We start from the raw sequence: 288,358 nt of genomic DNA, 5'->3' as shown, positions 1-288,358 counted from the left end.
GAGATGAATGCATTGCCATGCATGAGCGCCAGCAGAATTTATCAACATATTTAATGTACAAAGCTAAGAGTCACACTGGCGATCACTGCATTATGTACCTGCTGTGGCTACAAAATTACGAAACACGTGTTCGGCGTTAGGCAAAGTGGAAGCGCCTGATGCAAAGCCCGACGAAGAAAAGAGACGTCACCTTCGCCTGAGGCCTATGAGCAAGATAAACTGACCGCGCCGTGCGACTGAGGGAACCGATCACATGGGTCGCAAAGCGGAACTTTATCCCCTCGCTCTGCCTACTCGTTCGCCCAGTCGTAGTGCCTAGAATAAGTAGTGATTGTCACTACGACAGTCATCACTTGAATCGAAACAGCTAGCGAGCTCAGAACGGACACCTTCAGCTATTCTACGACGCGTTTGTCTGCCGCCAACTTCACTCACTGCGCACGTAACCTGCTGCATTTTTCGCCGTGGCATAGGACAAAGCAAACCACGGAATATTCTGCGAGTGACCACTAACCGGAGAACTAAATTATATTATTTGTATACATCAACCAAAAACATACCGTTCTTTTTCTATGCCAGTATGCGAAGTCATCAGCTGAGCGCCACGAAGATCGAAAACAGCGCGCTCAACTGTACGCGGAAAAAAAATCTCTCTGCACGCGGCCGTTGACGATGTCAGTTGCCGTAGGACTGCCGCTGATCAGCAAAGGCTGAACTTTTCGTTTCGGTCTCACTTTTATACGCCGCTTGCCCCTGAGGCACCACAGCGCGAGAATCAACGCGTAAGTAGGATAATCTACGCAAGTATGTTTAAAACGAGGTATTAAAGAAATTTATTTGGAAGATGCGCTGTGCACGTGTACGCGCGTGCTCTCAGTACGGCGAGCACGTGCAGCCATGGCATGGTATGTATGGCCAAGCAGCTGTGAAATATTTTGGATGGGTGCACGCCACGAAAATAAGAATGGTTTTGCAGGAAATATCCTCAGTTCCAGCGGCTAAATTTCAGCCGATATGGGTCAACATCTGTCAACATCTGACAACGTTGCTTTAACATAAATATGTAACATCACCTCAACATTGCTTGCGCAACATTTGCTGAACGTTGTTGAATGTTGAGCAACATCTGACAACATTGTCGCAATGTTGCGAAATGTCGCGCAACATTCAACAACATTCGCAACGTTGCGGCAACATTGCGTCAACAATTCGTGCTATAGGGAAGCGGAGTGCGCTGCAGTCCTCAGGGTTTACCCCAATCTGAAGGAAAGCTTTCTCAATTTCCGCTGTGATCGCAATGGCATGACGCCGGAAGTTAAGAAGCAGTTGCAGCAGGTCTGGGTTTAGGCTCTGGCCGGTCACTACCCAGGCAGCACGCCGCCATTGGACCGATCTCGGCCCAACGTCGGCAAATGACGGCAGCAATATTGGCCCCACGTCGGCAAATCACGCTCGCGCTACTTTCACCCGCATCGGCCCGACGTCGGCTAGCCGCCTTTGGGCCGATGCGGGCTTGCCGGCTTCGGGCCGACGTGGGCTAGCCAGCATCGGTCCGTGACGGGCCTGCCGTTATTCAGCCGATGATGGCAAGCCGTGGTGTCGGCCCCGCCGACGTCGGGTAGCCGCCGGCGTGACCGTTTACACCCGTTATTATGTTTTAGCAGTGGTGGCTTACCGTGCGTTAAGTACGGTAGTACTGTACCGTCGTGGTCGGCACGTAGCTAGTTTATATGGAGACACCGGCGGTAGTTGCTCGATGCATAAATTAACTTGATCAGGCAGGCTGATATATGTGTTATAAAGTAAAATGGCTGCGTGCCGACCACGGCAGTTCGGTATTACTGTGGTTACTGTACTGTAAGTCAGCAGCGCTAAAATAGACTATTCGCGGCCCAACGACATTCATCGACTGCCGTTGGTGCCATATTCGAAAAATGCTTCCTAATTAGAAAGACTGCTCCACTGATGTCTTAGTGTGCGATTAAGACCCACAATTCTGTCGAACCGTGCAAGGCCGACAACGAAAGTCAATACTGTCTCTAACACAACTAAAGTGATGAAAGGCCTGCTGCACCAACTACGCATGCGTCTGAGAAATTAAGGAGCAACACATTTGCAAGGTGATAAACACAAATTTATTGACAGATATGAACACAGGCCAGCAGTTCCGGAATATTTATGCCATTAAGGAATATCTAAACATCTATAGATACCGTAGCCAACATCTAAAACAACCCCACAGCCACCGTATTCCTCAAAAAAAGCAGGACAATCCTAATCGAGAATTGGATCAGGCGCAAAATCATAGGCGTGAGCAGCGTTCCCCTTCAGAGGAGGTGGGGGGGGGGCGAAGGTTCATCGCGGCGCCCCCCCCTCCCTATTAAGTCAATGTGTTTGGCAGACCTTGCGCCCACCTCTTCTTAGGTGACTACGGGGGCCGGCCGCCCCCCTGCCCCACTGTGCGCACGCCTATGCGAAGAGTTACAATCTCTTCAACGTTATGCGCGGCACATTCACTATAAATATTGAAAGAACTAGAACGGGCAAAAAATAGGAATAAGGATTAACGAAGAATATCTTAGCTACTTGCGTTTTGTGGACGATATCGCGCTTTTCAGTAACGACGGTGCCGAATAACGAAAAAAATTCTGGAGATGTAAACGAAGGCAGCATTAAAGTAGGATTAAAGACGGACCCGAAGAAAAGAAAGATAATGTTAGGCGGCTTGCCGAAAAAGCGAGATTAAGAGTGGCAACTAGACTAGAAGATTGTGTATACGCGTGAGCTAATTACGAGCAGAGGAGCAGCCCCCCCCCCCCCCCACGTTTATTAAGTTCACCAAGGAACGGTAGGCATTCGCAACACATGACTGGCAATTAAATTAGCGTTATCCTTTAAGCGGGGATTGCAATTTTTCAGTGATATCTTAAGGGCCAAAAAGAGGGATAAACTGCTGCACGCGACGCGAGAAACATTGCGAGTGGTACCACAAGATCCCATGAACTCTACATCTAAACAAGATAGACACGCACGCATTTCTAATCTAAAGGCAAGATTGTAACAAAGGAATCGTGCATAAAAACCACTCACGTGTGCCCGTTGGATCGCTAAAAACACGAGCGAATAAAAAATGCAAGCGCACCATATCAGAATACACAAAACACGATGGTCAATAGAGAATACGCGATAAGAAGAGAACAAAAATCTGATGACACGTAACAGTAGTGAACACACGGCCTTATATGAGGTGAGCGAGTTCAACATGGAAGCAGGGGGCCACTGGTTTCTCGCTGCGGTGATCTCTGCCGAAAACAATGCCGGAATGCTGCCGCGTATCCGTCTCGTGCACGATTTTAACTTTCAACCACACATGTCCACACACCGCACTTCTTGAATAATTCTGCTGGCCGGAGTGAAAAAAACTTGCTCCCGCAGCTACGATTGTCCCTCCGTCGGGACGGCCACCCTACCCTGCCTGGTCAAGCGAGTTTCTCGACAATGACGCTGAATGAGGGGAAGGGAGGGAGGGGGTAGAGGTTGAAGACGAAAAAAAAGCGAATTCTCCCTTCTTGAAAGCACGGCTCAGCCTACCACAATGGTGTGCGATCCCCCCAGCATGTCTATGGGCATGCCGTTTGAGAAAGGCGTTCGTCGAATTTTCAATGCATCACTTGTTGCCACATGTCGCTACATGAAAACTTTGCGTACACCACGTTGTAGCCGCATTTTTCATCGTATTTCAGTTGCCATAATAATAATAATTTTATGCGACTGTTTCTGAAAGCACGTGGGAAGTAATCGTTGAGCGAGATTTTTACTTGAAAAAGATATGTATGTCACAAAATGGACGGCAAAGAAGTGCAAATGCGAACTGACAAACACGTGGCAAACACGTGTTTGTCAGTTCGTTAAAGATGGTCAGCGGGCTAGTTGATTTGTAAACATTCAAACGACAAAACGTGTCATCACTTCGCCCGGTCTTTTTTGCACCATACTTATTTTTCTCAAGTAATGAACCAACTGTCTCAGCAACACGCCTTGCTGAGCTTTTTACTATTTTCATAAAGTAAAATGTGACATCACTGAAGCAAATGCGCTTGTTACGCTTCACCCAAACAAGCGCGTGAGTAAATATGTGTAAACACAAAGATCGGAAACTGTCCGTGTAGTATATGAGCGCTGGCGCCACACATTCAGCGGCTGAAAGGATATAGCGCTATAAATATGATGACAGGCTCGATTTATATTCACATAAAACTTCTTCCGCTAAAAGCATTCGTGCGGGAATGTTTGGGTGAATTTTGATGCTGGATACATTAGTGAAGTCGGCCGACCAGTGGCAAAAACATTCACGAAACAGAAGTACTTCGAATTTGGCGCATGAAGTTATTGGTATGTGTTATAACGTTTCAACATTTTTGATAGCGTTGAACAACTGGTCAACGAAGTGGCCATCTAATTTCAGTCAGTTATTCTTCTAAAGACCACCTTTCTTGGTAGAAAAGTGACTGTGCTAGTGATAGTTGTTAGTCATTGTCATAGCAGAAACTAATAAGAGAATGCAAGCTATTCAGTCGGCGATACTTCGCGCCCCGAGTCGTACGTGCGGCATTAGCACGGTACAATATTGGAACTTTGTTATTTGTGCTAGTACAGCAATCCATGTAGCGGTATTCTACAGCTTAAAGGGATACTGAACAAAATTTTCGCCGCCGAGATAAATGGCCCAATTGAAAGATTGGGTGCTGAAATTTGTTGAAACAACCTTCATTTCAGCCAGAGACTAGCAGAAAATAATGAACTTAATGCATTTTTCGCAAATTGGCGCGTCTAGCGGCCGCGCCGCGAACTAGAGAGGAAGTGACGCGAAACTCGGTGGATACCATGGTGGATACTGACTCGCCAACCGTGCTCGCTGCAAAATCGCTTACCAATCGACATCGCAAGCCGCCACCCGCTGCCGCGCGTCTCTCTCAAAACGTGTTTTCATGGTCGGGAAGGTGTTCTTCCTATCCGTGCGTGTGCTCAACCGGCAGCCAACGACGCCATTGCCGCGCTATCGGCCGTATATTTGTTTTCGCAAGCGGAGCTTGCGCCCGCGTCTGCGAATTTGCCGTTTGTTTGTGTGCTGCTAAGTAGTGTGAACGGTGAAGCACCTGACACAACGCAGAATACCTCAACGCTGTTCTGCGCTAGGGTGTGCGAGAAGCAGCGTCGGAACGACAAGCCCTGTCATACCTTTCCGACAGAGCCGAAGCTTCGAAGGATATGGATTCGCGCTGCGCGCCCATCGCAGCCAACATGGGTGCCTTCAAAGCGTGGCTTTTTGTGCTCCGAACACTTCGAGGATAGTGACTGTGAGTGACTGTATAAATTGCTGGTCCCGGCTGCCGAACCACGTTGGGCTATGGCGGTTGTTCTGGCTCGTGGTCCTCGCTGTCGCTTGACGAAGCAGAAGGTTCACACACATGTGGTCGTATTTGGCGCATCCGTTTTGGAGGCCTGACGAACTCGGGGTCGCAATCACCGCTCGTGGAACTACTGTCACTCGCACCTTGCATCTTTGCGCGCTCGCGACACGCTCGGTAGTTGTAGTGGATTTTGAGGAAGAAGCGTTATTTTGTCTCCCATGTGGGGAAAGGGCAAGGCTCAGCGCCACACCAGCCTCCCCGAGCCACCCTCGGTTCTTTAGAGGTGGAGGAAGGGAAGTGGCAGGGCTGGAGAGAGCGTGCCGGTTGCCCCCTCTTGCTGGAGCATTCGACGTCACGGCCGTCGACAAGCGCAGTGGCGTGCAGCCGCCACGCTCTCACAATCCACTAAAAATACGGCCAACTGCTCGAAATTACGTGAAATAAATGCTGTTTATAGGAACAGTCGTGTCGTCCGAGTCGAATGTAATTGTTTTTGTAGATTTTTGAAATTTTTGTTCAGTATCCCTTTAAGCTACAAATATTCAAGCGCCTAATGCTCTATTGCATTACGATTGTATCCTAGGCGGGCGAGCTGCCGGGCTTCTTCAGCGGGCTAAAGGTAGAGCGCAACGTCGAGGTTATTCTCGTCACTGACGGCCGGCAACACGGCGTCCAGCGTCGTTGGGGGGCTTCCGTGAACTAGTTTGAACGGCGTCATATGTGCGCCGTTTCTTGCACTGCCGTGTTAACTTCAGGTTATGTGCGGAAGATATTATGGCGTCCCATGTCATGTGTTGGACGTACAGTACATTGCCAGCATGTCGGCAAGGGTTTCATTTAGCCGCTCGGTGAGGCCATTCGCCTGCGGGTGATGTCCGTCGGTGACTTGTGTGGCTATATTTCAAGATGGTTTGCGTTAGTTCTGCCGTAAAAGCCGTACCTCTGTCGGTGACGAGGACTTTTGGAGCGCCGCGACGCAGGAGGACGTTCTCAATAGGGCATGTATAACTGTCTGAAGGGAGCCAAAAAAGTTCCAACATCATCGATAAGCCATCGGCTCCGCCGATGTCAGCTGAAGCACGGCGAATGACGGCATGCTCGGCCCAATGTTGCCGGTGAAAACCATCGGCTCGGCCGATGTCGGCGAAAGTACGGCAAGACGGTGGCTAACTCGGCCCAATGTCGCCGGTGAAAGCCATCGGCTAAGCCGATATCGGCGGAAGAACAGCGAAACGCCGGCAAACTTGGCCCAGTGTTGCCGATGAAAGAAATCGGCTAAGCCGATATCGGCGGAAAGGCGGCAGAAGACCGGATAACTCGGCCCAATGTTGCCGGTGAAAGACCAACATCGGCTGAAAGGCGGCAAAGTCGGCCCAATTTTGCCGGCAAAAGTCAACGGCTCCGCCGATATCGGCGCCAGGCTGGCAATACTGGCCCGAGGTGGGGCCGCGCACAGCCGCCGTAGAACCAATATCGGCCCGACATCGTGTGCTGCCTGGGTAGTGCGTCGTTAAGGGACATACATCCATGCGCTTTCGCGGAGGCGTCGAGCACAATTCGCACTTTGGTCGTAGAGCTGCCAGGTCGTAGAACTGCCCGGAGCGGCATGTAATAAATCTGGGCTCCGTTTTGGATCTCGTTTGCCGGAACCCTTTCGGCGAAGCCTTCTTCTAGATAACTTCGGATGGTTTTGTCATACTCAGAGTCTCTCATTGTTTGGCTTCAGGCGGCATAGCAACTTGTTTAGGCGCTGTCTTGCAACTGCCTCGTTAGTTTCCAAAGGCCGGTTTAATGGCTTCCAAGGGAAGCTTGCCTCGTAGCGGCCGTTGACAAAGCTCAATGAATGAACGAAATCGTGCCTCGCGTGTTCGTCGTCTCCCGATGGGCCGTCCTTCGTCGAGATGCCGAGGCTCTCTAATTCCCAGAAGGCTCGTAGCTTGTTGGAAAGGATGGACGCTGGCTCCACCACCCCGGTGCGTAGGACGGCCACCGTCGAGCAACACACGGTCGAGGCCGCCTGCGGAATTGGGCCCTGCAGAGTCCATCCAAAGTCAGTGTTCAGCGCGACCAGCGCTCCCTCAACAGCTCGCACTTCACCGCTCACTATACGTCAATAGCTGTCGGCTCCAATGAGTATTTCAATGTCCCTGCGGTCACCGCGGGTCGGTGATATCGCCACGTCTGCCAACTGTAGATCAGCCACTCCGGGGAGGTGATGCACGTCGCTTGGTAGTACCAGTTAGTCGTGGCAGATCTCGACCTCGAGCACCTCAACGCAATGCTTCTTGCGGCTGTACTGGATCCGAAGCCACACTCGAACTAGGCATCGCTTGCTCTTCATGACGTTAGCAGCTCCACCGAATGGATGAATAGTCACCTCTTCGTCACCGATCACCTCCAGGTTCAGTTCTCGACAGAGGCTCTCAGCGACGAATGAGCGCTGGCTGCCCCCATTAAATAGACAGCGCGCCAGGCGCTTTCGGCAGGGACCGTCGACCCATACTTGCGCCGTTCGCAGCAGAACCGAATTCTTGCTGCTGTTGCTCAGTGAAACCGTCGAGTGGAGCTCCGCAGCGGTCTTCGGGTCAGAAGATGGTACGGGAGGGTCGCAGAGGGGGGTAATGTGGCGACGACAACATTTCGCGCACCGGATTATCCAATTTCTGCACGCTTTCGTCATATGCCCTCTTTTCGCGCAACGGTAGCAGCTCCCTGCGTTCCGTAGCCTCATCTTCTTTTCCTTTATCGGTATGGGAGGTGTATTCAGCCCAGGGGCGGATCCAGCCACTCATTTTAGGGGGGGCGGTCGCTTGAAGAAAATTGGAGAGGGGGGGGGTTACTTTTGTTTTTAGTGTTACTGTTATTAAAAGAACCCCATTACAGCATAAATACTGCTACTTTGTACTTAAAGTGGTTCCACTCAGTTGTCCTAATCAGTTTTCTAATCTTAATAAATTGGAAGAATTACTACAAATTACGGGCTACCACACTTCAGATATATGCCCATTTTGCTGCGCTAGGCCTTTGTTAGAAATCGGGTTGCGTGGCCGGTGCGAACACGGGTTCGTGTCTTGCCGGGCAGTCATCAGGATAAGTTGATGGAAGGAAGAAAACTATACAAGTAATTTACATTATCCAGATGACAGGGAACAGGCACGGTGCTCCAGCACCGGATTAAATTAGCAGATTGAGGTCCACCCCATTTTCCCTCTCTCCACGCTGTCACCACACCAGGATTCCACCAATCCTAGAACCTTTGTAGGGTCATGATGAGCACACACCTGCACTTCAAAATTGTTGACCGCGCAAGACTTCAGAGGTTGAGGACCGCATCTCTCACGATCCTTCCGGGGATTAGGAGGCTCGTTGACCTCGCGTTGTCAGCACTTGTACTCGGATTATTCGTTTGAACAAAAATCACCAGTATGGCGCCGAAGAGACGGCAGAGACGACACGGCAGGTCTTTTATCAAGTTGCGGAAACACGGTACACAAATAGGGTACGGGATTACGGTAGCGCTCCTCTTCTCTCGCTCGTCCGCTCCCAGTTCCAGTGACGCACTAGTGCGTCTCCCGAACGACAGGTGGATCGTTAAGAATGCATAGGCTGACAGGCAATAATGAGGCGTGACACCACACAGTAAATTTCAACAAAAACTTTTGTGGTGTTGGGGTGCCTTTACCGCAATTAGCAGCGGCGAAAGCACAACGAGCGAGAAAGGAAGAGCGGTACCGCAATACCGTTGTTGCTTTCCCTCAACCCACTCCAGGTCGTTTTCAGTCGCTGAGAAGCGAGGTCAAACCTTTCAAGGCGACAAGGCACGAGTGGCGGCTCTTAGAAGCCTTCTTGATAAAGAAACAAGGAGAGAAATGCGTGACTGAACCGTCACTGGTTTTAACCGATAAAGAAATAGCGTTTCTGACAGCCGGACCAGGGGAGGCACGCGAGTGTAGGCAGGTGGTTTCGAAGCTGCGCATGTGCCGTTTACAAATGAAACTATTTATTTTAGAGAGTGCTTCAAAATAAATAAAGCACTGCTCCACTTGCTCATCTCCACGCGTACGTCGCATCATTTTAACAATAAAACGAAGACAGCAACGACAAAGCGGAACGGCAGCAGCATCACAGGCGACGAAAATTAGCAAGTGGCACAGTGCTTACGCATATTTACGTAAGCCTTGCAAGTGACTTGCTGCATAATACCTTAAAAAATAGCTGCGCACATTGTAACCGAAAGAATAAATCGCAATGTGCGTATTAACATTATATCGGGTTGAGCATGAGCAAGAGATGCTGAATATATGAGCGTGCGACATATAACTTGTACTTTAGAAAATTTATCTCAGTCAGTGTGTCGTTGCTTCAGTACCTTTGAAACTTCTGAACACAAAATCGTGGGCAGCGTTTATTTCATGCAAAAGAAAAGAATTCATGTTCATATTCTTTCACATGTCTTGGAAAACATACCTTGAAGTTTTTTAACATGTGGAAAAAATATACTGAAGAAAAAAGTAGTTAATTCAACCATAGTGTTATAGCGGATTATGTAGGATATTGGTACATTCCTCGTAACTGCATTAGAAGGGCTGCAGAAAGATACACTGTAGTCAGTTTGCGGATTTCTTGGCTGCTCTGAACAGGTTAATAACGACAAATTGCAGGATATACTTGGCTAAATACTGGCGTGACTGGTATCTCCAATACTGCAGCTAGCAATGATAGGCGCGTTTCAAGTCTTCATGAACTCAAAAACAAAAGAATCAAGGGGTGACGATATCAAACCGAAAGTTCTAAATGCAAGCTATATATTTGTGCGTGACCTACGCTTACCTCGTGTCGCCGGGACGGGTCAAGTGGCAACCACAGTACCAGTCTCAAGATTCATACGACTCGGGTAGCAACGCGCGCGTCTAGACACTCGCACGACGGTGGGACAGTCGCCAGCCGCCTGTGCCTTGTCAATGCGCACCGCTGTTTCCCGCCAAATTTGAGTGAAAATTCTTGTAAACAAAGGCGATGCAGCCACTTTCCTTTCACTCCTACGTTGTAAGAAGCGCAGTGCAACGTCAAACCTACAGCATTAGGACTGCCATCCGAAAAACCTGCAGCTGCCATGGACAGGCACGTAGGCAAGGGGGGGGGGGGGCGAAATTCGTCCAGCCTTCTATATTCCCGGGCAGCTTTTTGTTTCTTTTTGCCATGGAAAGACTCTTTCGAACAATTAGGCCTTGTCCCCCCCCCCCCCGCAAAAAATCCTGGCTACGTGCCTGGCCGTGGAAGCTCTCCCATGCTTTTCGCCGAAAGAATAAAGAGAGAAAGGAGTGAAAGGTGAGACCACGCGTGAGACTAAAACGTTTTAGCAGGATGCGGCAGTGACGGCAATACCCTACGTTCTAGTAACTTCGGCAGCCTAATAGCTGCAGGTGCATCGTTTCAAGAACCTCTTACCTTTGAGTTCTTAGAGGGACAACTTCGTGCCAAGCGACAAGCTGCACTGGAAATGCCGGAAAAAACGGTGACGTGAAGAACACTGTTTTATCCCGTCGACGGCAACAATCCAAAGATTCCTACAGGCTTTGTTTCGTTGTGATAACCTTCTCTGGTTCAGATATGTCAGCGATGTGTGCAATCCAGCGTCTTGCCTTACGCTGCGAAGAGACTTTGTTAGAGGAGTACTGACACAAAATTTTGAAGGCGAGATAACTTGTGGGATAGATTTGGGTGGACACACACGCATCACCTACGAAATATCGATGGATAATATCGCCTAGAACATATTTAAAATCGATTTTAAAGTGCGTGTAGCGCCACTGCACGCGAAGCTCGCCTTTGGTTTTCGTGTAACCAACCAACCACCACCTGCGCCACGAGTTTGTGCTGGCTGTCACGATTCTTGCGAGCGCTCTCTCCTAGCAGACTTTTTGAACGGGAAGAGGGGGCACACTTGCATGGGAGTGCAAATGCTGATGTCTTTGCCTTGGCAGTGCATTTTTGGGGGGTCACGCATACTTACAACGCCTCAGGGGGGATTATAGCAGCACCCAGACAGCCTTCTTTGAAAGGAGTTGACGACACGGCGCGCATGTGCACGCGGTTTTAGGAAGTTGAAATGGCTTCAGCCACAGTTTGAAGAGAGCCCAACGTTTCGGGATCGATTCGGTCCCTTCCTCAGGGGTGACTGCGTTGGTCATGGAAGCATGGCCGCGTCTTGTTCTCTCACCACCGCTCCGGCTTTCCCTTTCCTTCACGTTTCGGAGGCCGTGAACGTATACTGGGGGCATTGTTCCGAGCGAGCGGTTCACATTTGCAGGTGTGTGCTGAATGTGGGGAGACTCGAGCAAGAGCCTCCTTCGCAGATTCCTTTCTGTTTCTAGAACAGAAGCGCCGTCAAAGTCGATTTTATGGTCGTGCTTCTCACAGTGCTCTGCAAGAGCGCTGCGCTGCGCTTCCATCTTCCTGACGTCGTTCTTGTGTTGGCGTATTCTCTCCGGGAAACACTTGCTCTCGCCTATGTACTGGCTGGACACTCGGAACACGACACCTTGTAGACTACGCCTTGGTGATGGTCGGTCTTTCGGCCTCGGTAGCCTCGGTAACAAGCGGACCCCCGCTTTTCCGAAGACCCTGGAGAGCTGTTCACTGATGCCCGGCACATATGGAATGACGACGCGCTGGGCCGGCTTCTTCGATTCCATTGTATCCGGTGGGGTGGCCAGGGAGGGAGGGTGGTCGCGTAGTGTGTCTCTCGCTGTCTCTTTGCGGTACGGTGGCTGCCCTCTCGATACAAATAACTATTTACATGAGAACTATTCTGTGTTCACTCCGCGCTCTCTGAAAGCGAAACTGCGGCTGGGCGCTATAAAACTATCTACAAATAATGAACCGTCGCGCGCTCCAGGAAACGAGCATTCCATCCGTAATAAGTGAGTCGTAGAAAAAACAAGATCCAAACTTTTTGTGTCAATGCTCCTTTAAGCTGCCACCCCCTTTTGCTGAGGAAGCAAGAGGGTTGAGGAGATGAAATTCTTGGATAAAGAAGAAGAGAAAAGCACAGGATGTCACTTTTGTTTAGAAATGGAATCAATAGAGCACTACTTTTTATGCATAAGAATGGAAGCTTGAGCGAGTTGGTATGCGTTCATCTTTGTAGAAACAGCGCTCACTAGACGATGACGAAGTAAAAGAAGGCACAGGAAAGGCGCTGACTCGCAACTAAAGTTTATTAGGAAAAAAACACGCAATATATATAGGTGATGTGCAACAACAAAACAACAAAAAAAAACACCAAAAGCGAATAAGACCCACACAAGTCTCAAGCAAGTAAAAGCAAAAAAAAACAGGTATCATAGTCTGCAGGTGCTGCAAAAGTACGAAAAATCTGCGTCACTCAGCGAAATCGATGGCATGCTAACACACTTATCTCCTTTTCTTCTAATGTGGAAGGCCTCGATCACTTCCCTTGCTACCTGCTCTTTATGATGCGATAAAATCACTGTGTCACTGAAGAAGGGTGCGCAGCCGCATTCGTGGCAATGAGCGGCGAGAGAAAATGGCTTTGTTTCTGTCAATGATCGTTCGTGTTCACGAAGACGAACGTTAACGCATCTTCCGCTTTGGCCAATGTAAGTTTTTCCGCATGATAATGGTATTTGGTATACTATGGCCTCCTTGCAATCTGTATAGTGGTAGGTGTGGTTAATTGCACAGTTGCCAGGAACACTTTCCCTGTCGTTCCTCTGCTTATCAATGCTTTGCTATACCTTTGCACAAATGGACACCAGCTTATGAGGAGATGAGAAAACTACGTCAACGCCATATCTTTTGGCCACGTTTTTTAAACCGTGTGCCACTCGGTGAGTGTACGGTATCACCGTGTACTTTTTTGCTCTGGCGGTCCGCTCATCATTTCCAGGCTGCGTTCCATTTGTTTTTAGGTGTTTGCGCATCTTCTCGCACGCTTGCATGTCGCAGATACAGATTACTCAGAAAAAGACTTCTTGATATCCCATTCGCTAACCTGGGGCTGCGATTCACAATTGACAATGTGCTTACCTTCGGTGCTTCAACTCTGGGCTTCAGCCACAGAAATGCGTTTGATGCCGTGTGCAGCGACCTTCACGAAACAAAACGCATACGGCTTTAAATTTCCGCTTGTATAAGTATTATTATAACAGAAAAAAAGTTTTGGTATTATTTTCATTATTATTGTGCTTCTTCTTTTTATTACTTTTATTGTAATTCCTATTCGGGACAATGATTAAAGTGTCTGATCTGTATGTTTAAAAAACTATTATTGCACTCTTTCATTGATGTGTACGTTTTTTTTGTATATTCATTGCTATTATTTATTTATTTATTCTTTTTATTGGCATCAGCATTCAATACTCAAAATAATAAAAAAAAACTTTTTTTTTTTTCGTAAGACGACTTCCTGGCCAATCCCCCAGAGTGGGTACGAGCCATGCAGTAGAGGGTACTACTACTACTACTAGTAACCGTCTCTAGTCGAGAAGAACATCTCAACCCTTCTGTCCAGGGGAGGGGGACTAAAATAGCAGAACAGAGGCTCCTCGTCGTTGGAAAACATGAAAAGGGGATGATAGAAGTTCGAGGAAAGACGAGGGCACCATCTAGAGTGCCCAGAACACAAACTGCCAGGCTGGGGCAACTCTTTAGAAAAACCGGCGGGTGTCCGGCGGCACTGTGAATCGAACCCGGTAGCTTCCGCATTGGAAACGGACGCTCAAGCCATTCGGCTTCCTCTGCGGTTTGGGCAGTGGTAGCCAGGGCAACCTGACAAAGGAGGTGGACGCAGGCACTAGAGGTAAGGGGGGGGGGGTGTCACACAGTCTTTGGGGGGGGGGGGGCGATCGCCCCTACCGCCCCCCTCTGGATCCGCCACTGATTCAGCCGCGTCATGTGAGGGAGAATATCACAAAAGGGGCACTTTTCATTCTCGTGTTGCACACCCTCATTAAGGCTGGCGGCAGAACCCTTTCTCTTGATGTAATCCGGATACTGATCTTTCGGAGGGCGACTCTTAGCCGGCTCATGTGGAGCTTGTGTGTTGCCTGCGTGGGCCCTTTCACGGCTGTCGAGTTCAGGTGAAGCGAGCCAAGAATCGCATCTAGAGTCGAGCTGTCGAGCACACCCTTGTCCGTTGCGTGGGTCTTGTGGAACTCAACAGCCCACTCGGTAGGCAGCACAGGAAACAAAACCGCACACAGCATCGCACCATATGTGTCCTGTTGAACACCCAAATTCTTCAGCCCAGCGACGTTTTTGACGTTGTCGTGTAGGCGACGGAGCGCGTTAACGTCATCCAGCCGTTTAACTGTCTGCAGATTCAACAGCTGCGTGAGGTGCTCCTGCACGAGCACGTCCTGTCGGCCGAAACGCTCCCTCAGAGTCTTTATGGCGTAGTCGTAGTTCTGTTCACTGGCCTGGATGTCACTCACCGCTGCAGCCGCTCTGCCCATCAGCACCGCACGCAGGTATAAGAATCGCTCGATGTTCGAAAGGGTGCAGTTTTCATGGACAGCCTGTCGGAATTGCTCTTAAAACGGCTGCCATCCCACTCGGTCGCCATTTAATTTTTGAAGTTCCAGTTTCGGTAGCCGAAAGAGCCTGTCTGGTGGAGGTCTTGAGACGTGATTCTGGGTTCATGGCTCGAAAGTCACTGCCTCGTCTCCGAAGTTCCCCCGCACCAGCCACTCTCTCACCCTTGTGGTATTTCTTCTGTTTTGCTTCCATTTTCACTTGTTGAACTTCACGTGCGCAGGCCTTTCCAGGAAAGCCCCACAACCCCGTCGCGCCTTTTGTGCCGTGCCTGCGAGAGCGGTGTGGTGTACGGTTACGTCGACAGGAGGGGAGGACTGCGTGCTTGCGTGGGGGGCTGCGAGAGACGCCTTAAGACCCTGTAGAAAGCGGACTTGCGTCGCTTGCGTCCCAACGCTGACCTCACCGCGCTGCCACCGCACGTCGGGACGCACGTCCGTTTCCGCTCCGTTTTTCGTGTTCCGTTCCGCCTCTCGCGAAGTGCGGAGGCGGCGGCCGTTTTTCGTACCAGCCAAACTCGCCGGTCCCGCTCGCTTTCTCGGTAGCTGATTGGCAGAAAAAAAAAACGGTGACCTATGACGTCTTCACGCCGGCTCGTCGAGAAACATGGCGCCCGGGTGCACGACCTCCTCGTGCCCGGGTGAAGCGACGAAGCGAGAACCGAGGCCTAGCAGCCGCGTAAAAAAAAGTTCATTTGGGTGTTATTGTGGTTAGTGCTAGAGTTAATCATCATCCACGGAGATATTCATCGAAAGGTAGCAAGCCGGCGCTACCTTCCTGCCCTCCTCGGTGCCTGCGATCGCCGATGGAAACCGACGGCGTGTGCTTGTGTTTACGCGAGGATCGGAGGCCACCGATTTCGTGTCTTTCGTGCCGTCGTTCGCTTTGCTTTGAGAACTAGAATGTCATCATATGGAGGCGTAATCTGTGTGTCACATGCTCATCGTACAAGAACGTCAAAAGTGTTCGATCGCCGCAAACAGCGTATGCGATTTGTACGTGCTCCGTGTTCGGGGTTCATTCCCGCGAAATGCGTACGTGTATTGCGTGTATGCTGGTGCTTTGGGTGAACGGCCAGTCCTGTGTGAAGTACGGAGTGATGATACACTCAATAGCGATAAGTTTTATTGCCGTCATTGCACATGTTCTGCTACGAGTGCGCTGCTTTGCCGCTTGCGATGCGCTGTGGTGAGCGCGTCGCGTCCGAAGTGCTCGATCGTGTCCTCAGTTGACGAAGTCTGCTCACAAGCAGCAGTATGAGCCTGCGATTTGCTGCAGCGGTGCTAGACGTAAAAGTGTTCTTTGCGGCGTGTGTGTGCTCTGAAGTGTGCCGTACATGTGCGCTGCCAGTACAGTTTTCTTGTGTATCAGCCACCTCGATACAGAAGCTCCATCAAACTTGAATTTGCTGTTTAGCTAAAGCTCTTTGTGCACTTTGAACATTCTGCTTTCATAGAGTGCTGCGTTAGATACGCCCGAGAATGCTGAGTCATCAATGACAACTTCAGGTAGCCTTCATTTCTATCATGTGGAAATAATGCAAACAAAATTTCAGATAAAGCAAGTCGTGATGCGAGCGACTTCTTGCTGGTGCCCAACCACAGAAACTGCTTACTGATGGTCATGTGGAGGAGAAATGCTTTAATTATCTACTAATTTCAATTTTATAATCAAAACCTCTATGCATGTAAGAGAACGGTAAAGCAATACTCTAACCAAAATTGTGAGTTCGATGTAGAATCCGATGACATACAACTGGCACCCTAACTTGCTCGAAACTTTGCTGTCAGTTTGTCCTCACAGGCTAGCTGCGCTCATGTTACAAAAGCTGGTGGTTGCCCAAATCAAAGCTTTCCACTACCTTGCAGATCTGCCTTCGTTCATTCAATCGTTTGTGGCATACCTATTTTCCATGATCCTTCATTGTAATGCAAACAAAATTGACACGTATTACCCAATTAGTCTGCCTAGACGCTCCTTTAGGTACTCTTTGATGACCAATTCTGTCTGCAGCTGGTGCTGGATAATGTCTTAAAACGACTCGTACCAGCAAAACATTCACGTGAGCTATTTTGCTAGTGCTGTTACACGTATCTGTCACTGGTTGGCTGAAAAAAAGGCAGTGACAATTTGACGTCTTCATGTCTGTTCGATGTAAACATGACACCTGCATGAAGTGACAAAGTGGGAGCAGTGGCCTAGTCGCCAGCTGCATAAAAGGAGTTTATTTCGATGTTATTGCGATTAGTACCAGTGTTAATCAGCATCCGTCGAAATATTTATCGAAAGGCAACAAGGTGGGGCTAGCTTCCAGATCTAATCAACATGTGCGATTGCCAATGAAAAAATGCGAAGTGTGCTGTGTACGTGAACGTTGGGTGCTGTCGATTGCGTGTGTTTCATGCCATCGTTCGCTTTGCAGGTAATTCCATGCAGGTGTAAATTGCATATGGCACATGCTCATCGTACACGAACATGAAAAGTGTTCGCTCGCTGCATCCAGCACATGCCATTTGTGTGTGTCCTGTGTTCGCAGCCAAATGCGTACCTGTATGTTGATACTTTCAGCGAACTGCAAGGGCGTGAGTGATGATACACTCAGTAGCTACAATTTTCATTGCCTCTTCATCGCCGTCGTACATGTTCTATTGCGTCTGAGCTGTTTTGCCGTTTGTTGTGCTCTGTGGTGACCGTGTAGCGTTCGAGCGAACAATGGCGTCCTTAGATGTGTATCTGCAGTGTTGCAGTGGTTCTAGGTGCTAATTGATTTGTGTTGTGCATCGTGCAATGTGTTTGTGTTACGAAGTGAACCATGCAAGCAATCAGTCACGTGTTCCTGTGTGTCAAACTATAAAAGCTGGATTTATCTGCTTATCACATGGATTTATCTGCTTCTCACACTTACTGTCTGCCTGAAAAGTTACTTGTGCACTTCTTCAGGTACATCTTTTAGTGAGGTGATAGGTCTGGACATGTGCTGATAGGTCTGGACACGACCCATAGGAGGTGTTTTTAATGGGAATTTTGGGTAGCCTTCATTTTTGTTACGGGGATGTTAGTTTGAACCACAAGATTTTCATGACTAAACAAAGTGTATGGTTTTATGTTCAGACCCGAAATGTGCAGGTGGTTAGTGCTGGCATTTGTGAGAGCAGCTGGCAGATAAGCACTTATTTTGTGAGGACTGTGTAGTTAATTTTAACGTTTTACATATCTTCGTGTTCTCGTAGAAGGCTACATGTGTGTAAGCATCAAAATCAGTCATTCAAATTGCCGGGCGACTTGGTGCACACTTATTTGTTTTGAGAACAGAGTAAGGGGTGTTCAGATAGTCACAGTCATAGGGGGGTGCCAGCTAGATTGTAGTTTCACGAAAATTTTATATCGTCATGAGGTTGTGACTGTGAACAATGCAGCAGCCAAACCGGTAAAGTATAGTCTAGAATATATTTGAGCACCTAGGGAAGAGACACAAGAAGACAAGACGACTAAATGAGTTCGTAGTGGGCGCTCGTTTAGTCGTCTTGTCTTCTTGTGTCTCATTCTTTCGCACTGAAATCTATTTTAGACTATATGAACCAACGCGCCAAGCAAAGCATTTTACTACGGTAAAGTATAAATGAAGTCTTTATTGGGTAAATGTGAGCATAGCAAAGCAAGATATCTTCTGAGACCTTACGTGCAAAAGCCACAATAATGATTATAACGCATACTGTTAGGGGTAGTCTGGATTAATTCTTTGGGGTTCTTTAACATTCACCTAAATTAAATATAAGCACTATATAACAGACTATCGTTAGACTATCGTTAGTGTGGCAAATAGCTTTGAACCCGCTGTTGGGCGATTCATAGCGGCAGCTGACGGAAACAACGTGGAAAAGGCGCCATGGTTCCTCTAAACCATGGGTGTCAAATACGTGGCCTGCGGCCCGCAGACCTGGCCCGCACGTGACTGTCTTTGTCCCATATTTTTTATGACTTGTGACTGAATTTTTGTCACTTTGCTAAATTGCAATCGCATTGTTTTCTCATCTATTGCGATTAGTAACGCTTTGTTCGGGTATGGCAATGCAGACGTGACTGGCCTGTTGTTCGAATCCTCATGCCAAATCCCCTTCAGTAATTCGAAAATGACCCATATATGAGAAAGGCCTAGCCTCTTTCAAATATTTTGTTCTCATACTGCTCACGATAATACACTCGTGCTGCTGAACTCTGCCCACATCGAAATGCAGCCACCATCACCGGCAATCAAACTAGTTTCCTCAAACTTAGCAGTGTGACACTTTGCCTGCTAAGCTACCAAGACGCGTTGCAGTGATAAGTACAGAGTACAGTTGTCAAGAGTATGATGTAGCAACCAAATGTGCCAGGCTTTCATTAATGAGTCGCACTACATTTCAGCACGATCGCTCGTGCTTCCGTATGTGGTAATGTACTATGCTATTTACATCGTGCTTGTAATCTTTTAACCCTTACCCTACCAAGCTTTTGGCCAAAAACGATGCAAAAATACCGACGCTTTTATTTGCCTCTTTGATTCTACGTGTCTTTATACAACAACCAAAGTATTTTTTTGCGAATATGCAGACGATTGGCTTCACTGCACTGCACCACAGAAAGTGCCCCAACCTCTCCAGCCTTCGATGCAGAAAATGTCTTTTTGAAATTAAAAAAATAATGTACAGGGACAAGCGAGCCGTTGAAAAAGCCTTGGACGCGCCTATAGGTCAGCAAACTCACTCATGAGTCAACTCACTCAGACTCATTCAGACTCAGATCGGGCCGTGAGTCTGAGTAATATTTTGGTGAGTTTGAGTCCGAGTGAGTCCGGTTGAAGAAAATTATAGTGAGTCTGAGTTCGAGTGAGTGCAGTTAAGGAAAATATTGGTGATCCTGTGTCCGAGTGAACCCTAAGCGCAAAATATAGATCTTGAGTGAGTCTGAGTGAGCTCCACCTTTTGTTGCCGACTTATGGTCCTATCTACTCATCTTCAGCCTTACTATCAGCCGTATATCGGCTTACGTTTATACTCAAGTCTATTCACACATATCTCGGCACACTAGCATTCATGGGCCACCTCACTATTTATTGATCAGAGGGGTGAGTTGGGGAAGGGGTGCCATGACCTCCCTCCGCAAACTCTTTCATGGGAAGTTGATAAAAATATCTCGTGTGAGTCGCGTATTTTCTAAAAATGTCCTTACTGGATCAATATATGACAGTGATGATATATGATGATAACTCGTATTTGAAGGTACAAGATAAAAATGCGTATCATGAGCACTGACTATGCGAGATATTGGCGTTAGAGAGGATTGACGCCAGGATTGATAAAGCTAATTTTATGCCAACGGACTCATGAGACGACGTCTCAGGCTCACTCAGGCTGAGTAATATGTTGGTGAGTTTGAGTCTGAGTGAGTCCAGTTGAGGAAAATTTTGGTGAGTCTGAGCCCGAGTGAGCCCTCAGAACAAAATATATTTCTTGAGTCTGAGTGAGCTCCAGTTTTTTTGCTGACTTATGGATGCGCCTGTGGGGGTTTGTTTACATCTGTCGGTGTCCACTGCCGATACATGTTGAGAAGCAGTTGTCGTCTGAATCTGATAATTTAGAAAAAAAGTATGCTGTTCTGTGTAGTCGTCGCCACACTCACAGAAGAACTGAAATTCTTTTAAGTGCGAATGCACTTTATAAGCGACCCTGAATCCGCCGTCCCATAGCAACGGCGCGAGGAGCGGAGAGGAGCGTCTGTAGCAACGGCGCAGCGACGTCACGCCCCACGTGACTGCGCGCTCTCCGCCCTCCGCTCCGTGGCTGCGCGCGCCCCGCGCATTGCCTGTGGTGATGAAGGCCGGCGGCGAGACGCCGAACGAAAGCGTGCGAAGCAAGCCGAGCACCCCGAAGCCGATCTGGCGCGGGGACGCGCGATGTGTGAGCGAGCGCGGGCCCTCGAATTCGATCGGCCGGACGCGCGCTTCAAGCGAGACTTCCTGGACCGCAGCTTCGGATATAGCTGCGCGGTGTGCGATCAACTGTGGTTCGACAACAACCTGAGCCCCATCTCGGCCGTGCGCAACGCCGCCAACAAGTTGAACGCGTTGCGGGTTCTTTGGAACGAGTTCGGAAGACAGATCATCATCATCAGTAAAAGTGCTTTGCACTTAAAAACGGCCAGACCTCCGTGGGTCGGCTGGCGCGTGCTCTCTCGCTGCCGTCTCCTTCGCTCGGCTCTGCAGTTTAGTCGCGCGCGCCCCCTCATAGCATCACCCCGTGCTTCGCACTTCCTCATACTCCCCTTCGGGGAAATGCGGGTTTTTTCACAAAACTTAGGCAAACATGCGTTTTCTTCGTTTTTTTCTTAACAGAGCTGTTGCCGACATGTGCGCGCTGCTTGCGCACAGAGGAGGATGCCATTTTCTAATTGCGGTTTCCAGAATCCAGTCCTTTCTTGATCAAAATGCATTCTATGAGCACATTTCTAAATTTTTTACTGCACTATTTCCTCAAGCCACAGAGAACTCAGCAAAATTAATCAGAGTATCTTAATTGCAGCGCCCCAAATGTATCTTTCAGTGTAGACGAGCCCAGCTCGTTTTCGGTGGGAGCAGTACAAACCGTGTCGAAGAGCTTGGCTCGTCTTTGGTACGAAAAGGGTTAAAATATGCAAACCGTTCAAGAATGTTCCAATACATGAAGGTGTCGCTTGCGACGAGTGAAAACATGTGCAACAGTTCCAAGTTAGTGAAACGCGGTCCCATCGAAAAGAAAAAAAAGTACACATGTTAGTACTCCCCTCTGAAAAAGCATTGTCCCATTGCTGCTAACAGAACACGAAAGTGTGAATGCATGCAATCAAATAAATTAAGAAAGCAAGTTGGAAATAACGTCCCATAGTCCATGAGCATACACTGTAAGGTTTAAGCCGCAATACATGGAGGATTTCAGGCCATGTGCAGTGCCGTTATGACTGCATCATGCCATTGGGCTAAACGTCATAGTTCAGTGCACCACAATATTAGAGTATATTATAGGGCCCGAAGTATCGTTGCAGAAGCTTCTCGGTAAGCTCATGTTGGTGTTCCAGCATGTAACACGGTCAATCGCTATTAAGCCCGCTTGGGATCAAATTTTTGGGGTGTGCGAATATTCGAGTTTTGAATTCGAAACGAATAATTTGATTCAGCTTTCGAATAGATAGTATTCGAAGTTTTTAATGATTTAACAGGACGAATATCTAAACACAACAAAGGCCAATGGTGCAACTTAGGGTGGGGTGGCTAAAACTAACGCTAACGTCGTTACAGTAGGCCTTTCATTAACACCTTTGCCGATATCCTGGTTCATAAGCGAGCACATGTTTATTTTAAAGGAGATGATGTCATTTCCGCACGTAATGGCTCCAGCAAAAGAAGGCCAGGGAACAGTCTGTGAGACTGTCGAACTGTTAATGTAAAAAAATAACCAGCACACTGAGCTCGGACCTTATAGTCAAGAGGTTGAAAAATACTTCAATGAGTCCCTGATCACAAGAAAGGATGATCCTTCGAAATACTGGAAAGAGCTATCCAGGAATCTCCAAAATTGCTTTGCGACACCTTCCCATCCCTACTACTGAGGTGCCCAGTCAGCGTGTGTTTTCATACACTGTAACATCACAGTGAGAGAGCCTGAAGCCAGGTCACATGGAACAGCTTGTGCTTCTGCATGACAATTTGTACCCTTTGGGCAGCAGTCACTCACCGCGTTAGGTCCTCGAGAACATCAGCACATTTCATTTCTTGGTTTTTTCTTGCAATTTTCAATAAAATATTCTTTATTCGATTGGAGATTTTTGGCTACTATTCGGCACTATTCGATTTGAAGTCGATTCGAGATGAAATTTCACTATTCGCACGCCCCTATCAAATTTCTCAACAGTGATTGGCTTCCTTTTACAGTTAGCGTAAAGCAGCCACGTCGATAAAGAAATTCGATCCAGATCAGGCCCGACCGCGACCATTAAGTGACTGTGTGGTGTGACACCAGTATTAGTGCTAACAATTTTGCTCATTGGATGTAAAAGATTTTAAAACGACTGCATGTTCAACAAAATTTTCTAAAGGAATTTGAAAAGTTGTCCCATCTGCTTGTTCTGCACAACCTATTTTTCCTTGGTTGCCCACTGATGTTCTTTCATTGCTATATGGTCTTACAGATTGTTTTCAAAAGTGACTGTTGATAGTGATGTGGGTCGCGGGAAACGTCAAAAGTATAATTTTTCTCTGTTCAAATGGACATGGTACGAAAACAAATTTGCACTATATTTCTAGCCTGAGATTTCATTCTATCTATGCAAAAACAAAGCATGAATCGGTTCAGAATAAACAGATATTTAATTACAAAGTAATTAGGAATGATTACTATAACACACATAAATGAACGTATTGCGACATTATTTTTGTTGCAATATAATATCGATTGCCTTGAAATAACATTGTATCGATTTGACACATTTACAGACAGTTCTTCATAGGTGGCGTCTGAAAGGGTTAAAAGAGATCAATAACTTCATACTCTGAGGCATGTCTCATCACCCTGCAATCATTAACAAAATAAGAATAGCTTTTGTTGCCGTCCGCTGTGTTAAACCAACAAACCCAGGTGGTCACGGCTTAGCCAAATTTATTGTGCTTTCATGCTATAAATCACCAGAATAAACTACTGATTGAAGTTGTACAAGCTATGTGTCACACAGATTTTGTTTACAGTGAATTATCTGCAGATAATGTTATGGCTGAATATTTCTGTATATTGTGTGCATCCACTACCATATCCAACAGTGTATCTGTGTGTATTTTGTGTTTGTTATCACTTGGATGCTACATATTTCTTTTTTAAAGTGGTCAGTAACATTTAGACCATGTATTATGTTCCGCAAGCAACGTTTCGATTCGTAACACTGCGATTCCAAGCACTGTTTCACTTTGTGCAGTACAAATGTTGTTATTATTGCTGGAACCCTCTTTCTGCAGTGCCCTCGGGTGAAATGTAGCCACCGAATGAAGAAATAAATAAATAAATAGCGCATGAGTAACGTGGCTTCATAACATGCACTACATTGCATTTGTACTAATTAAGTGAAGCACATGTAGACAGTTGTGCTAGTTTGGATGGCACAGAGGGACCAACTAATTCTCCTTGAGGACATATGCATAGTACACCGAAGGGGGGGGGGGGAGGTGGAAGCGAGATATAAACAAGGGAACCACCCAGGCCTATGAGTTCCTGCTGCTTAAATCCCCAAGAGTTCCCACAAGGATGGGCAACAGTGTGGCTGCAGACACTGCCAATTCCACCATTACGAAATGTTAGTTGGAGCAACTTGTAGGAAATCTATGTAGCAACCACTCTATCCTATGTATGACTGCAACCACGGCAAAGGTCCACCTACCCTTAAGAATAGTCAGGTTGATGAACTTGAAGCAGTAATGCTAATGCCAGCAAACAGTTCTCAAAACCTGCTACTGCAAAAGGATATGTATTCACTTCCCGAGGCAACTTTATACTGCCTCTGTTCAAGTTGCTGTACAGTAGCAAGACAGAGACCTCAGCATGGCAATCTGCACTCTAAGTCACTACGAGCTCGTACAGTGACAGACAGGACAGAATTCAACGTGCCCTAGACGAGGTTGAATCATACACAGCAGAAGTTGTTATGAAGTGCGCTCCAAGATAATCAAAATAAAAATATATTTGACCACCGAGAACCCTAAACCAACACAGCTCCACCACTACATTTACTACTGCTCGATGGAGAACTTATCCAAGGAGTCTGCACTTGCTAGTGCTTGCAATGCATGTGAAAAAAATTCAAAAATTCCTTTTCAAACTGAAGTACACAATGCATAATGTTACTAACTTTATTAAGAATTTCACACTCAACAGAGGAAATAATGGAGATAGACACTATGAAAGTAGGGCACGCCTTCGTCATGAGCAAAATAACTTGCACTTTCCCATTCCAAGATGCGCAACAAACTGAAATCCACCAAGCAAATTGAATAATTTTGATTGCCTGCGAGGTGGCACTCGGTCTGCCCAAAAACATGAGCACAGACTGCCTCATCGAACTAGGCATGACCAACACATTTGAGAAACTTGCTGGGGCCACACTTATGGCCCAGCACAAAGGACTCAATGCAACACACCACGGCACTCTGTGTTGATAAGACTTAGAGTCACTGGAAAAATGTTTCCATTGAATATAATATGACTGTGTTACCCCTCAATGCCTCAGGTATGTAAAAATGGAACCACACTTATGCCACCTGATGTAGGAGCAAGAATCCTCGTGCCATGTCACATGAACCCGTACTTCCAAATAAAACAGCCACAAGCCTGAGAAGCCACCCTGCACAGAAGGCAGTAGGATGCAAACATCTACTTTACTGATACAGTCTCATCCTCAGAAGGGAGACAGCGACTTCCAGTACCAGTGCACACAGCGTCCCGCAAATGCCGCCTTACGACTACTTAACAACGACCCAACAATGGGTCGTGGAAGGTGTGGCTTTTCAATCTGTCAGTGGAAACGAATTGGTAACCCTCGAACAGGCCCGTTGAGCTGCAATAGCCAGTGGGGCCATGGAGAACAGGCTCCACCCTCAGTAATCAAGCAGTCTTTATTTCAATTATGTTGTTTTCAATTCTATCTTATTTGTTGTGTCAAAACATGAGGTTAAGTTATTTTGTCTGAGTATTTCATAGATGGATGGGTGAGAAGCAAAAGAATAGTTATACTGGTGACGTAACCTGATCATATAATTCCATGATTGCATGGTTAACGTGTCATAGTCAGTTGCAAAATTGGTTTATTGACACCTACGTGTAACTCAAGCAGTCAGTCCGTGTTTATTTTTCAGCAAATCAAGCACAATGGTGAAAAATGGGAGATGGAGTAAACGTTTACTTAGGCACCGCCCACTGTAGGAGCAATTGCAGGGCATATGTACTAGCAAAAGCAAATAGTTATACATGCAAAAGACGAATAATAAATATCAACTTGTACAAAAGAGAGCATTACCGCATATAGCATCATATTCGTACATAACAAAGATAATAGAAGACAATGGCATAATGGCATCTTTGTTGTATGCTTGGTGAAAACATGACGATATACCTAATGCAGTGCAATTTAAAGAATATGTACAGTTGTAAAAAGAATCTAATTACGGTGGTATTTTTTGAATATGTGAACTTCAATGTGTTACTTCTCATATGCATTAAGAGTTGTTGGACATGATAATTGTGGTTGGCTGTGATAATCATCAGGTTACTTTATTCAAACACAGTTCTGCAATAAGGTGTGTACAATATTAAACAATACAGGAACAAACGAGATTGTGCGTGCTGTGCGATTCAAGTGGTGTTGTGAAAGAATACCAAATTTGCCCTTATGCATGTTTTCTTTTTGAAGCAATTTAAGGCTCTGCACTTCTTTGCTCACTCTCACAGTGCCCATGGGGATATCCTCATTTCATCAGGTAGTTATGTAGTGACTAGGTAATTATAAAAGAGGCCCAGCTTGCAGGTTCAAACAGAACATATAGTGCATTAGTCTCAAAGCGTCACTCGAGAAAGTACAGGTTTTGTTATGAAAATGACGAATTGCAAGAAATGTTTTCTCGATTTATCAGCCTACCTTGGCCTAGGTGATAATAGAAGAATGAACACAACATTTGGTGATTACAAGAATATTTAATGAACTAATGTTGATTATGCAAACATAGCACCCTATACGTAGAGACTAATATAAGTATACAAGATACAGAGATGCAATGACTATGCATTCACTGCATATATACAGTACTATGATCTGAATCTGGTGTGACAGGTGGTACTTAATGTTCTGTCTTGCTTCTTGTCCTGCATCATATGAGCCTACTCATGTCATTGTTCTCAGCTTTGCACTGTACTCAGTCCAAAGCTTAGTTGCTTGATTTGAGCGGGCTTTCAGATGATATGTAGGTACAACTCACCTATTTATGTTATCCAGGCCATGCTCTTTTCATTTTATAAAAACATAGCTCTATATAACTATCCAAGTTGTTAATACCTATATGACACATTCGGGTGTGCCAGTAGCTTAGGTAGAGCTTGCCATATATAATTCAGTAACATTGGTTGCCCTACACAAGCAAATCTTTGTAGTGAAAGTGATCAAATGAGAACACATACATGGGTGCTCTTAACAGCTACCACAGTCATTATTCAATCATTCTCGGATTTCATCATTGCTGAGAGCAGGATCATACACGCCATGGCACTGCTTATTGTTGTGCACTTTGATAATGTACTATGCATTGTTTAATTGTTGTGTGAAGTATGGCTAGGTATATTAAAGGGACAGCGGAAACCATTGAGACCTCAACAAGAAATGTGAATATTATGTTCACTGCAAACACTTTATGTTGGCATCAATATAAATATTCACTTTTATGTAAGTACTGTATTCTTGAAAATGTGTGACAAGCAGCTATGTATTCGCAACTCAAATCAACATGAGAGGGCGCTGCGGAGTCTGGCACGGTCTGGCAACACTGTGCAGCATGGCGGATTCACGGAGGTCCCCGTATCCGCTGTCTGTGACACAAATATTAACTTTTTTGCAATGTGACTGCAGTTCGCGATGTTTTGTAGAAGGGCAGCGGGTTGTCCATGCTGAACATCTCATTTTAGTAGGAACCAGTGGTCCTGCAAGCGCGAGTGGCGTGTTGGAAGTGGCCGCGTTGTGTGTGCAAACATCCGGCGTGACTGCGGACCCACACGAGATCCTCGGTCGAATCGCCGGTGTTTTCCGGGAGCCCTCCATCACTGAAGCGAAGTGCTCGTGCACAGCTGGACTGTACGCGAAGTGCAAGCTCATTTCGGCTGTCTTGATCCACTGTTACAGGTAGGTGACCCGTGACTAGTTACATCGACGCGCATGGTAACGCAGAGAAAGCTCACTGCTTCATTGCTTTTGAAGCAAGGCTGGCATAACGTAACTGACCCTGCTCATATTCCGAACTCGTTTTTTTCCTTTCCTCTAACGCAGTTCGCGCTTCATCATTCATCGTGTCCGACGCACAAGGAGCTGCTGCAGACCAGCAGTTTGGGATAGCAATGGGGCCGATGAAAGGAGTCTGTTGCATTACACCGACACAACTCACATTTTATTTTAAACATAGTTTTTAAACATGTTTTTTAGCCGTCTTCGCTGGCATGGGACATCTGAAAACTAAATTGTTTAAGCTTTATGTGTCGATGTGTGTTGTATTTAGTTTTTCACAACAGAAACACATTTTTCACAACAGAAACACAATGTTTTTATGAAAAAGAAAGGGCACTTGCAAGCAAATTAGGGTCATGTTTGGAGTGTTATGAAACATTGCACACCGAACGTAGCATCTGCAAGACACAGTTTAAAGTTGCTTGTAATACAATAAAATGATAAATGCTTATGGCGCTGATGTCAGCATAATCGCAATAATGTACATAACGCTACTTTAGGTACTAATACTGCACTTGTAATACGGTATACGCCAGCAAAAAGTGGATTCGGTTGGTTTTCCTTAACTTGCAAGGGCGAGTAAAATTGTCGCGAGGGTGGCGTGCATGTCACCAGTTACTGTAATAAACTGGCTGAGTGAAATACCCGTATCATATGGACACATTCGTGCGTGATTGGAAGACAAATCCGTACTCGTGCGCGGAGAGCTTTTACAGCGAAAGCTGTTATGAGATCATTTCACCGGCCGTTTTTGGCGCCGTAGTTGTCCGCCGCCGCCGCCGCCGCCGCCGCCGGTGTCCGTAACCAGTATCGCTCGAAATAAGAAAAAAAAACGAAATAAGAAAAAATTCCAGGATGGAACGAGGTTCGAACCTGGGCCCTCTGCGTGTGAGCCCAGTATTCAACCTCTGAGCCATGCCGGTGGTTGAAACCGCTTTGCGAAAAGGTCCTATACAGGCTTCGTGTCGGGAACGAACCACATTAGCATATGCAATATAGCGTGGTAGAAGAGTAAAATAAGCACCAAGCGTCGCACAACGCGAATTCTATAACCAGGCGTCACACAATGCGAATTGCGCAACGAGTAGGTTGTTGATTGCTTCCAACCCATTACAAAGGTCTCTGCCATAATTCTTCGTCGTCATCAGGCACAGCATCAACAAAGTGCGCATAATGCCTTGCATGCGTTTAGCAGATAGCACGGCTCTCCGTAGAATGACGAAAAATGGCACAGTGCCTGCTGCCCTACTTCTCAAAAATTACAATGATTTATAGCGTAGTGGGTTCCTCTCAAGTGCACTTGTATTGGTTGCCAAGGAAGCCCAAAAGCGCATTTCCTCGGGGTCTCAGTAAAGTTCTTCGCACCCCTCCCCCGTCTCTCTCCCACGTCAGCGTATGTTATACAGCATGACGGCAGAGGGAAATAGCGACCGGGCGTCACCCAGTGGAAATTACATAACTGGTGGGCCGTTTAAAGCTTCCAACCCATTACAAAGGGCTGAGCCGTAATTCTTCATCGTCATCAGTCGTCGCGTCAACAAAAGTGCACATAATCCCTTACAGACGTGTAGCTGGTGCCTCGCTTCTCCGCATAATGACGAATAATGGCTTAGTAGGCGCTTCCCAACTTCACGAAAATTTGATTTATGGCGTAGTGGGTACCTTTCTAGTGTACTTGTATTGTAGCCCCAAGAGAGCTTACAACGGGCTCTTGAAACGCCGCTCTTCCAGCTTTCGCTGTGACTGTGCTGCGGTTTCAGCGCAGGCCTGGCGTTTTTTGAGTGCACTGCGAATTCGTCCGTGCCATGCAAGAGACTGCGCTTTCAATAAGTGCCAAGGTTACAATGATCGCTTCCCCGAACTTGCTGGTACGCCAGTAGTAAACAATAAGATTTCCTACACCCGTTCGCGATGCGCGCGCGTTGTGCTGGAAAGTGCATAGGATGCCTTCCGGGTTGCCGCCACGTGTAGTGCAGACGCGAACCGCAGACACAGTTCAAAGGTCGCACATGTGCTCGAACTGCGGCATGATACATGCAGCAAATAGTTGCAAGTGTGCCCAACAGATCAAGCCCTCGTATTCCGGTTAACATACAAAGAAAATAAGGTACAGCTCAATCGCAAGTGTAATGCACATGGCGCACCGAGACCTCACAGTGCCACATTTGTTGACATACTTCAGGCACCGCAGCGACATGTAAAGTCGCTAGATACAATGGTCATGTAATAGGTTCTAGTTCACAAGTTTATACTTGTGTCTCACCTGGAAAAAAGAAATCATCCAGTGCAAAATGCCGCGAGCAAACGGTCATCGTCGGCGTCACAGCCTTGCCGACGCAAAGATTCGCAATCCACCGCGCTCTGCGGCTTCGGTCTTTAGCGTCGGAAGGAGGTGCATGAAAAGAAGTAGCGCTATCTTTACATCTCGCAGACACGCACTGAGGAACACAGCAGAACTGCTTGGCCGTTCGTTTTTTTCTTTACTGGCGGCTCCATCTTACCGCCCACGACTGCAGCCGATACGGTACTTATGGCGTCCGGACTGTTTTGGACCTCCGTGCGCTGTTTCCTCCCACTGCCGCTAGGTGCCGCATGAATTGCTGGAGTCGCGAATAACAATCATTAGATAAGTTATAAGAAATTTCATGCATACATTACTTTCACTTAAATGCTCCATCAAGCTTACCACTTAGGTATGTAGAACATTTTTATGCACAGTAAGAACTTGAGGCATGGGTGGACAGATTTTGTGTTTCTGGTAGAGTAGAACTATTGTGTTCAGAAAATTTACAAGTTGCAAGAATTAAATTTCCACAAGGTTGTTGTTTTGTGCTGCAGTTTCTCTGTGTGGTTTTATATGTGAAGAAAAAGATGACAGCAAGAGAAGAGAGAAAGAGATAACATTAGCTTGTGTGCAGCAGTTTCTGGCAATAAATGGGCACCTAAATAGTGACTAGTAACCCATGGGCCCAGGGCCGTCTTTAGCCAATGGGATGGCCCAGAGTTGCTCTTTCCAGCCTGACATGAGGTTCAAGCCACCAGGTTCAAGTGTTATTGGTTTAGTGGAGGCACCGGGTCCCCACTTGCTGCATAGCAATTGTCGAATGCTTAGGGATATACTGGGCTCTTCCCAGTCTGTAATGACTTTAGATCTCCCTGTAGTTAACTGTGCAGTTCCCTCTTGACCTTAGAAGGAGCACCTTGGTGGATCGTTATGTAATTGCTCAAGCAATGGCATGAGCCGCCTCATTTACGGGAAGGTATAGTGTACAGGTGCCCGATCATTTGGACAGAATTTGCTGTTCGGTCAGCGAGATGCACCCCTGGTGAAGTTGCAGAGTGAGGCTTTGGAGTTTCTGATTACATATCTGACACAACCTTAATGAAAACCAGCAGATGATGAAGCCAAGCAAGGTATAAGAGACGTTAATTATACTGTTTTAAATGTATCACTGTACAAATTGTGATATAGATGTGAAGAAAGTAAAGTGGACGAAAAGACAACTTGCCGCCATCAGGGACCGAACCTGCAAACTTCGGATAACACGCTCAATGCTCTACCATAGCTCAATTGGTAGAGTATTTGGCGTGTTATCCGAAGGATTGCAGGTTCGGTCCCTGATGGCGGCAAGTTGTCATTTTGTCCACTTTACTTCCTTCACATCTATATCATAATTTGTTCAGTGATACACTTAAAACAGTATAATTAATGTCCCCTATACCCTTGGCTTCGTTATGTGCTGGTTTTCGTTAAGGTTGTGTGAAGCAAAGAAATGAGCCCTTAAAATTCCCTTCTTTCATTGATTACATATTTGGCTCACGTGGAAGCCATTGCCAATGCAATGGGCAATTCCTCGGCTTCTTAGGCGTTTTCAGCACACATTCACCCTCCCACTTTGGGATCGCCATCTGTTACAATGGACACGTTGCAAAGAGCTATGAACATTGTCACATCATTCCTGTATTTTTATTCTGTGATTTGGGGTGAATCTTTCTAGGTAGGGGGAGTAATTAAAGATATCTGCGTACATTATGGGGAATATTCGCTTTTATGCTGTCTCATGCTGTGTAGTTCATTATGTCAATAAGTTCATTGAGTGTGTGTTTGCCCGTAGGACTCTGCGTGAGTCGTAATATTGCACTATCTTTAGTGACCACTATATATAGTAGTCTTCCCTGGCATTTGGAGTTTGGTACGGTGTTGCACACAGCTCATGATAATGAAGGCCTGCACTATGCGTACCAAGTTGGCCTCTTTCATGGCAGAATGACAACTGGATATCCTTTAGATAATTAAGCCACATCATTTGTTTGGCGTATGGTTTAGCCTGTGTATGGTGTATTGCACAGTTTTTTTCTATCTGACCATTGCTGTCACCTACCCACAACATGATGCCATAAGCTTACAGGCCATGCTGTAATGCTTTCATGCTATTCAGTTCTTCCAGTAAGCGTATACATTCAGCACAAAGGAAGACGGAACCAATCCCCAAGGTGTTCGCCAGCTTTTGAATTCTATGTCACCTGATCTGATCTCCGTAAACAGGGGGTGGGTGCTCGAGCCGACGTTTCGACAAGTGGACTTGTCTTCTTCAAGGCTGGAACTGATTTCAGTTCCAGCCAAGTCCACTTTTCGAAACGTCGGCTCGAGCACCCACCCCCTGTTTACAGTTTTTCATCGCAAGCTTCCATCTTTCACTTCCTGCCGTTTTTTTTTGGATCTGATCTGATCTCCCCTGTTACGATTACCATCACATGGTACACATGGTTGTCCTTACATACATGTATGTATATGTTTAGCTTCTGTAGCTTCTCTATAACAGCCTTGTGTGTGATGTTGTCAAAGGCCTTCGTGAGACTCATTCTAACGATTGCTTTGGTATGCAATATCTGCAATCACACGTCTATTATGTAGGGTTCAATTTGTAGCATAATGTTGTGTGCGGACAGTTTTGGCCTGAACCTGATCACGGTATGCAGGAAAAGATCGCGGTTATCAATGCCCCAAGCTACGTACGTAGCTTCTGGCTTGGTATGACCATTTCAGCATGTCAAAATAACATTAATGCAATCTGAATGTACTTAATCATATGAGCATTACATAATAGGCTTGCCTGTGTTCGATGTTATTGAAATAGGCCGGAGGTTATCTTGTTGCACCTCTTTTCTTGGCTTTGGGATAATTACCATCTGTGCAGTTTACCACTTATGTAGGTGGCTGTCTTGCTTGCCAGCATTCGATCAGATACTGGGTGGGAGCCATGATAGAATCATCACAAAGATTTTGCCACATCTTGTTAATGATTCTGGCGGGGCTGGGCATGGATTACATGCAGAACCTAATAAGTTTCACCCTGTCCTCCCCTCAATTATCGGGCTGTCTAGGTCCCAGTTTTTCTTCCCAGCTGTACGGGCAATTGTTCCTTGGTTGTACAACTTAAGCATCGCGACTATTTCTTTTGATGTCTTCCTCAGTATGTGATAACTGTTAACAAGAAAAAAGACATCGCATGTATCCATGTATTTTATCTGGGCACAGTAAGAAAAGAACACAGCTACTCAACAGGCTTGCACAGTATTAGAAAGGAGAGGATGCCAGTCTGATGCTGTAACTTCTAACAAAAGTTGCAACTTCAAATAGAAACTCATATACGTAGGCATGCGCAGAAGGGGGCAGGGGGCACCCCCCCCCCCCCCTAGTCACCTAAGAAGAGCGGGGCGCAAAGTCTGCCCCATACATTGACTTAATATGGAGGGGGGGGGGGGCGGGAGGGCGCCGCGATGAACCTTCGCCTCCCCCCTCCCCTGAAGGGGAACCCTGAGCACGCCTATGCTCATATATCTATCAGTCAAAAGGACGGCCAAGAACAGTGACAATAATTTGAGCAGGCACTCGTGCTTTGCCATGGCCGCGGACTTATGACGCAAGGTTGAACGGCTTTGGGAGAACTAGGATATACGAGTGAACCTTGTGAAAATTCTCCTACTTGCAGCGTTTTTTTTAGCATCGTGCCTTTGCGGCTAACTGCGTAGATTCCGCAGTGCTAGCTGGAAAGAAAACAGACAATTTGTGCAAGTGAGCGTTTGTTTTCATTGCATTTCAGAACGGTGTCATCGGTGGCAGGCGTTGCCGTTAGTTTATAGCAGCACTGCATCCGCGCCCCCCCCCTCCCCCCCCCCCCTCCCCCCCGCCTCCCCATTGCCGGCACTGCGCACTTCTATGATATGAAGAGGAAGAAATTTTATTCATGACCTACACGTCTGCACGTCGCGATCGATGGCCTGATCGTCGTGAGCGTGCAGCGCTGTTGCCGCGACAGGTTCCCTACCTGAATCATCGCATTAGAGACGTGTGCGGGGACGCCGTGTTCTTGCAAGTTGACGCGCACACACCTTCAAACGCTGCGATGTCGCGCCGAACGCGACCTAGCGCAAATGGGCTGATTGTTGCTGAGAATGCCTGAGATGCGGCAGCAATAACTGAATTTCAACTATTGTACAGCGTAAAGCCCCTCTATACAGCGTTTCGGGCGTCCATGACCGCATGCCATGCAACTCGTGCCGCTGTAGAACAGAACGTAACCGTGCAAATGCTTTGTTTACGTCAAAATGCGGAAAATTAAACCCACATAAGCAAAAGTATATGTTTGAGTCGTCTGCTGGTGATAGTCGCCGCCATCGAACACCGCTGCAGTGACGAACGGTTGCCAGCACTTCGCGAACATCGCGTCGGCCAATCAGCGCGCGCATGCTGTCCGCTCGTGCGGTCCCACCGAGGACTGTTGCGGAAGCCTCCCGCCTCGAAAAGCGGAACGGAGCAGAAAAACGGAGCGGAAACGGACGTGCGGTGGCAGCGCGGTGGTTGGCGGCTTCGTGTGATGCTACGGGAAATCCTTAACATCCCTAACGCAGCTTGAAGCCCCATGATGTTGGAAAGTAGCGGCGCCCCTTTATCCACACCGCCTCACCCTCGCCGCGCCGTCAACCTCCTCTTTCTTCACCCTCTCTTTCGCGCAGCCGGCGCATCCGCAACGCTGAATGGCTGCGACGCGCGATACCTCCCAGTCAGGTGACCCTGACGTCACAAGAAGCGAGCGCAAGCAAACTTCGCGCGCTTTCAGTTGCTGACGCACGCCATGAACCCTCCAGGCGTCAACCCTCCAGGCGTGTGTGTACGGGTGTGTGCAGAGGCGTATGCGTGTTTGTATGTGTGCATGTGCGTGCGTTTGTGTGTGTCTTCGCGCGTGTTTGTGCGTGTACGTACGTATGTGTGTGTGTATGTGTGCGCCTGCGCGTGCGTGCGTTTGTGTGTATTCGCGCGCGTGCATGTATGTGCGTGCGTGCCTGTATCGCGTGTGTATATATGTGCGTGCAGAAGAATTGATGCCTGGGCAAGTTGAAATTGGTTATGCATGTTCGAAACGGGCGGCGCAAAAACAAGGGACAAAGGAAAGACTACACACCACAGAGCGCCACAGAGCACCACAGGCGCTTTGTGGCGTGTAGTCTTTCCTTTGTCCCTTGTTTTTGCGCCACCCGTTTCGAACACGTATGTGCGTGTTTGCATGTGTCGCATGTGCATGCGCGCGCGCGCGTGTCTGTATCACTTGCGTGATACACTTGTCACACAAGTGATATCACTTGTGTGTCTGTATCGCTGTGTATGTGCGTGTGTCTGTATCGCGTGTGTATGTATGTGCATGCGTGTCCGTATCGTGTGTGTATTTATGTGCGTGCGTGTATCGCGTGTGTATGTATGTATGTGCATGCGTGTCTGTATCGCGTCAACATGTGCGTGCGCGTCTGTATCACTTCTGTATGCGCGTGTATATGTATGTATGTGCATGCCTGTCTATATCGCGTGTGTATGCGCATGTGTATGTAAGTGCGTGCGTGTCTGTTCGCACATGCACGCACGCACTGCATATGCATATGCGCGTCTGTATGTATGTATGTGCGTGCGTGTCTGTATCGCGTGTGTATGTATGTGCATGCGTGTCTGTATCGCGTCTGCATGTATGTGCGTTTAATAACATTATATGCGCTTAATATACCTCCGCGTTACGGACAGCCGAGGCGGCAACGGAGAGGTAAACCGCTCACCCGCCAGTTAGTATACTCATTTTTTTTTCTCGAAGCGCTTATTTGTATTTATCGAAGCGTCTTAAAAAATCTGTTTGTCACTTCGTTCTATCAGAAGCCCATTTTCGTCATGACTATTGCTTAAGAGACAGGTTCTCATTTATTGCTTCAAGGGGCCGATTAAACAAGCGCGCGCAGTGATTCTTATGCGGCTGCAGCGAGCCAGTGGAGGGATCAGCGTGCCGTGCGCAGCGCGCCGGCCAGGGGAGGGGAGAAATTCGAGGAGAATTGAGGAGGAAAACGCGCGCGCGGAGGAGAGTGTGGCTACTTTCTAGATCAAGGGGCTTTAACGCAGCTATATCTCTTTCCTATATATCGGCCATATCTGTTTCGGCGACATTTGCAGCGAAGCACGCAGGTACGCGGCCAATTTCCTGTCCTGCTGTGTACAGCATTCCTCCCGGTTGCTGCTGCTTGCCGGCTCCAGAAGCGGGTTTTGAGGAGAGGGTTTCTGGCTCTCTGGGTGCCTTTGCGACGAGGCTGGCGGCGAGATGGCCGCGGTTGTCTGCTGGGCCGACTTTCTTTACAGGGATGAAGGAGGGTAGTAGTGGGGAGTGCTGTCATGGCGCTCACCTGACCCTTCCTGGCTTTGCCTGGCTGTGGTGCGTTCTTCGGGGCGGTCAGAGCCCTGACGGCCTTTCGGGTGCGTATGCGGTACGCATGCGCAACTATCCTCCTTCCCTCTCCAACAGCTGCGCGTTATTCTCTCCACTTCTCTACCAGTCCCTGCTTGCGCTTCCCCTGCATTCTCGCTTCTGCTCTCGCGGCGCAAGCGCTACTCTCCTCCTCTAAGCGGGTAGAGCGCAGCGCGAATTTCAAGATCCACCCACTGCACCGCTGAAGTGAACCTCACGGTTCACTTCAGCGACCACAAAGCCGTCCTCATCAAAGCAAAGTGCACACCTCAAGTACTACACGCTGCTCAATAAAGACCTTCGTTAACCGTTTCACCTTCGTCTACAACGTTAATAACACCGTCAATAACGATCCGAGGTCGGTAGCATGCCCGAGGTCGGTAGCATGCCCAACGAACGCCAACGGAACGCGATCGTGCAAGTGCTCCGGTTTCGCATCGCCTCATGATCCCCTTTAGCGGGAGATGGTGTAATTTTTTAAAATGAGAACTAACAGTATTTTTTTTGTATTTCGCGAGCAGCTGCAGTAAGCAGAAAAGACACTAATACTTGATAGATAGAAAGTTAGCAACTCTAATTGGACCATTTGGAAACCGATCTGCAACATTCTCATCGGGATTTCTTGCCCAGCTATGTTGCATCAAAAGTTGGTGGGTTAATCTTGCTTAATTAAGCAGAAGAGAGAAAAAATAGTGCGGCTTACTCCATGCAACAAGCATTTGGTTGCGTTGCTATAGAGTGCCTGGCTATAGTTAGCTGGAGCACTCTGTATATGAATTAACGCATTAACAGATGACACAACTGCGCAAGCATTGGCACGCGTTTCCTCATCAGCCACATAAGTGAAGTGCACACCCCCAAGAAAGCCAACTTCCATCGCGCTGCATTTTGGGCTGCCTTGACAATGCCCTGGAACAAAACAGTGCACTCCTCAAGCAACGGCTTGCACCGACCAGCCTGGCCAAAGTCCCACACGGAGGTGGCAACTTATGCACGATTCCTTTTGTGCACGCTACATACTGTGAAGGTGTTTAACGCCGCATTTTTCTTTTCTCTCACGTAATGACGAAGCGCGTGGGCAGTTTTTCAGGGCCATACAGAAATCTTTGATGCCAACCCCTGGCAAAAATAAAATGCAAGGAATACCTATCAAAATATCCTGTGCAGAACTTATTTGTTGCTGTAAAACAACGTTGCTTGCCTTATAAGGTGTGCATTTATAGGCTGCTGGGTCATGGAAGGACTTGTCACGTTTTTATTTGCTGCCATGTTAAGTACAGTCGTGCGGTCACCATCGAGCCTGTCCTTAATCGATTTAACAGTGATTTTGAAAATTCACAAGTTGTTGCGGCTGCACTTCCTGCGTTACTATTCAAGCAGTTATATTGGCTTCATGGCTGTTAGTGAAATGGTGTCTAAATTAAACAGCCTGTTTTTTTTTTACTTGTTTGCAACGAGTATGTAGAACTGTAGCAAAATTACTTGATGCATGCAGCCTATGTGCTGTAAACATGTCACCTCCATTAATAAAAATAGCCTTCTGCGTGCATGCACACACTCGTTCATCACAGGCCGCCATTTTGTAATCTACAAAAGCCAGGTGTTTGTTGTACTTGGCAGATTTCTCACCTACCTGCGTGTGTGATCTATCACAAGGCACCCATTCCAGTTTGCTCTCTAGTGTGGTCAAAGGGGCCCTGTGACAAACAAATTAATTCATGCCACCCTACAGGCACCAAAGGAGTCGGGGCGGTTATACGAAAATGTCGATAAATAAATCATGGAAGGTGAAACAAAGAAATTTGCACATTGAGAGGGGAAGCAGTTGTAGTAGTACACACCGCAAAAAAGAAAAAAAAATACCTCATTATACAAAGTCCAAAGAACATATGAAGTTTATTGTCAATGTTACATGATCCAGACACCTTTAAATCATGTCATTTTTATTGCTGCTGCTGGTACTGTGAAATGCGGCTATATTGTAGCACAAGCAGGAACACCAAAAACAAAGAACTTGTAGAGCAGAGAAACCGCCTCTGACTATGGCAACACACATCAGCAATTCTTGGTAATGGAAAGGACACCAGTGGCTGTGTGTTTTGATGGGCTTGACACACCTAATGTTTGTATGGGCTAGGCCACACCATTGTGTGCAAAAAATGAACAAAACGTTTTCTATACTTTATCAGATATGTAGATAGTACTATCATGTTCTGAAAACAACTGCTACATGACACTAGGTGCGCAGTGGTTGCTGGGGCCACTATGAGGTGAGACTTCCCTGTGTAAGTGCTGTGCAGTGAAGCACTGACATCAGTGGGAGAGGGAACATTTTCTCTCGTTGTGTGCTCGGGTTTTAAAGACTAATAGTTTTACTAGCAGAATGCTTTGCTGGATGAATTGGTTTATGCTCTTAAAATAAAAAGCAGAGGGCAATAAGACTGGGCGAGCACTCGACTACCTGCTGGTTTATTATGAATCATTGAGGGAAATATACAGCTCAGTACGTCAGAGGCGTGCCTGTGCATATATCTGCAGATGAAGTCAGTCAAAAGATCTGCTAGCTCAGACCACGGTCGGGCTAGACCGCGCGCGCGCGCTCAAAGAAGCGCGCGTGCGGTCTAGCCCGGCCGTGCTCAGACTAACTCCCCCGCAAGCACACATACATTTGGCTGACACAATCTGCACCCTTCTTTTTTATGTGAAACGCCTCCAACAGCTTCACATGCACAACACTTTCCACGCTGTGCCCCAGCACCTTGAACTCTGAAAACAAAGGCACACACCGCGCAGTGTGCAGGAAGATACGCTCGTCGATCATTTGTGTCAACTCATGCTCACGGACCCGTTTGGTTGACACACTGGCCCGTTTTACCGCAGCTCAGTGGCAAGTCATACACAACTGCCACTGCACAATCCATGTAGCACCTGGAGTGCATTATTCCACAGGTCATATTCTTTCTTGCCTCACCAGAGATGTGCGCACACAGCTTGTGCGGCGCTGTGATGTGCACATTGTGCCTAGTCGCCAGTTTTTTGAGGTTGTGGATGTACGGTGTCGCCTCGTATCGCTTTTCTGTGTCGCTTATCCTCCGCCCTTGCCTTTAATTATAGATGCTTTATCAAACCTTCCAGCATTATCACTGCTGCTCGTGTTAGCTCTAGAATACACCCGATTACGCACTTTCTAAACATACCGGTGCAATCTGCGACGAGTGGTGGTAACAGTTCTTGTCGGTAAAACAAGATAACAGAAATAAAATAATAAGCATGCTTGGCAACAGTGCCACAAATAACCACCTCCCTAAGCATGCTAAATGCATACTTGAACATTGACTTGTGCTGGTTCTTCATGGGCCTGTGTGCCTGTAATGGTAAAGCTTATGCAACTGCTGCGGTGAAACGCTCTGCATTACGGCAGGCAGTGGCATGGAAACCATATGCATGTCACCAATTAAAAATATCCAGGCAACAATGAACTGTGCTAATGTGAAGTGACAGGTCACCTCAATAAAAGATCAGATTGCCATAACACAAATGACCGGTGAAACGGGAAACAGCGCAGTAAAAAAACGACGACGAAGGAACACAAGCCACACCACACGAAGCGCTGACTGACAAATAATGTTTATTCGGGTGAAAAGTATATAACTACACTCTTAGGCGCACCATGTCACAAACAAAATGATACAAACAAAGCATGAAAAAGCACAGAGACACAAAAAAAAAAACAGAAACCTTGATCATCACGACATGATGCGTCGTGACTGGAAGGCGTAAGCGGTTCAGTTGAGACGGTTAGCCGATAAATACGAAATGTCTTTGTCAGATAGTAAAACAGACGGACTACTGACACACTTTTCTTTTAACAATGAAATGTGACGCGCTTCGATAATCTCTGTTGTCATTTGATTCTGGTTCTTAGCTAACACGTCACAAATCTCAAACTTTGGGCGACAACCACATTGCTTACAGTGAATACCAGATGGCCACTAACGGAACTGTCACGTTATTGTTATGCTCACGAAGTCTATCATTTAAACGGCGGTCAGTCTGGCTGATGTAGAATCTGCCGCATCACAAGGGAATGCGGTAGACGACGTTACTGATACGTGACACGAAAGGTGACTTGCGTTGTTTACTACAGCCGATACTGTCATCGGGGGTGCTGTTGACGCGATTACACATTTTTGACAACTTATTAGGCGCACTCAAAACGACTCTAACATTAGCCCGCTGACCAATCCGCTTCACATTGTGTGATACTTTATGCAAGTAAGGTAAAACAGTGAGTTTTTGACCTCACGCTTGTCTCATCAACATCATCATCATAATTTATTTACCCTTAAGGACCCCTCATGAGGCATTACATAAGGGGGGGGACAATAGGTAACCACGGGTCACAAGGTTACATGACATAAATACTGTTGGAAAATCAAGAAAAAAAATACAGTAAGGGGTAAAAAGCAAGAAAAACAATAAAACAAAACATGAAATGGAGAAGGCAGGTATAAACGCGCAAAGAACAGGGCTACTACTCGGCCTCCTGACAGTGGTGCTGTAACAATAAATCTTTAAATTTCACACAGTTTACCTCACTGACAATACCGTCAGGAAGTACATTCCAATCCGATATGGCAGTCGGTAGAAATGATTTGTTGAAGGCGTTAGTTGAACCATGAATGCGTTGAACACTGTGACAATTAAACAGACGTCGTGATGATCTCATGGGCGGCAGGATTAGGCTCTCGCGTAAATGAGGAAAGTTATAATACAGCTTATGGAAAAGGCAAAGACTTGCTATTTTGTGACGGAATGCCAAAGGGGTTAGACCAATCGAACTTTTGATGTTAGTGACGCTCAATCTAGAATCATATTTGGAAGTTATAAAACGAGCAGCTCGATTTTGTATTGCCTCCAACGCCTCGATTAGGTACTCTTGATGGGGGTTTTAGATAGGGGATGCGTATTCAAGTTTGGTGCGTATAAAAGTTTCGTATGCCATTAGTTTAACTGTGGGCGAAGCAAATGTGAGTGATCGTCTGATGAAATCTAGTGATCTATAAACGCTTGCAGAAAGTGACGTGATGTGCTTAGACCAATTTAGATTATCTGTTATTTCTACGCCGAGATACCTATAAGATTCCGTCGGTTGTAGAGCGGTATTGTTTATCGTGTATGGGAAGTGTAGATGAGATTTCTTACGGGACACCTGCATAAACTTACATTTTGATACGTTTAACTGCATGAGCCAGGTCGAGCACCAGTCTTGAATTAAGGTTAAGTCATCCTGCAGCAATTCCTGATCGTTAATAGTAGAGATACGTCGGTAGAGAATGCAGTCATCCGCGAACAAACGAATGGTTGATGAAATTTGAGCAGGAAGATCATTGATGAAGATTAGGAATAGAAGCGGGCCAAGAACAGAGCCCTGTGGGACTCCGGAGATAACGTTAGTGGCGGCAGATGGATGGCCTTCGATGACGGTGTACTGGGAGCGATCAGTTAAAAAGCAGTGAATCCATGACAATATCAGCGGATCAATTGAAAGGCAAGACAGCTTAGTCATGAGACGCTGGTGAGGAACGCGGTCAAAAGCCTTAGAAAAATCGAGGTAAATGACATCGGTTGCAAAGGATGAGTCTAGGTTTAAGTGCAAGTAAGTCGAGAATTCAACAAGTTGAGATTCACACGAAAAGCCGGACCGAAATCCGTGTTGGTTCGGGAAGAAAAATGAATTATTGTCCAGGTGTTTTGCCAGGTGGGAGTAAATTATATGTTCAATAAATTTGCATGCAATACATGTTAGCGAGATGGGACGGTAATTAGATGTATTGGAGCGGCTTCCTGCCTTGAAAACTGGTATGTACAACTCTGCTAACCTTCCACTCAGACGGGATTTGGCCGCTGGAAATAGACTGCGTGAAAATGATTTGTAGGACGCGACTAGATATTACTTTTGTGCCTTTAAGAATTTTAGCAGATATGTTGTCAGGCCCAGGGGCACTAGATATCTTTAAGTTATCAATCAGCTTGCAGATTCCTTCTGCCGAAATATTAACTGGTAGCATTTGAGGAAAATTGGGATTGAGCGGAACAGGAATATCAGCAACCGGTTCGTGGGTGAAAACTGAGGTGAAGTAGGCATTCATAACGTCAGAACGAAACTCCTTCGGAAAGACAGAACCATCTTGATTTAATAAAGAGATGTTATGCGAGCCACTGTGGTTAGGAGTTAATAAAGTCCAATTTTTTTTTATTAGTTCGAAGGATGTCCAATATGTCTCTGTTGTAGAAGTGCCGTTTAGTGATCCTCAGCAATTTAGTATAATTACTCAGACACTCGAAATACTTTTCCCATTTTAATGCTGAAGCGGAGTTCTTGGCTTCCCAGAATAATCGCTTTTTCTTATTGCACAGTTTTCTTAATGAATTTGTAAACCACGGTTTCCCAGCATCACCGCGAATGCAAACTAAGGGTACATATGATTCTAATAGCGAGATAAGTTTTGCTTTATACGAAGACCAGTTTTCATCGATAGTCCTGTTAGGAGCTGATTGTTCAAAGTGTTGAAGAAATACGGCCATTTCATCATTGATTCGGGTAAAATCTGCTTTTTTGTAGTCACGAATGTACTTTACTGAAAGTTGTCGTGAAAGAATGGAAACTGCAAGGCTGAAAATTACCACCTTATGATCGCTAAGGCCATCGATGGATGACAATGATTGAATTTTCAAGGACCAAATCAAGAGTGTTACTGCCACGAGTTGGTATTCCTACAGTTTGAGCAAGGTTAAAAGAGAGAATAAGATAAAAAAAATCTCTGGAATGACGCGAAGGTGCAGTGATGTTGACCCAATCGATGTCTGGAAAGTTGAAATCACCGCAAATCATGAGGTTTGCGCTGGGAAACTGATTCTGCATATCAAGTAGAGTGCTGCTTAGGTCGTCAATGAAGGAGCAATCAAAATCAGGTGGTCGGTAGCAGGGTATGATAATAGTGGTGCGATGAGCAAGTGATATGTTCACACAAAGGATTTCGCTTTTAGACATATTTGCAACGGGAGAAGAAACCAGGGTATCCTTAACAAGAACCATCACGCCGCCTCCCCTGCGATTGAGTCTGTCACGCCGAAAAAAAGAGAAAGATTGCTTATCTTGCACAAGTTCATCATTGCGTATATCACTTGTGAGCCAAGTTTCAGTAAAGATGGCGATATCGGTGCGGTTGTCATCCAATATAGCTTCAACAGCGTCTTTCTTTGGGAAATAGCTTCGTATATTTGTTAGCAAAACCGATATCGATTTATCTCTTGAGGGAGGGGTAGCGCGCGTGGCGGCCCTCAATGGGTGGAGCGCAAAAGACATGAGTAACTGCGGTGAGCGCTACGAATTCAGCTCGACAACGGAATCAGTTCCAGCATCGTAAACAAACTTTGTTGCTCATAATAAGCTTGTCAAAACGGATCTTGAAGGAAGTCGAACTGTGCTGACCAAATGAAAAAAGTTTTTTTTTTCTGGCCAAGCGCACACGCGCAGAATAATCTTCCCGGATTGAAAACGACGAGATTTTTAGCTTTGAACTGGCAGACAGGAATTTGCCCTTTGTGTTTAAATCTCATGAGTTTGACAATTATCGGGCGGTTTTTTCCTGGCTGGAAATGGCCAAGTCTGTGGGCCCGCTCAATATATTGACTATTAATGGTGATATCGAGCTCCTTAGAGCAGAATGAAAGGATACGTGACTCAGAGTGTGACCACGTTTCATCTTGCTTATCGGCCATACCAAACAGCAGGTTTGAGCATCGCAGACGATTCTCGGCGTCGTCGCATTTATTCGACAGTAGTTGAATATCTGAGGCAAGTTTAACCATACTTGGGTCTTCTGCAGAGCTTGGGTTTCCTAACTGATTTGTTTGTGCGATTTTTTCTAGGGTGTCGACTCGCGAGGAAAGGCTAGAAATTGACTCCTCAACCTTTGCTTGAGCGGCGCGAATCAGCGCAAGTTCGCTTAACATAGTATTTTCAGAGCTTTCAATGTGGGATATGGCCATAGCGATAGACTCAAGGGAGGGCTGAGGATTACTATTCCCTTTGGGTCCTGGGTTAAATTCAACGTCCTTCGCTAACATCAGCAGAAGGCAAACGGTATACGCGTTGATACAACTGGTAACAAGTAATAGACAATGTTTTCCAAAAGCAATCAATGGCGTCGGTGGGGCACGACACCGCAAGCAGAAATGCATTATCGGAGCGAATGCAAGTCGAATTTGGCAAGTAACCAAGCTGCATGAAGAAAGGCATTCTCGTGACCAGCATAGCTGCGGTGGCGTGCCCCAAGTGCTTGTGGCGCGTAGGCGGTATTTGTAGTCCATCCGATGTGGCTGCGCAGAGCGTAGCACTTGATTGCCAGGTGTGGAAATGATCCGAGGTTGATAATAATAATATCTAAAACCACGATATGATTATGAGAGACGCCGTAGTGGAGGGCTCCGGAAATTTCGACCATCTGGTGTTCTTTAACGTGCACCTAAATCTAAGTACACGGGCCTCAACCATTTCGCCTCCATCGAAATGGGACCGCCGCGGCCGGGATCGAACCCGCGACCTTCGGGTCAGCAGCCGAGCACCGTAGCCGCTATACCACCGCGGCGGACGATCCGAGGTTGAAGGCAGCGGGTAGTTCCTGACATTGCTTGCGTTGACCGTGCCGGCGGGTTGTCGCCAAAAGTCCCGATGGTAGTCCAGGTTGCAGCCGCTGCCTCGGAAGCACAAGGGCATTGATGCGGTGATCCACATTAGGGCGGCCTGCACGAAGAAAGGCATTTTGTGCACGAAGAAAAAGCTTTTGTGCTGCCGAAGCTAGCACGTAGTGCGGGTAACCAGCTCCTATCAATCTAGTCACCTGGCCTTGAAAACTGTCACACTTACAGTGCACGCACGATTTTTGGAGCGCGTTCGACATGCACAACTTGGCGATTCCTCTTTTTATCAACTTTGAATGGGAGCTGTGAAACGACAAAATGGGTTTCTTGCTACGCGGTTCAGAACTCCAACAGACACCCTCGGAACTCCATTTCAAACGTAGGTCCGGAAACCTAATCGAATTCTCAGAAGGCATTTCACAGGTTATTTCGAGGGGATTTCCACAAGATCTGAAAATATCTACTGGACTAGACGCGGATTCCTCAAACAAGCCTGAGTCACAGTCCAGGCACACCAGAAAATCGTCAACGAAACGGAAAACTTTTAAAACACAAGAATGGGCAATACATTTGGAAACCTTACGGTCAACACTGGCCAAGAAAATGTCACTAAGAATGGGTGCGATACATGACCCTATACTAATTCATTGCCTTTGTAGATAGGTGCACCCCTCCCATGATGAAAAAGGGGATTTCAAATAAAATTACAACAGTTCAAGGAAGTTTGCAACAGCTAAACCAGTTGAATTTTGAAAATCCACAGCGCCAACATTATCTATACATTCTTCTACGCACGAGAGCAATCCTTCTTGGGGAATAGAGTAGTACAGATCTTTTAGATCTATTGAAAAAGCGGCAAATTTCTTCCGGCGTCGATGCTCAAGAAACTCTTTAACGTCCTCAGATCTTTTAATCTTGAAGGGATCACTAGGAGCAAGCAACGAAAGCTTGTCTTTTAGGAACAAGGAAACACATTTTTGCCAAGTATTACTTTCAGATACAATCACTCTGAAAGGGGCGCCGATCTTATGTGTTTTAACTGTGAAATACATCTTTATAGCGTTGGAAGTAGATTTGCTCATGCTCTGCGCAAGACTCTTCAGATTCATTCTTTTGCACAGCTTAAGTGCTTCAGACTTGACCTTAGCCAACGACACATCATCTTTATGCGAAAACACGGAGTCAATCGCTTGAGTTCCTTTCACCTTTTGTAAGGATTTCGGCATTACTGCGAAACCGCCTTCTTTATCTGCTTCAAGCAGAGAAAGGGAGCTCTGCTTCAAAAAAGTAACTGTACGTGTTACTGCTAACGGACACTTTTCGGACTTGTACTGAACTACCACATCCAGACCCTCGGAAACGCAGCTATCAGCTTCAGCGTCATTAGCGAGACGGGAAACTTGCCTGACGTACGTCACAAGTTCAGGGCAGAACTCCTGGGAGAGACCGCAAAATGTACATCGCTGTGTCTGCCTGTCGTGCGCGTTCTCTGGATTTTTGTATCCGTCATAGAATGATACCCCCCGATGTTAGGAAGATATTCGGATGCTTGGAACCTTCCCCCACTCATGGTATGCGCGTCTGCAAGATTCTTCGATCAGAGTGACAGTACCAGGCTCGTGTGTTCAGGGAAAGCTTGTACCTGAAGATGCATTCAACGTACCGTCCTACTACCGCAACACAGCAGTTCCGGTTGTTCTCAAGCATGGCCAACAGGACCACGGAATTCGTTTGGCAACACACCCTCCCACCTCTGCGTGCACTGATTCAAAGGAGACCTGCCACCTCTGGTAACTCAATCCACACTTACGGTGACGTCGTTCTGCCTGAGTTTGCGCGAGATGTTCTTGGCATGGGACCAAAATTTGCGGTCCCTTCCAGGAGTTCTGCCCCTGAATTTGTGACGTACGTCAGGTGTTTCCCGCCTCGCTAATGACGCTGAAGCTGATAGGTGCGTTTCCGAGGGTCTGGATGTGGTAGTTCAGTACAAGTCTGAAAAGTGTCCGTTAGCAGTAAAACTACAGTTACTTTTTTGAAGCAGAGCTCCCTTTCTCTGCTTGAAGCAGATAAAGAAGGGGGTTTCGCAGTAATGCTGAAATCCTTACAAAAGGTGAAAGGAACTCAAGCGATTGACTCCGTGTTTTCGCGTAAAGATGATGTGTCGTTGGCTAAGGTCAAGTCTGAAGCACTTAAGCTGTGCAAAAGAATGAATCTGAAGAGTCTTGCGCAGAGCATGAGCAAATGTACTTCCAACGCTCTAAAGATGTTTTTTACAGTTAAAACACACAAGATCGGCGCCCCTTTCAGAGTGATTGTATCTGAAAGTAATACTTGGCAAAAATGTGTTTCCTTGTTCCTAAAAGACAAGCTTTCGTTGCTTGCTCCTAGTGATCCCCTCAAGATTAAAAGATGTGAGGACGTTATCGAGTTTCTTGAGCATCGACGCCGGAGGAAATTTGCCGCTTTTTCAATAGATCTAAAAGATTTGTACTACTCTATTTCGCAAGAAGGATTGCTCTCGTGCGTAGAAGAATGTATAGATAATGTTGGCGCTGTGGATTTTAAAAATTCAACTGGTTTAGCTGTTGCAAACTTCCTTGAACTGTTGTAATTTTATTTGAAATCCCCTTTTTCATCATGGGAGGGGTGCACCTATCTACAAAGGCAAGGAATTAGTATAGGGTCATGTATCGCACCCATTCTTAGTGACATTTTTTTGGCCAGTGTTGACCGTAAGGTTTCCTCATGTATTGCCCATTCTTGTGTTTTAAAAGTTTTCCGTTTCGTTGACGATTTTCTGGTGTGCCTGGACTGTGACTCAGGCTTGTTTGAGGAATCCGCGTCTAGTCTAGTAGATATTTTCAGATCTTGTGCAAATCCCCTCGAAATAACCTGTGAAATGCCGTCTGAGAATTCGATTAGGTTTCCGGACCTACGTTTGAAATGGAGTTCCGAGGAAAAAGAAGAATCGCCAAGTTGTGCATGTCGAACGCGCTCCGCAAATGCACTGTAAGTGTGACAGTTTTCAAGGCCAGGTGACTAGATTGATAGGAGCTGGTTACCCGCACTACGTGCTAGCTTCGGTAGCTCGAAAGCTTTTTAAGGAAATAAACGTTTGTAACCCATCGGCACGTGCAAGCGCAAGGTCAAAAACTCACTGTTTTACCTTACTTGCATAAAGTGTCACGCTATTTGAAGCGGATTGGTCAGCGGGCTAATGTTAGAGTCGTTTTGAGTGCGCCTAATAAGTTGTCAAAAATGTGTAATCGCGTCAACAGCACCCCCGATGACAGTATCGGCTGTAGTAAACAACGCAAGTCACCTTTCGTGTCATGTATCAGTAACGTCGTCTACCGCATTCCCTTGTGATGCGGCAGATTCTACATCGGCCAGACTGGCCGGTGTTTAAATGATATACTTCGTGAGCATAACAATAACGTGACCAGTTCCGTTAGTGGCCATATAGGTATTCATTGTAAGCAATGTGGTTGTCGCCCCAAGTTTGAGATTTGTGACGTGTTAGCTAAGAACTAGAATCAAATGACACGAGAGATTATCGAAGCGCATCACATTTCATTGTTAAAAGAAAAGTGTGTCAGTAGTCCGTCTGTTTTACTATCTGACAAAGAAATTTCGTATTTATCGGCTAACCGTCTCAACTGAACCGCTTACTCCTCACGATGCATCATGTGGTGATGACCAAGGTTTCTGTTTTTTAGGGGCGTAGCTCCTCTTAGTCTAACCTTGTCCCATGTCAGGCGTAACCGCGGCAGTATCTCCCGAACAGTAGAATACATGGCGCTGTCCCACAGAGATAGAAAAAATAAATAAATAAAAAATTAATAGAAAAAATAAAAATAAAGAAAGAATAAAATAAAAATAAAAAATACATAAAATAAGAAATAAAAATAAATAAATAATATAAAAAATTTAAAAAAATGGAAAAATAAATAAAAGAAGGAAAAACGGAAAAAGGAAAAATAATCAAAGCGGCGTATCGCTTTGATTACTGCTGGGCGAAACCACTGAACATTTCACGGTGTACACATCATTGCTGCCGGAGCTTCGCCCAAGCTATTCATCATTCACCCGTGGATATGCTGTAATTTTTTAAATGCGAAGCATTTCTTAGCGAACCTCTGGCACTTTGGGCGTTTCTATCTACGTATCTATCTATCTATCTATCTAGCCGCCTACGTCTGGGTGCTCTCATGATCGCCTCCTTAACTTGGTGTAGACCAGAATTTGCATGGGAAGGTAAGAGAATTTGACGAATATGATTGCCGGGTCATGACATGAATAACGTTAAAATCCTGCCGCGTACATCGTCAAACCCTTTCCACTAGACACGTGTGGCACATACCAGTTTACCACGGACCGCGGTGTACGGGTATGCGCCACAGGTGATTGACAATTTATATCTACCCAGGAAGGGTGAGAACAGACGTTCGTAACTTAAATGCTAGAGCGTTAAGGAAAACCAACATCGGCAGCGTTGACTCAACGAATGGAAAGAATGAAAATTAGGATCCCAGCAGGAATCGAACCCAAGCATTCAGCGTGGCAATTAGGTATTCTACCACTGAGCCACGCCAGGTCTGTAAAGTGATTTGGAAAAACAGCCTACGCAGGCGTAATATCGGTGCAACATCAATTGTGGCTGTGGTGCTGGCTATCTAATTTTACAAGAAAGCAATAAACACTGCATGATACTCCTACGATGTGTACTCCTACGATACAGGCGTCATATCAGATTAACGTCTGTAGTTCCAGTGTTGGCTACGCTTTTATAGCAGTCTAATAAACTATATGTTTGTATTTCTATTATTCAGCAAGCTATATTGAAGCATTGCTCGACCCCGGAGGAATAAATCAATGAAAGTTACGTATGATATTCACATCATCGCACCGTAAAGTGCACTTAGACCGCCAGAACGACGCAGCATTTCTTGGGATCTTCATTTCTTACGAGGCTGTGCGATGGCCTCATGCTGACCGAAAACGATGCCAGATTGTCTGACAGCCGCTTGGTAGGCTAGGCTACGTAGGCCACATACGCTCAGGTACAGTCTACGAATACGACAAACATCATCCACTGATGTTGGTCTACGTACCACTATCCAGGCCTACCAGCCTCGACGGCCTATACCTCACCAACGCGAAGGGTGGCTTCAGGTTCCGACACGTCGCCGGCTCTGTCGACAGACAATTTGTCGACACAATGACCAAGGCATCCACGAATTCCAACAGCTCTACTGTACCACATACTTCACTACACATGGACCCCTCGTCACCACGATCACGACCGGATCCTATAACAATTCATGACCAGCTGCTGGTGCTCACTGATCACGGTGATGATGCCCTTGTTCAAGAACTGTCAATAACTTCTTTAACACATGCACACGGGTTCGTGAAACATGCGTGCGTTTTCGGGACACGTATAAGCACTACATATCAGCTTACCGCTTCTGGTGTTGGTAATACCCACGTTGCCATTGGCAGCGTTACCCAACCATAAACAACTGGTTATATAACACATATGAGGCTCTTCAACATATCTATGTGTGTGCGTATAAAATTTATGCATATCTTTAGCGTAATTTTATAACGTGTCGCCACAGTCACCTACCCGCCGCATGCTTCGCATAATATCGACTCCCGCGGTACGTGAGATCTGCCGAATTTTTTTGTGTCTCTGTGCTTTTTCATGCTTTGTTTGTATCATTTTGTTTGTGACGTGGTGCGCCTAAGAGTGTATTTATATACTTTTCGCCCGAATAAACTTTAGTTGTCAGTCAGCGCTTCGTGTGGTGTGGTTTGTGTTCTTTCTTCGTCGTCGCTTTTTACTGCGCTGTTTCCCGTTTCACCATGCTTTACCAACGAGCCAACAAGTTGACCTTAATAGAAAAATGACCGACAAGCATGAGTAATTGGTCTTGACAGTATTTGCACAAGAACAAAGAAAAGCAATACAAGGATGAGCGCTTCAATTGTTGGAATTGCCACAAATACGCATGTGACCAGTGTGGTGGGTCTTTGAGGGCCACATTTCTGCATGCTCGCTGGCTTTTTGTGTACGATGCTGAAATCTACAAGTTATAAAAGCCGCATAGCCAATGTAACAAGCAGCACTTCATTATGGTCTGTTTGTTGACTTATGTTCAGTAACTCCAGCATTCACCTACACACTACAAAAATAATCAAGAATAATGATACCTTCTACATTCCATTACATATCCAATATTGCCAAAATACCAGTAGATCTGATTCGTTCACGCACTGCTTGACATCTATCTACAGACACATTCTATGGCTGCTACTTTTGCTGCACTGGCACTAAAAAATAATGCTCCGCTGGACAAGCACAAACAAACCTGCATGAATTGAAATGCTTCAAGAAAAAAAAGAAAGAGTGTATAACATTTGAAACTTCATGCTACTAGTGGTTGGATTATGTTTCCCTTCCATGCATCGAAACACGTTTACAATTAACAGATTAGCGGCTGACTGCAGTTCGTCGAAATCAAGTGAGATTACTGTTGTGTAGTGATTGTATTCACCAGTTTCGGTTTCACAATTGTTCGTGATGTGTATTCACCAGTTTCGGTTTCTCAATTGTTCAGTAAGAATGCCAGGGGGCGCCGCTCTGGCATTGATGTTAAAGTCCCTGGATATTTTTGGGAAAGTACCGTCTTTCTTTTAACCGAGCCGCCACGCCGAGCACCCTCCTCTCCCGCCTTCCACCGCCCCGCTTCACGAGCCGTCACCCGGGTAACGCGCGCGTTATCAGCGTGACATAGCATTCTTGATAGGAAAGTGGCGCGAGCCGGGTTATAGGGCCGGCGCCTGTACGGTGGCCGTTTGGGAGAGGATATAGATAAGGTTTGGACACTTGGGAGAGGAGGGTTGGACACTTGGGAGAGGATATGGAGGAGAGTGTCGCTACTTTCTATATTAAGTGACTTTAATTGATGTTCAACAGGCGACGTGTATAAACACAGTGGAAAGAGTACTCTTTGAGTGCAGATGTTTCGTTCTTCTTCGGCGCTTCGCGCCAAACCGCGTGTTTGTGGCTGGTCGGCGTCCCCGCCGGCCGCGTCGGTCACCGCCGGTCTTCCTCGACTGCTGCTGCGCCGGGACTGCCACCCACAACACAGCAATGGCGACAAGGACTCGCTTACGCCGACGCTGCCGGGGAGGACGCCACCAAGCCCGAGCGTCGCAAGGCCCTCCTTCTCAATGCATTAGGCCACGCCGGATTAAAACTCTTCTATACTCTGACCGCCGCCGACGCGAATGCGTCTTCGCCGGCGTTGGATGTCTTTCAGGACGCCGTCGCTCTGTTAGACGAGCATTTCAAAGATGCCTCGCGTGACTATTTCGCACATGCGAAATCTCAAGAAATGCGACAACTGCCGGGCGAACCAGTCGCCGATTTCATTACAAGCTTGAGATCCCTAGCCGCGTCGTGTGGATTCGGCGCGCTTGAGAGCGATATGATCCATCATCAACTTTTCACCGGGGTAGCCTCGCAAAACGTTCGCTGTCTGCTTCTTCAGAAGGCTCCTCGATTTCATTATCCGAAGCCCTTTCGATTGCGCGAGAGGATGAGCTCATTCGCTCTCAGTTGGAGCAATCGCTCCGCACTCAGTGCAGCAGCTTTCCGCTGCGGGGGCCCAAGGCGACGGCAGCGAAGGCTCTGTTTCACGGGACGCGCCAACATGGCGGCTCGTCGTCGTCTTCGTCTCGGCGCGGCGGTCAACATGGCCGCCCGCCTTCACGTTCCTTCCGTGGCGGTCAACATGGCGGCCCCTCTGCATCGCGGGGGCGAGGATGCCGTCAAAATGGCGACGCCATGCCGCCGAATTCAGTCTTTCCGGAGCAGCATCGAGCTTTTAGCTCGCGTCCGCACATTCCTTCTCAAAGTTCAGCCACGCATTGTTTTCGTTGCGGATCGGCTTGGCATTTAGCCAATTTTGTGCAGTGTCCCGCGAGGAACCGCACTTGTCTTGCGTGCGGAAAAGTCGGACATTTTCAGTCCGTATGAAATTCTCGTCCTACAAATCTTCCTCAACCAGTTTCTTCACCTGCTCCTTCGAGCACTGGGAAGACCAACACGGTCACCGTTCTAAATGTGGGTGGCCTCCCCACAACGTCCGAGCCCTGCATTCTAGCGTCAGTGGGCAATGTGCGCTTGTCATTCCTGGTGGACACTGGTGCTTCAGTCTCCTTAATAAGCGCCGATGATTTTTATAGTCATTTTAACACGAAAGTGTTTTATGCCGGGTTCCACCAAGACTTCGGTGACGTATTTCCGTCACGGAAGTGACGTCGTAAAAAATTACACGATCAGATGGCAAAGAAAAAGAGTTCCGTCAACGGGCGTCGAACCCACGACCGCTCGGTCCGCAAGAACACATGCCGGGCACGCTATCCGCTGCGGCACGGTCACAGACTCTAGAGGCTGTTACAAACGCGCCTTTTATATCTACCACTCTCCCGGTCGGCGGGGTGGTGTTGTTGTCTGGGAGCGGTAAAGTAAAGTAATTCGTCGTTACTGTGGCCTCCGCGAATAGCACCTGCAACGGGTTACACGTCCGTCCCATTCGGCGCGTTTTCAATAGAAGTTCAATTTTGTCAATGCCTTAACACACCGCGAGGCAAGGGCGTCCGCAGAAATTTTTCCAGGGGGGTGCATCCATGGGGGGGGGGGGGGGGGGTGTTCACTGCCGTGACTTGACCAGCAAGGTTAGTCAATAATATGAAATAACGTGCAAAGTTGGCTGGCAGTCCTGAAGGCCGTTTCACACGGATATGCAGACCTTTTGTGTGCTAACCAACGTGTGCAGCTTATTGCTACTGCATAGAAAGATATTGTCCGAAATTTCAGGGGGGGGGCAGCCGCCCCCCCTTGCACCCCCCTCCGGACGCCCATGCCGCGAGGTGACGACCTTAGCGCAAGCGTCGTACGGTCATGTAGGCTCCCTAAAGCGTCGTAAAAGCGTCGGCCTCGCTCATAGCGTCACGCTAATCCAAACCAAAAATAGCTCTGCGACGCGCGCCTGCCTCACCTGGCTGTAACACCGCGTTCCCTGCTCACGCGCTCGCCCCGAGAAAAATCGCGGCCGGGCTACCGGGGCGGCACGACGCGCTTTGCGTTTCCCTCTAGTCCGGCCGGGGTGTTCAATCACATTTTAACATGCCGCAGGATGGCGACCAAGTTCTGCGTCCAATATGCGACGCTCTTCTGGCTATCACACCTCGTTCTCTGATTACGCTTCCACCGTTAACTGCTACAGCAACCACAAGGTTTTGTGTAATCATTTAACATGAACGTCAGTCGTCAGGATGGAGATGTACCACCAATCATCAATGTGGGCACATCCACGTTAAACGGTGCTATAGCTGACAGACATCAATATACATTGTGCAAACTCTCTTATATCAATTTACAGTAAATGGTGAAGGTAAAAACCTCGAGGCACTGCGCCGACCAAAATGAAAGTTAAAACACACAGCAAAGACGTTTCGGCTCCCACACGGGAGCCTTGTTCACAAGTGAAATGAAACATGCGTCAAGCAGTTCGCCTTATGTAGGCTTGAATACGTCACGCAGGCAGCGCGCATAAACTGGCGGCAGATTACCATCGCTCCTGTTGAGAGTGCGCGGTGTGGTCTGTATCACGAGCGACTCAAGATGAAGACGCCGTGACAGTCCTTTTTCTCTAGCGAGAACACGTGCCCTCCCCCAGTCGATTGTGTGTCCACCTGACGCATGCTCAGCCAAAGCACTGGATTTCACATTTCCCTTCTTCACGTCATAATTGTGCTGCTTGAGACGCCGTTCAAAGTCACCAGTCTCACCAATATATACGTCGTCACAATCCGCGCATGGGACAGCGTACACCACACCGGGGAACTTCACTTTGGGTAGTCTGTCCTTCACATTCACGAGTGATTGTCGCAGTTTCTGGTCTGGAACATGTGCCACCTGGACGTTATATGAACGCAGAATACGGCTTAGGGCTTCGCTTATGGAAGGGATATACGGTATCCCCGCGCGCTTTTTACCAGAGGCAGCACAGGGCAATTGTGGACGTGCCATTTGTCGTTCGACAGCGTTCAAGAAGGAATTTGGATAGCCACAGGCTGACAATTCCCGCCGCACCAAGCGTACGTCCGCTGCGTAGTCTTCTTGTCTTGTGCAGATTTTCTGCGCGCGACGTAGAAGCGTAGAAACCACTGCCCTTTTGTGAGCAGCAGGTTGCATGCTATCAAAATGCAAGTAACGCCCTGTGTGGGTCGTCTTCCTGAACACGCCAAACGTCAAAGTGGGCCCTTTCCTTTCGATGAGCATATCAAGGAATGGGAGCTTGCCTTCGACTTCTTCCTCCACCGTAAATTGAATTGCTGCTTCCATGCTGTTCAGGTGTGAAATGAACGCCTGAACCGCTTCGCGGCGTATGATGCAAAAAATGTCGTCCACATAGCGGAAGAACACCTTCGGAGCCGGGCTGAACGAGGAGAGGGCTCGGCTTTCAATCGCTTCCATCGTCAAGTTAGCAGCGGTTACCGATATCGAAGCACCCATAGCCGTTCCGTGAACTTGTTTGTACAACTTCTTTTCGAAAGTAAAATACGTATTCGACAAACAGAACCGTAAAAGCCGAACTAGGTCCGGTACATCGACAGGCGATCTTTCCGCTAGACTTGCATCCGATTCCAGAGCGGTCTTGCACACATCCACAGCCAGTTCTGTTGGCACACTGGTAAAAAGCGATTTGACGTCAAAGGACACTAAAATATCATCTTGATCGAGGACAACGTCACGGACTTTGTCCATTAAGTCGTAGGAGTTCCGGATGTGGGTGCCACGGTGTCCCACAAGGGGCGAAATGACACGATGCAAAAATCCTGATAGCTTGTGCAGGGGGGAGCGCGTAAAATCCACTATTGGGCGCATGGGGACGCCTGGCTTGTGGACCTTGGGCAGGCCGTACAAAGCCGGTGCTGAACCGTTGTGACAAAGCAATGTGAAATACAGGGACTTGCGTTCAGGGGGAACCACACGGAAGACATCTGCCAAGAGCTTTTGGAAGTCCTTTTGCACCTTGGGCGTTGGATCCCGGTCAAGTGGCACGTACGTGTTTGTATCCTCTAACAGCGTCAACATTTTCCTCGAGTAGTCGGCTCTGTCCAGCAGAACAGTCGCGTTCCCCTTGTCGGCGGGAAGGATCACGACCTCACGGTTGCCGCGAAGCCTCCTGACCGCTTGACGCTCTTCTGAGGATAGGGAAGACGAGGGGGGCGCCCGGAGTCTCGAAAGAACAGACACCACACGTGTGCGGGCCTCATCACGGTGGGCTGGGTCAACTTGACTGACGGCGTTCTCTACAGCACATACAAACTTCTTTTTATCCGTTGATGCTCCCATGTTGAAGTTGAGCCCGAGGTTAAGGACAGAAAGTTCAACCTCGTCTGGTTTGTATGAGGACATGTTGAGGACCGTGCATTTTGCTGCTTTGCGTTTAACGTCGCTTCGCTGAACCTGAAGTCTACGAATCTTGTTTTCATGCGCTAGGTCATCCTTTCGTGCGCGAAGACTTGCTTGAAAATTAGCATGCAGCTGTATGCTTGTGAAATCGTTCGGCAAGTGATACTCGAGGCGACGACGAGCAAAGAAGGCTTGGTTCTCTAGAGTGCTGACCTTTTGTCGGCAGTCTTGAATCCGTGCTTGTAGGAGTTGGCGCTCAGCCTTGGCGACCACGCTGAGGCCGAAGGGCGTCGTTACCGGTCTTCCCAGCCGCAGCGAACGAGGGATCAAACCCAGAGTCTTGCATTTTGAGTTGAACTTGAGATGGCCTTGGAACGCTGCCACTCGTGTCGACAAAGACACAAAACGGCGAATCTGCTGAACGACAGGTTGGCCATACGCCTGACGAAGGCTGATGAAGTTTAATGTTTGACGGAAGCCCGTCTGGTCGGGATGATACATGGTGAAGGTAAAAACCTCGAGGCACTGCGCCGACCAAAATGAAAGTTAAAACACACAGCAAAGACGTTTCGGCTCCCACACGGGAGCCTTGTTCACAAGTGAAATGAAACATGCGTCAAGCAGTTCGCCTTATGTAGGCTTGAATACGTCACGCAGGCAGCGCGCATAAACTGGCGGCAGATTACCATCGCTCCTGTTGAGAGTGCGCGGTGTGGTCTGTATCACGAGCGACTCAAGATGAAGACGCCGTGACAGTCCTTTTTCTCTAGCGAGAACACGTGCCCTCCCCCAGTCGATTGTGTGTCCACCTGACGCATGCTCAGCCAAAGCACTGGATTTCACATTTCCCTTCTTCACGTCATAATTGTGCTGCTTGAGACGCCGTTCAAAGTCACCAGTCTCACCAATATATACGTCGTCACAATCCGCGCATGGGACACAAGCATACAGCTGCATGCTAATTTTCAAGCAAGTCTTCGCGCACGAAAGGATGACCTAGCGCATGAAAACAAGATTCGTAGACTTCAGGTTCAGCGAAGCGACGTTAAACGCAAAGCAGCAAAATGCACGGTCCTCAACATGTCCTCATACAAACCAGACGAGGTTGAACTTTCTGTCCTTAACCTCGGGCTCAACTTCAACATGGGAGCATCAACGGATAAAAAGAAGTTTGTATGTGCTGTAGAGAACGCCGTCAGTCAAGTTGACCCAGCCCACCGTGATGAGGCCCGCACACGTGTGGTGTCTGTTCTTTCGAGACTCCGGGCGCCCCCCTCGTCTTCCCTATCCTCAGAAGAGCGTCAAGCGGTCAGGAGGCTTCGCGGCAACCGTGAGGTCGTGATCCTTCCCGCCGACAAGGGGAACGCGACTGTTCTGCTGGACAGAGCCGACTACTCGAGGAAAATGTTGACGCTGTTAGAGGATACAAACACGTACGTGCCACTTGACCGGGATCCAACGCCCAAGGTGCAAAAGGACTTCCAAAAGCTCTTGGCAGATGTCTTCCGTGTGGTTCCCCCTGAACGCAAGTCCCTGTATTTCACATTGCTTTGTCACAACGGTTCAGCACCGGCTTTGTACGGCCTGCCCAAGGTCCACAAGCCAGGCGTCCCCATGCGCCCAATAGTGGATTTTACGCGCTCCCCCCTGCACAAGCTATCAGGATTTTTGCATCGTGTCATTTCGCCCCTTGTGGGACACCGTGGCACCCACATCCGGAACTCCTACGACTTAATGGACAAAGTCCGTGACGTTGTCCTCGATCAAGATGATATTTTAGTGTCCTTTGACGTCAAATCGCTTTTTACCAGTGTGCCAACAGAACTGGCTGTGGATGTGTGCAAGACCGCTCTGGAATCGGATGCAAGTCTAGCGGAAAGATCGCCTGTCGATGTACCGGACCTAGTTCGGCTTTTACGGTTCTGTTTGTCGAATACGTATTTTACTTTCGAAAAGAAGTTGTACAAACAAGTTCACGGAACGGCTATGGGTGCTTCGATATCGGTAACCGCTGCTAACTTGACGATGGAAGCGATTGAAAGCCGAGCCCTCTCCTCGTTCAGCCCGGCTCCGAAGGTGTTCTTCCGCTATGTGGACGACATTTTTTGCATCATACGCCGCGAAGCGGTTCAGGCGTTCATTTCACACCTGAACAGCATGGAAGCAGCAATTCAATTTACGGTGGAGGAAGAAGTCGAAGGCAAGCTCCCATTCCTTGATATGCTCATCGAAAGGAAAGGGCCCACTTTGACGTTTGGCGTGTTCAGGAAGACGACCCACACAGGGCGTTACTTGCATTTTGATAGCATGCAACCTGCTGCTCACAAAAGGGCAGTGGTTTCTACGCTTCTACGTCGCGCGCAGAAAATCTGCACAAGACAAGAAGACTACGCAGCGGACGTACGCTTGGTGCGGCGGGAATTGTCAGCCTGTGGCTATCCAAATTCCTTCTTGAACGCTGTCGAACGACAAATGGCACGTCCACAATTGCCCTGTGCTGCCTCTGGTAAAAAGCGCGCGGGGATACCGTATATCCCTTCCATAAGCGAAGCCCTAAGCCGTATTCTGCGTTCATATAACGTCCAGGTGGCACATGTTCCAGACCAGAAACTGCGACAATCACTCGTGAATGTGAAGGACAGACTACCCAAAGTGAAGTTCCCCGGTGTGGTGTACGCTGTCCCATGCGCGGATTGTGACGACGTATATATTGGTGAGACTGGTGACTTTGAACGGCGTCTCAAGCAGCACAATTATGACGTGAAGAAGGGAAATGTGAAATCCAGTGCTTTGGCTGAGCATGCGTCAGGTGGACACACAATCGACTGGGGGAGGGCACGTGTTCTCGCTAGAGAAAAAGGACTGTCACGGCGTCTTCATCTTGAGTCGCTCGTGATACAGACCACACCGCGCACTCTCAACAGGAGCGATGGTAATCTGCCGCCAGTTTATGCGCGCTGCCTGCGTGACGTATTCAAGCCTACATAAGGCGAACTGCTTGACGCATGTTTCATTTCACTTGTGAACAAGGCTCCCGTGTGGGAGCCGAAACGTCTTTGCTGTGTGTTTTAACTTTCATTTTGGTCGGCGCAGTGCCTCGAGGTTTTTACCTTCACCATGTATCATCCCGACCAGACGGGCTTCCGTCAAACATTAAACTTCAATTTACAGTAAACATTCAGTTACTTCTATAAGGACACGCTTTACTTTCGTGTTATTCCGATTCCTATGACGGAGGGATCAACCATTTTTTATTTCCAACATTCGGCTTTCGCCTTCACACATCGTTCTACAAAAACGTATTGTAAGGAAAGAATTGATAATTTGGGTCACTTTACTGCGCAAGTTTCATATCGCAGTCGTCCTGTGTTTATTACTTTTTATGTTACTGCTAATGGCACCTCACTTCTGGGACTTTGATGCCATCAGGGCCTTGTCCATCCATATTCTCGGCGCGTTCATGACGTGTGCTCAAGTAGACGTCCAAGATGATCTTCCGGCGAACGCGCCTTCTGAATTCCGCCACCTGTTCACCCGTGAACTGGGTTGCGTGCTCGGTTTTGTGCATAAGGTGACGCGTCGTCCTGGTGTGTGCCCTGTGCGTGACAAACTTCGCCGCATTCCTCTTCTTCTCCGTCAGCAAGACTCTGCGGAACTGTCCCGCCTTCAGGCCAGCGGAATCATCGAGCCTGTCTCTGCTTCCGACTGGGTATCTCCGCTAGTCGTCGTGAAGAAAAAAGACGGATCCCTTCGACTATGCGTACGGGAACCGAACAAGGCGATCGATCGTCATAGACGGTTTTCCTCTTCCCCACATTGAAGAGCTTCTTCAGCAGCTCTCCGGAGCGGTATGTTTTTCTAAGTTGGACCTCGCGTCCGCTTACCACCAAGTAGAACTTTCCGAGTGCAGTAGGGACTTAACCACATTTGTATCGCACGAAGGCTTGTTTCGTTGTCGCCGCGTGTGTTTCGTGCTGCAGTGTTTCAGAAAGTGATGTCTATAATTCTTAAGGGTTGCACTGGCGCACTTTGTTATTTTGATGACATTTTGGTGTGGGGACGTACTCGCGAAGAGCACGATGCCAATTTACATGCTGTTCTGAACCGCATGAGTGAATGTGGTATGAAACTAAATATTAAGTGTATTTTTTCTGTGAGTGAATTGCAATTTTTAGGGCATAATGTCAATTCCCGCGGCTTAACACCTGTTGAATCTAAAGTCCAGGCCATTGTTAATGCCCCACGGCCTACTGATGCCAAAACTTTGCAATCTTTTTTGGGCCTTGTTGGTTATTATGCCAAGTTTGTTTCACACTCTGCCGATGTTGTTGAACCACTGCGCACTTTACTTCGGCAAGGACAGCCTTTTTCCTGGTCAGCTGAAGCTGAGCAGAGTTTCATTCGAGTTAAGTCAATCCTGGCCTCGAAGCCAGCTGTTAGTATTTTCAATGAGAAGCTTCCCATCGTCATCACGACGGATGCGTCCGATGTTGGACTGGGAGCAGTGTTTCAACAACTCAGAGGTGATCAGCTGATCACAATTGCTTTTGCATCTCGTACCTTGACCCCTGCTGAACGCAGGTATTTAGTAGGCGAGCGTGAAGCTCTTGCTTGTCTTTTTGCCTGTGAAAAGTGGCATGTTTATTTGTGGGGCCGGCACTTCACATTACGCACAGATCACCAAGCACTGGTTGCTCTTGTTTCTGCGGGATCCGAAGGCCGCCGCCCCATTCGAATTTCTCGTTGGTGTGCAAAACTCATGTGTTATAACTTCAGTGTTCAATATTGCAAAGGTTCCAATAACGTGGTTGCTGATGCACTGTCGCGCCTTCCTCTTCAGATACCGGTCACTGAAGAGCGGGATGAGGAAGTTGTCTCCTTAGTCACTTCTTGCATTACTAAAGCTGAGCTTCAGGCAGTTACAGCTGCAGATTCCACTTTGTCTCAAGTTCTCAAATATGCAAGTGAAGGATGGCCTTCCGAAAGTGCTCTTGCTCCTGAATTCTTGCCCTACTTCGCAGTTCGCCAGGAACTTTCTTGCGTCGAGAACTTGCTTTTCCGCGGTGAACGCGTAATTCCCCCTGTTTCTTTCCGTAACAAGCTCATACAGCTTGCACGCGAGGCTCATCCAGGCATTGTTCGCACCAAACAGAACCTTCGAGACAGGTACTGGTGGCCAGCCTTAAACAGGTTGAGCATGCAGTGTACAGCTGCCACATATGTCACAAAGCTGATAAATCTGCCAAACCTACATTCTCTCCGTTACAGCCAGTCGAATGGCCTGATCGGCCTTGGCAGAAAATAGGCATGGATATCATTGGTCCATTGCATAATGTTCCGCAAAATGCTCGGTTCATTATTTCTCTCATTGACTATCATTCCAAATGGCCAGAGATTTGTTTCACACACACAGTCACTTCTGAGGTCGTCATTGAATTTCTGTCTTCAATTTTCAACCGGGAAGGTTTTCCTGATGCAATACCCATGTAACACAAAACCTCTAAAAGACGTCTCGAAACGGCTACGGACGGCTATAGACGTCTTGGTTCACGAAAAAGAGAGGAGGCGAGCTTCGAATCTGCGTCGACTTCGGAGGGTTAAACAAGAACATTTTGCGGGAACGAGTCGTAATGCCCACCGTCGACGAATGTTTGGCCAGACTTGCCGGAGCTACATGGTTCAGCAAGCTTGATGCAAGGGCTGGTTATTGGCAAGCTCCGCTAGCACCAGAGTCCCAGAAGTACACCACTTTTCTGACGCCATTCGGCCGGTTTCAGTTCCTCCGATTGCCCTTTGGAATTTCGACAGCACCCGAGTTTTTCCAGAGAGAAATGCTAAGAGTTCTAGAAGGCATTGAAGGCCAAGCGTGTCTACAAGACGACATTATAGTGTTTGGCCCTTCAAGGGAAGAACATGACGCACGACTGCACAAAGTACTGCAGCGCCTGCAAGAAGCTGGCATCACCTTGAACGCAGAAAAATGCGTACTACACCAGCAGTCAGTGAGATTCCTGGGACACATTGTGTCTGCGAATATGGTATCAGTGCCGACCCTGAAAAGGTCAGCGCACTATGTCACCTAGCAGAGCCTACTGATGTAACAGAAGTGAGGTCCTTCTTGGGAATGGCCAACCACTTGGCCAAGTTTCTCCCGGGGCTCTCGCAGCTCACAAAACCGTTACGTGACCTGCTTCACAGCGACGCCGAATGGTGCTGGGAGAAGCCACAGCAAGAAAGCTTCAACGCCGTCAAGAAAGCATTGACGACGACTCCAGTGCTTACTCACTACGACCCTTGTAGTCATCACACTGTGTCGGCGGATGCATCGTCGTACGGTCTTGGAGCAGTCCTCCTTCAAGAGACAGCGGGTCAGAGACTTCCAGTAGCCTATGCCTCAAGATCCCTCTCTGACACGGAGACGCGATATGCGCAAATAGAGAAAAAGTAGCTCTGGCAGTTACATGGGCCTGCGAGCATTTCCGCTCCTATCTGCTTGGTCTGCAGTTTCACGTGGAAACTGATCACAAGCCACTGGTGCCATTGCTGTCATCAAGCCGCCTGGACGAACTTAGTCCCCGTCTGCAGCGGTTCCGTATGAGACTCCTCGAGTTCGATTACACCATTGCCCACATCCCAGGCAAGGAAATGCATACAGCCGATGTGCTCTCAAGGAAACCACAGAAGGAAACGGACAACAGCAGGCCAAGGAGCCTTAGCAAGGCCATCGTAGAACATGAAATTCTCACTGTGGAACTTCTGCCTGCTTCCCACGATATGCTTGAAAAGATAAAGGCAGCACAAGAGAACGATCCTGTTCTAGCAAGAGTTAGGGATTACAGCACGACGTCGTGGCCCAAAGAAGTGGCACTACCTCCGGACGTGCAGAGGTATTCAGCATTTGCCCATGAACTGACACAAGTGGATGGCATTTTACTCAAAGGCAGCCGCATTGTCATTCCACCAAGCATGCAAAGTGATGTGCTAGAACACTTGCATGCCGGTCATCAGGGCATTGGGAGATGTAGGGCTCGAGCCACTCAATCGGTGTGGTGGCCAGGCATTCACCAGCACATCCAAAGTTATGTGTCAAGATGTCCTGTCTGTCAACAACACCGTAAACCACACGCCGAGCCTATGATATTCTCCCCACTTCCTAAACACCCATGGGAAGCGATAGGAATCGATCTCTTCTGTGTGGATGGTGTTAACTACCTCGTAGTTGTGGACTACCGCGGCCGTATAATGAACCGCTGTTCCGTGTTCCGTATTCCGTTTTGGCCGCCATTAGCGCCCTGTGATTGGTCGTTTCAGCTGTCACTCAAGTGACGTGTCGGAAGCCCAAATTTTGGTGACGTCAAAATGACGAGTACGCGCTCATTATGCTAAAATATACGGAATCGGTTCCGTCCAAGCGCGGAACAATCTGCGAGTGGCCCCGTTTCGACGGAATAGCAAACATGGCGGTGCCGGCGAGCTTTTTCGTGTTGTTGGCGGCGATCGCTCGGCGGCTCGGCAGCACCGTGGGCGCCGTGAGCGCCCGACGACGCGTTCGACATGCCAGTCGATGAAAGAGTTCGCCGTCACTTTCGCCCGAAGAAAGGAAGGTGCGGCGGTTGTGCGACGAAGTGGCCGAGGAAGGCGCGCGACGGCGCGACCGACTTCGCTCTCGGTGCAGCCTGTGGGTGTTGTGCGGCCTTCGGTTTTTCGCGAGTGGCAGCTTTCAAGCCTTGTTTGGAAGCGAGGATACATGCAAGCTGCGGTGAGCAGACTGTGTGCGATGTTGTGGCGGAGGCAATCGCGCACGCCGGGATCCGTAACAAGTGGGTTCACTTCCCGTGGACGCCGGATGAAAAGGCGGCCTTGAATGTTTCCTACTGCTGCCGGCGTCATAGGATGCGTGGACGGCAGCGACGCAGCGTTGCCGTCATCATTGCACCGAAGGGTGACCATCACAAGGCGGCATTTTATCCCCGCAGGGGACATTATGCCCACATCGTCATGCTAGTAAGTATCGGTCTTCCCATCCTTTCGAGCGCATGTCCGCGTAGCGAAATGTGGCTCACAGTGGTTCATGCTTTCGTCAGATCTGCGACGCAGACATCGGAATCCTGCCGTGAACCACTGAGTTTGGGATCAGACTACGACGCCCACGTCTGGCGGACAACGCGGCTGCGTGAGCGCATCGAAGGGGCCCGGATTGCCGCGGCCGTACCTTCTGGCTTCTAGGTGAGCAGAACAAAAAGTTGGTATATTCACAGTTTGAGCTAACAGAATATTTGCTCGCGCTATGGTTAATGCCCTGTTTGATTAGCTCCAGGTACTTGGTAACTGTGACAACTTACAGGATGTCACTCACTGCACGTGTGTCATCTTGCAGCTATCGGTTATCTGCTCCATAATATCGACAAATGACTCACATTGTCATGACAGCCCATTTGTAGTAGTCATGCTTCGCGTAGTACGGGTAAGTCAGACTGGTGAGGTGTATAGCATTAGATCATGTAGATGATGCTATCATTGCTCTCTTTGTGTGGATCAGCCTTGTGGATCTCTTACATGGAAGCAGTATTTACAACACACCACTTGTATTTGTGCAGGTGACAGAGGCTACAAACCAGGACCATGGCTCCTGACACCTCTCCGAGGCTGTCCTCTCAGAAGCGGTGTTAAAAAGGCAAGTGCTACACCGCACATGCTGCAATGCAGTCTGTAATGAAGCGTTGTGCTGGGCGTTTGAAGAGCTGCTTCCGCTGCGTTCAGCAGTGCAGTTGTACCCTCCATTAAGAATCAGAATGTGCATCTCACATTGCTGCAGCATGTGCAGTGTTGCACTTGCCTTTACATTGCAGAAGGTGACAGAAATGTTCATGATTTCAGCGAGCGACGATTCCAATAGTGAGCATGGCAGTGTTGTCAGGGATGACCCCGAACCACTGCTTAGACAAGGAAGGCCATCACGCTCCTCATGTATTCCTGGACAAGCTGTCCGCAGTGGTAATCCGCTATTTGGCTAACTGCACCACTGACAACAGCGCTAGGCAAGTGTCATTTCAGTGAGAAACATGTGCCTAAGAAGTAACAATAATATATGTGGTTTTCCGTGCCAAAACCATGATACAAGTGTGAGCCACACTGCAGTGGAGGACTGAATTTATCTTGACCACCTGTGGCTCTTTAACGTGAATCTCAATGCAAGTACAGCAGTGATCCTTCACGTTACCCTCATGGAGATGTGTTCGCTGTCAGCAGGAACCGACCCATGCGCTGAATGAAGCTTAGCAGTGTGACTTCTTACCTGCTAAGATCTTACCTAACAAGTAGGAAGAAAACGTTTCGATGTTAAATTTCCTGGTAATAATAAATCGCTGCTGGGTTTCATCATATGCTGTATGACCAGGTCTTTCGCAGAACTTGACTACACGTGACTGGGTCATTTTTATGTGGCCGTAGATAGGAACTTTTCATTTAGCAACTGTCAATATAACGCACTGTACTCAGCAGCTGAGTGCTATAGCCAATTCTCTGGAAAGCAAGGGTTTGTTATTGTTTTGTTACTGCTGACCGTCTTCTAATCACGAACACTGTGACCGTTATCTGTTCTATGACTGGGAGTGCACACCAAGTCTTTGTCTCCTCACTTCGTGTATAACAACACAGGGCTTGCCTTTTACTTCACGCACAACTTGCGGGCACTGTGCTCTTTTGTTGCACATCCACCACACTGTTCCTTTTGAAAGGGCCAACTGATGCTGAAACAGATCGTCTGGCATTTCAAGTACCTTTTTCTCATTCAGAAGTGTGCTCATCTGTGAATGAAGAAGTAATGTGAAAGAATATGTAAGCAGTCTCTTCAAGACAGAACCTTGTAAAAAAAAAGAATTTATTCGTGTTCACACCAATGCAAAGACGGCACATACATTCTGTAAATAAATGTACATTGTGAAACTGTAGTGTCATGTTTTCAAAGCATTACTGACATTTATTACATGCACAAGTTACAAGAAACATCGTGCTGAAGGAAGCACAGTGTGACATCGTACTGCATGGGTAATTAATGACTACTATAATGCAAATATAGATAACATCAGCATGCCTTTCTACTAATGACATATCACGTTGCTAAAAGCGTTATATGCGTTTCAAGGAGCACCTTTGTCGTCGCGTGTGGCAGGGACCAATACTGTAACCAATGTCTGCGCACCTCAAATTTTGGTTTAAGTTCGGCACATGTTGTCTCTGCTTATTGCTGCATCCCATCATACCGCATGAAAAAAAAAAGAGGGACACATGAAATGTGCACAGTATACGAATCACAAGGTACGTGGGCAATTGTGTGCACAGCTATGCATTTCAGATATATTACAGAGTAGTATAGTACCCCTCACAAGATGGGGGTTTGTCAATGTTTATAAGAAAGGACAGTTGCATAACAATGGTATTACATGAAGCAGCAAGACAAACCAATGTATACAGTGTGCAAAACACGCCTGTGCAATTGACGGGATGCTTTCCTGAATAGGCAATAGCAAAGTTTTTTCTTACAGATATAGCGTCAACATTACATAAATGTAAAATGCATGTTGCAATGTAACTGGCCTAATTTGTTTGCAAAAAAAGTATATGTTTGGTTTTCGAGGACATAACTTCGCAAAAGGATTGATAGCTGTGACCCACGCAAAAGTCAACTGCAGTTTCAAAAAGGACACAGATAGTAGCCTGTGTGATTATTTTGCTCAGTGTAAAAGCACCTCCTGTGAGTGGCAAACAGGCATATCATCCTTTAGTGCAACTTGTAAAAACACTTGTGTCATATACATTTCAACTTCAAGTGACATCATGAAACTACAGTCTTTTGGTGTACAGTCAAGCATGGTCTTCAATTCATTTCAGATAGCTCACTAGCACATGTCAAAAAACTTATGAAGAGCAAGCACTGCCACAAAATCTTGCACTGTGAGTTTCACTGGAGGGAAAGGCTATGCTTACAGGCTTACCGCATGAAATGACGCCACATGATATGTGTTGTGTGCATCATTTCAGAAGGCTGACGATCACATGTCAAAGCAACTTGTGAAGACGTGCTCACACTACCACAAGAAAGTGGAGTATCGATTTAAAAACACTTATGCACTACACTTGTCACACCAAAAAGATGACACGCAAGTAAAGAAACATGAAACAAAGAACACAAAAATGAAGACATGTTACAACGGAAATAAAGTCTTAATGTTCATGGCCGACGAGGTGGCTACAGCAGCAGTGAAGACTGGGGAACTCCAGGCCCAATGGCAGCCAGGAGATGTTAGAGCGTGCCTGCGATGCATTGGGTAGCCGAACGCATGCCCCTCACTCCATCGACCAGCTCGGGATGCTGCAGCTAGAGAAATTCACAATGTATTACAGGCCACTTAATGCAAGAACACACGGGATACCAAACTAATGCTCCATCGGTTTGATTCGGATAGTCAGCGATGACAAGGCATTTGTCATTGAGCTGGAGAAAAAATCCAACCGTTTTTTGTTATACGTTTAAACCAGGGCCCAACCACAAGAACTCAAATAGATTTGAAGTGTTGGTTTCACTTATTTTGTTCCATGAAAATGTGACCCTGAATTAACTCCGCTTCTTCTTAACCTCGGTACAAGCACTCCAATGTAGCATCGTTAAGTCTTCACACTTGAGCCTCCTTTACGTGGCAAAAAAACCTCGGAACTTGGCGAAACACTCGTAGCACTTCTAGCCACACACACACCAAAAACAGGCCCGCCGCTGCTGGAATAGCCTGAGAGGTGGCTCCGTAAGTCCCCCCCCCCCCCGCCCCCCCTTTTTTTTTCAGAGTTCTCGCCGCAACGCGGTAAACCAATGCAGCATATATCATACAGTTCTTTGCAGGCTACAACAATTATACTTATCAAATCTATTCGTTATATCATCACAAATGAAACACCGTGGTGTGCATGTTAACACAAATGTTTTACGCAACAAGTTTCTTCTGTGCAAGTTCGATTCATCAGAAATGTACGTAAAATGCACAGGGGAAAAACTGAACGCTGTAACTACGCTCGCTCACGCACTATCGTTCACGAAATCAAAAGGTGAAGCTTACTAGATATCAGACGATAGAAATACAGGCTTCCCCAGTTCATAACGATTTTTTTTTTCGCTACCTGTAAGAACTAAAGCAAAGTAAACATAACGCGGTAACAGCATTGTTTACTCACCTTGCGGCTAGAATTCCATGTTTTCCTTGTTTTTCGCAGCTTCCGATATTCCTCTGCGACGAAAATACTCCCCGGTAGTCGCGATCACATTCTTTTCGCAGCATTATAGGTGACAGAACAGAAAACACGGCTCGCAGAGACGATCAGCTGTTTTTCTCGGAACGGCCGCCTTAAGCGACTTGGATTGGATGCAAAAGCAACGCCCATGTGGCTACGACTCTCAAAATACGTTTGTTTTGCGTTTACTTCGCAATACGCTTCATTAACCTTAGCACCAGAAGCTCATAAAACAAATTTATTTTCATTTACGTACAATTGTTCTTTTGTCACACGCTCGCGGACGAAATAAAAGAGTTATACGGCCCCTTTGCGGCCCTTTGCCAAAAAGTCACTAAAGCCCCTAGATTTTCCCCCCGAAAATACCTACAAAATACTAGAGATTTCCCCAGAATTCCTACGTAAAAAACGCCAACTGCCGCACTTGTCTTGCTCAACAAGCTATGGGCGGCTACGAGCGCTTTTTATTGGCCAAATTCGAAAAACGTCGCGGCTTCCGGCGTGGGCGGCGCCTCAAGCGTGACGTAACAGGGAAAACGGAATACGGAACACGGAATAAAAGTACATTATACGGCCGCTACTCACGTTTCTTTGAACTCAAAAAGTTGAAGCGTACCACCACAGAGAACATAACACAAGCACTGAGTCAGATCTTAGCGCGCTTTGGGGCACCGGCTATCATACGATCAGACAACGGCCCTCAGTTTGCTTCGGCACAGTTCAAAGCGTTTGTCAAGCAATGGGGATCAAGTCACGTAACCAGCTGCCCCTACTTCCCTCAGAGCAATGGCGCGGCAGAAAGAACAGTTCAGACTGCTAAACAGCTGATCAAGAAATCGCCGAACATCCACAAGGCTCTGCTCGCGTATAGAGACACGCCAGGGAAAGAAGGATTCACACCAGCGGAACTCCTCATGGGAAGGCGCCTAAGAACTGACGTGCCCGTGGCACCACACGTGCTGAGGCCACAGTGGAGCATCGTAGAATTTACTAAACGAAACGAAGCCTACAAGGTCAAGCAGGGCCAACAATATAATCGGAGACACAGGACCTTGGCAAGAGAGCCCATTCAACCGCAGACAGCCGTCCGCATTCTGTCTGGTGCTCCAACAACAGGGACCGTCATTGGGCCAGCTCACACGCCTCGTTCGTATGTAGTGAGCACACCTGGAGGTCTCACAAGACGCACCAGCAAACATCTCCAGCCGCTACAACCTGTGGCGACAACAAGAAGTTGACGAACCGTAAGAGCTCCGAGTCGGCTTGACCTGTGACAAGAGCAGGAGGGTCACTTCAAAGAAGAGGAGGTGTCGCGGGCGCAGCCTAGGAGATGGCGCTATGTGTACAGCATCACGTGGCTAGCGGAGGTCCAGGCGGGAAGATGCTCTCTGGGACCTGGGTGTGTGATCGTGTCTGTTGAGCTAACATGTAGCCGCGCGTGCCCGCGTGCTTTAATCCTTAAGTAATTAAACAGTTGTCGTTATCCGTCTGCTCGTTCGTGTGCTCTGTTCTCGACCACGACAGACACTATGTCACATGATCTCATCTGAGCTAATTGACATCGGCTGTGGGCCAAAAATCTCTAACTACGTCCGCTCTTTCCTGACCGCTCGCTCTGCTACAATAGGCATAGGCACTACGCGCTCAGATCCTTTCCACATGCCCAATAAAGGTACACCGCAGGGGGCGATACTCTCCCCCCCTTCTCTTTAACATCGGCATGAGGCGCTTAGCCAAATACCTCGACAGCATTCCAGGGCTAGGGTATGCGTTATATGCGGACGACGTTACCCTATGGGCCGCCAGTGGCTCTTTAGGAGGACAAAAAGAACAAATCCTACAAGACGCAGTGACCGCTGTTGAAAATTTCGCTCGCCGCAGCGGCATGAGCTGCGCCCCCGAAAAATCTGAATTTATTAGAATCCGAGGCCGAGGCCGTAGAATTCACGAGCCGGTCAACCTCTTTCTAGGAGACCACCAGATAAGAGAGGTCCAGAAAATGCGAGTCCTCGGACTCTGGCTTCAGAGCAACAAGAGAGTGGACCACACAATCAAAACTCTCAGAACAACGGTGAAGCAGATCTCCCGTATGATTTATAGAGTCACCTATCACCGAAAAGGTTTCAAGGGAGCTGAGACGCTCCGGCTTGTTCAGGCTTTTGTCCTCAGTCGGCTCACATATAGTCTTCCTGTCCAGGACCCCACTAAAACAGATCTAAAGGCCCTAGATGCATTGATCCGAACATCGTACAAAGCGGCTCTCGGCCTACCAATCGGAACATCCACTGAACGCCTAGAAGCCCTCGGTATCCACAATAATTATGAGGACCTACGCGCGGCAGTGCTCATTTCTCAACGCGAAAGCAGTGGCGTAACTAGGGTGGGGCAGGGGGGTACAAGTGCCCCGGGCGCCACTTGGGAGGGGGCGCCGAGTTGAGTCCGCCCGACATGCACTCGGGGACTTCCTGAGGACACAAACGGGGCGCTAGCGCCCCGCGCCTCGTGGAAAGGTCGCCCCTACAGGGGCGACCTTTCTCGCCCTTTCCTTTCTCGCCTTCTCCCCAGGCACCACCCGTGAGGCTAGAGACTCCTTTGACTAGTTAAATGGTGCTCCTTTCCTTCAACAAACGAAACACATTCTGGAAGCCTGTGGCTTCCGACGTTCAATTTGTCGGTGCTTTGTCTGCGTAAGCAGCACTGCCTTTTTTCGTCTGGTCCAGCGTATCTTCTGTCTTGAAATTGTTCTCGAGGAGGTGGTGGTTTGCGCTATATTCTGTAGCCTTTGCATTATTGTTGTTGCAGTGGTTCGTAAGAAAGGAAAAAAGGCATCTAATTTCTGCAGCCCTTAAGGGAGCACGGCGCAGTGCCTTATAGGTGTGGGGGTAAGGTGAGAATAAAAGAAAAGTAGAAAGAAAAAGAAAGAAGTGAAAGATGGTCGGCAAGAGCGACGAAGAGAGAAGAGGACAGGAAAGATTGGGGAGCCGGTCGCAGGAGTTCACGTATGGGACCACGATTCAGCCAGGGGCACGATACACGGCGGTGACGAGGCGGCGAAGGCCCCGTCGGTGAGAGGCGCACGGCATGGCGGTCGAGGCCAGGGGCGTAGCCAAGGGGGGGGGGGGTTGGGGGGGTTCAAACCCCCCCCGAAATTTTTCAGTTTTGCTTGCGTATATATACACGCACACATACAAACGCACGCACGAACTTACATAAAGTATGGTTGAACCCCCCCCCGAAAAAAATTTCTGGCTACGCCCCTGGTCGAGGCAGCCGTCACGGGGCGTCGATCAGCGAGAGGCACGAGGAGATTTCCAGGGCGTCGCACGTCTCTGCACCACGACTTCGGAATGTCTCTCCTTCTCCCCCCCCCCCTTTTTTTTTTGCTCATATCCAAGCCCATGAAAAGCAATAAGATAAAAAGGTCGGTGGAAGGTCGTTTCCATATAAGCATTATTTTAACCATGAACGTACCTATCCAGGGCCGTTGACAAAGACTTTTTTTATGGGGTTCTGACTTCCCTTTATTGTGTGATCTGGCATGTTTTTGTATGTGTGTGCATATACATATACATATACAAAATGTAATAATATCGGGGCGGTGGGGGGTTGAACCTTGCAAACCTCCTTCGAGGTTCGCCACGGAACTTGTCGCTTGAAATGTTCATTTTCTTCTGGCTCGGCCCAAGCCACCTTGGTTCTTCCACACGCAATAACCGTACTGAAAATCGGAAAGGTAAAGCGCTGCCCATGGTCTTGTTGCTTAAGGGTTGCGATCGAGCAGCTCTTTACCAACTCATCAGACATGTGAGTCTCCAAGCTTACGGCAAGCTTTCATGGGCAGACGTCGGGATGAAATAACGAAATGAAAAGAACTAAGTATGGGCTTTCCTGCGAGGTTTCTTTGTTGTCTTTTTCAAATCAGAAACTCGTTCACAGACTGCTTTCTGCCATTAAAGTGCGTCGCCCCTCCTCATTTTGATCGGTGTATCGGTACCTTCCCCACGACATTTTCCCCGATCAGCGTGCGTAGGATGGGGTTGACTATGAGGAATAACGTCCCCGAAGTAATTTTGTAAGAGTCTTCGAGGTGTGGGCGTCTTCACGTGAAGAGGGAGGTGTCATTTGTGAACTCGCTGTCACTCACCAAATTAACATTTGCGTGCCTAGTCTGCAGACAAAGTCGCCTTCTCGGAAGTGCGTGCTGCAAACACGTACGCAGGACTTCGGCTCATTGCCCCCTCTAAGCTAGCTTTATCAGCCGTGCGTCGTGACGTTCGTTATCCTTGAAGTAAAACCGTAAATGTGAAATTACAACCTACTCTTTTTGCATGCGTGGTGCACTAATTGTGTCACACAGCATCACCGAAAGCATTGGTCACGCTTTCCAAGCTCTTGTTGTTTCTAGGTGCCAGTACACATGAACTGGTTGTGAAAGGAGGCTGATTGAAGGGGGAAACTCAAAGAAAAAAAAAACGTGCTAGGGCCACCGGCTTCCCGTCTTTAGAGCAAGGTTCCGTGAAGCAAGGTGACAACACGTGATCGTGACGTCGTATCATGTCGACTGCAGCGCCCGTGTCTCCAGTGGTGGGCCTCGTGCACAATAGCACCAAAGAGATACAGGAAGTAGAACTGCAATATGGCAAATTATCCTATTACGATCACATTCGTGCCATTATTACTGTGAACTGAGCTTTAACAAGCGAGAAAATTGCGAAAAACTGAAGGATATATACATGTACTAACGCCCCTACACGTTTATCGTAGCGATCAAAAACGAGGTCTGGCCGTGATTTGCCGAGAGCTATTTCATCTTGATATATTTCTCATTCGTTTCGTTTTGTTATTTTGCTTCTGCCGGTGAACGCGGTGGCAATAACAGCAGCCAGGTGTAGTCTGACCCCAGTGATGTGGACATAGTTTATACGAGCGAGCCTCGCAGCAATTCTGCTTCGGATTTCACACGTGTTCTGCCGCTGTCCCGCAGAGAACTATGGTCCTTCGATAGTCTGATCTCATGGTACATTTCTCCTCACTGGTACCCTCCCTCCTGCTCTTAGGATGCGTGCCGCATTCCACGGGCGGATTGAGTGGCCCTGCATGGCCCTGCTCTGCCGGGGCTCTCTTCATGGCATGGCGCCTCTGCTCGAGTTCTCCAAAAGGCAAACGCCATTAATAAATAAAACTAAAAATTAAATACGCGAGAACATAAGCAGTATTTGGCAATCGGACGCCTCGCATGCCGTCGACGAAAACGACGCTTTGCTTTCCGTCGGTTGGAGCCGGGCTTCGTGCGCAGAAAGAGCTGCCGCCGCCGCTGCCGCCGCGATAGCACGGGGGATCATCAGACTCCCTTCAATGCAATCCTGCTTGATCTTCAATGCGAGGTTCTAAGTCTGCAACCACATCTATCGCGGCACTCGTGAAAGCCACGGCTTCACTGCACCGCGGCCAAGCAGCGGTCAATTGCACGCATGGTGACGTGTGATGGAGCTTTCTTATTCGCTGAGAGCAATCAGATTCGTGACGACATCGCTTCAGCACCGAGTCTGCGGCGAGTGAAATTGAGTAAGAGATATTCGGTCTTCGCTTATGGCATTATGTCCACTAATAACTTATCTTTTCACACCCAACCCGCACGCATTCTTCAATGCCCCTGCTCATTCCACCTCACCTTCATATTTCTCGTTAGCGTACCTTTAATGCTCCTGACTGTGCGTATCGGACGCCCTAGCACGAAAGTTACACCAGAAAAAGATCTATACGCTCATGTTTTACACACTACCTCGGGGGAGAAGGCGGATCACGAGCATCGACTTCACTGTCTGCTTCAGTGAGGCGGTAAGGTACAATGACACTTCATTTTCTGCTAATAGAGCTCAAGATTTTGTGTTTGATATTTCCTGTAAACACGGGTTATAGTGGCGTCATCTGGTCGATATAGACTCCGGATGAGGCACAAAACACACACAAAAGAAGACTAATGTTTCAAATGGATAACGTTACCATTTGAAAACTTTCCCCTATCTCATACACGGGTCATTTCTGAAGGCGATTTGGAGCCGCCATTCCAAAAACATATATCTACCTCCAAAATGACTAAAATCTGGACGACGATTCTGAAATATAGAGTTTTGTTTCACGGTTATATGTATCAACACATGTTGATCGCAGGGGTTCTCTCAAGAAGAAAATGCTTTAGACAAGTCATGCCTGTGTAGCATATAAATAATAATAATAAAAAAAAAAAACATGCGACGAAGGCAGTCACGTGCGGGCCGCTGTTCGCCAGCGAGAGGTCCGCGGGCCGCGTGTTTGAGACCCCTGGTCTAGACTGCAGCCGACGGCGGAAATGTGTGACCGTAGAGGCATGGCCAGCTCCTTTTTTAATGCGCGTGCGCCATGTCAAATGTAAAGAACGCGTTTTTCTTGGCAACCATTGTTCACAAACAAAATGAGCACTGGCACCCCAAAAGGCAATAATATATGCGACAACAGGGTTTGCCGGAACGAATTTTTGAATTCATCATTAGCATTGATAAAAAAAATGTAGGCATAGTATGCAGATTTGATCTACGCCATAAATAATTTTGAACAATACATTTCATGGTGATGTAGCCAAAAACGATAAAAACCGTTTACATGCGTCGATCTCTTTTGTGTGGTTGTATGTAATTTACGAACTTTTAGTGCAAAGCGAGGAGACAACAGGACAGCGGCGAGGTCCACTTCTTCTTTCACATTTTTTCTAACCTTGTGGACTTCTGGTGTGTCGTACGATGCGTGGATGTGCAAGACGGCTTTAGCCCACTGTAGCGAACAATCAATCAAGAAACCGCTCATACGCTTCCCCAGAACAGCCAGATGGCTTTTTCTTGAACATAATAATAATAATAATAATAATAATAATAATAATAATAATAATAATAATAATAATATATTATTATTACTATTATTATTATTATTATTAATCACTATCATTACCATCATGAAGGGCGCGGAAATATATTAAATATATTTGCCATGGGCGCCGTCCTATCTAGTTACGCCACTGCGCGAAAGGCTTAGCTTAACCACTCCTGGGAGAAAATTGCTATGCCGTGTAGGTTACCCATCTCGTCCTCAGTATGCGGGAGAAGAACTGGAGTCCATGGCTCAACAGGCACGTGAAAGGATCTTAGTAGCCCCTGTTCCCAAAAACACGAACCCACAATACCACAAAGGTCGCAGAAGCGCTCGAGCTCGCAAGTTACAGCGGCAATCCGGGGGGAATCCTGACAAGGTGTACACAGATGTCTCCCGATGCGGTACCAACAAGTACGCCCTCGCAGTCGTAGGAGCGGCCGCAAGTCAAGGGCTTCTGACATGCGCCACTATTCGAGCCGCGTCCGCGAATACCGCAGAAGCTTCAGCCATAGCGCTAGCTATTAAAACTAAGGACATCCTGGGACAATCATCACTTATTCTAACCGATTCCAAGGTTGCGTGTAGACTCTTTCTCACCGGGAGACTACCGCACAGCACCATTCGCCTATTAGGACCCGACCTAACGCAGGACCATGCGATAATCTGGTGCCCGGGTCATGCAGGACTCGATGGCAATGAGAGAGCGGACGGCGCGCCTCGTGCTTTTATCAACCGAGCGGCCGACCACTCAGACGAACATCCTTTCTTATCGCGAGACATCCTTGAGCACCAACGGCTTGAGCGGCGACAGTATAGTCCACCACACCCTGATCTATCCGGGCGGGGCTCTTACGACTGGCGCCGTATACAAACACATACATATCGGAACATTTATTTGAAACATGCCATTCACCCCACAATGTACAGCGATAGCTGTCCGTGGTGCGGAGGCAGGCCCACTCTCGCACGTGGGATTGCCAGAACGGGCCACCCGAAATTAACTCGCCGCAAATAGCCGGCAAAATTTCCGGAAGGGAGCAGTGGGAGACTTTGCTCGCCAGCGAGGATCGGGTGGTGCAACTAGCACTCCTCGACCAGGCGCGGCGGGCCGCTCAAGCCAGTGGAGCCCTGCAATAGGGGCCCCACCCACCCGCTCCCTAAACCTTTTTTTTTTTACTTTTTTCCCCTCAATAAACGTTTTGATATATACCCTGTGGTTGCTCATATTGCCTCCGCTGTCCTATTTTCATTTCTCTTCCAAAACTCAGCTTGATACGTTTGTGATCACTACCCAAGCTTCTGGAACCATATTCATCTATGTTCATCACCCTTAGCCTATCATACATCCTATGTGACACCAGTGCGTAATCTATCGTCGACTGCAGCCTTCCCACCTCCCATGTTATCTGCCCTTCGCACTTCTCGGTACTGTTGCAAATGATTAAATCATGCCTTTCACACATATCCATCAACATTCTGTCTGTTGGGTCAGTATATCCATCCATATCTTCTATGTGCGCATTCATATCTCCTAATATAATTATCTCGCACCCTTATCCTAGTTCATCAATGTCCTTTTCTATGCACTGCATCATTTCTTGGTTTTCCTCTCTGGCTTGCTCCTGTCCACAAGTATACAAAACCCAGGAGTGTCATCTGCCCTGCCACTTTCCCTTTTAGCCATAACTGTTCCCTGCACTCCTGCTTGACCCTTTGCCAGTCTATACTTTTATGAATAAATGCCCCGATACCACCTCCCTTGCTGCTGCCTTCTGTTCTATTGCAATATTCCCATGCGTAGTCCGGATTGCTAGGTGTTTGTTCTATGTCCCTAAGATGTGTTTCTACAAACCCATATACCATCAGCTTCTCCTCCCTTAGCTGCTCTTCTATCTCTCCCAACTTCAACCTATTCCTGCCACCCTGCATGTTAATATACCCTATGTCTGAATTTGCTCGGCCCTCGTGCCTACGTGGATTTCTTCTCCCCCGGAATCTACGTGTCTTGGATATTGGTGCCACTCTGAAATCGTACTCGTCTACACTGGTGGCCTCAGGCCACTGGGTCCCCCTAAAAAAGCTGTGGCTTGGCGACCCATCCTATTACCTACCCTCCTGCCCATGGCACCACTGTAATGAATACCATCTTGTGCAAAAGGGCGGAAGGCGGGCTCGTACACGTCTTTGTTTACCTCCATTACGCTGTAGCCGAGTTGCCGGCTCATACCTCTGATGACACAATTAGCCTCTATCACCCTCCTCCTATACATAGCCTTCATAGATTACGAGAAGGCATTTGACTCGGTGGAGACATCAGCAGTCATGCAGGCACTGCGGAATCAGGGCATCGACGAAGCCTACATAAACATAATGGAAGAAATCTACAGCGGCTCCACGGCCACTATAGTCCTCCATAAAGAAAGTGAGAGAATCCCAATAAAGAAGGGCGTACGGCAGGGAGACACGATCTCTCCAATGTTATTCACCGCGTGTTTACAGGAGGTTTTCAGGGCCCTAGATTGGGAAGAATTAGGGATAAGAGTTAATGGAGAGTATCTCAGTAACCTGCGATTCGCTGATGACATTGCATTGATGAGTAACGCGGGAGACGAATTACAGCTCATGATTACTGAACTGGATACGGAAAGTAGAAGAGTAGGTCTGAAAATTAATATGCATAAAACTAAAGTAATGTGGAACAATCTTGGCAGAGAACAGCGCTTTGCGATAGGTGGAGAGACACTGGAAGTTGTAAAGGAGTACGTCTACTTAGGACAGGTAGTAACCACGGAGCCGAACCATGAGAGTGAAATAACTAGAAGAATAAGGATGGGATGGGGCTCATTCGGCAAGCATTCTCAAATCATGAATGGTAATCTACCACTATCCCTCAAGAGAAAGGTATATAACAGCTGCATCTTACCGGTACTTACCTACGGAGCAGAAACCTATAGACTTACAAAGAGGGTTCAACTTAAATTGAGGACGACGCAGCGAGCGATGGAAAGGAAAATGATAGGTGTAACCTTAAGAGACAGGAAGAGAGCAGAGTGGGTCAGGGAACAAACGGGGGTTAAGGACATCATAGTTGAAATCAAGAAGAAGAAATGGATATGGGCCGGGCGCATAGCACGTCGGCAGGATAACCGGTGGTCGTTAAGGGTAACTGACTGGATTCCAAGAGATGGTAAACGCGTGAGGGGGAGACAGAAAATTAGGTGGGTAGAGGAGATTAAGAAGTTTGTAGGTATAACGTGGCAGCAGAAAACACAGGACCGGATTGATTGGCGGAACATGGGAGAGGCCTTTGCCCTGCAGTGGGCGTAGACAGGCTGATGATGATGATGACCCTCCTTTCCGTACCGCCAGATTGCCCCCAGACTTCTGAGATGGTGCACATGGTCACATGCACACCCTCAGAAGCTTCTCGAAGCTTACGCACCCCATCCTCTAACTGTCTTTGAAGGTTCTGGCTCTTTCCCTTCAGGACATCGTTGAGACCAGCATGAATGATGACGAGGTTTTCACCCTCTATGCTGTCCCCCACCACCTCCTGCTTTGGCCAGTGCATCCGTCATGCACTTTCCTGACTGGGCCTCCACTTTTACCCTCCTGTCTGCCTTCACTGTCGTAAGGACGCCCTGCTCGACTCTGGCTACATTGGAGTCCCCCACCACTAGGACCCTTCTACGGTCCAGTCGTTCGCTTCCGGCTTGCGATTGCTGTGATCCTGTTCGCGCCCGCTGATGATCCCCCGTTCGCTGAGTGTCCCTGACTCGCGATAAAGAGCCCGCTGCCGGTGCTCCTTGCTTTGCCCCACCGGAAGACTGCCGCGCCACATCGCTGTAGCTTTTTCTCCTGCTGTCGCCTGTTTCTACATGTGCCACTGCAGCTCCTAGGTCCCCTTTCTTGCCTGTTTCTGCCTGGGATTCCGTGTTGCCCTTGTCTTTCGCCTCACACTGCTCGGGACCGGAGTCAAGCGCCATAAGCGCCTTTACTCGGTCTTCGAGCTCGGCCCGCCTTTCCCGTTCCTTCCTTAGATCGGCCTCCATTTGTTCTACTAGGCTGGCGGGAGCCTCCCCACGCTCACGTGCCTCTCCGAGTTGCGCTAATTGGAGCTCAATCCTCTGTTCTCGCTCCACCTTCAGCTCCCCAATGCAAGCTCCCATGCGCTGCACGGCTGCCTTCACTTTCTGGCACAGCTTGCACACGAAGCTCGCCTCCTCAGCGTCGGCTAGACTTGTGAAGGCCGTCTCATCTAGGTAGCACCAGCGCGTGCATTCCCCGCACTGCGCGAGATCACTGGCGCCCGTGGTTTTTCCAGTCCGCTTAACCATCGCCCGCCCGACCATCGAACAGAACACACGAATTCAGTCTAACACCGTTAATATAACTAAACAGGCGCACCCAAACAACCTACTACGGGTTAAAACTAGTGTACAAAACGCGCATCAAGGCACCCTAGTTAAAACTGCCGCCTTCCCCCACCACGTGGTCAACGCAGTGGATGGATCGATGGATGGATGCTATGAGCGTCCCCTTTATAACGGGGCGGTGACATGTCTGCCACCAGGCTCGAAGAAAAAAAAAAAAAAAAAACCTTCCTTGTTTCATGTTGGCCTAATACATTATCTCCATTGATTAAATGTATATTATTATACCAAAAAAATATAAATTCACGGTCCATCTCTCTGTCTCTTAAGGCAGAATGACCTTATTTTCCCCATTATTTATTTTTGTACTTTATCTCTACTTTTCTGCCACCGATACTCTAACCGTCTCTTACTTATTTCTATCGCGGACGTGTTCAGCTTTCCATTGTTGTCCCTAAAACCCAAGGCTTCCTGTAGACTCGTGCCCACACGTATACCTGGGTGAATATAGCCACATTCAATCAGTACATGTTCCATCGTTTCCTTAGTTCCCCCGCAGCATGTACATTGTTCTTCTTCGTTACTGAATCTCCCAAAATGTGAAGTACAAAAATAAATAATGGGGAAAAATAAGGTCATTCTGCCTTAAGAGGCAGAGAGATGGACCGTGAATTTATATTTTTTTGGCATAATAACATACATTTAATCAATGGAGATAATGTATTAGGCCAACATGAAACAAGGAAGGTTTTTTTTTTTTCTTTGAGCCTGGTGGCGGACATGTCACCGCGCCGTTATAAAGGGGACGCTCATAGCATCCATCCATCCATCCATGTTTCGTGTTCAACAGGCGACGTACGCAGTGTAAAGAGTACTCGTAGAGTGCGGACGTTTCGTTTCTTCGGCGCTTCGCGCTATAACCGCGTGTTCGTGGCTGGACAGCATCCCCGCCGGCCGCGTCGGTCACCGTCGCTCTTCCTCGACTGCTGCTGCGCCGATACTACCAGCCGCAACACAGCAATTACCATGGGAGCTGGCATGCTAGTTGAGAGAGCCAATGTGGTTTATAGAACTGTGCATGTGGTACTTTGGACAGATAAGAGCTTGACCAACGCTTTTAAGAGCATCAGTGTAAACATACTGGTGCCTTCATTTCGCTTTGAACTGCTTGGGTAGCTGTCAACCTGGCAAGCATGGTAAAAGTCTCAATTCCTTGAGAATGCATCAAATGATTACAACACCTCAGTTGAAACCATGTTCTGTGCAGTTGAAGCAGGAGCCTGGAAAGGGTTAGAATAACAGAGCTGAGCTAGTTGGTACGTATTCATTCTAAAAAGAGACAGGGCGTACAAACACTGACACAAGAAAGAGGTCAGGACACCACAAACGCCGGGTACGGCAATCAGTGAATTTGTTGGTGTGTTTTACGAAACAAATATCGGTCTGCTTCTTGTCTTTTACTCGCTCATTCTTCCTCTGCACAGCGGCACAAATCTTACCAAGCTTATTGGCAGCCGTGAGAACAACATTAACGCCGTATCTACTTCCTACTTTCTTTAGCCTGTGAGATATGCAATGAATGTACGGTATACCTACGGCACGTTTCTTCGTTTGTGGTGTCCCGACCTCTTTCTTGTGTCCATGTTTGCACGCCCTGTCTCTTTTTAGACTGGAAAGGGTGTGGTATTGCACACACATGCCACAATCATGGCATTGCAATGGTTTAATCAAGTGGCCATGTTTTCAAATGAGCCATCCCATACTTTTTGGTCTCAACACAAATGCCTCTGCTTATTTCTTTGAAAATGCGGGGGCTCAGTCTTATCCTGCAAAGTGCTCAGCAGTGAACTTTAAGGAGCAGTCATGGTATGCGTGCACAAGTCTCTAATGTGATGGCCTAACTAGCTTTCATCTGCTAAGATGCGTTTCACTTTGTGCCTCTTTCATTATCAAAACAAAGCAAAATAGCTTTTTTGAGGCTTTATACTGCAATTAGTAGGAAGCAAAATTATAGTGCCAGTACTCCTTTCCCATAGTGCCCTGTAGCTAACAAAGAGGCAGAGAAAATACACCAACACAGTACATTTTGTTTTGAACACCTTGTATTTTACTTCCTTGAGCAACTGTCTTTCATGGTGCAAAAAACTGCTGTGCTTTGCCAACAATGTCTTGATGATTACAATATGAGACAATGAGGTTCATGAGAACAGAGCACGATCAACCTTCTGACTAGCATAAAGCATTCTGGCAACACATACATGCATCCATGATAATTGCACCAGCTAAATACACTCAAAATCTCTCAGGCTGTGATGAACAGCAGCTGCATATTTCTAAGGAAATGCAAAACATAGCACAGCATATGGTTTAACAGACACTTGTACTGCTTCTCAACAAACCGGTCTCGTAAATGAAATCTTCCTCAAGAAGAGAGTAAACTTGCGAAAAGATGGGACTTGCATTCAGAGCGCAGTGACAGAGTTGCCTCAGAGTGCACAGGTAAATTACACATGGACACTGATCAACAAGAGGCATGGTTCAAAAGGTGCGTAATATTTGAGGGTCTACACAAAGTAAGCATGCCTGTTCATCATCATAAGTGTGTGCAGACACGGGGCAAGCTGTTGACTATCACTTAAAATGGTAACGACGACATGCATAACTCGTGGCTGTATATTGCAACGCCGGAAGTATGCCAAGACTGGTAAAATACGCTTAACAAGAATTGTATAGGAAAATATGAGGCCTTCCCATCTGCTACACCTGACCTACCTGTTTGCGATGAGCAAGGAGTACGTTTTCATTCTAAAGGAGTACAGACAAACTTTTGCTGAACAAAGAAGTCATTTCAAATCTGTGCCATCACAAAAATATACTTCTGTTGCAGACTGAATGCGAACATGCCAAATAAGGAAAACTTAGCTTCTCATTGTTTTCGATCACCAAATAAATGAAAATGGTCATGAAAAATCACCTTTCCAGATTAAAGTAATTGAATGCTGCTACTTACTGACCGTTTAAGGTACTCAGAATAAGTATCAACCAATTAAGTAAGGCATATCGTTGGTCAAGTTGGTTCACAGATAACTGCACAAACAAGACAAGACGTAAACAGGAACACAGGTGCGTATAAAGCACAGCAATACGTTTTGTTGGGCTAGTTGGTTCATGACTTCTGAAGGAAAAAATTGTAGCGAAGGAAAAAATTGTAGAGGACGGGACTGGCGCCTCTCTGTCTGTCCGTGTGTTGCTTTGCGCTACAATAAAGCACAGACTGGCTTTATTTTGTGAAAGCATGTAGGTCATCAATATAATAAAGTAGCAAAACAAGGAAAAATGATCAATTCCATTTTTTTCCTGGATGAAAAGCTATAATGCAGCTATCTTTTCTTGCGAAATGCTTCGACAACTTCTCTCTTACTTCTCCCACATCAAAGGCAAAATCAGAAACTGAATAATATTGGCTTGAGTCCTTAGGATCTAGCATGAAACATGCAGATAGTGCACAGTTTCAGACGTAGTGCAAAAGCGCATTGGCCAAGCAAATGAAGCTCTGGACTAGAAACCATAGCAGAAGAATGAATCTTGTCATTTATGGCCTTTCCGCACGAAAGCTGGAAAACAACGGAAAAATACAATTAATCAAATTTTTGCCGGCACCAACTGGGAGTCACTGCAGGACCAATCCAAAGAGCACACAGGATTGCGAAATATTCCTTAAATGGCAAAACCATCCCATATTATTGCCAATTTTTACCACATAAAGACACCCAGAAAGTTATAGCAATCTCAGAAAACTGAAGGACACAGACATTCCAGAGGAAAATAATGGAAAGTTGTCACTTGTGCACGATAAGTTGATCATAAATTATGAAGCCTATAGCAGCAAGAAAGCTGGTCAGGTATAAAACAGCACAAAGCTGTGCTCTTGTCCATGTCTGCACTGTTTTACACCTTACAATGAAGCCTACACTTTGGCTAACGATGCACAGACCGTAGCTAAAATAAACAAAAAGTGACCACAAGCTAAGAAACCGAAAAACGGAATGCTCACTTTCATCACTAAGCTGTCGATGCATTAAAAATAAAACTGATGACCTCGATGGTCTACTGGAGGCGCTAGATCCCGACATTGCTTTCACACGAAGTTGCAGCTAGATGTATCGATTAAAATTGCCGCAATGTTTCCTTCGCACCATCAAGTGTGCAGAAGTGACAGAAGTTGCCATGGCTGAGGAGTAATGGTTAAAGAATGCTTCCACCATGTGGGAACTGACGTTACAGCTGCAGTCGATATGGTTGCTCTGGGTTCAGTCTATTGTCCACCTGGAACCAGAGGTGAAATAGGCAGTTTGTTAAGCTCTACCCCAGCCACTAGATGACAGCATCGTCCTTGCAGGAGACTTCAACCTACCAAGCTGGAATGAACAGACACCACGGGTAGGAGGCCAGTTTATGATGCAATTGTCAAACAGAGCCTCAGCTTTTTGCCCTGAAACATTGTCCTCCATTTGCTTTTTGCCAATGACGTTGCGCAAAAGGTTTGTGTTCTTCCAGGAATTGGTGGCCACAACAGAGTCAACGCCAAGTTCATGCTTCTGCGTCTAATTCTTACAGCCATGACATTAGAAAAGTACAATGAAATCTCATTCATATGATCCCATTCTTCAAAGGTATACAGCGCTATAAGAAACAAGGACACAGAAAAGGGGGGGACATCACATGCGCAGACTCACAACCAGTTGTGAGTCTGCGCATGTGTTGTCCCCCCCTTTTCTGTGTCCTTGTTTCTTATAGCGTAGTATACCTTTGAAGAATGAACATCAACCAACTAGCCCAACTTGCTGCTCTGTTGTCATATGATCCCGCTTGATACGTTCTTCGGCATAATATGTATTTTTTTTCTGTTCCCGGCCGACAGCTCATAAAGGTAATGAATTTTTGTATGGCTAATAAGATACTATTTCTGTGTGGGCTTGGATAACACGATCGCTTAAACGTATGAAAACCTCGTGTGGTTTAGATTTTCGCTTCGAGAGGCACTATTCCTGCGCGCCCATCGAGGCACCCCAACGCTTGTGGTAGTGCGATGACGGCAACCAAGAGGCAGGAGGTTACAGAGGCGATCGTCGGCAAGTAATTACCGACTATGCACTCGAAGCTTTGGACACATTTCGTAGCCTTGTTGCAAGTGAGGAGTTCAGTAATGAAACTGCTGCTCGTTTCTATGAGTTCCAAAAAAGCTTCCTGCTGGACATTGAAAAACAAAAAGTTCAGCGCAATGTGACCGACTCTTTTAAAGTTCTTCAATAAAAGCAAGTTCTGTGTCAAGTATGTACAGTTAGTGATCTTTTGGGCCCTGTTTTGGATAATGCGATTTTCGGATCATACGTTTTTGTTTTTAATCCTCAGTAGAATCGCATCGAGATTCCACTGTATATATGCATAATTGAGCAAACTATAATAAAATTATAAATGGGCAAGAACATATTGCTAAATCCCAGGATGATGATGTTGATACATTCAGAAACCTGCTATCTGCACTCGCTAAAAAATACATTCACCTCCAAGACCCAAAACTGATAAGCCCTCTGTAAACAGTGATGTGATAAAAAACGATCTCGCTTACGCCAGAAATATAAACGAAATCACACTGTTATTTGGCCCCAGCTGGATGAACTGGACTTGCAGTATGAATGAAATGCTCCAAACTGAGAAATCTTAATTTGGATGCCACGTGTGGCCATCTGGCAATAACCAGACAGTGTGGTGCCGTTTCCAAATTGGCCGAAAAACTCTTAGCGCATGGTGCTTCAAAGGAGGGCAAAGCTTCAAAAATTTGTGCAGCTGTATCCATTAAGGTTCATCCACTGAAATCACCATCTTAGCAGACTTAAATAAAATGAAAGACCGTTTCAGCCTAAAGACAATGTTTCGAGTCAGAAGCCCCATTCGAGTTTTTCAGGTCTAGTCTACAAGTAGTGAAATAATGTTAGAGCAATTTTGAATGTTGTTAGCTCGCACACAAGCATTTCCAACAGCAACTTGAACGCTTTTCTTTAGCCAAAAAACAATGCAGGCTATTAGGGCTTAACAAAGACTTGTGCAACTGTGGAAACAAGGAGAACAGAATAGCGTGCTCACTTACAGCCAGGGCTGGGCAGAGAAGTATTCCGGAATACAGATATTGAAATACAGACACTGAGATGCATTTGTCTTTGACGTAACAGGATATTTTGGAGATACATTTGCGAAAAAACGAAAAGAAGTATCCCGGAATACAGATATAGGAATACATATACTGGACAACATTTTATTTTGAGAATGCTGATATTCCAGGAAGACATTTTAAGTGCAGCATAATATGGTGAATAATGTTGCAGCGCATTGAAACTTGCAAGTAAACCATATCATCTGAATCACTAACGAACGCCAGTGAATTGAGAGGAAGCATACATTTCTCTTATACAGAATATCTGGTTTACAGAGAAGGTTGTTCCGTGAACTGCACTCTCGCAACAGCAGCTTCTCAGTCTGCCTGCTAGATAGCGTTGGTTCGGCTTCCACACAAGACACACAAACTCGGCAAATGGCTGGCCCCCGAAAAAAATTAGGGTTGCTGCACCAGCTTGAGAGATAGCGACTTTGTAGGCAAGGCGCGATTATGCCATCAGCGGTGTTGGGTGCTTTACCACATGGGCCATTCTGTGCATGCCCTTTGCCACCCTCCCTGTGTCGCTGACCGGTGGCATGCCTTTACTTTGCTCAGCACAAAAAAAGTGTCCCTTCCCCTTTGCAAACACGTGTGATCGTTTCTGACTCAAAACTTAATGAGATCCCAGCATAGTATCGCGATATAATCGGAACATCATAAAAATCTTTCACTACTGAGACACAAATACATTTTTCAAAAAATGCATCTCGATACAGAAATACAGATACCCAATAGTATCTCTGAGATACTATCGCAATACTCTTGTATCACGATACTGCCCATCCCTGCTTACAGCCTCTTCAATACTGTGCTGTTAATGAGATGTACCAACTAGTCCAAATGAACATGCTGCGAAGATTCTTTGTTTCTCTGTACTTAAGCACGCAGAAAGATTCCCGACTTTTTTGTGCAACACACACACAGACGAAATAGAAAAAGACACCACGGGTGCAAATCTCGTCCGTGTATGTGTTACGCAAAACACATTCATGAATCAGTACCAACTCAGCCACTGCTGCTATGTAGAAAATTGTTCATCCTTCATACTGCTGTATTCATGACCTCACATTCAGAACATCAGCTCATGGACATGGTTTCTTCTTACACAAGAAAAGCTCACAACAGGTCAGGCAAGCTTTATATTTCCTGTTAAGCTTTGCTTAACAGTAGCTAATTATAAAGCCTCACAAGAAGCTGGCCTGGGAAGGCTGGTCTTCCTGCAATCAAGGAAGTGTAATCTACCAGCCTAGCATCTCCATCGTAGCCTAAGGGTATGACAGTATTGGCTGCTGCTGTTTTAGATCAATCTACCGGTACATTCACTATGGCAAGGCAGGCAGCTGCAAATACTGCTTTCTGAAAATTTTAATCAAACACCCGAACAGCTTGAGACACAGTTACGCAATCATCGGATGATGATCAAACAGCACATCTTAAACGTCTTAATTTCAATAACAGACATTTTTTTTTTGTACTTGGAAGGTTTCCAGAAAGAAGCATGCTGCAAAAGGTACATTTGCATCAATTTCACACACACACACACGTCACATCAAACATGTACTGAAAAGCATCAAAAATTGTTCCTCAGGATAAGCTAAAAGATGCCTCACCGGCAACTGGGTTGACAACAATATGAACATTTCCGTCAAGCATTGTGGCAAATAACAGCCTGCAGAAAGTGCTCAATGCATTGGAATCGATGAGCCCACAAATCCCGTCACAGATTCATGTAGTGCCTCTCTCTCACACACACGCCCTAGCCACGCAATATGAAGAGCACTCTTGTCATTCAGCAAAACTAGTCCACCCAATACTAGCAATCTTTTGCAGATTAAATGCAGACAGAAGAAAAAATGCTCCCCATCCCATTTATGACACTGAAAAAGCATTCAGACAGTTGGCAATGGTAAAGGTTAAAAAATGCGTGGGTGATGAGAAAAAAGAACAAAGACAGGCAGCAAGACTTCTGCAGGTTCTAACCACTAACGCGGTGAACCCGGTCAGACCGCCATATTACTCATCACTTTCGTGTCATTGAGCGCAATTTAGATAGCTACATGGCAGAACAGTGAGCAGCGGCAGGATTCAAATGATAACAAGGTAAAAAGCTTAAGCTAGCAACGAGAATGTGAGGAGCAATTTCTTTAAAAGAGCCTGCACCACTTTTTGAACATGGTTAGAAAATGCTGCCTATCTGTAGCTCCTGCAAACACATAAACCAAGTACTACACTGCATGCCGCAGGAAATGCCTGTGTCAAAGAGAATAAAAAATCACTTGTTCGGCACAGAAGGCTTAGTTCATAAACGATGCACGGAGAAAGAAAAAAGAAAATCAAGCAAGATGACTCTCATTAAAGAAGGTTCAACAATGACACAAGAGAGCACAAATGCCGACTATCGACAGAAAGAGACGATCACCACCAGAAACATCTGCATGCCGACTGGATGAGGACAGCAAACCGAATTATTGCGTAGGAGGAACTTTCACGAGCTTCAACCAAGTAAGTGAAAAACTTTTTTCTACTATTTCACTGCCAAATAACCTGCTGGTCCTCGGAGGTGCCTAGCTTTAGGCCCCACATACTGCTTTAAGCCTAACGTGAAACCAGTAGACATTTTAAGCCTGCTGCCCTGTGTCACTCTAGATTAGTTCCTGAAGAAGAGTGCTCAATCGTAATTCTGATGGCATTGCTAGTATCAGTGTAGCTAATACACAAATTAAAGGTTTTGATCCTATTGAATTTGAATCTATGCTTACCTCAGTGAGTGAACAATTTAAATTAAATGAAGGAAGGCTGAAGTTTACTAAAGAACTGCCTCAGAATAACATAACACAATTTCTAGTCGTTTCCTTATTGTTACAGGAGTACCATGTGCGCTGGCAATTTTCTCCGACATCTTCACAACCGCTGTTACACTTCTCATCGAAGCAGTCTGTTACACTTCTCATCGAAGTAGCCATGCCATGCCCGAAGTCGTGTATGCACAAAATGAGCACCAGCTTTGATGTGCAGGTCAAGTGACTGTTAGCTTATCCTCACGTTGCAGTGGCCACTGTAGCTGAATGTTTAAACAAGTCCATTTTGTCAAGTCTGAGCATGGTTGCAGAAAGCAGTGGTAACAAGCATGTCATAGGTATCCTTTACATGCATTGCTTATCTCAGAGGCTAAAGAAAGTGGGTATGGCATTAACGCTGTTTCTATGGCTGCCTACGTGCGCTGCCATGCAGGGAAAGAATGAGCATGCAATAGAAAAAAGGTGCACTGACATTTGTTTCGTGAAGCACATAAACAAATTTGCAGACTGGCATACTGCTGTGGTATATGAAATTCCTTTTAGCTGTGGCCACCACTACGCAGGGCAGATGAACCAATGTGTTAATCAGGTACCAATGGAACATAAGAAGTTCACCGAAGGCTTGCCATCTAGTCTTTCCTTGTATTGTCAAGTGTAGATGCACAACAATATTTGATGAATGCACAGTGAGGGAAATGGACAACCACCCATTCGTAGCAACGTTTATAGATACTTTTTCAGTTCCGTAACTCCTCCGCCGAAGGCGGCCGCCACTTTTACCCAGGCAGTGAGAGGGCGCCACAGTCGTGAATAGCGCTGTCGCGCGTGCGGGCACACGTGTTCTTTCCCGTAGTTGCTTCGCCGCGTGCGGGGCTGACATGGAATGTTTTTCCTGAGTGTGTTGGCTGTGCATGCGCGAGGTTACTCTCGACGACTTCGGTGAATTCAGACAACCGAGCATTCCTTGCCACAGGAAGTCAAGCAGTTTTCAAGCTTTGCGATGCCAACTTGTTTCGTGCCCGGCTGTGCCAGCGGGTAGAAAAGCGGCACTTTTTTGCGCCGCCGCCCGATCCGCAGCATCTTGAAAGCTGGGTGCAAGCTATTTCTCACGACGATAAACCGCGGAGAAAAACATGCAAGACCATACACCATAGCGACCAAGTTTAGCCACTTGTACCTTGCTTAGTGCATTTGAAAGCATCTGTGCAAAAAAAAAAAAAAAAAAAAAAAGCGTCGTGAAGTCCTCGTCCAGAAACATGCGATGAAAGAGAAAGTGTGCCAACAGCTTATGTCCATGCCATTCCGTGACCTCTTAGGTGCTTCTGACGATTGTGGGTACTGTGCACCATTACCAGAAGCAACGGCCTTTTGTTACCTGGCAGGCTACGTGGCTTTCAAATTGAAGAAAACAACGCGTTGCGAGGTCTGCAAATACGATGCCCTTGGTGGGCGGGATTCCCTGCCGCTTGAGTCCATGCTGGTCACTGTGCGCGAATGTGTCAGTGGTAGCCTTTCAGAGAAACTGCTTCCACGTAAGCACGTACGGTAGAGCGTGCTATCAAGCAGGCTAGCAAGGACACATTTTTTGGTGACCTGTTTTGGGGTGTGCTGAATGCTCTTATAACGAGGGGCACAACACACTGTTGGCCTCACTTTTATTTACTCCCATGCACTTCTGTGCGCAAGCCAAATGCTTGGAAAACAGCAGTACCATTAGGGCATAGAGAGAGCGCAAGAAAGCAAGCTTTAACAATTAGCTGGCAGCAAACCTGCCAACACAAGCGTAGCCAGGAAGGGGGTGGGGTCAAACTTCCTCGTCCGGTATTTTTCGATTTTGCATGTGTATATATCCACGCACTCTTACAAACACAAGCACGAACACACAAAAAATGTGATTGAACCCCCCCAGGTCCGTAGCCCGGAATTTTTTTTTCGGGGTTGCGGGGTACTTGCTGAAAACCTTGACTATTTGAGAACAACACTTATTTTCATTATTTTTTGGTAAAAACACATACTTCAAAATTTTTGAGGCGGGGGGGCCCTAGGCCCCCCCCCCCCTGGCTACGGGCCTGCCCCCCCCCCTCCCCGAATATAATGCCTGGTTATGCTACTGCCTGCCAACAATGCTGTGCAGTATCTACGCGTGTAAAAAATTTCCACGTTCATTTTGCATACCAATTAAGGATCTCGGTTTGCTTTCACAATGTAATATTTTTTGCGATGCCACCATGTTCGAATTAATTGACCAAAATGCATGTTGCTTGTCGTTTTGAAACAATACAAATGCACATAATCATTTCGTACAATGCAAGGCTTTCGAAAACGTCACATAACGTGAAGTTGCAAAATTATTACGCACAGAACATGGTGTGCTCTTGGCTAGACCACATTTTTTCGTGTTAATGAAACGCACTAGAATTACTGAAATGATATGTGTCCGTCAGTTCTCGCGAAATCCGGGACACGCTTGCCAACCGCGAAAAATTCTCGGCGAATAATTCGAGTATGTTGATAGAGCAATGTTTGATTCGTACTACAAAATGTTGTAAATTTCCCCGTGTTTGAGAGATGTTATGTAACCCTTAGTTTTCTACGTTTGAAATTCGTATTTTTGGAGCATGCTCAATAGCCAAACTAGTGTAGTGTTAACGAAACGGACATGGAAAGGCGCAGAGCGATGCGAGCACGTTGTCATTGCCCAAAACTGACGCCTGCGAAGCGTGTCTGTACAGGTCTTTTCAAGTCTGTGAGCAATATAACGCGCACAAATTGAAGTAAATGTCCAATTAATGTTAAGTAAGAAGAGTAAAGACCAAGTACAGCGTTCGCGCAATTCTCATTCGGCCATGTGCAATAGCTCATGCGAAGAAGCCCTTCGTGCTAGCAGACGACCCTCGCTCTCCTAGTGCAAAGCGCGACTGCGCTTTGCACTAGGAGAGCGAGGGTGCGGCGACAGGCCGCCTCCTCCCTACGCGCGCCGCGAGGAGATACGGAACTGAAAAAGTATCTATAAACGTTGATTCGTAGTACGAAGCCCCAAGGTGATGCAAACAGGTGGTTGTCCATTTCCCTCTCCTTGAGGGATTTGCAACACGCAGTGTTGTACAGGCACAAGAATAAAGAAACATATTTAATTGCTGAGTAGCAGATGCAGCCTTTGATTAACCTGCATCTTGCCTGAATGACAGGCGGTGCTACCATGCCCGAGCATGCACAGATAAGCTTTTGTGTCTACTTTCTTTTCTGGTGCCCTTTCAGCTGATAGTCGGCATTGGCGTTGTCTCACTCCCTTCTTCTGTGTCCGTGTTTGCATGCCTCATCATTACTTCAATTTTCTGTCATTCAAAAACTATTCTCCTTACAACACGCTGAGTTGGAAGCTATTCATTCTTTACACATTTGCTAGGCTACTTGTAGAACTGTCAGCTGGGAAACATTTCACCAAACCTGCTCACTTCAGGAAATGGTTGCTTCACTTTCTCAGCTTCCAAATGACAGAATGCTCTATACCGCCATGTCTGGCTACGGTTCGCAACAGGGAGAGGAGGAGGGTATTTCTAATCATTCAACACATTAAAAGCTGGATGATTAAATGCCACTGACTGATGCAACCTGTAATTTCCATTGCGGCAGACAGACCCAGCTGGTGAAACAAACTTATTTGCATGTCAAATGCATTTACACGTGCAAAGCACTTGAGACTACCCACTATGAGTGAATGTAAATGAATGTCACAACTACAAACATCTATTCAGTAAAGCAACTACACAATGTGCTGAAAGATGTGGGAGTGTCCACTGCTTTAATATGACCCCATAACAGTAAACTCTGGTGAATGAGTAACATTTGTAGCACATGTTTAACATTGCCACTTATACCACTCTAGCGTACTGACATCAGAATCACTCAACAGATAAATGGAAGCAGCTGGTTTTTACAAGTCTTTAGAAGGATGATGTCTCACAAGCCACTACACAGGGACAAAATCCACTTCCGATATCTTGCAGAGTGGTGCAATGTACGTGTTGAACAAAGACGCGTAAAATACTTGCGAGTGACAAGGAAGAAAAACCTTGCATACAACGCGCATTATTAAAAACAATGCTCTTCCACGGTACAAATCCGAATATAGTGCACTTGAAACAGAAAATGGGATGGTGAATAACACGAGTGTGGATGGTTTAATGATGAGACAATAGCAGCTCAACTTATAGCAATATGTTTGTGTTGTCTCTTTGGACACTCAAAACATGAAACAGAAAGCCAAACCAGCCATACATTTCCACTTCATCATAAAGAACTGACCAGAAAGACAAAACCTGAACATCAATACTGATATTGTATTTTAATGCTATGCCTCCATGTACTTGGTACCGGATGCTGTCGCGGCCATTGTGCCAACTGATGAAAGCTTAAATTCTTAAAATGTTTATCTCCCTCACAGCTTGTCCACTTTATAAAGCCGACTGTGTTAATTTCTATAGCGCACCAAGCTATGGGAAAAATAAATAGGAATATATAACTTGGAACTCATTATTACATGTAAATATGACAGCCTTATACACAAAGTGTCTGTAAAATAGGTGAAACTGTGCACAGAACCACATTGTGTTCATAAGTGAAACTGCAATGTAAACGACCATTTTCTGTACAGAGAGTGCACAAAACTAAAGCCAGAGTTCGAATTCAAGGCCGATGAGATGGCAAGAGTGACAGCGGGTCAGAATGAACACCAGGCTGACGTGCACGATTCATGGACAATGTGCTCAATGTGAACCAAGTGACTGTGCCAACGTTGGAAGCATCCAAACAATAAATATTCTCCTCCAATGCAAGACCAAATAAACAACCAAAGAGAACTTCCCCGCTGCTGCTTGTGATCTTCAGGTAAAACTGTAATGACGCAAAGAAGACGGGGACGAAGCGAAGACACGAACAGACAGACACGGGCGTGTCTGTCTGTCGCTTCGTCTTCGCGTGTCTTCGCTTCGTCCCCGTCTTCTTTGCGTCATTACAGTTTTACCTCAAGTTATGAACCAACTAGCTCAGCAACAAGCCCTGTTGTGATCTTCAGATGTAAAATGAGGTATTACAGCCATCCTACTCCAAACATGTCCAATTGAAGTGATTTCTATCTGTAAATGTAAATTTTTGTTTTCAGGAACTAATGAAGAGTAAGAATGGAGTCTGATGCCAAAATTTTATCACAATGAACAGACTCTGTCAAGGCAACAGTGGTCGTGCATGACAGCAAGTAACAAAAATTTCCACTAATTGCAGCTTTGTTTTTTGCTTATGTCATTCTGCAAGATTGCATCAATGGCTCTGCATTGCTCAATAAAACACTTGGAAGCATTGTTTGTGTGATTTCTCCACACTACAGACAACTACACAGCTGGTCATTTCTTCTATCTTTTTTTTTTTTTTTTCGGGACAAATGAGGTAAGATTATTAAGTGATGCAAACCAAGGCATGTGGCAGAACCTGAACCACTAAACTCCCTTAAATGAAGTACAGTAAACGCTCGTTAATTCGGAAGATCTGATAATTCGGATGCGTTCTCACGGCTACGTGTTTGTTGCAAACAATTGCAACACCACAACCACATTTTGCCCTCTGGGTGGTTCTGGGGCCCTTCAAGATGCATTCTTTGTTACGTTTCAGCAATGCACCAAGATACAAGTGTCGGCCAATCACTTTCAAGCGTGCTTTCCCTTTTGTGCAAGCTGCCTGCTGGCCTAGTCTGATCTGTGTAACGTCACCAAAAGTGATCGATATGACCTCAGTCATAGAAAAACCAGCTACTTAGACAGGCTCACCTCCTTCCAGTGTTTCCTTCAGCCACTGGACAAAATCAGTGATACAATGTAGTCCCTCAATGACAGAAACATCAAGTGGACAGAACAAATAAAACAGAATCATAATGCAGATAAAAAAAAAAAAAAGAGAAATGGCTGTGCAACACATTGTGTTGGTTTTATGGAAATCTATGAACTGGCACTTCTAGCATGATGTGCAAGAAATAACAAACGAAAGGTTCGGTTCTCAGTAATTAAAGTGACAGGCCATAGCACAAAGGTGAACACAGACAATCTCACGGTTGCGTGTTGTTCTGGACATGGCTGTCTCACACGGTGTCACACAACATTAAAGGGGTACTGACACAAAATTTCGCGGCCGAGATAGGCTGCTGGATCGATTCCCGTGTACGTGCGTGTACCATCTGCAAAATATCGACAGCGAATAAAGCTTGGAAGGTATTTTATATGAATTTTAAAATTCGCGAGCGCGATCCAGCATTATAGGCCGCACCTAGTGCATTGACACCCTCGGAGGTGACCCGAGGTGACCCCCCTACTTCCCCAACGTAACCGTTGCAGCCGGTACAAGTTACGATGACGTCGTAGCCGCCATTTCTGTTTTGACGCGCTTCCCGACGAATCGCTCCTCGCCAGCGGGTCAAACCTGAAGTGATTCGCCACGTCGCAAATTCCTTCGATCCCCGCCGCAAGAAAATCGTCGCCATCAGACGATGATGAGCCCGACGACGACAGAACGCGCGGAAATGCGCCAGCGTTCTGTGTGCTCACGTGACCGAGCGTTTCACTCGCTAGGTGGTGATAGTTGCACCCGGCGGCTTGTCGTTTTTGGAGCTCTGTCAAACCGAAACTGAGGCTGTGTCGGTAATGAGGAGCTTGTAATTAATTATCTGTCGCGCGCTGCAGCGAACGATGTGCCGTGTTATGATTAACAGGCCCCCAGCAACACACTGCAGCAAAAAAACGCGGGGCGAAAATTTTTGTGTCAGGACTCCTTTAAATACTTTTGCCAAACCTGAATGCTTCAAAAGTGAAGAAGGTTGTGCTATCACACAAGTACTTCAAACAAAGCCAAAAAAAAAAAAGAGTTCACATTCACAGTGTATAGCATGGGCAAAAAAAAATGCATGGTTCTTCTCAGTATCATGGAGTGATCTTGAAATTCAAGCTCGTAAATAAACAGCAAAACTTTTGAAGCGTTCCAACAACACCACTCCAATTACTAGAAACAGGAGAAACTCAAGAGCAAGCGGCAATTTCTACTGACAGTGATTTATCATGGTGGACAGACATTAACTTTTGTAGACGGTAATTACTGATCAAATAGTTTTCACAAACTTCTTAAAGAGCAACTAAGGTTGACCTAGTGCAGTGGTCAACCAAATTTGTGAAATGCTGAATAAAAAGTGTACACTGAAATAACATGGCTGTTCAACTTCACACGTTTGTGTAGTAGAAACACACCTTCAACAAAAAGCTGGAGTTTGGCACAATTACCAGCAGATGACTGCACAACATCTGCAACTAAAATATGCCCCGAAGGAGTTCATGGTTAAAAAGATATCTTAAAGCTGAGATAGGTGTAGCTGAAACACCTGGTGCTATCTACAAAACAACACTCGGGGTTCTTATTGTGTTCGCTATTGTGTTCGCATGAAGTTATGTGCCATTCCTCAGCCTATTATGCATTTCATTACAAAGTACTTTAATGAGCCTGATAAATGCTACTGCAAAATGCTTCATGCAAATGTGCTACACCCAAGCAACCCTGTGATGGTTCAAGCAAAAATGAACCACTTAAATATCACTGCTCTTTTTGCTAATCAGACTGCAAAAATTGCCTTTCGAGATGTCCTTATTTGACAACAGCAGAAAAACTTGTGATTCAAATGGAACCTGTGCCTAGCGCCTGAAAACTGAAATTCTCTTTTACCTATCAAAAGGGACCTTAGAAAAAAAAAATTCAGATATCAACCCTGCCATTAGCTATGTAGCATTGCCATATGCGCAAGTGGGCATTTATTTACACAAACAAAACATGTATGCTGAAACACTTTTTCAACAATTTTGCACTTGGTGCAAACCAAATCACATTACCCTGCAAAGCATAACCAAAAGTGGTCCAGCCATTCTGAGAAAGTGAATAAGAAGAAGAAAATGATCAGCATTTTTTCATAATGCACAAGCTAAGTGACCTGAGGCCCTTTAAACAGTTTTGGAGAGAGGCTGCATTTGTCAGACAGTGGTCGAATGGGTAAGACACCACTTGAGAGACACAGAAGTGGCACTGACAATGGAAGAGGCCAAGTGAGACAGTAGTGTCCCTTGCCAGCCAATGACACAGCTCACGCTTTTTTGTCCTCAACATTCTGATGTTGTCTGCATTCTAGTCATGCAGTGCGATTTCCTGAATTTACAGAGCACAACTTTGTTGCAATGTTGACATGGAAATATCTTCACTTAATTGGATTACAAGTGCACAAACTAGTATCAGCAAAATATATATAGTTTGGGAAGTCAAAAGTTACTTCGCCATATATGGTATTTAATATCCGTGTCTATTGTATTGAGGTTGGACAGGAATTGCTGCTTATCCAAAATGAAACTAAAGTCAGTTGATGCTTGTTGCATCTTCTTTTTAAAAAAAACAGTGCACACGAGCCAGCAACACAAACAGCCGGACACCGAACAACAAGTGAATAAGAGCAGATGATGGATGCTCGTCTTGGCAGCACTTCTAAAAGGGGGGACCCATCGGCTTGAATGTTTCCACTTGTACCATCACTCTTATGGCACCAGCACAGCCAGACAAGTTCTTTATGCCAACTGGTTCACACATTCGATAGCAAAGGAAGCACACACACTCACCCGTGGGGATTAAAGGAAATAGTGAAATAGTGATGAGTGTGGCTGAAATGGCAAAAAGGCGCATTCGACAACAGCCGAGTGCCTGACCCAGTGGTGTGCCGAAGGAGAAGGAGGTCCACAAGCGCAACTGGCACCTCACAGCACCCACGGTCCTTTCCACCCGCAAGGAACTCGTCACCCTTGCAAGCAAGCCCCGCCGAAGAGCATCTCAACGGGCATCTCTGTGAGGCAGCTCACGCTCAAACAGGCACAGTGTTCGATGGACAAACTCATACTGCTCGGCCGTCTGCACCATGCCTCCTCTGTTAAATAGAAAACAACACACAGACATGTAGCCCTTGAAAAAGAGTAGGTAAACAGTCCCCTACACAACACTGAGCAGTACGGTACAAGAAGGCTTCCTTTTTGTTAAAGGTTTCTTTCACCATTTAAATCAAGCGTGTGCAGAACAATGAAGCTTGATTGCACCAAATTAGTGGAAACACCAGTAACGGCGATGCTACTCGCCTAGGTCATTTCAGATCAGGCATATATTCATTCCCGAGCAGAACAATGGCATTTCACAGTACGGGAAGGTCTTTTTTTTTTTTCAGAGAAGTAACGAAAAGAAATATGCATGACTTTAACTAACTTGAGGTTGTAAAGACCAAGGGGCAGCTGTGGAGCTGACGGGAAGCCTCAGTGATGGAGTGCAAAGCAGCGCAAACCTGGGCAAAGTAGAGCATGGTCTAGCAAGGTTTACAGGATTGCCATCTCGCCTATTGCTGAGGAAAGCGGATGTCATCACCAATGTCATCTCCTCCCTTGCCTGGACCTGCTTTGCCCTCTCCTTGCTACACTAGGCTTCACCTGTACTTTGCTTATTCCCTTTCGCTATGCCTCTCCTGGCTGTGCCCAATTTTACACCTGCTAGGCTAGTTATGCATGGCATTTTTAAGGCGAAAAGCTTAGATGCCTCCTCAAACGCGAAAATCGACCGATGTCCCACGTTGGCGTGCCCTGTCGGCGGCATCAACACGAGTGATGCAAAAAGTCATCATCGTGTGATGCTGTCATATGGTGACGCCATCATGACATCACAGATCGGCAAAATTTGTGACGCCACATAATAATGACGTCACATAACGTGACGTCATCACACGACATGATTGCTTGGTCAAAGCTGGGCCAATCCCGGAGTCAGTGCAAGACAAGGTGATGTGCAGAAAGCTTACAAAGCCTCAATCCTGGAGACATCGCAAAACCACGTTAGTTGCAGAAAGCTCTTGGAAGAATACATGGAAGAAAAAGAATATGGCCTTCGAGTCAACTGAGGTGGATGCATGAGGGACCCTGTGAGTTTTTAGTGGACAATAGGTGAGCAGGGGTGCAACTGCCAAATAGGGTTTGGAGCATTTTTTGCAGCAGCAAAATGTTGGTTTTGGAGCACGAAAATCCAAATTCGGAGCAGGTTATGAAAAAAAAAAATCCCTCAATTTTTTAGCACGAAATCTTAAATTTGGAGCAGTATAACAAAGAAGGCTTACTTTTAGAAAAGAAAACAAAAACACCTACACGCCATTCAACATCAGTTAACTCGTGCACAGTGCACGTGAGCACTGCTATTTCAATAAATGCGATGTGTTGAACCACCTAACAGTGCGAACAATGACAAAGTCCACATTAGCATTTGCAGCGCCTGTCAAACAGGCGCTGCGAATGCTAATGTTAACCTGGCAATCTAGAAATTTGGGACATTTGTAAAGCAGGAGGGAGTGGGGGTGGCAAAAAAAGAAAACTGCCGCATGTTTTTGTTCATTGTTTCTCAGGGCCGCAGAAACAACATACACAGCTCCGAATGACTGCCAGTAAATTTTTTAGACGTCTGCAATCCTAGCAGTACTCGTAATTACGTGGCATGTGCACATATGAGTAATTAATAGAAACCCCTGTCCTTTTCTCTTTTCTTTTAATGTGGGGTTAGGGTTATGGTCTGCACGTCTGGATTGAATTAGACGATGATACCCAAACCAGTGGTGGGAATGCCTTCCAGCATTTTGGAGCAGCCACTGGAGCAGGCAAAATCTGCTTTTGGAGCAGCCACCCCTGTGTTTGGAGCAGGCACCGACTTTTCATGAAACACACAGAGGAAGAAAATTTTGCCTAGAATTTAGCCAAGCTGCCTAGAATTAGCCAATTTAGCCTAGAAATTTAGCCAAGGAGAAGAGGAGAAGAACGGAAAGACAGGGAGGTTGGCCAGTACTCAGACCGGCTGGCTACCCTGTGCTGGGGAAAGGGGAAGGGGGAGTGAAAGATGATAGAAGCTGCAAAGAAAGCCCGCGAAATAAAAAAAAATCCACGTAACTAGCGCACTCGCGCGCCGTCATCGTACTGCTCTCAGTCGTAGTAGCCACCATGCTGTGGTTTGACCGAACGAAATCAGCTGCGGCTGCGACTCGCCGGCTCCCTTGCAGCGGTAGGCCCATAAGTTGGTGGTTGTTGCTTGGCCCGCGCTTGCTAAAACTTGGACCGTCATGCGCGCCAACTGGCTGACACAGGCCAAGAAACGACTGCCAACTTATCGGCCTACCGCTGCAACTAGCTGTGACGAAGCCGGCGAGTCACGGTCGCAGCATAATCGCGGCGCGCGAAAGTGCTAGTCACATGTTTTTTTTTTTTTTTCGTATTTCTCGGGCTTCTTTGCAGCTCGGAAGAAATGGTACACGTGAGACTTTCTTTCTCGCAAATAATGCAATGGAGGTTTGTGAAGACGCTCTCGAACTTTGCAAATCCCACTTCTTGCATAAAGTCAATATTTAGCAATTGACTTGATAATCCTAATTAACAAATTATTTACAAAACAAAAAAATATCTGTAGTGTGCAAGGTGGCTGTCATCAATATTCAAACGATTTCACTCAACTGCTTCTAATATTGCATTTTTTAACCCTTGGCACAAGTTAGCTGGGACACCCGATACACACACGTGCGAACACACACACACACACACACACACACACACACACACACACACACACACGCAGGCACGCACGCACGCGCGCACGCACGCACGCGCACGCGCGCACACACACACACACACACACACACACACACACACACACACACACACACACACACACACACACACACACACACACACATGCATATAGTTACACTGCGTGCCGCGATAATGTTTTGCGCAATAAAAGTTTACTGCGCCGCTGAACTTGCTGACGCCACAGTGTCTCTTTTAGAAAGTGCGGAAATCGGTCGATAAATGATTCCTACTTCCGCGCGATTGCAGCGATGCAAGCATAGGGAAAGAACGAATGTGAGGTGGCGGCCACCGACGACCGCGCCAGTATGACGCTGACAACCCTGTCGCGTCGCGCTGCTTTAAGCCTACTGCACGCATTTAGCCGCCGATCGTTGCTACTCGTTGTGCCAGACCGCATTCACACGCGCACCGCTTTGTAGAAACGAAAGCAGCTCGCTGTTGCGGATCGTGCACACAGAAACCACGCTACACTCACGCCATTATGATAAACGTACGCGTACGGCACAGCAAGCGTAGCTCTGTCGTAACCATACTGCATGCTTTTATTAGGCGACAACACAAACGCACCTCCATCCGCTGCAAGGACAGCTAGAGCATCAGCATCGAGGAGTACGCATCGCTTGCAGAAAGCGAAGGTTGCAGTGCGGTTGCAGTGCTGCTAGGGTAGCTAGGGTGTTAGTGCTGCTGTACCGTTGCCACTGATATTGAATTGGATTGCGTCGGCTGTCACGACGACTGGGACGCTAGTGGCGCCATTAACAAATGCAGCAGCTCAAGATGGCGACCACGACGTACATCCACTCACAAATCGCGCTGTCCACGAAATATTAGTTTCAGTTCCTAACATTGTGGCGCAGCAATGGTGCAAATTATGCAAAAAAGACTCTTTTGGAGCAGTGTGGAGCAGCAATTGCCAGTTGGCGCAGATTGGCGCAATTGGCGCAGGTTTCCCACCACTGCCAAACTGCACGCGACCAATGCCGCCTCCATTTTTTTTCAAAGTAAAGCAAAGTAAACTTTATTTGGGCATAACACATACAGGGTTTGCCCGTGAGGCAAGGCAAAAGGAAGACTTAAACCCCCTGACTAGGCCTCACCTCGCTGGGCTAATTTTAGCTGCACTAATTTTAGTTGCGCTAATTTTAGCTTTCTTGCTAAAATTAGCGCAACTGAGAAAATTGTGAGGCTGGTCGGACATTCTGGTGCAGCGAGGCACAAACTTAACAAATTTCATGGTTTCGGCTCAGCTCGGTGCAAAAATAAGGAATTGTATCAAATTGGCGCACTTGGCACAGCTGTCACACCCCTGGGTGAGTAGTGGGGCTTGCCCAATTTCTGTGGCCCGGCTGCGAACATCGCTGTGCCCAGAGAGAGAGAGAAAAAATTTTATTAGTGCAAGAATGAGCTCTTCCTCGTAGGGTGGAGCCCTTAGGTCAGGGCCCCATTGGCACTCCACGTGCACGTTGGATCAGCCGAAGCTGCTCCTGCGGCTCTGAGCTGGAGGAATGTGGGGTGAAGGAATAGGGGGCTGGCCCGGTGGGCGTGGGCATTCCCAGAAGCAGTGATACACCATGGGCTTTGCAGTATGAGGGATATTGTGTGGGTGGAAGAGATGATGTATAAAAAAGCTGGGAAATGAGATCCCAAATCAGCTCAGCTTTAACAGCCTCGCTGTAAAAAGCAACAACTTTTTCGTGAAACAATGAATGCAATAGCAACAAATTGGAATGTTATACAAAGTAAGACTAGCAGCTAACTGCTTTCTGAAATGCGGACACTGCAGCAAGCGAAGTGACTTTCGTGCTGTTTGTGTGGCTTCAACACAAACTTTGCGATGAGCGCACAGCATGCACAAAGGTATGAGTTATCTGCTCATACCTTTGGCACAAGCATGTAAATTGAATATATATTGGATCAATACAATAAAATTTTATTAAACAACACTTAAAATACAATTATGTGTTTATCAAAATGCAGAGCTCCTGCCACAAATCTCGATGGAAGGAAAATATTGCAGTTAAAATCAACAGAAGTGGCAGACAAATGCTGCAAAATGCAACAGTGCTTCAATCCTAACAAAACACATCGGACCAGGTGGGAGATCCCAACTGCTTGTGAAACTTGGAACAAGAAGATCAGCTCTTCCATTACCTTTGTGACTATGCACTGTGACTATGCATGCTTTGGGTAGAGGAAGAGACCAAAAATTGCGACGCAATATGTCACCGCTCGGCTAGCCTCAGCAAACCAACTCCCTTCCCCCTCCCCAAGACTTGTCTGTGCAGTAGCAAGAGCACTTCCAGATGATTGGATACCCGCCAAACTGGGAGGAGAGAAAACTGCGAACTTCTCTTATTGACTGTTTTCCAAGGCCACAGCAACGTCACACACAACTCTGACTGATTGCTAATAAAGCTCTTAGACATCAGCAATCATACTGGTAACCGTAATTATAAAATGCATGCACGCATGTGTAAGTATACAGGACAAAATGCGCTGTGTCTTACGACAGCTATTGCACCCCCTTCCCAATCTTAGCAGGCATTTCCGCAACACATGAGTGTACTGCGGCAAAAGCAATTTAACAAGCATTCCACTAGCAATAGACATTTAGAAATGCTGCCATTTGCTATTCAAATTCTTTATGCAGACATAGATGTTATCGCGATAGCAATTATACAGAGGCTCCAGGCACATTTTGCTGTTGATGTCGCCGTCATGTTCCATATAAGGTCCAAATCGATAACCTCGCCCCGCTCGTTGTATGTTCCATGTGCGAGTGACCATCCCACGAAAGGTGCAAAAGGGTTGCTTTTCCTTGTGATGTCGTTGTGTGAGCCAATGTAAAGGGCCTTGTGAACGAGTCTGATGCTGGAGTGAATCCAGCTCGTGTGAAATTGGGGACCAGGTGCCCTCTTCCAACGACCAAGAACGTTGGCCACCTCACGGCCGACGTAAAATGAGCGTTGGCAACAGGGATCTTATAGCAATTCCTGTTGGACTCCCATTCGTGCTCCAGCTGCTGGATGTTGGTGACTAATAGATTTGGGAAAGTTTTGTCATTCTTTGGGAGCAGTTTAGAATGGGAAGCTTTATCAAACACTTTTACAAGGTTGAGAAATATTATATTTACCTGTTTATGTTTGTTCAAAGCATATGCAAGATCATGGGTAAGCAGTGCGGCGGTTTGGGCACGTTGGTATTCCATCTTGAAAAACTATAAGCGCACAGGAAACACGGACGACAAAAAGACACACGTATGCACACACGTAGGCGCTACTTCCAACAAAATTTATTCTTGTGATCCACTGCTACTTATAGCACACAATCAGCCCATATCAATGCGCCAAACTCCCAAACCCCCCCTAGATGACACTTTTTATTTTGACGTTGTCACACCCAGGTATTCACTCTTTTTTTGTTAGTGCAATGGATCGATATGGGCTGATTGTGTGCTATAAGTAGCAGTGGATCACAAGAATAAATTTTGTTGGAAGTAGCGCCTACTTGTGTGCATATGTGTGTCTTTTTGTTGTCCGTGTTTTCTGTGCGCTCATAGTTTTTCAAAAACAATCATGGGTAAGTTCAGCTAACTGAATTATTGTTAAGTGCTGGTTAGGAAAGCCATGTTGGCGATTATCTAAAATAGTGAAGTCATCAAGGTAGACGGATAAGTGTTTGGAGACGTGTTCTAGTATTTTGGCACTTGTAACTAAGTAGTGAAATGGGTTTGGATTTAGGCCCGTATTCACAAACCAACCTTATCTTAATGCTATAAGGCGGCCTTTCATAAGGAAGGGAAAAGTGTAAGGATAAGAAAATGTCTCAATGCGTTTCATAAACTCGCCTTATTCGGTTTTAAGGCAGCCTTACGGAAGGCGGCCTTGTCGTCATAAGGAACGAGCATGGGGGCGAGGCTATGAACTATTTTTTTAGCAAGAAAAAAAGGTGTATTCTCCTAAAAACAATAAGAAAACTGCAGGAACGCATACCCGTGCAAGTTTTGGTAAGAACGCGCCTCGTCTGGCCGCACCGTCTGCTCCTTTTCTTTGTTAAGGTTTTACCGTTGTCATGGCAACCGGCAGCTCGCGTAGACGCACTACGGACGCGCCGCCACATGCGATGACGGGCGTGCCGGTCCACGAAGCGCACGAAGCGCTGGTTTCTACAAGGGCACTGACAGGCGCGTGAAGTTGCGAGCGGTTTTTCTCCGACTGCATACGTGTGTGCGTGTGTGGCTGTTTACGTGGGTCATACATACGCTTGTTATTGAGTGTGACAGAAAGGCGAAAATTGAATTTCACTGAAGATCAAGCGCTGCTAATCGACTTGAAAGCGTCGCATTGTGATAGCACGCGGTGTTTAGTGAAGGACAACACGAGAAAGTAGGAGCGATTCAAAGCAGCAACAGCGGCATGAGCACCGAGCAGCGTCTACGTGAGTGCAAAAATGGGTAAAAAGTACCCCATCCTGCAGTGAAACACGTCGGCTTCCGCGCCGTAGCCTGACTGATTTTTTCACACGTTTATTAATGTGGGGCAGCGTTGCTAGGGCATGTCCACCAAGTCAGCATTCACAATTTGAAAAGTGCCTCCGCCGTAGAAGAGCGCCACCAGCAGCTGAAGGAGTGGTGGCACGTGAAAACCGACGTAGTGGGGGCTCGTTTCCAGCGGCAAGCTCGGGGGCATGAAGTGCTCGCTTCAAGGATCTACTCAGCAACACACCGTCGCTGAACTCTTCCATGGAATTTTGACGGTTGCCAAGCACTCGCAGCGTTAATTGCACATATGGACGCCGGTAGCGTAAGTCACCTTTTTTTAAATTATTTTGTAAAGCTTCTTCCGTAATCAGCCATAGCGCGCCGCATAAGTGGCGCCTCAAGGTACCTGCCGGGCTACCTTATCGAACGCCACCTTTTCACGGCGATAAGGTTAAGGAAAGGTTGGATTGAGGCATAAGGTTTGTTTATGAAACGCGTTAACGTGCCGAAAAGGTAAGGAGGGCAAAAGATAAGGATAAGGTTGGTTTGTGAATACGGGCCTTATTGCCACTTTTATGAATGGGGACAAGTTTTGCACCCTTCCAAGCAGATGGAAAGCAACCAGCAAATATATAGGACTGATGAATTAATGCAAGATATTTAGCAGCCCATTCAGCATATCTGTACAAAAACTCATTGGGAATATTATCGGGTCCTGGACTACTTTGGTATCACTGCTTAGCGAAAGGTTTAACAGACCCTGCTCATTTCTATATCATTCATTAAAGGATGATTGGTAACTTCTTGAAAATCTGGTCTACAGCCATCATCTCTGGTAAAAATAGTAGAAAAGATAGTGCCAAGAGACTGAGCTCTTTCTGTAGTATTACTGCCATTACTATTTTACTATTTGTGTGTCGTGAGGGATTCCCCAGAAGTACCTTTCAAGGAAGATAGCAAAGTAGCATTGAAAAAGCTGTTTTTCAAGTTTGTGATAAGCTACCGTACTTTAGTTCTTGGCTCACATCTCTAATGCATTTATTATTATGTGGGTTAGCAGAGCGTTGAAGTGCTTTATGCCTTAGTTTGAACATTCTTTTTGCATGAATTATATCTCTGGTTATACGTGGATTACTTTTTCTAATATTTTTAGGAGTGGAACAAAGCAATGCATGCAGTGCTGGACCACAATGGAAAAGTGATTGCACAGTTTGTCAACACTCTGACCATAAAGAGGCAAGGTGATCTAGTATGCACACATGTTTAGCAGCCAGAAAGCTGACAATCACTTTATGAAAATTGTGCACCGACACCTTTGCAACCAGTCTCGACGTGACAAATATTTGATGACTGGTCATTCGATCATCAACAAAGCAGCTGGAAAGACTGGGATGTAACTGTCGAGACATAGGATTGAGGAAGCAGAAGCACAAACCCTAGTGTGTTCTGAAACGATCTGTGACAAGTAAAAGCAAAAGGCTAAGTTAAGCAGCTTTTCAGAGGATCGAGTTTCAGCAAAGCCAGGATCAGCCATTGCCCAGTTGATCACAGGTACATTAAAGTGGCCACACCAGACAATTAAACCAACTTATGCACTCACCTGTCCCTGCGAAGAGCGCACACAATGGCCAACACATCGACGCTGTTCTCCTCTCGCAGCTGCCGGATGCCAATGCTGCTGGCCACAAAGCAGCCAGTGCGGCCAATGCCCGCACTGCAACAACCAAAGCACAAGTGATCAGCACAAGTGACAAGGTTATGCTAGTATTAATGAGAACTAACAGACAGCAATGCCAAGGAAAGTATAGGGACTGTTATTTGTAATAATTAGAATATAAATGTGAAGAAAGTAAAGTGGATGAAGAGATAACTTGCCGCCGGCAGGGACCAAACCTGCGACCTTTGAATAACGCGTCCGATGCTCTACCCCTGAGCTACGGCAGCTGAGTGACCGCTGACTACGGCCGCTGATTGACACTCCTAAGTTTCAATCCACATATATACCCTCTAAAGTGGATGGGGAGATGACCGCCGCCGTAGCTCAGTGGTAGAGTATCGGACGCGTTATTCGAAGGTCGCAGGTTCAGTCCCTGCTGGCGGCAAGTTATCTTTTCGTCCACTTTAGTTTCTTCACATTTATATTCCAATTACTACAAGTAACACCCCCTATACTTTCCTTGGCATTGCTGTCTGTTAGTTCTCATTAATATTGTGTCTAACAAAGAAAAAACGAGCCCTTAAGAGTAATCTCCTTTCCTTCAGTTTATGCTAGTGTGTCTTCAATTATCAGTAGTCTGGAGGAAAGAATGGGACAGCTCGTTCATCTCTCCTGCAGTTACTTCAAAGATGTTAGCCGACTACTCATGAGATGGTGCCAATTGTCTGGCTGTAATGATGGGCCTCTTTCGCGAATGGACCTTTCTGTAACTGGAAATCGCCTTTTTCACGTGCCAAAAGTAAGTTTCTGCTATCTCAATTGTAACACTCTTAGATTTAAACCACGTTGTGGACGCTAATATAAATTTTTCTCCGTAAACATGCATCAGCGCCATACTTTTTCAGAGAGAAAGTTTAGGCATTACGGCTGAACTAGCATACAACAGCTTAGCAGAGCGTTCTCCAAAGATTCCAAAGACATGTGCTTGCTGAAAGATTAATTTTTTACATAGGAAGTGCTGCAAGAATGTTCAAATAATATGGCAGTACGAAGAAAAAACAACGAATTTCAATAACGTATAATGTTAATGCTGTTTAATCCGAGATCCGGTGACCACAATTTGATGCCGTGCTGGCGAAGTCCTCTTCACAGCGCCGTGCTAGTGTAAAAGCACACACACAAAAAAGCTTAACACTAGCGGTGTGCGAATATTCGAAATTTCGAATATTTTTCGAATAGTGTTTGCTATTCGATCCGATTCGCACTGGAATTTTACTATTCGAACTTCCCAAAAACAAATACAGTCAACGTCCGATTGAAAGTGACCCCTTCAGATTTTCAATATGCTTCACCTCATTACACTCTCGTATTGCGGCAAAGTTGCCTTTCAAGCTCTATTACAGTCGAACTTTGCCAAGACACTGTCAACGTCCGATTGGAAGTCGTCCCCAGGTTTTCAGTATGCTTCACCTCATCACACCCCGGTATTGCGGCAAAACTGCCTTTCAAGCTCTGCCACGGTCGAACTTTGCCGAGACACGTACTGCAGTATGGGCAAGTTGGTGCATTGTGATATCGTATTGGTATAGCGCAGCTCAGTTTGAGCATAAAGAGCTCATCCTGTTGCCTGTGTTTCCTTCTTCGCAGTAGCCTCTTTTCTTTATGCTCAAACTGAGCTGCACTATACCAATACGATATGCCAAGACAGTCAACGTCCGATTGGAAGTGGTCCCTAGATTTTCAATATGCTTCACCTCATCACACCCCGGTATTGCCGCAAAGCTGCCCTTCAAGCTTTGCTACGATCGCAAATGTACGAACTCAAGAAAATGCTGGTTCCAACAAGGAAATGAAAGATGTGGCAGAGGTGGGGGCTCAATTAATGCTGTTTTGGACCTGAAATTTGGGCAGGAAGTCCGAAAAATCGGACTCCGAAGCTTTTTAGCATCCACAATTTCAGATGTTCTTATATATCGACATCTACGAAGCAGATTTGGAACTCCGGACTTGAAGGGAGCAGACTCTTGTCCACCACATCAGTTGGGCTTCCACAGAAGTTGTAAGAGGAAGAGAGGCTGAGGAAATGGCATCTTTGCCTATCACTATGTAAAGTGTTGTCGGCAATGCTTTGGTTGCACCAAATCATGTACATAAATAGAATTCGGCCTCTACATCACCTCATTCTTGATAAGACAACTATGAAACACCACCCCGCCAGTGCTTCATCAACCTAGCAAAAAGAAACACTTTCATGTTGCTATCTCATAAGAATATGCTTAGGAATCCTCTCAAACTTTTTTTCTGCAATTTAGCTACGAAGTATTTGAAAAATATTAGAGCTGTGCGAATAGCAAAATTTTGGGTGCGAAGCGAATTCGAATATTGAAGTGTGAGTGCGAATCGAATCGAATATTTTTCGAATATTTCTAGACTATCTTTCGAATACTTCGAAGCAAAATTGCAGAAAACAATGTTAGAGAGGATTCCTAAGCATATTCTTATGAGATAACAACATGAAAGTGTTCCTTTTCGCTAGGTTGATGAAGCACTGGTGGGGTGGTGTTTCATAGTTGTCTTATCAAGAATGAGACAATGTAGAGGCCGAATTGTATTTATGTACATGATTTGGTGCAACCAAAGTGTTGCCGACAACACTTTGCACGTGATAGGCAAAGATGCCATTTCCTCAGCCTCTCCTCCTCTTTCAACTTCTGTGGAGGCCCAACTGATATGGTGGACAAGAGTGTGCTCCCTTCAAGTCCGGAGTTCCAAATCTGCCTCGTAGACGTCGATATATAAGAACATCTGAAACTTTGGATGCTAAAAAGCTTCGTCTTCCGATTTTTCGGACTTCCTGCCCAAATTTCAGATTCAAAACAGCATTAATTGAGCCCCCACCTCTGCCACATCTTTCCATTTCCATGTTGGAACCAGCATTTTCTTGAGTTCATACATTTGCGACCGTAGCAGAGCTTGAAAGGCAGCTTTGCCGCAATACCGGGGTGTGATGAGGTGAAGCATATTGAAAAATCTAGGGACCACTTTCAATCGGACGTTGACTGTCTCTTGGCGAAGTTCGGCCATAACGGAGCTTGAAAGGCAGCTTTGCCGCAATACCGAGGTGTGCTGAGGTGAAGCATATAGAAAAATTACACCATCTCCCGCTAAAGGGGACCATGAGGCGATGCGAAGCCGGAGCACTTGCACGATCGCGTTCCGTTGGCGTTCGTTGGGCATGCTACCGACCTCGCGTCGTGGAACGCGAAGAGGGACGCTACGCGCGTCGTATCTTCCATCTAGCCTGGCCGTTAATTCTCACAGGGCGAGCGGGGAACGCGGTCGACAGGCGGGCGAGAGGGGGGCAGCGTGGGAGAGGAGAGAGAAGCGGAGGGGACGCGCATGCGCTCGAGCTCATCGCGGCGTTGCGCAGGAGAGAATTTCGGCATGTCTAGCCCGCGTTTCAGAGGAAGAGTGGAAAGGGGAAGGGGAGAGGGGAAAGTGGAGAGGGGAAGGGGAGAGGAGGTGTGTGGAGAGGGTATGCGCATGCGCAGTAAGGGTGGTCACGCCGCACACCACCGGATTGAGCTCGGCCTTAAGATACTTCGCATCTAAAATCTAGGGACCACTTCCAATTGGACGTTGGCAAAATTCGACCGTAATTCGACTGTCTCTTGGCAAAATTCGACCGTAACGGAGCTTGAAAGGCAGCTTTGCCGCGATACGAGAGTGTAATGAGGTGAAGCATATTGAAAATCTGAAGGGGTCACTTTCAATCTGACGTTGACTCTGTTTTTGGGAAGTTCGAAAAGTTCGAATAGTAAAATTCCAGTGCGAATCGAATCGAATAGCAAACGCTATTCGAAAAATATTCGAAATTTCGAATATTCGCACACCCCTAAAAAATATTCTAGAAATATTCGAGAAATATTGGAAAAATATTTGATTCGATTCGCACTCACACTTCACTGAATTTGCTTCGCACCCAAAATTTTGCTATTCGCAAAGCTTTACTTAACACTTATAGTCACAATAGGTCCTAAGCGAAGCTAACACATCTATTCTGCCACTGTGGCTTGTCATCCAAACATTGGGCGCTGCCCAGAGTGGTGCAATGCCAATGTTAACATGCTCTACTTTCTTTGCGCAAAAGTATTATCATGTCCACCAAGCCAAACCACTTGTTCTCAACTCGGTCCAAGGAACATTCAACATCGAAAACAGTCGCATGCCACAATAACAAAAGAGCTGCAGTATAAAGTCACAGGAAAACAGGACAACCTGAACGACAGCACCTTCGTTTATGGCGGCCATGTTTTCTGATTTGCGACATCATGCACCGAATTAAGAACTGAAAGACCTGTTACGGTGTCGCAAATTTTGGTTGCCATTAAGCATTCGCTCAACAGAAGCCTTCTCTAAATCAGCTTTGTCAAAAAAACAAACCAAAAAAAACATCCACATTATTTTATCGAGCTGATAGTGGTGCAGCTGGTAACTGCAAGCAGCTTGAAAAAATATAGCTCAGTTGCTTATAACTTGTTGCAGCAGTGCCCTTACCAAGAAAAAACTCATTTGCAGTAAGTGCGTCTAGAGTTCTGATGACCTTCAGTGGGAATTTATTCTATACTTCAGAAGGCCAGAAAAGCTTTGGCTTCGAGATCACAAAGATTAAGCTCTGCCATATCCGCAAACAAGCAAGAAAGTCTTTCTTCTCACCGATTGAGATGACTTGCAAATGCCAACCTCATTGGCAACATGTGTTTGTAGGTTGCAAAATAAATGGAGCTCACTCAGACTAACTCAAGCAATATTGTCTTTCGCTTAGAACTGACTCGGACTCAGATTGACCAAAATTTTCCGCAAGACGGGAAAACTGCACTGCTGCCCCACCTGCAGTGCCACGTGGTATCGAGGCTACCAGTGCTCCCGCGTCAGGCGTGTCCCATCTCCCTTCCCCCTGTTTGACATTTGTGGCAGCCCCATCGCTGCTAGACTTCCTCGGCTGCTGCGATGGATGGCAGAGCTCCTGAGCCCATTTTGTACGCCATATAGCGTTGTCTGAATAAATGCCATCTTTCAAATGATGTGATCGATGAGCAAGAATTTTATTTTGAACCTGTGGGAACAAAAGGCTCGAAGCAAGCAAACATTTACAGTAGACTCCCGTTAAGACGAACTCCAAGAGACCGCAGTCATCTGTTTGTCTTATCAGAAGTTCGGCTTATCAGAAGTGCCCCCAAAAAGAGACATGCTATAACATGCCAAGTGCATCCAAATATGTTACTTGAAAACACTGAATGGGGTAGACTTATAATAGGTGCAAAAAGACAAGAAAAAGCATTTATTTGGCTCATCTAGATAAAAACTATGCCTTCAAGCAGAGTATTTACACGAATCGTACGAGCAACCAATCTCGCGGGCTCAAAAACAAGTTTCATGAAGATACTGCTACCACATTTTAATGATAAAAATGTAACGCTCCTATGTTGATGACTACAGAAAAAGGGGAGGGGGTGGTGAGAGAGAGAAGCACAAGTTTCCTTCAAATGTAGATTTATTGTCCTGGCAGTTCCTTTTCTTCTGTCAGACTATTTTGCTGACTCTAAGATCACTTCTGGATACGCCTCGGTCAAGTGCTGTTGCCTTGACAAAGTCATGATACGCTGATTTTCATTTTGAAATACTTGCGCAGGCACACAAGGACAAAGAAGAGAGACACACACAGGCGCAATCTAACAACTGGTTTATTTTTTGAAAAACGTTCACTTAACACCCCTCGGAACTGCGCACTCTGATCACTCAAATTGATTTGAAATGCGCACATCGCGCTCTTATCACATGCTTATTGAACAGCAGACAAGAGTGAAATTTCCTTATCTAGCAAGGCAACAGATGGGTGACTAACACATTTTTCTTTCAGCCTGTCAATATGAAAGGCCTCCATTATTTCTCTTGAAGTTATGTTCCGATGTCTGTACTCTAAAGTAGTGTTTTCAAAACAAGGCGAACATGAGCACTCATTGCAATGCATTGCTAAATGTGTACTTGGGCGACCTTTCAGGCTCGACATATGCTCCCTTAGCCTCGTATTAATGCATCTGCCAGTCTGCCCCACATATACATGTCCGCACGTCAGAGGTATATTGTACACCACATTATTTGCACATTCAACAAACTGGAGCTTGTGTTTGATGCCACAACCCCATTGTGAACTGCTCAGTCCGTCACGTTTTTGGTTAACCAACGCGCATACTCCTCCGATTTTTTCTTTGGCCGAAAACACCACCTTCACGTCATAACTTCCAGCTACCTTTTTGAGTCTATGTGATAGCCCATGTACATAAGGGATTGCTACCACCTTAGAGCTAGAATTAGTCTGCCCACCCGTTTCCAAAACCGGTCCCGTTCCCTGTTTTAGCTTCTTCAATAGCCTGATACTTACAGCCAACATCACTGAAAAAGGGTACCCTGCATCCAGAAGCCGTGCAACTTGTTCCTGAAACGAACTATGAGCAGTGTGTACACAAGATTTTAACAAAGCAGACCGAAAGCAATTCGTGACAATGCCATTCTTGACCAGCCGCGAATGATTTGAAGCAAAACTCATGAGCGGTTTCCCAGCCCTAGGCGAAAAGGCCCAACACACGTGATCTGCCAAAAACTCTAGCTTCAGATCTAAAAACTGTAGTTTCTTTCCAACCGGTACTTCAGAAGTAAATGCTAGTCCCTTTCCTAGCGAATTAAATGCGTTTAATACCGTTTTTCTAAAGTCCTCCTTGTTCACATCGCACCCCAAAACTAAGTAGTCATCCACATACCTGTATATTTTGTAGACTACATCTTGTAGGCACACTGCCAAGTCACGATCTACGCTGCCCAAAAATATGTCACTGAGAACCGGGGCTACCTTTGACCCTATGCAAACCCCCTTTGCCTGGATGAACGTTTTCTCCCCGAATCCCACGTGAGTGTTCTCTAAATAAAAGTGCAGTAGCTCTAGAAAAGACCCGACAGGCATCCCGCACATGTTACGAAACATCACTTCATCGTTATTTTCCGTTATGCACTCATGGACACACTGCATTAAAGGCACGTGCGGCAACGAGTAATATAAGTCTTGAGCATCTATGCTGATACCCCAGCTATTTCTTGTGCTATCTGATTTCAGAAAGTTTGTAAGGCCTTCAGAATTAGCCAGCAAAAAAGGATCATTCACTTTCAATGATTTCAACATTTTTTGCAGATACCCAGCAACGAGGCAATGCCACGCCCCTTTCTCTGAAACAATAGGCCTAAAAGGGACCTCCTGCTTATGGGTTTTGGCTGTGAAAAACGCCGTCAACTTCATTCCTTTTGAATTCCTAACATCAGAAGCAAGTTTTTCTAGGTTGCATTTCTTTAGTAGCTCGACCGCCTTCTTTTTTACGCTTTCCACACTCACTTCACACTCTATGAAGCACTTCCTCATAGCTGCAGAGGCTTTTTCTACGTACATATTCTCAGGTAGAGCAACCAAGAACCCTTCTTTGTCCGCTTGCACTACCCTTAAGTCATTGTCAACCAAATACCTAGCTGCCCGACCAACGTTAAGGCTGGGCTTGTTGCTTGCCGAGGCTCTGGCCACCACGTCGACACATTCCACAACACACCTGTCCTTTTCTTTCTCAGGTACACACCGAGCAATGTCTCTTGTAAGGGATAGTCTGTCAACAGGTAGCTGGAAGTTATGGTAGCTGGAAAAGGTAGCTGGAAGTTATGATGTGAAGGTGGTGTTTTCGGCCAAAGAAAAAATCGGAGGAGTATGCGCGTTGGTTAACCAAAAACGTGACGGACTGAGCAGTTCACAATGGGGTTGTGGCATCAAACACAAGCTCCAGTTTGTTGAATGTGCAAATAATGTGGTGTACAATATACCTCTGACGTGCGGACATGTATATGTGGGGCAGACTGGCAGATGCATTAATACGAGGCTAAGGGAGCATATGTCGAGCCTGAAAGGTCGCCCAAGTACACATTTAGCAATGCATTGCAATGAGTGCTCATGTTCGCCTTGTTTTGAAAACACTACTTTAGAGTACAGACATCGGAACATAACTTCAAGAGAAATAATGGAGGCCTTTCATATTGACAGGCTGAAAGAAAAATGTGTTAGTCACCCATCTGTTGCCTTGCTAGATAAGGAAATTTCACTCTTGTCTGCTGTTCAATAAGCATGTGATAAGAGCGCGATGTGCGCATTTCAAATCAATTTGAGTGATCAGAGTGCGCAGTTCCGAGGGGTGTTAAGTGAACGTTTTTCAAAAAATAAACCAGTTGTTAGATTGCGCCTGTGTGTGTCTCTCTTCTTTGTCCTTGTGTGCCTGCGCAAGTATTTCAAAATGAACTTGTTCCAACTAGGCTGAATCGCAGTTTTGCTACATGATACGCTGAATTGCTTAAGAAGTCTGCAAAGTTTTCTTCGTGGTCCGGATATTTTCCAGTTTTTGGCCCGTAGTAACTATTCCTGATCGACGTACAGCTGAAGATATCCCATTGCGCTACTCACAGTCACAAGCCTCGCGCACATGAAAAAGACACGACGCAGCTCTATTCAGTTACAAAATGGGCTTCCCTTGTCGTGCACTTCCATAATCAAAATGGCTCATCACAATTTGCACTTCACTGGGAACAGATACAACGCGAACCAAGTCTGACCACAAAATGTGCTCGGCCGCCATTGTGTGATGCTGATGACAATGCACTTGACCCCTCTGGCGGAGACAACGTGGTTTCGGTTTTGTACTCGATTGTAATGCAGACAATTTTTGTTCCCCTTGTCGCTTTCTCTTTTTTTTCCCCTTCACCCCCCTTCCGTGTGCCCCTCTGACCACGGCGGAGGGGCCCCACTGCTCTTGTGTTCTCCTTTGTACTCCAGCTGGGAAACTGAAGACCGGGGGGGGGGGGGATACAAAAGGACACAATGGCTTGGGGGTCCCAGTTGTATTGTTGCTTTCTTTGCTGACAAAGCCCGCACCGCCCCCACCCACAGGCTGGGGGTGAGGGGATAGTGGCTTTATCCGTTGACCAGTTCTTTTTCTTTTACAGTAATGCTTTCATTTGGGCCAGTTGGTGCAAACTTGTAACTTGATTCATGACTGCGCTAAAAACACGATAACAGAAGAGATGTTGCGCCCATCCTGTGTACGTCTCTTCTGTTGTCCGTGTTTTTAGCGCAGCCATGAATCAAGTTACAATTTTTCTTTTATCTCGCGCCCTCTGCGTCGCGATTTGCTTCGAGTCTTTGCTCCAGAAAGCGCTTTTTTTTCCTTTATGCTTTTTCTTTCTCGGTTGCCTGAATACCCCACCAAGACTGCAGTGTTCGTTTCGCAGAATCGCCAGCGTTGTCAATCACTGCGAAAGTTCGTCTTAACAGAAGAGTACAGTTGGGCGGTTCGTCTTAAAGGGGCACTGACACCAAAATTTTGCATCTTGTTTTTTCTGTTGCGATAACTAGTTAACGACCCACTTATCATGGCTGGAAAGCTCGTTTGCTCGAGTGCGCAACCGTTATTTGGAGACTGTTTTATAGTGCCTAGTCGCAGTTTCAGTTTCAGAGAGCGCCGAGGGAGGCAGGACCCAGAGTGGTGGCTGTGTAAGCATAGCTGGCTACGTGAGCACACAAAACCGCGTGCACATGAGCACCGCGTCGATTACTCTTTTCAACAAAGGCTTCCTGGTGCTGCTACAATGCCCTCTGAGGCGTTGTAAATATGCGTGACCCCCCCCCAAGATGCACTGCCGAGGCGAGGACATCAGCCTTTGTACTCCCGTGCAAGTCTCCCCTTCTTTCCGTAGAAAAGCCCTGCTAGGAGTCAGTGGGAGAGAGCGCCCGCAACAATCGTGGCAGCCAGCACAAACTCGTGACGCAGGTGGCCGCTGGTTGTTTACTAGGACACCGAAGGCGCGTTTCGCGTGGAGTGGGGCAACGCGCACTTTAAACGTGATTTTAAATATGTTCTAGGCATTATTATCTGTTGACATTTCGTCCACATAAATCCATCACACAGGTTATCTCGCCTTCGAAATTTTGTGTCAGTGCTCCTTCAAGCAAATTTCTTTTGCATTGAGTCTATGGGAAACCAAACAAACGGTCCCGTGTTGTTCGGCATAAGCGAGAATTCGTCTTAACCGAGTTAGTCTTAATGGGAGTTCACTGTATTTGCGGGGAAACTAAGCTGATGTCCGAGCTTCTCTGTCTCTTCGTCTATTTTCTTTTTTGCGGACCGAAGCACACAGTCCACTACAGCGCTATCGCATGTCCGATGGCTCCCCCCACCGAGCAATGAAGTTGTTGTTTAGTTGCTTGAGATGGCGTTGCCAGCGTCTACGTGAGTTGGCTATAGAGGTCTATAGAGATGGTCTCTTCACGCCTGTTAACAAGAAGAGTGAAGTACTTAGGGTCATGCTTTAAAAGGGCCGTCGTAAGGTGTTTGTAATGGTGCACGAGTAGCATCGTGACGGATGAAGACATGGCTGATATGGAGTAATGTTGGGCTCATATCAACGGTCTTGCAATAATGACGCAATGGCGGTGGTACAACAGTAGCCATAGTATTTCGCAGGCGGTCGCCGTAAGAGCTCAGCTGATGTCTGTTCCGAGGCAAAGAATTCACCGGGTACGCGATGTGTCGTGCCAAAAACCAGCTCTGTGGATGAGCACTGTGTGTCCTCTTTCACCGCAGTGCAAAGACCTAGTAGAACCAGAGGCAGGCACTCTGTCCATGGAAATGTTGAGTCTTGTGCACGCAGTGATGCCTTCAGTTGACGGTGGGGTGGTAAGCTGTAGTTCGTATGTGTGTTGAGCCTAGAAGGCGGGAGAGAGCCTGAAAGATTCGAATTGTCTCCCTCGGTCTGTCGTTATGGTGTGTGGCACGCCATAACGAGCGATCCAGGTGTACACAAGAGCCTGTGCAACAAACCGATAATGTAAGCACTGTGAGGTTGCTATACAGTCGAACACGGATATATCGAACTCGTAGTTATCCCCTTGAACATCCTTTGCAAAAGTATAGAAATTCGCACATCTATATCGAACGATATTTTTACCTGCCATCAGATATATCGCACGCCACGCGAGCTGGAAGGCGCGCTTTGGCACTCGCTGAGCCCCTTGACTTTCGTGGCACCGCGCCTCAGCCGACACCCGAAACGCTCGAAAAACGTGAGGGCGAGAGGGCTCGGACTGTACTCCTGCTGGGCACGTTCTCCAACTTGTAGAACGGCTTTTTTTTTTTCCTTGGCGTGTTCGTAATAGCCAGAGCTCTCAACGCATGGCAATGGCAGCGGCGCGCTATTGAAAACCTAGGGACCATTTTCAATCAGACGTTGACTGCCTCTTGGCCAAGTTCGACCGTAACGGAGCTTGAAAGGCAGCTTTGCCGCAATACGAGAGTGTAATGAGGTGAAGCATATTAAAAATCTGAAGGGGTCACTTTCAATCGGACGTTGACTGTATTTGTTTTTGGGAAGTTCGAATAGTTCGAATAGTAAAATTCCAGTGCGAATCGAATCGAATAGCAAACACTATAAGAAAAATATTCGAATTTCGAATATTCGCACACCCCTACTAATAATCCTAGACAATCTGGAAAGCTAAGAATAATCAGCTGAACCTTTGCTAACGCTACATATATCCTGGCATAGCCGAGCTCAGCCACTGCAAATTTTTGGTTGTTTTCTCTGTACATATTAGCTTGTGTTCTGTGTACTACGCACTGCTGTAGCACAACTGAACTACTTCAAGTGCTTACTTCTGTTCATTTGTATACCAGCCCATATTCCTGTGCAACGAGTTCAATAGTACTGTTCGAGCGAATACGCCTACGCATTTTTTTATTGTTCAGTTCTTCATGAAATGTAGGACAGTTGATAAGTTTAGTTAGGAAAGCTATGTGATTGACAGTGCTTTAGCGCCACGGAGACGTTCAACGTGTACGCACTTGTTCTTGCTCCAGTAACAGAATAAAAAGGTAAGAGTTTAGCACAGAGCTCTGATCGATTGCTTACGTGCACAACAGTGATGCAACAAAGGTCTGGTTATCTTATGGGAATAAGTGTCCTTTCTTTCTTTTTTTTTCTAACTAATAATGTCCGCTGCCTTCTACTCAATTTCTAACAACTCCACAAAAACGCTCAAGATAATGTAAAAAAAAATGATGAGGTTTTGCGTGAAATTATAGGACAGAAATGTAAGGCACGCTGTCGGGATTAATTTTGATCATTTGGGTTCTTCAAAGCGTACCTAAATCTAAGCACACGGGTGGTTCCGCACAAATTTAGCCCCAAGTTAAAATTGTGCGTGGCAACTCTATTTTATCACTGCCGTGTCATTCCATTGTCTGTTTTTTTTAGGTGACAGTTTGAGTACCGAAGTATCAGACTTCACGTGATAGAAATATTTCGCTGTAGCGGGACCACTACAATAAAAGGACATCTTAAGCACAACTAAAGCTCATCGCATAACCGATGAACGACAGTGCCGCAGTTATACACCTAACAAAATCGTGAAAGTGCATGGCCTAGAGCCTCGTTTTTTTTTACCAACGAGCCGATAAAACGGTGCCTTCACACACTATTTAATGCTCCTCATGTTTGGGGCTATGCCAAGCGCACTTTAGGATGCTCTTAAACCAGAAAGCGGCACCAACGCTGAAATGATTCTGGCGAACGGAGGGTACGACACCAATACACAGCCCTCTCGGAAGTCGCGCTCACTGATCTTATTACAATGCGCATGCAGCCGAGCAAGCCCATTTGCTTCTGCACACCATGTTAGGCATACGTACGAGCAGTTAAACTCACGCTAACATAACATAATAAACCGCCCTTTGAGAACGGGCAGGACGTACACGCACATGCAAACACGACGTGGCTAGCAGACGACGCAGGGAGCAATCCACACTAGGTGCACTTAAGCCAGTAGCCGCCAGGCGGCGACTCCGCTCGATCTCGCGGCCAATAGCGCAGCTCAGTTTGAGCATGAAGGAATGAGACGAGCAAAGAAGGAAATGACAGGATTCATGCTCAAACTGAGCTGCGCTATAGAAAAACGACATTACAATGCACCAACTTGCTCACTCTGCAGTACTTAGCGGACACACACGTACAAAGCGTACCTGGCGCGAAAGTGGCAGCTGCATCAACACCACGCTGTGTGAAGGCAAGTGGCACAGCAATAAAATTTTTCGTCGCTTTGCCACACGCTGCAGATCCAGCAAACTTTGGTGGTCGATAGTACAAGCAATACTCGCTCTACAATGATAGCGGTGACATTGGGCCTCGACTAATCTGATCCTTTGTGAAACGCATCGGTTTTTATACACGCAGGTTCGAAGATTCCAGCATTATCGTTGGTGACCGCATGAGTTCCAGAATAAACTACATTACTTGTGTTTTGTGCAGAATATGATCAGAAAACTCTGAATCAATCGGGAAGGTTTGGCATGGCTTTGAGCTGATCAGTGGTTACACGTGCAAAAGTAAGAAGCATGAGTGGCAATATTGAAGTTAAAAATAAATAGTGTTCCATAAATACTAAGATACTGCATTTATAAAAGATTTGAGGATATTGAAGTTTGTTATGGAAAGTGTGAGAAGGAATTATGGTGCTTGCAGCATTTTTTCAGCATTTCACAAGGCTTGGGCCTCCAGTTTATAAATAAGGCTTCGACTGGGGCTCTAGTTGTTACAGCATTGCTCTCTTGCTGCAGTATACCATTAGACTAGGACAACATGTGTGGAAACGTTAAAATGTTGCACAACTGTGCAACAGCTGGAAGTTTGTACACGTGTGTGTCTAGCCTTTCCGTTTTGTCCTGGTGTAACAGTGACCTGTAGTCAGCTTAAGGATGCCATTTTCGCACTGGCTTGTTATGGTGCAAGACACACACCTGCAGTGGACGACAATGGGTCCCGGGGAACGTGCCTGCAGCTGCTCCACTTCCAGGGCCAACGAGAGCAGCTGGGTGGGTGAAGCCGGTGCCCGGTGGTCGGGCCACGCCGTGTACCAGAGGTGCTGCACCCGCCGCTGCTCCTCACTTTTCTGCACTCGACATTGTAAACAGCTCATTGAGAAAGGTACTAACCACGCTCAAAATAAAAAGTCGAGCCTGGATATAATGAATTTATGTCTACATTGAACAGTTGTAACATCCTCATGGGTACTTGAAGTAAAAGTAAACAGTAGAACCTCAGTGATACGATTGCAGCTAGTACGAATTTCGGAGTGATACTAATTTTTCTGTGGTCCCGGCCAAGGCCCATTAGCCTGCAGTGTAATAGAGTACGGTGTTGTGAGCCGATTTTCACCCCGCGACGTTTGATACGAACGTACGCTATTGCACAGGTACGAACAGGTGCTGCCCCCGCTGTCGCAGAAGGCGCGGCAATCACGTGCGGGCGCAGGAACCCAAACATGGGCATGCGTGCTGGGCCGCCAGTTTGTCAGAATAGGCCATCAGCAATGCGTCGTATCCGCCGAAATTGTGCGCGCGAATCTGGGAGACCCTAATGCGCCTTCGTGATTAGAAATGGCATTGGTGTTGCACTCTGTTTTTTTTCCCTTTCTTCTCCAACGTGTCAACGCGTGCTGCTGTGCTCAAGGCAGCGTCATCGTACTGTGTTGACATATGCCTGCCACGTCGATGCACGCCATGTCCTCACAACCAGACGTCCTATGAAAGGTGGACAAGGAGCGAAAGAGGAAGCAGACGGTCTTGGCGAAGGAGCTAGGCCTCGCAGCATCAACATGCACGACTGTTGGGGACGCACACAGCTGCCAACTCTCCACTTTGCATGGGAGACTCCCGAATTTTGAGTAAATCTCCCGATTGTTCGGGCATGGCCATAAATCTTCTGAAAAACATCCCAAACACCGCAGCAATAGGAAAACAACAACAACATAGGACAGTGGTTCTAAAATTTTCTGGCCTTCATCTATCGTGCACAAGTGCTCCTTAAAGGGACACTAAAGGCAAATATTAAGTGGACGTTGATTGTTGAAATAGCGGTCCAGAAACCTCGTAGTGCTACTTTTGTGCCAAGGAAGTGCTTATTTTGAAATAATATCACGTTTTAATGGTCCGCATCGCGTTAGTGCACTTCAAATCACCCGCCTGAAATCAGTCTTTCACACATCACTGCTGCCGTGCCCAACGTTGCCCGCCTTTACTGCGCGGCGGCGTGCAATGGCGGCATGCGCCATTAGGGCATCCGGCAACATCACATGCATGCGGCATTTTGTCGAACTTTCTGTCAGAACGACTTTCACGAGCGTGCAAAACACACGCGGCAGTATGCGATACCGAAACTACCACTGAGACATGACCGCATGAGCGAAGCAGGGCGCCAGGCGCAGCGCAGTTCGGCGAAAATGGAACCTTTGAACCACGCGCGCCGTTCCCCACGGCAACGCCAAAGAGGTTCTTTTTTCCATGAATCAAACAGAAACGAATAAACAGAATTTTATTACGTCTCTTTATACACGGAAGGTTCTTTTTTTATTGCTGCTAGTTCGATTACTAGTGATTAATTGTAGGCAGACTCTCATACGTCATCGGGATCATTTTCGAAACGTACTGCTCGTGGCGCTGATCAGTGATACATTTAGCTTAATTTCTCGGTAAGTAGGGCACTGCTGTTGATAATATTGCTGTTTCAGACGTTGTCATACATTCAGCTTTCACTTTGACACAAATTGTTATTTGCCTTTAGTGTCCCTTTAAGTCGCTTTCGCTGCAGATTTGGAAGGGGCTGCGAGCTGTCATAGGTCACAGCACATCTGGTTCATTAATTACACACGTGCACACGCACCATACATTTAAGAGTACAAGTATGATCGCTGACGTCTAAAAACTTTACTGGCAATCACTCAGAGCTGTTCACAATGTTGCTGCGGCCCTGAGAAACAATAAATAAAACCTACGCCAGCTTTCTTTTGTCGGATACTAATTTTTCATGTTTTCTGTTGATACAAATATTCCTGGTGACCAGGCGAGATTCGTATCACTTTACTATCATACTGTACATACATTGAAAACATTCATTGTCACTTTTGATACATCAAAAATTGCACTGCATTGTGACCCTGCGAGTGCACTACCCCTCATGGCACTCGCACCCTTCATTGGAAACATGGTCATCTTATGCCAACTGTGCCAACTCAACCACCTTCAATTATGTCTAAAAAATATATGACAAAATATATTTTAGGGGACAACTGCTTTTATGGAGTTTGGGGCCATTTGAATTTTCTCAATGACATTAAACCAGACAGGAGAGAACTATTTGCAGAAAATCGATTTCCTTCATTTACGCAATACTGACAATAATAGCATACCTGCCAAACTCACAGCATGAAAATTAGGGAGACCGCAGCGGGGGGGGGGGGGGGGGGGAGTGGTTTTTTTTTTTTTTGCATAGCGGAAATTACTGAGACTGGAGACTGACATCAGAAAGGGGTAAGGATGTTTGTTTTGAGCTGCTTGAACCAAACTTTACTTGTGAAGGCACCAAGGCAGTTCACAGGCGCACGTGGTACAGAATCAGTACTTGTCACCTTTCCGCGAAGTCACAAAGCATGGAAACCCAGCTGTGTATGAGTCCAGAAACACTTACAAGTACTTCTTTGATTTTGACGCCGTCATCGACCTTCTAACTGAACTCTGGAAACACGCAACCCCCACGACAGACGGCGTAGCGTACAAAATGCGGGGGCCAAGATGGAGACGCAAAAGTTCTGGCTAGGCTCAAGGGAAACGATTGCCGCAAATGAATTGAACGGTGGCCGGAGCGGCAAGATTGCGACCCGCGGCGCTGTTTCTCACAAGCACGCCGATATTGCCGATATTGAGAGTGCAAAGCACAATGGGGGCCGCTTACTTACCGCCGGTCTGCCGGCCACCCCTCCTTTGAAAAATGGAATGTGCTTGACAGTCTCGCCGTCTCGTTATCGGAGCGCTCGTGCAGCGCCGCGACTCCAGCCGCAGTTCACTTTTGGCAATTTTTTTCCGTTGAGACTGTACCATTTCCCTCGCCTTCTTTCGGTACGGTGGCGAGTGCTTCTCGCGGCCAGCCTTCGCCCAGATGCGCACTGCCTAGAATGTACTCAGCGGTACTCTACGATATGGTTACAATGAAATAGAAGTGTGGTGGCGAGTGCTCTTCCGCAGCACCGCCACAGCAGGAAAGACTGACGTATGCGCATGATTTAAAAAAAATGAGAGAAAAAAAACCCCGCCTCTGCTGTGGTGGCCACTTTTCGGGAGATTCGAGATCGTACAATCGGGAGATCAGGTCCAAATTCGGGAGTCTCCCGGACAATTCGGGAGAGTTGGCAGGTATGTAATAGTGATCTCATTTGTAGGCTACGGAACTGCAGAATCACCTGTGGCTGACATTGTGACTGGAGTGCCACAATGATCTGCTACTTAGTTCACTACCATTTTTATTGTTTATTAGTGATCTCGAAAAGGCATTACTTCAAAGATGCAGACAATTCTGTCTACATCCTTGCAGACAGAATTCTGTTCTACACAGCCCAGATGGCTCTCTAGCTGAAGAAAATCACCTATGGGATGCCTTTCATGCTTGCAAGGAAAGAATACTGATGTGCACACACATAAAAACATGGACACAGGAGACTCGGACGAGCGCAATGAATTGACCATAATTAATAAAGAGAACGCACATTTACCAGCGCATGTCCGACATTGCACGTGCGCACCGAATTTCCGAGCGATCAGAGTTTTGGGCCGAAGCCAAGATAGCACCGCACGGGAACTTTTGGAAGCCTATTTTATCTCAGCTAGAGGAAACGCGTGTGTTAGCCAGCCTACTGTTTCCTTATTGCATGGTGAAAAGAGATTCCTGCGTGGCTTGTTGTGATCTGACAGTGAAAAGCGATTAGCGTTGTGACCACGTGACTGATGGCATATATTGTTGACGACGAAAAATAAAGTTAGTTGAAAGTTTGCGCTCGTCCGAGTCTCCTGAGTCCATGTTTTTATTTTTTATGTGTGTGCGTATCAGTATTCTTTCCTTGCAAGCATGAACCAACTCGCCCAGCAGCAAGTTTTATTGAGCCTTTCATGCATTTTGTGAATGGCATGGAACCGGGAAAATATTATTATGTTGTACCGATTACGGGACACAAATGCTAAGACATAAGCTGCCGGAAAGGTCCTCCAGAAAAGAACTGCGTGTTTAATTCTGAAATTTCAGATTTTTTTTTTGCTTCATTAGCTTCGCAAATTAACCTCCAATCCTGTTCTGATACCATTTTAGATACCATATGTGATATCCTCTAAGCATAATTGCATTGTTTCTTCATACACCTGGTGCATGTTATTTTGCTTTCACCTGTATAAGTACAACACTGCATTCTGGAGTTACGATTTTTTTTTCAGTAATGTAAGTTGTTTCAATGTGTTCTTATTAATTTCTATTTCTTAAGAAAACGTGTCGCATTATTGCTGATACTGCTGTCTTTTTTTATTTTCTTGCTGTTTATCCTGTTTGTCTCATTGCAGTACAAGTTCCTTTTTGATTTTTACTGTGCGCGCCGCAGTTTGCTGTACACTCGCCAAAGTGCACTTCTGGGGGCCAGAGCTAGTCAAGCTGCTTCTCAGCTTTTTCTCTCAGGCTCCCTTATCTTCTTGATGAAAAATAAGGGAAAGATCATTATTAACATTTGAATTATAAGTTATTTTACATGTTACTCTATCGGCAAAGAGCAGTGTCACATGTCCTTAGCACGTGACACTGCTTGACATTGCACATGTGACAAAACAACTGTGTGCGCCTGAGTACAAACGAGGGAAGTGGTCAATCTCGACATGGGCTGCCCCCACATTTTCGACTGTAGCAAAGTCATCCGATAAATGCAGACTATCAGGTGTGCGATGAACCACACAGAAAACATGTCACCGTTCTTCACAGCACGCAATAAATTAACCCTTTCGCTACCGTCAAAAAAGAAGAATATTGTAACAAATTAACCGATAAAATTTTTCCCTCAAATTGCAGAGCTTTCTTTTTCGGAATAAAACGGTACCATTCTTTCAATTCAATCCTTTGATTCACTAATTGCGTTTGGCTTCATCGCACCGCAATACAGTGAACTCCCGTTAAGACGAACTCGGTTAAGACAAATTCTCGCTTATGCCAAACAACGAAGAACCGTTTGTTTGGTTTCCCATAGACGCAATGCAAAAAAATTCACTTAAGACGAACCGCCCAACTGTACTCTTCTGTTAAGACAAACTTTCGCGGTGATCGACAACGCTGGCGATTCTGCGAAACGAACACTGCAGTCTTGGTGGGGCATTCTGGCGACCGAGAAAAAGCAAAAAAGCAAAGAAAAAGCGCTTCCCGGAAAAAGAATGTTCAGCGGATAAAGCCGGTATCCCCCTCAAACCCAGTGAAAGCAACAAAAAGAGTAGGGGGATTTACAACTGGGACCCCCAAGCCATTGTGTCCTTTTGTATTCCCCCCCTCCCCCCCCCGGTCTTCTTCGGTTTCCCAGCTGGAGTACAAAGGGGAACAGAAGAACACAAGAGCTTGCCGTGGTCACAGGGGCACACGCAAGGGGAGTGAAGGGGAAAAAAAGAGAAAGCGACAAGGGGAACAAAAATTGTCTGCATTACAATCGAGTACGTTGTCTCCGCCAGAGGGGTCAGGTGCATTGTCATCAGCATCACACAATGGCGGCCGAGCACATTTTGTGGTCAGACTTGGTTCGCGTTGTATCTGTTCCCAGTGAAGTGCAAATTGTGATGAGCCATTTTGATTATGGAAGTGCACGACAAGGGAAGCCCATTTTGTACACTGAATAGAGCTGCGTCGTGTCTTTTTCGTGTGCGCGAGGCTTGTGACCGTGAGTAGCGCAATGGGATATCTTCAGCTGCCCGTCGATCAGGAAAAGTTACTACGGGCCGAAAACGGGAAAATATCCGGACCTCAAAGAAAACCTTGCAGACTTGCTTAAGCAACTCAGCGTATTATGACTTTGTCAAGGCAACAGCACGTGACCGAGGTGTATCCAGAAGTGATCTTAGAGCCAGCAAAACAGGTTCACAGAAGAAAAGGAACTGCAAGGACAATAAATTTACATTATTTGAAGGAAAATTGTGCTTCTCTTTTTCTCTCTCTTTTTTTTTTTGTAATCGTCAACATAGGAGCGTGCTACAGTTTTATCATTAAAATGTGGTAGCAGTATCTTCATGAAATTTTTTATTTTTGAACCCGCTAAATCAGCTGCTCGTACGATTCGTGTAAATACTCTGCTTGAAGGCATAGTTTTTATCTAGATGAGCCAAATAAATGCTTTTTCTTGTCTTTTTGCCCCCATTGTAAGTCTACTCCATTCAGTGTTTTCAAGTAACATATTTGGATGCACTTGGCATGTTAGCATCTCTCTTTTTGGGAGCACTTCTGATAAGCCGAGCTCCTGATAAGAGGAACAGATGACCGTGGTCCCTTCGAGTTCGTCTTAATGGGAGTCTACTGTCCTATTAAAGATGGCAATAAAATAAAAGCTGAGGCATAAATGGCACAACATCGACAAGTGTGGCCATCTAGCCTCAACAAACACAACTATGATGAGTGTAGTTGCCATCGGCTCCCTGTGTGACAAATGTTTGTTGATGACGAGTATAGTCGTCATCGGTCATTTTGGTACAAAATCTCATGACAAATACAGTTAAACCTGGATATAACGAAATTGACCGAAAAAATTCGTTACAAACAGGTTTTCGTTATATGCAGTTTCAGCACGAAAATACGGAAAAGAAAAGCACAAATTAAACAAAAAGGGAACTGAAGGCAGAGCTCATCCAAAACATTTCTTTAGCAGCAAAAACTGCGTTATTTTGCTGTATTGCTTGTTTGTGAGGGATGGCAATACACTGAAGGTTCGCAAGACATCAATACAACGCTGCTCCTTCATCGTCTAGCCGTGGCCTCAGAGACTGGCTCTGGTAATGTGACGGTGCGTTGCAGCAGCTAATCGCAGAGGCCACGATCTAGCAAACCCGTGGCGCGGCACAAGACGGCAAAGCGCGTGATGAGTCTAGCTCTGAAGATCAGTCGTCACCGTAGTCTCTGACAGTTTCCACCAACGCTTAATCAGACATCTCCTCGGTAGTGACGACACAGTTGTCCAAAAAAAAAAGGAAGTCGCAAAGCTGCACGCCGTCAGGGGCTGCTCCATGCGTGCGCAGTAAAGCCACGCACGTGCGCACGGCGTGGAAAATGAAGAGCGAATGACGCGGATACCATAAAATACACGGAAAAACGCTCTCCATATGCGGCGTGTCTCCACATATGTGGTGCGAACTCGAAAAATGACAGAGAGCAAGAATTTTTTGTTTAGTGGCGTCATGTTAACAAAGTGCACTTCAGAGACTACCGCAACTGAAGAGTGGCGCTGCTAATGCAAAAGCCTTTTTTTTCCCCAAGGAAAGCCGGTGCAGTTTGACACCCGCGAGTGGCTGGGTGAGGTTGGAAGGGAGGGGGACAAAGGCACGCCTGCAGTAGCAAGAACGCCGGCTCGCGGGGTGCAGATCCGCCTCGCGCACACCTCCACGAACAAACGAGGGCTCGCTCTCCCTTCGCAGTTGCCGGGGCTTTGAGTGCGTCTTGCGCGACGCCACTGCTTCGTGCTCCGTCGGCAGTGGCGTCACGCAGAAGATGCATGCGGCTCCTGCTTGTGCCAAAATGACAAAATTCACGGCAAAATCCCCAGGTTGTCGGCGGCGAAAATTCGTTATACCGAGAGTGTCTCCCACTGTCACTTTGTTACATAGAGGTCGCAAATAGATGTGCCTCTATGGAGGGGAATAGAAAAATGCCATAATATCGAGGAATTCGTTGTATGGAGGTTCGTTACAGGCAGGTTTAACCGTATACAGTCGAACCCGGGTATATCCAACTCACCAAAAAACATTTATTATTATTTATTATTATTATTTACACAATACTGCAGACCTTAATTGGGTCCATGCAGGAGGGCAGCACATAAATACATACATTCACAGAAACCACAACGAAATAAGACAAGTTTAAAAGACCAAAAAAAAAAGAATAACAATAACATCAGAACAAAACAAAAGTAATAAGAGAACATAATGCGCACGCGTGAACATTAGATAACACTCATACAAGATCGAAGACAGCAATAACACTTTTTAAATACTCAAGAACAGGAACAGTAAAACTAACGAACGAAGGGTTAATCAATGTGACACTGTTGATAACATTAAATAGCTATACGTTCAATAGAATCTGCGTTTATTATTTGCGATACCTCCAGGTTATTCCAATCGTTTAGAGTTCGTGGGAAGAAGGAAAACTTAAATAGGTTAGTTCTGGTGCTGTATGGCGTTAGAGAAAGATCATGACAATGCCTTGTTCGACGTGCTGTAAGTGGGGACACATAAGTCTGTGAATTAAGAGAGAAGCAATTGTTTCTAAGTTGGAAAAGAAATTTTAACCGGTGTATTTTCCTTCGGAGTTGTAGAGTCTGAATATTATGATGTTTCATTAGGGCTGTGGGAGAGTCATTTATTCTATATTTAGAAAAAATAAACCTAACTGCTCGGCGTTGTATCATCTCTAATGCATTAATGTTAGTTTTTGTGTAGGGGTCCCATACGATGCAAGCATATTCGAGTTTTGGTCGGATTAGTGATGTGTAAGCCAAAAATCTAGTGTCACGAGGAGCATGTTTTAGTTTGTGCCTGAGGACACAAAGTTTCTTGAAAGAAGAGTTACAGATGTTGGAAATGTGGTTATTCCAGCTTAGGTCACTGGTTATTGTGATTCCAAGGTACTTATATTGGTTTACTTTGGTGAGCGGTGTGGATCCTAGGTTGTAAATGAACGACAATTTGTTAACTTTTTTTGTTACAGACATGTAAACAGTTTTTTCAGTGTTGAGTTCCATGCCCCACCACTTGCACCACGACAAAATGTTTTGAAGGTTAGAGTTAAGTATTAACTGATCATTAAGGGAACAAACTTCGTTAAACAAAACACAATCGTCTGCGAATAGCCTAATTTGTATTGGGGGACAAATTTCATTAACAATGTCATTTATATATATTAGAAACAGTAATGGCCCTAACACACTACCCTGGAGAACTCCAGAGGTTACGGAAACTTCATTAGATAAATACTTATCTATTGATACAAACTGCTTGCGATTAGACAAATAAGCTGCTACCCAGTTAATAATGTATGCTGGAAGGTTAATTGACTGCAATTTTTCTACGAGTTTACTATGAGGAACAAGGTCGAATGCTTTCTTAAAATCCAAAAATATAACGTCAATTTGGCTTGACTTGTCAAGAGTACTAGCAAGGTAGTGAATGATTGTCGTAAGTTGTGTTACAGTGGATAACCCTTTGCGAAAGCCATGCTGGTGAGGAGACAGTACATTGTTATCATTTAGAAACTTCGTTATTTCATTAGCAATAATATGTTCGACTAACTTGCAGCATGCAGACGTCAATGAAATGGGGCGATAATTAGTTAGTTGGGCTAAGTCGCCCTTAGTTCGATATATGGCATAATTCGATATAGGCCCGCTATAGGATTTGACACAAAGGCACATAACAATAAGAAAAGTACCTTATTATTATGGTGGCTTACTTGCGTGCCCTACTTTGGAACAAAATAGTCCTGGATTTTCTTCTGTGTCAACGACTTCGCTGCCTGCGACAGCACGCACGCCTCCACGTTGTCCAACGAGTCGGAGCAGCTGAGGCTGCAACCTTCCACATTCACGCAATAGCGCCGGACTAACGCAAGTGCACTAATCACTTCGGAGGATGTAGGCAATGGGCCATCGTCAATTTCCTTATTGCTGTCGCTTTGGCTCGTGGTCGGCACGACGTCTGCAACGTAGTCCTCATCTTGTAGCTCACCCATGATGGCGACATCATTGTCCGCACTGACGAACTCGTCGAATGTCGATCCGTCGATAGCTCCCGGGAACTCTGCCAGCTCGCTCCAAACTTCGGCGGAAACACCTGCGGTGTCTTCAGTGCTGTCATCGGAATTTGGGGTGTCATCACCAGGCATGCGGAAGCCGGCATGCCTGAAGCAGTTCTGGATCGTCTCCTTCGTGACATCTGGCCACGATCTACTCAACATAGAAAGAGCTCGACCCTATTTATGATTTCGAGTTTTGCGGCGAACGGCAAATTCTGCCTCTTTGCACAAACCATGACGACAGCGCGCCAATAAAGTTCACAGAGCACCAACAGGCAACACCACCAGCACGGACCACGCTGAATGAGGACTCGAGGAAAACAGGCAGCAGCAGGCACACAAGCATAAAGAAAGAAAAAATGGCGCTCACTTCTACCGCCTCCGCGCTGCTCCGTGCCTCGGAGAAAGCACGACGGCCTCTGATTGGCTGTAAGCGCTGCGAGCGGGCCAGGATCATTTCTTGCAGGGGGGTGTTCGCCCATGCACAACCGGGTCTAAACCACTTTTTCTAGGGTGGCGCCAGCAGTTTTCCCCGCCACCACGAGGGAAAGCCAACTTGCTGGGGCCCTTTTGAGGCACATGGAGTTTGATATATCGGTTGTCGTTGCTATTTTCGTTCGATGTAACAGTAACTTTTGCTATATATTCTCAACGTAAATTTACCGTGTTTAGAAATTGTTCGATATACGGGATAATTTGATATAAACGGGTTCGATATAGTCGGGCTCGACTGTACTCGTCAACGGGAATGAAAGGGTTAAATAGGTCTTGCATCCTAAGTGACTTACAAATGCTAAAGAAATAATAGCACATGGGCTTTTACTGTCCACGGCTTCACACTACTACAAGGGCAACCAGTAAATGTGTGCAGGAGTGTTTCTACAGCTGAATCCTCGTGCTAAATGGCACTACACCATAGCTGCTTGGGCTGCCACAACGGGCAGAATTTATTCTGTGCCACTGCTATAAAAGGACAGGTAGTAACCGCGGACAGGCTATAGGACAGGTAGTAATCGCGGAGCCGAACCATGAGAGTGAAATAACTAGAAGAATAAGGATGGGATGGGGCTCATTCGGCAAGCATTATCAAATCATGAATGGTAATCTACCACTATCCCTCAAGAGAAAGGTATATAACAGCTGCATCTTACCGGTACTTACCTACGGAGCAGAAACCTGGAGACTTACAAAGAGGGTTCAACTTAAATTGAGGACGACGCAGCGAGCGATGGAAAGGAGAATGATAGGTGTAACCTTAAGAGACAGGAAGAGAGCAGAGTGGGTCAGGGAACAAACGGGGGTTAAGGACATCATAGTTGAAATCAAGAAGAAGAAATGGATATGGGCCGGGCACGCAGCACGTCAGCAGGATAACCGGTGGTCATTAAGGGTAACTGACTGGATTCCAAGAGATGGCAAACGCACGAGGGGGAGACAGAAAAATAGGTGGGTAGATGAGATTAAGAAGTTTGTAGGTATAACGTGGCAGCAGAAAGCACAGGACCGGGTTGATTGGCAGAACATGGGAGAGGCTTTCGCCCTGCAGTGGGCGTTAACAGGCTGATGATGATGATGATGACTGCTATAAAAAAATGCCAGGCCTGTGCTGAATGCGCAGCACAGTCACAGCGAAAGCTGGAACAGCAGTCTTTCTAGAGCCCATTCTAAACTCTCTTGGGGCAACCACTACAAGTACACTTGCAAGGTACCCACAACGCATAAAGTATAATTTTTGTCAAGTAGGGAAGCACCCACTTTGCCATTATTCCTCTTTCCGTGGATCACCCGCTACACAACTGCAAGGTATTATGTGGACTTTGTTGATGGTGCATGTGGCTGATGAAGAATTATGGCTGAGCACTTCGTAGTGGGTGGGAAGCTTTAAACCGCACACTCGTTGTGCAATTAGCATTGTGTGATGCCTGGTTGTTATTTTACTCTTCTGCCATGTTATATTACATGTGTTAACGTGATTCCTTGCCTAACATGACGCCAATATAGGGTCTTTTTCAAAGGAGTTTCAAGTGCCAGCATGGCTCTATGGTAGAATACTCAACTGCCACGCAGAGGGCCCAGGTTCAAATCCCATCTGATCCTGAATTTTTTCTTATTTCTAGCGACAGCTGTTATGGACCGGCGGCTGACAACTGCGGCACTGTTGTTGTCATCTCATAACAGCTTTCACTGTAAAATACTGCCGTGTGGTGCAAGTGTGTGGCCGAGAGCAAGGGCAAGCACCCACCTGAAGTATGAGCTCCCGCAGCGTGTACCCGTCACGTGCCGATGTCTGAACCACCTCCACTGTGAAGGGGCCGTACACGTCACGCGCTTCTGGCAGGTACTTCTCACACTTTACCTGCGCAAAGAGAAAGCAGTGGCATCTATTACAAGCTTTAAATAAGCCTAAAAAGAAATGGGGCAGCTCGTGGTGTGAGGAAAGAGCGGAGCTGGTTCCCTTTCCCACCCCTTGCTGTACTGTACTACACATGGCAGGGATCTCAAACACGTGGCCTGTGGCCTGCATATGACAGTCTTTGTCCCATATTTACTTTATGACTGTGACTGTTTGTGACATGGCTAAACGGTGCTCGCAATATTTTCTTGCCTATCGTGATTAGAATAACAGAGAGATGAGCTAGTTGGTAAGTATTCATTCTAAAAAGACAGGGCATGCAAACATGGACACAAGAAAGAAGTCAGGACAACAACTGCGTTTGTGGTGTCCCGACTTCTTTCTTGTGTCAATGTTTTTGCACGCCCTGTCTTTTTAGAATGAATATCGTGATTAATAACGCTTTGTGCAGACAAGCTACACAAGCGCGGCTGGTCTTAAGCATTTGTTTAGTGAGTTGAAATATAACTGCAGAACAAAAAATGGGCGAAGTTTGCACTAAGCACTAAGCCGCGCAAGCCTTGAAACAGCGAAACTGGACGATTCTGAAGACTAATCTGGTTGCTTCTAGGTTGTATCTAGGCCTTAGATAGGTGATGAGGGTTGTTTCTAGGTCGCATCTAGGTCGTTGCTAGGCTTTAGCTAGGTGATGCTACATTTTCTTTGCGTTGATTCTCAGCGCGGAGAGGTTCGAGTTAAAGGGACACTAAAGGCAAATATTAAGTCGACGTTGATTGTTGAAATAGCAGCCCAGAAACCTCGTAGTGCTACTTTTGTGCCAAGGAAGTGCTTATTTTGAAATAAAATCACGTTTTAGTGGTCCACATCGCGTTAGTGCACTTAAAACCACCTGCCTGAAAGCAGTCTTTCTCACATCACTGTTGCCGTGCCCAACGTTGCGCGCCTTTACTGTGCGGCGGCATGCACTGGCGGCGTGCACCATTCGGGCATCCGGCAACATCACATGCATGCGGCATTTTGTCGAACTTTCTGTCAGAGCGACTTTCACGAGCACTCAAAACACGTGCGACAGTACGCGATACCGAAACTACAACTGAGACACGACCGCGTGAACAAAGCAGGGCACTGGGCGAAGTGCAATTCGGCGAAAACGGAACGTTTGAACCATGCACGCCGTCCCCAGAGGTTCTTTTTTCCATGAATCAAATGGAAACGAACAAGCAGCATTTTATGACGTCTCTTGATGCACAGGAGGTTCTTTTTTTATTGCAGCTAGTTTGATTACGAGTGAATAATTGTAGACGGACTCTCTCCTGTCATCGGTATCATTTCCAAAATGTCCCGCTTGTGGCGCTCATCGGGTGAAACACTTAGCTTAATTTGTCAGTAAGTAGGGCGCTGCTGTTGATAATATTGCTGTTTTAGACATTGTCATACACTGAGCTTTCACTCCGACATAAATTGTTATTTGCCTTTAGTGTCCCTTTAAACCACAAACAGTCAGAGATACAACACAGATGTCCAAACTCCAGAGACAGAAACTTGCGCCGAAACCGAGCGTTCGCACCTCTCATAGATATATGGGCAGGTTGTCGTTGGCATAGGCCTTTCATTGCTTCGGGGTCTTCTCGCGGCCGCCATTGCCTTTCCCGTTCCCTAGTGTTGGGCTAACGGCTGCCTTCTTCCTTTTTAGTGAACCAGTGGTGGGTAGTGGGATTTACCAAATTTCTGTGGCACATACCCGATACAAATTACGGCTGCCTTAAACAGCTTCACGGTTAAAACTTTATTCTTCTGGATTGGCGTTGAGATTTTATTCATTGTGTAGATCGGTATCACTTAGTGATATGCTTCTCGAAACGTGACGCTAAATACCCTTGAGAAATCACCCATATATCAAATATGGGAAGGGCCTTCTTTTCTGAATGGAGGACCTAGCTGAAGCGGGAAACTTGAAAAACAGAGAAATGCACTTTCCAACGAGTCCAAAATGGCGGCGCCCAGTTGCGCCGCTGCGGAGCTATTAGAATATAACTTGCAATATGCTTAGGGATCCTCTGCAACTTTTCTTCTGCAATTTCACTTCGAAGTATTCAAATAATATTTGAGAAATATTAGAAAATTATCCGATTCGATTTGCACTCAAACTTTACTTTTCGAATTCGCTTCGCACCAAAAATTTTGGTATTCAAACAGTTCTACTTTTTTTGTGTCTTTCTTCCCTTTCTTTCCATCTCTTTCTCTCGCTCATCAGAGTTATTGCATCCCACGTCGAACAAATCTGCGCATGTGTCCTGGGGGCGGAGCAGAAGACGAAGAGAGTGCGTGTCGGTTCATGACGACGATAATTTTCTATCTACGCCACAGCGATGAACATACGTGGGAAAGTAGCATTGTAGCATAACCATAAGATTTCTAGATTGGGCAATAAGTTTACTAGAGTGCAGTGCATGGGCTGTTTAGTGGTGGCAAGAGGACCAGCACCACCCGAGCTGTCAGGGCCACTTTTACGACATCAAAATTAAGAAATGATAACTAAGAATCATGGATGGACAAATTAAGCCATGTTTCGTTAAGAACACTACGTGACTTGATGGTTTAGAGAGATGTACAGTTGAAACTCGATTTTACGGAACCCGATTTTACGAATTTCCCAATTTAACGAACAAATTCGGATTCCCCCCGCAGTTGCCCATAGGCTTAATGCTTTTATGAACTCGAAATAAAGAAACAAGCTTTGCTGTCAAACATGATTTAACGAAGCATTCCAGGGAAAATAATGTATAAAAAAAGAGGTTTTTCCAAATTTATGGTGTCTAGAATGTCTGGCAGTGTACTGCCAGACATTCTAGACGCAGCCTGGCAGTGTACAGCCAGGCTGCGTCAAGGCTGCATCGGGCGTCACAAGCCCGCAACACGAGCAGGAAGAGGCATCGCCCAGTTGTTGGGAAGAGCTCTGTCGGCGTGACGAGGTGGCCGCAGATCATAACTTCGACGACTTCGTGATCACTGATGCAGATGCGGACACTGACACAACAGATGTTCTCGGTGACGAGGAGATAGCGCAGCTTGTTTCCGGCGCACAAGAGGAGCCTGAAGATGCGAACGATCCGGATACTGTCGAAGCTCCCATGCCCACACCAAGCCAGGTGATGGACGCCATCGACCTTCCGAGGCGGTTTGCTGGGGCGCACGGGGGTGCTGAGGACGCTTTTATTTCACTGGCCAGTTATCAGAATTGTGTGCTCCCGTTGCTCTAGAAGCGCGTGCAGGCGAAAATCACGAGCTTTTTGACTGGCCAATAAATTTGTCGTTTCCTCGAACGAAATTTGTTGTTCTCTTGGTTTTACGAAGTTCCCGATTTAATGAACTAATTCCCGGGTCCCAATCACTTCGCTAAATAGAGTTTCAACTGTATTGCTTTCTGCGCAGAGTGGTCATAAATATATGTTTTGTTGTTGCAGAAAAGGGAATCATATCAGAACTTGAAATCAAGTTTACGAGTCTTATATCAGACTGCACTAGTTGTTTGTGTGCTAAACACATTTGTGGCGAGAAGTCCTCACTGACACTGCAGTCTGTGCCTTTAAATTTCTGGTTTTAAAAAAGGAATGTTTTGTTTTTCTTTGAAGTTGCTGAATTCAACAATTATGGGTCTATTTCTGCCCTGTTTGTAGGAGCCTAGCCAGTGTGCAACAAAACAGGGATGAATGGAGGCAACTCTGGCAGAGATTGCTGTCTTTCACAGATTCTTTCTGAGATCACTAATATGCACCATGAAATGGAGATCACTGCGACTGCGTCTATTTTCAGCAATGTAGCAATTTCGGTGAGTTGGTAAAGCTTCACCCTAAAACAGCCCGCACACATGAAGACGTCGGTTTCTTTCTTTTTCGTCTTGGTGTGTGTGGGAGCTGTTTTATGATGGAGGGGTATCTATTTTCAGCGTCATCCATGTGAGCAGACAGCAATGAAACTTGGCTTGTACATTCTCAGAGGCCATCTGAAGCTTTTGCATCTCCAATTTTAGTGTTGAATGATAAGCACTCCAATTCAAGTTTTTCAAGTCTCAGTTTAAATTCATTGAAAGTTTTTTCATGATCCGAGTTTCTCATGAATTCGTAAAGCATCGCTGTCACGCCAGATTGTAACTCTTTCATTGCACTGACGACTTCGCGAGAATCAGGGAGAGGGCCAGGAATGGCTTCGATATCTTCGGCTTGTACAGTCAAATCCTGCTACAGTAGAACCCCGCTGTTACATTCCTCACTGCTGCGTTTTCCCGGCTGTTACGTCGTTTTCCGCCGGTCCCGGCATAGCTCCCATAGGATACAATGTATAGGGAACCCCGCTGTTACGTCGTAACTGTCGGACCGTTCCCGTGTGATACGTCGCGAAGTGCGCCCGGAACCGACCGAGTGACTACCAAAGAGAGCGGCCATGGCGCATTTTCACGCAGCTTGGCCTCGTTTGACCGTAATATTAGCCGCATGAGAGGCGCAAGCAACAATCTTTCAATTGATGCAAACAAAAGCATGGCCTTCGAGATTCAAATTGCAAAGATGGCGTCTATGACGTAACTGCTCGCGAAAGCAAGGCCTTCGAGATTGGCATTTACTATTGACAAAAGCATAGCCTCTGAGATTTGCATTGCACAAACATGGCGTGTATGACGTAATTGCTTGCGAAAGCAAGGCCTTCGAGATTGGCATTCACTTCTGCCATCGCGTTGGCGTAGACTCATCATCATCGTTATTTGTCGGAGAACGGGAGGAGTTCGAGCTGGTTGGAGCTCGCATGGTCGTGCGTGCGGTTCGCGGTCGGACTCGCCGCGCCGGTCGTGATTGCGTGTGCTTAGTTCTTTCATGCCTACAGCTGTTGGTGTTAAAAAAATCACATACGTTGATTACATTTCTGTGGATAAGGCCGTCCTAAGCTCCGCGTTTCTATCCATCGACTAGATCGCGGCTGAGCGCGCCAATTTTCGTGCTGCTCGTAAGAATTGAAATAAAATTCTGTGCCACTAAATATTTTGCCGTTTTTCCTGTTTTTCGGCTCTTACGTTTCCCGTCTCTTACGTTTATTTCCTACGGTCCCTTCAAAAACGTATCAGCGGGGTTCTACTGTACAATGAAATTGTCGGGATGCACAAAAAAGTTTGCTGTCGCGGAAGCAGCGCGAAACAGCGAGCAAAAGGGTTAACAGTTCACTGCTCAACTTGCAGGAAGGTACCGTGCCTGGGGCCACCCGAGAGGAACGTGCCGCGCATCCAGTGAAAGTGGCTGCAACATCAACGATAACTGCCTAAAAGGAATACCAGAAGTCATCGACAAGTGCCTGGGGACACTCCGAAAGGTGGCGACAGCTACAAATACCGCATCGTAGACGGCATCGGATTAGTTCGGCAGCAGCTCACAACAGCGAGCAAAAGGGTTAACAGTTCACTGCTCAACTTGCAGGTAAGAGCTGTTGAAATTTCTACAGATAATAGTGTAGATTTAGTATTGCGCTGCTGCCGAACGTTCCACGTTGTGTTTGTGCGTGCAACTTTTGTTGAGTGACTTGCATCTGAACTGCTCTCAATTTTACCTATAGAAATAAGTAAGGACAGGGATAAAGGAAGTGAGTATGCTACCTCTTTGGATGATTTCAAAAGAGAGTTGTGCATTGAACTAAGAGGTTTGAAACAGTCTATCCAGTACTGCAGTGATACCTGCGATGAAGTCAAAACAATGACTAAAGAAATCAAAGAACTTCGCACTGAGATGAAAGATATCACTGCTGCTTATAAAAAATTGGAAGCAGAAAACAAGCAATTAAGACTTCAGATTCAAGAAATGGAACAACACCAAAGAGGCAGCAAGCTTGAGATAAAGGGTGTATCTGATGAGCTTGACCCGTTGACTGCTGTGCATAAAGTATGCCAATTTTTTAGTGTAGAAATTCGTGAAGATGACATTGATGTATGTCACCGCGTGCCTACTAAGGACCCAGCAAAAAAGAACATCGCTGTACGCTTTGCAAGACGCTCTGTGAGGGACACAGTGCTTAAGAAAGCCAAAAAGGAAAAGATTCCTGGAAAGGACATTGGACAAAGGGACGCGAAATCGCCAATATATGTCAATGAACATTTATCGCGACAGAACAAGCAACTTCTTGCCGCTACAATCACAAAAAAGCGGGAACTGGGCTGGAAATTTGCATGGACAGCTGGAGGAAAGATCTTCGCACGAAAGGACGAGAAAAGTGAGGTTATGTGAATAGTGAGTCAAGACGATATCGCAAAGATGGCCTAGGTAAAATGAGACTGTCAAAACTAAATCATGGATGGCTGCGTGGTACATTCGCCACAAACATATAAGGCAAATTACAGTTGACAGCAGTCCGCCTTCTCATTTTTTCATTTGAACGCAAGAAACAAACATGATCACCTGCAGACATACTTGGAATCACTGGGAACACAGTTTGACGCTGTTGTATTTTCTGAGACTTGGCTTACAAAAAATGATACTGCCCCTTTTCTCAGTTCTTACACGTGCGAGCGACTCGACAGATTAGGAGAAAGGGGCGGTGGTTTGACAATATACCTAAGAGAGGGCTACAGCTACGACATCATAGATGATTACACAGTATCAGATACCAATAGAGAATGCCTCACGCTCTGTACAAAGCAGTTTCAGCTAGCTGCTATTCTATAGGCGGCCTGCTGGTTTAAAAAGTTATTTTTTCAGCTACATGGAGAACCTTTTAAATTTTTTGACGCCTCAAAGCACTCCTTTCTTTATTGTAGGTGACATAAACATTAACACAATTAGCAATGAAACATATGCTATTGATTTCAGGAATCTAATGGATGCTTATGACTCACAAAATGTCATCAATGTACCAACACATATAGGAGCAAGCCAAGGAGGTTTAAAAAAAACTTCTGGAGTGGAGGTCCCCTATACGCGCCCACGCGAGCGGGTGAAGCCTGGGAAACCGGTTGGCAGCCATTTTGCTCCAGGCAAGAGGCAGCGCAGCTTGAGCGCGGACAGCGTAATTGTGAGCTTCCGCGGGGGCGTTTCAGCGTGAGAACTGGATAGTTAGTGTCACTTATTTGGTCGAATTTTTTTGTTGTCCTGCAGGATTGAAGAAGGCAGTTTTTTACACCATTATACATGGGCTGAAGCGTGCCTGATAACACGCAGAATTCGCTTCCAGCATTCCCGAAATGAAGCACATGGAGGAGTTAATATGTGGTACATAAAATTTTATTCACCCCCGGCTTTTACACAACTTCAAAAGAAAAAAGAAGAATGTACAATGTGGTTTATACGTGAATCGATAAAGCAACAAATCCAAAATAACTTCAAAATGCATCATAATGCACACAGCCACGAAACTAACCGTATGAAACACGCGCCCTTAAAAACTAAACACAGCAAAAGAAAAGATACAAAAGCAAACTACAGTATAACCTCGTTACAACGGATCTGTTTACAACAGACATTCGGATATTACATACCAATTTGCGGCGTTATGCCGACCTCCGTATTAGATCCATTGATTGAGCTTCGTTTACAACGGATCCTGGTACAACGGACATTCGGATATAATTGACTAAAATTTCAGGCCAGCAAGGTGGTCAGGACTCCTTTAAGCGGACTTTTCTACCACGGTCATTAACTTCCGACTTCAAACATCGCTTAGCATACTTTCGGGACGGGAGCAGCGCACCGCGGATATCGACGTACCGATTTAAGAACGAAGGCCGCCGATCCCCGGTCTGTCAATGATCAGCTATGCCTAGCTGTAGCGACAAAAAAACGGCGCGCAGTGTGCTTGGTGTTGCATTTGGGACGCTGACACGCGAAATTGCGAGCCGCTGCCACCGCTTCTCCGCGCGGTCGCTGCGCGGCGAGCTTGGCCGGGGGGTCCGCTGCCGATGCGCAAAATGCCCATCCGCGGTTCTGAGGAGCCAGCGGGCAATGCGATTCGTTGCTTGAGACGAAGGACATTACGGCTTCTTCACTTTCGCATGTCCGCTAGCGCGATGTTCTTGCCCACAAAGTTCGGATTTGGCTCGTACATCGGCACCGTGAACGGAGTTAGGCCTAACCACGACATCTAGTAGAAAGCTCGGTTGCGATGTGCGTGGCCGCGGTGCCCGATGTTTCAAAGTACGTCATGCTTGATTGCGAGTACAAGGAGTTGTCCCACAGTGGCCTTCGTCATAAGCTTCGAAGTGCTGATAAGAAGAACCTCGAACAGCGGGTCCAACGAGTCAACGCTATTAGTCGCACGTCTGCGATGTTCGCGACGAGTGCGGTGCGCTATCGTAATCTGATGATTGAGCTTCCGCTTGCAGCTGCCCAACTAAAGCGTTCCAAATTATCGTCGACCCGTAAACACAGAACGAGTGCGAACGCGTCACCAAGTAGCGCAATTTTCGACAGCCACGACCTCGCGATGCACAAGCAGCAGACGACGATACCGAAGCGAGCATTAACACGTTTTCACTGCTTCTGCGGTAATACCACAGAAGCAGCCAAAACGTGTTTTTCGTACGTTTGTTACTGAATGGAGGAGCCAGCTGAAACGGAGAACTTGAACGCGGAGAAATGCTCTTTACGACGAGCCCAAAATGGTGGCGCCCAGTTGCGCCGTTGCCGAGCTATAATTTTGAAAAACGCTTTTTTTTTATATTTCCGCAATTTTCGCCAAGTCGGCAGACACAAAACAAATTTTTTATAGCACTTCTACGTAGTTTTCATTGAAGACATTTTGGAATCGGATAGAAATGGGCTACAGAAACTGAAAATGCGATTTTCCAAAAATCGCATTTTTTGGTCCCCCGTTAAAAATAAGACCATGTTTGTGACTCGTAATTCTCTCCGGTTATAACAGACCCATTCTGCGTTTACATGAAAGTCTGTTGTAACAGTACTTGGATTTTACATACTCCCTTTACAACAGACCAAAATCCTCTTCACTATGAAGGTCTGTTGTAATGAGGTTATAGTGTAGTTGACCAGTTTGCTGCAGCTCTGGTTTACGCATAATGCAGACAATCACGAAACTAACCATATGAAACACGCACCCTTAAAAAGTAAACACAGCAAAAAGAAGAGACACGAAAGCAGATTAATTGACTAGCTTGCTGCAGCTCTTGTTTACACTCGTCTATAAATTTTTTAAAAATAACAGTCCTTAATTGTCAGCCGTGTTCTTACTCCGCTCTGGGATTTTTAAATGCTAGGCATTTCTTAGCGAACCTTTGGCACATTCAGCGTTTTTATCTACGAATCTATCTACCTAGCCACCTACGCCGAGGTGCTCTCATGATCGCCTCCTTTACTTGGTGTAGCGCAAGATCGGCATGGGAGGGTAAGAGGATTTGACGGATATGGCTGTCGTATCATGACATGAATTAGAGGTGTGCACGGGCTCCGGGTAGCCCGAAAGCCCGAGCCCGAGCCGGCCCGCGGGCCGGGCTTGGGCGGGCCGACGCATTTCCACCTCGGGCCTGGGCCGGGCTCGGGCTACTTGGAGTTTTATCGGGCCGGGCTCGGGCACGGCGCAAAGCCCGACTCAAGCCCGAAATATAGAGAATGAGCGGGAATTGTTTTCCAGAACGCATACAGCGCCTTTTCCGCGACCGCCCTTTACCGCTTTTCCTTTTAATTCGCTACTTCAAACAAAAGGGGAGCTCTCCGATTATCTCTCTATGGAATCGTCCGCCTGTCCACCTGAAGTTTTAGTCTTCTGGAAAAACAAGCAGCAGAGATATACCAAGCTTGCCAGGCTGGCAAAAAAGATATTAGCGATTTCGGCGACGAGTGCAAGCAGCGAACGCAACTTCAGTTCGGCGGGCTACATAAAGCAAAAGCGCCGCACTCCTTTGAAGCCGGAATCGTGGGACTGCTTGCTGTTTTGCACGACAGTTTGTAATCTGTGTAATAGAGACCATATTCATGTGTAATAGTTTGATCAATCAATCTGTGTAATAGTTTGATCATATTCGATATGCTTAATAAAATTCCATATTACCGGAAAACGATGTTTTGTTTTCGAAGAGAACCTTCAAAAAGCCGGGCCGGGCCGGGTCTGGGATTGTGTTTTCGTACGTCGGGCCGGGCCGGGCGGGCTTGCAGCCCTTTGCCGTCGGGCTCGGGCGGGCCTTCGACAAAGTCAGCGGGCCCGGGCCGGGGTCGGGCTCTGAAATACGGCCCGTGCACAGCTCTAACATGAATAACAGGAAAATCCTGTCGCGTAGGTCGTCAAACCCTTTCCTCCAGACACGTGTGGCACATAGCCGTTTACCACTGGCCGTGGTGTACGGGTATGCGCCACATGTGATTGACAGTTTATATCTACCCAGGAACGGCGAAAACAGGCATTGGTACTTTAAATGCGAGAGCGTTAAGAAAAACCGACATCGGGAGCGTTGACCCGACGAATGGAAAGAACAAAAAATTGGCCGCGTATCTGCGTGCTTCGCTGCAAATGTCGTCTAAAGACGATAGAAGAGGCGCTGCGTGAGATATGGACGCCATCTGGCAATACGTCGGGAAACATGAGTGCTGTGTTGCGGGCTGGTAGTCCCGGCGCAGCGGCAGGCGAAGACCGGCGGTAACCAACGCGACCGGTGGAGACGGCGGCCAGCCCGAACACGCTGTTTGGCGCGATGCGCCGAAGGAGAAGAAACGTCCGCACTCAACGAGTACTCTCCACAAACTCTCTTACTTACACGTCGCCTGGGTAAAACAGGACTGCCAGAGCGGCGCCCCCTGTCATTCGTACAATGCAATACTGAACCGAAACCGAAACACAACATGAGCCTGTGCAGAGGGCACGGAAGAAGACAAGTTTCAGCGCAGTCGCATTTTCAGCGCACCTTAAGAAACTAGGGTTGTAACATTGTAGGGCGAGTAGGGACAGAAGGACCGTCACGACGAAAACCTGCCTCCTCAGTCGTATTCGCCTGGAACGTTGGTGTGGCTTCGCGTTCCCTCCTCCGCTCCTGGCCTTTCCACAAAGCTACTGCCTAAGTACGAAGGCCCCTACCGCGTCCTACGTCAAGCATCCCCAGTTAAGTATATGATTGAACCTGTTCAATCATCTACGGACCGCCGTTGTCGCGGCCGCGAGACTGTTCACGTCGATCGACTGAAGCCGCATTATGACCCACCAGTTGTACCTGTTCCTTAGGTCGCCAGGATGGCTCCTTTTCCGCGGAGTGATTTGTAACATGGTAGGGCGCAGACAAAAACGCCTGCGAAAGAAGAAGACGAAGACGGTTGTTGTTGGCGCTCGCGCTTGCTCGGCTTGGACCGCTGATCGCTTCAGCTGTGGCAATCTTTTAATAAACGCGTTACTGTCTCAACGTTAAACGCATACCATCAAGGTCTTTAAAATTGCGTATCTATGTATCTTCTATTAAAGGAACACACCACCTAATACTTACCTAATGATATTACGCCTCAGATATGCGTAATATTTACTTTTTGATCGACAACGTTCACAAGTATGAACAGCCGTACCAGTTCAAGATGGGTGGGCGGTAAGCAAGTGGTTCAACTTTTGCCGGTTGGCTGAATCGGGTGACGTGCCGACAAACAGAAAGACAGAAAGACAGACCAAAATTTCTGCGTTTAAGTTCCCCAAGAAAGACTATTGTCTTTAATATTAAGATCCCAGCAGGAATGTAACCCAAGCATTCTGCGTGGCTATCAAGTGTTCTACCAGAGTGGTACGTTGGGTATATAGACTGGTTTGGAAAAAGAGCCTATGCAGGCGTAATTTCGGGGCAACGTCAAGTGTGGTTGTGGTGCTGGCTATCTCATTTTGCAAGAAAGCAATGCGTAGGAGTACGTATGTACTCCTATGATACAGGCGTCATATCAGATTAACGTCTGCGGTTCCAGTGTTGGCTGCTTTTATAGCAGTGTAATAAACATTACATTTGTATTCCTCTGTTTCATCAAGCTATATTGAAGCATTGCTCGACCCAGAGGAATACATTAACGAAAGCTACGTATCATATCCACATGGTTGTACCATAACGTGCACTTAGGTTCGATAATACTGACCTATGTACTCTTACATGAGGGCTGGCGTTACGCTGCACCATAAGTTACCTTTAAACGCCAGTGTTGTCGACGTGCCTGGTAAGCCCACGATGTGGACACAGCTACTGCACTTACAAAAACACGTTGATCCACCTCGTAACGCTTGGCTCAAAGCCATAAAATACAGCATAGAAGTACTCGCTGACTGCTTCGCATGAAACAGATTTCCACAACGCGTGGGATCTGCCGAATTTTCTTCCGGTTGATTTCTTTTGAAATGTGGTGAAGCCTGATTTTACAGCGAAAGCTGTTATCAGATCACAACGGCTGTGGGGTGGTTGTCCGTTGCCGCCGCCGGTGTCCGTAACTACTATCGCGAGAAATAAGAAAAATAAAATAAATAAAAATAAACAGGCTCATATGGGATTTGAACCCCAGTCCTCTCCATGGGAGTCGAGTATTCTACCACAGAGCCACGCTAGTGACTGGAACTCCTTTGCATAAACATCCTTACAGGCGTCATGTCGGGCAAGGAATCGCGTTAAATGTGTAATATAGCGTGTCAGAAGAGTAAAATAACCACCAGGCGTCACATAATGCTAATTGCGCAACGAGTGACCGGATCGTTAATTGTTTCAAATCCATTACAAAAGGCTCAGCCATAATTCTTCATCCAGCAACCACAGGCAGCATCAACAGTTCACATAATGCCTTACAGATGTGTAGCGGGTGCCTCACTTATCCGCAGAAAGACGAATAATGGCATAGTGATTGCTTCCGTACTTCACAAAAATTATGATTTGCGGCGTAGTGGGTACCTTGCAAGTGTACTTGTATTAGTTCCCCCAAGGGAGTTTAGAACGGGATCTAGAAAGGCCGCTCTTCCAGCTTTAGCGGTGACTGTGCTGCGCGCAGGCCCGGCGTTTTTTATGTACAGCTTGGCAGTCTTCGACAAATTGTAAATGTGGTTATCGAGTGGATCGCAGTCCAAAAAATGATACATCCACAACTCGCTTGTCATCAAAAGAATGGAGAAAATTGCCATCTGTGGAACTTCCGCGCGGGCTCAAGCGACGACCCACACGTTTTCTGCCTGGAGCAATATGGCGGTCGTCGGCTTCAGCGGCGGCGCGCCGCCTCCCCTCCAGAAGTTTTTTTTCAACCTCCTTGGAGCAAACAGTACAAGCTGCATAGACGTTTGCATTACCAATGTGAAAAGAGAGCAACTCAACTCAGGCGTAATTACCTGCGATATAAGCGATCACCTACCGCAGTATTGTATTATGACTAAAACTTCCACTAAGAAAACTAAAATCACTAAGGTGTACAGGAATATTAATAGTAGATCTATCGATGTCTTTCGTGAAATGATTCAGTCCACACAGTGGTCCAGTATATATCTGCAATGCAATCCAAACACAGCATACGAAATGTTTCTTTCTGAATTCAAACGTTGCTGTGACAATTCATTTCCTCTAAAACATTCCAAGGCACGAAAAGGAACGATAAGGAAGCCATGGATTACTCACATTCTGCATCGCAGAATACGAGAAAAAAATAAGATGTATCATGCCTTTGTTGTTAGTAGGACCCCTGAACTTTTCGCAGAGTACAAGAAGGTGCGAAACAAACATAATTCAGATCTGAAAAAAGCAAAGGATAACTACTATCAAAACCTATTCGTGCATAGCCAAGCTAACACGAAAACAGTGTGGCAATCTGTCAATGAAATCGCCGGAAGAATTACAGCTCCTACGGTTCTTGAAGAACTAGTGGTTAATAACTGTGTCATAACAGGCGAAGCTTTAGTCGATACAGTAAATGAATATTTCGTGAATGCGGGAAAACATGATAGCAGAAATGTAGATAGTGAATTGTCAGTGCAGGCCTTTAATCCCTCATCAAATACTACCATATAAACAGGACTATAGGTCGGGTGGGAATATACGTTGACCCCCCAAGTTAGGTGACCAAAAAAGAAAAAAAAAAAACAGAAAACAACCCAAAATTGTCGAAACACATTTATTTGCGAATCAGCGCACCGCTCACCCATCGTCGGAGCTCCCTTCAGCCACCATTGCAGCTGTTCCTATTCGTCAGACGAAGCATCACTGTCTTCTGAAGACGAGAGTTTGTTGCTGGCTGCCTCCCACAGTGCGTCGTCTTCCGTGCCATCCAGCGCGTTGCTGATGCAACATTTCTTAAAAGCATTTTCCACCATGGAATCTGGCAAGGAACGCCAAGCGGAAAGCACCCATCCGCAGACGGTCGCAAGCAGAGGCCTCTTTAGGTGGCCCGTCGGCGTCTTCAGCAGCACACGCTTTTTTCCAAAATGCCAAAGCTGCGCCGAGCGGCCATGTTGCCGTTCGCTTCGGCGAACTCTACAACATTTAGTTTAAACACAGCTGAGAACTGCCTCCTCGTGCCGCTACTCATATTCAACGAATGAAAAGAAAATAACGCTAAAAATCAAATGCCTGCAACGAGTAGAACATAACACTAAAAATCAACGTTACTAGATCTTTCTTTCAGTTCTCAAACTCCGCCGCTGCGTGTGACGCCTTTCCATTGAGCGCCGCGTGGGGGCGCGCGCGACACTGTTTGCCCGGCTCGGTGAGAGGTGAGCCGTGAGCCGGACTGCACGGCCAACGTTGCTAAAGACGACCGCGGCGTTTTGGTTATGTTGTTATCATGCGGGCGTTTGCTTTGATTTCCCGTGCATAGTCTTAGGATGTCAATGGCTGCTGTGCCTGTGTAGTGAGAAGTAATGCCGCGTTGCTTTGTGACCGGCTGCAAAAGCGGCTACGACTCTGCGAGGGGTGCAGCTGAGAAGAGGCACTTTTAAAGACGATAGTCTTTCTTGGGGAACTTAAACGCAGAAATTTTGGTCTGTCTTTCTGTTTGTCGGCACGTCACTCAATTCAGCCACCCGGCCAAAGTTGAACCACTTGCTTACCGCCCACCCATCTTGAACTGGTACGGCTGTTCCTACTTGTGAACGTTGTCGATCAAAAAGTAAATATTACGCATATCTGAGGCGCAACATCATTAGGTAAGTATTAGGTGGTGTGTTCCTTTAATAGAAAATACATAGATACGCAATTTTAAAGTCCCTAGTTTCTTAAGCTGCGCTGAAAATGCGACTGCGCTGAAACTTGTCTTCCTCCGTGCCCTCTGCACAAGCTCATGTTGTGTTTTGGTTCAGTATTGCAGTGTACGAATGACAGGGGGCGCCGCTCTAATAATAATAATATAATAATAATATCTGGGGTTTAACGTCCCAAAACCACGATATGATTATGAGAGACGCCGTAGTGGAGGGCTCCGGAAATTTCGACCACCTGGGGTTCTTTAACGTGCACCTAAATCTAAGCACACGGGCCTCAGACATTTTCGCCTCCATCAAAAATGCAGCCGCCGCGGCCGGGATTCGATCCCACGACCTTCGGGTCAGCAGCCGAGCGCCGTAACCACTAGACCACCGTGGCGGGGCAAAAGGGGGTGCCGCTCTGGCATTCCTGTTTTACCCAGGCGACGTGTAAATAAGAGAGTTTGTGGAGAGTACTCATTGAGTGCAGACGTTTCTTCTCCTTCGGCGCATCGCGCCAAACAGCGTGTTCGGGCTGGCCGGCATCCCCACCGGTCGCGTTGGTCACCACCGGTCTTCGCCTGCCGCTGCGCCGGGACTACCAGCCCGCAACACAGCACTCATGTTTCCTGACGTATTGCCAGATGGCGTCCATATTTCACGCAGCGCCTCTTCTATCGTCTTTAGACGACATTTGCAGCGAAGCAAGCAGATACGCGGCCAATTTTTTCAAACCGCCTAACGACGCCTCGCGGCTTCAAGAATGGCAACACGCGATCCCAAGAAGCGACAGGGAGCTCACGAGCTCTTGTGTTGTGTGCGACCTTCACTTTCAGGAAGAAGACATTGTGAAAAACTTCGTGCACAAGATCGGCGGTGACGTCGTCGTCATACCACGAGACAAATGGAGCCTCAAGGATGACGCCCTGCCTCGCTTGATCCATTTCATTTGTGATGTCCCACACATCATAAAATGCATCAGAAGTCATCTGAAGAAGCACACTTATGGACTGGTAAGAAAAAAACTTTGGAGGTGACGAATCTCACCCGACTGTTGTCAACTTCAGTCAAATATTCCGCCTCCTCATCCTCTACACACCGATAAAGACATCTCTGCGTGGTAGTGCGCAAGGCACACCATGTTCTGTGCTCATTAGTGTTACTGACACACTCAAGAGAACAAAGGATGCCCACCAAGAAGAGAAAGTCCGCCTGCATGACATAGTGGAAGCCAAAATGATGGAAATCACCACTGCTTCTGCTAATGCATCTGAGCAAGGACCAAGTGACCATGCGTATTACAGGGGTGATGTGGAGGACACTGTTGTATACTACCTGTGTGGCTACGTCATACACAAGTTCACCAAGCATGCAACATGCCATCTCTGCACAGAGGACATCAGCTCCGCCACGCCAGTGCTTGCTTCTGACAGCTATTTAACTGACTACAGGAGCGCTTCAAGCAAGGCAGCTTAAAGCATCCAACACAGAAGATGCTGACATTCATGAAAATAGCAAACAAGATAATTTCAGCTTGTCTGGACAAGGAGGGTCTCTGTGGGGACATATTTTGGAAAGTGTTGGAAGAGTTGGAGGAGCACCACCTTTCTCGACTTTGCTGTGACCAGCACAATGCTGCATTCACGTGCCAAGTGTTGAACTTTTTCTACATCACCCGCATGCATTTCTACTCGCGGGATGTGAACCGCCGTCCGGGAAGCAGCGAAAAAGTGGCAATAGCGAACAAAAAGGCGCGCCTACTGTGATAAATCACGCAGCAACCAGATGAGATTCTTTGTGTTCTTTGAATGTGTGAAGTACTCATGCTTGTGCGTGAAATAAATACTTGTCAGGCCGTACATACTTTTTTTCGCTGCGGCCGCTGCAAAGCTAGGTGCTAGGCTGCAGTAAAGGTAAGTGCGAGCGCTTTGAGTTCTCGTCTTCTTTCTCTTATCCTCGCCGGTAGTTCGCGTTGTCAAGACGCTAATTGTTACACCAACAAGCACAAGCAACCACGCTTGCGAGTGGCGGAGCGTGTAAACGTTGTGTGGAAATATTCTAGCCATTTCGAACCGAGCCTGCAGCCGGGCATTCGTGGTATGCGCTAATCAGAAGATCGCGAGCAATGCGGGTCGCCCACTCAACTTTTCCCGGTTTTCTGGATAATAGCAACCAATTTGTCTCTAATACAGGAACAATGTTAGCCTAAAAAGCATGCAGAACCTACGGACAACATCCGTTACCGCGCTGAACTGCAGAAGAAGGCTGCGTGTTTAGCTAGGTTTAGCTGCGAGCCAACCTGCCAATCGGGCTGACCGTGGCGGCAGCGCCCCCTGGCGACAGTAAACGGAGAGGGGTCATGTTTCCGGGGCGGTTCAGGTGGAGTTTGACAACTGGAAAGGATCTAGTAACGTTGCTAAAAATCAAACGCCTGCTATTGGATTTGAATGTGGATATGGCCATGTGTGGCTTTTCACACACATGTTGCCAGACGGCAACGCACTGTTGGCTAAACACTGCTATATAAGACGAGGGGTGACTATAGCTCATTGTTTTACTGAAAAAATCTCGACTTATATTCCAGTTTATACGGTAGCTTGCACCCTACTGTTATTCAAATCTTGATAGTATTCAAGGCTGCTTCCACTTCATTTCAAACCAAAAAAGTGACATTCACTCATACCTAGTTCGAATCATTAAAAATAGTGTGCAAGGGTCATGACAAAATGCTCATTTTTCTTAATAATATGCGGTAAATACTATTTGATCTATTCGATTCGAAATTATTCGGCCAAATCACTATTCACTTCGGATTTGCCTCGAACCTCAAATTTACTATTCGCATTGTTTTCAAATTTTTCGCATTGTCAGTGATGCTACCGAGGACTTCTGATTTGGAGCAATTTTTGGAGCAGCAATATTTCCGTTTTGGAGTACTTTGGAGCAGCAAAATTTTCATCTTGGCGCGCTTTGGAGCAGATAATTTTGCATCTGGGAGCACTCTGGAGCAGCGAATTTTACATCTTGGAGTGCACTACAGAAGCATATTGCAATAACATTCAAGCACCGGAATATTACTATGGGGCTCTTATGAAGGCTAGAAATATTTCGATTCATTGCAAATCTCATGGAAAAAATCATCTCAGGAGAACTCCATACTTGACTCGCTAATGAAAAAATAAGGGCTCATGCAGTTGAGTGTTCTGAATTAACCTCTTGGGCGATTATTTTCGACACTAGCAAATAAACAGAATACCAGATCAATAAAATTGCACTTTATGAAACAACACTAAATACATCTATGCGGTTATCAGCAGACATTGTAGATAAACGCCGTGATGTACAGCAGTGCCTCAATGCCAAAGAGCCACACTGTCCCTAATGTATTCCCCTAAGAAAACTCCAAGGCGAAAGCCAGGTTCTTTTTCTTCTCGATCGACGGGTTGATCCTCCCCCTCCCTCTCTGCAAGCTATCTGCACCTCACCTGGTTTTGCGCTAGCTCCATGATCGGCGCACCGATTACGGAAGCAGTGTAAAGCGACGATGTCGTGATGGCGTCATCACGTGACGTCACGATATATGACGCCATGATGACGTCACAAGTTCTGACGATCTATGACGTGATGATGACGCCATCACATGATTATTTTTTGCATCAATTGATTGACGCCGCCAACGGTCAATTTTCGTGTTTGATAAAGCATCTGATGCTTTCGCATTAATATTGCATATTGAACGCTAACAACCTGGCCTTATATACCAAACTGTCCTCCACCATGTCACCTCCTTGCCATGCGCGAAACAGCTTCACTTATCATTCACTTCACAGAGTGAAATGGCTCATCAACTTTTTTTGAATATTTATTGTGATAACAATTATATGGACGCTCTCCGCGGATTTTTGCCGTCGCCATTGCCGTAATTTTCTGTATCAAAACCAAATTAATAACATCACCACGCGCATTCTAGCCGCGGGTAAAAGCTCGTGAGCGCAGGCCACGAAAGCGGCTGAAGCGGAGATTAAGCTAGCCGGCCGTCTGTCTCCGTCGCACGGACAGCGCATGAGATAACATCTTCCCGCGTGTGGACCTGCCGTCGATTGCTCATCAAACAGAGAGGAAACGCCCCGCCCGTCTTTCGTAAGGAGCATGAAAGGACGCCAGGGGAGCGGGGAGGGTACCGCATCATTCGAAGGGCGCAGTCACTTGCGCGCGCGCCATCTTGAGGCATCTGGAGACGACTCGTAAACTTGCTCACGGCCGGGCTAGACCGCACGCGCGCGCGCGTGCAGTCTAGCCCGGCCGTGACTTGCTGTGCTCTCAACGCTTACTTCGTGTTTAGAGAACTCAGAGCAAGAAAACGCTTGGGTTCCTGGAGCGGCCATATGCCCTTAAACCAGTGTTTTGTTGAGTTACGCGAGATCGAATCCAAAAGAGTTAGCTGCTAGCCTTACTTCGTTTAACAATACAATTTGTTGGTATCGCATTCATTGCTTCACCCTTAAAGGGACACTAAAGGCAAATATTAAGTCGACGTTGATTGCTGAAATAGCGGTCCAGAAACCTCGTCGTGCTACTTTTATGCCAAGGACGTGCTTATTTTGAAATAAAATCACGTTTTAGTGGTCCGCACCGCGTTAGCGCACTTCAAATCACCCGCCTGAAATCCGACTCTCATACGTCACTGCTGCCGTGCCCAACGTTGCCCGCCTTTACTGCGCGGCCGCCGACACTAGTAGCATCAGAGCGAAAGTAGCGGGACCCACAGCAGCAACAACGGCCATCAAAGCCATCGAAGCTTGCCACAATCGCCGCAATGGATGTGGACGGAGAACTTGACAAGGAGACATTGGCTCACGACGCTGGGCTCCAATTCAGCGACTTGAGCCCCGATGAACACGGTATGCTGCTGAGGGCTCGTAGTGCCGGCGTCGTTGCATGCGGCATTTTGTCGAACTTCCTGTCCGAGCGACTTTCACGAGCGCGCAAAACACACGCGGCAGTACGTGACCCCGAAACTACCACTGAGACGCGACCGCGTGAGCGAAGCAGGGCGCCGGGTGAAGCGCAGTTCGGCGAAAACGGAACCTTTGAACCACGCGCGCCGTTCCCCATGGCAACGCCACAGAGGTTCTTTTTTCCATGAATCAAATGGAAACGAACAAACAGCATTTTATTACGTCTTTTGATGCACGGAAGGTTTTTTTTATTGCTGCTAATTTGATTACTAGTGATTTATTGTAGGCAGACTCTCATACGTCATCGGGATCACTTCGAAAATGTCCCACTCGTGGCGCTCATCATCTGATACATTTAGCTTAATTTCTCGGTAAGTAGGGCACTGCTGTTGATAATATTGCCGTTTTAGAAGTTGCCATACATTGAGCTTTCACTCTGACATAAATTGTTATTTGCCTTTAGTGTCCCTTTAAGCGAAAGTGAGTTTTTTTTACCCGTCAGCTATTGACCCCCGAAAGCGAGGGGCAGACGTGTAGCATGGCGTAGCCGCTTCACTGTGGGCCGTCAGCGATGGGCCCGCTACTGACAGCTGCGTATTTGCGGCTGCTCCAACCAGGATATATGCTTTTATTAATGAGATGACATTTTTAAAAAGCAAGCAAAAAATTCGAATTGGAACCCTAGCACGTGAGCTCGAAAGGGCAGGGCCATTTAGGGGGTATTTACCGCAGAGTGAATAAACTCGGACGTGCTGCTATAAGCAATTACGAAAAAGCTCTTCCGAATGAAGATCCATGGATAAAGTATATCCGAGGAAAAGTGTGAACGCGTTTCCACCGTTCGCGTGCTCTTCCATAAACGCGAATCAAGGAAAATTCGATATTGTTCGATATATATACTGCTAGCGATCCCAGATTTCATTCCGCGATGTCCGGAAACAGAAGTGACAGACATTTTAGCAGCACACATGTAGCAGTTATTACTGAACATTCCTTTCCTTACGTGCCGTGCGACGCTTGAAACGAGCTATCAGCAGCGTTTCTAGAACAGACGACGTCCGCCGATGAATCGCCGTCGCACTTTCTCGCTACCGAGAGGCCTAGACGTCATGAGCCTCTGCGGAGAGCGCATTTTGCTGTCGAGCCGACTTCCAGAACAGAAGCGGCGTCGGCACCGTGCATGGCATCGTGGTTTATTCGGGACGCACGCGCGAGTGCTATTTATTCAGCGGAATAATTCTTGGTCCATGGTTGCGACTTTGGCAGCCCCAAGATCAAGCTGCACATGTTCTGACGCGCCGGCCGTGCGATTGCCGGTGATGGACGCCCCCAAACCCGAGACTTTGGCGCAGTTTGGCGCAATTTTCGTCGATATTATCAGGATGGCGCAGTAAATACAATTTGGCGTACTTTGGCGCAGTTGGCGCAGGAGTGGAATCACTGCATTGTTTTCTATGGGCGGCTGACAGGGAATCGAAAATTCTTCATTGTGGCGGAAATTTCGTTGTAGCGGTATTCGTTATAGTGGGATTCGACTGTAGTAACAATCTAAACAATATGCAGCTAGAGTTTTACAACACTCTCGGCATGCAACATGGGCCTAGTATACAGAGAGCGTAGTTGCGATAAACAGACAGCAACAGATGGAGAAAGACGACAACGACATTGTTGTGGGGTTGAGTTGGCCTGTGCACTTTGTGCAGCACATGGAGTGCGCTGGTGCCAACCGGCGGCCGCTAAGTAAATACTATTCCCCACAACAATATCGGCCAGTGGTATGTTTTCAACAAAACCATGAAGCTTGTCAATACAATTGAACCCACATAGTATAACCTCATTACAACAGACCTTTATAGTGAAGAGGAATTTGGCCGATCGTTAAGGGGGTATGTAAAATCCTAGCACTGTTACAACAGACTTTTATGTAAACGCTGAATGGGTCTGTTATAACCGGAGAGAATTATGAGTCACAAACGCGGTCAAAGAACGGATTCATTCTTAATGGTGGACACAGCTTTCTTACCGCAGAAAATAAAAAAAAAATTCATTTTTTTAAAGTCCCATTTTCAGTTTCTGTAGCCCTTTTTCTATTTGATTCCAAAATATCTTCACTGAAACTACATAGAAGTGCTGTAAAAAATTTGTTGCGCCTGCTGAGGTGGCAAAAACTAATGCAGAAATTGCAAAAAAAAACCAACAAAACAAACAGCGTTTTTGAAAAAGTTATAGCTCCGCAACGGCGCAGCCAGTCACTGCCATTCTGGGCTCATTGGAAACAGCATTTCTCCGGATTCAAATTCCCCACTTCAGCTAGCTCCTCCATTCAGAAACAAACGTACAAAAACCAAAAGTTTGACGTCCGTTTCGAGGCCTCCAATTTAGGGGTGCGCGAATATTCGAGTTTCGAATTCGAATCGAATAATACCTGATCGATTATTTTGATTTGACTTTCGAATAGCTAGTATTCAAAGTTTCAAATAATTTGACATGACGGATATCTAAAACGCGAAAAAGGCCAACGGTGCAACTTGGTTTTGGTGGGGCGGCTAAAACTAACAGTAACTTCGTTACAGAAGGCCCTTCGTTAAAACTACCACCGATATGCTGGTTCAAAGCGAGCGCATGTTTATTTTAAAGGAGATTTATGCCATTTCCACAAGCAAAAGGAACACACTTGAGAACTGTCAAGCCCTTCTCAACAGTGCTTCCGAAACGAAGGCACGGACTACTTGCGTAGTTCGGTTGCGTATGCAGCAAGCGCCGTAAAATGTTCCAACTTCAGCCCGCGAAACCCTCTGTGATTGGCTTGACATGTGAAAATTTGTTCGAGCTGTGGAGTCGCCACTGCCGCACAGCACCACTCGTTCAGAAACTCCCATCGTTCCGGCGTGCAGTTAAAACGCTGCTGTCAACGTGCGCCCAAAAATTTTTGGGCCCGGAGCACTCATGACGATGAAGCACAACATTACTGTTGTTCTTTCTTTCAATTTTCAATAAAATCAATTGTATTCAATATTCGATTCGATATTCAACATTTTCGGCCACTATTCGGCACTATTCGATTCGTATTCGATTCGAGATGAAATTTCACTATTCGCACACCCCGACTCTGACTGGCTGCTTCTGCCATGTTGCTCCAGCATGTCTCGCCATTGGACCGATGCTCGCTCTGGGAGAGCATCGTCTGCTGCTTGTGCGTCGCGAGGTCAGGGCTGTAGAAAATCGCGCCACTTAGCGACGCATTCTGTGTTCACGCATTGACAATCATTAAGAATATAATTACACTTTACTTTGGCTGCTTCAAGTGGAAGCTCAATCGTCAGATTACGATACTGCGCCGCACTCGTGATGAACATAGCAAGCACACGTCTCGGACCGACTGCACAGCGTTGATTCGTCGGACCCGCGGGTAGAGGTTCTGGTCATCAGCACTTTGGACCTCGTAACGAAGACCATCCGGGGACAACTCTTTGTACTCGCGTCGGGCATGACGTACCTTGAAACAACGGGCACCACGGCCACGCACATTGCAGCCGAGCTCTCTGCTTGAAGTCATGGCTAGGCCTAACTAACTATGCTCACGGCGCCCACGTAGGAGACGAATGTGAACTTTGCGGGCAAGAACATCACGCTAGGGGACATGTGAAAGCGAAGAAGCCGTAATGTGCTCCGTCGCAAGCAATGAATCACATCGCCCTCTGGCTCCTCGGAACCGCGGATGGACAATTTACGCTTCGGCAGCGTACCCCCCGGCCAAGCTCACCATACAGCGACCGCTCGGAGCAGCGATGGCAGCGGCTAGCAATTTCGCATGTCGGCGCCCCAGAACGCAAAACCAAGCAAGCTGCGCGCCTATTTTTTGTTGCCGTGGCTAGGCATAAGTGATCATTAACAGACCGGAGATCGACAGCCTTTGTTCTAAAATTGGTACGTCGATATCCGGTGTGCTCTTCCAGTCCTGAAAGTAGGCTAAGCGTTGTTTGAAGTCGGAAGTTACTGAATTTGGAATGTCCGTGGTAGAAAAGTCCATTGTAAAGGGGTCCTGACCACCTTGCTAACCTCACATTTTAGTCAATCATATTGCCATGCCCGCTTCTTTGTTTTATTTTGATGTATTCGCGTTTGACCAGCAAGCAACGCTCGACGCTGACCGCGCCGCAGTGTTCGAGAAGGTTCGCAATTGTAGATAACTTTGTTAAGGTTGCGCACAGGACGCGAATAGTCTAGATTATCCCAGAGCTTGCGCGATCACCAGTGATGAGACTGGAAAGTTCGATGCGTGATGTGTAAAAGACGTGATGTGTCCCAGCCATGAGCAGTTTTATCGATGGCCGACGGTCTGTTCGTCGCTATCAGTGTACAGTGTGTATTGCTTTAGTTTGACTTTCCTTTTCTCGGCCACAAGTTCGGCCAAATAAAAGAGTTTGACATTCGACACGCCGCCTGCTGCCTTCGTCGACGTCACGACGACGTGACAATATCCGAATGTCCGTTGTACCAGAATCCGTTGTAAACAAAGTTCAATCAATAGAACAGATAGGGAGGTTGGCATAACGCCGCAAATAGGTTTGTAGTAGTCGAACATCTACTGACTGATAATCTGACTAGTATCATTAGGAGTGTGCAGTGGAAGTCGGGGGTACAGTCGTTAGACAGGACACTGGTAAGCTATCCCAAGAGACTGTGGCGACACAATCTGCGCAGCCACCACGCAGCCTACACCTCGCTATCATTTCGCTCGGCGTGACACGGCTGCACGATGCGCACCACAATCCGATAAGCCACAGCGCCGAGCAGAATCATCCGAGGCATACGTCACCGGCGGCGCCTACAAAACTCGGCTGCAAGCTACCAAGGTCCTCCTTGTTTATCTAACAGCGAGCGCAGCATCGGCATGTTCGCCCCGCTGCTACTAACACGTTAATAAACGCTGTTATGTTTCATGTTGGGATGCTACGTTCCTTCGGCACAGCATCCCACATCTGGTGACCCGGACGTGATGAACACGCAACCGGCGCTGCACCGCTGCCACCGAGCTCCGCGGCCATGTTCCAGCCTGCTGAAGCCTGGCAGCCACAGTTCGACCCGCCTCTGCCACCGTTCCGGACATACAACCTTGAGTCCTGGTTTGAGGAGTTCGCGGCGGCGTTGGAGCTTAACGGCATCTGGCTGCAAGCATTCATGTTTGAGGTACTAGAGTACCACCTTCCGCGTGATCTCAAACGCAGCCTCACCTACTTCGCGTGGCGCCCTCGCCCTTACGATGATCTGCGGGACGCCGTGCTCGAGTTTTACGGCATCGCACCCACCGCAGCAACCGTGCCCGCACCCGCCGTAGCAACCGTGCCCGCACCCGCGACGGCAGACGAGCCTTCGGCCCCCGCTTCGGCAGACGAGCCCTCGGCACCCGCTACGGCAACGAGCCTTCGGCACCCGCGACGGCAACGAGCCCTCGGCACCCGCGACGGCAGACGAGCCCTCGGCACCCGCGACGGCAGACGAGCCCTCGCGCCCGCGACGGCAGACGAGCCGGCGGCAGCCGCGACGGCAGACGAGCCCTCGGCAGCCGCGACGGCAGACGAGCCGGCGGCGCCCGCGACGGAAGACGAGCCGGCGGCGCCCGCGACGGCAGACGAGCCCTCGGCAGCAGACGAACCCGCAGCAGCAAACGATCCCGCACCATGGCCAGTTGGAACTGTTTCCCAGCCGATAACAACCGGCTACACATGTGACGGAGACCACCCTCCCGCGCCAATCAGCTGTGATGCGTCCAACGCACGATTGTTGGCGTTGCGTCGACCACTGCATTTAAACCACCCTCACCACCGGCAACACCAACGCATCCCTCTGCTTGGCTCGTTGCCGCGAGCCACGCACAATCATCGTGGTCCTCGCCCGCTGCATGGTTCGCAGTGCCGTCCACCGGAACTGGTGGAACTCCTTACGCCTCCTGGACTTCTACAAGCCCTGAGGGCTCTCCACTCCGCAGGGGGGTGATGTGGCGACACAATCTGCACAGCCACCACGCAGCCTACACCTCGCTATAATTTCGCTCGGCGTGACACGGCTGCACGATGCGCACCACAATCCGATAAGCCACAGCGCCGAGCAGAATCATCCGAGGCATACGTCACCGGCGGCGCATACAAAACTCGGCTGCAAGCTACCAAGATCCACCTTGTTTATCCAACAGCGAGCGCAGCATCGGCATGTTCGCCCCGCTGCTACTAACACGTTAATAAACGCTGTTATGTTTCATGTTGGGATGCTACGTTCCTTTGGCAGCATCCCACAAGACGAAAAACCTCATTGAGAAACGTCAAGATATGAAAGCCTCAAATGCAACAGACAAAATAGAGCTGGCGGAGCTTTCGAAGTTAATCAATAGGCGTAAAGTAGCTGACATAAGAAAGGACAATATGGAGAGAATTGAGCATGCTCTAAAGAACGGAAGAAGCCTCAAAGCTATGAAGACAAAACTGTCCATAGGCAAAAATCAGATGTATGCATTAAGGGACAAGGAAGGCAAGGTCACAAATAATATGGATAGAATAGTTGAGGTAGCGGAAGAGTTCTACAGAGATCTGTACAGCAGCTGAGACAGTCAGGATGACAACGTAAGAAGCAATAATAGCGCAGAGGAATCTGACATCCCACCAGTATTGACAGGAGAAGTAAAGAAAGCCCTAAAGGGAATGCAAAGAGGCAAAGCAGCTGGTGAGGATCAGGTAACATCAGACCTGTTGAAAGACGGTGGAGAGATTATGTTAGAAAAACTGGCCACCCTGTATACGAAGTGTCTCTCGACGGGGAGGATACCAGAATCTTGGAAGAATGCCAACATCATCTTGATCCATAAGAAAGGGGACGTCAAGGACCTGAAAAATTACAGGCCCATAAGCTTACTGTCCGTTGTCTACAAGCTATTTACAAAAGTAATTGCTAACAGAATTAATACGACATTAGAGTTCAATCAACCAAGGGACCAGGCAGGATTTCGTACAGGCTTTTCAACAACAGACCATATTCATACTATCAATCAGGTGATAGAGAAATGCGCGGAATACAACCAACCCCTATAAATAGCCTTCATAGATTACGAGCAGGCATTTGATTTGGTGGAGACATCAGCAGTCATGCAGGCACTGCGGAATCAGGGCATCGTCGAAGCCTATATTAAACATAATGGAAGAAATCTACAGTGGATCCACAGCCACTATAGTCCTCCATAAAGAAAGCGACAGAATCCCAATAAAGAAGGGCGTACGGCAGGGTGACACCATCTCTCCAATGTTATTCACCGCGTGTTTACAGAAGGTTTTCAGGGCCCTAGATTGGGAAGAATTAGGGATAAGAGTTAATGGAGAGTATCTCAGTAACCTGCGATTCACTGATGGCATCGCATTGATGAGTAACGCGGGAGACGAATTACAGCTCATGATTACTGAACTGGATACGGAAAGTAGAAGAGTAGGTCTGAAAATTAATATGCATAAAACTAGAGTAATGTGGAACAATCTTGGCAGAGAACTGCGCTTTGCGATAGGTCTTTGAGGAAATATGTCGAAAACGAAATCTTCAGCCATCTACTGAAAGAAGTGAAGACGGTGGAGCGCGTTCATCGTGCTGGCAAAAAAATAACTGATCGGGATCGTCCCGTCATACTGCGGTTTTATGACTTTGCTGAAAAGATGGCAATACTGCGCAACTGTTCAAAGTTGAAAGGTACGAACATATCGATTTCCGAGGATTTTTCACTTGCAGTCCGTGAAACACGCAGGAAATTATGGAAGTCCTCAAAATCTAACCGAGACAGCGGCGATAGGGTTGTGCTTCTTTTCGATAAGTTGAAAATAAATGACACGCTCTACGTTTGGGATAGGCACGTGGGAAAGAGGATACCTCTGCAGCCGGCGCGTTCCCAAACTGCTGGCCACGAAGGCAGTAGCTCAAGTACATGAAGCCAAGCAAACACGCCGTCGTTTTCTTTGTTGTGTTTCAATGCCAGAAGTATAGTGAAAAAAACGGACAAACTAGAGGAGATCTTGCTGGCTTTTGCACCTGATGTTTTGGTGATTACCGAGACGTGGCTTCATCCCAGTATTCATGATTCAGAAATAATATCAGAAGGCTATAGCCTACTTCGCAAGGACCGCGACCGCCGCGGAGGTGGAGTGGCTATCGCTATAAAAGATGGTTTAGCGTTCCAGGAAGAACATGGTATACTGAACCACGAGAGTCTGTGGTGCACTGTAACATTTCAAACCACACCTCTACTAATAGGTGGAGTATACAGACGACCTGGAGCACCTGAATCTTATCTTACGGAACTGCATAACTATCTCCTCGCGAAAATGCACGATCGAACGAAGCTAGTACTTGTTGGCGACTTCAACTTGGCAGGAATAGTCTGGGAAAACCTAACCGCCAGCAATAGAGAGGCAAATAGCTGCGAGCAACTTCTGGATACTATGCTAAGTTTCTCATTATCTCAATGCGTAACGCAAGCGACACGCATTCAAGGGCTTGCTTCCAACATCTTAGATCTTGCTTTAATTTCTAGCTCAATAAATGCTCAAGTTATGGTGCAAGATGGAATCTCCGACCATAAAATGGTTTTAATTGAATTCCCCAATCTTAGCCCGGCAAAAAGTGACAATGAAAATTCACATATATTTATTAAAGATTACTCCAGAGCCGCCGATGAAAGTATTATTGATTACCTAGAAATGCAGTTAGACGATTTTGACGCTGAACCTTCCGATGATGTTGACAACTTGTGGTTAAAATTCAAGGCAGCAATTTTTCACTGTGATGAAACCTACATTCCTACGAAACATAAGAGGACAAAACGAAAGACTCCTTGGATAACGCGAGAAATAATTCATATTAAACGGAAGCTGAAAAGAATGCGGAAGCGTAAATGCGATCCAGCTGTAATTACTCAGTGCTACCAAGAGTTTAAAAGCCTGTTGCGCGAAGCGAAGACCTATTTTTTTTCACACACCCTAACCAACTGACAACACAACCGAGGAAATTTTGGCGTTACCTAGCTAAGCCGGACAGTCCAATCCGAAAGATGGAAATCAACGGCATCGTTACTGAAAATACGCACGCAATAGTTAACTCGTTCAATTCCTTTTTCCAATCGGTATTCACCCAAGCATGCCCAGTCCAAGGGCCGCTTTTTGAACGTGACTCGGCCATGCCGGAAATCGAGATAACCGAACAAGGTATCTTGAACCTGCTTTTACAACTTGATGTTAAGAAATCACCGGGGCCAGATAAAATCCCAAATGCGTTTCTTAGGCGTTATGCAGAACAGCTTGCTCCTTTTTTGTTTAAAATATTTATGCTTTCACTGAAAACTGGCGCACTTCCGAGAGACTGGCTACGCGCCAGAATAATTCCGATCCATAAAAGTGGTAACAGATTTCTGGTGGACACGTATCGACCCATATCGCTGACGACCTACTGTTGTAAATTAATGGAGCACATCCTCAACAAAGCCATTGTAAATTACTTAGAATCTAACAATATGCTGTACCCGAAGCAACACGGATTCCGTAGGGGTCTCTCCACGGTAACACAGCTTGCAGAAATAGCGCATGACTTTGCTGGCATAATTGACTCCAAACTTCAGGCTGATGCAATATTCATAGACTTTGCGAAAGCCTTCGACCGTGTGCCTCATTCCAAATTAATAGCCAAGCTTGAATCTCTTGGGATTAATAGCAAAGTAATTGCGTGGATTTCGGCCTATTTAACTAATCGCTCCCAGTATGTAACTTTAAACAACGTAGACTCTGACTGCCTCGGTGTTTTTTCCGGTGTACCCCAAGGGTCTGTTTTGGGGCAAACATTATTTCTTGTTTACGTTAATGACATCTCTTCTTGTGCGGAACCAGGTGTAACATTGCGACTTTTCGCAGATGACTGCGTTATTTACACTACAATACGCGGTACCGATGACCAATTAAAACTCAATTCTACTTTACAAAACATTTCCCGATGGTGTGAGATGTGGGGAATGGAAATAAATGTGTCTAAAACCGCGTTCATAAGTCTAACCAAGAAAAAACGACCTTTGTCATTTGTGTACAATCTTAATGGCTCCAATATTAGCAAAGTTGACAAAGTAAAATATCTGGGCGTCACATTCTCGGAAGATTTAAAATGGGAACAGCACATTACCAATACATGTACCAAGGCATTTAACCCCTTCAGGGTTTTCGCCGTACATGTACGGCAGAAGCTTCCTGGTACCAAAGGGTTTTCGTCGTACATGTACGGCATAGCGTTTATTTTTAAAACGCGCGCCTTTCTCGATCATTTCTCTTGCTTGGCCTGTGCTGCCACACTTCGGGAATACGTGGAATTTTTTTCATGCGCCGATGTCTCTCCATTGTATTTTTTTTTCGCTTCCCAAAACTGCGCGCCGCGTATAGCTTGCCCATCCGAGCGCGTTCGCGGGGCAGCTGGTTTAAAGCGCGCGCCTTTTTTGATCATTTCTCTTGCTTGGCATGTGCTGCCATGCTTCGGGAATATGTGGAATTTTTTTCATGCGCCGATGTCTCTCCGTTGTTGCTTTTTTTATGCTTCGCAAAATGGCGCGCCGCGCGCCGGCTATCGCTTGCGCAACCGAGAGCGCCCGCGGCGCGGTTGGTTTCAAAAGCGCGCCTTCTCCTATTTCTCTTGCTTGCAATGTGCTGCCACGCTTCGGGATTACGTGTAATTTTTTTAATGCGCCAATGTCTCTCCGTCTTTTTTTTTGCTTTCCAAAGAGGCGCGGCGGCTTGTAGTCTCGCATCAGAACGCGCGCACGCGGTCCGGCTGGTTTCGGTTTCGTCCTTCGGGTGGTTTGCGCTTCTTGCGCCCGCAAAGCTGATGGCTGTTTGGTTTCTAATCTCTCAAAGGGTGACCGCTTGTTTCTCAAAGGGTGACCGCTTGTTACTTGCTCGTTTATTGCTCCCCGGCGCGCGATTACATCTGTTTCCGTGCGGCGCTAAATTACACAAACGACGCCGCCGCGATTGCGTGTCCTGTTTCGGGGTCTCGGAAAACTAACTACGTCTTGTTGGCGATAAGACGAAGTATTACTGTGGCTTTTTCACTCGTTTTTCTTTACGGACGGGCGCACAACCATAGGTTTCTCCCGTGCGCTCACTGACGCAGTTCGCTTACGCTATGGAAGCGCGCGCTGGTTGCGCTGCTGCCGGTGAGTTGAGCAGCGATTCTTCCGATGCGGACTATTCCCCAAGTGCCGAATCAGAATCTGATTCATTGGATTTCAGTTCGTCAGACGAGGATTTTTTGACGAGTTCAGACTCCGATGACGATCAAGGAGCGACATCTGAAACGCGTACGCGGCGAGCCATGCTTCAAAGACTATCACACGCTGAAAAGTTTCTAGTGTTAGAGCACAAACGTTTTTAACCGGAAATGTACTCTGGTGCGCTTATTTTCGCATGTCTGTGAGCTATGTTAATACAATGCAGAATTTGTATTCATAAAAAACTGTGAAGCTTTTTTTTTTTAGGATTCTGCTTGATTTTACTACGAATAAACCATATGTATGTAACAACAAAACTCATTTTTTTGTCACTTTACGGTCACGAAAAAAAATTTTAGACAATTTTTTTCTTAAATAGAATCGTCTGGAGAACTTATTTCAGCAATAAAAAAATTACACATTTTTGGACTGGATTTCGCGAAAAAATTCGACCCTCAAAGGGTTAAACAACTTGGATTTCTGCGTAGAAAATTGAGCAAAGCACCTTCAGCAGTTAAACTAACCGCCTACAAAACCCTGGTCAGGCCCATTCTAGAATACGGATGTATAGTGTGGGACCCTCATCAAAACTATCTTCGCGAAAAACTTGAAAAATTGCAGAACAGGGCCCTGAGGTTTATATACTCAAAATACTCCTGGCGCGACAGTGCAACGGACATGCGTCATCAAGCGCACCTAGCAACTCTGTCTAGCCGGCGTCATGTTGCTTCCATGAAGTTTTTTTATCTCCTTTTTCACGGTCACCTTAAAATCTGTAAAGACGACTACATTCATCCGCCTGGCCGCCGTTCTAGTAGGACGAACCATGATAAATGTATACGGCCCTTCAGTGCCCATAGCAATGTGTTTAAATATTCCTTTTTCCCTCGCGCTGTCACCGCTTGGAACGCGCTACCAGGTGAAGCTGTTAATATTACAAATATTGATGAATTTTGTTCTTTTGTGGAGCAGTTAACAGAGCCAGTATAGTTACATCTTGCTGTTCTTGTTGTTGCGATAACGAAAAACGTGTTTTGCAGTGGTGCATTGTAATCTTTTGTACATAGTATATATTGTTTCTCATGCGTAGTTTTTCAAGTGTTTCGCTGTTGTGCGTATCGTCCCTCAAAATATTGTATTTCCTGAACTTTGTATCTAATTGGTTACCTGTGATGATGTATGCCCGCTTCCTGTATGGGTCTGCAGAAGACCTACAGTATTGTTAAATAAATAAAAAAATAAATAAATAAAAAGGTGGTGAGACACTGGAAGTTGTAAAGGAGTACGTCTACTTAGGACAGGTAGTAACCGCGGAGCCGAACCATGAGAGTGAAATAACTAGAAGAATAAGGATGGGATGGGGCTCATTCGGCAAGCATTATCAAATCATGAATGGTAATCTACCACTATCCCTCAAGAGGAAGGTATATAACAGCTGCATCTTACCGGTACTTACCTACGGAGCAGAAACCTGGAGACTTACAAAGAGGGTTCAACTTAAATTGAGGATGACGCAGCGAGCGATGGAAAGGAAAATGATAGGTGTAACCTTAAGAGACAGGAAGAGAGCAGAGTGGGTCAGGGAACAAACGGGGGTTAAGGACATCATAGTTGAAATCAAGAAGAAGAAATGGATATGGGCCGGGCACGCAGCACGTCGGCAGGATAACCGGTGGTCATTAAGGGTAACTGACTGGATTCCAAGAGATGGCAAACGCATGAGGGGGAGACATAAAAATAGGTGGGTAGATGAGATTAAGAAGTTTGTAGGTATAACGTGGCAACAGAAAGCACAGGACCGGGTTGATTGGCGGAACATGGGAGTGGCCTTTGCCCTGCAGTGGGCGTTAACAGGCTGCTGCTGATGATGATGATGAGTCGAACATCTGTTGTAAGCAGATCCGTTGTGACGAGGTTATACTGTATAACAATATACTGTGAATATTCCAACTGGGTTGCAGGGGGGGTAAAAAGAGGGATACGGAGAACTGTTCTTACTACCGTATATTGCCGATTATAAGTCGACGTTTTTTTCATAAAACGACCTTCCAAAGTTCGGGGGTCGACCTATAATCGGAGTCGACCTATACGCGGAATCGTAAAGTCGACTTATCTGTGGGATCCGATGAAAGTTCGTCGTCCTCGGATTCCCTGCTATTCGACGCAGTGATAACATCAGCCGCAGAGGCAGCGGAGTCGCAGCAACTGCTATCTCCCAACGCATGCGTGCCGCTTCCGGAGCCGGATATTTTTGCGATCTACCACGACGATCGCGAAATGATAGCGAAACAACGCGAGGTTAAAGGGGCGAAACTACGGAGCGCGTTTAAAAATCATCGCCGCACGGCATTAATGTGAATTGCTTGGGAAACACGGTCTCGAAAGCAGCATTTCAAACCTTTGATAGAGGGTGAACGATGCTCTATGAAAAAAAGAGGAATTTATCTTGCAATGCGCCCTGCAGTTTTGTTTTCATACAATAGAAATAATTCGTTGACAAACCATCAGCGTTCCACAGAAAAGCTGGCAGCGCCGTGTGGGCTGGCAACAACACCTCGCGCCGAACTAAACCACATGACCAGTCACATGCGCCCACAAGCATCTTTGCGTCTTTTTGCACTCACGCCTGTTCGCCATTTCTGCATTTCGCTTCGCTTGTGAGCAGTGGTGTGCGCGATTTGTGATGCTGCCAAACGGACACCAAGATGCCGCCGCTACGCCGGCAACAGTACAGCGCTGCTTTCAAGCGGCAAGCGATCCTCTACGCAGACTCGGAAAACAACGTTGAAGCAGGGCACAAGTTGGATGTGTCAGAAAAGTGCGTGAGGGAATGGAGAAAACAAAGGACCAAAATCTTTGCATGCGCTGCTACACGCCGTTCCTCTCGCGGACCGAAGTCTGGATGATACCCTGCCGTTGAGGAGGCGGTTCGACTGCCAACCGACATGGTCCGCGCGGCGTTTTCCACATGCGGCATCTCAGTACCACCGGCACCCCTTCCAATGGCGAGCAGCAGCAGTGGCTCACACGATGGCAGTGACCGTGACTGCGTCCTTCTCTCAAGCGACGACGAGTCGTAAGCAATGTTTCACGGGCAAATAAATGTTTCTTTGCATCACTCCCTCTTCTGAAAAACTTAGTGGTGAGCTATGGCTGCAGCATGGGGCTGTGTTCGGAGTAAACTTTTTTTTCCCTAAAAGGGGTTGCAAGTTGGGGAGTCGACTTATAATCGGAGTCAACTTATAATCGGCAATATACGGTATAATGGCAATCCTTGTCCCAACAGTGCATTGCACTGGCTGTTTTAACAGGAAACCTCACCTGCTACAGGCCATAGCCGCCAAAGTGCATGCACTTATGTGCTTAGCAAAACGTTTTGTTGGGCTAGTTGGTTCATGACTTCTGAAGGAAAAAATTGTAGCGCAAAGCAACACACGGACAGACAGAGAGGACGGGATAGCGCCAGTCCCGTCCTCTCTGTCTGTCCGTGTGTTGCTTTGCGCTACAATTTTTTCCTTCAGAACTTATGTGCTGGCGGCCGGTTCAAAAGCTCCAATCCACTACCTTGGCTTGTCCATCTACTGCAGACTACCTGCAAGATAGAGCACTCCCCCAAACCACACGTGTCCCAGAGTTGTTCAATCATACCAGTTGTGAAACTGTTCTGAAATCCGGAGCTGTCAAATTTGAGGAGAATGACAACCTGACACGCCACTTGGGAGTGATGAAAGAAAGCACACCTCAACGCCACAATCGCTGCAGTCTGCACTGTCATCACAAGAGTTGCCGCAGCAAGAACTAGGAGAAGTACTTCTCAGAAAGGTTCTATTGCTGCAAAATGCAAAATGTTAGCTGCATGTGTAAACACAGTGCTCGCTTCATGAATGCGGCATCCCATGTGAGCTGTGCAACGCAGCACACAAAAGTGCCACAGTATTTTTAAGAACAGGTGGCGATACAACCAGCCGACTTGATCAGTTTTGGTCCATGGCATGTCTGGATTTTCATCGACGGAGCCTATGGGGAGTTCTGCAACTCATACGATTGAAGAACTCTGCACATCTGTCCTTTTCCCCGCCATAACTGCACGTGAAGTAGAGCGATACACATCCTTCCCAGCTCTACTTTTCCCTGGCTCACAAGGCATGATCGGATCTTTTACATGGCACAGTCCATCCGAGATCAACGGGGTGATGGGTATGTGATGTTCGAGGTGTGGAGATGGCTGGAAAGCTGTCTCCATTCTATGAATGTATGCCACACATTGGCATTCTGGGCCTTTCTTTTCAATTCCATGTAGACACTCGGAAGGAAGGTTTAATTGTCACAACTGTGGCATTGGAAAGAAAGCGGTTTATTTCACCGCAGAACACATACAAAAGTTGATTGCACCACAGCTGCTCATTGTAGTGTCCAACATATCATTAAAACCAGTATTGCTGTAAGTGGGTTCCACTGTATAAGCAGTGAAAGTTGCTGTCTAGTCCAGAGTTGATGCAAATGTTAAAGGGGGCCTGCAACATTTTTTCAGCATAGACAGAAAACACTGCCGATCGGTAGTCGAGGCTCCCGAGAACACGTGAGCGAAACAAACATTACAGCGCAGCACGTAGCCTGGAAATTACAATTAATTATTAAGGTCAGCTAGAAATCGTTCCCTCTTCTTTCTACAAATGATGCCATATACCCAAATGACTGCGCCATACACCCAAATTCACGGCCATTGGCCAATTTGAGCATCGTGAGCTGCATAGTTACAGAGGCTGGCCCGTGCCTGCGCGCGCACTCGCGATCACACTGAAAGTAAACCGCATGTTCGAAGAAAAAAAAGGACAACACCTCAAGGTCATGACGTGCGCGTGACATAACTTCTTTCCCCCCAGGCCATCTCTCCCTGCTTAGCTTCCAGAATGCTTGTCGGGACAAGAGAAGAGAGGAAGCAATTACAGCGTGCGACAAAATCTCTAACTCCGCTCGTACTTGACAGATTCAAAAAAATTTTTGTAGCAGTCGATTCATGGGGCAATAAACTCCCTTAATGAAGCCATTTCATACCTGCCAACCTCACAACATGAAAATTCGGGAGACCGCAGCGGAGGGGGGGGGGGGTCTTCTTCCATAGCGTAAATTACTGAGACTAGAGATTGAGATCAGAAAATGGTAAGGATGTTTGTTTTGAGCTGCTTGAACCGAACTTCTTTATTTGTGAAGGCATCTGGCACTTCACAGACACACGTGGTACAGTATCCGTACTTGTCACCTTTCCGCGATGTCACAAACCACGGAAACTCAGCTGTGTATGAGTCTAGAAACACTTGCAAGCACTTCTTTGATTTTGATGCCGTCATCGACCTTCTAACTGAACTCTGGAAACACGCAACCCCCACGGCAGACGGCGTAGCGTACAAAATGCGGTGGCCAAGAAGGAGACGTAAAAGTTCTGGCTAGGCTGAACGGAAACGATTGCCGCAAATGAACTGAACAGTGGCCAGAGCGGCAAGATTGCAACACTCGGCGCTGTTTCTCCCAAGCACGCCGATATCGAGAGTGCAAAGCACAATGGGGGCCGCTTACTTACCGCCAGTCTGCCGGCCACCCCTCCTTTGGAAAATTTAAATGGAATGTGCTAGACAGTCTCGCCGTCTCGTTATCGGAGCGCTCGTGCAGCGCCACGGCTCCGGCCGCCATTCACATTTGGCAATCTTTTTCCGTTGAGACCGTACCTTTTACCTCGCCTTCTTTCGGTACGGTGGCGAGCGCTTCTCGCGGCCAGCCTTCGCCCAGATGCGCAGTGCCTAGAATGTACTCAGCTGTACTCTACGATATGGTTACAATGAAATAGAAGTGTGGTGGCGAGTGCTCTTCCGCAGCACCGCCACAGCAGGAAAGGCTGACGTACGGGCATGATTTAAAAAAATAGAGAGAAAAAAACCCGCCTCTGCTGTGGTGGCCACTTCTCGGGAGATTCGAGATGACATTCGTACAATCGGGAGATTAGGTCCAAATTCGGGAGTCTCCCGGACAATTCGTGAGAGTTGGCAGGTATGCCATTTGATGGTTACTTTGTTGCAGGGCCCCTTTAATAGTGGCCGCACGGCATCTTAAGCGAACTGCCTTGCGTTCACTACACTGGCAAAGACTAGCGCACCTTGGCATCCTCCACCAGGTTGGTGATCATGACAATGGCTGGGGCCCGCTCCTGCCACACCATGGCCCAGAAGTCCGCCACCGTGTGGGCCAGGGGTCCTTGAGTGGCGATGTAGGCACGAGGCTTGCCCCCATAGCCACTCAGGTAGTTGGCATTGATGTACTCCTCCTCCACACCATGACGCAGTCGCACCCGGCTGTGTTCATCTGCACAGGTTCCCAATATCTAGTGGTCTGGTGCCTAAACAAACACTTTCATCAGCCACATACTATACTGCAGTAAACATGAGCAAGCTGTCATGCAGTCAAATCTCACACTTGTTGTTACAACAACACTGCTGTGATCAACAGTGCAGGCAGAGCTGAGAAAGTCCTCAGACTGCCTCTTGCTCGTAAGTTTAAAGATAACATGACCATAGGAAGTGAAACATGAAAAATAGTGAACTTGAACGCAAACCAGTAAGAGCAAGCGTTCCCAAGTGCTGGTGGGCCACAATTGGCACAAGCGGCCACAAGGTGTGGTGGGGGAATCAGAAGCCGCTCAAGTTCTGGAAACCAGCAATGAGGCAGCAAAATGGGCACCGTGGCACTACCAAGGCCCTACTGTCATCATCGATTGCTGGACTTGGCAGAGCCAGGCACAGTAGACTCGATAATTCAAACAACTATTAAATTGCTATGTTTTCAATGAAAAAATCCGTAAACAGGGGGTGGGTGCTCGAGCCGACGTTTCGACAAGTGGACTTGTCTTCTTCAAGGCTGGAACTTCCAGCCTTGAAGTTCCAGCCTTGAAGAAGACGAGTCCACTTGTCGAAACGTCGGCTCGAGCACCCACCCCCTGTTTACGGATTTTTTCATCGCAAGCTTCCATCTTCCACTTCCTGCCGTTTTTATGTTTTCAATGTATTTTAAAGCCACTTAATTCAAACTGCTCCACTGCATAAATTCAGTCAATTCATACTTTTTGCTTGTCTGCATCCGACTATATCTTCCGCCTCTGCCACTTCTAGCTAAACATCTACTTAGTTCATGGGTAAAAAAACAGCACAAACCAGACGATTAACACAAGGAAGAAACGGGACAGAGTGCTGACTTCAAGTAACCTCTCTGTACCGTGTCTTCCTTGTGTTAATCGTCTGGTTTGTGCTGTTTTTGTTACCCATGAACTATGCATCACTAGCCTGCCAGCAAATGTTATTAAACATCTACACCTTTATCTTACCAGCAGTTGCAAATAAAACTTAACACCCACCTACAAAGTGGACAAACTGCACGCACTAACAATCGCATGTTGACTGAGAAAGCAACGAGATGGTCTGGCCTTCGTTGATCGTGTGTCAAACTCTTCAGGCGGGGTGAGACTTTGTTTGGTCACAAAACTCGATTTTGAAATTTTGCAATCATCTGATAGAGAATATCTTTATCCTTCAGAAAATTTATCACACTTAAGTACTCCCTGTTTCAAAAATAATTTTTGGTCCTTTTTCTTTGACACGTCGACAGGAAATGTGGTTGTACTTCTACATTGTCTCTGCGTTTTTCTCAAAACAACATTTTCAGGGTTTGTGTACCTTTTTCATGGGAACTGTGCGGCACAAGGAAACAAAAATTCTTACATGTGTTAAAGGGACACTAAAAGCAAATATTAAGTCGACGTTGATTGTTGAAATAGTGGTCCAGAAACCTCGTAGTACAGTCAACGTCCGATTTTTCGGACTTCCTAGGGACCGCGAAATCGTCCGAAAAATCGGGCAGTCCAAAAAAACAAATTCATGCTTTTTTACTCCACTCAAGCAGTCAAATTGCTACAGCCACGTCCGAAAAAGCTTTAATGCCTCCCAGTACAATTATCAGGCGTTTTGGTGCGCGCCCAGGCTTTCGCAAATACATTCGGTACCTGCCGCGAACCCCGCTTAACTACGTGTCAACCGCCATTTAAAAGTTTGCATCACGTGATGGGCGCCACTGATACCAGCAAAGCGCGGGATAGATTACGGCTCTCTCGCATGGAGCATTTGGAAACGATGACGCAGAACACAAAGACTGCGGCAGAAGAGCAGACGACTCGTCCGGCTTTCCCCGATGCGTGTGCGCATGTAAACGATGCATACACACAAACGCTGCGAATCGCCGAATCTCCGCCGATACGCAGCATTTGCTGCCGTGTGAAGCCGATCCTTTATACTTGTGTGCAGCACATCACCAACTAAGCTGTACTGTTGCTGTATCGTACGCACGCATTTATCATGAAAGGGTTCGTGATGCACACTTTGTTCCTGGCCGCATACGGGCGCGTCAATGGCGAGCTGGTTTCGTCCGTGAAGGCAACGCATCTGTACGGTGCACTTAGCGGTCTTGCACAAAGAGGCAGCATGAACGGCGGCGCAGCGCGTTTGGGTTCTCGCCTATTAAATGCGTGCAGTATGCATGCAATGCGCTAGGCCACATGCACTACCGAGCAGTTAACTGAAGATGCTTATCGTAAGGGTTGTCAGCAATTAAGCCGTACTGGCGCGTTCGCCAGCTGCCACCATCACGCCTCCGTGCATTTCCGCTGCTTATCCGTAAAGACATCGCCGCACGGCACCATGACAGCGACCCATTTGAATTTCTTGTCTGCTTCACCCGATAACGCCTCGGCATTACTACAAAGCTGACTCTCGGACTCTGCTACTGTCGCAAACAGATCGACTCGCGAAACTGCTGGTTCGAACCTACGAGATGATAGATGCGGCAGAGGTGGAGGCTTCAAATAATGCCTTTCGGACCTGCAATTTGGGCAGAAAGTCCGAAATATTGGACACGGAAGACATTTTTATTTCAAAATAAGCACTTCGTTGGCATAAAAGTAGTACAGTCAACTGCCGATTTTTCGGACGCCCGATTTTCCGGACATGTTCGAAAATTCGGACGCTTTCGCGGACCGTCACCAGCGCTATAGACGTCAATGTATTAGAAGGTCCGAAATTTCAGACGCGGAAGACTTTCAGCGTCCGAAATTTCAGACCTTCCGCGTCTGAAATTTCGGACGTTCTAATACATTGACGTCTATAGCGCTGGTGACGGTCCGCGAAAGCGTCCGAATTTTCGAACATGTCCGGAAAATCGGGCGTCCGAAAAATCGGCAGTTGACTGTACTACTTTATGCCAAGGAAGTGCTTATTTTGAAATAAAATCACGTTTTAGTGGTCCGCATCGCGTTAGCGCACTTCAACTCACCCGCCTGAAAACGGTATTTCGCACGTCACTGTTGCCATGCCCAACGTTGCCCGCCTTTACTGCGTGGCGGCGTGCACCATTCGGCCATTCGGCAACATCACATGCATGCGTTATTTTGTCGAACTTTCTGTCATCGCGACTTTCACGAGTGTGCAAAACACACGTGGCAATAAGCGATACCAAAATTACCACTGAGGCGCGACCGTGTGAGCGAAGCAGGGCGCCGGGCGAAGCGCAGTTTGGCGAAAACGGAACTTTTGAACCACGCGCGCCATTCCCCATGGCAACGCCAAAGAGGTTCTTTTTTCCATGAATCAAACAGAAACAAACAAGCAGCATTTTATTACGCCTCTTGATGCACGGAAGGTTCTGTTTTTATTTCAGCTAGTTTGATTACTAGTGATTAATTGTATTCAGACTCTCCCACGTCATCGGGATCACTTCCAAAATGTCCCATTCGTGGCGCACATCGTGTGATACATTTAGCTTAATTTCTCGGTAAGTAGGGCTGTGCTGTTGATAATATTGCCATTTTAGACGTCATACATTGAGCTTTCACTCTGACATAAATTATTTGCCTTTAGTGCCCCTTTAACTAGTGGCATTTACATAACTGGAACTAGAATGCCTAGGTGCATTTGTATTTTTAAGCATAAAAAACAAACATTCATAAGTGGCAATTTTCATACGCCGACAAACGTAAAAAAAAATGTTTTTGCTGCACACTCACAATTTTAGTTCCACTTCTGTAAAGCCTTGGTTTCTACCTTTGTACAAGATTGCAGTGCTCTGCAGATAGTAGTGATCTTAGCAAAAAAAGAAGATGGCTGGCCCCTTCATCAAAGGAATCTGTACAGTATTTACAATGAACTACTGATATAACGACCAGTTTTCACGGCACTTTCGAGTTCGTTATAAATGGGTTCGACTGTATTTACAATGAACTACTGATATAACGACCAGTTTTCGCGGCACTTTCGAGTTCGTTATACAGCTCAGATCACTTATAACGTAACCGCTTACAGTGCAGTACCGGCTATAATGCGGTTTTTTCTGACTCCCGTTTACCCTCCCATAGAACTCCATGTATATGCATACCGCTTATTGTGCAGTCCCCCGAGATGAAAGACCGGTTATAATGCGGCTGCCGGAACGTTCTCAGAGATGCGAGGGAGCGAGCGTGCTTCTCAGTGGAGATGCGCCGGCGGGGGAGAGAGCGGCGACGGCGTTACGAAGGAGGAGGGGATGCGGAACGAACGAACAAGGAGCGGGGGGAGAGAAAAGAAGGGACGGCTGTGGGAGGCAGCAGCCCGGCGCGGGTGTGTGGTGCGTGAAGGGGGAGCGGTTGCGTGGCCGACGGAGAAGCCTTTGCCCCCCTTTCTTCGGCCGCTTGACATGCGCGCTCCGCTACGTACGGGCGTGCGCATCCGCATCAAGTGCGCGTTACCGCTGTTTGTGTCCGTCGGGAAAATAGTTGCTTCGTCGTAGAGCGCAGATATCGCGCGTGCAACCTCGATTCCCCCACAAGTAACAATGCTTTGAGACGCGATTGAGCTTTCGCCTTTGCCACCAACAGGCGGACTTAGAAGCTTGAAAGACTTTTTCAGGATAGTTGCCGCGGCTGTTCTCCCGACCGCGAACCGAAACTTCGTTTCACGCGTGATGCCCTCAGCTCGCGAGTGCGATCTCTTCTACGCCCGATCTCCGTGTTGTCTAGGGCAAGCTTCTCACGACGGCATGCTAAGTTGCAGTGCGTACGCTAGGCCTAACTGGTGCTAGCTGCCATATCGGTGGCCGCGGACTACAGAAGTCGCGGTTTGGTGCCGAGTCAATGAAACATTTTGCATTTAGAAGGGGTGACTTACATGTTTAACGAAAACGCGGGCGTGCGTGTGAAACACTCGAGTGGTGGTTTGTGGTCGCCACCGTTCTCGACATCGCGCGCGCGCAGTATGTTACCGCGGCGACTTCCCGTGACGGCGCATTTTTTCCGCGTTCGTTATGTCGGCACCGCAGGTCCGCGGACGCTAACCGTTCAACATTTTCAAATGTAAGCAGATGCAAACTTACGTCCTAGTCGCATGCCTCGATAGTCGGAATCGCGCGCCTGCCTGTTGGTCATGTTTTGCACACGTGCAACATTTCAAAAATGTTGATTTGGTTATAGTGCAGTACCGCTTATAGTGCGGATATTCGCGACTCCGGCGACTTACGTTATAAGCGGTCTATGCTGTAAATGGGTTCGACTGTATTTACAATGAACTACTGATATAACGACCAGTTTTTGCGGCACTTTCAAGTTCGCTATAAAGGGGTTCGACTGTATTTACAATGAACTACTGATATAACGACCAGTTTTCGCGGCACTTTCGAGTTCGCTATAAAGGGGTTCGACTGTATTTACAATGAACTACTGATATAACGACCAGTTTTCGCGGCACTTTCGAGTTCGTTATAAATGGGTTCGACTGTATTTACAATGAACTACTGATATAACGACCAGTTTTCGCGGCACCTTCGAGTTCGCTATAAATGGGTGTCGACTGATTTACAATGAAACTACTGATATAACGACCAGTTTTCGCGGCACTTCGAGTTCGTTATAAATGGATCGACTGTATTTACAATGAACTACTGAATATAACGACCCGTTTTCGCGGCACTTCGAGTTCGCTATAAAGGGGTCGACTGTATTTACAATGAACTACTGATATAACGCGGCAACTTTCGAGTTCGTTATAAATGGATTCGACTGTATTTACAATGAACTACTGATATAACGACCAGTTTTCGCGGCACTTTCGAGTTCGCTATAAAGGGGTTCGACTGTATTTACAATGAACTACTGATATAACGACCAGTTTTCGCGGCACTTTCGAGTTCGCTATAAAGGGGTTCGACTGTATTTACAATGAACTACTGATATAACGACCAGTTTTCGCGGCACTTTCGAGTTCGCTATAAAGGGGTTCGACTGTATTTACAATGAACTACTGATATAACGACCAGTTTTCGCAGCACTTTCGAGTTCGCTATAAAGGGGTTCGACTGTATTTACAATGAACTACTGATATAACGACCAGTTTTCGCGGCACTTTCGAGTTCGTTATAAACGGGTTCGACTGTATTTTCAAGGAACTACTGATATAATGACCAGTTCTCGCGGCACCTTCGAGTTCGTTATAAACGGGTTCGACTGTATTTACAATGAACTACTGATATAACGACCAGTTTTCGCTGAGGGATGCAACGTGGGCTTGTTGGTTACACATTTGAAAGGCTTTTGGTGTAGCGCGAAAAGAAACACCGACACGAGAAGGCACACAGGAACACCACAGAGCGCTACCAGAACATGTTTATTTTCAAGAACCAGACCGCTTATATACCATCAAAATCAGGCAGACAGCTGAACATGTGGGATCACTCAGATAATGCGTAAAAAACCACTTAACTAAGCAAAATCATGACAGGATAAAACTGTAAATCACCGCTTGCGCAAGAACCCCAACTCTTTAGATGACAATTTTATCGATGGCTTCCTCACACACAACTCACCAAGCGCATCGATAAGCTCGGCTTCAACTATAAGACGGGTGATCCCTTCTTTATGTTGACCAACAATGACGGTGTTATGAAACAATGGTTCCCAACCGCATGCATGAACGTGGAGTGCTAGAAACCCATCAGGCACCACTCTATTCGATTTGTAATGGTGCTCTCTCAATCGCTCATTGACACATCTGCTAGTTTGACCAACGAATTGCTTTCCACAAGAAAGAGGAACACGATAAATTACAAAACACTTACAATCAACAAATTTGTTTGCATGCTTTTTTGTGCAACCAACTTTTTCTGCTCTAACTGGATTTGTCATTGCACACAGTTTCCCGAGCTTATCGGGCACTGAAAATACTACCCTAATATTATCGCGAAGTTCCACCTTCTTGAGATTATGTGACAGCTGGTGAACATAGGGGATTACAGCAGTGCGTCTCGTTTCTGTCAATACGCGGCCTTGTGGCTTGAAATACTGCGACTTCTTTTCAACTGTTTCTCTGCGACAGACACTAAAACATGATTTGGATAGCCAGATTCCTTCAGGCGTGAAATCTGGTTCTGGAAGCTATGCATCGTTAGGTGGCCACAAGATTTGTTCAAAGCGTTGCTGAGGCACATCATTGCGATACCTCTCTTGGTTAGTTTCGAATGATTCAAATGAAATAGGAGTAAAGCTTTTTGAGTACGTGGTTCGTAGTTCCAGCATAGCTGGTTGTCAGAACAAATGAGACTTAAGTCTAAAAACGTAATACGCCCCTCGCTCGGCCATTCAACTGTCACTTGTAGGGGATCAAGACCTTCGTGAAACACATCCAACACATTGGCACTCTCACTTTCAAAACTGTTCCACGAGCTGACAATAAAAATAATAAAATCGTCTACATAACTAAACACTTTCTGAACATTTGTCCCCTCGATACGATCTGCCATACACCGGTCAAGTTCCGCTAGAAAAAGGTTGCTTAGCACAGGTGATATACATGAGCCTATACAAATACCCTTTTTTTGTAAAAGTATCTCTTCATTCCATTTAATGAATGTCAAAGTCAGATAAAATTGTAACAAGGCAATAAAGTCATCAGCAGATACGCCCGACTCAGTGGAGAACTTGACCACACCGAATTCATCAATGCTGGTTTCAACACATTTTAGCAATTGTGCATGAGGGAGGGAATAGTATAAGTCAGTGACATCAATAGAAAAGGCTTTTAGCCCTTCATTTTCGTGAGCTTTCATGAAGTCTAAAATGTTGTCTGAACTCTTTACTAAAAATGGGTCACGAGCCTCGAGGATTCAATAGGCACGTGTCTACACTGGCACCTAAAGTGTAGCCTAACAAGATTCCAACATAACATCGCCAAACACGTTAGGGCGCAGAGGTCAGTTTTATTGAAAGGAAGTGCACGCTACAGTGCGATGATGTGCATATCATAAGCAGCATTTGTCGGCGATTCCTCCGAGGTCGAGCAACACTTGACTATAGCATGCTGAGTAATAGGAGTACAGTTGAACTCGTTTATAACGAACTCAAAAGTGCCATGATAAGTGGCCATTATATCGGTAGTTCCTCGGATATGGACTCACTCTTAAAAACGTGCACTATAGCAATCAAACCCCGTTTTTTTTCTGCATATTTTTATTTAAAAATGCTAACAACACCTCTGGTGACAAATTAGACCTTTTCGTGTGTTAGGTGATGCCCGCTGTGTGCTCACGAGTGAATTAAACTGCCTTTGCAATGAAGTGGCGCCGTTTCACTGAATCGCGGTACCACCACGTGGAACCGATCATCCCTGGCTAGCTGCGTGCAGCACGTGACCTACTCGGCTCACGCCGTCACATGACGGGCCATTTGCAGTCTAATGTGTGCGTCCGTTTGTGCATTCTTCGTGCATGCTTCACTCCGGATCGTGCACGGTTGCAGCCTGTTTGTTAAACGCGACGAAGGCAAGCATTTTGCAAGCAACGCGCAAGTGGCTTTGCACGACGCGGCGGCGGCGAACTTGCGAACGGCAGCATGACTCGCTTGTACCGTCTTCATGCTGCCTCCCATTTCTTGTTTTCTTTTTTTTCCTCACTGTCATTCTGCCACTGAAGAAACGGCTGGAAAGTGAGCGACCTCGCTTGCAGCGTCCGAAATCTGCGTGCAGTGCTCACCACGGTCTATGATATCTTTGTCACGAGTAAACTGCAGTGGGGCACGTGTGAGAGTGCGCCTCTCTCATGCTTTAGAATCCCTGTCTGAACTTTTCTTTTTCGCTTTTTCGCAACAGAGCATGGCGTGCTTACAGCCGGAATCTCTTGATAATTTGACTTCGCACAATAACATGTAAAGAAATATACTGTAACCTATGCCAAAAAAACTTATTTGATTTCAATTTCATTTATTGATACCCTCAAGGCCAAAGGCATTACAGACAGAGGGGAGTGAGTAAAAAAAATTGAAGTAAAAGCAAACAAGAAATGCAGCAAACAATAAATGACAACAAAAATTCTTCGGCCCTGTAGCCTGTATACACTAGCAGTGGTGTGATATATGAAAACAATGCTATAACAAATGGTTTTTTTCTTTCTTTCAGCTGTTTATACATATTTCGAAAAGCACACGTGGTGCATGGAGTTCGTTATAAGTTTTTCTAGGTTAGCGTATTTACAACAAAAGTAATAAATTTGGCTTTTTTTCTCTATTTCTCTTGCCGTGGCAAAGTGCTACTAGGCTGAAGAGAGGTGTTACATATCCAGAAGGGTGCATGATTGGGTTTGGTGGTAGAGCACATTTTAAATTTCAATAGGGAGCGCAATAAAAACAGAGTGATGAGAGCATTCTGTTCATTGTCTCCTCTGTTATTGCGTTCCCTGTTGAAACTGAACTCATGCTGCAAATCGCTTCTCCTGCTACAATATCTGCTACCAAATGCTCTTGATGATTCCCATTGTATTTGTAGAAAAAATATGCACAGTATATCACTGCTGAAAAACCATTCATTAAACCCAGTATGTCCGGTCAACTGTTACCACAGTGAGGCCCTTTTGTACAATAATAATAACATCTGGGGTTTAACGCCCCAAAACCACGATATGATTATGAGACGCGCCGTAGTGGAGGGCTTCGGAAATTTTAACGATCTGGTATTCTTTAAGGTGCACTGACATTGCACAGCACACGGGCCTCTACCATTTCACCTCCACCGAAATGCGCCAGCTGTGGCCGGAATCGAACACACGACCTTTGGGTCAGCAACCGAGCACTGTAGCCACTGATCCACCGTGGCGGACGCCCTTTTAAGAGTACCAAGGAATTACCGTAGATTAATGCGTACTTGCTAGCGTTGCTGCACCAACAAAACGTAGATATTTGCTCGTTAAAACAAAACACTTTGCTGTTGGTTCCATCTGCGGGCAGCATCACCTAGATTATTGGCTCGGGCCCCTGTCGGGTCGGGCTGGGTAGGTGAAATTTTTTTCTCAGGTTCGGGTCGGACCCGGGTCTCGCTTTTGAGTCACCGGGCCGGGTTTGCGCAGGTAAACTTCAACAAGTTCCGGGCTCGGGCCGGACCTGGGCCGAGAATCACGGCCCGTGCAGTGCTCTAGTTTCAAGCACTGGCGTGGCTCTGTCGTAGAACACCTGACGCCATGCACAAGGCCTGGCTTAGGTTTCAGCTCGAACTGTGAATTTTATTTTTTGTGTCCACTGGGATTCTTCATTTGCTAACAATGTCGCTGACGCTAGCAACAAATTTTCCACGACATGACATCCTGAATGCTGTTGTATTCAGATATTTATAATCTCTTCTCGCCGTTCGTCAGTTAGTATAGACTGCGAAACGTGTGCATATGAGCCCATTCCACAGACTGTGGTATGTACCACACGTGACTGAGAGAAAAGGTTTCATGACGTACATGACAGACACTTCACATTATTTATGTCATGACCTGTTAATCGTGTTTGTCATACACTAATGTCCTCCTATGCTAATTTTGGTATGTACCAAGTCACGGAGATGACCACAAGAGCACCCAGGTGCAAACGGAGAGGATGGACTTCTGTCCAGACAGATGGACTGACAGACAGATAGAAACAGTCAAAGTACCATTGTTTTCCAAAGAAATATGGGCACTGACCCAGACTTTTCTTTGAGACTGAAGTAGCAAAAATATGGCAAGAAAAATCCAAGTAAAAAAACCAGACTCACTTGGCAGTATGCTCCTGTACCTGTTCTTGGCCCCACAACCAGCGATTTCAGCCCTCTCAGGGTGGTTCATCGGGATGTCCTGAGTGCATACAATGATACAAGTGATGTTGCAACCGGCGTTGCCATTTCAGTGCACATTCACTTAGGTACAGCAGACTTCATGTGCCTTCAGTGACAAAGAATTCATACTTAGCAAACAGCTAACTAGCTGCAAAGCACTTGTTACCAAACCAAAGGCACTTTGACTGTTTCTTTCTTTCTTTCTATCTAGCGGCCTACGTCCGGGCGCTCTCACAGCCGTTTCCTTACCTTCGTATATACCAAAATTAGCATAGGTAAACATAAGTGTATGACAAACACGTCACACACGCCCACTGAGCTGAGGTGAAATATTTAAGTGATAAATTGAGCTGAACTGAAGTATTCACCTTCATTTGCAACAGCAGGAGAATACTGTCAGAGTGCGTTGCTCTTGCAGCTCTCTACAATTTTTCACAGTCCCAGTATAGGTGACCCAGATGTCATTTCCTACTAGGACTGCCTCTAGCTGGCTCCCAGAACTCCATAAATCAAAGAGACCCACTGTTGATCGCCACCACAAAAGTTTGTTTAAACAATGAAGCAGTTTGTATTAAGCAGACTTTTATTGAGCCTATGAAAAACTAACCAAACATTCCCACAATGTTTGGTATACCCAAGAGTTCTGCTTACCAGTGTTTGTCGGAATGGGACTGCATTGTATATCACTTTTATCAATTTAAATAATGAGATTTGATATTACATCATGTCAATGATGCCTACCTATTTTACAAACTGAAGTGTGTGCGCACTGTTTTTTTTTTTCAGCCGCCATTCTCTTATTTCTTCGAGCATCTTCAGCGGATATTAATTCTGAGCATGAGGGAAACAGATAAAAGGTGAATAATTGAGTAGGAAGAAGATGCATACCCAAAACTCTGAGTGCAGGGCTGTCACATTGGAGAGGCAAGCCTGCAGTTGGGAACGTGTCAGGCGTCGACTCGCTCGCCGTAAATACGGGTCCTGGCACCTGGAGGCAGATAGTTGGTTTGTGGAGCCACGACATCATGCAAGCATGGAGCACCACAACTACAGAAACATTAATACTGCCACGCCCACTTCTTGTTTTATTTTGATGTATTCGGGATTGACCAGTAAGGACGGTTATGAACGCTCGACGCTGTCCGCGAAGCAGTGTTCGAGAAGCTTTGCGATTGTAGTAGATCATTTTGTTAAGATTGCGCACCACACGCGAATGTTCCAGCTTTGTCGAGAGATAATGCCGCCACCAGCGATATTGCTGGAAAGTTCGATAGCGGCTGTATAAAAGCCGACGCGCTTGACCCCTTGTCAGTTGATCGACAGTCGACGCTCTGTTTGCCGCTATCAGTGCACACCATGTGTATTGCTGTAAATCAACTTTCCATTTCCCGGCCACAAGTTCGGCCAAATAAACAGTTTCACCTTGAAAACGCCGACAGCTGTCTTCGTCGACGTCACGAAGCTCATTCAACCTCATTCACAAAGCTCATTCAATCATGAAAATAAGCTTACAGAACACTTCTGCTCATGTGTACAGTCGAACCAACTTATAACATTTTATGACAAGAAGCGGACCGATATTTGTTTCGTAAAACACACCAACAAATTCATTGATTGCCGTACAAGTGTGGTGTATAAGGTCCCTTTCAGCTGCAGCCGCTTCTACGTAGGACAGACAGGCCGATGCATTAACCGGAGATCGTTGGAACATGAGAGATCGCTAACAGGAGGCTCACCTCCTAATCTGTCTTTACGTTGTCGAGATTGTAAGTGCACGCCAAAATTTGATGAATGCGCAGTGTTGTACCGGCATAGAAATATAGAAACGCGTCTGATGATTGAAGCATGGCATATCGAGAATAGTGGTAGTGCATGCGTGAGCCAACCGTCTATTAACTTGCATAAAGATGAAATCAAATGCCTTAACAGTTATCTTTCACGTAGACCCCAACGCGTGCCGGATTGATAGGTTCGCCTGTTGCATGGTCATGCGCAAATAAGTTTTCGTGCCTTCTTTCTTTTGCGCCGTCGTGCGTCCCTTCAGTAGCTAGTCGACGTTTGTGGTGTCCAGACTTCTTTCTTGTGTCCGTGTTTGCACGCCCTGCCTTTTTTAGAATGAACTTATAACAGTATACAAGTGCCACAAAAATTCCATTCTTATAGCTTGGTTGCAAAGAAAAAAAAATGGTGGGAGCTGGTACAGCTTATTGAAATGAAAAACAAAATGAGAAGACAAGGATGAAGAGGGACACACACACACACGTCCCTGTCCTGTCATGCTGTTTTTTGTTTCAATATGCATCAGAACCAAGCAGGCCACCAACAAGCATTAATTGGTGAAGATGTTCTTCCTATATTGGCAATGTAGCCAGCGCCTTTCCTCCTTTGAAGAGCACATTGTAATGGCTTGTTCAAATTGTGTAACGGCTTGTTCAAATCGCACATCTCTTTGTGCGTGACACCGGATATGCAGCTTTGGTTACTTCACTGAGTCTTGCAGCTAACCTGCAACATAAGGCATGGGTAATCTGTGCAGGGTGAACGTGTGCAGCGGTGAATGTGCTCAATAAGGTTAACATCACCGGTAAAGAAGTATTTGAGGAGGGCAATCTGCTACACCGTGACAGCGCACATGGGTGGCACGATAATGTAACAATCTGGATTGGAAGAAATGCGGTTTTTGCCACAGCATGACAGATTATGTGTCGCTGGTGGTGTAACTGTTTACATCTTCTTCTATGGGCACAATGCACAAAAATCACCATATCGTCTCATATATCACAAATTTTCCCAAAATTTCTTGTTTAACATGCTCACTAGAAGAAAGCCACTAAAACGTAGAAAAGGAAAAAAAAGTCACACTTTCGCCTTAAGGGCGAAGCAATGAATGCAATAGCGAGAAATTTGAATGTCACAGGAAGAATGGCAAGCAGCTAGAAACTTGCTGCGCGCTGCTCAAGCACAATGGACGCAGGAAAAGAAAACACACAAGGTGAGTGCGAACGAACAACTGTCACAGCTCGACACCTGCAGTGCGCTGCTCAAATGAAAAGAAGGACGCACGAAAAGAACGCACAGGTAAACACAGTACGAGCGCGAACTGTCACAGTTGTTACTTCAACTAGCCGCTACTTAATCTCATCTAGCTACAAGAAAATTCGATGACGCAAACCACCGAGAAGAAAAGGCGAAAGGAAAGAGTGTCAACTCGCAACTACCTTTATTCTTGCAAATCCGCTGCTATATATACACCATGCGACACATGTGCAATAACACACCATGCGTCACATCCAACAATCAGCCACTCTCAATGCACGTGCTAGCTCAAAAACATGTCAAAAAAATCAAATTCAGCTGAACGCAGTACCATCAACGTATCGCTAATACAGATATCTTTTTTCTTTCGGATGAGATATGCTTCTAGCATCTCTTGCTCAATCACCTCCTTGCTAAGCAAAACGTTTTGTTGGGTTAGTTGGTTCATGACTCCTGAAGGAAAAAATTGTAGCGCAAAGCAACACACAGACAGACAGAGAGGACGGGACTGGCGCTAACTTCCAACTGTGTTTATTGAAGAAATGTACGTACATATATTTATTTATTTATTTATTAACAATACCTTACAGGCTCCTTATCGAAGCATTGTGTAAGGGGGGCGATACATGGTTAAATATGGCATTTGTTAAATACAGAAAAAGTTGAAAATCTAAACTATACATTCTGAAAGGTGCACTGAGATACTGCGACGTAATCGAGTGCCAGAAAAAAAAATAGTAACATCCAGGTAGAAAAAATAAAATAAGGGAGGAGCATGTGCGAAGCGGGAAAAATGTGAACTTAATTAACATTGACAGTTAGTGATTGAAAAACAAAGCAAATTTTGGCAGCGTTTACAATACTATACAATGTGATATAATACAGCGTTACACAATATTTAAAGAAAAAAAAAAATGAGATAAACGTACGAAGTAACAGATCTGGAAAAATTTTAATGAGAAAACTATGTAAGCATGAAATGTTCGAGTAGGCGGTCGTGGAAGGCTTTGCGATTAGTGATCGAAGCGATATCGCCAGGGAGATCGTTCCAATGTTTAACGGCATGTGGCAGCGCAGAACAACAAAATGCCCTTGTCTTGCCAAAGATGTGCTCAAAACTGCCCTGATTATGGAGCCGCCTAGACATGTGCAGTGGGGTTTTCAAAGGGAGGGAATGTGGCCTGGTGTTATAAATATATCCGTGAAGCAGGCACAAAAGGGAAACGTACCGGCGAACCTGAAGAGCGTGCAGCGAATGTTCGAGTTTCTTTTTCGTAATACTGGACTTGCGCTCGTAATTTCCTGTAATAAAACGGGCGGCACGGTTTTGTACAAGTTCTAGGTTAGTAATTAAGTAATCTTGATGAGGGGACCAAATAGATGACGCGAATTCTAACTGCGGGCGAATGAACGTTAGGTACGCTAACTTGCGAATGTTAGGTGGCGATTTACGCAGATTCCGGCGAGTGTACCCAAGCGTTTGTGATGCTTTAGCACAGATAGCAGTAATGTGGGGGTGCCAATAAAGATTGTGAGTTAGGTTTATCCCTAGATACTTGAATGACTGAACACGAGATATGGCAGAGTTGTTAATAACGTAGGGGAAATCTGAGTTCGATTGCTTGCGAGTGAAAGAGATGAGTTTACATTTTCCAGAGTTCAATACCATCAGCCATTTTTTACATCACATATTTATAAGGTTAATGTCATTTTGCAGGATGTGGTGATCATCAGGAGATGTTATTTTTCTATAAATGATATAGTCGTCAGCGAATAGTCTTATACTTGAGGAAATATTATTGGGCAGGTCATTAATGTAAATGAGGAAGAGTAAAGGGCCTAGAACACTGCCTTGAGGGACTCCGGATGTTACATCAGCAAGGGGAGAAACACAATTATTAATCACGGTAAATTGTTGTCGAGATGATAAAAAATTTCTAATCCAAGATAAGCTAGCAGAGTCCAGTCCGATGGAATTTAATTTAGAAAACAACCGACAATGGGCCACCCGGTCAAAAGCCTTGGAAAAGTCAAGGAAAATGCTATCGGTTTGTAAATTGTTGTCCATGTTAAAGTGCAAGTCGGTAGTAAACTCGAGCAACTGCATATCACATGACAGATGTTTTCGAAATCCATGTTGATTAATGAAAAAGAAATTATTAGTCTCCAGGTTACTGCAGATATGCGACGCAATTATGTGCTCCAGCATTTTACAGGAAATGCATGTTAGGGAAATGGGGCGGTAGTTGTCTGGTTGTTTCTTGTTTCCAGCTTTGAATACTGGAATAACCTTAGCAATCTTCCATTCATTAGGTAGTTGGCCGGTCGACAATGATTGATTAAATATTCTGCACAGTATTTCACTAGAAAGAGGCAGGGTATTTTTCAATATCTTAGCGTTTAGATTATCTACACCGGCAGATGTTGATAGTTTAAGGTTATTTATGAGACATGCAATGCCATCCGCAGTGACCGTTATTGGTGCCATATATGGATAACCTGAATCTGGAACATAAGGCACGTTTAGGTGATCTTCTTTTGTAAATAGTGACGAGAAAAATTTGTCTGACGAGAAATAATACTGATACTGACGAGAAAATAAGGAACACCAGAACAGCAAGGGCATGACACTCGCCATAATCAGGCAGAAAAGTAAGCGGAAAATCATATCTATGAGCATTGTCAGCAGGAAATCATTTTTTGCCAAACATTGCATAACAAGAAAGCTCCATGAATCTGGCGGTTGCACGCGTGTTCTACTGATTGCTATTTTGAAACTGCTAGATGAAGGAAAAAGGACCAAAGAATAAGCAACAAAAACTTGAAGATTGTTCATAAGATTGGTTCGTACATGGCGATAGCAACGGTTCTAGATGAACGGAAACTAGGAAGCAATGCATCATACGTAAAAGCGATGCTTCAGTATACATCACAGACGACAAATTCCGAGCATAACCAATCAGAAAAAACCAAAGCACAAAAAAACAAACAAGAGAACATTTTTTTCTTTATTCTCAAACGGAAGCGCGTTCATCATGAACCTATACCAACACGCCCAACTGGCAGTCATCCTAAATGTAACTTCCTAAGTCGTCACGGCGCCGTCATCGACCTGAGGTCTGAGTCCATAACACTAACCTCAGAAAAAGCGCTGCCACCCCACACGACTGCAGGGAACCACACATTCAATGTGATAGAAGAGCACATCACCGTTCCACCTCTCTCCAGCGTCATCATTTTTGTCGGCACCGAAGAACCCGCAGACCTTGAAGGGGTCATCGAGGGGATCAGCACCTGCTCCTGAACCGTCAGATTTGCGTCGCAAGAGGCATAGCCGAGCTGTGTGATGGCAAAGCAAAAATAGTGCTGACAAATTTCAGCCACGAATATCGGGCGCGAGGCCCACCACTGGAGACGCGGGCGCTCAATCGCTATGACGTGCAGGGTTGGATCACGTGAATTCGCCTCGCTCTGCCGTAGGGAAGCAGACGGTTGAATGCGGTGCTTCTAACCGGGATTTCGTGGCGTTTTCGCTTTTGAACAGCGTTGTTTTGCTCTCACTTCTTGTGTGTGGACCCCTAGAGACTACAGAGTCCTGAAAAGCAGCCAACGATCAGAATGTCCACACAAAATAATGCCATATGCTGGCTTCCCTGCAACATACAAGATATTGTGTTGCACAACCACCCTCCACACCGGTGAAGCATTAGTGACAAGGCAGTCAGGCACACCGGGTTTCCACGAGTGGCAGAAACCGCATGGAAATGTCATTCCCTCTCAGTTTTCGAGAAAGAAAGGTGGGGGGGCGTCGCTACGAACCCTCCACCCCCACCCTACACCGCCATTACCCCTTGGATTCGTTGTTGGCAGGGGTTCTCAAAGTGGGTTACCAGAAAGGACGATCATATAGGGTTCTTCAGGTGCTACTTATATTAGGGTTGTGTTACTACATGTTACTTATATTACAGCTGTGTGAATAGCAAAGGTTTGGGTACGAAGTAAACTCGTAGATTGAAACTGGAGTAAGAATCGAATATTTTTTGAATATTTTCTAATACTTCCAGGCGGAATTACAAAAAAAGTTGCAGAGGATACCCAAGCACATTTTTATGAGATGGGAGCATGAAAGTGTTTTGTACTGCTAGGTTGGTGCTATGGAAAGCTGCTGCAAATCGGAAACAAGCAAAACACAGTACGGCATCGAGGAATTTCAGCTGCCACTATGCATTGGTTCAACAAGTCATTTAAGTCGTCTTTATCACTAAAGAATATTATAGAGCTGGCAGCAGTGTCGCTGCTAAAAAAAAAAGCCCACAGGTGGATGCCTAAAACTTGTTGCAGCAGTGCCCTTCCTAAAGAAAACCTTTATCTGCAGTAAAGATGAATTGGATACAACTGCTTTTGCTGGGAATTTATCCTATTCTTCATTAGAGTGCAGAATAGCTTATTTCCGAGTTCAGGATCGCGAAAAGTGACCTCTCTGATATCCCGAAACAAGTGGCAATGTCCTTTGTGTCTTGCCGATAGAGATCGCTTGCAAAATACGAGCCTTGTTGGCACCAGCCATTTCCTGAACAATGGCGATTGCTTAGAACAGGGGTTGGAAACCTGCGGCCCCCGGCACAACGTCAGAACCCCCTCCCCTGCACTTTCTATCCGAAGGCCGACATGGCACTTTTGAACTCAAATGGGGTTAGACAGGAACAAAGAAAGAAGGTTTGAATAATCTAGCAGCAGCCATGATAACAGTGTTGGGTAGCACATACGTCTTTCTCGAGACTGAAGTTAAATCAAAATTGCATTCCTGACTAACCAATGAACACCTCCACGACTTTCTGCATCTGTCGGTGAGCAACCTCGATGTAGATATCTGCAAGTTGGCTAAGAATGTTGAGCACCTAAAATCGCCTTGAAAGTGTGAGGCCAACCCCACCTAGTTGGCGGCCAGAAGCCCTTGCGAGGACTGGCGTCATTTTTCTTGCAAAACGACGTCCTCCTAAAAAAGAACTTTTACCACACCGAGCCAACTACCTCCTCGCTATTACGTTCAGAGATTTTGGAAGCTTTGCATGACAACACAACGGCTGGACATTTTGGATTTTCCCACACGCAGGATACGACAAAACTACTACTGGCCTCACCTCACTGCCGATGTCACCCATTACATAAGGACTTGCCGAGACTGTCAGTGACGGAAGACATCGCCGACTAGACCAGCCAGACTTCTTCAACCCATCGAGCCACCTCGCCGACCACTGAAGCAAATCAGGATGGACTTCCTGGGGCCATTCCTGATGTCGACTTCCGGAAACAAATGGATCGTCGTAGCTACCGATTACTTCACCCGCTATGCCAGGCAGAGGTCCTCATCACTGACAGAGGTACGGCCTTTACTGGGGACCTAACTCGGGCGATCCTGAGATACAGCCAGACAAGCCACTGCCAGACCACACCGCCTACTACTCACAGACCTCACTGAGCATCAAAACAAAACCATCGCCAACATGCTGGCCATGTACGTCGACGTCAAGCACAAGACATGGGATGCCATCCTTCTGTACGTGACCTCCGCATAAAACTCAGCTGTACAAGAAACGACGCAGATGACGCCATACAAGTTGTTCTACAGAAGGAACCCGGCAATAACGCTCGACACTACGCTGCCGAACATCACCGATGAAGAATATCTCGACATCACGACCTGCTTACAGCGTGCCCAAAAAGCTCGACAGCTTGCCCGCCTGCGTATCCAGAACCACCAGAGGGTCGACAGCAGTAACTACAATCTTTGATGACGCAACATGGAATACCAAACCAGAGACCTTGTTTGGGTCTGGACACTGATACACCGACGTAGGCTCATTGAAAAACTTCTTCGGCAATACTTTGGGCCAGACAAGGTGCTTTGATGTCTCGGCAGTCTGGACTACGAGGTCATCTTGGACAGCATCACAAACTCTCAGTGGTGCCGCACACGACCTGAAGCTGTTTCATATGCATTACCAAACCTAAGGACTACTTCTTTCCTTTCCTTATTATTGTTCCTTGTTTGTGTACAGATATTTCTTTCTCCTACCATGCTCCATTTCAAGCATCGGCACGATACCACATGTGCTCTTTTCTTTCTATTTTTCTGTTACTGGCTCATTACACGTGTAACTACTGCCCTGTGCAAACTGCACCCAATCGACTGGGAACCGTCCAGATTATTTTGGAACCTTTCATTAAGATTATGTGGACAACGCGAACATTATAGAGTTTATTCAGGAACTTCGTGGCCACCAGCAATAACGATGGAATCTTTGATGGCACATGTATAAATACCTAACTGTTTCACCGCTTGGCAGATTACTCGATGGCCGACGACTGCTCTCGCCGCTTTCAGTGCACAGTGTGTATCCCTTGTATTCTTAGCTTTCATTTACCGAGCAAAAGTTCACCCAAATGAAGAGTTTTGTATTTCCCAGTGTTTTTGCTGCCTTCTTCCACGTCTCAACCACATGAAAATATTGAAAATTTTGTCATACTGAAGTTTGTTATACCAAGGCTTCACCGCATTATGACTTTAACCTTTCGAGGGTTTCTGCCGTACATGTACGGCACCACCTAACAGGCACCAAAAGGTTTTCGTCGTACATGTACGGCATTGCCTATAAGTTTAAAAGGTGCACATTTTCGATCATTTCTATTGCTTGGAATGTGCTGCCACGCTTCAGGAATACATGGAATTTTTTTTCATCTGCCGATGTCTCTCTGTTGGTCTTTTTTCTTTTTTGCTTTCCAAAGCGGCGCGGCGGCTTTCACTTGCGCATCAGAACGCACGCATGCTGTTGGTTTCGGTTTCATCCTTTGGGTGGTTATCGCTTCTCGCGCCCGCAAAGCTGATGGCTCTCTGGTTTCTACTCTCTCAAAGGGTGACCGCTTGTGACTCTCGTTTATTGCTCCCCGGGGTGCAATTACATCTGTTCCCGTGCTGCGCTAAATTATACTAACGACACCGCCGTGGTTGCGCTTCCTGTTTTGGGGAGCACGAATATTTTTTTACCGGAAAAGTACTCTGGTGCGCTTATTTTTGTATGCCTGTGAGCTATGTTTCATACAATGCAGAATTTTTATTTATAAAAAGTTGTATAAGTGTTTTTTTGAGGATTTTGCTTAATGTTACAGTATAACCTCACTACAATGGATCTGTTTATAACAGACATTCAGATATTACATAACAATTTGCGGCGTTACGCCGACCTCCGTATATGCTCCACTGATTGAGCTTCGTTTACAACGGATTCTGGTACAACAGACATTCGGATATAATTGACTAAAATGTCAGGCCAGCAAGGTGGTCAGGACTCCGGACTTTTCTACCACGGACATACCAAATGCAATAACTTTCGACTTCAAACATCGCTTAGCATACTTTCGAGACGGGAACAGCACGCCGCGGATATCGACGTACCGATTTAAGAACGAAGGCCACCGACCTCCGGTCTGTCAATGATCAGCTATGCCTAGCTGTAGCGACAAAAAATCGGCGCGCAGCATGCTTGGTGTTCCGTTTTGGGACGCTGACGCGCGAAATTGCTAGCCACTGCCCAATTCTCCGAGCGGTCGCTGTGCGGCGCGCTTGGCCGGGGGTCCGCTGTCGATGCGCAAAATGCCCATCCGCGGTTCTGAGGAGCCAGCGGGCGTTGCGATTCGTTGTTTGCGACGAAGGACATTGCGGCTTCTTCGCTTTCGCATGTCCGCTAGCATGATGTTCTTGCCCGCAAAGTTCGGACTGTTCTCGTACATCGGCACCGTCAGCGGAGTTAGGCCTAGCCACGACATCGAGTAAAAAAAGCTCGGTTGTGATGTGTGCGGCCACAGTGCCCGATGTTTCAGAGTACATCATGCTCGATTGCGAGCACAAAGAGTTGTCCCGTGGTGGTCTTCGTCATAAGCTCCGAAGTGCTGATAAGAAGAACCTAGCTCTAACAGCGGGTCCAACGAGTACGTCTGCGATGTTCGCGACGAGTGTGGCGCGCTGTCGTAATCTGATGATTGAGATTCCGCTTGCAGCTGCCAAACTAAAGCGTTCTAAATTATTGTCGACCAGTGAACACAGAACGAGTGCGAACGCGTCACTAAGTTGCGCAATTTTCGACAGCCGCGACCTCGCGACGCACAAGCAGCAGACGACGATCCCGAAGCGAGCATCACGGCAGAAACAGCCAATCGGAGGCCTTGAATTGAACTTCAAACATGCTTTTTGTACGCTTGTTACTGAATGGAGGAGCTAGCTGAAACGGAGAACTTGAACACGGAGAAATGCTCTTCACGACGAGCCCAAAATGGTGGCGACCGGTTGCGCCGTTACCAAGCTTTAATTTTGAAAAACGTTGCTTTTTTTTGCTACTTCCGTAATTTTATCCAAGTCGGCAGACGCAAAAAAAAATTTTGATAGCACTTCTACGCAGTTTTAGATATTTTGGAATCGGATGAAAATGGGCTACAAAAACTAGAAATGCGATTTTCCAAAAATCGCTTTTTTTTGGTCCCCCATTAAAAATAAGACCATGTTTGTGACTCGTAATTCTCTCTGGTAATAACTGACCCATTCAGCGTTTACATAAAAGTCTGTAGTAACAGTACTTGGATTGTACATACTCCCTTTACAACAGACCGAAATCCTCTTCACTATGAAGGTCTGTTGTAATGAGGTTATACTGTACTACGAATAAACCATGTGTATGTAGCAACAAAAATTATTGATTTATTTGTCCCTTTACAATCACGCAAAAAAATTTCAGACAATTTTTTCCTGAAACAGAATCATCTGAAGAATTTACTTCAGCAAAAAAAAAGATTACACGTTTTTAGACTGCACTTTGCAAAAAAAATTCGACCCTCAAAGCGTTGCATTCCCTGTTTATAACGACCCTGTTTTATAACAACGACCCTGTTTTATAACAGAATGCCTTGCATTCTGTTATAAAACAGGGTCGTTGACTATAATGCCATGACACTGAGGTTTCTAAATGATACAGGAAGTTTATTTACATATTTAAACTGGTTTAGGGAGCTCAAAGAGGATGCTTCGTTGTTGTCTCTCATCGGCCGCAGAGTGCCCCCGTACTGGCCCCTCGCGTTCTTGTTAGCCGCGCCGTCTGGTTCAGCAAGGAACAGTACGAGCCTGGCCATCATCCCAGAAACATCACGCAGGTGTCCCGATTGCCCAACCTTTCCCGTGGAAAGGCAGGCGTCGGCCACAGACCCCGCAACAATTCGAGCGAAAGGGATTATGCTTAACACATTCTGTATCACTGTTTTTCTTGCTTGTCTGGTTGTTAATTGCTTGTTATGAGTTCGTTGTATATATACATATATGGATTATTCCACGCCAACTGTCCCAATTGGGGTGCTCGACAAAAATCAACTTCTCTAAAAAAATCTGAGAATATTACACACATATAGACATTAGTAACACAGTACTTTCCCAAAATAATTTGAGCGGCAAAAATTTTTTGGGGGCATGAGCGCCATTTGAAGTTCACGAAATGTTGGAAAACCAGGTACGAAAAAAAATTTGCTATATATCGACCGTTCCAAGCATTCTTTCAACACTTGCTTTTTTGCGTTTTTCGAGCATCATGACTTCATTATAGGGCGGTTACATAAAAGAGTTTCATAAAATTAATTTCTGCATTTGATCAATAATTGTCTTATGTAAAAAAATTCCCCAAAACACGACAATTTACTCAAATTTACCTACGCGCTAAGGAGTAAAAAATATAAAGCTCCTATAAGGAACTGCCCTATAATGAAATCACGATGCTCGAAAAACGCAAAAAGAGCAAGGATTGAAAGAATGCCTAGAACGGTCGATTTATAGCTAATGTTCTTTTCGTACCTGGTTTTCCAACATTTCGTAAAGTTCAAATGGCGCTCACGTTTTCAAAAATTTTTTGCTCTTCAAATTATTTTGGGAAAATACTGTATGACTTATGCCTATATGTGTGTAATTTTCTCAGGTTTTTTTTTTTTTAAAGAAATTGATTTTTGTCGAGCACCCCGACTGAAACAGTTGGCATGGAATGACCCATATAAAACTAAATAAGTTAGTCACACTTTTGTCACAAATAAGGGTGAAATATTGAATGCAACAGCAACAAATTCAAGGGCTACACAAAGCCAGGGCAGCAGCAGCTCACTCCTTTAGCGTGACACCTGGTGTAACGGCCGACGCAACGCAAAGCAAGCACAGCCCGTACTACGGCATGAGCTGTCTGCTTATCTCCGTTGAGGTAGTATGGGTGCAATGGTGCGCAACCATGCCTGCCAGAGCGACACAGCCCCCCTCCGGCTTCCCTCCAAGCACCTTCGTGCGACAGAGAGGCATTTCATTTCTGCTTTAGCCACAACTGATGCCAGCCCTACAGAACACACAATTCACTGGGCGATGTGATCGATTTGGACTTTATACGGGACATTATACGCAGCACGGCAAAAATGTGTCCTTATGACTGCTATCGCAATAAAGTACAGTCGAGCCCAAGTTTATCGAACCCGTTTATATCAAATTATCCCGTATATCGAACAATTTCTAAACACGGTAAATTTACATTGAGAACATATAGCAAAAGTTACTGTTACATCGAACGAAAATAGCAGCGACAACCGATATATCAAACTCCATGCGCCTCAAAAGTGCCCTAGCAAGTTGGCTTTCCCTCGCGGTGGCGGGGAAAACTGCCGGCGCCACCCTAGAAAAAGTGGTTTAGACCCTGCTGTGCATGGGCAAACACCCCCCTGCAAAAAATGATCGTGGCTTGCTTGCAGCGCTTACGGCCAATCAGAGGCCGTCGTGCTTCCTCCGAGGCGCGGAGGCGGTACAAGTGAGTGCCATTTTTTCTTTCTTTATGCTTGCGTGCCTGCTGCTGCCTCTTTTCCTCGAGTCCTCATTCAGCGTGGTCCATGCTGGTGGTGTTGCTTGTTTGCGCTCTGTGAACTTCCTTGGCGCGCTGTTGTCATGGCTTGTGCAAAGAGGCAGAATTTGCCGTTCGCCATGAAACTCGAAATCATAAATCGAGTCGAGCGTGGTGAGAAGAAGTCCAACGTCGCCGCCGCGTACAAGAACCGCGTCGCCGCCGTGTACGGATTCACATTCGACAAGTTCGTCAGTGCGGACGATGATGTCGCCATCATGGGCCAGCTACAAGATGAGGAGTATGTTGCAGACGTTGTGCTGACCATGAGGCAAAGCGACAGCAATAAGGAAATTGACGATGGCCCATTGCCTACATCCTCCGAAGTGATTAGTGCACTTGCATTGGTCCGGCGCTATTGCGTGAATATGGAAGGCTGCTCCGACTCTTTGGACAACGTGGAGGCGTGCGTGCTGTCACAGGCAGCGAAGTCGTTGACACAGAAGAAAATCCAGGACTATTTTGTTCCAAAGTAGGGCACGCAAGTAAGCCACCATATTAATAAAGTACTTTTCTTATTGGTATGTGCCTGTGTGTCATCAAATCCTATATCGAATTATGCCATATATCGAACTAATAAACCTTTTTTGGCAAGTTCGATATACCCGGGTTCGACAGTAAAACACCTTGTGCTGACCAGCCGTAATAAAATTGCACCAGCTAATGCTGCACTATTCTTTATTCTCAAGCATAAGCACTACAATAAAAACTGCGCATTTTGCTATGACTCATTTCAATATTTCTGCTTCTTGGATCTCGCATTTTTCTGCTTGCATATTGTTTTTTATGGTCCCCTGAAAAAATGTGTCAGTGGTGCTTCACTGTACAAACAGGCCTCTGTCTCGGCAAAAAAAAAAAAATATGGAACCATTCATTCACCAGATATAACTCACCTATCCTTGCCGCCATTTGGGCTGATTCTGCCATTCTGACTTGCCTTGTTCAGATCCAGTGTCAGGGATGCATTCGAACCCCGCCTGCAAATGTAAAAAAATTAAGACAAGTGACAAAATAAGAGAGATCTACGATGAAGGCAGTCAAGAAATTTTACTTAACCCTTCCGAACCAGAAAACATCAATCCTAAAACTAGTTTCTGTAATGCACGACATACATAAACATAAACGAGTAAGCGCTAAAAAACAAAGAGCACAAAAAAGGGGAGTAGACAACGGACTGGCGCTACTAACAACAAATAATCTTTGTTTATCCCCCGCCGCACACCAAGCTCTCCAGGCCTCAGTCTTCCACCTTTCGCATGCTGCAGACTGGGCCCTATCCCAGCCTAGCTAGGGTCAGCAGGTACGCGGACTCGTTCGAGCCCGATTGTCCGGATTGCGGAGATGCTTTCTGCACTTTAGAACACATGCTCTGGCGGTGTCCCTCGTTACAGCAGAACGATCGTCTAACCACGGAGGAAGAGTGGCAGAAGGCGCTCAAGAGCTCCGTCTTCACCGTTCAGCTATGGGCCGTCCAGAGGGCCCGCGACGTGGCGGTCAGGCATGGCCTGCCTGTCCCGATGTGGGAGTTGCCCGCGGTGGCTCCTCCCCCGTAAGGGGGCTTTCCGAGTCGCCCCTCAGGACCACAATAAAGTTCATTGTCTGTCTGTCTGTGCTCGTCATTCTTTAAAAGCACTTACTCTTTTAGTGTTCTGGTCAAGTAGCCCGACAGTCTGTGTTTCCAAAGCATATGTACATCATGAAGCAAGAAATATTTAGGAGGTGAAACTCAACGTTAGAAGGGGCGTCCACATAACGTTGCAAAAATAGCACGCACCAACAAAAGCATTTCAATTGGTGGCACCGTGCGGCATGGAGCAGCAACGATGATGCAGGAAAAAAAATTAATGCGACTGGTTGCGCAAGCTGGCTTTAGGCGAACATGCCCGTGTGTGCTTTTTGGCAGTGTCAGTGAGCAGATGACTGCGGCATTCCTGCCAGCGGACATGTAGGTTTTCTCTTTTCTTTATTTATTCATGAAATGAAAGGAGTCTGAGGCGATGGAGCAACAAATGAATGTGGCCGAATGCGCTCTATGTGGCTGTGGCAGAGTGAGAGCCACACATGCGTCATATTCCCTTGGCAACTGAAACGCAACAATTTGTCTGCCACCAGATGCCGTTAGCATGATGTGGTTTTCTGAGAGCATGACATTATCACTGCCTGTTGCACCCAGAGGTTACATAGAATGTAAATAATGTTGGCATAGAGTTCCATACTATAACCTAAAGGGGAATTTGGCACTTCAACCACCATTCCCATGGTGGATGAAGCGCTGCTCAAGCATAGACACTAGCACGAGATTCCCCTCCAGGTTTCACAGTACGAAACTCTATGAACGTTGATAAGAAGCAGGGCTGTTGGCCGCTATGTACCAGAGAAGAAAAAAATTCACCGACAATGACAATACTGCCTAATGCCTAATTCTGAGCGCAGCTTTGTGTTGGGGCAAGGCCAACTGTGTTTGAAGTTTTGGCTTTCCGCTAGTTACATATCGACTACGCCACAAATCATAATTTTTGTGAAGTAGGACAGCACCCACTACACCTCTCTGAGGTATTATGTGCAGTTTGTTTATGCTGCATGTGCCTGATGACGATGAAGAAGTATGGCTGAGCATTTCGCAGTGGGTGGGAAGCATTAAACCACACACTCGTTGTGCAATAAGCATTGTGTGAGGACCGATTGTTCTTTTACTCTTCTGCTCCGCTATATTACATAGGTTAACGCGATCCCTCGCCCGACATGACGCCTGTATAGGGTCTTTCTGCAAATGAGTTCCAAGCACCAGTGTGGCTCTGTGGCAGAATACTCGACTGCCATGCAGAGGGCCTGAGTTCAAATCCCATTTACCGTATATTGCCGATTATAAGCCGATGTTTTTTTCATAAAATGACCTTCCAAAGTTCGGGGGTCAACCTACAATCGGAGTCGACCTATATGCGGAATCGTAAAGTCGACTTATCTGTGGAGTCCGACGAAAGGTCGTCGTCCTCGGATTTCCTGCTATTCGACGCATCAATAACATCAGCCGCAGAGGCAGCGGAGTCGTGGCAACAGGTATCTCCCAACACGAGCGCGCCGCTTCTGGAGCCGGACATTTTTGCGATCTGCCACGACGATCGCGAAACTATAGCAAAACCACACGAGGCTAAACTACGGAGCGCGTTTAAAAATCACCGCCGCGCGGCATTAATGCAAACTGCTTGGGAAACACGGTCTCTAAAGCAGCATTTCAAACCTTTGATAGAGGGCGAACGATGCTCTACGAATAAAGAGGAATTTACCTTGCAATGCGCCCTACAGTTTTGTTTTCATACAATAGAAACGATTCGTTGACAAACCATCGGGGTCCGTGTGGACTGGCAACACTTCGCGAGAAACTAAACCACATGACAAGTCACATGCGCCCACAAGTGTTTTCGCGTCTTTTTGCACTCACGCCTGTTCGCCATTTCTGCATTTTGCTTCACTTGCGAGCAGTGGTGTGCGCGATTTGCGACGCTGCCAAACGGACGCCAAGATGCCACCGCTACGCCGGCAACAGTACAGCGCTGCTTTCAAGAGGCAAGCGATCCTCTACGCGGAGTCGGAAAGCAACGTTGAAGCAGGGAGCAAGTTTGATGTGTTGGAAAAGTGCGTGAGGGAATGGAGAAAACAAAGGACCAAGATCTTCGCGTCCGCTGCTACACGCCGTTCCTTTCGCGGACCGATGTCTGGACGATAACCTGCCATTGAGGAGGCGGTTCGAGATTGGGTTCACGACCATCGACACCTGTTCCGATGGCGAGCAGCAGCAGTGGCTCACACGATGGCAATGACCGTGACTGCGTCCTTCTGTCAAGCGACGACGAGTCGTAAGCAATGTTTCACGGGCAAATAAATGTTTCTTTGCATCACTCCATCTTCTGAAAAACTTATTGGTGAGCTATGGCTACAGCATGAGGCTGTGTTCAGAGTCAACATTTTTTCCCCCTAGAAGGGGTTGCAAGTTGGCGGGTCGACTTATAATCGGCAATATACGGTAATCCTGGGTCTTTTTTTCTTATTTAATTTTTTCATGTCCATTGGTTACGCCACTCAATGCAGGAACAGGCGCCTAAGAGCCGCGCTCTAAAAATACAACCGTCTCGTGCGGCGGCCGCTCGGCTAGGTGGCCTTTCTTTCACCGTGGCTCCTCTAGCGGTCAGTGCTAGCTCTATATTAAACTGGGGCGGAAGGTTTGTGACCAGAAAAGCTATTGAGGGACTATGACATCACTAAGCAGTGCCAACAGCTGTGACAGCGCGACACACAAGCAGCAGACACTCCCCCCGGAGCAAGCATCGGACCAATGGCGAGGCGTGTTGGAACAGCATGGCGAACGTGGTCCATCGAAGATGTCGAAACGACCTTCGAATACTAGTTACTTTTTGCGCACTTGTTTCTGAATGGAGGAGCTAGCTCAAGGGGGGAATTTGAACAGGAAGAGATGCTCTTTCTGACAAGCCCAAAATGGCGGTGCCCGGTTGCGCCATTGCGGAGCTATAATTTGTTGAAGAACATTGTCTTTTGTAATTTCCACAATACTTTTCCCCACCTCAGCAGGCGCAACAACTTTTTAAGGCACTTTTGGATGGTTTTCAGTGAGGATATTTGGGAACCAGAAAAAGGGAATGAGAAACTGAAAATGTGATTTTAGACACAATGCTGTCAGCCACTTGATCTGGTAAAGTAATCTAGTAATCTTAATGCAAATTGCCTCTCAAGAAGGCGCCTTGTTTTGCGTCGCAGGGGGCTGCGTGTTGGGCTCAGGCCCTGGTCTGAATCTGTCTCGGAAAGTGAGCTGCTCCACAGTGCAGCACTTGCAGCCGTCACTGATGCTACAGCCGGAGCACTGGAGGCCGTTCCTGCTGGGCACACCAACACTGCTGCAGTCTCAGCAAAGTCGTCCTCAAAGCCTACCTTCGAGGGCACAATTTCAGCAGCATCAGAAAATGGTCTCCTCCTGCAGAGATGCACAAAACACTCCAATAAGCTTTAACTGCAACAACTTATCACTGGCGGTAATAAACATGCATCACACGGTGATGCTCCCCACTATTTTAGGCATTAAAAAAGTGCTTTTGAGGCAGGCAGGACAGGCCTCCAGCCTCATAAATGTAGGCACAATAAACTTTGACATACATGCGAAAATCGCCAGGCCTGCACCAAACACGCAGCACAGTCACAGCGAAAGCTTTCTAGAGCTTGGTCTTTCTAGAGCTTGTTGTAAGCTCTCTTGGGGCAACTAATGCAAGTACACTTGCAGGGTACCCACTACACCATAAATCATAATTTTTGTGAAGTAGGGAAGCATCCACTGTGCCATTATAAGTCATTCTGCGGAGAAGCATGGTACCCGCCATACATCGGTAAAGCATTATGTGCACTTTGTTTGTCCTGTGGCTAATGACAAAGAATTATGGCTGAATCCTTTGCAATGGGTTGGAATCATTCAACGACCCACTAGTTGCGCAATTCGCATTGTGGTAGTTACTTTGCTCTTCTACCATGCTATATTACACATGTTAATGCAATTCCTTGCCAGACATGACGCTTGTATAGCGTCTTTTTGAGAAGGAGTTTCAAGCACTGGCGTGGTTCTATGGTAGAATACTCGTCTGCCACGCAGAGGACCCGGTTCAAATTCCATCTGATCCTGGATTTTTTTTCTCATTTCATTTTTTTCTGATTTCGCGTGATAGCGGTGACGGACACCGATGGCGGTGGACAACTACGGCACCATAACCTCCTTGGTCCTGGAGTACCCAAATGGGTACCGTTGTTATATAGGATACACATCGCAACAATTCGGCATTCTCGTGTTCAAATTCGCCTTGCCACAAGTGACCTGTGTTGCTTTCCCTAAAGCCCATGAGTGGCGCCGTGTGTCCAGTCATCTTCGAAAAACGAGTAAACAAAGATGGCTGCGCGCTGCACGAGCGCTCGGCTGCGTCCTCGTGGTAAATAAAAGCGTTCTTTCTTAGTTATAGGCTAAGCAACACCATCTATAGTACATTTCTGTACCTATAGACGCCCGAAACAACATATTGGAAATCATTTCGGTCTTATGGTTTTGTTGCATGCAGTCATACAGACTTCAAAAGTTCAGGATACCCATTTGGGTACTGTGGGTCTCAGTTGTGTTTCTAACGCTTTTGAGCTAGGTACCTGACTACTTGACTATTCACGCTAGCTACTAGTATTTGACTACTAGTACCAGTCAGTGGCGTAGCGAGGGGGTGGCACATCGGGCCCGTGTCCCCCCCCCCCCCCCACCTTCGCCGAAATTTTTTTTTGCTCCTATGACATACGGAGAACAAAATGACACTCGACTACACTTACCTGCCTGGACTCCAGACACATCAAGGGTGTGTGTCCCCCCTTCCCCCAAAAAAGAACAACAAATTTCTGCCTACGTCACTGGTACCAGTAGCTACTACACTAAAAGCTCGTTAATTCGGAAAATCGGTTCATTCGGACACGTCATCTGGTCCCTGTAAATATATGCATCACTCTATGAGACTGGGCGCTCGTTATTTCGGACAGATTTGACCGCAAATCGGATAATTCGGCGACTTTCGGGCCGCTGGCGAGGCTCGAAAATGAAAAAAGAAAAATTCGGAACAGAAGTGAAGCTCAAACGCAGCATCGCCATGGACATCAATTGTCGACTTGGCTTGACATGAGACTGGCTGAACGCCTTTTCTTCGCGTGTGTTTACAGTGTTCTAGAAGTTTGTAGTGCGCTCACTGAGCGGCAGAGCGTGACGCACTTCATGTCGCCGCCGACAGGCGGCGCGGCTCGCAGCATCCCCTGAAACTTTCCGGTGGGTTGCAGGGCGCGGCTAGCGCGCGTTGCTGTTTTGCGCGCAAGAAAAGTCAAAGTTACGGTGCGCAACTCACGGAAGTTATTTTCATGCAAGTTTTCTGTGTGTTGTGAAATGAGTTACTGTCGTTGTGACTGATTTACGGAGGGCGGGCGATGTTTTAAGCGGCTATTGCATAGATGAATGCTCCTCCTTGCAGCCGCTGCAATAACAAGGTGTGATTTAAAAAAAAAAACAGGGTGGGGGCGTTCGTTCTTTTTTTTTGTCCTGCTGATCGATACGATCTTCAATGCACTTTTGCCACTTAGCGATCATAGCGACTTCCCTCCCGCCTTTTGAGCCCCACTATGCCGAATATAAACAAAGCCTCATTTTTTTATTAGTTTTTTTTCTCGCATATATATGAGCTGGTCTGTGTAACTAACCCACTTAATGTCCTTTTATTTTTCATGAATCAATAATGGTCGCAATCACTCGGCTTCGTAATAAATCTATCCGCACCGTACGCTTAAAAAATTTTTCATTTGCAGTCGTACAAGGTTACCAAAACTGCAGTTGGACGTATGCCCAATGAAAAAAAAAATTATACATAGTTATTATGAGTACATCACAAGTAACATGCGTCACGTGCGTACACATATTTTTATTGCACCGTAGAATTGCACCAGTTCTTCAGCAGCGCGGATAAAACAGGACACGAAGAAAGACTCGACGGCGTCACGCGCTGACAAACTGATTTTATTTACACAAAACCCTGCCTATATATGCGCAAATGTTTGCCATATCACAATATGGATAACAATGAAGAAATTGTCACTCGTGGTCGAACAATAAACAGATGCAACAAACGTGTATGAACATCTGCTAATCGACTACGAAAATGAAAAATAAAGGACAGCAAGAAACGCCGGCGATGCTTGCAGTCGACAGCCGACGACAACGTCGATCTACCAGGCACTGGGGCATCCCAAAGAGAGCCCAATCCCTTTGGACCCTCGCGCGTTTTCTTGCTTTTATTGTTGTCGCACTTGACTCTGCGGTCACTCCTAGGTTCGTTGGGTCCAGCATTTGTTGTCAAATGCTGCCACAGAAATTTCTCTGCACGTATGCTGCATGCTTTATGTGCACAACCGCCTGAGGCTGTAAAAAAGTGCGTCCCTCCCGTCCAGATGCAGCGGCGGGCCGTCTTTGAGACAATGCGATTTGCGGATAGACACAGATGCCGATCCTTCAGAAAAACAAGCATATATAAGTGCAGTAAAGCGGCACGCGTGGTGCCGACAAAGGTCCTTCAAACGAATGAACGGCGTGAACATGCGCTGCAGGCCACACACAAATGGAAACAGTAGCTGCAACTACATGGGCCAGTTTAAAAAAAAAAGAATAAAATGCTCGACCCCCTCTTCTCTTCTTTTTTTTTGTGATATCTTCTTGTGTCGTTGTGGTGGCCCTCTACATGCCACCGACCCCGCGTTTGTTGATCCCCCCGCAACTGCAGCATAACCAGCCTAACCCCTACCGACCAAAGGGACGCGCTTCACACCCCGCAAGAGTTTTCAGGAGAAACTGGCGGCAGCACCCCCGGCGGGCGCTCAAGCTGTCGACGTGAAGAGGGCCGCGGCGGCGCGGCACAGGGATATGCCAGTGAGCCCACTGCCCCATTCTAGTACACTGTACGTGTGTTGTTGGCGGTGCCGTTTTATTGCTTTGTTCCCGTTGGTGTGCTGCATCGTTGAACGTCGTTTTATCGAGGAACGATTCAGTACGGCTCCTTTAGCTTGATTGTTGCTGGTGCTTTTGTGCTGACTTTTCGTGTGAACGCACTCTCTGCCGATAGCAACGCCGGCAAAGCGCCCCAAGTACGAGGCGAAGGACTTCACCACCAAAGTAGAAATTTTGCGTGCCCTGAAAAATGGGCTCTGCCGACAAGAAGTTGCTCTTGTGCCATGACATCGACAAACAATACGATGTGAGTCTCCTGAGCGCAGTTAGCATTCTTGCGTATGTGTGGCAGAACACACCTGCGCACGCCATTGCTAACTGTTTCAGGCACAGTGGCTTTGTTGTACCCGACTCCAGCGATGCCGAAGTGTCGCCGGACGACGGTGCCGACGATGGGCAGAATTTCGGAAGTGTTATGCCTGATGCAGTGACACTAGAGGATTATATCGGCATCGATGATGGCGCTGCCACTGCCGGCTGTCTGACTGATGAGCAAATCGGCAAGGAAGTGATGCATGGCAACGTATCCGAGAACGAAGAGCCTGAAGAGGAGCAGCCACACCATGAGCCACACGGGCCCCCTCGCACTGTGAAGGAAGTCGCGGAGGCCCTCATCGTCCTTGAAGAATTTTGTTTTGGCACTGCAGACAGCATGCGAGCTGCTGAGCACCTTCAAGGCCTCAGAAAAATTGTGTCCGCGTGAATTTCTGCTCGAAAACAGACACGCATCCGCGATTACTTTGTAAAGTAAAGGTACAGTAAAACCTCGTTAATTCGAACTCGGTTATTTCGAAATCCCGCATAATTCGAAGGGTTTCTGTGGTCCCGTATTTTGCAATGTAAATCTGGGTGGATAATTTGAAGCGGCGGTCAGCGCCAGTCCGGTTAATTCGAAAACTTTGGGCACCATGTGCGAATTCCCGATCCCAATTTCGCCGCAAATCCGCGGAAGCGACGACCCTTAGGAGCCACAGGGCAATCCAGTGTAGCGATATTAATGAGTGACAGTTGAAGCAACGCAGCCTCGCTGCTAAAAAAAGGAAACGCGGTCTCATGGTCAGCTAAAAACGGGCGCCTGTGGAAAAGACGTGCTTCACTGCAGCACAGCGGTGACATGCGGGCAGCATGTCGCATGCTTCTCGCAACGTCAGCGCGTCATGATTTACCAATTCTTTTTGGGAAAAGAAAAGATAATAAAGGACGCTCTGGCGAAATTCATGATGTATGCGAACATCCGATTGGCGGTTGCTTCGGCGATTTCCGCACTTGCACTGCCGGCGGAGTTCTTGCCTGTAACGCCTACTTCGAAAACTCGGTGAAAACTTCAATGATCATGTTTTCCAGCCAGAACACATTGCAGATTTCGTCACACTGGCCATTATCATATTCTTTATTTTACCAGAAAGAATGGGCAAATGGTCGCATCATGATGCGCTGAGGCTGCGAGGAGCAGGTGACATGCTGCCCGCGTGTCACCACTGTGCTGCAGTGAAGCACGCCTTCTTTTCTGCAGGCACGCATTTCAACTGACCACGAGACTTTTCTTTTTCTTTTTTTTTTGCGCTGATAGCAGCGCGAGGCCTGCAGTTTTCCCGAGTTCGCGGCAAAAATGGGATCAGGTATTGCTGGAAAACAACCCTTGGAGCCACAGACTAGAAGGCCAAACGACCACCTCTGATTACTTTCAGTAATTCAAAGTTCCTTGCATCCTGCTTTTTGTATGTTTTGTTAATTCGAAAACCCGCTTAATTCGAAAGTTTTTCACAGTCCCAGTGACTTTGAATTAAAGAGGTTTTACTGTATGTTGAAAAAACTTGCATTTATTGTGTTTATTTCGACCATTCAATAATTCGGACATTTTTTCCTTTCCCTAGAAATCCGAATTAATGAGCTTTTACTGTATTACCCGACATCACTGGCTAACCAGTACCTGACTAGTCACGCAGCCTCACGTGGTGAGCAAGTACAATACAAACATGAATGAGTGGACCTATTTGATCGCTGCATCTCGTACTACAGAACTTCCCTCCGGACGTGCAAATGGACACTACGAGTTTCTGCACATATTTTTTATATTGCTTGCTGCAACAGCTGGATTGAATACCAGAGGGACTGCGAAAAGCCTCTGGCTCCCTCCCAAGACAGACAGACAGACCAAATCTTCTGGATTTCAAATCCAACATAGCGAATGTGCTCCTCAAAGTTGACACTGAACAGGGGGTAAGATCAAGCCTCAGTTGAAAGAACGATGAGCAACCATCACAGAGCGCTGTGAAGCGGAGCAAGATAATCCCAGTTCCACCTGATGAGGTGCCGTACGACCATGTCGGACACTTCCCACAGCATGAAAAGATCACATTTCAAATGAAGTGCCACCACCCAGGATGCGGTCGCAAAGCAACAGTGACATACTTGAAGTACGATGTATTTCTGAGTTCGTAGAACCGCCACTGCTTCCTCACATTTCACACTCGTTGAGACCCAGAGCACCCAAATGGGTACCATCAAATTTTGATACAACCGCTTAATTTTTCGGGTTCGCAATATTTATCCGTTTGTTTCCATGGGCATGAAGCCAAATAAAAGAGTTTCACAAATGTTTTTTTCATTATTGCATTCTTGGGACTGAGGAGGATAATCGGCTGTTGTTGTAGCCTCATAACAGCTTTTGCATAACAGCTTTTGTGTCCTCATAACAGAATTTCAAAACAAAGACGTGCATGACCTGTATCTATGTCAGGAAAGCAAAAAATGTTATTGTTTATGACAGTTGAAGATAGCTGTGTCCTTTTTCCTGCGCAGAATACGGTCTCTCCTTTTATTAAATCTCTAGCATGGCGAGTCACACTGTCGCATCAATGCACTCCTGGGCCACGGCATGGCTGAGAAGGGCAGCACAGACCGCTAAAAGACCAGAAGGGACCGATGCCCTCGTATTGGCCGGCTCTAAATACACCTTAACAAGTACATTACAAAACAAAACGGCTCATTTTTCTTTTTGCTCTTCACTGTCCTTTACCCTGACGGCTCTCCACGGTTGCACATTTGCCAACTGCTTGCACCATGTCAGTGCTGCGGCGTATGGTGGCCAGCAAGTCCCATTTCACTGCTGCTAGCAGTTGTTTTCTGGAAGTTGGTTGAACTGGAGGGCTAGGTTGAACCCCTTAGAGTTCCGAACAGTCAATTTTGCCTGGTGAAATTAACAGCGGTCTCAAACTGCACCGAAAAGCGAAATTCGAGGTTAAATAGTGTTCATATAAGCACCGATTTTGAAAATAGGCATTTACAGGCATTTATACATAAAAATACTACAAAAGCCCTTATGAACCTTTAATTCATCCTCACATATCAAGGTGGGGTGAAAGGAACAAAATAGGCATTTGCCTTAAATCTGGTTTCTACTCATTACAATTAGCTGTAATAAAAAGGTTCAAGGCCAGGAAGCCTAATTCGTCAGCAATCTTCCCTTTGCTGGTATATCTTGAAAATAAAAGCCAGACTACGCTAGAAGACACAAACTTAGACTAAAAATTTTACATAGCATTTTTTATAATCAAACAGGAATTAATAAAACAAAATATTAGGGGTGTGCGAATATTCAAAATTTCGAATATTTTTCGAATAGTGTTTGTTATTCGATTCGATTCGCACTGGAATTTTACTATTCGAACTTCCCAAAAACAAATACGATCAACGTCCGATTTTCAATTTGCTTCACTTCATTACACTCTCGTACTGCGGCAAAGCTACCTTTCAAGCTCCATTACGATCGAACTTTGCCAAGAGACAGTCAACGTACGATTGGAAGTGGTCCCTACATTTTCAGTATGCTTCACCTCATCACCCCGGTATTGCGGCAAAGCCACATTTTGAAGCTCCGTTACGGTCGGAACGTTCGATTGAAAGTGGTCCCTAGATATTTCAATATGCTTCACCTCATCACACCCCGGTATTGCGGCAAAGCTGCCTTTCAAACTCCGTTACGGTCGAACTTTGTCAAGACACAGTCAACGTCCCGATTGAAAGTGGTTCCTAGATTTTTCAATATGGTTCACCTCATCACACACCCGTATTGCGGCAAAGCTGCCTTTCAAGCTTCGCTACGGTCGCAAATGTATTAACTAGAGGTGTGCGAATATCACATTTTAAGTGCGAATGCACTTTATAAGCGACCCTGAATCCGCCGTCCTATAGCAACGGCGCGAGGAGCGGAGAGGAGCGTCTGTAGCAACGGCGCAGCGACGTCACGCCCCACGTGACTGCGCGCGCTCCGCCCTCCGCTCCGTGGCGGCGCGCGCCCCGCGCATTGCCTGTGGTGATGAAGGCCGGCGGCGAGACGCCGAACGAAAGCGTGCGAAGCGAGCCGAGCACCCCGAAGCCGATCTGGCGCGGGGACGCGCGATGCGTGAGCGAGCGCGGGTCCTCGAATTCGATCGGCCGGACGCGCGCTTCAAGCGAGACTTCCTGGACCGCAGCTTCGGATATAGCTGCGCGGTGTGCGATCGACTGTGGTTCGACAACAACCTGAGCCCCATCTCGGGCGTGCGCAACGCCGCCAACAAGTTGAACGCGTTGCGGGTTCTTTGGAACGAGTTCGGCAGACAGATCATCATCATCAGTAAAAGTGCTTTGCACTTAAAAACGGCCAGACCTCCGTGGGTCGGCTGGCGCGTGCTCTCTCGCTGCCGTCTCCTTCGCTCGGCTCTGCAGTTTAGTCGCGCGCGCCCCCTCATAGCATCACCCCGTGCTTCGCACTTCCTCATACTCCCCTTCGGGGAAATGCGGGTTTTTTTCGAATACGAATCGAATACGAATATCCACCTTCGAATATCGAATCGAATATCGAATATCAAAGGAAAAATGCCTCCAGAGTAACAATATTTCATTTAACATGTAGCTATTTGAAAATAAAAACATTAACAGCCTGACTGTCAACACAACATACACTGCTATCTCCAGAACACAATGTCCAGGCTAGCACAATGCACATCACAGCACAAGCAAATATCACGGCACAATGAAAGTAATGACTAGATGTTATCATGAAAAAGTATGAGTTGCTCCACATGATCAGGCAGTAGGCGCTCCCTACTAACAGAGACACCCCCCCCCCCTGCCACTGAAAAGGCACCCTCGCTTGGAACAGAAGTGGCTGGTATAGGGAGGCACATGGGGCAAAGCTTTGCCAGACTGGGGTATCTGAAGGTGCCTACAGTCCGCCACCAGTCACATGGGTCACTGTCTTTCTTCAGAAGTGGTCCCGCATAGTGAACGAGTGGCAGAGCGGCATGCTACGGCCGCATAATATTGAAAATGTACGGTTACATGATCGCCAACAGCGCTGCACATCGGAGATGCACCAGCAGTCATACGTATTGGGGCGCTCGTAGCAGGCAGATATCATTCCTCCGTGCACTTACGACGTTTATCGCTCCTCTCGGAAACGTTTTTAGCTATACGAACGCAGCAGAAATGTGGAAGACGAGTTATTTTATGCATGATAATCGAATCGCATATTCGAATTTTTCGAATATTCAAAGTTATCGAATATTCGAAACTTTTCGAATACACGATTTTCGAATCGAATATGAATATTTCGAATGTAATATTCGACGAATATTCGAAACTTTCAAATATTCGCACACCTCTAATATTAACTCAAGAAAACGCTGGTTCCAACATGGAGATGAAAGATGTGGCAGAGGTGGGGGCGCAATTAATGCTGTTTTGGACCTGAAATTTGGGCAGGGAGTCCGAAAAATTGGACGCCGAAGCTTTTTAGCATCCAAAATTTCAGATGTTCTTATATATCGACGTCTACGAGGCAGATTTGGAACTCCGGACTTGAAGGGAGCACATTCTTGTCCGCCACATTAGTTGGGCCTCCACAGAAGTTGAAAGATGAGGAGAGGCTGAGGAAATGGCATCTTTGCCTATCACGTGTAAAGTGTTGTTGGCAACACTTTGGTTGCACCAAATCATGTGCATAAACAGAATTCGGCCTCTACATTGCCTCATTCCCTTGATAAGACAACTATTAAACACCACCCCGCCAGTGCTTCACCAACCTAGCGAAAAGAAACACTTTCATGTTGCTATATCATAAGAATATGCTTGGGAATCCTTTCTAACTTTTTTTTCTGCAAATTCACTTCGAAGTATTCGAAATATATTCTAGAAATATTCGAGAAATATTCGAAATATATTCGATTCGATTCGCACTCACACTTCAATATTCGAATTCGCTTTGCACCCAAAATTTTGCTATTCGCACAGCTCTACAAAATATGTTTGGTACCAAAATACTGTTCCAAACATTGTCAGCACACAAAACAAGTTCAAGAATACTCCAGAACGAATAGTTTTTCCAACTCGAGCATTGTAAATAGGGCCCGAGGCAGGGCTAACTAGAAACCATTGAAGCATACGAAATAGCCAAGGTGAAAGAAAAATGTGCGAGTCAGCAGTCTTTGGCTTTATGGAAAAAGAAAATTCCCGAGTCATCGTTATGACATGGCTAGGTGCGTCGTGGTGCGATTACAGTGATGACATGGGCTGGTTCTGTACTGCTTCTTTATAGTACGTCACCTCTTTGGTTTTACTATCGATCTGTTGTCATTGCATAAATAGCATGTGAAATGGCATGTAGAACGTTCAGTTGCAAGTCCCTGTTGTGACGTTACTCTCTACCATAGCGCTCCGCGACAGCTGCTGACCAATTGTGGCTGCTCATTTCTTTCAAAGGTCATCAACGACACTCTCGGCTCGTGTTCCACAAGCCGCAAGCTCACCACTGCCTACCACCCGCCAACAAATGGACTCTCGGAGCGCCTCAATCACACCTTCACCACAATGCTAGCCATGTACCGTATTTACTCGAATCTAGGCCGGCCCCGATCCTAAGCCGACCCCTGAAATTTGCAAGGCCAGAAAAAAAACACAACTTAATCATTGTACTCGAATCTAAGCCGACCCCCCCACTTTCGCACATCGTTTTTTTGAAAGAAACATCGGCTTAGATTCAAGTATATATGGTATGTTTCCACACATCACCGTGATTGGGATAGCACTTTGCCTCATGTGATGTTTACGTACAATTCGTCACGCCACGACACCGCTGACTTCTCTCCCTTCTATCTCTTGTACGGCCGCCGTTATCCTTTGAGACTCTTCTACCATCAGCTACGCACACTCTTACAGAGTACGCCCACGATGATCCTGTTTCAAAAGGCCCACTACAATAGCCACAACAGAGTCATTTCCTACTCTCCTGGACACCTTGCTGCCACGTTGGCCTGTCGTCGAAGCTGCTCTCTCCCTTACAAGGTCTTATGCCAGCTTACTGAGGTCACATGTGAGATCGCTCCGTTGGACAGTCGTTCGTTGTTATCCGTACCTGTTACTGATATCGTGCACATCTCTCACCTCAAACCATACTTTTCCGCACACGATTCTACTCTTCCTTAAACACCGAGACGGTGCTACTAGCGGTGGGTGTTATATGTTACATGGCAGGAACAAGAATGCACCAGCAAGACGACGAATGCCCACGTTGTTGCTGTTCTGTGTAGGTCGGCAAAAAAATTGGAGCTCACTCAGACTCACTCAAGAAATACATTTTGCTCTGAGGGCTCACTTGGACTCAGACTCACCAATATTTTTCTCAACCAGGCTCACTCGGACTCAGACTCACTCAAACTCAGACGCACTCACTCAGACTCACTCACCGGACTCACTCAAACTCACCAAAATATTACTCACCCGCACTCACTCAGATTCACGGCTTGACCTGAGTCTGAGTGAGTCGACTCACGAGTTCGCTAGCGTAAAGAAAGCTTCTTATCACGTTGTCAATGCTCTTTAACACCAATATTTCACATAATCGGTGCTCTACAATACCCCACTTGATCTTGTACCGTCAAATGCGAGTTATCTAGGTTTAAATCCCGTAAGGACATTTTTATGAAATAAGCGACTCACATGAGATATTTCTATCATGAACTTCCCGTAGAAGAGTTTGCGGAGGGAAGTCATGCCCCCAACTCACGGCTCTGATCAAAACATATTTAAATGGTGCACGAACGCTAGCGCCTTGCAATATATGTGAATAGACTTGAGTAGAAACTTAAGCCTATATAAGGCTGATGGTAATGCTGAGGACATTAGGTCGGCAATAACAGATGGAGCTCACTCAGACTCACTCAAGAAATATATTTTGTGCTTAGGGCTTACTCCGAGTCAGACTAACTAATATTTTCCTCAGCTGGACTCACTCGAACTCAAACTCACCAAAATATTACTCACCTGGACTCACTCAGACTCATGGCTTGACCTGAGCCTGAGTGAGCCTGACTGAGTCGACTCATGAGTAAGTTTGCCAACCTATGCTGTTCTGTCATCTTGGCTGCAGCTGCTTCTACGTCTCCCTGTATATTTTGTAAATATATTTCCTTCTTTTGTGCTGTCACCTCCGTGACAATATATTCACTGGTAGTTCTTAGAGCTGTAATTTCTAGGAGTTTTCCCTATTTAACCCTTTGAGGGTCGAATTTTTTCGCGAGATCCAGTCCAAAAATGTGCAATTTTTTTATTGCTGAAATAAATTCCTCAGACGATTCTATTTAAGAAAAAAGTTGTCTAAAATTATTTCTCGTGACCGTAAAGTGCCAAAAAAATGATTTTTGTTGTTACATGCACATGGTTTATTAGTAGTAAAATCAAGCAAAATCCTAAAAAAACTAACAGTTTTTATAAATAAAAATTATGCACTGTATTAAACATAGCTCACAGACATACAAAAATAAGTGCACCAGAGTACTTTTCCAGTTAAAAATGTTCATACAAAAATAAGAGCACCAGAGTACTTTTTCGGTTAAAAATGTTCATACAAAAATAAGCGCACCAGAGTACTTTTCTGGTTAAAAATGTTCGTGCTCTAACACTAAAATGTTTTCAGCGTGTGATAGTCTTTGAAGCATGGCTCGCCGTGCAGGCTTTTCAGATGTTGCTCCTTGATCGTCATCGGAGTGTGAACTCGTCAAAAAATCCTCGCCTAACAAACTGAAATCCAATGAATCAGATTCTGATTCGGCACTTGGGGAATATTCCGCACCGGAAGAATTGCTGCTCGACTCACCGGCAGCAGAGCAACCGGCGCGTGCTTCTATAGCGTAAGCGAACTGCATCAGTGAGCGCACGGAAGAGAAACTCTATGGTTGTGTGCCCATCCGGAAAGCAAAACGAGTGAAAAAGCTACAGTAATCCTTCGTCTTATCGCCAACAAGACGTACAGTAGAACCCCGCTGATACGTTTTTGAAGGGACCGTAGGAAATAAACTTAAGAGACGGGAAACGTAAGAGCCGAAAAACAAGAAAAACGGCAAAATATTTAGTGGTACAGAATTTTATTTCAATTCTTACGAGCAGCACGAAAATTGGCGCGCTCAGCCGCGATCTAGTCGATGGATAGAAACGTGGAGCTTAGGACGGCCTCATCCACAGAAATGTTATCAACGTATGTGATTTTTTTAACACCAACAGCTGTAGGCATGAAAGAACTAAGCACACGCAATCACGACCGGCGCGGCGAGTCCGACCGCGAACCGCACGCACGACCATGCGAGCTCCAACCAGCTCGAACTCCTCCCGTTCTCCGACAAATAACGATGATGATGAGTCTACGCCAACGCGATGGCAGAAGTGAATGCCAATCTCGAAGGCCTTGCTTTCGCAAGCAATTACGTCATACACGCCATGTTTGTGCAGTACAAATCTCAAAGGCTATGCTTTTGTCAATAGTAAATGCCAATCTCGAAGGCCTTGCTTTCGCGAGCAGTTACGTCATAGACGCCATCTTTGCAAGTTGAATCTCGAAGGCCATGCTTTTGTTTGCATCAATTGAAAGATTCTGTTGCTTGCGCCTCTCATGCGCCTAATATTACGGTCAAACGAGGCCAAGCTGCGTGAAAATGCACCATGGCCGCTCTCTTTGGTAGTCACTCGGTCGGCTCCGAGCGCACTTCGCGACGTATCATACGGGAACGGTCCGACAGTTACGACGTAACAGCGGGGTTCCCAATACATTGTATGCTATGGGAGTTATGCCGGGACCGGCGGAAAACGACGTAACAGCCGGGAAAACGCAGCAGTGAGGAACGTAACAGCGGGGTTCTACTGTAGTTAGTTTTTCCGAGTGTCATGGTCTCTAGATGGTTAAACACAACACAGGAACACTGAGGATAACGAAAAATTGCTTTATGCGAAAAAACCACTAAACTATTTACATAACAAGTAGTGAAGAAAGCCCGACTATATAAACAAACATCCCTTGTGCACACTATCCCAAAACTAATAAAAATATTTACAGTTTCATCACGGGTTACTGGCGTTGACGTGGCAGCTCCGGTGCTGAGGGGACGACTTGTCGTGTCCGCGAAGTGCGTTGCTTCACCGGAGCACGACCGTCTGTTGCACCGTCGGGTAGCTGCAGTTGCCGGTCCACGCCACGTCAGGTACTTGCTTTGGCTGTACCGCTCGTAGTCCGGTGCGCGACCCACGGAGCATAGCCGCAGAACGTCTGCGCATCCTCAGGAGAAGGGTCTCGCTGATGTGCGCTGGTCGCCCTCCTGGTCACGCCTCCCAGGTCACAGTACGTTGCTGCGAAAGCTGGGGCACATTCCCAGGAGCTGTGCTGGCGGACCTCAGGCGAACGCCTTCCCACGACCACCGCTCGTCCGTGCCTCTGCCCGTTCCAAGCGCTCTCTGCCTTCCTCCTTCTCCTCGCCGGCCACGTCGCCTCTCGTGCCTCTTTTTCTCCCTCTTCTTTGCGTTCTTTATTCAATTCTCCTTCAATGTATGGTCTTCTTCTTTCTCTTCACTCTATATTTCTTCGTATGACATCTGTCTTTTCTCTCATTTCTTCTTCCTCTACATCTCCCTCTTCTGCCAGAAGTCAACAAATTCATGCCACCGAGACCCGAAAACAGGAAACGCAATCACAACGGCGTCGTTTGTGTAATTTAGCGCCGTATGGAAACAGATGTAATCGCGCCCCGGGGAGCAATAAACGAGAGAGTAACAAGCGGTCACCCTTTGAGAGATTAGAAACTAAACAGCCATCAGCTTTGCGGGTGCAAGAAGCGAAAACCACTCGAAGGACGAAACCGAAACCTGCCGGACCGCATGCGCGCGTTCTGATGTGCAAATGAAAGCCGCTGTGCCGCTTTGGAAAGCAAAAAGAGAAAAGACGGAGAGACATCGGCGCACGGAGGTGCATCGGCGCATTTAAAAAATTCCACGTATTCCTGAAGCGTGGCAGCACATTCCAAGCAAGAGAAATGATCGAAGGTGGCGTGCGTTTGAAACCAACCGCTCCGCGGGCGCACTGATAGCTGGCGCGGCATTTTGCGAAGCATAAAAAAGGCAACAACGGAGAGACATGGCACATGAAAAAAATTCCACGTATTCCCGAAGCGTGGCAGCACATGCAAAGCAAGAAAAATGACCGAAAAAGGCGTGCACTTTAAACCAGCTGCACCGCGAACACGCTCGGATGGGCAAGCGATAGCCGGCGCGCCGTTTTGGGAAGCAAAAAAAAAATACAACGGAGAGACATTGGTGTATGAAAAAAATTCCACGTATTCCCGAAGTGTGGCAGCACAGGCCAAGCAAGAGAAATGATTGAAAAAGGCGCGCGTTTTAAAAATAAACACTATGCCGTACATGTACGACGAAAACCCTTTGGTACCAGAAAGCTTCTGCCGTACATGTACGGCGAAAACTCTCAAGGGGTTAAATAGATACAACATTGCGGGCTGCGTAGTTCAAGTTACACTGAATTACAAAAGAAACCATTTGCCATTCTTACAAGGATGGTCTGATGTCTACGGGTGTTGTGTGGGTTGGCTCCTGTTCGACCTCAACGCTGGACCTCTCGGCCAGCAGCTTTGGCTCGGGCTGGCAGACAACGTGCTCCGGGGGCGAGCAGTGCGATGGCAGTGGCTCCAGGGGTTGGAAGAAGAGCCCCGGAGACTTGGCCTGGCTGCTGCGCTGGAGCCACCAAAGAAGCTGCAAAGTACGATTCATGCAATCAGACATCATGGGCTGTAGAAGCTCTCCACATGGCTGAAAGCAAACTGTGTGCCTTTCCTTGCAGGAAATCTGTGGCCAAGTTGAGATGGCTGGCGGCTTTGTAAGCATAGTCTTCCTGTGGACGTACAGGTAATTCCACAAGTTTCTGGCCTGACCACTTTAATGGTGACAGAAATGAAACAACTGTGCCACTTTTTGATATGTAGTTATCTCCCTTCCTTACAACACATTTCTCACGGTATAAGTACTTGTTGCTTGTGTTTTTGTACTTTTCTACCCTGCTCCTACAAGGGTGGACCGTCAAGCTGCAGTATCTGCAGCTTTTTTGCCCCCTCCCCTTTCTCACTGTTCTATTTGTTTTGTGAAAAGCACTCACTCATTGGCCAAAGTATGATATTAAAAAAATAGCCCCAACCTTGGTCTTCAATATGTCCTCGGATTGCATTCTTCACTTCATCGTGAACAGAAATGTTTTGCCTCCAAGATACTTGTGCAGCTTTGAAAGATGCCAGGCCTTCAAGCCTTCGCTGCATCCTTCCCAATACTTGCAGGGTCAACTGTCACGAAGCAGGCAGACTCCACCATAAAAATCTCTCGCTTGTTCTCATTTATTGCATCATACATTTCATGTAAACACACACAAGTTGAAACTCATAAGCAAGCCAGATGAGATATGTCAGGCTGGACACTTATAGAATTACCCGTAGTTTTCGAGCTCACATTAACACAAAACAGTGTATAAAGAGTGGAACAGACACAATGTGTCTTGCCCTGGGAACGGACAAAATGCAATTTTGGAGCACAATGGAAGCAGCAAAAATTGCATTTGGATACAAGCAGAAGGCAAAGCAAACAATTTCAATTAAAATTCAATGAAGCCTTTAAAATGCTGTTGTTGAACTTTGCGCAATGTTCTGTGAAAATGACCAAGCATTTGTTAAGTGAGCTACCTCTCAACAAAAACCGCATAAGAACAGTCAGTAAGTGCGGTACTATCATGAAAAAAAAAACATGGTTGATCCCTCCGTCATAGCAATCGGTATAACACGAAAGCAAAACGTGTCCTTACAGATGTAGTTAAATGCTTACTGTACATTGATGTAAGAGAGCTTGCTCAATGTCTATTGGTGTTTGGCAGCTATAGCACCGTTTAACGTGGATGCACCCAAGCTGACGCTTGGTGACCCATCTCCATCCCGACGACTAACGTCCATGATCAACGATTAGACAATCCTTTGTGGTAGCTGTAGTAGTTAACGGTGAGAGCGTAATCAGAGAGAGCAATCTGACAGCCAGAAGAGCGTCGGCTAAGGTTGCCATCCCGCGGCATGTTAAAAAGTAAACAGAGACCATGGCCAGACTAGAGGGAAACACAACGCGCGTCATGTCTCCCTTCCAGCCCAGCCGCAATTTTCCTCGGGGCGAGCGTAAGCGGGGAACGCTGTGTTACAGAGGCAAGTGTGCGTCACAGAGCTATTAGAGAGTTTGAGAATTGGGGACGCAAGACACTGGGTCCCCAAGCTGTGTTGGGCAGGCTGCTCTTGCATTCGGAGGAGCAGCAGAGTTTGAAAATTGGGTCAAACGCACGGGGCGGCACACGTGGCGGCACCTCCACATGGCTGAAAGCAAGCGGCATCATCTTCGAAAATGTGCCGCGTTTACTGTGGCGTGTAGTGTGCATTGAAAGGCAGCAACGATATCGGTTCACCTTTGCGGACGTTGAAACAGACAATATTGTGTGTGGTTTGTGCTGTGTGAATAACGATGCATCTTGTTTGCGAAAACATTGATCGCGCGTTGTGTCTACAAAGGCCATTTGCAGTGACCGGTTGTCTATGGAACATCAGGATTGGACATTTTATTTGACGCGATGATCTGCGAGTGCGTACAACTCGGGGGTTGTGCTGCATGCACAAAAAAAAAAAAAAAAAAAACGTGCATGATGTCCGGGCTGAAAGGTGAGACTACGCATGAGCTACCAGCGTGTTTTAGCATTGCCGAACATGCATGTACGGTCTACCAAGGCGAATACCGAGAACTATACGCGTATCGCCTTTTATTGGAGATGTACGTCTTAATGGAAGCAGTGGAGATTCTTGTTTGTCATATTCTAGTTAGCTTATCTTTATGGCTCGATATTTATGAAGTGACATTCCGAGTTTGTGTACCAAGTCTAAAGGAAAGGAGTAAGTATGGAAACACATCGTAGGCATCAGATACAGCGAAATAACCGCGCAAGAGATTATTTATAATTAAAATACTGTGTTTAACACCTCAAAACTGCACAGTGGATTATGAGAAACGCCGTAGGGGAAAACTTCGCTTTAATTTTCATGGAGATTTGTTAACCTCAACCGAACGCATCGCATGCCAATGAGTGTTTCCTTCATTTTTTTTTTTCATTCATTCATCTCCAATGAAAATTTTGCACCGTGAGTGAGAATCTAATCCGCGACCTCGCGCACAGTAGCCGCCAATGCTGTACATCGTTTAAAACTGCAGTGCAGATTTCGCGACGGAAATTGACTACGTTCACATCCATATGCCACGGTAATATTTCTCCAAACACCAGTCGTCGTGAGAACGTACGTTTGCTTTCGAAGAGCATAAGATTTTTTATGGCCGTCATCCACGACGAGCAAATCATATGTTGACCTAACAGAATCATTCATTATAGGCAGTGACTCTTCCTTTCAACAGCTGTGAGTTCAGAACATAGCAATTTGCAAAAATCTCTATCAAAGTAACGCAGACACACGCAGCGCTGCTATGCAGAGAGATCCCGCCGGCGGAACTTTCTTGCCAACCTGCGCCTGCTCCGAAGGCGGGACTTGGGGGCGGGACACTGCCAGTGACGTCACACCGTTTGCAAACAGGGAGAGGTCTATTGATGTTTTAGGAGCAGATGGCAAAATATACCGTACAACTCCTAGTGTTCAAAGCATTGCCGAAGTGTCTTATTAAAGGGGTACTGACAAATTTTTCTGAAGGCGAGTTTACTGTGCCATACAATTCTCCTGTATACAGAGACGGCTCTGAGCAACTGTGAAGCTCAGCAAATGCTGATAAGATATTTTATTTTGATATTAAAGTCAATTTTTTCATGCAGCACCTACTGACATCGATACTATCGTCAGGCTGCAGCACTAATTCTGGTGACTTCACGCAGCAATCTGGCTAGTTGTGATGACGTCAGGTACCAAAACTTCCAAGATGGCCGCTTGTGCATCACCAAAACACTCAAAATGGCCGCTTGTGCATTGCCAACGGAGCCACTGTGCAGAGCGGCTGTGGAAACGTCACTATATTTTGCGTGAACACGCGACGAGAAGCTCATATCGTGTTGTGACACCAGGGTACAGTAGGAACCAAAACTAATTTTCAAAACAAACTGTAATTACTTTTTCAGGGTGCACTCCCGCTTAGCACTACATTTTCTAGGCTCTTGAGTGCTTGGCCTTTCGTTTGATGCAAAAATACGACAACTGAAAATTTTCGTGCCAGTACCCCTTTAATATTTATTATGAACACAGGCAACAATCAACGTAAACTGCAAGAAATGAACAATTAAAGAAATGACTGGTTACTGAATGCACCGTGAAATAATCTATATATTGCAATGGCTATGAGACAAGCTAGAAGAAGGGGCAGAAGACGTGACCTGGTTGAGCCTACCGACGCCATCATTACCTAACCATCAACCTCGCCCTGTAAATAAACATAATTGAACCGTACCCACAACAGTTTTGTGGTGGAGGTGCTGGGTACTTCGATCAAGATGACGGAGACGCTGCCGCTAGGTCTACGCCGAAGCCGACGCCTCACTCAACTACCTCCGACAATACTGGGGATCCTGATGTCCAACAACGGTGACCAACAGCTGTTTCCAACTCCTCCGACGCGGACAGTCGGTGCCTCGATGTGTCAGATGGAGCCACGCCCTTTCTCTGAAAAATCAGGCGAGGACGCATCGAAGTGACGCAATATGGGCCCTGACGTTAGCAGAAACTTTAGCTGGCGGAACGCATTGTCGCAAGCGGAAGTCTAGTTGAAAGGGACGTCTTTCGGGAGAAGACATGTTAGAGGATGCGCCACGTCTGTGAACCTTGGAATGAAGTGACAAAAATACAAGCATAAGCCCAAGAAGCTCCTCAGCTCCCTCACGGACTTAGGTGGTTCGAAAGAGCTGACGGCCTCGATCTTTCGTGGGTCTGGCCTCACACCGTTTTTGTCAACGAGATGCCCAAGTACTAACATCTCCGTTTCACCGAAACGACATTTCTTTGAGTTTAAGATCAAGCCGGCCTTTTCCACGCAATCCAGAACAAGACTGAGGCGTCTGTTATGCTCGTTCAGTGTGCTGCCGAAAATCACCACATCATCGTCAAAGGATAAAGCGGAGGCGGAGGCACATCACCGTCCTGCGTAACAAGATCAATTCAGATGTCACTGTTGCATACCCCGAACTTACCGTTTCCGCAGAAAAAAACTGAGCTGTCCGTGGCGATTATCCTGCTGAGTTGCACCATTGATTACTTGCATTCAGCTGATTAAACACGAAGTGCAAAGATGGAAATTTATTGCAGAAGCACAATAGGGGCCGTAATGAGACTGCAAGTGGCACCCAGGCACGCTACAAGCGAACACCGCAGCACGTTTGCTCTTGAACGGCACAAAAGTTGCACTTTTCAGGCTCGTCTGCCAGTTGGCGGCGGCCCGGTGCGACCGAGCTCGACGCTCGCCTGGCTACTCGCTCACCACAACGTCAGTTGCACATGCGCAAGCGAGCCGAAGCGTGACCAACCTTGCGAGGAGGAGCTCTCTGCCCTCCCCCACATCCGGCTTCAAAAAATGTGACGTAATGGCCTCTCCTTAGTATTCCTTCCTCCATGCTATAAATGCTTGTTCTGCTAGTGTGGCTAGATAGCCAAGTGGTTACGACGTTCCCCTTTGAATCGTGGGTTTGAATCCCATCTCGCCAAGAAATTTTTTTCACCAAGAATTTCTCCCTGTACGCGTTCTCTCGCCCATCAGAGTCATTGCATCCCATGCCAGACAAATCGATCCACATGTTCTGGGAACGAAGCAGAGGATGAAGAGAGCACATGCCGGTTCACGATGATGATAATTTATGTTTGTGACTAATTTCATTTCATTTATTATACCCTCAAGGCCAAACAAGGCATTGCAGAGGAGAGTGGGTTCCAATAAGAAGTTTGTACAGCATAAGTAAAGCATAAATATGTAATACAGAATAAAAAATAAATAAACCATTACAAAGTATTAAATCAAGGTAAGTTATACGATGAATACACAAACACAAGAAAAACAAACATACATACGGAAAATAAATGACAATCTAGTTAGCAATGCTGTTTAATGCAACACGAAACAAGGAGTTATCGCTAATAGATACAATATTTTCGGGAAAGTGGTTCGACTCTAGTGACGTAAGAGGAATGAATGATTGATAAAATGTGTTGGTGCTGCTAGAAGGAACATGAACCTTATAAGAATGATCGATGTGACGCGATACATAGTGCGGATTATGAATGAACATGTCATGCAATGTTGTGTAGTGAAATATTTTATGAACAATGATAAACGGGAGATTTTACGCCGGGCTGCAAGAGATGAAAGTGATAGGCTAGTTTTCATGGCTGTTACGCTGGCAGTTCTGTTATAAGTAGAAAGAATAAAACGAGCTGTGCTATTCTGAACTAGTTCTAATGCGTTAATTAGGTTAGTGTTATGAGGGTCCCAGACTGATGAGGCATATTGTAATTTTGGACGTCTTAATGTTTTATAGAGTAATAGTTTTAAAGAGTCTGGAGCATCAAAAAAGTTTCGCCTGAGGTAGCCAAGGGTGCGGTTAGCACTACTAATTATGTAGTTGATGTGCGTTGACCTAGTAAGGTTGGATGAGATATGAATTCCTAAGTATTTGTATGATGTTACATGATCTAAAGGGAGGTTATTTAAGTAGTATACCCGAGAGGAGTTAGGTGACCTAGATACATGCATAACTTTACATCAGAACTGACAACTGGGCGAGTTGGAGCACTTCCATCTTGAACGAATACTAGCGTGACAAAAACGAGGACGAGAATAGAAAAGACAGACTACAGCGCTGACTCGCAACTGAAGTTGCGAAAAAGAAGCAGAATAAATAGCAACTGGAAACCTAAGAAAACAAACATCCATCGCGCATGCTCAATGTGACAAAACAAACAACGAAAGGCTATGTGGCTGATGAGACGTGGACGTGACGTAAACTATCTGTGAGGTATGATACTTCTGCATCTGATAGTGCTAACGAAGGCTGACTGATACAATTATCATCCTCCAGTGACACGTAAAACGCCTCCGTGATCTCCCGTGAGCGCTGGTCCCTGTGGCAATGCAAGATTTCCGTTTTATCAAAACAAGCTTTACAAGCACTTCTTTGACAATGAATGGCCAAATGGGAACCTGTGCCATTTTTGACATTACGCGCATGCTCCTGGATTCTGATGTTAACGCACCGACTAGTTTGCCCAATGTAAAACTTATTGCAAGAACATGGGATTTTATATACTGCATTAGTTCGACACTCTACAAACTTATTCCTGTGTTTTACCGCGCAGTTTTTTCGTTTGTCATAATTTCCCCCTTTTTCCCCGTTCCCTGTATTCAGCGTTGGCCACAAGTTGCGGCAGGTATGTCCAGCTGTGCATAGGAAGTTGCCGTCACAAGGGAAAAAGAACTTGACCGCAGAGGAAAGCCAGCCACTTCGGGAACTCCGACAAGATCAGAGCATTGTCATCCTCCCCGCCGACAAGGGCAACTCAACGGTGCTGTTGGACAGCCGGGACTATGACCGGAAGATCTCGGCTCTTTTAGAGGGTGACGCATATACACAGCTAAAAAAGGATCCGATGAAGCAAACTCAGACACAGCTTAACAAGCTACTCTCCGAAATTTTCAAGCACCACCCACAACTAAAAGCACTCTACCTAAGTCTAATCTGCTGCAACGACTCTGCACCGGGTTTCTACGGACTACCAAAAATTCACAAGCCTGGCGCCCCCCTCCGACCGATCGCCGACTTCACTTCCTCTCCATGCCGAGCCCTTTCAAGTTTCCTACACCAAATCATCACCCGTCTCACCCGGAAGACCCCAACTCATGTCCGCGACTCCAGCCACTTCGTGCAGCTAGCATCAGAGGTGAGCATCGACGAAGACGAGAGCCTGGTCTCGTTCGACGTCGTATCTTTGTTCACCAATGTGCCAGTACCCTTATCTGTATCCTGTGCCCGTGCTGCTCTTGAGGGTGACGATAGCTTGAGTCAAAGGACTCCGCTCACTGTTGACGAACTCTGCCGCCCACTGGAATTCTATTTTTCATACAGAGGAACGATTTTCAGGCAAAACAGTGGAACCGCAATGGGAGCCTCCATCTCTGTCACAATGGCAAACCTGACCATGGAGTATATAGAAGGGAAAGCACTTGGCTCCTTCACGCCGCAACCCAAGCTCTTTCTTTGCTATATGGACGATTGTTTTTGTGTCATGAAGACATCTGAAATTGAAAACTTCAGACAGCACCTTATTTCTGTTCACCCAGCCATACAGTTCACGGTCGAGTGTGAACGCGACCGCACCCTCCCCTTTCTCGACGTCCAGGTGGCAAGAAGGGGCCGTGACTTGGAGTTCTCCGTTTACAGGACGCCGACGCATGTTGGCCAATACCCTCCACCCACAAGGCCTCCGTTGTGACCACATTACTTCAGAGAGCCAAAAAGATATGCTCCACTGACACGGAACGCCAGAAAGAAGAGGCTCGCGTAATTGCAGACCTCAGAAAAAACGGTTATCCAAAAAATTTCATTCGATCTGTCGCCCGCCTCGCAAAGTAAAAGAGAAGAACGTGTTGTTGGGCGAGTTGGTGCTTGCTGGATGACATAATGCAGCGCTAAAAACACACACACCACAAAGTAAGGAACACAAACTGACGGGACAGGCGCTACACTCACAACTTTAATGAAACTACAAAATTGTGGCACATATATACACATCCCAATGCGCAAACGCAACGTCACAACCATAGGGGGCGTATCATATCAAAGATTTCAAAAAATTGTGTTCCGCATTGTACAGGAAGACCGACGTCTGACTGACGCAATCATCATTCTTCTCTTTGATGCAGAAAGCCTCGAGAAGTTCACGCGCCGTTTTATCATGGCTTCTGCCCAGAATCCTCACATCATTAAATCTTGGCACACAAGAGCAGGTCTTACGATGTGCCGAAAGATGCGCAGTGAAATCCTTCTTTAGAATGTTTGCGTGTTCCCTCATGCGGTCATTAACACATCTGCCCGTTTGTCCCACATAGGACTTCCCACAAGTTAGTGGTATTTCATACACCACCCCCGTCGCACACCGAGTGTATGGGGGGGGCATGCTTGACTTGGCAGCCCGTCTTTGAGGCGCCCATGATGCGGGGGCACAGTTGGGCCAGCTTGTTGGGTGCGGAAAAAACCACAGGTACATCGTACCTGTGAGCCACCTTTTTCAAATTGTGGCTCACCTTATGCAAGTAAGGCACAACAACCGGCCGTTGGCCGCTCCGCTCACCAGCTGTAGCCGCGTTTTCCCGCGCCCCTGCTTTTAGCTTGCGGTGCAGAGAACCTGCCACAGATGCAATGACCGAATGAGGGAAGCCGGCTTTTGATAGCCGTTCCAAATGGTGAAGAAAGCTGTCCCACATCTTGTGCTCACAAGACTTTTTGAGCGAGGATCCCAGACACAGTGTGGCAATGGCCCTCTTCACCAGCTTGGAGTGGGCAGACTCGTTTGCTAGTAGTGGGAGGTGCGTCCGTTCCGGACGACTACGCAAGGATTCTTGGAAAAGGTCCCAAATACGGTGTGGCTCCTCGGATACCAGCGCATGAGCTGGCAGCACTGAACAGACGTTTGGCAGGAACTACGAACTCTGAGCAACGCGAAAGATGTCTTCTAGAAGGTATGGACTGCCTACAAAAATATGCAAACAAAGACTGCCTTAGCAAAAGTGCCCCCCTAGGGCGCTTGACTAGGTATTTTAAAGGCAATAATCTTTGCCTTCTACAGGCTGACAAAGAGGGCAATTTTGTTGCAATGCCTAAGAATTTGTTTACTGAAAAAGCATCACAGGCTGTTCACAAGAATTTCGCGCCGGTTAAAGTTACCATGTCAAGAGCGAAGAAGAACTTGTTCAATCTTTGTCATAAGAATAATTTGCAGCAACTCGCGAGAAACATAGATAAGAGTGCTTGTGGGGCTTTGTCAATTTTTTTCAATGCTAAGACGCACAAACCTAGTGTTCCTTTGAGAGCTATTGTGAATGAACGCGGTACTTGGCAATCGCATGTTAGTAGATTCCTCTTGAAGTGCTTGAAACAGCTGAAACTTCGTGATCCTTTTCGTGTTGGTAACTCCGATGAAATATGTCGATTCTTTCAGGATAATCAGAGAATTGGCTACGCTTTTTCTGTAGATATTGAAGAACTGTTTTACTCTGTGCCACATGATGCTCTCTTCTCTACGGTTAAGAAATGTGTTGAATATAATGGGGAAGTTCAGTTTCAAAATGCCGTGGGTATAAGTGTAGATTGCTTTTTAGTTTTACTTGATGCTTACCTTAAGAATACCTTTATCACCTTTGACAACCGTTTGTATCTTCAAAAGAAGGGCATTTGTATTTGTTCGTGCGTAGCACCTTTACTCTGTGACATTTTCCTATCGGAAGTAGATCAGAACATTGACAACTGCCTCATGGGCACGCCTGTTTTAAAGGTTTTTAGATATGTCGACGACTTTTTAATTGTGATGAACCACGCGTGCTCTTTTAAAGTCTCCGAAGTCGACAAGGTTTTAGATGTTTTTAAAGCCAATGGTGAAGGCCTCGCTTTTACCCACGAGAAATAGCATACAGTTTTTAGATTTGAGACTAACTTTTTCAGAGGATCACGTTTGCTGGTGCTATTTACCGAGAGCTAAAAAAGAACTGTTGCCGCACGAGTCTGCCCACTCCAAGCTGGTGAAGAGGGCCACTGCCACACTCTGTCTGGGATCCTCACTCAAAAAGTCTTGTGAGCACAAGATGTGGGACAGCTTTCTTCACCAATTGGAACGGCTATGAAAAGCCGGCTTCCCTCATTCGGTCATTGCATCTGTGGCAGGTTCTCTGCACCGCAAGCTAAAAGCAGGGGCGCGGGAAAACGCGGCTACAGCTGGTGAGCGGAGCGGCCAACGGCCGGTTGTTGTGCCTTACTTGCATAAGGTGAGCCACAATTTGAAAAAGGTGGCTCACAGGTACGATGTACCTGTGGTTTTTTCCGCACCCAACAAGCTGGCCCAACTGTGCCCCCGCATCATGGGCGCCTCAAAGACGGGCTGCCAAGTCAAGCATGCCCCCCCATACACTCGGTGTGCAACGGGGGTGGTGTATGAAATACCACTAACTTGTGGGAAGTCCTATGTGGGACAAAGGGGCAGATGTGTTACAGTATAGACCGCTTATAACGTAAGTCGCCGGAGTCGCGAATATCTGCACTATAAGCGGTACCGCACTATAACCAAAACAACCTTCTACAAAGGCTGCACTTGCGCAAAACGTGTTGAGCATGTAGCCTCGCGTGTCCGATAATCGACATATGCGATTTGGGGCGCTTACAACCACTTAAATGTCCGAATGTTCAAAAATTAACCACCAAAGACCTGCATTGCCAACGAAATGAACACGGGGGAAAAAAGCAAACAAAACAAAGTGCCATCGCGGAAATTCGCCGACTACGTTTCAGGCCACCTCGAGGTATGCGCATTACACAGAAACCATGTCGAATCGCGACCGTAATTTCACGTGCTCAGCGGTACCGATCGTTCGATTTCACGGAGCGCGCACGCGATGTCCAAGACATTGCAATCGAATCCGGAACCACAATTCGAGAGTTGCATGTGCCAACCGTGCCCTCGTTTTCATTAACTATATGATTCTCTTCCCTTCAAGTGCAGCCACCGAAAAAAGTTTCGTTGATTCCGCACCAAACCGCAACTTTTATCGCCCGCGACCGCTACTCCGCTACCGAAAAGCAACCAACGCTGATTAGGCCTAGCGTGCCGTTCAGCATGTTGTCGTGGGAAGTTTGTCCAAGACAACATGAAGATCGGACGTCGAAAAGATCGCACTCAAGCACTAACTTAAGAACAGCGCGCGTGATACGAAGTTTGTGTTCGCGGCCGGGAGATCAACGGCGACAAAAGCCCGCCAAGCTCATTTAAGTCCGCGCACTGGCAGAAAAGGCGAAAGCTCGCGTCATGAAGCCGCAAAACTTTTCAATTTGCGGACGAGGTCGCAAACGCGATATCTGTAGCAAGTGTGATAACGACGACGCTTTTCCCGACAGGAAACTTACTTTAAAGCGCACTCGATGAGGACGCGATCGTACGCTCCACGCGTAACGCGCTGCCGGCAAGCGGCCGCGGAGTCTTGCCGCCTTGCCGCCGCCGGTGCAAAGGCTACTCCGTCGTCTAGGCAACCACCATCCTTCCCCACTCGGCGAGCCCGCACAGCGCTGCCGCGGTCTTTTTCCTCCCTCCGCCCCTCGTTCGTTCACTGTGCGTGCCCTCGCCCTTCGTAACGACCTCGTCGCTCCCTCCCCAGCGGCGTACCTCCTTTGAGAACCGCACTCGCTACCGCGTTTGTCAGAAATATTTTCCCGCAACCGCATTATAAACGGTATTTCATCTTGGGGGACTGCACAATAAGCGGTATGCATATACATGCGGTTCTATGGGAGGGCGAACGGGAGTCGAAAAAGACCGCATTATAACCGGTCCTGCACTATATGCAGTTACGTTATAAGTGGTCTGCACTGTAATGACCGCATGAGGGAACACGCAAACATTCTAAAGAAGGATTTCACGGCGCATCTTTCGGCACATTGTAAGACCTGCTCTTATGTGCCAAGATTTAATGATGTGAGGATTCTGGGCAGAAGCCATGATAAAACGGCGCGTGAACTTCTCGAGGCTTTCTACATCAAAGAGAAGAATGATGATTGCGTCAGTCAGACGTCAGTCTTCCTGTACAATGCGGAACACAATTTTTTGAAATCTTTGATATGATACGCCCCCTATGGTTGTGACGTTGCGTTTGCGCATTGGGATGTGTATATATGTGCCACAATTTTGTAGTTTCATTAAAGTTGTGAGTGTAGCGCCTGTCCCGTCGGTTTGTGTTCCTTACTTTGTGGTGTGTGTGTTTTTAGCGCTGCATTATGTCATTCAGAAAGTAAAAGAGGTTACGCGACTCCCAGCCAGCATTGATGAACAGCTCTCCAAAACGCGTGTCGGTCCCATACGTCCAGGAAGCCAGCGAGGCATTGGCCCGGATTTTCAGAAAAGAAGGTGTGCACATCGCGCACGTGCCTTCATGCACGCTGGGCCGCTTCCTTCCCCGCCCGAAAGACTGACCAACAAAGGACAGGGTGCCCGGCGTCGTTTACAAAATACCGTGCACCGATTGCCCTTCGTCGTACATCGGCGAGAGCAAAAACTTCCCCGAACGGATTAGGCAACACGTCAACGACGTCCGGAAATTCAACAAAGAGCGCAGCGCCGTCACCGAGCATGCCGAGACGTTTGACCACAAAATAGACTTCAACGGAACGGCCATCCTTGAAAGTGAAATCAAGTGGAGGAGGAGATTACTACTGGAGTGGTGGCACATTCAGTGAACCACTCAAAACATCAACCGTTCCGTCGGAACTCTCCCCCCAGTGTATGCGCATGGGCTACGCTCCGCGGTAATGCGTGGGGTCATTAGCCGCCGCGACAGTGCCTTAAAGACGCCGCTGCCAAGCCGCCGCAGTTCCCCCTGAGGAAGGAACCAAGCTGGTTCCGGAACACCAGGTTCTTACGTGTTTTCGTAACTTCGGTTGGAGAATAAATAATAGTTATCTGAGTTTACTTACCCAACCAGACAGATTTCTGCCTAATGTTTACCTTCAAAAGACAAAGGTAATGATTGATAGCCTGGTGAAACAAAATGATTTCACAACTGCCCAGCAGCCCCAAGGATCTGTGCAAGAGTATGCATATCCAGGTCAGCTACTATTAACACCGGAAGCCTTTTCAAGTAAAAGAAATTCACTGAAGGACAAGAACGGGCTGGAGCACATACAATAGACATTCCCAAATCATGGCAGGCAATTACTGCCCCCCCCCCACTAAAGCAGGAAAGTATGCAATCATTGCATTTTGCCAGTACTAACATATGCAGCAGAAACTTGGAGGATAGCAATAAAACTAGAGAAAAAGCTAGGGACCACACAGTATGCAATGGAACAGAAAATTATGAGCAATTGACCAAAACTTTGAAAAAATTGTGTTTGAAAAAAGAGTGTTTGAAAAAAGTGTTCCACACTCGCCGCCATGGCTGCGACTGGCGCTGACTGACACTCCTAAGTTTCAATCCACGTATATACCCTATAAAGTGGACGGGGAGATGACCGCCGCCGTAGCTCAGTGGTAGAGCATCGGACGCATTATCCGAAGGTCGCAGGTTCGGTCCCTGCCGGCGGAAAGTTATCTTTTCGTCCACTTTACTTTCTTCACATTTATATTCTAATTACTACAAATAACACCCCCTATACTTTCCTTGGCATTGCTGTCTGTTAGTTCTCATTAATATTGTGTCTAACAAAGAAAAACGAGCCCTTAAAAGTAATCTTTCCTTCATGACGCTATGATGGCGTCACAAGTTTTGACGATCTACGACGTGATGATGACGGCATCACATGATGATTATTTTTTGCATCAATCGATTTACGCCGCCGACGGTCAATTTTCGTGTTTAATAAAGCATCTGAGGCTTTCGCATTAATATTGTGTATTGACCGTTAACAACCTGGCCTTACATACCAAACTGTCCTCCACCATGTCACCTCTTTGCCATGCGCGAAACAGCTTCGCTTATCATCCACTTCACAGAGTGAAATGGCTCCTCAACTTTTTTAAAATGTTTATTGTGATAACAATTATATGGACACTCTCCACGGATTTTTGCCGTCGCTATTGCCGTAATTTTCTGTAGAAAGACCAAATTAGTAACATCACCACGCACATTCTAGCCGCGGGTAAAAGCTCGCGAGCGCTGGCGACGAACGCGGCTGAAGCGGAGATTAAACTAGCCGGCCGTCTGTCTCCGTCGCACGGACAGCGGATGAGATAACATCTTCCTGCGTGCGGGCCTGCCGTCGATTGCTCATCAAACAGAGAGGAAACGCCCCACCCGTCTTTCGTAAGGAGCATGAAAGGACACCAGGGGAGCGGAGGGGGACCGCATCGTTCGAAGGGCGCAGTCGCTTGCACGCGCGCTATCTCGAGGCATGAGGAGACTGCTCGTAAACTTGCTGTGCTCTCAACGCTTACTTCGTGTTTAGAGAACTCAGAGCAAGAAAATGCTTCGGTTCCTGGTGCGGCCATATTCCCTTAAACCAGTGTTTTGTTGAGTTACGCGAGATCGGATCCAAAAGAGTTAGCTGCTAGCCTCACTTCGTTTAACAATACAATTTGTTGGTATCGCATTCATTGCTTCGACCTTAAGCGAAACTGAGTTTTTTTAACAGTCAGCTATTCACCCTCGAAAGCGAGGGGCGGACGTGTAACATGGGGTAGCCATTTCAGTGTGGGCCGTCAGCAACGGGCCCACTACTGACAGCTGCGCATTTGTGGCTGCTCCGACCAGGAGATATGCTTTTATTAATGAGACGACATTTTTAAAAAGCAAGCAAAAAATTCGAATTGGAACCCTAGCACGTGAGCTCGAAAGGGCAGGGCCTTTTAGGGGGTATTTACCGCAGAGTGATTACAAACACGGACGTGCTGGTATAAGCAATTACGAAAAAGCTCTTCCGAATGAAGATCCATGGATGAAGTATATCTGAGGAAAAGTGTGAACGCATTTCCACCGTTCGCGTGCTCTTCCATAAACGCGAACCAAGGAAAATTCGATATTGTCCCATATATCTACTGCTAGCAATCCCAGATTTTATTCCGCGATGTCCGGAAACAGAATTAACAGACATTTTAGCAGCACACATGTAGTTATTACTGAACGTTGCTTTCCTTACATGCTGTACTACGCTTGAAACGAGCTATCAGCAGCGTTTCTAGAACAGAGGACATCCGCCGATGAATCGCCGTCGCACTTTCTCGCTACCGATAGGCCTAGACGTCACGAGCCTCTGCGGAGAGCGCGTTTTGCTGTCGAGCCGACTTGCAGAACAGAAGCTGCGTTGGCACCGTGCATGGCATCGTGGCTTACTCGGGACGCACGCGCGAGCGCTATTTATTCAGCGGAATAATTCTTGGTCCATGGTTGCGACTTGGGCAGCCCCAAGATGAAACTGCACATGTTCTGACGCGCCGACCGTGCGGCTGCCGGTGATAGACGCCCCCAAACCCGAGACTTTGGCGCAGTTTGGCGCAATTTTCGTCGACATTATCAGGATGGCGCAGTAAATACAATTTGGCGCACTTTGGCGCAGTTGGCGCAGGAGTGGAATCACTGTATTTTGTTGAAGCCAGCCACTGCCAACAGAGTTGGAATGTGCCTGCATAACAAGCTCTTTAGTGAAGCAGCCTTCCAACGGACACTCACGGGACAGAGACCAGCAAAGAGCAGCAGCAGCACAGCTGCCAGGCCCAGGGCCAGGAGCCAAGCCGTTCGTGCCGATGGATGGGCTCCAGCTGGGGTGTCCCAAGGGGGAGTTGGCCGGACATCCCGCTGAGCCCCAGGCACCACTGTGTTCTTCTTCTTGTGCTCGTCAGGCGCTGCACGAGGCTGCACAGAGCAATGGGCACCATAACGATGATGATGACATTCCCCAACATTTGTGGGTGTGTTAATAAGCGCACAGGTTGCACTACTAAAAAACATTCTTTCGTTTTAGTAAAGTTTTACTTAGGCGGCTCGCACTACAAAGAAGAAGATATACAAGTGATAAACAGAGGCCTGAAAAATGTAAGTGAATACACAACTGAAGCATGACAACTTGAATTCAAACAAGAGAGACAAAGTGTGCAAAGAACTGCTTTCCTATCGTGCATTTATGTAGCTCTCACTACCCTGCCCAATATCATAAGTGAGTTGAATAATGGCAGTAAAAATGGGAAGAGTTGTGATGTTCATTCTTCCCAGGTAACCGTCATGTGCAAGCCGTCAGTGAATCAGCACCTCTTGTCCTGTCGCAACAACCACCAAGGGAGATGTGCAGGCTTTTTAAAGAACAAAGCTAACTGAAAGAATTATGCAGTATGTCGAGCTCTATCTGCTACTTTCAAATATTTTCTTAAATATCTCGTCTGGTCATTTTCTGCAACTCCTGAATGTACAGCTCCTGAGCAAAATTTGAGATTCATACTGGAAAGAAGTCTTATAAAATAGATTCCTATGACCATCTAATTAAAAAAAAGTTTAAGTGTGATTATTTCTAACAATGTGTTATCACTGACAGTTCCTAAGAAAGCACACATAAATAACATAGTGCAAAGTTACAATAGCAGCTCTTTACATTCTGCAAATCCGATGCATTGTCAATGGCACATTCCTTTACCACGGCGAGTGTTCTTTAGGCATACTTCCAGAGGCAATAATAAGCATCTGCCCCAATAAACGTCTTTCATTGCACACTCATGTCTGTACGCTTCAGTGGCAATGAGGCTGTCGAACCAGTCGTTGCTCCGCGACCATAAGCGTCAACTACGGAGGGGGGGCGCCCCCCCAGACGACTTCATGGAATAATGGAGCCCACCCCTGGACGTGGCCGCGATTTGTTTTAGATGTGAAGCATCTTATAGCGGAGTTCAATCCGGTGGTGGTGTGCGGCGTGACCACCCTTACTGCATATGCGCAAACCCTCTCCACTTCCCCTCTCTCCTCCCCTCCCCCTCTCCACATCACCTCTCCCCTCCCCTTTCCCCTACCCTATCCTTCCCCCTCTCCACATCTCCCCACTCCACCTCTCCCCTCCCCTCTCTCCTCCCCTCCCCCATTCCCCTCCCCCTCTCTACATCACCTCTCCCCTTCCCTTTCCCCTCTCCTTTCCCGCTCTCCACTTCCCCTCTCCCCTTTCCCCCTCACCACTCCACCTCTGAAATGCGGGCTCTACATGCCGAAACACTGCTTCGCATCGTCTCATGGTCCCCTTTAGCGGGAGATGGTGTGATTTTTTTCAAGAGCTTGGCTTGGGTCTGTGGCCATGGAAATTGAAAGGTTAGTCGTCCTGTCTGGCAGCTATTTCACAGGGGCCCGCTTCTTTTCCTTTCTGGCTTTTGAAATTTGGATCTTGGGCCAATGACAGGTCAAACACTCAGTGAAAAATGCACCTCAAACGGATTTATCTGTGCGGAATATGTTGTCTGAATGGACAGCTGGGGTGCCATTCTCAATGTGTCCACTTTGGCAGAGTGCATTCAGTTACTCGAGAAAGTGATGAGCCATGGCATCATTGTGCTATTGATCTCGTTCATGCACCAAACTCGCTCAGCACAATCCCAGCGTAAGAAGAAAGAAGGTGGACGAAATGTACAGTAACAGAACACTTAAACACACTTGACAAGTCTGTTCCCGCGTATGAACATGTCCTGGATGCTTGAGAACAATGTAGGGAATGTGTACCGGCCTTCATATTAAACCTAATTTAAGGGCATTCGATCACATGATCCATATTCATGCATGGCCTCTGAGATTCGCACGGCAAAAAGCGGATCTCTGGAGGCTGCGTTCATTGCAGTGAAGCACATACTGTCCCTCTCGTATGTTTTCGAGAGTTCTGAAGGCTCCGTGATGTTAAAATGACGTTGCGGAAGAACAACCGGAACAGGGGGCGCGCTGCTCGCCAAACTCCAGCCAATCAGCAGCGGCCGAAATAGACAGTCCACTAGGTGGACACATCGAGAATAGCTCCCCTGAAGTCCCCACATCAGCTATGACAGGCTCAAAAAAAGTCTTGAATGACATAGCGACATCTCTTAGTTCTAATAAAACAAAATGCTTCTGAGAATAGAAAGCATGCCCGACACAGTGAGTCAGTGAATGGTTTCACACAAAGCATGCCCGACACAGTGAGTCAGTGAATGGTTTCGCACAGACTTGCTCGCCAAGAAAAAAGTGTAATGTCTTGGCTGTCTACAGATGGGTGCCCTTTCAACCTGCCCATAGAAGCGCTGAGAAAAGAACATGGTAAGCATTTTCAATTGGTCAGTTTTACCACCGAACATCAGCACGAATACTCATGCAAAAAACAACTTCTGCCAAAAAGATTCGTAACCCCGGTTATGCACAAGGTGTGTAATACCAAATGGTACTTGCTACCGATAATTATTTTTGCCCATCTCAATTTGATTTCAGAGGTACAATTAAAGCTTCCCGTGCCCGCACTACCCCACTCTTCCCTGCCTGTTGCAAGTTTTAACAAAGTAAACAAAGCATGACAATAAAAAACACCCAAGAAGCCAAACAGCAGCATTGCAAAACATAACAACAAAGGGACATTGTTTTACAGAGACAAAAACCTCTGGGGAAGATAATGGTTGGGGCTCCGGATGATGCGCTACTCCTCTGCACTATGCTTCATGTGCAAAACAAGCAACCTCTAGGAGACAAAAACAAAGCTGGAGTCTCCTACTGGAGCAAATCGTAACGAGATTGTGGTGCCGGCATGTAAGAGACTAAAGTTATGTTAAACTTTCACCTTGGAGGATGGACCCTCTACAAATTTTACGTATATCATATTGCCTCTTCTACTGCCTGGCTGCTCAGCAATAGGCTACCTACCCTCCCTTTCCATCACCCCTGAGCTAGGCTAGATTGGCGCTGAACGGGAAGAACAGCGCTGACTTGTCGCACAGGCGATCGAAATGCTTGGCCTGTAAATTAGGGCTGAATAAAAGTCACATACTCATTTATACAGAGATAGGTGGAGGAGCATGTTGATCACTCCCCCCCCCCCTTTCCATGCAAGGCGAATGCTAACGTTCAGCGTAAACATTCCGCTTAATTCTGTTTACCTTGAGCCGCAACGAAAGATGTACCTCCACAAGCTGAATAAAACACATGTGGTACTCACTGTACGATATTTAAACTGCAGTGTATTAAGCTGCTGTCACATTACAAATGGGCAGCCCGATGGGCTCTGAAAGCCAGCACATACTCTTGAATTCTACAATGGCTACTAGCGAGCACGCTGAAAGCTACGCAGAGGGAGGGGCGGGGATGACGAGGGGGCAAGATGTTCTTCAGTGTGCGTCATGACCTTGAGCCCTTTCTTTTTTTTTTTGAACACGCAGCTTACTTTCAGTGCGATGGTGAGCATGCGCGCAGGCACTGTCGGCATCCCGTGGCGGCTGCGGTAACTATGCAGCTCATGATGCTCAAATCAGCCAATGGCCATGGACTTTGGGTTTATGGCACAGCCATTTGGGTTTATGGTATTATTTGTCAAGCGAAGAGGGAGTGATTTCTAGCCGACTTTGCGAATTCATTGTAAATTACAGGCCGCGTACTGTGCTATGTTTGGCTTGCGTGTTCTCAGAGCGCCAGTGTGTGTGTCTAGCGCCAGTGTGTGTGTCTTCTTCCCTTCGTCCTTGTCTTTTCGCGCTCACATCCAAGAACCATGTTCTCAGGAGCCTCGACTACCGATCGGCAGTGTTTTCTGACCGTGATGCAAAAGTGTTGCAGGGCCCCTTTAATAGGTGATGATACTGGGTACGAGAAAAATTACATTATTATTAAGATGACATGACAGTGAAGGCATGATTTTATGCAGCAATCAGCCGTAATCCACTCCCGTCGTTTCTGCTCCTCGCACCAGCTGCCTGGGAAACAGCGGTTTTCGGCTGTTCATTTATTTTCCAACTTTTGTGACACTTTCCAATGCAGCAGTAGTGCACACCTGCTTTCCAGGATGATGAAGGAGCAGCAGCCATAGGGAGAAAAACAATATACTATAAGCTTTATGAAATACGTTTGCAACGCTCACAATAGGAAAACCAAGCAAGCGCAACTGCTCCACGTGACCTGTAGTTGATTTCTTTTCGATGAGGTGGCGGACAGCTCTGCACAAACTTGAGCGTGGGCTACCTATCCTTCCAGAGGCTACAACGGGCAAGGTAAAAGTTGTTCACTGTTGTACGCTTCAACATCCTTGTGCGTGTAGACCATGCAGCAAGAAAAACAGAAGGGGAGACTCCAGGTCGGCGCCAGGGCGAGCGTGTGCCGCGATAACGTCACCCTGGGAGAGGAGGTTGGTGAATGTGCACGCAACGTGCCTTGCGGCGACGCAAGGAACTACCTGCTTTCCCCTGCGGAAGGAGAGTGCGCACACCCACGGTCTCCGATGGCACCCAGGCGTCGTCTTCTATGGACACTTGCACTACGTTGTCATGTGTTGCCAAAAAAGTGCTTTGACAGAGTGGTTTGCCCCAAGAAAACAAAGTGCACATAGAGTATCTTAGTGCCAATCTTTTTTATTATTTATATTTTGAATCAGATGCTTTTCATACAATGAAAGGAAGGAACTGGCACACTTCAAAAAGCAGCCGATCTGCAATTGTAGCCAGGTGCGTGTCGAAAATCACACATGGGTGATCAATTTGCAAGTTCTTCTTTATAACAAAACACGAGCATTTATGCTAGCTCATTAGCATGCGCCATTAAAAATTGCTGATCAATGTGATAAAGAACTGCGCAGGGAAAGAGAACATACATTTCCGGAGCACGTTTGGGCAGACGTGAACTAACGGAACAGCAGAACGTCTGCCGCTCGCTTCGAGCAGTGAGAATCAATGCTTCGTAAGTACGCCAGTTAGTACTGTGATGCTACTCTAGGATGTGAGTGCTGACTTTGCAAGCGTTTGCTAATAAGCGACAATAGGGCATAGATGGTTTGTCCCCAACTGCAAATGCGGATACAAGTCCTGTGCAGACAACGTTCCAACTTTCAATGCCCCAAAAGACAGTCAAAGGTAAAAGGAATACAGTAAAAGCTTGTTAATTCAAACTTCGTTAATTTGAACTTACTGCTAATTCGAACTGATGCCCTGGTCCCGGCACAGTCCTATGTATTTCTATGGGGAAAAATTCTCTATAATTAGAACGCGTCTGTATCCACAACAGTTAATTTGACCTGGGAGCCCTCTGGCTTTCGTCCCTCCTCGCAGAAATCGGCCCAGATTGATCACCCAAATTACTCATTACTTTCATCTGTGTAAAACAAGAGTAGTGATTAAGACTTTCGAAAGGCTCCAACAAAAAAAATGGGTTTAATTCCTGACGTTTCGGAATCAACTCGATTCCTTCCACAGGGGGAGAGACAACGGCGGTGTCGAGGTGCAACTCTTAACTTCTCTTTCGAACCAGCTGGGGAGAAGGAGGGAAGGCGCGTCTTCTTTGGTGGTGAGAGTGTTGAGGGGGTCGTGGCTGCCGCGGTTGCTGCAGTTGTGTGGGATTGATGGGCGGGGGCCGGCCGGGGACGGATGCGCTCACTCGCGACTTTGTTTGCATTGGTTTTCTTGCTGTGGTTAGACCGTGAATGTATACTGACGGCAGGTTCCCCTTGCATTGGTTCAAGTTGCCTTCGGTGTTCTGGATGAACCACGATTCTAGTAATAGCCGCTTTTGTTGGTTACTTTCTGTTGCTACGATTTTGTTTTTTTCAAAGTCAATCTGATGGTCGGCATCTTCGAAGTGTTCTGCAAGGGGGTTCCGTTGGTTGGTCACCAACCTACTCAGCCATCTAAACTCCATAGAACTGGACATACAGTTCACTTGCGGGCGCGAAAAAGACGGATCCCTTCCATTCCTTGATTTACTAATCAAGCGAGTGGGAGATTCCCTAAGTTTCTCAGTCTACCGCAAACCCACGCATACAGGCTGCTACCTGCACTTTAATTCAAATCACCCTGCAAGCCACAAAACATCAGTAGTCAACACTTTGATAAGAAGAACGGAAACGCATTGCACATTAAAATCAGACAGAAGGAAAGAAAGAAACACCATGTTCAACGAACTAAAAAAAAAACATGGCTGATCCCTCCGTCATAGAAATCGGTATAACACGAAAGTGAAGCGTGTCTTCACAGAAGTAGTGCTTATTGTGTAGTGATATATGAGAGCTTGTACAATGTCTATTCGTGTTTGGCAGCTATAGCACCGTTTGACGTGGATGCACCCATGTTGACAGCATGTCTCTATCGCGACGACTAACACCCATGATCATGATTAAACTGCTGTGGTAGCTGACGGTGTGAACATATATTTGGACACACCAAATCGTGAATCCCGCGTAAAGATGATATCAACAAGCTCATATTCAACACTGGTACCCGGTATGCACTTCTTCAAAGCGTCGTCAATTAAGGAGAGAAACGGCACGGTGTGTGCTTTCTAGTAATGGGTAGCCGACGCCTGTGCTCATGCATACATAACACCCACTGCGCTTCAGCAACACGGGAGGTAGAGGTTCGTAGCCTGAGCCGCAAATGCGTGCGTCCCGCTGGCCTCTGTCTCGCAGGCGCTGCTCTTGCTCCACCAAGGCACGACATTCGCCCGTCGAAATCGCGTCCTTTCTGCAATGCATATTGCAGCAGTTTTGTTAGTCGGTGCTCTCGAAATTGAAGCAGTCGGCGGCGGAGAAATTCCGTTGGTGCACGTGGAAGCTGCACTACTCCGATGAGCCGACGCACGCTAACACGAAGCCAAAGGCGAAGAACGTAACTGCGTCAAGGGTGCCTCGGCGACGCCAGCGCGGCCAGTCTACTTCTCTGGTATCTAGACGCTTTAACCATGACCGCCGATATCGCGCGCAATCTCGGAGTAAGCGCTAGTAAGTGTCAATCGTGAAGCATTACTTCTTTTCACATCTCACAGACGGCGGCACCGCCCCGCTCCGCTCACCGCGAAAGAGAATGTGTGAAAGATATAAAGCGCATTCGCGCCGTGTCTAGCATCTCCCGAGTTAGCTTAGTCGGTAGGGAGTCGGGCACTTGCCGTCGTGGCCGCAACGTCATGGGTTCGATTCCCAGCGGGGTATCTCTTTCTTGGTTTTTTTTTTCTTTCTCACCCATTGCAGTCCATTTTATCAACGTCATATCCGTGACAAATATACTTGGTGGACCCCGGCATAAAACACTTTCGTGTTAAAAAACGGTTCACCCGCCCCATTTCATTCGGAAAGCAATCCGGCAGGAAAAAAGAAAAGTACTTCCAACGAATCCCCCAGCGTCGCCGCCTTCCCAGAAGCGAATCTCTCTCCCCTATGTGAAAGGCACCAGTGAAGCCTGTGGGGTTGCACACGCAACCCATTGTCTTCAACACGGCGGCACCTCGGCTTCGCGCTAAGTTTGTACGCGCAGTGGCGAGGGGGGTTGCGTGGGAGAGGGCATGTACCACTCCCGCAGCCCTTCGCGCCCTGCTCCCTGGCCGAAGTCGAGATGCCCCGTTTTCCCTCCTTGCTCTTTTCTGGAGAGACTCCTCTCCAGACCCCAAGGAACGCGCGCGGCTTTCTTGGGGACCGCCTTGTCTTTCGACTCGAGCAGCGGTGACGACCACAGCTTGATCGAGTCGGGAGCCACCCAGACGCCATCACCCCTGCGCAACGCCCGATCTATTGTGAGGTGACTTACTGCCTCAGGGCCGGACTGCGAAGCCACAAGTGGTGAGTCGAGCCTTATCGCTCTCAATCTCATGCGCTTCCCATTTTGTTGTTGTTTTCATGTTGTTGAGCGGAACTTCTCCGCCGCTTCGTTTTATCTGTATTTTTGTTGCGTTGGTGGCGCTTTTGGCACAATAAACTGTGTCAGGCAAAGAACTCGTCTCTGTTACCACTGGCCTGAAACCCGCCGCGGTCGCGACTCAACGCGAACCGCGGGATAGGGGGTCACAGCTCTGACTGTTAGGGCTGCTGCATAGTGCTAGTAGCGAGTAATTACGCTCCTCTAGTGCGCGGTGTGATCCAAACACTGGACAGTTTCGCACGCGCAGATCTGTTTGTTGCAAAGTAACCCCTATATTAGCCCGTGGGGTTTTCCCGTGGTGCTGGTACCGAAAAAGGATGGGACGACCCGCCTTTGTGTTGACTACCGTCACCTGAACGAGGTAACACGCAAGGATGCATATCCGCTTCCTAGCATTCCCTCGATCGTGTCCAATGTTGGCGGAGCGAAGTACTTCACTACGCTCGATGCTAGCAGAGGATACTTTCAGGTGGAGGTAGATCCCCGTGACCGAGAGAAGACCGCCTTCACTTGTCACAGGGGCCTTTTCCAGTTTACCCGAATGCCATTCGGTCTTGTCGGTGCGCCTGCGACTTACCAGCGCCTGATGGACCGCGTCTTAGGTGATGCAAGGTGGCACTACGCTCTTGCTTACCTGGACGATGTCGTGGTATACTCACGAACCTTTGATGAGCACTTACGCCATCTCAGGGACGTGCTGGAGCGTCTGAGGTTGGCGGGAATAACGCTAAACCCGGCCAAGACTCAGATTGCAGAAATCCGAGTAACGCTACTGGGTCTCACGTTGCATAACGGTCGCCTTCTGCCGTGTGATGACAAGGTTCAGGCATTATTGAACTATCCATCACCGACAGACATAGGTGGACTGAGACGCTTTCTGGGGCTGGTGAACTTTTATCGTCAGTTTATCCCAGACTGCGCTGCACTGCAAGGCCCCTTGACACTTCTGTTGAGGAAAGGTGAGTGGTAGAGATGGGGTCCCAAGCAAGAGGAGGCACTGCGCAACCTCGTTAAAGCGCTCGCGGAAACCACTGAATTAAGGCTAGTGGATCTGAGTAAAGAGTTTGTGATCCAAACGGACGCCAGCGACCTCGGCCTAGGAGCGGTTTTGCTCCAACAGCATGAAGGCGGCTTGCAGCCGGTACCTTTTGCTAGCCGCTCCTTGACTCCCGCAGAGAAAAATTATTCCGTGACGGAAAAGGAATGTTTGGCAATCATTTTTGCCCTGAAAAAGTTCGATTACTATATTGACAGAGTTCAATTTGTTATCGAGACTGATCACATGGCACTAACTTGGCTTAGATGCCTAGGGGAGCCGAGCGGCAGACTTGCACGATGGGCACTTTTCCTGCAGCGATACGAATTTACCATTCGCTACAGGGAAGGAAAGAACAACGTTGTGGCGGACGCACTTTCGCGCATGCCCGTTGACTGTGAGAAGAGTAACATTACTACTCAACTCACCTCGCCCGTAGTCGTGCCCGAGAGCGACGTAACTGTTGCGACGCTCGATGTTGTCACGAGGGGTAACATTAATACCCATCCTGACACATTTGAAACTCAGCCTAAGAGCAGAGTAACTGCTACACTGCTCAACGGCGAGAGTCCTCACGGAAGGGCGGACAACCCACCTTCAATTGAGGAGAGCGTTAACCACTTGAACTGCATCAGTTCAGTGGGGAATGTGTTCAGCAGAAAGGAGCTATTAGAGGCGCAGCGGGAGGATCCATTTTGCAAAAAGGTGTTTGAGGGGCTCCGGGAGCCCGGCGGCGCGGCCACGGCGCATGTTGACGCAGCTGGTATTGCTGCTAATGCGCGGCGCTCTGAAACAGCTGGTAATGCTGTGAGCGCATTGGATTCCTACCTGCTCGACTCTGATGGCACTTTGCTGAGATACATTCCTGCGGAGAAGGATACACATGAGTCCTTCAAAGCGGTGATCCCACGCATGTTGAGAGGAGCACTGTTACGCTACTTTCATGATACGTGCATCGCTGGGCATGCAAGTGGCCCTAAGACTTAAGTTGTGCCGCTTTGCTACCTGGCCAGGCATGAAACGGGATGTAACGCGATACGCCCACTCATGCAATGTCTGCCAATGCGTGAAGCCGCGTGGTGGATGCCCACCCGGGCTCATGCAGCCGATCCAAAGCCAAACACCATGGCAAATAGTGGCTTGTGACGTCATGGGACCTTACCCAAGAACACCGAGAGGAAACCAATTCCTTCTCGTCGTCACAGATCACTAAGTGGGTGGAACTGTTCCCCCTACGAAGGCTGACGGCACGCATTATCATGCAAAAGCTCATCGAAGTGTTCACGAGATTCGGCTATCCAAAGCAGTTAATTACGGACAATACGTCCTATTTCACCGCCAAAATTTTCGTGGACTCTCGTTTGTGCAGCCCTGGGCATTAAGCACAAGAGAATAACCACGTACCACGCCCAGGCAAATCCAACCGAACGTGTAAACCGCAACATCAAGCACATGCTTGTTGCTTTTGTGGGGACGCACAAGGATTGGGACAATTGCGTCCCTGAAATCGGATTTGCTCTGAGGACGACCGTGAACCGCTCCACTGGCTTTAACCCCGCCACTCTCAATTTTGGGAGAGAGCTGCTGAATCCCGTAGAACATACTCTACAGGAACGTAGCACGGAACTGGCTGCTTCGTCGGCATGCGCTGATTATGCAGCTGGGCTGCGCGCGAAGGTGACGGAGGCTTTGTGCAAAGCGCGACGGAACCTGAGCACTGCTCGTGGGGAGCAGAAAGCGCAGTATGACCGCTCTCATCGGGACGTTCAGTACAAAGTGGGCGACCTGGTGTTGAAGCGCAATCATGTCCTAAGCGATGCCAGTAAGAAATTCTCAGCTTCTCTGGCACCGAAGTGGATAGGACCATACCGGGTAGGAGACACTGTCTCTTCTCTTGTGTACGAGCTGATGGACTTAACGCTAAGACCGATCGGCGGACCGGTGCATGTCTGTGATCTCAAACCCTACTGTGACAGAGGGAACGAGTGGCCCGAGGGAAACGCTTCCCCGTGCCCGCAGGCATTGGCATCTGAAGGCACGGCTCGACGTACGAGCTCAGTGCGACGTTACAACTTGCGATCTCGGCAGAACTAACTCTGTCCGGTTCGTAGGGGCTTTATTGTGCGTGATATCAGATGGGACGCTCCTCTGATATCTAGCATGCAGCCTTTGAGAGCGAGCACGCGTTTGCTTTTTCGGAGAGTAAGAGAGGGGCTAACTTATTGTTCGAGTCGCAGATCACCTATCGGCAGCATTTCAACAACAGCCAAGCCGAAACGACCGTTTTCGCCAGCAGATGCCCCATAGCCTGGCACTTCATCAAGCCATCAACGCAAGTGTCTTACAGCAGAGAGCGGTGACACCAAAAGCCCACAGCAGCAGCCAGAGTCAAGGCGAAAGAAAAAAAACAGCAAAACAGCTTCCGGTCCCGAATGGCCTCGGTGGAGGAGAATTCGCGGAACCACTGCACAGCCCGGTGAAGCTTCGGACCCGGCGACCGAACTACAGAGTGCACCCGCGGTACGAGCGTGGTATCCCGCTGCGCAGAGCGGGGGTTGCAGCCGGCCAGCCGCAGGCGTTGGGGGAATTTCGACTCCAAACGCCTTAGAAGAAAAAGAGAAAGAAAGAGAGCCAAGAGTGGGAGGAGCAGCAAAGACTAGGAGAAACGAGAAAAGGAGGGGAACGATTCTACCCCACCAGTGGGCAATGACTGATGAGCGCCCAAGCCTACTCTCCTGCGTCGACATGACGCTCTCCTGGCGATGCGATCAACGCAAATCAAGGTGGCCTGCAGTCTGGCGCTGAAATCCATCCAGCCGTGTGCCCCTTTCAATACCATGGGCCGCAAAATCCGAGCGAGCGAGCGACGCCAGAAGCAAGCCGAGCTGATTCCGACCGAGCTGCCTGGGTTCCTGACAACTGTCACGTTCCTGACAACTGTCCCGACGACCGTCCTGACGGCTGTCCTGAAAACTGTCTTCAACTGTGAAGCTGCCCTGCATTATCATGCACTGACACCTTCTTCAGGCTCGCCACGTGACTGCCCCTTTCAGCGATAACGGTGATCTGAGTCTCCGTGCGGCTCCCTCATCGACACGGACTTCGCCGTGTTCCTGGTGGAGCCGCTAGCCCCCTCTTAAGTAAGGTAGCAAATTGGGCTAATTGGAACGTACTCGCCATGTTCAGCGCAAACAAGGAACACGAAAACACAAGGAAGTGCACAACACTTCTTTGTGTTGCCCCAGGTGATGGCGGTCCTCTTTGTGGCTAAAGGGTTCAATTAAGGAGGCGGGGATGTGGGGTTGCACACACAACCCATTGTCTTCAACACGGCGGCACCTCGGCTTTGTGCTACGTTTGTACGCGCAGTGGCGAGGGAGGTTGCGTGGGAGAGGGAATGTGCCGCTCCCGCAGCCCTTCGCGCCCTGCTCCCTAGCCAAAGTCTAGATGCCCCGTTTTCCCTCCTTGCCCTTTTCTGGAGAGACTCCTCTCCAGACCCCAAGGAACGCGCGCGGCTTTCTTGGGGACCGCCTCGTCTTTCGACTCGAGCAGCGGTGACGACCACAGCTTGATCGAGTCGGGAGCCACCCAGACGCCATCACCCCTGCGCAACGCCCGGTCTATTGTGAGGTGACTTACTGCCTCAGGGCCGGACTGCGAAGCCACGAGAGGTGAGTCGAGCCTTATCGCTCTCAATCTCGTGCGCTTCCCATTTTGTTGTTGTTTTCACGTTGTCGAGCGGAACTTCTCCACCGCTTCGTTTTATCTGTATTTTTGTTGCGTTGGTGGCACTTTTGGCACAATAAGCTGTGGCAGGCAAAGAATTCGTCTCTGTTACCATTGGCCTGAAACCCGCCGTGGTCGCGACTCAACGCGAACCACGGGTTAGGGGTCCAGCTCTGACTGTTAGTGCTGCTGCGTAGCGCTAGTAGCAAGTAACTACACTCCTGCACGGTGTGATCCAAAGACGGGGCAGTTTCGCACGCGCGGATCTGTTCGTTACAAAGTAACCCCTATAAGCCATAAGCAGACTCCTAAAGAAGGAAGGCATAACGGTCGCACACATCCTAGCGCCCGCCCGCTAATTCGAACTCCGCTTAATTCAAACAATTTTGTAGTCCCCTTCAAGTTTGAATTAAAGAGCTTTTACTGTATGTCAACCAAATACGAAAAGAACTTTAAAATGAAATGACTATGAGCATTCCCGACCAGACGAGTTTTCGTCAAACCCCTGATTTCGCTCCAACTGACCATGAACGCATGCAAGAAGGGGCGAGAGCTATAGGAAGAGAGGATCGGGGACTGACAGCAAGTGATTACGTCTACAAAAAGCATTTTCGCAGTGGAATGCTCAGCAGGCGTAATGCAACGCTAAGCTCAGACATTCTTGACCAGCCAAAGTTCTTGAGGCTCCTTTGAGTAGTAACTTGCGTTATTTAGGAAATTGCACCTGCCTTGCGCCCAGCAAAGAAACCAAGAACCAGCCGGAAGATCCCTGAAATTACCAATAAAAGTAGCGAAGGTGGAGAGTACTTTGAGACTCTTACAAGTTGGAAGTCCTCGGCGAACATAGTGACAACCTCCAAACTGCTTCAAACTTCCAGGTAAGCTGTGTCAAGAATGAGGTGTGCCTCTCAGCTTTTCATATCTGCTTCTTGTAGAATCATTATCATTGAAGAATCATTATCACGAAGTTCCCAAACAAAGCACTTGCCGAAGGAGCTTGGACACATGAGAATTACTTGTTTTTTTGTTATGAGAAAATCCGTAAACAGGGGGTGGGCGCTCGAGCTGACGTTTCGACAAGTGGACTTGTCTTCTTCAAGGCTGGAACTGGCTGGAAGGCTGGAATTTTATTCAGAACCCACCACGGTGGTCTAGCGGTTATTGGGCACGAGGAGATACCGTGGCGCCCGTGTGACATGCAAAGTAGGATGCTCCACCAGCCCTCTCCCGCTAAGCCTGCAGCCGCTTTCGCATCTTCTTTTTCTGTTATTCTTGGGCTTCACCTTTGAAGAAATCAGTAAAATACTGCTGTGGCTTCGTCACTCACTGTACAAAATGCGAAATAACTGCTCCGAAAAAATAATACATTCCTCAAAATGACTTAGACACCACCTTGACTGCCGGCGTCGACTGCTACGGCCACCGATATGGAAGCCACGGGGGCCAAGCGCACTGCTTTTGTAAAAGGTAAAGAACTATGTTGTTTCGAATTGAAACTTCGTATCTAATGGGGTCTAGCGTGTGCTTTAGGGGGAAAAATACACATTTTTCCTGCATGAGATGCGTGCAACATGATTACCGTGTAACTTCATTCATTATAGGTTCGTGTCTAAAGACTTGTCATGGTTGACACGAGAAAGAAATGGCATGATCAAATTCATATTCCTATTTAGTACGCATAGCCTTATTAAGCACGATGCAAGCGGTTTCTCCGTTTTATGGGAAGCGACCCAACATGCTCAGAGCTGGATGCAGCCGCAACCTCAAATTATTGGACGCAAACGCAAAATAGTGTCACGTGGTAGTGACACTATTTTGCGTTTGCGTCCAATAATTTGAGGTTGCGGCTGCATCCAGCTCGACGTCGACGAAGACCGCAGGCGACGTGTCCAAGATGAAACTCTTTAGTTGGCTGAACTTGTGGCCGAGAAACGGAAAGTTAATTTACAGCAATACACACGGTATGCACTAATAGCGGCGAACGGAGCGTCGGCAGTCGATCACCTGCTCATGGCTGGGACGCGCTGTCTTTTATACATCACGCATTGAACTTTCCAGTCCTATCACTCGTGGTCACACAAGCTCCGAAACAATCCAGACTATTCGTGTCCTGCGTGCAATCTTAACAAAACGATCTACTACAATCGCGAAGCTTCTCGAGCACTGCGGCGCAGACAGCGTCGAGCGTTGGTAATCGTCCTTGCTGGTCAAACCCAAATACATCGCAATAAAACAAGTGGGTGTGGCAATAGCTACACTCAAACCTCGTTATAACGAACACGGATATAACGAATTATAGGTTATAACGAAGTAAATGAAGAATAGCCTTGTCATAGCTACAGTGTTAAAAATAAACGTTTATAACGAATTTTCGGATATAACGAAGTTATTTTCGTGGCAGATGAGACTTTGTTATAATGAGGTTTGAGTGTATATGCACGTGCACGCCTCATTCAGAGTTGTAGCTAGATAACATTTTACATGAGCACAAGTTTGTCTGCGGCACGATTAATATTTATCTATTGCTCCTTATTGCGCGAATTTCCTAGGGTTGTGACACGGTGCATTTTCGATCACCACTGAGCCACATTGGGATTAAAATTTTCGACGGTTTACTGCGTGCTGCAGTTTACACAAAGGGGCCAATCTCGATCGAAATGTACAGTCCCGATGGGGCTCGATTACGATAGTAAATGCAACATGTGCCAGCCGTATTACTTTGCGCACTTTGATGCACTAGCATGGTGCAAGGGGTGGCTTACTGTGGTCTAGGAGGCAATCTTACGCTGATGAAGCGCGATAAACACGGGGACGATACACGCAGGACAAGCGCTTGTTCTGTGTGTATCTATGCTTCGTACTTGTGTTTTTTCTTTGTTTTTTTTTTGCGCTTCATAAGCATGAACCGATTCCAACAAGGTCAGATAGCTGTGTTGCCAGTTTTATGCTCCAGTGGTAATACTAGTGTCCAGCATTTACAACCATTGATAAGCAGTATGACACTTTGCGGCTGCTGTTAGAAGGTGAATCAATACTTGAGGCCCATATACTTAGATTTAGGCACACGTTCAAGAACCCCATGGAGGTGGTCGAAATTTCCAGAACCCTCCACTGCGGACGCGAAACCCGAACAATTACAGAAGGTGAATCAGTGTTTGAAGCTAGCCACGTCGCATGTAGCCTAACATAAAGATGAAGTCACACTGCATGGGCTCATTCTACAGACATTCTTCATAAGCAAAGAACCTATGAGCTGGAAATAACAATAAAGGAATGTCAGGTGACAGCAGTATCATGCTCTTGCAAAGCAGGGTAACTGTGAAAGTGAAAGCTCACGCTAGGCTCGCACTGTGGCACGGAGCAGTATAAACTACCATGCTCCCGATAACTTTGACTGCACTTTGCCACATTGTGTAGTCTCTATATAGGTGTCCGCACACATGAAGTGAGAGCAAAACAACGCAGTTCAAAGAGGAAAACGCCAGAAATCGTGGTTAAATACAATGCGTTCAGCCGTCCACTTCCCCTTACGTTAACCACGTGATCCAACTCTGCACATCACAACGATCGCAGCGCCCGCGTCTCCAGTGGTGGGCCTCGTGCCCAATGGTACTCAACTGCTGACCCGCAGGTCGTGGGATCGAACCCCAGCCACCGCGGCGACATTTTCGATGGAGGAGAAGATGCTTGAGGTCAATGTACTTAGATTTAGGTGCATGTTAAAGAACCCTAGGTGGTTGAAATTTCCAGAGCCCTCCACTACAGCGTCCCTCATAATCATAACGTGGTTTTGGGACATTAAACCCCCAACAATTATTATTATTATTATAAACTCTTTTATTCGCGTTGCTGCAGGCAGGCTCCACTGCATTTTTTTGCCCCGTCATTAGCGCATACTGTACAACATTTTCACAAACATCACGTGTTTGCTGAAGCATGCGAAGGTGAAAGAATTAAAGCAAATTGCTCTAGTGATTATGCACAGCTTCGTATAATCATCGCAGTCAGTTGATCTCTCTCCCACGGCCCTCCGGCTAGCTTAGCCAAAGCACGTTTTAACGTTCGCCGTCTTGTTTAGCGATGGGCTTCGTGTTTAGCCAGTGATACTCTGATATAGTTATCCTAATGCAAAGGCACGCTTAAGCACCGAGCAGCAGCACGCAAGCAGACGAGAAGACCGGGCTCCACGCTTCCCGTGTCTGCCGCTGTGGCACAATAGTTTGGCTGCGGTTCTATAGGAGGCGCTCTGCCGTCACTCTCCGGCGTGACATTATGGCAATGCGGAAAGCAGCCGAATTTCCTCTCCCATCTATTCTTTCTCCATGGTGTGGACACAGATCTGGCCGAGACTGAGTCACATGAAAGGTATAAAATTTCTTGTGTACAAGCAGTGAAACAGTAAGATTAAAAAAAAAGAGAGAAACAAGACAGAAAATTCTAAACATGGCTTTTACAACTGGATATGGTCAATCTGCTTATAACTTGACCAGAATGTAGAATTGTAAAACTTGGGCAGAGAGACAGCTCATTCTTTTCTGGTCTCTCTGGCTGCTTAGTGTGAATGCCAGGTTAGAAATATGGCTGACTGCTGTAGAACCTCCTGGAAGCCTTTGAAGGTTTCCACAACTACGCATGTATTTGTTCAAGCACCGATTGTAAATGGAAGGCCCTCATCAGCAGAGCACGAATGAAAGGCCTCAACTGAACACCACGATACAACCACTCTTAGATGTGAAGAAATACCCCGATTCTTTTCCCACACAAAAGATAGAATGCTTAATTCACACCTAAACTTCCTCCAAAATATTTCTTCAACCTGCACTCTCCTTTTGGGTGTGAGCACACGTCCAGAAGAAAACATCGTAAACAGGGGCATTCAAAATGTAGAGCACCATCTGTTCACATGCCCATAAGCTCAATCTGCCGTGTTTTGCTGGCTCAAAAACGAAAACCAGTCGCATATCGCAGCCTTTCAGGTGCTAGCTGCTGGTTTTTAACCTGAAAGTGTTTTATGCTGGGGTCCACCAAAACTTTGCTGAAGTATTTCCATCACGCATATGATGTTGGTAAAACGCACACTAACGGATGACAAGGCTAAAACGTTGCCTTGACGTGAATCACCTGGGAATTGAACCCATGACCTCTCGATCCATGACAATAGGTGCCAGGCACTCAACCCACTGCATTACTGAAGCACATGTGCAAGGCTTCACAAACACATTCTCCCTCGCACAGTGCTCTTTCTTGGTTGGCAGGATGGTGTCACAGTGTGGAAATGGCAGAGTGAAGTACTGCATCATGACACTAGTGAGCGCCGATAGGGAGCGATTCGGCACAGCTAGGGCACCTTGATGCGAACAAACCAACGCTGGCCGCACTGGCATCGACGAAGCGCCCTAGATGCAGTTAGATGCTCTGCCTTTCGCGTCGTGTTAGCGTGTCACGGCTCATTGTCCGAGTAGTGCAGCTTCCATATGGATCAGCGGTGTTTCTCCACTGCCAACTGCTTCGAGTATGATAGCACCAGCTAATATAACTGCTGCAATAAACACTACAGAACAGCAATGTCAACAGGTGAATGTTGGGGCTTGGTGGAACGAGACACGCGCCAGTGGAAAGCGGAACGCCTTCGCGTGTCCACGGCTCAAGCTACGAACTTCTGCCTCGCGCGTTCCTGAAGCGCAGTGTGGTAGTGTATGCATGAGCTCAGGCATAGGTTACCCTATTACTAAGGAGCACACACCTTGCCATTTCTCTACTCAATTGACAACTCTTTGAAAGAGCGCATATTGAGTACCAGTGTTTATTATGTGCTTGTTGATTCCATCTTTGAGCGGGATGCATCATATGCTGTGCCCAGGTACATGTTAACTACTTCAGCTACCACAAGGGTTCAATCGTGATCATGGGCGTTAGTCGTCAGCATGTAGATGTGCCACCACTAGACATCAAAGTGAGTGCATCCACATCAAATGGTGCTATAGCAGTGTTGTACGGAACGGCGTTCCTGGAACTGGTTCCCTTTTGGAGGAATGGAGGAACTGTAACAGTAACTCGTTACGTTTACGAGGGAATGGTAGAGGGAACGCCGTTCCTTCTCTAAACGTTCCACGGCATTGAACAGGTGCACGCACATACGCAGCACATCATGCGAAACGGATGGGGCACCACATGTGCCGCGAAGAACTCCCGCTTGCCTTTCACGGGAGCATGGTGCATAGTTTCTGTGAGTGTAGTGAAGTGCGGGGTCGTCGTACCTCTGCTGTACAGTCACCGGTTTGCCCGTTGACTGGTGTTGTGCCACATCTTCTGCCCTTGTGAAACCCTTCTTCCTACGAAGAGATTAGTCATTCTAAAGACTTTCGGCAAAGCATTGCTTCGCACTAACACAGTTAGGCTGTGATCCCGTGGGAATAGGTCCTTCTTCGACCGTGTCGTGCCAGCTTACAACGAACGAGTAACGGCCCCCATATGCAGGTCCACTTCCGTACCTATATGACAACGTCGAGTTACGGACCATGTCCCAACAGCCGTGGAGGGGATGCGAGGCAACGGATGAAACGACATTCAAGGGCTTAAGGCCGTGTTGGCCCCTTCTTGGAGCCGCCGCCTGAGCTTACTCTGTTGTACTGGCAGGCTATGTAAAGTGACACCCACTACTTGCATAAACTGCCATCACTGTTGTAAACTCGCGATGTCACAAGGGTAGCGTGACGTAGTGCGAGCCGGACTTTCGATTAGAAGCTGACCAGGAAGACAAGCATTTTGGAAGATGATAAGAAGTTACGACTGTTCCTCGTTGTTCATTTCAATACAGTTTATAGAGCAATAAATTTAATCTTACTAATACTTGGGAGTAACTTTCTACAGTAAAACCTCGGTAATTTGTACTCGGTTAATTGGGAATCCCGGATAATTTGTATTATTTGCGCGGTCCCAAATTTTTACATGTAAATTTAACCGGATAATTGGTGCGGCCAGTCTGCGACTTCCCGGTTAATTGGCACACTTGGCCGCGCCTTCCAAGATATGCAAAGGGTGTTGCGAATCTCGGAGGCTGTAACTAAAACATGCATTTTTTTTTTTGATGTACGGATCTCGAAGGCCATGTTTTTTTTACCGGAAATACGTCGTAGACGCCATGTTTTAGCAATTGCCAGGCGGCGATGCGTGCGGTTGCGATCATGATCATCATCATCTCAACAGCGATGTTAGCCACTCTAGCGAAGTGAATGTTTTGTGGAGTCTTTGTGCCATTTGGATGTCGGCTGGCGAGCATTGTGCGATTCGGTGCGACTGCTCCATTTGTCTCCTGTCTCTGCTTGAGTGTCTTCCCTGTGAACTAGTTGATTGAGGTGTGCTTGGAAGGAAGATGCCGAAGTACAAGAGCTTGTCCCTGCACGAAAAGGTGTGCTTAATTGAAGAGGCCAGCAAGTCGACGGCGTCGAAAACGGCTCTCGCCGAAAAGCACCACGTGCCTCTGTCAACGCTGTGCAACATCATCAAGAATAAGGAGAAAATTCTCGATGCTTACAGCAAGACGCACTCGTCAGAGCGTACACGAGTACGCCCGCCTACGTACGCCGACGTTGAAGCAGCTCTGATCGACTGGCTGCAGAAAGCCAACGCAGCACACCTTCCTGTGAATGGGACCATATTGCGTGAGAAGGCCAACCAGTTGGCGCTGCAACTTGGACATTCTGAGTTTAAATGCAGCAATGGATGGTTTTGCCGATTTAAGGAGCGCAACAACCTGACATTCGTGACTGTTTGTGGCGAGAGTGGCAGCGCGGATCAGTCTGTTGTCGACGGCTGGAAGCAGCACACCTTGGCTCCACTACTCGCCAAGTACGAAGCAGCAGATGTTTACAACCTTGATGAAGCTGCTCTGTTCTACAAAATGTTGCCTACGAAGACGTTCGCTTTGAAGGAGGCAGACATTAAGGGGCGGAAACAGAACAAAGATAGAATCACTGTTTTGTTTGGTGCAAGCATGTGCGGTGAGCACAAGCTGCCACTGCTTGTTATTGGGAAGACAGAAAAGCCTCGTTGTTTCAAAAATGCACGACTGCCATCCAAGGATGACCTGATCTATAAAAACAACAAGAAAGCTTGGATGACGGCTGCACTCTTTGAAGAATACGTGCGGCACCTTGACCGCAAGTTTGCGGCCGCAGGGCGCAGCGTTTTGTTCGTCGTCGATAATTGCCCAGCTCACGGCGACATTCAGAACCTGCAGGCAATCAGGCTGGTCTTTCTACCCCCGAACACGACGTCGCTATCGCAGCCGATGGACCAGGGCGTCATACACCATACCAGGAAAATATATCGCTACAATCTGTTGAAGCGAATGCTCCTTTGCTATGACAATGGAAAGGAGTATAACATTGACCTCCTCGGTGGTATTTGCCTCATTGTTCACGCATGGAGGCAGGTGGAGGCCACCGTTATTCGACGGTGTTTTGAGCACGCCGGTTTTGTGAAAGAAGAGGCAACCTCCGCTGAGTTTGCTGTCACCGCTGTCACTTGCCCGTTTGATGAAGAAGGGGAGACTCTCTGCGCTCGATATGAGGCTTTGCACGCGGACGAGGAGTGCACTCCAATCGGATTCTCCGAGTACGCAAATGTCGAGTGCACAGTGCAGACGTGTTACGCCGACATCGACACCGAGATAGCTGCGAGATCGACCGATTCGGCCTCTAATGTTGACAGCGATGACGAGCCCTCCCGAGCACCCCCTTTGGCGGATGTCATCGATGCCTTGAGTGTTGTGCGCAGCTTCGTCGAGTGCAACGGCGGCGAGGTTGATATGCTGCGCCTCATTGACAGGCTGGAAAATATGACTTTCAGTGCTGGGAACTACCGAACGCATCAGTCACGCATGGAGGAATTTTTCTCCAAGTAGGCTGACTTGCCACAATAAAGGTGTGACTTCCGTACATCACGTTTTCTGGCTGATTTCTTTGATTTCGCGTTGTTTCGGATAATTGGGAATCCCGCTTAATTGGGATATTTTTCTCGGTCCCGAGGCCTTCGAATTAACGAGGTTTTACTGTATTTGCACTTCTGAAGCGCAGTCTCCTGAATGCGCATTCGAAGATTGAAGTGGAAAGTTTCATACGAGTTCCACCTGCAATAGACGAGCACCTAAGTTGCAGTTAGACATGTGGGGAGTATATGTGCGGAGCTATTTGAAAAATATTGGTCTTGGAGCGTCTTTTCATCTCCAGATAATATGCTGTTGGCGATGTTCAAATTCGCATAGTATGCACAGTTCAATGTTAGTATTAAATTGCTAACATTATTTCGTCTCAGGATTGCACTACACTATATTCAATGAAAAAATGAAATGTAACGTTAATGTGACAACACGTTCCAATTTTCGAATTGTAACTGGAACGCGTTCCTTTCGCGTTAAGGGAACTTGTAATGGGAACTCGTTTCAAAATTGGGAAGGAATGAGGAACGAGCTTTCGTTCCTGTTTTTGAGTACAACACTGTGCTATAGCTACCAAACACCAATAGTCATGTACAAACTCTAATATATCAATGTACAATATTAAACAATCAATTACTTCTGTAAAGACATGTTTCACTTTAGTGTTATACTGATTCCTATGACGGAGGGATCAGCCATGTATTTTGTCTTTCTGTGATGACTTCCAATGCTTCGTGCACTGTTCAGGCAGCGAGGGAGCTGTGAAAATGCTGAGAACAAGGTAACACTGATTTTTATTGAATGTATTGGCACCTGAACGAAGAAAAAGAAAGTACCGACACTAACTTCTTTCGTGAACAAGATTGGCGCTGTACTTTGGCTCGGAAATACCTGGCATGTGCAAAAGCTTTCTTCAACCTCAGCTCTTATTTCCCCGTGCAATTTAGTTACCTTGCCTGCAATATAAGCTTGACTTCCCGAACAAAATTTCTATATATGCATTTTTAAGGGGAGATGCGGGTCGAAAAACGCGAGTTTTCTAAAAAATTATCGATTTTTTGTTTTCACCTGTTTTGTTAAGATTAGTACCTCTACTGTTCTGAAAAAAAAAAATCAATGCCGAGACTCAACTGGAACCTCTTTAAAATTGCGTCTAAAGAGCACAAGGTGGCTGTCAAAAGGCCGAAAGTGTGTCGTCTTCGAGCACCTTGCCGCCGATAATGCGCCGCCGCTCGCCATTGTCGACCGCATGAGGCGAAGAGCCGAGCCTCACTGTTCAAATAACGACGGTTTCCCGCGCTGCTGCAGCGCAAGAAATAATAAAGAGACGCACGCTTTTGCCGCCTTTTTCGAGCGCCGCGACTGGCTTTAAATCACGTGGTACGGATCGGGAGCCGCCATTGGCCGCTGCGCGCCTGTGTGTGCTGTGAAGCCTACTTGCAGGATCCGTGTCTCGTTGAGCAGCGCAGCTGAACAACGCTTTTCTCGAGTGCTTATCCGTTATGGATGAAGAAAGCCATAGGAAGCGCGGTCACCGGCCTGTGAAGTTTCACGCGGCGTACAAATTTCGAGGACGCCGGCGCAAATCAAAGCCGAACACTCAAACCACGAAAAGAGCGTCTGCTGCCGCAAGGCGTAGTGGCAGTGACGCCGATGCGTCCGACGAGTTTGCCGCGGTATTCGAATATGTGACTGCCTCCCAGAAAAAGATCGGACTCTTCGAAGACGAAAAAAAATCACAGGACGACGAGTCTTTGTTGATTGCTGATATGACAGCACTGATCATGTTGGTTTAATCGAGGGCACTCCAGTTTTGAACGTGTTCTGGAAGAGCTTGGCGTGCTCCCGCCTCATGATCTGGTTGCTCTTGGCACATCACGGGAGAGCACACGCCAGAAAAAAATGTCTCAATAACTAACAGGAGAAGCAAGGGCTCGTCGGCGTTCGCTGAAGAAAAAATCTCTTGTCGAGGAGTCAGCTCGAAAGAGCCGTGAGGGCCAAACCTATGGTGCTGGCGCATTTTAATGGCAGTGGCCACTACAAGGAGGATTGCTCTTTCTTGTGTACAAATTTAGTCGCATTCAATGACATCTTTGATAAATAAACATGCAATTTTGACTTTAAAACTCGTTTTTCTCAAAACGCAAATTTTGCCATTTTTGTCAATGTGCCCCTCCTTTTTCGGGTACTTCTGGTGCTCAGATCTGCATGAAATTTTTCCCAAATTTTTTCCAAAGTAGGCTAAATGCAATTATCTTGTTTAAGTTTCAATATTCTTATTATATAATAAAAAAAAAGTTATGTAAACTTTTACTAGGGTAGGAGAAATATGAACTTCCCACGTTAAAATTTTTCTCGTCTAGTACATATTTTGTATGGACTTCCTAATTAGTTACTTGCATTCCACACTTTATTTGAAACATTATGAACTATCAATTGTAAAAAATTATTGAAGTTTAGGTCTGAAAAGAGGGGGGGCAAAAGGCTTAAGTTTTTCACTTTGTCATGTTGCAGAACTAAAAGTATGCAACTTGCAAGAAAACTAATTATATATTTGAAATCAGCATAAAAAGTTCTAAAAGCAGCTCAAGTTTCATTGCTCTAGGGTGAATATTAAAGAAAAAGTGTCTTCGAGTAGCATCTCCCCTTAAATGGACGAACGTTGCACAGAAGCGAGAGAACATGATAGATCAACATTTGCTTGTCGGTGTTGCAGAATGATGAAAGCAATGATTCACTTATATAAACGTGTGTAAGGCCCCGTCGATAGCTTAAAGGGACACTAAAAAGAAACAATGAATTGGTTTAGATTGATAAAGTGTGCTCGGAGAACTCTTGTGTAGTTTATTTCACCACCATAGGTTTACTTTTAGAGGAGAAAACCAAGTTCAAAGCTCCACTTTTAAATTTTGCGCCGAACTTTGTAATTCGCGACGTAAAAGATTTCAAGGAGCATTTAACGTATTTTGGCGCCACTGGCTCGACGAAATTTCCACAAACTCGTTATGTCAAGTCTCTGGTCGCCTCAGAGGACAATGTACTTCGATTTAACCGATTAGGAACTACGTAGGCCCAAGCAGGCGCCGTCAAAAATATGTGACGTCACGGCAAATGGTGCGGGAATTCCAAGGTGGCGTCGCCACCTGTATTTTCGTTTTGCGCGTTTTCTCGCTTATTAAGCGTCTTCTCGCAGCAAGTGTGGTGTTTTTGGTATCGTGGATGACTACTTTACTAATGCGAGAAAAATCGTTTTGCTCTTTAGTCTCCCTTTAAGCTGAGAAGCACATGTATTAAAAATTGGTGCCACAGACGCTGCTGCACGCGTCCACAGAAAATCAGTGCCATCAATCGAGGCTCAATCGGCGCAAAGGCCCCAACAGGCATCTCTATGCAAGCTTCACAAAGCAGTGTGCGTCGAAGTACATAGTCCACATGTTGCGTCTGCCCTTTGCTTAACACCCCCTTATCCCTCCCGTGTTATTTTTCTTTTGCTTTCTTTAGTCAGCATATGCTGCGAACCCGGAGCTAGTTACGCAGTGCATAAGTGGATGGGACTGTTTGTTGTGTATCGTGCTCATCTTTCCGCTGATCACGGGCTCTCGTATGCTGTTCACATTAACGCATTGTAATTGTCATGAGCAAGGGGCACACGCCCAACGATGGAAAGTTCTGATGGTATGTGAGGAGCGGAAAATTCCTCCATGGTGTGCACTGTCATGTTCTCCCGAGACAGCACACACATGAGGCTCAGTCCAAATGCTGACTGACGTACGTGGCCAGCAGCACGTTTATTTCAGTGATTATAAAAGCGATAAGAACGCCATCTTGTGGCACTACATCAAACCGTCCAGGCTGATGACAGCAACAACATAACATTCCTTCCTCCATTAACAAAAAGTGAAAAAAGAAAACAGAAATAAAAAAAAAAACAAAATGAGCACTACGATGCGCAAGCACAGTGTTCAACTTGATTACTGGGGCACGTAACGCATAACTGGTTTCCGCACGCACGAGCTGCGGCGAATTGGAGTCTGAGAAGGGGTCACTGGCTTCGGGGCATCCCCCGGCGCACTGGCACAACCACCCGGATCACTGGAGACACATGTGCCCTCGACATCCCCAGACGAAGCCCCCGTAGTTGCAGCGGTGCCGGCGGTGTCTGCTGGTTCGTAGGGCGCGGTAGCACCCACAGCATCCAGAGGCCCAGCTGGTTCCACGCCTGAAGCATTTGGAGGGTCTGTGTGGGAACGCCCAGAATACTCTGACAGCTCAGGCTGCCACGGCACCGTCCGCACATGGTCGTGGTGCCGTGTCCATTGGCGGCCATCTGGTAGTCGTAGCACTGCCGCGTACCCCTTGTCTGCTTCCACCGTTGCCGGTACCCAGACGGAACCTGGACGAAAATTGCGAGCGAAAACAGTCGTTCCTGGTGGTGTGGCTATGGTTCCTGCCGATCCTCGGTTGACCCGGAGACTCTGGGAGATCTGTTGAGACATCACCGTGGTCCGCAAGTCAGGCCGTAGCAAATCCAATGCCGGTTTCAACTTCCGGCCCATGAGAAGTTCAGCGAGACTACAACCTGTTACTTCATGCGGAGTGGTCCGGTATGTCAGCAAAATTCTCGCTATCTGTACGTGCAAATCATCCCCTGACTGTGCTTTCTTCAACTTTTGTTTAATGGTCTGCACTGCACGCTCCGCTGCTCCATTAGATGCTGGGTGGTACGGTGGTACAAGAATTTGTCGGATGCCGTTTCTACGCAGGAAGATTTTGTATTTCTCACTCACGAACGCTGGGCCATTGTCGGATACGACTACATCAGGGAGTCCATGCGTAGCAAACATTTTTTGCAGGCAACCAATGGTGGCTGCAGTCGACGGACTGGTTACGGGGAACACTTCTATCCACTTCGAGTATGCGTCGACTGCTATGAACAAGTACGCATTCCTCAGTGCTCCAGCATAGTCTACATGAATCCAGGACCACGGTCTCTCCGGGAACGGCCATGGCTTGACTGGCACCCGTCTCGGTAATCGCTGATTTTCTTGGCAGGTGCGGCATGCTTGCACCGCTGCCATGACGTCATCATCCATGGCTGGCCACCAGACATGGCTACGGGCCACTGCTTTCCTTTTCGCCACTCCTGGATGCCCTTCATGTAGCAGCCGCAGCACATCAACCTGCATAGACGCGGGCACAACCACCCTGCTTCCAAGCAGAATGCAATCACTCTGCACACTCATTTCATGAAGGCGAGTGGCGTTCTCTTTCCATGGAGCTTCTAGGGGAACTCCCCCACCAGCCCAAAGCGCTTCGCGAAGACATGACAGCAGCGGGTCTTTGCTCGTAGCGGCAGCAATAGCTTGCGCTGACAACACTCTGGGATAACACCCTTGGAGCATAAAAATCTCCGGCAGGTTCTCGATTTGAATATCAGCTGTTGGAAGCGGAAGTCGGCTCAGTGCATTGGTGTGCGGAATGTGACCACCAGGTCTGTACTTCAACATGTAATCATAGCCCGACAGGACGAGTGCCCAGCGGAGTAGTCGAGGTGAGCAAGACTCTGGAATCTGCTTATTTGCCGCGAGAAGCCCCAAAAGTGGCTTGTGATCGGTTGCCATCTCGAATCGCCGTCCCCAAAGGTACCGCTTAAAACGTGTTACTCCGAACACAACTGCTAAGGCTTCCGTATCAAGCTGGCTGTAGTTTGGCTCAGCTGTGGCCAAGCTTCTGGACGCGAAGGCGATTGGCCGCTCTTCTCCCGACGCTTCCCGCTGGGCTAGAACCACGCCGAGACCATATGGCGACGCATCTGTGACAAGCACTGTGGTTTTCTTTGGGTCAAAATGCGCCAATGTCGTCACAGATGCCAAGAGCTGCTTACTTTCTCTGAAGGCTTCCTCTTGAAGTGGCGCCCAGGTCCACGGTGTACCTGGTACCAATAGAGCATTAAATGAATTGAGTACCGCCGACAAGCGAGGGATGAACTTCCGGTAGAAGTTGTTCAACCCCATGAAGCTTTGCAGAGTTTTCATGTTTTGTGGCCTTGGTGCCGAAAGGATGGCTTCAACGTTCCTGGGGCTGAGATGAGAGCCTTCAGCGGTGATGACGTGTGCCAAGTACTCAACGCGGTCTCTCATAAATTCGCACTTTGCTAACTTCAGGCACAAGCCGGCATCTTGTAGGCGCTTGAGAACTTGGCTTCCGTTCCTCTAGTGGTCGTCGTCAGTGTTTCCTGTCACCAGGATATCGTCGAAGTAGACAACGACGTGCGGAAGGTCGCTCAGCAAATTGTCCATTTCCCGCTGGAACAACGCGGGCGCCGAAACGACGCCGAACGGAAGCCTTGTGAATTGAAACAAGCTTTTCACTGTGTTAATAGTAACTAGCTCCTGCGACTGCGCATCTAGCTTTATCTGCTGGTAGGCGTCCTTCAAATCAAGTTTTGTAAACTTCTTACCGCCACACAGTTTGGCGAACAGCTCTTCGATTCTGGGAATCGTGTAACTTTCGGTGACCGTGACTGGGTCGATAGTGACTTTGAAATCGCCACACACATGTGGTCTACCATCTTGCTTCACCACTGGAACTACTGCCGCGGCCCACTTGGACGTCTTTACAGGGCGTATGATGCCTTCGCGCTGTAACCGCTGCAACTCTTCGACATATCTGTCAACAAGCGCGAACGGCACTGGTCGCGCCTTGAAGAATTTTGGCCTTGCTCCTTCTTGTAGCGTTATGCTGACCAGGACTCCCTTCATCGTACCAAGGTTGTTCGAAAAAACGTCGCCGAATTATTCGACCAGGCCTTCAACGTTGCTGATTGTTTTCACGTCTAACGGCTTCAAGATGGTAATACCGAACGCTTCCATCCAGTCCCTTCTGAAAAGTGTCGGGCACGCTCCGCTCACAACTAATAACGGCAAAGTTGCCTCCTGCGTGCCGACTTTTATTGTGGCCGACACTTTTCCCAATATGGCCGACAGCTCCCCAGAATAGCTTTTGAGCCGCACGTCAGTATGTTCCAACGGCTATCCTGGGAAAAGGACGTTAAATTTCGCGTCGCTTATTATCAAAACACTGGCCCCGGTGTCCAGTTCCATCACTATTGGCACGTTATTGACAAGAGCTTCAATTTTCATGGGTTCCGGTCCGGTAGCATGAAGAGACCCGAAGGTGTATTCCTCATTTAGTCCCGGCTCTGTTTCGGAAAGTTCATTCATGTTGTGCACGGAGCGGGAGCCCGTCCCATTCCTTCCATTAGACGCAGCTGTCTTGCAAACCCTTGCGAGGTGACCCTGTTGACCGCACTTGAAGCAGGTGGTGCATCGGTGTCGGCAGCGCGTCGTCTGGTGTTTGCCGCTGCACCGGGCGCACCTTAGCTCCGTCATCTCTCTTGCTGGCCGCTCTACAAAGTTTGCCGACTGTACCATATCTGTAGAAACGGACGGGGCGCCTAGCATGTGCGAGTCTCTTCTTGCGGTTTCTATCGCCATGACCATATTTTTCGCCGTTTCCAGGTTCAGTTCCGCACTTTCCAAAAGGCGAGTCTGCATTCCGGAGTCGTTAATTCCACAGACAATCTGGTCGCGCATCATTCACTCACGCACTGCGCCAAAGTTGCAATCATCTACTAGCTTGTTAAGTGCAGCTACATAGTCACTAACGGCCTCGCCTTCGTGCCTTTTCCTCGAAAAAAACTTGAAACTTGCGACCACTTCGGAAACTTTCGGCCTGAAGTGTGCTCCGAGGGCCGCGAAGATAGCTGCAAGTGTCGCATCAGTCGGTTTTGTAGGCGACAGTAGGTTCCGTACCAACGAGTATGTTGCTGCGCCGCAGCTTGTCAGGAATACCGCCTTCTTTTTATCCTCGGCCACATCATTCGCAGCGAAGTAAAGCAAAACACGCTCGTGATATTCCGGCCACTCACTTGTGCTTGCGTCGAACGCTTCCAGTCTGCCCACGGATGACATTCTTGTTCAATCCAGGCGCGGGTGCTTTCTGCCGCGCCCAACTCGCAGATTTTATCTCTCGTCGCCAGTTGTCATGTTCTCCCGAGACAGCACACACACGAAGTTCAGTCCAAATGCTGACTGACGTATGCAGCGAGCAGCACATTTATTTCAGTGATTATAAAAGCGATAAGAACGCCATCTTGTGGCGCTACATCAAACCGTCCAGGCTGATGACAGCAACAACATAACATGCACCTCTGCCACGCACGCAATTGTTTGGTGGAAGGCTCGAGGCACGTGACCTGAGCCGTAGTGAAGAACCCAGGAAGAGAGAACGGGCATTGTCTGTGGGGTACCGTTCGAAGAAGGTCGACGATGCCAGCGTCTCACGGGTGAAGAGAGTGGCAGGTGCCGGGTCTGGAGATGCAACACCAAGAGTCCATGTCGACTTCGGCTACCACCGGGCGAGGCTACCACGGACTCGCAGAATTCTCGTCACAGCAGGTCTCGAAGCACCTGCAACGCTCTACCTTCGTTGGCAGAACAGCTCGGACCCACAGGACAGTCCCCGCAGCGCCACGTCGTCACTTAAGCCACAGATGCACTTGGAACAAGGGATGGAGGAGGCAGCTAGGCCTAACCTGTACGTTTCCGTGTTGGCCATGATGATGACCGGGAAACCGGCATCAAGTGGTTTGTCCAGTTGCTGATGAAGATCGACGACCATGGAACGTCAACGACGGACATGACGGGACGGTGAGGCTACGTTGTTACAGAACCAACGTCTTGAACAGTAAGAACGTTCAGTAATGGTAGCGAGGGTAGTGACCAAGAATCCACAGTGGCTAGACTGACTTGGGGTAGTAGAGCTGAGCCTAACTCGGATGGGTTGTTATTTGAGTTGAGATATTATTCGCTAGCTGAGTATTATGTGCACTTAGTTTCTTTATGGGTGTGAATTTTGAGTGTTTGTTGATTTTTACCATGTTGTTTGATATAAAGGGTGTTTGCTGTGCTACCACGGTCTCCCGTCCCTCTCTCTCAATCACATCTGACTTGCTCTTGAGATACGTGACAGTAATGCAATGCTGTTGTGGGATGAGAAAGCAAAGCGTGCAATATTTCAAAGAGCACTGCGGTGCAGAAAAAAAGAAAATGTATTTTAATATCCGACGTGTGTTTATATTCGCAATGGTAACCAAGATAAGGATGTAATGCAGCGCAAGCTTATTTTAGTAGTTTGACAGCCACATCTCAGCAATGAACAATTTCCCTGAACGCCTAACTTAGATAGGAGTGCATGTCACTACAAAACAACAGTTCGGCTTCATGAAGCAATGCACCTCTTGCAGCTGCCATCCGGGTGAGTTCTTAAGCGTGCAGAACTGCAATATTGTGTTCTCGATGATTTGTGGCAACACAGTAGGGTCCGCTGACCATTCGGCGTTGGATTTCGAAGAAATCAGTCGCATTTTCTTGGCCTGAAAGATGCACCAACTACTGCCAGCCAGTCAACTGCTTTGTGGCCTCTCCTTATGGAGGCCCTAGCAGACGATTTCACGACTGTGCACCACACAAAATGGCGGATGTGCCCAGTGAGCACAAATCATCACGAATATCCCCTAATAGTATTGCAAATAAACTACTTTACAAATTATTGTCTGTTTTTATTGTTTGTATAAAGAATTACTGTCCTGCCCCGAGGAGAGTAGTAGAACTGTAAGTGAATAAAAACGCCACCCTCTCAAGACATGAGAACACACTGATAGTCATACCCCACTCTCCTCCAGGAGCTCCTTGAGTGTTGTCGAGGGCAGGGTGCCACTTTGGTCAACTTGGAGCAGCCAGGTGCTTCCTCCCTGCTCCTTGCCTCCTAGGCCTGCAGCCTCTGAAACTGCAGCACATGTACAGGGCTCAGGATGACTTCTCAAACACGAATCCATACAGCAGTGCACTCAATCAGAATGCAGTTGAAGTGGGGACCTTGCTCTCAGCAGTACAATGACTGAAGCCACAATGCAAATTCCTAAATGGTGAATATGCAAATAAACGTTCGCTAATCATCATCCTATTCCATATTCACAGCACGCCTCTCCCAATGATTCAAGCTGTCCTGCACAAGCCGTAGAAGTTCTAACAGCCGTAGAATCCCTGCTCCAGAAAATTAAAGGTAAAAATATATGTACAAGCACGCCAGAGAAATTCAGGAGGGTAAGACCTGTATTCGTACCCTACTCTCACCGCGTAGCGCACAACCTGAAAAAAGTCACAAATGACTTCAAGATCCCGGTAGTTTTTTCAGCCCCTGTTAAACGTGCTTCCTTGTGCCCTCAGATTAACAACCAGAAAAAAGGCAAAATGACCTGCGGAACCCAGCATGCAAAACCGCTTGTCACATGCAAGGAAAATGTGGTGTACCAGATCTCGCTTACATGCAATAAGGTTTACATAGGACAAACGGGGTGCTGTTTAAACGAATGGCTGAGAGAGCATGAATGTTCACTTAACAAAGGGACTGGGTCTAATTTAGCAATCCATAGTAAACCTGCAGATGCCTTCCTCATTTAAAGGACACCTTGGTTCTGGATAAGAGTCTAGGCAACGTGGCACGAAGCTCAAAGAAGCCTTCTTCATCAAAAGGAAGGGCCTAGACTGCGTCAGCAAACCATCAAAAATGTTGTACGAATGTGAAGTGTCCTTTTTAGAAGCGCTTGGTTGAAACAACTCCTCGCATTACTTATAATACCGAGCGTGCTTGCCCGAGAAACAAAAGAAATGTTCTTTTTATTATGTTAACTCTTTATAGAATTTGTCGCTGTAATTGTTATAATTTTCATTTTAATTTGCATGTTACTTTGGCCATATACACCACGTGTCATAGATCACATATTCTCTCTTTGTTCAAGATACAACATGAAGTACAACTTTTATCGCTTTTAAAGTGGCGGTCCCACTCCGGCGGCACCCGCTCGGCATTTTAGTCATTGTTTACTGGCGCACTGTGCTTGCTCTACTCAATGGACGAATATGAGTTGTATTGCATTAGAAAGTTTACATTCTCCTCTTTCTAATGACAGCTAGTATTGTTGTCTAGTCTCGAGCGTTATTTCACGGCAATAAAAACAGTTTGAGCAAAAAAACAGTGTTTTTGCTGTACAAGCCTCCGTTGTACTGCCAGTGCGGCAAAACTGTTCAACATAACAAAATGAAATTCGCTGAGCCTTTTAATGAAGCGTTATGCAAGGTTTCTATGAAGAGATATTGCCAGTAAAGCAATTAGAAATTGATGCAGGCTCTAATAAAAATGGGCAAAACAATGAAAGTTTATGAGTAAATACCTTTTTTTCTGTTCTGTGTAGAACAATATTTAATGGGTTTCCAGGCTATATCGTACTTTATGTCTACGCGAAGTTGCTTTGTGTTCTAATGAACAGTTCATGAATTATTACTACTTCAATACGGCAATTTATGGCTCTACTTGGTGAGGCATTACCGACGAAGGGACAAAACTATCCAAGCTTAAACTCTTAAATCTTCAATATTTAAGCAGCAAGCCTTTCTCTGGGCTTCTTTGAAGAGAAAATTGTTGCAAGTTAATTAGAAAATTTGTAGGACAGCAGTGAATTTAGCTCATTTTTCTGCTGGTCGGGTTCGTGCAAATTTACTTTTTTTTCCTTTTACAGGTTAATTCAGAACAAGTATTGCACATTTGCAGGACCACGTAGTGTCTTGTAATTACCAGTACTAACTTTGCGAAGCAGTGCTTGAAAGAAAATATTTTCAAGAAATAATATATCTCGCAAACATTTTTTGGTGGTGGCGCCATCTGTGAAAAAAAATATCAAGTCGTTTTACGTCAGTTCCAACGTTCCTCAAGAGTGGCGCCTCTAGGCCTTACTAAGTCGTCAAAACAAGGATGGGTTATTTCTCCAGACTTCATCGCCTCTTCAGTGCACAATGTAACCCTACAGTAACCCTGTGGGGCTGCTGAAAAAAAGAAAGAGAGGGATAGAGAGAAAGGAGAAGGGAATAAAGCGTGTTGCACTGTACATCATTAATGCATAGCCAGCAGGTGAGGCTATTGTGCCGAGGATTCCAGGAATTGCTCGGTTGCTCGCCTCTGTACTCAGGTGACTGTAGAAGTGTATTTGAAGTACACAAAGAACTTGACCTTGCCTCCTCATATTTTTAAGGCTCGTATGACAATACCTGCTTTCCAGAAACCACGCGATGAGGTGGCGAGTGCTTGGCAGTGTATGTGTGTTTGACTATTTCATGCGACGCCGGTTGAGCGATAGGATTAGCAGCAAAACAATTGAAACTTTGCAAAATAGTGAGAGCCCCCTGGCGTACACTTTGCAAACACCTGCAAGTTGGCTTTCCGGCAAGAAAATTTTCCTAGAAAGCTCTTCGTTCCATGACTGCTTTTCTCCGTCTAAGCGTGTTCACCCCTCCACATTCCAGCACGGGCTCAGTGGCTCAGCACCAAACATGCTGCAAGAATGTCACGCCTTATTGTACGTTCCCTCTTGCACTGAGACAAAGGGGGGAAACGAAAGAAAGGAAAGACAGGGATTAGTGGTGAATAGGAAAAAATTGTTTGTCTGCCCTTCTGGTAGAGCCTTTCCTGGGGAAAACAAACTTGCTCGCGCATGCTCTGTAACTATTTTGCAAGCTGTCAATTATAGCGAGTCTTATTGCCCCGACTGCAGCGAAAAGTGCAGATGGCTGCGCGAGCTCTGGAGCTCCCAGCCGCACGCAACAAATTTTGAAACAAGTTTTGTTGTTACTATATGGTATATTATGGCACAAGGGCCAGCAGTGGCCAAAGAGTGCCAGGTCATGGTATGGGATGTGATCAGTGAGGATGTTAGATGGCGGTATAAGGGCCTAAAATTGTTCGCAGTGACGGTGCGTAAAACGTATAATTGCTAAAATCATGACAGTGGCGTGAATTGTATGTGGTGGGGATAAATAAGTAGTGCTTGCGTTACTAAAATAGAGCATGGAGGTAGCACGAAAACCTCACGTACGCCCTTGAGACCAAGGGCCTGAGGTAGGTGCTTTCTCTTAAGAGACTACCGCAACATCGACCTCTTGTGAGAGGCCGTGCTACGGATCACCTGTGTATATGATGTGAAAACTACGAAGGTCTTAGAAGTATCTTAAAAGATATTCATATTTGAAAAACGGATCCTTGCCTAGCAATATTGCTGGGTGTAGTGGGATTTGCTGTCGGAGTGGTACTGGAAAATGTTTTCTCCTAAGCACTTCAAGTTCTCGGCATTCCAACAAGACGTGAAGGACTGAGAGTGGCTGGCCACATTTATCACAGGAGGGTGGCTCACCACCGGATAAAAGGTACGTGTGTGTGCTGTGTGTGTGTCCTATTCTAAGTCTGCATAATGTTACTTCGGTGTGGCGTGTCTTTGCAGTGGGCGTCCAACTACAAAGGTGTGGCTTAATCAAGTGTAATTTGTTATCTATTTCTAGATCCCATGACCTTTGCCAGAAGGCCCTGAGCTTTTTCCTTAAAAAGGGTTTCAGGTCCATTACGGGAACCCCCATAGATGTATTAGTAGCATTTACGTGGACAGAAGTGGCTAGCTGGTCAGCCAAGACATTGCCTTCGATGTCTCTATGTCCAGGCACCCAGCACAACACGATATTTTGGCCAGATGCATACATGGTGCAAAGGAGTGCATATAGTTCCATCACTACAGGGTTTTTATTCTTTCGGAGAGACATGATGGCTTTCACCACACTGAGAGAGTCTGTGAATATAATAAATTTTTCTAACTTTTCTTTGCTGATATGTTTCACAGCAGTCAATAGTGCAAAGGCTTCTGCTGTGAAGATACTTGTTTCTCGGTGCATAGCGCCGGATTCTGTAAATGAAGGACCGATCGATGCATAACGAACAACGGCATGCGACTTGGAAGCGTCAGTAAAAAACTCAGCACAACAGTACTTTGCCTGTAATTCAAGAAAATGTGTATGTATATGCGCTTGTGGAGCATGTTTGGAGGTTCTGATGAAGGATATGTCACAGTCAATTTGTTGGCACTGCCATGGCGGGAGTGGTCTCGCCGGAGGCATTAAATGGTGTGTAACAATCGAGACATCCATTTCTTCATTAAGCTTCCTGACACGAAGTGAGAACGGCTCTCTTAGTGCCGGTCGCTTGTGGAATAGTGTGGCACATCCTGTATCATTTACAGTAGGATAAGCAGGGTGTTAAGATTGTGCATTCACTTTCAGAAAATACGTGAAGATATTGTATGACCGTTGCAAACTGAGTGACCACTCGTCTGATTCCACATAGAGACTTTGTACTGGGCTCGTCCTGAAGGCGCCAGTGGCTAGGCGTATGCCCAAATGGTGAATCGGATCAAGTATTTTAAGCGCACTTGGTGCGGCAGAGTGATACACCACACTTCCATAGTCTAAACGTGTCTTGACAAGACTCTTGTACAGGTTCATTAAGCACTTCCTGTCACTTCCCCAAGTTGTGTGTGACAGCATTTTTAGGATATTCATTGTTTTTAGGCACTTTGTTTTAATGTACTTGATGTGTGGGATGAAGGACAGTTTTGAGTCAAGAATGACACCTAGAAAATTATGTTCTTTGTTGATCTGCAAGCGTTGTCCATCTAGCGTAACCTCAGGATCTGATACAAGGCCTCTTTTTCTGTTAAAGAGAACACACGAGCTTTTAAGGGGGTTTATCTTAAAACCATTTTCATTTGCCCACTTAGTTATTTTGTTCAGGCCAAGCTGAACTTGTCGCTCACAGATTGAGAGGTTACATGATTTGAAGCCTATTTGGACGTCATAACATATACACAGTAAAACATTGCCGGAGGAATAACCGTACGAAGGGAGTTCATTTTCACAATGAATGATTAAAACAGATGCTCCGACTTAACACAACAAAATATAACAAAAAACTACACAGACGTTTCGCCACCTATGCGGGTGGCATCTTCAGTATGAACTGGCACCGAATGAGCGAAGGTAACCCCGTCTATTTCTAGTCTCGTATGTCTCTGTACACATCCGGTAGGGGGCCACGGTTGCTGTTGCACGCCGACCTGTCACGGCGGATGAACCACGACTCGAGAAGCTTTCTCTTGCCCCACCTTTGTTCCCGAGCCAGCGTCATCGCATTACTGAAGTCGAAGGCATGCCCCGTCGTCCAGCAGTGTTCGACGAGTTCGCTCTTGGAATGCGTGGCATGGGTGGCTTTGGCGACGTCCCCTTTGTGCTCTTTGAACCTCGTTGACCGCTTCCTGCCTGTTTCGCCGATGTATGTAGCGTCGCAGTCCCCGCACGGTACCTTGTAGACAACCCCGCTTTGATCGTTCGCAGGGGTGCGGTCTTTAGGCTTAGTGAACACGTTTCCCAAGGTACAATGAGGTCTGAAAACGGTTTTAATGCCCAGCGGACGAAGTGCTCGCCGAACAGAGTCTGACACGCCCTGGACGTAAGGAATGGAAACAATGGATGTTGTGTTCTCTCGTGCCGCACTTCTTGTTCCCCCTCGCATACGTTTTCAGACCTCATTGTACCTTGGGAAACGTGTTCACTAAGCCTAAAGACCGCACCCCTGCGAACGATCAAAGCGGGGTTGTCTACAAGGTACCGTGCGGGGACTGCGACGCTACATACATCGGCGAAACAGGCAGGAAGCGGTCAACGAGGTTCAAAGAGCACAAAGGGGACGTCGCCAAAGCCACCCATGCCACGCATTCCAAGAGCGAACTCGTCGAACACTGCTGGACGACGGGGCATGCCTTCGACTTCAGTAATGCGACGACGCTGGCTCGGGAACAAAGGTGGGGCAAGAGAAAGCTTCTCGAGTCGTGGTTCATCCGCCGTGACAGGTCGGCGTGCAACAGCAACCGTGGCCCCCTACCGGATGTGTACAGAGACATACACGAGACTAGAAATAGACGGGGTTACCTTCGCTCATTCGGTGCCAGTTCATACTGAAGATGCCACCCGCATAGGTGGCGAAACGTCTGTGTAGTTTTTTGTTATATTTTGTTGTGTTAAGTCGGAGCATCTGTTTTAATCATGAACTCTCCCGGCTTTTGGAACATTTTTGCATTTCACAATGAAGTGGGTGCAGCTAAGCACTCCTCCTTGTGGCACATCAGTTTCTTGAGTGAACGGTTTTGACAGTACATTTCCCACTCTAACGCGAAAAGTGCGATTGTACAGGTAACTTTCTATTGTTTTGAGCATGCTGCCCCGAACACCCAACGCGGACAGGTCTTTGAGGATTCCAAATCGCCATGTTGTGTCATAGGCTTTCTCGAGGTCGAGAAATACGGAAAGAAAAAACTGTTTATGGATAAAGGCATCTCTAACTATTCCCTCGATGCGAACAAGGTGGTCTAGTGTTGAGCGACCCTCCCTGAAGCCGCACTGAAGTGGGTCTAGTAGGTTGTTGTTTTCGAGAAGATAGATTAATTGCCGGTTTATCATTTTTTCATAGAGTTTGCACAAGCAGCTCGTCAATGCTATTGGCCTATAGCTACTGGCTAAGGACGGATCTTTCCCTTGCTTGTGTATTGGAATTATAATGGCTTCTTTCCAAGACGTTAGAATGTACCCAGCTGCCCACAAGGTGTTGTAGAGAGACAGAAGTGCATTCTGTGCTTCGGTGTGTAAGTTCCTGATCATCTCATACATTATACGATCACCACCTGGTGCTGAGTTGTGGCAGGAGTTCAAAGCGGCTTTGAGTTCGGCTACATTAAACGGACGGTTGTAAGGTTCATCTTTTGCGCACTTTCGTTCAAGGCGTTCCCGCTCAGCGCGTTCCTTGAACCTCAGGAAAGTTGGATTACAGTGGGATGCGCTAGAAATATGTTGAAAGTGTTCACCCAGAAAGTCTGCCTGGCCTTCCATGCTATTGCCTTCGGTATTTACTAAGGGTAGTGGTTGCGTTTCCCGTCCATTTAATTTGTTTAGGCTATTCCACACCTTACCCTCATCCGTATAAGAGTTTATGTTAGATATGTACTTTTGCCAGCTTTCTCTCCTAGCCTGTCGACGGACTCGTCTGCCCTGCCACTTTGTTTGCTTGAAATTAACGAGGTTCTCAGCTGTTGGATGGTCACGAAGTAAAGCCCAAGCTTTGTTCTGTTTTTTTCTTGCCTCCCTACATTCTTCATTCCACCAGGGCATACGACATTTTCTGACCTGTCTGTTGGTTTGTTTAATACATTTTTCAGCAGCATCTATAATAAAATGTGTTATATACGCCACAGTGTCGTCTATGCTAGAGGAAGCAATGTCATCCCACTGTAGATATGTGTGTTCTTGGAACAGCTCCCAGTTTGCTGACTTAATTTTCCAACGGGGAAGCTGGGGGGAACCACTGTCTCGTTTTGTTAAGCTTATCGCTATAGGGAAGTGGTCGCTTCTGTATGGGTTTTTAATAACCTGCCATTCAAGATACGGAACTAGAGTACTGGATGTGATGGTTAAGTCAATAGATGAGTATGTTTGGTGCGTGGCATTGAAGTATATGTGTTCGTTTTTGTTGAGCAGACATGCACCAGTAGAGAATAGGAAATTTTCTATCAGCCTTCCTCTCGCATCACAACGAGAATCTCCCCAAAGTGTGCTATGTGCATTGAAATCTCCAACTAGTAAATAGGGTTCAGGAAGCTCATCAATTAGGTTCTGGAATTCAGTTCTACTAAGTCTATAGCCTGGGGGAATGTATAATGAGATGACAGTGATTAGCTTGTTAAAAAGCACCGCTTAAATAGCGACTGCTTCTAGATGTGTTCTCAGATGGAGTTGCCTGCAGCTAACGCTACTATCAACTATGATCGCCACACCACCGGACGAAGTGACTGCGTCATCACGGTCCCTGCAGAATATGGCATATTGTCTGAGGAACTTTGTGTGTGTCGGTTTAAGATGTGTTTCTTGAACACACAGCACTTTTGGACTGAATTTACGCAGGAGCTCATTAACGTCGTCTAGATTATGCAGAGGACCTCTGACGTTCCATTGCAATACCTGCGTATCCATCTTGAATGGAAGGTTAGTGCTGTGTGTTTAGAGAAACCTCTAGTTACGGAGCTCTTTCTAGGCCCCGTAATAGGAATTTTTCCTTTCTTAGAGCGGTCGACAGAGTCGCACCGCTCCTTTGGTGCGTTCCGCGCCGCCTCACTCGAACTAGTGTCCATCACCTCTTGCGAGGCGTTGGATGTTCGCCGAAGAGGCTTCACCTCAGGAGGCAGAGCCTTTGGGCCCACCTGCTCAGAGGCTGGTGGGTCCTTCTTTAGAGATGGCGATGCAGCACTGGCTGCAGCCGCCGAGGGGGAAGTTGGCGTCACTGCCAGCTCACTACGTGTGCGCTGGACAGCCGCCAAAAGCCGTTGTGACGCTGCCCCCTGTCGCGCCACATCGGCAAAGTTACCATTCGGTAGGTGGGAAATACGCCTGCGTGCCTCCTTGAAGGAGATGTTTTCTTTGACCTTAATTACAACTATTTCCTTCTCTCTCTTCCATGATGGGCACGATCGCGAGTACGCGGCGTGGTCCCCATCACAGTTCTCACAGTGTGCAGCATTTTCGCAGGACTCGGGACGGATGTTCAGTTGCACTACATTTTGCACAGGTAGAGCGGCTGCGACAGTTTTGTGAACTGTGGCCGAATCACTGGCACTTGAAGCATCGGAGGGGATTTGGAATGTAGGGTCTGACTTTGAGTTTGATGTACCCTGCCTCGATCGTTTCAGGCAGGATACTGGAGCCAAAAGTAAGGATTAGATGCTTGGTCTGTATTTCCTTTCCATCGCGCGTCATGCTAATTCTCTTCACATTCACGACATTCTGGTCACTCCACCCCTCAACAAGTTCAGCCTCAGTTAGTCCCATGAGGTCATCATCTGAGACAACACCACGGGATGTGTTCATCGTGCGGTGGGGGGTGACTGTCACTGGGACGTCCCCAAATGATGTTAGATTCGACAGTTTCTGATGCTGTATTTGGTCGCGGAGTTCTAAGAGAAGATCTCCATTTGCCATTCTCGATGCTTTGTAGCCTGCTCCAATTGTATCTGACAGAGTTTTCGAGACCAGGAAAGGTGAGATCATTCTCACTGTCTTTCCTGCTTTTTCGGAATGTACGACATGATAACGTGGAAAGGTTTCTTTCTGGTGTCCAACAAAGAGAAATACATCTTCGGTGCGCCTCCTCTTATGGGGACGATTGGGAAGTTTCGGGAAAGAGCTATCCATGGATGTCGTATGTTTCGGCAGTAACGCCAACCACCCACCACGGAGCCCAACTAGGGGATGCTGCAGCAAGTGTGAAAAGCATATCCTGCAAGCGCCAGCTGTACGTTACCGCTATAACCAAATATGACGTATCCAAGGCTGGCTACCCACACAAGGTTAACCCTTGCCACCATGAAAAAGGAAGTAAGTTGAAGAGAGGAGAGGACAGGAAAGGTGAACAGTGAGAGAGAAAGACGAAGATGTGGGAGAGAGATAGGAAAAGGCGACTGCCGATTTCCCCTGGGTGGGTCAGCCCAGGGGTGCCGTCTACGTGAAGCCGGGGTCAAAGGGGTGTGTTGCCTCTGCCGGGGGGCCTTAAAGGTCCAATCACCCGGCATTGGCTCAACCCCCAGGATCCCCTTTTCCCCGGACACGGCTAAGCCACGCACGACTAGGCGTGGGAGGGGGTCGAAACCCCCCCGTTAGCTCGGGTCCGTGGTGTCGCTACACACCAAACGCCTGCTTGCGCAGACGCCCCTGCGGGGTGAAACAAGTTTTGAAACGCATGATTTTCAGTAGATTATCTTGTCGTCGAAATATGTATTGTATTTACCAGCGTAATAATTACACTCACGTAATGGTAACGCATCCGCTTTCGTCATTTTTTTTTTCGAATGATCATCATACCCTCGAAAATCATTCATGTGTGACTACCATTTGGTTGTTGCAGTGCACGGCAACCCATCTAGCAGAGAGGTAGCAGAAAGAAAGCTTGGACAGTGCCAAATAGTTAGACAACACGTGCAAAATTTATGCTATATGAACTAATAACCTCTACAAGAACTAAATTTAGCAATAATCTGTTTGCACATGTAAATCACGTGATATTTTATAAGCACCCCTTACTGACCAAAGCGCTTGATGTAGCTCTTATTTAGCGTCTCATTATAGGTGGCCATAAAAAGCTAGAAAATGAGACGTTCACAGAATACATAAGACGCGCTCAAGCGTGTCCCTCCTATGGACCTTTTCAACGAAGGCTTTCTGGGGAGCTTCTGAATGTAGGGACATATGTATGAGGTCAAGCGGCACATGCGCGCACTACTTTTACAGTCGAATCAAAACTGTTGACAGCGGGGACATCTCTAATTACTATGCAAGTGCGCATGGTCCGGGCTGTTCCACGCAAGCCAACACTGCCGGTGTTCAGGGCCAATGTCAAACTTTCTCGAGAAGTCCCTGAACAAACGAACGGTCTTCTCTCTTTTTTAACCACTTTATTGTAAACAGTTTTACCCTTCCACGAGAGCGAGGGGGGCACCTCATTTCTGGACAGTTGGACCGGAGTACAAAGGCTCTCTGGGCTGTGCACCTTTTTTTCTTGAGAACGGGATGGGAGGAGGAGGGGGGTTGGGCATCAGGCACATTTGCAACATCCCAAAGGAGGTTATAGCAACAGCTGCACCATAGCAACAGCTGCAAAAGGAGGGATTAGTTGCAACAGGTGCAAGCTCTTCGCCACTGCATGCTATGACAGTGCAAAGCACATTTTGCTCCCTTTTTCTAAACATGACCGAGTGGCGTCGTCTGGTGTCTCAGGGAAGAACTACTCGTAAGATGGCGACCGTAGAACCGCCACCTTAAGTACACCACGTGATTACTGCTGTCAAGGTTTGAGCCCATATATATACCCGTTTTCTTCGAATAAAAATCAGCTGTTAGTAGGCGTTGATCTGTGTCACTTCTTGTGTTCGTCTCAATGGTGCCTTATTCCTTCCGTTAGCACGATATCATCTGCAAACCCTAGGTTGCCGAGATCTTGTCCGTCGATCTTTATTCCTATTTCTTCCCCCCAATGCAGTCGATTGAATACTTTGTCTAAGCATGCAGTCAACAACACTGACCCCTTTCTTGCATCGCTATTTTTTGCTCTCCTTGTGGGTAGCTGTTGGCTACGGTATTCACATACAGCTTCTTTCATGCTGAATCCTTACCAACCTGCTCAGCTCCTATTCCCATATGTCTCAATTACTCCTTGGTGAAGTACTGCCTTCAAAACTGCTGGCATCCCAGCCGAGTCAAAGGCATTATTGTATCCACCAATGAAAAGCACATAAAGTGAACTCAGCAGATTTCTCCATTACCCGATTGACTGCATGGCTGTGATCCACTCTACCCTTTCGAGAAATGTCTAGCCCAGTTACCTAATCATGAAAAGGAGAATACGGATGGGTGGATATGGCAGACACTCCCAAATAATGAATTACCACTGTCCCTAAAGCAAAAAGTGTACAATCACTGCGTTCTAGCAGTTCAACATAATGGCAAGTACCGCACAGTGTGTAATGGAGTGGAAAATGATAGGTGTAATGTTGAAAGATAGGAAGAGAGCAGAATTGATTACAGAACAAACAGGGGCAGCTGATATCTGCATTGACATTTAAGAAAGAAAATTCGATCGGCGTGGTTTCGTAGGGTAGACAGTCAAGGAAGGAAAATGCAGTCGAGGGAGAAGAGTTAGGTGGGTGATCAAGTTATGAAATGTGCAGAAACAAAATGGAATCAGCTTGCACGAGACAGGGCCTTCGTTCTGCAGATGGATGCATAACGCATCCCTCTTTGAAGTTGCAGTGGCTTCAAAGATGCATGAGTGTCACTGCAGCATCTGCAGACCACGCACTGCAAAAAATCAGGCCCCCAGCACGGCACACGTTACGGTCCTTACAAGGTAAGGCCAAGCTGCTGCTAGTTCAAAAGCGAAGACTGCAGGCGTGTTCTCGCAAGCGGTCATTTAGGCGATGCCCGGTCATGTAGGGTAGAGGCCTCCCATACACCACACAGGCTTCATTCACACTCTACAAAATGAGTGAAAAGCCTCTACAATCTGCGTGTGCAAGAAAACATGTCCGCAGGTGCTACAGAGAACTCTGAGGCCGCTGCAATCCCAAACAGCAGTGCATCATGCATCAGATCTCTGTAGCATTGTCTCGTGCTGAATAGGAAGAGAGCAGAATAACTTAACAACAACAGTTTTGACGACACGTAATCTCAACTATCTAATAGATTTTCATGCTTCCCTTCTCTTGCACGGTGATGTACAGGTTTTTCTACACATGTACAGCTGTTCCTTCATTAATAAACACTTCACTCGTCAGTCAGCACAGTTGCTTGTGCCTCTTTTGTCTTTGCACGCTGTTCCCCTTCCTACTAACTAACGTAATATTTGTGTTCTCGGGCAGCCTATGGCCAGCACCGCCAGGGGCATACCAGAGCACATGCCGTACAGTGGCCCCATTCACTGCTTTTGCACCTAGAGTTTATTTAGCGGCTGTTTATGACATTCTTGCTTAAGCAATATTGAATGGAATAACAAATATATGCTGCGCTACTAACTTTCCAATCGTCATATTACATGACGAATTGTATAGCGCAAACGGGGTACTTGGACAGACAGAGAAAACGAGGACAGGTCCCCGTTTTCGGGGACCTGTCCTCGTCAGAGAAAACGTGTCCAAGTACCCCGTTTGCGCTATACAATTCATCATGACATACCAACTAGCCCAAGCCGATACCCTTCTAAGTCATATTACAGTTCTCATTCCTGAGTAGCAGCATGCAGATAAAGTGACGCTCAGTGCACTTTATCTGATATGGGTATCAGGCATCCCTAAAGTGCAGATAGGAAAAGCTGCTCTGCCAATACCACATGCATTCGCCTGTGCCGGGCCAAATACATTGCACAGATGTGGACACTACAGTAAACAAGATGTTACGCAAATGGCACACAATCTACTAGCCTCATGGATGGTTAGGAATGATACACAACAATGAAACCAATGCACGACGTTTCTCAGTGACAGCAGCGCTAGCCTGAAGTCGGATGCCTCCTCATTCAGCCCTGACCATGAGCGTCACATCCGGCGTGCCACACTTGGCCAAGCGTGAACACAGGCTTCAGAGTTCGAAAACAATGAGTCTGCTCGAATCAGTATTGGTTCCTCTCGTGTTCGCGCATTTCAGCGCACGGCGGCGAGGTCATTAACGAGCAGAAATCGTGAATTAACAGTAGCTTCATCGTGAATGGAACTTCGGCACTCACGCCTTGTGGTGACGCGCAAAGTCATCGCGGTGTGTCAGATCTGTATTCTGTCGCTACAGTTTGCACGCGATCAGATGCACGAGCGATACTGCGTTCCGCTGCGATTAGTTAACAGGGACATACGCCAAAGCACGTTCGGCGAACAAAGGATGCTCGTATTTCCAGGTCGATGCAAAAGAAATACGGCCCATCATACCTGGAGAAGAGGTCAACGCGAGGCTGCGCGCGCTCGAAATCAATAGCTTAGTTTACTGCTTTCTTGTTTTCCTCCCGGAGCCGGGTGGTCGTCTTTCTGGTCGTTCGCAAAGCATGCAATATGCACCACAACTCCGGGAGAAACGAGAAATAAGAGCGGACAAGTGAGTCAAAACACGTCGCAAGGCCGGCTCAAGCGAAAGCTCACGCCACATACATGTAAATGGAGAGGGGCATTAACGTACGCTCCGACTTTTTGCATTGCAGCTTGATCAGTCGAGAACAACAAAACGACTGCAACTGCAAAAACAAAAGACAGAATGGAAAGCGTGCTTCCTGCCCCTCACACACACAGCACAGGGAGAAACAGCACGGTCTTACGCCTGGCGCCGACGATGAGGTAGCCGCATGCCAGCAGTGAACAGGCGCAGCACAGCCGCGAAAACTTCATGTTGCTCTCAACGGACACATGATGTCGTATTGACAAACATTCACACAGCAGCGTTACTGAACCGCATTAGACGGCGAGCGCTTCTACTTTCCAAAACAGCATTCTCCGCTCGCTCGTTCTCTCCTACCCCGACTTCGTTCACCGCTTGCGATACGCGCGCTGCTCGTCGGGAACGCGCGCCGACCGCAGGAGTATTGCCACTAGGGGCGCCACTGGCCATTGTATGGTTACATTTGGGAACTTACATTTGGGAACTCAGTAGTGTGCATGAAGTCAGAGGTACAATCAGAAATGGATGTAAATCAAAGGACGGTGGGCCGCCTCGCGTTGGGCGCTCACGGGAAGACGACAAATGAGGCTGTAAAGGGTGATATGGGATGGACAGGCTTTGAAGTGAGGGAAGCTCAGAGCAAAATGAGATTCGAAGAGAGGCTGAGGAAAATGAAGAAGAGTAGATGGGCAGAGAAGGTTTTCAGGTATTTGTATAGAAAAAGTGTTGACACGCAGTGGAGAAAAAGAACTAGGAGGCTCACCAGTAAATATACGGCTAGCAATGCGGGCGATATGGCAATAAGGAGCATTAAGCGGAAGGTCAGAGAGGCGGAGAGGACTTATTGGATGGCAGCGATGGAAAAGAAGCCGGCTCTGAGTAACTACCGAAAGGGAAAAAACGAAATAAGGAGGGAACGGTTTTATGATAATTCAAGGGGAAGCGCTTTACTGTTTGAAGCAAGGTTGGGCTGCCTTAGAACGCGTAGTTATAAAGCGAGATTCAGTAACGAAGAAGAACAATGTACATGCTGCGGGGGAACTAAGGAAACAATGGAACATGTACTGATTGAATGTGGCGATATTCACCCAGGTATACGTGTGGGCACGAATCTACATGAAGCCTTGGGTTTTAGGGACAACAATGGAAAGCTGCACACGTCCGCGATAGAAATAAGTAAGAGACGTACGGTTAGAGTATTGGTGGCAGAAAAGTAGAGATAAAGAACAAAAATAAATAATGGGGGAAAAATAAGGTCGTTCTGCCTTAAGAGGCAGAGAGATGGACCGTGAATTTATATTTTTTTGTTATAATAACATAGATTTAATCAATGTAGATAAGGTATTAGGCCAATGGGAGAGCGCGTGTTGGCTTTAGTTGCAGTTGCGGCCGCTGCGGCGCGACGGGGCGGGGAAGGGGAAATGGGTGCCGGCGGCTCCATTGGGGCAGCAGCCGCAGCAAATTAGTTGGTGGTGGTCACAACAGCGATCTCACTCAGCTGTTCTAAGCGGTTTTTTTCTGTCTCATCTATCGTAGTCATGACGTATGCATTCAGTTGAGTTCGTTCGCGTAATCTGGTTAAATAGCCACTTAAATTTCCGTGTACGTGTGCCGAGCTCCTGGCATTTCTTTTTCCAGGACTAACTTTTTGCTGTGTGTCTGAAAGAATATTCCACAATGCGCGTAGCAACATTATATGGCGCTGAATGTGTCAAAAAGTGGTTGTAATATTTATGTGCGTGTAATAAATGCATCGTTTGTTATTTTAGCATATTAATTGATTTCCGTGACATTTCTTCAGCACCTTTCTGAAAATGCTTGACAAGTATTTATTTGAAACATCTGACAATACACGTTCATGTTCTTTATACACAGGAAGTGCCGTTGAATCTTTTTCATGATGTCTGATGCATGATACTGGGCCGAAAATTAATTCAGCTTCGGATGCTTGATACTAGCGGATTTTACAAATATAGGTGGTATTCACGCGTAAGCAACGCTGCGCTCTCGTGCGGCATGACGGGAAGCGCTCGAACCGGCGCGGTGAGACTTCCGCTTCCTGTCGCCATGTTTTTGGGGGAGTGCTTTCGTTTCGTGCTGCTGTGAAGCGTAAGAGCTGCGCTGACCGGGCATTGTAATCAGGCGTCATCAACAATAATTCCAAATATGGTTAACTGTGCTGTGTTGGGATGCAACAACGAGTCAAGGCGGAAAGCTGACTGTGGTGAAAACACGACGAAAGTCAGTTTTTTTTCTGTTCCGACTGTTGTTCGTCGGCAGTGCAACCAGACCCTCGAGGTCTCAACGAAACGTCGGGCGGAATGGTTTCGTCGCCTCAACCGTGGTTACATTAATACCAACGCTACTCACTACAAGGTCTGCAGCGAACACTTCGTTTCTGGTGAGTGCCTTTTTGTCGTTCTGCTACACATAGCGCAACATAAATATCATGGACTGGGCTTGCATAGGTTGGTCGACGCTAGTAATGCTGTAGCGTTTGTAGTTAGCATAACGTTTGTTGGCTTGTTTGAGGTAGCGAGCTTAAAGATAGCTGTGTAAGCGTCATTGCTTTAAAAAGGCACGCGTGCACTCCGAAAACAAGAGCTGCGGAATCAATTTGCTATGTGCTCATTGCTTTTCCCCGTAGTGCTGGCGCCTGTGTCACCGTGTATCGTGAAGATGTCACGAACTCGTCGCAGTAATGTAATTGTCATGTCATGCAGTTCGTGGACGTATCCTACCGTTTACTGTAGCGCTTAGAGTGGCAGATTGGGGCCACTTGTCATTAAATTTCGATAGAAGGTGGAGGGAGAGCAATGAACATTAGTAAAGGGTGCTGCCCTGTGACGTTCCCCCATTCACCTTTTGTTTTTCTTTTAAATCAAACTGACTTCATACCGCGTACTCGCGCTTCTAAGCGCGAGTTCGCGGTATTGATTGTCGGTCACAGCGGCAGCGTTTTCACGTTTTTGTAATGCAAAAGTGCCCGTGTGTTTGGTTAATGAACCCAAGCTACTGTAGAATCCCCCACTGCGGCGTGCTCGAAGTGATGTTGGCCAACACCAGAAATTAACTAATGCCCAGACATTATTGCTGTTGGTTTTTGTGAAATGGCTATCATTGTTCTGGAAACGAGCGACACTTGTGCTGTCGATTCCGTTGCTTCAAATTATCTTGCGCACGACCCCTTAGAACAGTGCCTAATTCATTTGCGTAAAAGCTGCTTTTCGTGTAGTTGTGGCTCGACTCCAAGTAATGACTGAACTTCTTGCTACCGCAGCGAGTAGCTCGTTAGAAATCTGCCAGTTTTCTGCGAATTTATGTTTGCAAACAGTCTTGTTTACACTTGCAGGAAGGCCATCCTACCTGATGGACGTTACAAACCCAGACTGGGCACCCAGCTTACGCTTGGGGTATGACAGAAACTCAGCTGCTAAATCTGAAGCAAGGTATGTTTGAATGTGCTACTTCTGACCTCCCTCAAAACGACACACTTGTCATGGCTGCCGCTCAGCCAAAAAACCCTGGTGCCGCCCGTGCTGGTAATGCAGAACAAATTTAAGATTTCGAAACTGCCAAGCAAGTGAATAGTGTGTATGCAAGGAAAATATTAATGAGACAATGTGACCTCAGTGGGTGCTAGTGAATACAGTCTTGTTGATGGCAGCCACATTTTATGTTGCACTCCAAACAGCAGAAGTCTAAGAGACTGGCACGTATTCTTGCATTATTCTGTTGAAGGTTATCTGTTTGTTATTCAGGTTGCTTGTGACACAACTCAAGAGTTATGCAGCATATGTTATGCAATCATCGAGTGATGAGCACCAATTTTAAACAAGTTGTTTTGAGATTAGTTGTGTCAGGAGAGAGCAGACAGGTTGTAGCTTACAATGTCGTGAGAACTCGGGGCAGCAATGTCGAAAATAGCAAACAATTGCAGAGATCCAACCATCACTGTAAGTAGTGCCAAGGATTACAGCATAGACATTTTCACATAAAGGCTTTACATTTTATTTCAGGCACCAGCGACGTTGCAAGAGGGCTGCGACCTCAAAGGAGATCCAAGAGGGCAATAGCAGAGTTCTCCAGCCTTCAAATGTGTTGAACGTGCAGCACAGCGCTGTGTGCAGAACTGTCACGGGTACAATGGCTTATTCATACATGGGGACTATTTCCTTTAATGACATTCAGCATCTTTATAGCACCTTGATTCTATACAGGCACACCACTTGCACGCCCTGTTACAGCACATAACAAGGAAGCTGATGAGCCACATGCGTCTCGTTGCGCACTCAACAGCGGTTCAGGTCAGTGCCCTAGATAAGCTGTTCATACAGGCTGGATTTTACATCACAGTGTGCTTGTAATGGAATTATATTGTTCCCGATGGTCTTTGAGCTAGCAGGCAGTGGCAAGTTGTGTACTTTTAATTTTTGCATGGTTGGTCTTTCTGACAAAAATTACAAAACCTCACTATTTGCTCATCCTCTACCCTATTGCTTGCAGTAAACAGCGTCATATATCCAACAGTCCTACAGCGTAAACTATTTGGTGCTTCCCTCTCTCTGGAGTAGTGGGCCCATTATGTGAGCACAAAATTCGTGGTTGTGAAATAGCAATGACAACACTTCAATGCAGGTCAATCCATGCTGCAACAAGTACCAGCTTCAACTGTAGCTCAAGATGCTGATGATACTGTTGCTGACGTTTATTGAGTGATTTGTGTTTCCTCAGTTCAAACGGCCCGAGTACTTTAATTTAGGAACATAACTTCAATGATTGACGACACCTCATTGCAGACCCACCATCTGTGCAATCACACGAGGAAGGCAGGGCCTCAGCTGAAATGGGTTCTCCAGTTGGAGTTGTAGTGGATGCCTCATATTGTGAGTACTGCATTCGTTCAGTTGGAGCAAACCGGAAGTGTTTAACACAAGGGATTCTAAGAGTCACATTCCTGCATTTTTTATCAGATGTAAAGTTTTCTGAAGCTGGTGTTCAAGCCACCACTTCGACAGCTGAAGCTTCAGTAAATACCACTTCATGTAAGTAATGTGACAAATATCTCAAGCACTCTGCACCTGACTGGCAAATGCGTAGTAATGTATTGCCCATACATTTCTTTCAGTGCTAAAGGATGCTGAAACTCAAACTGACATCACAGGCAGTGTTCTGAAGAGTTTTGAAGCTGATAACCAGGTCCTACGCACCGAGTTACAGGAGGTGAAGGGCTCTCTGGACACACTTCGGCTGTCGAAAGCTTCTTTGGAGCATGACAACACCCGTGTGCAAATTTACACGGGCCTACCAAGCTTCACAGTTCTGATTTCACTGTTCACACTTGTCGAAAGTAGTGTGCCACACAGCCCAAACAATGCTCTTGCGAAATTCCAAGAATTTGTACTCACACTAATGAGGCTGCGATTGGGAGTGGCCTTGCAGGACCTGGCGTCCATTGAAGAAGCATTGACGGGGGTCTTCAATGACCGTAATTTCTGCCTCTGAAACTTGTACGAACTCTGAACGAAGTTTCAGACACCGATGCAGTAAGGACAAAAGCAGGAAATAAAGTTCATTTGTCTACCTGAATTTGTCTTTCAAAAGCGCTTTTTTAAGTCCTTAGAATCCCTTCTTGCATTAATTGACCATATGTTTTCTCATGCACATAATGCACGTGCTGTGCCCATTATGTTGAAGCAGGAATCTTCCTAAAAATTCACTGTTTGCGCCAACAGAAACGAAACTGCTGGGAATAAAGTTCATCTTGCCCCCTACATTTGCCTTAAGCAACCATGTTTTTTGTAATGTAAATTACATGCCAAGCCACGCATGTCAAAGCAAGAACCTCCCAAAAGACCAGACATGTGCAGCACTGAAGGTAGGGATAACACTGCAACACAACACAAGCTGCTTCTAAATAGAAGAGCAGTGTCCCAATGTGCGAGCAGGCTTCACCGAGACCGGCCATACAGGTGCAATGCGCAGCTTTAACCATGCCATCCTGCTTGACTAGAAGCCATGGCTCTAGTGGCTGAGGTGAAATCGCCTGAGAGTGGTTAACCTGCAAAAGGATGAAGTCGTTTAACTGCTCGCTTTACGCACGCAGAAAACACAGGCCACCTAAACGCACACAAAGCAAGGCAAATTGCAGCATCAACAATGAGTGAAACTAATGTAGGTATCACCGCAACAGTACTGAAGCAAAACGCAAGCAAGCATCTTTCATGCATGTAGTCCATTCTAGGCACACTTGTGCGGACACATGCAACATCCGCTACCTCGCTGGCAGCGACAATTTGTAGAACGCAATGCACTTAGGCAGGTGACGAGTATTCGCAAACCAAAAAGAAAAAGATGCCGCAGCAAGATAATCGCTGGAAAGTGTAGTTACACTGTCACTTTCTAAAGCAGCAGCGCGATGGGAAATGACGTGTACAAGCAATTATTTTAGTATCGTTTTTCTTCTCCCTAAGCTCCGAAGAGAACTGTGTTACTTGACACTGTGCTGTGCAAAAAGGCACTCCTGGAATTTTCGCGTAGCGTCGTAGTGTAACGGTACAGAAGCGAAAATATGTAGGACCTCGCGCAGACACTTGTGAATGTTTCACGAGGTCTCGCTGCGCAGCGAAGCAAACTTCCAACATTAATCACACCACTGTCACACACATCGGCAAGCACTACCCGTTAGCGTTACAATGCGATCCATAAATACAGTCAGCCTAGTCAAAGATTGTCTTACCTTGGTGCGCGCGATGTTTTGATCGCCGTGTCTTCGCAGCTGGGGCTCTTTGCACGAATCCGCTGGTCAGGTAATTATGCGACTCGAGATTTTTTGGCCTTCAGTTGTTCTTGGGTGATGAAACTCGCCGTGTGCACAATGTAATCCTTGATGTCCGAAAGTTCTACTTTACGCACGAGCGCGAGATCGAACGACGTTTCTTTCGAAGTAAGCAAAAGTGGATCGACGCCACCGCAAAGCGGTTCTTCGCATTCGCCTCTAAATTCTGCGCGTACGAACTCAACTTTACTGAGGGGCCCACATTCATGGTTGCAAAGCAATGGTGCTTTACTGCAACTCTTTTAAAGTAACGAAAAGGCAGAGATCACCAGCCGCGGAGCTGCAGAAACACCGTTCTCGTTGGCACCGTCCCCCCAAAAATATGGCGCTACCATAGTGGCCAACGCAGGTCGTGCCCTTTCCGCTGCTGCAGCCGCCAGCCTGCTCTGCCGTGACGTCACGTGAATACCAAGTATAGTGACGCACTCCTCGTAACTTCGTTGAAAAGGCTGCGGAATTATATATTCATTAGAAGTGGCTTGCAAATATTCTTGACATTTCTTAGCAGGGCAATGCCATCAAATTGATATATGTATATAAGGCCGATCACTGGAGTGACTAATATCTCGAAGAATCAAGCAAAACCACGAAATGGCGGGGATCAAGTGCAGCTATATATATATATATATATATATTGTAATGACGAAGAACGACACCGGGGCTCTGGCGCGAGAGCAGGATGCGCGAAGAGGAGAAGAACGAGGTTCAGAATAAGAACAGCCGGCCCACGAACGGGCGTTGTCTCTTGTTTCTCTGTTTCTTCGTCACAATGGCGCAGTCTACGAACTATCAACCGTAAGTGCGTCCTCGTGGCTCATCGGCGCTGCGGACCTTCCCTCCAAGGAACAATTATGCAGCCCGTCTCGCTACTTCGGCCGGAAGCACCTGTGCCACCATTCAAGGACGGCGTCCAGGCCTCCTCAGTGGCTCAAGGGCAGGCTTTTCCCGGCGCCGCCACGACAGTACACGGCCTACCGTTGCCTGGGAATGCCATCCACGCTTCCCGCAGCGACAACGGCTTACTCGGTGCTCCATCGGCACCCGAGCCGCTTAGGGGTGCTGTCCAAGCTCCTTCGGACAGGGGTCCCTCCTCTGTGAGTACACCGATTGTGTCCAACTCCTCGGACGTCACCACTGGCTCCACGCGCGGATCGCCCGAGAGCGCCGCCGAGCTTACCGCCACCATCGCGCGACTCCGAGTCACGGTGAACGCCATGGCAGCGTCAATCTCCGTGCTGTGTCCTACCGCCTTGCCAGCACTGCACTCGCTCAATGCCGCGTTGGCCGCCGCCGCCTCGCAAGACCATGAAGAGAGCTCACCCGAGAGCCGCAGAGAGCTGCGGTATGCTCTCACGCAGCTCTCTTACCAACTGGCCTGCTTAGCGTCGGCTCACTCTGGATTTTCACCTGGCATGTTACCATCGCCGGCTGCCTGCGAAATACCGGAGTTCCGCGGCTTTCAGGACCACGTCGGAAATTGGGTGGCTACCATCAACGCTGTGGGAGCACGCGAAGCCTGGACAGACCAGCAGAAATGGTGGGTGGCCATCGATCACCTTCGCGATGCCGCCAAGGCATGGCATGCCTACGAAGGCGTCCGGCAAGGATCTTGGCCGGAATGGTCAGCCAAGCTGTTGAGTCTTTTTCGCCCGCTATCTCATGCCTGCGACGACCTAGCTCAAGATCCACTGTCAGCCCCGGATGGGAGCTGTCAGACCCACAGCCTAGACAGTGCAGCTCAAGCCTTTACCACCCTGCCCTCCCTCAATGACCGAGATCCTGAAGGGCATCATCCCGACGGTGCAGGTGCGCCCTGCACCGACGTGCTCACTCTCATGTACCGAGTTCCTGAAGAGAACTGCGGCGATGGTACAGCTGTGTCCTGTACCTCATTCACAGCAAGCTTTGCGGAACGCACCACCACAGACACTGACGCAATCCGCAAGGCGGGCATCGCAGTCCAGACCTCAGACTCCGCGCCTGGACACACCTTACGACATACCTTGCTCCAGACCAAGACCACCTGCGGGCCACCGAAGCCGATGACGGGGACCCCAAGCTCATCATCACTTGGAAACGTGGAGACTCCGGCTCCTCTAATGCCTGACACGCGTGCATGCAGTGCACAAGCCGAACGAGCCCATGACAGCAGACCTTGCGCCGAGTGGGAACCGGGGAGACCCCCCGGAGGCCGGGAGGCCCATGGAGGCCAGGGAGACCAACACAGCTGCAGACATTGAAGACATGCCTCTGCTATCTAAGTGTTACGCTCCCGCGACGCCAGCGCAAGACGTTTCCTTGCATACACATCTGTCACCTCTGTGCGACGCTAAAGTTATGGACACTGATGACTCGGCAGCGCTGAACCTTCTCCCAAGGTCGCGCAACAAGGGTCATCCACTAGCGTCATTTCCTGCCGCTCAGCCTGGTAAGTCACAGCGTGACCAAGGCCTTCAACGACCACCCCGACACAGCCAATGTCGCCCTCCGGAATGCTCGGCAGCTCGGCAGGCAAGTCGCGGCGTATACAACACCGACCACCACGACACAGTCAATGCCGCCCGCCTGAACTACGTTTCACACCTCATCAAACCACATCACTGCGTGGCCGAGATCGGCCACCTAGATGCAGCCAGTGCCGCCCACCAGAGACACAGTCGGCAGCTGCGGCCGCTCGCAGTCGTGGCCGAGTGTAATGACGAAGAACGACACCGGGGCTCTGGCGCGAGAGCAGGATGCGCGAAGAGGAGAAGAACGAGGTTCAGAATAAGAACAGCCGGCCCACGAACGGGCGTTGTCTCTTGTTTCTCTGTTTCTTCGTCACAATATATATATATATATATATATATATATATATATATATATATATATATATAATATATATATATATATATATATATATATACAACGTTTTTATATTTACACAAGTATACTATAGTAGCACGCAGAACCACGGCTGCTGTAGGACAGTCAAGTACGTACCTTTGTTGGAGCGAGCACGGGTGCCTTTGTAGAAAATATATATAGAAAAAATAAACAGTTATAGATGACAGAACCACATGACTGAGTCTGCCAGAAGACAATCACGTTGGTGTGCAACGAAGATTCGCCAGTGTCTGTACAGCGGCTAACGTCAAAGGAGCAAAACGGAAGGTTTTATGGTCTGCACAGACTGGAAGTAGACATGGGAAGCCGAAATTTGGGCTCACAGCTGGAGGCATAACAAAAGAATAATGAAAAATAAGAAAACAGAGACGAGTATAAGAAGCGTACCCGCCCC

At 46.9% G+C, this 288,358-nt stretch overlaps 3 protein-coding genes, 1 long non-coding RNA gene and 2 other non-coding genes across 7 annotated transcripts; 3 read left to right on the top strand and 3 right to left on the bottom strand.

Moving 5' to 3' along the window:
- The first annotated feature begins 64,436 nt into the window (after positions 1–64,436).
- LOC125757312 (uncharacterized) lies at positions 64,437–66,249 on the top strand. The gene is made up of 3 exons (XR_007415233.1): positions 64,437–64,988; positions 65,069–65,210; positions 65,582–66,249. It is a non-coding gene; the product is annotated as an uncharacterized LOC125757312 (long non-coding RNA).
- An 11,956-nt stretch (positions 66,250–78,205) lies between these two features.
- LOC119382255 (uncharacterized) lies at positions 78,206–80,758 on the bottom strand. Its single transcript, XR_007415248.1, has 2 exons — positions 79,516–80,758; positions 78,206–78,439 (listed from the first exon to the last, which is right to left on the bottom strand). It is a non-coding gene; the product is annotated as an uncharacterized LOC119382255 (transcript).
- A 13,734-nt stretch (positions 80,759–94,492) lies between these two features.
- Positions 94,493–200,853, bottom strand: LOC119384118 (receptor-type tyrosine-protein phosphatase R). The gene is made up of 9 exons (XM_049413058.1): positions 200,822–200,853; positions 197,233–197,316; positions 183,231–183,330; positions 182,283–182,361; positions 171,314–171,519; positions 133,684–133,797; positions 121,340–121,491; positions 107,355–107,468; positions 94,493–98,540 (listed from the first exon to the last, which is right to left on the bottom strand). Exons 1-9 carry the CDS (start codon positions 200,851–200,853, stop codon positions 98,447–98,449), a joined length of 975 nt encoding a protein of 324 aa, XP_049269015.1. The 3' UTR covers positions 94,493–98,446.
- A 226-nt stretch (positions 200,854–201,079) lies between these two features.
- LOC125757310 (uncharacterized) lies at positions 201,080–278,607 on the bottom strand. Its single transcript, XM_049412775.1, has 6 exons — positions 278,401–278,607; positions 264,251–264,369; positions 232,686–232,868; positions 216,775–216,974; positions 201,281–201,323; positions 201,080–201,225 (listed from the first exon to the last, which is right to left on the bottom strand). Exons 1-6 carry the CDS (start codon positions 278,468–278,470, stop codon positions 201,199–201,201), a joined length of 642 nt encoding a protein of 213 aa, XP_049268732.1. The 5' UTR covers positions 278,471–278,607; the 3' UTR covers positions 201,080–201,198.
- Positions 230,535–230,606, top strand: Trnam-cau (transfer RNA methionine (anticodon CAU)). The gene has a single exon. It is a non-coding gene; the product is annotated as a tRNA-Met (tRNA).
- A 1,700-nt stretch (positions 278,608–280,307) lies between the features above and the next one.
- On the top strand, positions 280,308–283,745 carry LOC119384115 (uncharacterized). 2 transcript variants are annotated; one of them, XM_037652411.2, is made up of 7 exons: positions 280,308–280,641; positions 281,593–281,689; positions 282,260–282,381; positions 282,461–282,547; positions 283,040–283,126; positions 283,214–283,285; positions 283,369–283,745. In XM_037652411.2, the coding sequence occupies exons 1-7, from the start codon at positions 280,407–280,409 to the stop codon at positions 283,743–283,745; spliced, it is 1,077 nt and encodes a 358-aa protein (XP_037508339.1). In that variant the 5' UTR covers positions 280,308–280,406. The 2 variants fall into 2 exon arrangements, with proteins under 2 accessions (XP_037508339.1, XP_037508338.1); XM_037652410.2 differs by having other exon boundaries at positions 283,040–283,285.
- The last annotated feature ends 4,613 nt before the right edge of the window (positions 283,746–288,358 follow it).

Source organism: Rhipicephalus sanguineus, chromosome 2, assembly GCF_013339695.2.
Source record: "Rhipicephalus sanguineus isolate Rsan-2018 chromosome 2, BIME_Rsan_1.4, whole genome shotgun sequence".
Lineage (NCBI taxonomy): Eukaryota > Metazoa > Arthropoda > Arachnida > Ixodida > Ixodidae > Rhipicephalus > Rhipicephalus sanguineus.
The sequence above is the reverse complement of the archived record's forward strand: the minus strand, read 5'-3'. Positions and strand labels throughout refer to the sequence as shown.

Excerpts from the sequence above, each read along its gene's own strand:
- LOC119384115 (XM_037652410.2), top strand. The coding sequence starts at position 280,407 with ATGGTTAACTGTGCTGTGTTGGGATGCAACAACGAGTCAAGGCGGAAA. Across the intron at positions 280,642-281,592 it reads CAGCGAACACTTCGTTTCTG|GAAGGCCATCCTACCTGATG; the intron begins GTGAGTGCCTTT and ends TTACACTTGCAG. Across the intron at positions 282,548-283,039 it reads CGCACTCAACAGCGGTTCAG|ACCCACCATCTGTGCAATCA; the intron begins GTCAGTGCCCTA and ends ACCTCATTGCAG.
- LOC125757310 (XM_049412775.1), bottom strand. The coding sequence starts at position 278,470 with ATGAAGTTTTCGCGGCTGTGCTGCGCCTGTTCACTGCTGGCATGCGGC. Across the intron at positions 232,869-264,250 it reads AGCTCCTGGAGGAGAGTGGG|CCTCGTGCAGCGCCTGACGA; the intron begins GTATGACTATCA and ends TGCTCTGTGCAG. Across the intron at positions 201,226-201,280 it reads CTGAAATTGTGCCCTCGAAG|GAACGGCCTCCAGTGCTCCG; the intron begins GTAGGCTTTGAG and ends TGTGCCCAGCAG.
- LOC119384118 (XM_049413058.1), bottom strand. The coding sequence starts at position 200,853 with ATGGCGCAACCGGGCACCGCCATTTTGGGCTT. Across the intron at positions 197,317-200,821 it reads GGCACCGCCATTTTGGGCTT|GCGGGGTTCGAATGCATCCC; the intron begins GTCAGAAAGAGC and ends TTACATTTGCAG. Across the intron at positions 182,362-183,230 it reads CCCTGCACTCAGAGTTTTGG|GACATCCCGATGAACCACCC; the intron begins GTATGCATCTTC and ends GTATGCACTCAG.